Consider the following 284705-nt stretch of genomic DNA (forward strand, 5'->3'; position numbering starts at 1 on the left):
AGATCCTGAGCAGGGCTTGAGTGGTGGGAATCACCCGGAGGACAGGGGGCAATCTCTGGGCTTCAAGTCACCTTCTTTCACTCCATCCCTTCTTCCCATTCCCAGGGCAGGACAGAGGTCCCTGTGCTGCCCTCTTTGTGGGGAGAGACAAGTTATGTAGAAGAGGCGGGCTGGGTTTGGGGTGAAGTAGGGTGAAAGAGCAGGAAAACCAAGTGGCAGGAAGGATGCAGCCTGCCTCCAACTCTCCACTTCCTCTTTTAAGGTGCCAAGAATAAACCAGGATTTAAAATCAAACTTAAAAAAAATCACAAAATCCCTAAAGCTGCTTCCCAAGAAAGCAGTGGCAGTGATTTGTGCAGCAGATGAGATTTGGCCAAGCCGTGCTGGACAGGGGGCAGGGCTGCAAGGCAGGAGGTGGGCCAGGAGATGCCCACGACCCAGCCTGCCCCTACCTTGGTTGTTGATGTTGTTATTCGTAATAATAATGAGCAGCCTGTTGAGGGCTTGGGATGAATGCGTGTGGAATAAATGGCAGGCAGACTGAGCGTTTCCTATCCCGGCCTGGCCCTCTGGGAGGTTTGGGGTGGCCTGCCTTACCAGAGGTCGTGGCTGAGTCTACACAAAGCTGGTGTCCTCAGAGAGGCTGAGCTGAGCCCACCACAGCTTGTGCACTCCCACCTCGGCCTTCCTGCCTACCCTGCCGCCCGGCTGAGTAGATGGTCATTTGCTCCCCAGCCAGCGGGCAGCTACTGATGTTTTTTTGGGCAGATTGCAGGTAAGGAGCTTTCCCTCCAGGACCTGGGGACAGTCTAGAAAATTGTATTCAGGTTGGAGAGAGGAAGGAGGGGAGGAGGGGCAGGAGGTGAGAGATTCTTCCTGCCTCTGCCATCTGCATCCCCACAGCCAAGGAGGGAATCAGATGAAGCCATCAGGGAGGGCCCAGACCCCCCAGGGGTGGGGCAGCAGGCAGTCATTCCGTCTCTTCCGGGATGTCTTTATGCTGAACTCTGGTCTTGGTGGATGCATGTCTGGAATTTTACAAATGGCACTGACTGCGCTCCCAGGATCAGCCTTTCCTTGTTCCATCTGTGCACCCATCATCCACCTACCCATCTACTATCTACCCACCCACCCATCATCCATCTGTCCATTCATCAACCCCCTGAGTCATCCATCCAACAGGTAGTTACGGAGCTCTCTCCTCGGCTAGGCAGTGGGTAAGGTCCTAAGGATAGGGCAGTAAGGAGGTAAAAGACATCCCTCTCCTTCCTAAGAACAGTCACTCACTTATTCATCTATTCAAATGATGATATTGAGTTCCTATGCTGTGCCAGGTTCTGTGGTTAGTGGAGATACTTGCGTGCATGCCTGCTAAGGTGCTTCAGCCCTGCCTAGCTCTTTGTGACCCTGTGGACAGCAGCCCGCCAGGCTCCTCTGTCCATGGGATTCTCCAGGCAAGAAGACTGGAGTGGGTTGCCATGCCCTCCTCCAGGGGATCTTCTCCACCCAGGGATCAAACCCATATCTCTTATGCCTCCTGAATTGGCAGGCAGATTCTTTACCGTGAACGAGCGCCACCTCGGAAACCCAGTGGAGATACAGTGATGAACAAAAACGACACAGTCCTGATGCTTGAGGGCATCAATGAGGATACCAAGCAAGGGCTTCGGGGGTGGATACTCCTGGGTACTCCTGAGAATACAGGTGATGGACCTGCAAGAGTACTGCTGGCGAACATTGATAAGGCCATGAAGTCATCACTGGCGATCCCTGCTGGCATCCGTGGGGTGTTGGTGCTAGCACTGATGACATGCTCTGGAGGATATTGGTAACGGACGCTGATGGTGCTCCTTTGGCATCCAGGGTGGGCACTGGTGCTGAGCAGTGGTCATGCTCTCAAAGTCATCAGTGACGGGCTCTGGGAGGAGCTGATCTTTCCTTCTCCAGCAGATCTCACTCACCCTCTGTGTTCAGTCTCCTCTTCCCCAATCAATTAAAGCTCCTGCAGGCAGACAGACCTCAGAATGACCCTGCGGCTCCCAGTGTGATGTGATGGTGGCCCTCTCCTGGCCTTTACTGAGCTTCAGAACCCGCCTTCCAACTGGTGGCCTATTGATCCCCTTGCTGGGAATTCTCTCTGTGGTTAGAATGTCATTTTCCACCCCAAACACCTCTTTCTTGCAATTACTGAGAATTACTTATGAGGAGAGAAAGAGAGAGAGGAGTGAACGTGTGTGTATTGATTACCACCCCTGAGAAGCTCACAGATCATTTAGAGTAGATTAACCTAACTTTCTTTTGCCTTTTGGGAAGTTGGACTGCAAGTTATTTAAGGAGATTAATCAGCTCATCAGAGAACCAGACAGTCTTCCTACTTCTTCTATCTCTTTTTAGGCTAGTTGGGACCATGTCATTTTTAACCCTCCTTCAAAATAGCTTTTGCCCACCACTCTCCCTGTACGTTCACCATGACTGCCCAGGTCACTTCAGCAGGGGCTCCTGCTGGCTCCTCTTTAGGGGAGAAGTAGGCACATCTCTGGCTGCCGATTGTTTACTCTGGCCTTGTTGCCTGGATCCCAGTCTGGGCACAACCTCAGAAAGGGCTGGACCACCCCAGGCCAGTCTGCCCCATCCACGCCCTGGCTCAATGCAGCTGTCTCATAGGAAAGACCCAAATATTACAGCCACCAAAAGGCAGTGACTTCCAGAGACTTTTCCACGACCAGGGCTTCCTCATCGGTTCTGCAGATGTCAGTCTGGCGCATCCACTCCTCCTCGTCTCCAGGTGCAGCTCCGACCTCCTCCGCTCTGCCAGGAAGCCATCCCAGACTGCGCCATCCTTCTGGGGACACTCATTCTGCTTAGAGAGAGGGGATGCAAGAGGAGAGGAAGGAAACAGAGAGAGAGAGAGAGAGGAAGGGAAGGAGAAACGAAAGAAGAAACAAGGAGAGGCAGTGAGAGGGCCTGGGGAGGATCCGCCGGCTTCCTGACTCAACAGCACATCTTGCAAGTTCACCACGTGCAGGTGGGGAGAGTAAAGAGAGATTGGGGCTCGAGTCTCTGCAGCAGCCTTCCCTGGAAGGCTGTGTGACCTTGGGCAAATCCCTTCACTCCCTGAGCTTCGGGTCCTCATCATTCAAATGGGAAGATGACAGTTCGTACCTCGCAAGGTTGTTACGGTTGCAAATGAGCATGTATGTAATGTGCTTAGAACATGGCCTGGGGCTTTAGTAGGTGCTCCACTGATGGCAGGTAGGTATCGCCAGGTCACTCTTGATGGCAGGACTCCTGGCAGAGCCTCTGTGAAGACGTGCTGGGTGATTCGGAACCTCGTCTCTGCCATGGGGACCCCTGTTCCTCCTCTCTGTCCCCCTGTCCACAGGCGGATGCAGAAGCAGCAGCCAGTGGCCCGGGTCTCTGGGAGGAGGGGGCTGGGAGTCAGCCCCTGGCGTCTGGGCTAGGAAGTAGCCCCTTTCAGAGCATGACAGGCCCTCGCTGCCCCCTTCTCTGCCATTTCTCTCCTCTTCCAGGAAAAAAGTTTGAAGTTGAATGGGTCCCGAGGTGGAATATTTTCCAAATGTCAGTGCAATCTGTGGTACATTACAGCTAAATGCGATCATCGCAGTGCTGGGCTCTGAATGTCAGCGCACCGGCCGCGATGGAGTGACAAACAGCAGGCTGACAGGTGGGGTCTCAGCGCCCCCCCCTGCCCCCGCCTGGGAAGTCAACCTGGCAGGAGAGGGAAGCAGGCCATCTCTGGGTTCAGCAGACGTGGACCATGGGCCTCGGAAGGACACCCCGTGGGCTCGTGAGGGCCCATGTGTTGTATGTGCGTGTGCACGAGTGGGTACACCTGTTCCTGCGTTTCTGTGCTACATACCTCTCTCTTTTTTTGGCTGCACGGTGTAGCGTGTGGGATCTTAGTTCCCCAGCTGGGGATCGAGCCGTGCCTCCTGCCATGGAAGCGCAGAGTCTTAACCACTGGACCAGCAGGGAGGTGCCTGTGCTGCGCTCCTTCCTATTGTTGCTGTGTGTCACTGTGCACGGCCAGACCCCAGGAAGGTGTTCACCGAGCCCCATGGAGGTCTATGCACAGTGCTGTCTACGAGTCCTCCATCTCAAGGTATCCCCGCCTGCCAGTGTGTGCACACGCACTAGTTTAGAGCTCCTGGAACGATGCACACACGTTCACACTGCCCACCAGGAGACTGTGCGTCTGTCGATACAGACATCGTCCTTCTCCCGGTGCTTTAATGCCCCCTGCGTCATCTATCTTCCTACGGCTCTTTCTATCTCCCTCACCCGTGTGTGGTGTGTGCCTGCAATTGTGTGTTTCTGTGTATCCACGACTGTGTGTGTGGTGTATACAGTCTCAAGACTTCACCAGGTGTGCGTGCGCACACACGCACATGTCTAGGTCAGTAAATCTCGTCTCAGCCACAAAGGAGGATGGGGAAACGGGAGTCAGGAGCGGCTCTCTGCCTCGCTGCCCCCATGGCGGGGCATTCTGACGGCCGTGTGCTCTGTGGAGCCTGTGATTGGCTGAGCAGGAGGGGGCTTCAATCGTTTCCAATTACCGCGGAGTGGATGGTGAGCCGGGAGGCCAGAGGGATGGCGTGTGCAGGCCAGGATTAAAGCGTCCTGTGTATGCAGACAGGCCCTGTGTGTGTGCGCGTGCTGTCCTTGTGCTTTGTGATCTTTATGCGTGGCCACAAGGCCCCTTGAGAATGCACAGGCAGGCCCGCGTCGTGTGGGACTGGAGGCCATCGAAGTGTCCCTGGGCGTCCATCAGTGTTGCTCTCGCCGTCCCTGTGGGGGTCTGCTAGCACACACCTGGGGGGTGTGTATGAGCTGCGGTCTCTGCGCGTCTGAGCATGTGTGTATTCTTGTGTGACTCTGTGTGTGCAGGTTCTCCCCGACTGCCTTTGTATGTGCCTTTGGGTATACGGGAGGGTCTCTGGGGTTTTCTCTGGGTAGAGTTTGTGAGCGTGTTTTTCTTTTAGTCGCTAAGTCGTGTCTGACTCTGTGTGACCCCCTGGACCATAGCTTGTCAAGCTCCTCTGTCTACGGCTGTCTGTGAGCCAAAGAGAACGGCCTGGCTCTCACAGAATACTGGGGAGGGTTGCCCGTCTCCTCCTCCAGGGGATCTTCCAGACCCAGGGGTTGAACTCGTGTCTCCTGCATTGGCGGGTGGATTCTTTACCACTGAGACACCTGGGAAGCCCGAGTGTGTACATTTGTGTGTGTGTGTCTGAGTATGTTTATGGTTAAATGTGACGTTCCGAGCGAACTGATCGGTAAGAAGGAAGAGGGAGAGAGAAAACCGTGCCCCATCCTCACCCCATCCCCACCCCATCCCAGCTGATGGTCAGGATCCCAAGGTCTTCTCCCTCAGACTGTACAAGCATCCACCCAAAGGCAGAGGTCCCACACACCCCTCAGTGAGCCTGGTGTCTCTGGTGACAGCTGGTGCTGAGACTGGCCTGGGGGATGAATCATGTCTTCCTGGAATCCACGTGTTGAAGTCCTAACCCGCAGAACTTCAGCCCGTCACCTTATTTGGAGAGTCATTGTGGGTGTGATTCGCTAAGAGGGGGTTATCTTGGAGTCAGGGGGACCCCTACTCCAACATGACTGCTGTCCTTAGAGAAAAGGAGGAGTTTGGACAGGGACAGATATGCACTGGGGGGAGAAGACATCGGTCTACAAGCCAAGGAGAGCGGCCTGGCTGTCACAGACCCTTCTCTCCCAGAGCCGCACATATATAAGCCTCACCTAGGCCCACATACCACACACTAGGAACCAACTCCATGGACACCTGGAGGTCTGACATCCGGCCTCTGGCACTGTGAGATAATAAATTTCTGTTGCTTAAACTGCTCAGCTACTAGCGCTTTGTTACGGCAGCCCTAGCAAACTGATCTGGGGATGTGAAGGCTTAAAAGTGCTTCTCCGAGCTCCTCTGCTTCCTGCAGACCCATCTCGCAGCCTCCCATGCTGTGATTAGCAGGCTGCCCATATCTTCGCTCCGCCCTAGGCTCCCCTAGCGCTAAGCAGAGTGCCCTCAAGGTCTCAGGCCAACAGCCCCTCCCCTGGGCTAGACAACCCCATCTCTGCCCCTTTCCCCACCCCTCCCCTGTCCCAGATCTCAGCTTCCTCCAGACTCTCCAGATGAGCCTGGGCTTTGTCACCTTTCTGAGCCCAAGTATATCTTTCTCTCCCCATTTCTTGTTCCTCCCATCTGGCTCTGTGCTCTGCATACAGCAGGTGCCCACTGAAGGACTCAGCAAGGGGCCCCAGGCTTTCAGCCTCTTTCTGGGCTTGGACTGGGAAAGAGACCTCATCTGTGCCGCTCCCTCCCCCAGACCAAGTGCCCGCGTCTGGGTCCTGCTCTTGAAAGTGAAGTTGCTCAGTCATGTCCGACTCTTTGCAATCCCATGGACTGTAGCCTATCAGGCTCCTCTGTCCTTGGAATTTTCCAGGCAAGAGTACTGGAGTGGGTTGCCATTTCCTTCTCCAGGGGATCTTCCCGATCCAGGGATCGAACACAGTTCTCCTGCATTGCAGGCAGATGCTTTACCTTCTGAGCCACCAGGGAAGCTCCTGCTCTTACTGGGGCTGAACTAGGTGCAGGTCTGGGTCACCAGACCCTCCAAACAACCCCACGAAACAGGGACTATTTTTGCCCCATTTTCCAGAGGGAAAACCAACCCCAGGGAGGAGAAATAAGTGGTCTAAGACGACGCCTTAATTCTTGAACATCAGATCAGGAAAGAACTTTGGTACCAGCTAGATCATCCCTCTCCCCTGCTCCCATTTTACAGCTGGAGAAACTGAGGTTCAAGTGGCTCCTCTCTCTCCACCTTCCTCTAATGCTTCCTCACTGTTCACCCTTGACCCTCTGAGCACTCCCCTCTCTCTCACTCCTGCGACTTGAGCGATCCTGCAGACAAGGGTGACAGCAGAGCTCTTGCCAGCCCCTCCTCTTTCCCGAGCTCCAGTCCAGAATTTCCGTGTCTTGCACACATGGCCCACAGGGCTTTCAAACTCAACATGCCCAGAGCCAAACTGACTTTCTGTGATCCTTGATCCGGGGTGTCTCTTGGGTTCCCTGGCTCATTACCAGCTTCTCTGTCCTTGCCGCTCAAGCCTGAAGCCTTTGACCTGCTCTCCCCGCCGTGCCTACATCCAGTCAACTGCTGCCTCCCACTGGGTCTTCCTCTTAAATATTTCTCAAATCCACTGTTGCTGACCCAGTTTAAGCTTCAGCTTCTCTCTCTCTGAGATTCCTGTATTAACTTTTATTAAAGAAATGCATTTATTTATTTGGCTGTGTTGAGTCTTAGTTGCGGCATGCAGGATCTTTGGACTCTAGCCGGGGTGCACGGACCCCGTAGTTGCAGTGTGTGGGCTTAATTGCTCCTTGGCATATGGCACATGGGCTCTTGGTTCCCTGACCAGGGATTGAACCCATGTCCTCTGCATTACAAGGTGGATTCTTAACCACTGGACCACCAGAGAAGTCCCTGTATTAACTTCTTGTATTGGCTTAGAATTAAGCTTGGCTGCTTGGAACAGAAAACCAAAATAATACTAACTTCAGCAAGTTGGAAGTTTATTTCTCTCTCATGTAATCAAAGTGTGGATTGGGCAGTTCAGAGCTGGAATAGTAGCTCCATGAAGCTAAAAGGAACCAAGTTTCTGTCCAGTCCACTGTCTGGCATCCATAGGGTCAGCATTTGTCTTCATGGTCCAAGGTGACTGCTTAAGTGCCAGCCATCTCAGCTGTATTCATCCAGAAGAAAGGAAAAAGGAGCAGGGAAAAGAGGCTAAAGGTATGGGTCAGTAGTCTCTTAAGGAAGTGTTCCCAGAAGCTTGCACTTAACAATTCTGCTTAGACTGTTGACCAGGACTCAGTCCGTATAATTCATAGTTGTAATGGAGATTGGGAAATGTGGTCCCTGTATTAGGGGCCAAGGACCTAGCCAAAAATTGGGGTTTTCTGACTAAAGAAGAAGGTGAGAATGGGAGTTCCTTGCTTCTTCACTGGTTTCCCTCTCTCTTTTCTCACCCTCTAATCTACCATGGACACAGCAAGGTAGGGTAATCCTTCTAAAATACAAATCCAGACATAGAGTTGCCAGATTTGACAAAGGAAAATATAGGATTCCCAGTTAAAGATGTGAATTTCAGATAAATAATGATACCTATTTTAATATAAGTGTGGCCCGTATAATATTTAGGAGATACTAATGCTAAAACAACAATTTATTCTTTATCTGAAATTCAAATACAACTGGACACCCTGCAGTTTATCTGTCAACTCTTTCCATACACCTTTCATGACTCTTCATTGTTTTTGAGAAAAGGCTCAAGCTCTTTGGAGGGATTTACTGGTACCTTTATAATCTGTCCTCCAACTGACGTGTCCAAGCTCAGTGTTTCCTGGACAAGCCAGGCACTGCCACTGTGTCTCCCAGGCTTCAAGCCTTTGTTTGAGTTGTTTTGTCAGCCTGGAATGCCCTTGTCTATCTGAGAAGCCCCATGCATCTGGGAGGGACCATGGCCTCTGTCCATCTCTATATTCCTGGGACCTGGCTGGGATGTGAGATTATTTGATGAATGAAATGACAAGTTCAAGGCTACCCAGCAAGTGAAGGGCAAGATTACAGCAGCTGCCTGGACTCATGACTCCCTCCCCAGTGCTCTCTGCACCCAACTAGCTCATGTGGACCCAGCACTGGGTTCTCTGTCTCCTGGGTCTTCATTCTTTAGGAGCCCACATTGGAGTGCAATGCCCCCAGCACACAGGGGGTTAAGCCAGCCTTGGAGACGGGAGCTGGAGCCCACGGAGTCCTTTCTGACAATAAAGCTAATGAATCCCTCCTTGCCGTTTTCTCTTGCACAATAACATTTAATCATCATTTGCACAGCAGATGAGAAGTTTGAGGCAGATGCAATTCTGCGTGAGTGGCGATTTCTGTGTGTGGGCACCGTTCCTGCTGTCCCCGGCACACCTGACAATCTGGGGCTGGGCTGGGCTGCTTCCCAGAGGGGCTGTGTGTGCACCCACGTGCCAGAGCTCTGACCTCGCACCCATGTGGGAGGTGTGCTTTGCAGGCACGTGTCTATCTGCGTGCATGCTTGGGTGTGGAGTCAGACCCATGTGGCGTGGCTGTGGGTCAGCCTGAGGGCGCACGTGGACAGAGGTGGTTAGGTGCCTGAGGACACGTGATGTGGAAGTGGAGGTGCACACGTGTGGGCAGGCAGGCATATGGGGGTATATATCATTGCGTGTGTATGTGTCCTTGGTGTTGATCAGAGCGCTTACTAGAGGATGCCTCTAAGCGTTTAGATGCTCGTAAGTGATCATGTATATTATGTACACGCAGGCCTATGTGCTCATATGTGCATACACATCTCTGGGCATCATGGAGTTGAATTTAGCTCCATACGTACACCCATGTGCCAGGGCTGACAGTTCCTGAGGCTATACATGCTTTCCTATGCATGCACACGCATTATATGAATGCGTGCATGGACCTATGAATTCATATGCCCAGGTGCATCTGAGGGGACACACATTCGTGTACCACATACCTGCCTGGGAGTGTCTGGGGACACACAGATGTTCATGAACATGTATGCATGCACGCCTGAATGCGGAAATGTGTTGGTTCCTGAAAGGGTATCAGTGAACACACACATACATGCAAGCAAGAGAACACAGCTACGGAAGGTACACATGTCTTGTGTGCAAATGTGAGCACACACATGAGAGTGTGCCCCTAGTACATGCATGGTGTGTGGGCACATGGCCACATTTGCAGACCTGCAGGAGTTATGCTCTGTGTGCATGGCCGGGAACATCCATGTGTCTGCACCGTGCACCCAGCCAGGAACATGTCTGAAGGTACACACGTGCCTGCGCTGTACGCTGGCATGGGTATGTGGGCATGCTCGTAGCCCCCCTGTGCACGCACTGAAGCGTGAACCCTCTCTTGCTTCCAAGTGAGGGCTGACAGGGTTACATTTTCCAAAGGCTCAGCGGCCAGTGACAGAACTGGTCTGAGCGCACTAGCTGGCAGGAGGTAAGTGGAGCTGCTGATTCGTGACCCAGGGGTGGGCGGTCATGACGGCCGGCTGACGGATGCAGCTCTCAGCCGCCCCCTGTGACAGCAGCCGGCTCTCTGAGCTGCCTGAAGTAGGAGGTGGGAGGTTAGTTCCTGACCTGTGCTCTCGGTGTTGGCTTCTCACTTCTCTGGTGCGTGCCCACATCCACGTGCAGAAGCACACGCGTTGGGACATCCAGAGATACAGACCCGGGCTTGGACCGTGGCCGCGGCCCCACCTCCACCTTGCTGCCCAGCTCTGCCATCTGTCTGAAATGCCTCCCCTTCCCACCAACTGCTTCCCTCTCCTCCCCACTCCCCCAGAAACTCCACTCAGAATCCGAGCTGTCCTTGTTCTGTGCAGAATCAATGGTGGGGTGTGTGTGAAATGGTCCAGGCCCTCGTAAGCTCTGCATCCCTGATCTAGCACCCCGCACCCCCACAAATGTGAGCACTGGGTTCCTCATCCGTAAAATGGAGCTAATGAGGTACCTGCTTAAAATAAACATGGCCACTTAAATAAAGCACTAAACACAGTAAGCATTGAGTCCACCCTCCGTGGCTTTTACCTGTACTAGTAATTAAGTACAGAGCTTAGAACAGTGTCTGGCATGCGGCAAGAGCCATGTAGGGCACTGTCACCATCTTTTACCATCATTGTCATTGTCATTAATATCCCTGGTTCTAAAATTCTTAGCCAATTATACATCAATTCTTGCTCATGACCCTGAATGCTCTTTTATCCCATGCTGCTGATGGTGACAGAGATGATGACAATAAAAGGGATTTTTTTTTTCTTTTCGTTTTCCCCTGTGCCTTGAAAGGGGGGCAGACATGGGAGAGGGAAGGCTCTTTGTTTTCGGAGCTCCTTGATAGAATTGGGTGTGCCCGGTTAGAGCCTGGAGCTGGGGTGGCTGTGCTGTCTGCGTAATATAGGGAGGGGAAATGGAGCTTGTGGGGGAAGTTGGTGAGAATCAGTGAGGCCGACGGGCAAACACTGTGTCGGCCACAAGACCCTTGTGTGTGACCCCAGAAGATCAGAGAAGGGTACAAAGCTCACAAAATACACGACATGATGGGCACCTTGTGGAACCCAGAGGAGGGTCTGGGCTCACATATTTCACTCCTGGGTTGGCTCAGAGCTCAGTGGAGTAGGCTGATGAGGGTGCAGGAGCTGGAAGCAGAGGGGATTGAGGGGGCATTCCCTAGCCCTCCAGCCCCACTCCTCAGATTAGCAGAAATCACAGGGAGGCTTGAGGACTCTCACAGGCTGTAGAATGTGGCAGTGAGCCGAGGAAAAGCTCTCCCATGTCAAGGCGGTGACATCAGATACATCCAGACCACGTGTCCAAGGCTTCCTGTGGGTCAGGCACCCACTGTATGTGCTGCAGACAGTGTAAGTTCCAGGGGTCAGAGTGCCCTGTTAAATCTTGGCATCTCCACTTCTTAGCTGTTTGATCTTGGGCAAGTTATTTAGCCTCTCTGTGCCCCATTCTCTGACCAATAAAATGAGGGCTACTTCGCTAGGCTGATGAAGGACTGGAAGAGGCCATTCACATGAAGGGCTTTGAGTAGTGCCTGGCGGGTGGGAAATGCTCAGTGCCAGGGGTTATTTCTGTATTTTATTCTCACTGCATCCCTATGGAGTAGGTGTTCCAGTGTGTGCACTTTATGGAGAAGAAAATAGGGGCACAGAGAGGGTAATACACTTGTCCGAAGTCACACAGCTGGAAAACAGAAGAGCCAGAGGCTCAGAAGGTGAATCTGGATGAATAGCATTTTTTATTTCTGGCAAGCTCTTTAACTCTGTGTGACCTCAAGAAATCATTCTCCACATATGCGGTTTGAACAAAATATTCAAGGGTCTTTGTGACTCTGTCCCTCTGGACGTGCAACCTGTCTATAATCTTCTCGGCAGGGACAGAGTCTGCCAATGCAAGGAGCACATGTGGAAGGAAAAGAGTCTTGAAATCAGAGGTCTTGAGCTGTTTCAGCTCTGTCCCCGCCAGCTGGGTGAACTTGAGCCGGTCACTTTACTTCTCTGAATCTGGATCTCAGTTACCCTCTCTACAATGGTGATGGCAATACCAACTTGAGAACTGTTGGGATTCTGTATGTGAGAACTGGGCACACAATTGGGTGAGAGGATCACATCTCGGTGGTACGCAAGTTACCAGGGCTCCTACATGGATGAGAGTCCCAATGCCCCACATCCCTCAGTGGGCTTCAGGAGACATGGTCAAGTTGACGAAGGCATAGTTTCTTAGCTTGGCCTTCAAGGTCTTTTCCCAGCTGGTCTCTAACCAGCCTTCCCTGCTCACATCTCACTGTTCCCCCACCTGGTGGTCCAGCCCTGGGGACCACACACCACTCCTGAAGCTGCCTCATGCTTCCTGCCACTCCCCCACCCCCAGTCTTTGAGGATGCTCTTCTCCTCTCTGCCTGGAATGCTCTTGCTTGCTCGGCTATCTCATATATCTCAGATTCATTCTTCAAGATCCAGTTGGAGTCACCTCCCCTGGGAACTATTCAATCTTTCTTCAGTGTTTCCAGCAACTTTTTTCTGTTAATTCTGCTACATCGCTTATCCAATGCATTGTTACTGGCTGCTTCTGGCCCCCTGCACCCCGACCCCCACCCCAAGTTGGAAGTTACTGGAAGGAAGGAACCACTTATGCTCTGTGTATTAATGGCATGGGTTACTACTCTCTGAGCCTCAGTTTTCTCATCTGTGAACTAGGCTGACAGGATCTAACTTAGATGAAATAATATAGGTAGGGCACTCAGGACAGAATGACTATCTCTGGATCTGTCACAGTGGACCTTGGCAAATGTGGAGGGAATGAATGAATGTTCCCTGGGAGGGTAAAAGAAAAAGGCAAGTGAGCATTTATCGAGCGCTTTCAGTGTGGCAGGAAGGCACGGAGATCAGAACTTAACATTCATCGTTTCCTTTAAGACTCTTAACAATCCTTTAAGGAAGGGACTGTCATTAGCCTCATTTTACAGATGAGGAAACTGAGGCTTCAGCAGTTGAGGACCTTGATGAAGGATGCCCACCTAGTAGGAGATGGAATTCATAGCCAATCAATGCGGAACGAATGAATCACTTGGGGACAAGGGTGTGAGGCCGCATTGCCTGTATCTTATAATCAAATGGTTTTAGAACTGGAGGCTCTTAGAGATGACTTAGCCCTGGTGTCCTTACCTTGGGGTCCATGGCCGGGGAAACTGCAGGGTCCCAGACCAAATAAATAAGGTCCTCAGGGACCTCCCTGACAGTTTAGTGGGTTAAGACTCCACGCTGCTGATTGAAAGGAAGTGGGTTTGATCCCGTGTCAGGGAACTAAGATCCCACATGCTGTGCAGTGCGGTCAAAAGGTAAAACTAAAATAAAATAGGGGCCTCATCACATGCAGTGGCTTTCAACTCCTCCATCTCCCAGCAGCCCTCCCACTGGTCTAAGTCCTGGAGCTACCTGCTGTGCCCTCTCTTGGCACCCCTGGCCAGTGTCCTATCCCAGTGTCGCCTGAAGTGCCAGTCTCTGGGAATGTCCCCATATCCCCCCATCCTCCATTCAGAGCAGGAGCACCTTTTCTCTTTCCTTAGAAATATAGAGAAAGTGGGGAGAGAGCTCAGCCTGGGAGACAGACATGCCTGGCTTCTAAGAACGACAAAAAGAATAATAGTATCAAAGGCTAACATTTATTGAACACCTACTATGTGCTAGGCACTGTCCTAACCACTTGACACATACGAAACCTTTTTATCCTCAGGGCTCTCGAGGTAGGTTCTGCTAATTTGCCTCGTTTGACAAAGGAGGAAACTGACGCCCAGAGAAGGGAGGTAACCTGCCCAAGGCCAGGTAGCCAGCAAGGGCCGTGACTCCAGGGCACACTGGCCAGGTGTCCTTGGACAGGTCCCAGCCACTGCTCTGGGGGGTCTTTCCCCATCTGTTACCTTCAGGGCTCCACCTCGCAGTTTCCATGACGACTAAGACGTTCTCTGCACAGTCCCAGTACACAGTAGGCGCTTAGTAAATGAACAGCCCTTCTTTCCTCTTAACTCTGATGAGGGGATACCTGGGGAAGGGAGGGCACTTAGGCAGCATTCTCCCTCCGGGTTCTCCCCCAAGCCAGGAGGGAGCCACGCCCCACCCAACCCCTCTCTCTATGTAACCCCCAGAGCCAAGCGGTGCCCGTTCTCGGGGCAGTTTTCGTGATGTTGATCCTATTTCCCGCACCTCTGGGCGAAAGCTGCCCACCCCCTCGGGGAGGGATGCCATCGGAGGGTCCACTCGCGTGGCCCCGCTCCTGGCCGCCCTAGGAGGGTGGGAGGTTTGGGAAAGGGGGTGAAGCAGGGGACGGACGTGCTTTGTCCTGGGGGTGCAGTCGGGCCCGGGCGGCAGGGAGGGCGGGCTAGGAGGCCGGGGCCTCGTCGTCCGGGCGGTGGCCGGCGTAGAGGGCGGCCAGGGGCCGGAAGCGGGGCCCCCAGCCGCTGAGATAGGCGAAGTCCTGCTCGGAGCCCGACGAGCCGCCGCTGTGCAGCGAGCTGAGCGAGGCGGCCGGCGAGTCCGCGCCCTCGAAGGCGTAGGTCTGGAAGGCGTCGTAGGGCGGCACCGACGGGTCCCCGTCCGCCAGCGCCACTTTGCGGCTGATGAAGTCTCTGAACACCGAGAAGTCCGGCTCCGGGCTCGGCGGCCCCTGCGGCAGCGAGTGGCGCTCCGAGGGCAGGCGCGCCTGCGGGGGGCTCCCCGCGCTCCCTGCGGAACCCTCGCCCCCGCCGCCGCCGCCGCCGCCTCCGCCGCCGTCACCGCCGCCGCCGCCCTTGAGCTCGCCGAAGTCGTAGAGGCTCCGCAGCGCCGACATGTCGTAGGCCTCGGTGTCCTGCTCACCGCCGCCCTCGTCGTTGTACTTGATGACGTTGTCCCGCATGTCCTCGTCCTCGTCCGAGCTCAGGTGGCTCTTGTGGTGGCGCCTGAGGGTGAGGATCAGCAGCACCAGCACTGCCGGGGAGAGAGAAGGGGGTGCCGGTGAGAGCCCAGCCCCACCCAGGGCGATCCTCGGAACCACCCTTCTCCTGATGCCCAGCAGAGCTGGTTCAGCCTAAAAGCTCATGCAGGTTTCCTAAATTTCTGTGCAAAAATACCTTTCTCACAGTTTGGACAGAGCTGGCTATCTGGAAAGGTAGTGAGCTGCCCATCTTGGGAGGTGTGCAAATCAAGGCTACACCACCACTGGGGGTGGGGACAGAGAGCTGGTGTTAAGAGATTTCATGTGTGTTATAGGGCTGCACCCAACCTCTGAGGTCTTCATCCTCAACTCTATGAAGATACATCCCCATGAGGTCTCTGGGGGCTGGTGGGTGGAAAGAGGGTAGCTAACGTTTGGGGGAATGAAATGTCCTTGGCCCTGACCTCTCTCTCACCCTTGTCCTTCTCTGTCCACTCCAGAGGCCCTGATCACGCTGTTAGCCTTTTGGGTCTCAGATCCAGGTATGTCCTGCAGGAGCCCTCGTCTGAGAGCTCCAGGCTGGGTTCAGCACCATTACCTCCAAGCTTCCCTGGTGAGGGTTCCTCTCTATTGCCCTGCCTGGGTCCCTGGATCAGCAGCATTGGCACCTCCTGGGAACTTGTTAGAAATGCACTTTCTTAGGTTGTGCCCTAGATCTACTGGGTCTGTTTCAATAAGGCTTCGAAGTCATGCCCAGGCAGCTCAGGTCTGAAAGCCATGGCTCCTTCATAGCACAGACTCTGCCATATGTTGGTCTCGTCTCACCTCAAATCCACACTCTGAACTGCCCTGGAGGACCTGGGGCATGTTCCTCCGGCGGGGTGCCTGGCACGCGGTAAGCATGAGGACTATGCTTGTTGAATGAATGACTGAATGAAGAACTAGATGGAGACCTGGGTGTTGCAAGGTGGAGAGAATGAATGAATCGTCCCTTCTTGGCTTTCTTCAACTGCCAGAAAGGACTCTGCGTGCCCTTCCTCCTCTCGCCTCACTGATAACTTGTCTTCAACTTTCTAAGCAAGCTTCTCTTCTCCTCTACTCTCTGACTTCTTTTATCTAGAAAACATTTTTTTTGGGGGGGGGGCTATGCCGTATGTGGGATCCTAGTTCCCTGACCAGTGATTGAACTTGCACCCCCTGCCTTGGAAGCAGAGTCCCAACCACTGGACCACCAGGGGCAGGAAGTCCCCTCTCTGACTTCTTAACATCAGATGTCCCAGGACTCAGTCCTTGGTCCTTTATCCACATCCTCCTTCTTGGCGCTTTCCTTGCCTTGTGGCTTTAAATTCCAATTAGAGGCTGGCAACTCCCATACTTCAGCCTCCAGCCTGGACTTCTCCCTTGAAACCTAGATTGTCCATCCAGACTCCACCCCAACAAGTCCCAGGGGGTGACCAGAAGAATCACAGACTTAACCTGTTGAAATTTGAAATAATAATATTTCCTCCTTCCTACCCTCTGTCTCTCCCCCTCAGCAATGGCAACCCCAGCTTCCCAGTGACTCGAGGCTTTTTGCCTCTTTCATTTACTGATGAATCCCAGTGCCTAGAATAATTGAGCACATGGGGGTGGGGCTCATGGATGGATAAATTGGGAACTGATGAGCAAACAGAGAATTAGATGGATGGCTGGGTAAATGAATGGACAGAGATGCACTGGGTATCATGTCAGGCACTGGATTTTTCTTGCTGCTCCAAACAGCTCGGGCTAGGCCAGGGTCCAGAACCAGCTGCGAGGGCCATGGGGCAGGCTGCAGGCTCACGACCTAACAAGGTGGCCCATGACAGGGAAGGAGGGGGGAACCCGGGGACAGGTCAGGAGGGAGGAAAGGCGTCAGGAGAGAAGTGGGAAAGATGGATGGACGGCTTCCGGAGCTGGAGGCTGGAGCTGCGGAGGGCGATGCCCGTGAGAGCAGATGGTGGGGAGTGCAGGCGGCGGGCGACAGATGTGCCAGGCCTGATCAGCGATTCCGCCCGTCACCTTTACAGCACTGATGTGCACTTTCTTCGTTTGTGGGCAATTAGGCAGAAATTTGTTTGCACTGCCTCGGAAAATGAAACCGCTGTAAAGTGCACCCTCTGGAAAAAGGTTTCTGAGCCATGGGCTAAGGAGGGGAGAGAGAGGGGTGGTGGGGAGCCTCCTAGCTAGGAGGGGCCTGCCCAGGGCCTCTGCAGGTCCCGGGGGTGGGTGGCGAGGCATAGGAGGCAGCTGAATCTCCCAGGGAACCAAGCAAACCTGGGATCTGCCATCTGGCCCTTCCTTGAGCGCCTCCAGCTTTGGCTGTTCTGTGAAGTCCAGAGGTCAGGGCTGAGGTGAAGCCCTTCTTTGACAGCGAGAGGCAGCACTGTGGCCACTGGGTCCAGTTGAGCTCCTGAAACTGGACCTCTTCCTTGGGGACACTTTGGGAGTTCAAGTGGCTGCTGGTGCAACTGATACCAGAGTAGATTTTGCCCCCTCCCTGAATACCTTAAGATTTTACCCCAGCTGCCCCAAGATTTTGCCCCCAGTTAAAATTCCTAGCAGTGAAAAAAAAGTGAAATTATTAGTTGCTCAGTCGTGTCTGACTCTTTGCGATCCTGTGGACAGCAGCCCGCCAGGTTCCTCTGTCCATGGGATTCTCCAGGCAAGAATACTGGAGTGAGTAGCCATTTCCTTCTCCAGGGGAGTTTCCCGAGCTAGGGATCCAACCTGGTCTCCTTCATTGCAGGCGGATTCTTTACCTTCTGAGCCATCAGGCAAACCCAAATTTCCCAGCAGGTGGGGTACTTAAAGGAACAGAAAACATAGGCTGAAAAGACCTGATTTCAAGGAAGACCGAGTTAGAAGACTAGTTGGGTCCCCTTCTGCAAGCCACTTAACCTCTCCAAGCCTCAGTTTTTTCATCTGAAAAATGGGATTGATACTCTGGCTGCATGGTTGTAAGGTTCACAAGAGCCCTTTTTACTAAAAGTCCTACACAGAGAATAAAATAGGACGATAGACATGAGAGAACTTTAAAACACAGGCTTGGCTTTTAAAAATTAGGGGAGACTTCAGGCCATGTAGAGCCAGCTGAACTTAGTCTCCACTGGGTGCTGACCCCTTCTGAAGCTGGCAAAGCGGCTGCTGGGTACTTAGATTTCTTATAAGAGCTGCAGCTTAGAGCTTGGAGCTCAGGCAGTTGGTTCTAGATGGAAGAGTAGAAAGACACGCCCCCATCTCCTGCGAGAGCGCCAAAATCGCAGCTAGCTATTGAACAACCATCGACTGGAGGATGCTGAAACCCACGGAAAAAATCCAAAGACAAAGGAGAAGCTGCAGTGAGATGGCAGGAGGGGCCCAATCATGATAAAATCAAATCCCAAACCTGCCAGATGGACACCCTGCAAACTAGAGAACCAAAGAAGTTCTCCGCCTGTTGTGAAGGCTCTGAGTACCACGTCAGGCTTCCCAGCCTGGGGATCTTGGAAAGAACTTGGAGCTCCATCAAGCCAGCCCTTCCTTGTGCGCACAGGACAGTCAGACCCCCACGGGGGCCGCTGGGGAAGGAAATCCAGGGCCCGAGGACGGGTCCCAATCAGGCGGACTCACCGACCAGGATGAGGACACAGACCAGGAGGGCGATGAGGGCGCCGGGGCTGAGGGAGGCGGCCATGACGAAGGCCGTGGTGTTGCAGGACTGGATGGCGCCCGAGCTGTCGCAGCCGCAGATGCGGATGGTCAGCGTCCCCGTGCTGCTCAGCGTGGGCGGCCCGCTGTCCACCACCAGGATGGGCAGGAAGAACACGTCCTGCTCCTGCCGGTTGAAGCCCACGCGCTGCGTGTGCACCGCGGCTGTGTCGTCTGCTCCGGAGAAAGGGGGGGGCGAGTGACTTGGGGTCAGCCGTGCCTGTCCCAGCCCCTCCTGAGTCCACTTTGGGATCTGCCTCACTCTGCCCCCAGCTACTGCCTCCCAGCGGACCTGATCTCCCCCAATTCTGCCCCCCAGCTGCCTGAAGGTCCTGTCCCCAGCCCTCGAGCCTTCACTTCTGTCCTTAGCTGTTCTAAGTTTCTCTTCCCAGCTGTCTCAAAGTTTTGCTTTCAGCTATTTCAAGATTCTGTCCCCAGCTGGGCCAAGGTCCTGTCCCCAGTTATTCCAAGATTCTGTCCCCAGCTGGGCCAAGGTCCTGTCCCTGGCTATGTCAACTTTTTTTTTTGCCATGTGTCTCAACAGCCTTTTGTTGTTGTTGTTGTTCCAGATTCTACCCCAGCTGTCAAATGCATCCTGACCCTGGGGTCCTGTGGTCTTGGGGTTGCGGCTTTCTGAGCTCTGACAACTTCTGGGTCATCAGAGAAGACTGGGAACTCCGACTGGCACCTGCCTTTGGCTGAGGGAGCTTGCTGTCAGGGGTCTCTTTAAGAGCTGAGCCTGGAGAGCTTGGGACATAGCCTTGGGGCCTGAAAAGGATGCCCCAGGGCACCGAGGTCTCCTCACCCGTCTCTTTCCTTCGGATGCAGGCGGCCAGAGGAGACGGTGAACACATGAGTCATACTCATCACACTGCTGCAGGCTGGCGCCTGGAGTGCCCGCCAGGACTCGGGGGCGGGTGGAGAATGTGTAGATGTGCCCGCTTCCCCTGGCCTCCTGACTCCTCCACCCCTCCCCTGTGCGGGCCAGGCTATCACGGACTGCCCCCAACCCCAGACCCCCATCATTTTGGTGGAGGTACTCAGAGCCCACCTGGCTGCTGGCTGTTGCCCCCACCCTTGACAGCCAGCCCCACAATGGGGGCCTCACTTCCTGCGAGGGGCTCAGGCTTCCTTCCTGAGTCCTTCTCTCTGTTCACAGGCTTCAGGTAGGTCTCTCTGACCTCAGATTTTGGCAGCCCGGGCCCCTTACGCAGCTTTTTGTCCCCAGTTAACTCAGCCCCTTCCCTGGCCCCCATTTGGTGTTCCTGTCCTGGCCTTTCCCATCATGGACATAAAGCAGGAACCAAGAGCCCTCGGAAGGGCCGACTTGTGGTCTTGGGCACATCTGTGAAGTACCCTGGAGGTCCGACTGAAACAAGACTGGCCATGGGTTGAAGCTCATGTGATGGACACACAGGACGCTGTGTGATCCTTTCTACTTTTACACATATTGGAAAGTTTCATTAAAATGTTGATAACTAAGGCTGAGTCGGTCATGTACTAGTTAGGGAAACTCATTTAGCTTCTCGGGACCTCGGTTTCCTCATCTGAAATGGAGGAAAACAGCATCTCGCAGGTGTGAGGACGAAATGGTGTAGTTCACCCATGCCCCGCAGAATAGCTCCCGCAAAGCAGAAACTCTCCATGAAGGCTGGTTGTAAATTTTTTCTTGCCCCAACCCCCACACGCCGTACCCCACGCCCGCTCTCTGTTGAGGTTGCCCTGACTTAATTCACCAAGTTCCCGCTAGCTGGAACGCCCTCTCCACCTTCTTGCCTGGGCAAATTCCTCATCCGTCATGCTCCAGCTAAATGTCACCTCCTTTCTGTGGCCTCCTTTCTCTGCTTCTCTGGGAAGGAAGGATTTATGGTTTCCCCCACCCTGCTCTGACTATGCAGGTGCCACGCACACTTCTGTTATAGCACTTGTCATGCTGCGTTAAGGTAGCGTGTGCCTGTCTCTTCCCTGGCAGTGAGCCAGCCTGAAAGAATGATGCCTGAATGAGCCACATCTTTTAGGGGTAGCCAGTGGTTCTGGGTCAGCTCCTCAAGCTCTGGCTTGAACTCCAGCCTCCTGTCAAAGGGCAGTCAAGCCAGCTGTGACAACATCTGCCTTCCCCTGAGGATGAAAGGCTGAAGAGCAAGATGAGGGGTGAAAGGATGGGACTCCTTTGCACTGACTGAGTATTCTTTAACGCATCAAGGACTGGGTGGAAATGCTTAATCCTCACAAACATCAAGAGTTGTAACATTATTCCCATTTTAAATACGTGCAAGTTAAGGTTCAGAGAGAAGGGATTTGTCTGAATTTAGTCTGTTAATTGGTGGCATAGCTATCTTTTCCATCCACCCATCTTATCATCAATCCATCCATCCAACTCTCTGTCTTCCATTCATCTGTCCACCCATCCTCCATCCATCCATCCAGCTATCCTTCAACCATCCATACATCTATCCTTCCATCCATGCATCCAATAAATCTTTATTGAGTACCTACTGTGTGCTTGGCACCATGCTAGTCATAGGAGGGAAACAATGAAGATTTAAATCAACCATAGTCTTGGATCTGGTCTTAACGTGATAATGTGAGAGACAAATGTTAATCAAATAAACCCACAGTTGAGTCTACAACTGCAAACCATGAGGAGTGCTAAGAAGGAAAAGTATAGGAACAGCATTTAACAGAAGATCTGACCCAGTCTGGGAGGTCAGGGAGAACTCTTTGGGTGAAGACGTTATATTATTGCTGAACCCTGAGGGAATAGCCCATACAAAAGTCCTGTGGTTGGAAGAGGCATAGGAACTCGAGGAGCTGAGAGCAATCTTTTGTGGCTGGAGGGATTGGGTGATGATTAGAGCAAGTCAAGAAGATGCTGGAGAGGGAGGCAGAAGCTCATTATAGAAAATCTTAGAGGCCATGGTAAGGAATTGCATTATTTTCTTAAAGGCAATAGGAAGCCACTGATTGGTGGGCAAAGAAGCAACCTAGTGACATATCATCCCTCCATTCAACAGCAAATAAGAATTAAATACCCTCTTTAGGTCAGGATAAGCCTTTCCTGGTGGCTCAGTGGTAAAGAATCTGCCTGCCAATGCAGGAGATGCTGGTTTGACCCTTGGGATGGGGAGATCCCCTGGAGAAGGAAATGGCAACCCATTCCAGTATTCTTGCCTAGGAAACCCCATGGACAGAGGAGCCTGGTGGACTCCAGTCCGTGGGGTCGCAAGAGCTGGACACAACTTAGCAACTAAACAACAACAAGAGGCCAGGATTAGTCTAGCCCCTGAGGAAAGGGCAGTGAGCGAGACAGACATAGGCCCTGCCTTCTCAGAGCCCACCTTCTAAGCAAGGGTGCCTCTAATCTAGAATACAACTGCGGGTGCAGAAGACCAGTTAGGAAGCTGTTGTACGTTTTAGATGTGAAATAATAGTGGTTGTGGAGGCCCTGAGAAGTAGACAGATTTGAAAAATGACTGGCTGGCTCTGGCTCAGCCTCAAATCCCCAAGTAAGAACAGAGGAGGAGAAAGGGGATATTTGTTTCTCAGGGCTGCTGTCTTTGACCACGGGAGCCATATGTTTCTGGAGCTCTGGTCCCTGCTACCGTTTCATTCCATAGGAGGAAATCCCTGAGCCTCGTGCCCATCCCTCTTCACTCCTCTCCTGGCAGCAGCTGGCTTCATCTGGGGAAGCCGTTGGCCACCCCAGACCCCGACCCCACCCTTCTAGGCGGGATCTGCGCCCAGCACTGCATCCATCCATCTGGCCTGACATACATCAGTGTCAATCCCTGGCTGCAAAAGCAATATTTATAAATCACGTTTCCAAACTGGCTACAAATTTGTACAAAGAAACAGATGGGTTGGGGTAGCCGTTTGTCAACTGGGATATTTATACGGTGAGGAGGAGGGGGCTTGGCACACTGTGGGGAGGAGCTGGGGGGCCGGAGGGAGGAGCCCTTGCCTGCCTATGCTGACCTCAGCATGCTGCTCGGAACAGGGGGTCACACGGGATGGGACCCCTGGCAGCCAACCCAGCCTCCGACCCCCGGATCACAGAGGGGTAGTTGGGGCATAACCTCAAGCCCCTTGGGTTGGAAAGATCTGTGAACCTGGCGAGGTCAAGGGGTCAAGCCAGGGCTCCTTGTGTCTCCTATGCCCAGCTCAGGATTCCACAGCAATGATGAGCAGGCAGGGCAGTACTGGTGGTGAAAGTGTTAAAATATCGAACTACTTCTGAAAGGTTTAAATAGCCGTGACTCTGAGTCCCCCGATTCCTGCCCTGTTGCCTCGGCCTCTCCCTCAAGCACACCCCCAACTTTTCTTTTTTTAAAATACTATTTATTTATCTTGGCGGTGCCTGCTCAGGCTTCTCACTGCAGCGGCTTGTCTTATCGCGGAGCACAAGCACCAGGGCTTCAGCAGTCGCTGCTCACGGGCGCAGCAGCTGCGGTTCCTGGGCTCCAGAATGCAGGCTCGATAGCTGTGGTGCCTGGACCCACTTGCTCCACGGCATGTGGGATCCTTCTGGACCACAGATCAAACCCCCGTCTCCTACCTTGGCGGGCAGATTCTTTACTGCTGAGCCACCAGCACACCCCCACTTTAATACAATCAAGTCGTTGATGGGTTAAAGCCTGGCTCCGCAGAGGCCCCAGGGTCCTACTCCAGGTTTATGATCAGTGTCCTGACTGGTTATCTGAGCTGCACTGGTTGTTAAATCCATTTAGGACTCCTGGAAATACACATGGGTCTGGCTTCAGAGGTCACTTGAGGCACTGAGGGAAGGGATGTCAAAGTCTTGGGTTGGGTCGGGAGGAGTGAACCCAGACCGGTTCCAGGTTCAGAAGGAACTCACATCATCTGACCTCAGTGCCTCTCTGACTACATGTCCTCCAGTCCTGTCACTCACTCACCCCAACTATGAAGGTCTTGAACATTGCAAGCCTGTTCCTGCCTCAGGGCCTTTGCACTTGCTGTCTCTGGGACTTGGATCATTCTTTGTGCAGTTATCTGCCTGGCTCACCCCTGACTTCCTTTAGATCGCTCCTCACTACCGACTCCTTCCCAGAGGCCTTCCTAAGCCACCTTATTAAAGTAGCTTCTACGCTTGTGCTGTGCTATGCTCAGTGGCTTCAGTCGTGTCTGACTCTTGATGACCCCATGGACTATAGCCCGCCAGGCTCCTCTGTCCATGGGGATTCTCCAGACAAGAATACTGGAGTGGGTTGCCATTCCCTCCTCCAGGGGGTCTTCCAGACCCAGAGATCGAACCTGGGTCTCCTGCACTGGCGGGCAGGTTCTTTACCACTAGCGCCACCTGGGAAGCCCAGCTTCTACTCTTACCTTGCTTTATTTCCTCCTGTTTTGTCTAACATGGGTATGTGAATACCTACTATGTGCCAGGCACCGAGGGTCCAGCACTGAATAGAAGTCCAAACTCTTGTGACGATTGCATTATTTCTCCTTGCTGGCTACTTACCACCCTCATCATATTATTTGTTTGTTTAATTTCTATTTTCCCTCCTTATAATGTAAACTCCATGAAGGCAGGGATTTTGTCTCATGTGCTGCTGCGTTTTTAGGACCTAGAACAGTGCCTGGCATATAGACATATTTTCAATAAATATTCAAGAAATAGTTGCTGAATGAAGGAGATGCCATGTTCTAGGTACTGACAATACACTTCGGTAGGCCACATTTCACTGGGGCCACCTAGCTGCCTGGCAGGCATTTTCAGTCCCATTTTACAGATGGTGAAACTGAGGCAGACCTCAGGGTTGCACAGGAAGTCATGAACTGAGATTGAACTGAGACTCAGGTTCCCTACTCCCAGGGTGTTGATCCCACTCCCCCAGTCTACCCCTTAAAGATTCAGACTTCAACTTCTTGATGAAGGTGAACCTGCAGGGGTGGGTTTCACAAATGGGATCAGCTCAGGCTGGGTGGGGCAGTTTGCTCGCAAGGTAGGGAGAAGGAAGCACATTGGAACTGAGATACGTGTGGGTTTGAATCCCAGCCTCACATTGACTCCCTATATGACCCTGAGTGAGTCCCTTGTCCTCTTAAAGTCTCAGTTTCATCACCTGCAAAATGAGGGGACAGGTAAGAAAAGCTGCCTCCCAAGTGGCCATGAGGATGCAAAGAGAAATGTGAGGGGGCTAAAGCACTTTTTTGCTGGCTGTGCTGTCTTCGTTGCAGCACGATGGCTTTCTCTAGCTGCAGTGCAAAGGCTTTTCTAGTTGTGGCCCACAGGCTCAGTAGTTGTAGCACGTGGGCTTAGTTGCCCCTCAGCATGTGGGGTTTTGGATATCCGACAGGGGCAGATCCTGCGCCCCCTTAATCGGAAAGTGGATTGTCAACCACTGGCCAAACAGGGAAGTCCCAAGGGATAAAGCACTTTTAAAACAAAAGGGTGGGAGTTGTGTGTGGGTGTGTGTCAGTTGCTCAGTTGTGTCTGACTCTTTGTGACCCCACGGACTGTAGCTCGCCAGGCTTCTCTGTCCGTTGGATTCTCCAGGCAGGAATACTGGAGTGGGGTGCCATTCTTTTCTCCAGGAGATCTTCCTGACCCAAGATCGAACCCAGGTCTCCTGTATTACAGGCAGATTCTTTACCGTTTGAGCCACCTGGGATCCCTGGCTTATTCCAACCTTCACTTAGATCAGGGGCTCCTTTCACCCTGGAGCCGCTCCCTCTCTCCAGGTATTCCCTCTCTGTGTCTTTCTATCTACCCCTGTTACCCTGGAGCTGGCCCCTCCACTCCACCAACCCAACTCTTGCTTGTTCTTCAGTCTGGCCAGCAGGCTTGGTAAGGGCTCCAGGGTGGCGCAGATGTTGTGTGTGATCTCGGACCCATCACTGGCCCTCTAGGGGCCTCCGTAACATGGGAAGGGGACGGGGAGGCTAGGCTCCTCCCTCCACGAGTCCTAGGATTTGGTGGTCCTTCAGAGGTCACTCACCTTGGATGTCGAGCAAGGAGAAATGGGGGTTGCTGGGAGCTTCCGGCACCAGGCGGAAATAGAAGCGATGCCCACTCTGGGGCTCATCTCTGTCCACCACGCTGATGGTCTGGATGAGCTGAAGGGTGAGGAGGGGGCAGGGGACTGAGGTGAGGCCAAGCCCACGCCGGGCCTGAACAGAGGTTGCCCCAGCAACCGACTTGGTAGCCACCCCCAGCCCACAGCCCCTCAGTGGTACCTGGCCTGGCTTGGCATCCTCACACACGGCTGCCTCGTAGGGTGTGGCCAGCTCTGGAGGATTGTCGTTCACATCCAGGATGCGGATCCTTAGGGATGCCCGGGATAGCTGGGCATGATTGTCTGTAACAAGAGCACAGCAGCAGGGTGGGAGGCTTCAAGTATGAGATCTAGCAGCCCCCATCTCCTGCTAGAACATTAGGCAGTGGGGTGTCATCGAGAGATCTGTGTGTTGATCAAGCTGGACATCGGGCTACATGGGTCAGCATCAGCAGATCCGTGTCGTCATCATCATCGCCACCGTTCGATTGTCACTGTAACCATCACCATTACGTTGCTATAATCAGCAGTCCCGCCCCGTCACCAACGCCATCACCCTCTCCACCATCACTACTACTGCCGTCACCATCACCAGCAGCACTGCCACCTCCACCAGCATAACTATCAGTGCCACCATGCCATCCTCCCCGCTCTCACCACCACCCATGCCACCCCAGCTCCTCTGTCACCATCTCCATCAGCATGAGAATGATCACCAGCGTCGAATCCACAAGTACCGCCTCCCTCATCTCCACCATCACAAACACTCATCACTCACCGCCCTTTCCAACCCCAGCACCCCCCGACACCACAGTCGCCAATATCACCACCACCGTCCTCTCCAGGCATTCACTTATCCACCATCTCTGTTACACCATGACCCCGCCTTCATCACCCACATCACTACCACAGCACCCCCACCCCCACTCCCATCTCCAACCACACTACAGTCAACACTGCCACTCCACCCCTCCACCTCCGCCTGCACAGAATGCTCCTGAAGCATCCACACCCATCACGTCAGGTCTCCTTGCAGAAATCCGGTAGTTTGGTACAATTTCTATCCCCATATTGCAGAAGAGAAATGAAAACATTGGAGAGTTTAAAGAATCGGGCCGCTGGCAACTCACATCCCAAACCTTTGCTCTATTAAGACTCGATCCTGAGAGGGCAAGACAAGTCCACTGGAGGTGAGTCTTCACCTCCCAAACCATGCAGTCCCCACCCCTCCATCTGTGATGTCTTTGAGGTCAAGGCTTCCGTTGTGTTAGTTCCTGGGTCCCCAGCATTGCGGCCTGTGGCACAGACTAGGTTCTAACAGATCTGCGGAGTGAATGAGTGAAACTTGGAAACACTCAGAAAGAGGCTTGCATTTCAGGCATGGCTCTGTCCCTGACACGGTGTTTGATTTGGGTAAGACTTTTCCCTCTCTGACATCAGTTTCCACACCTGGAAAACAGAGCACAGTGATTAAGAGCAAGGACTCAGGAACCAAGTGGTTCCAATCTCAGTGGTGCCACTTAGTAGCTGTGTGATCCACGCCAGGTCACTTGACCTCTCTGTGCCTTGATTTTCTTACCTACAACAAAATGGATCTGTTAGGAATGGGTTGGCCAGGCGGACGGATTGAGTCAATATCTGCAAAGCACTTAATACTGTATATATAACACACAGCAAGTATTACATAAGGACTTGTTAAATAAACAGGCATCCTTGAAGGATCCTCTCAGCAGTGACATTCAGTGACTCAGGGCTCTGGGATACCCCATCCCCTCCTGTCCTTTCTGAGAAGCACCCTGAACATTGGCCCTTTACACCCTCAGACCTCTGAGTGCTCATGGGTGCCGTGTCCTTGGCTATCTTAGCCATGAGTTCATTACTGACATGTTCCAGCCAACACTGCAATCAAGGACAGGCAGCCAGGAACCCCATGAGTTTTACTGGGGGAAGAGGGGGTGGTCGACTGCTCCTTTCTGTGAACTCAAGGGCCCCAGCGGATGCCGACTGCAGCTGCTCCTGTGTCGATAAACACAGAAATGGACATTGGGAGGCAGGTGTGGCCACCAGGTCAGGGAAAGGAAGGGCTGGGGGTGGGGGGCGTCCTTAATTAACTCAAACCCCGACTCCTCTCTGGAGCTCCCCTTAGCCAAGGCGCCTTATCTTCTCAGCTCACCCAGATCTGCCGCTTCGGTGATTAGGGGGGCTTTTCCGGGGGCGAGAGATAGGAGTCGTGACTGGGAATGCCGGGTGAGCTGTTATTTTTAAGAGCGCTTTGCCGGAGAACAGCCAGCCGGTGGGTGCTTTGGGGGGAGAGGAGGAGAGGAGGAGGGGAGGGTGAGGTCCATCACCAGGAACAGGCACCTCTCTCCCCACGGAGGCAGAGAGAAGGTAGGGAGTGAGAGGGCACCGGTTGGGGGGGAGGTGGTTCAGGGCTGGAGGCAGAGGTAGGGTCCTGTGGGGCCATGCAGAAGGGGTCCTCAGAGTCGGATAAGATCCTCAGTGGGCAGACTGGAGGCTTGGGTCCACTGCTGGTGAGACACCCATTATTGTATCATTCCTCTGGGTTCTCCTGGGCCTCTCCTATCTCTTCTGTAATTCTATCTCAATTATCTCGATTTACTGAGATGTCCAGTACTCTTGCCTGGAAAATCCCATGGAAGGAGGAGCGTGGTAGGCTACAGTCCATGGGGTCGCAAAGTCAGACACGACTGAGCGACTTCACTTTTAATCGACATATAACACTGTATAAGTTTAAGGTGTAAAATGCAGCCAAGAGGTGTGTTTCTGTGTCGCCAAAGCTGCCACCTACACAGGTTATCTCAGAGACCCCCTGAACTGGAGGCTAGCCTGGGACCCCAGAGCTCGTGGGCCAACCCTAAGGCAGCATCCTCATGCTCTTGGCATCATGACAGTCTCCGGCCTGGCTCATTAGAATCACTTAGAGGGACTTTCTTGGTGGTGCAGTGGTTAAGAGTCCACCTTGAAATGTGGGGGACGTGGGTTCAATCCCTGGTCAGGGAACTAAGATCCAACATGCTGTGGAGAAACTAAGCCTACCGGCCTTAGAGAGGCCGTGCATCCTGCCCTAGAGAGGCTGTGCACCATACTGTAGAGTCCACGAGCCCCAGTGAAAGACCGCATGATGCAACGGACTTCCCGTGAGCGCAGCTTAGACCTGATGCAGCCAAATAAATACAAATTTAAAAAAAAAAATCCTGCTTTAAAATGAACGGATGCCCCAAGACTTGGTCATTAATGGTTTTTTTTTTTTAATAGCTCCAGGTGAGTCTATATAATATGTATCCATAGCAAGCTTTGCAAACTCCAGGGGTGACTGGCAGGTGCTGGGGGAGGTCCAACTGGACATCTTGCCTCTGATTGGCTTCCTCCAAACCCTATGGGTCACAACATCATTTGTAATAATTGATAATAATGCATAATTTTACCACCTTAAATGTTTCTGGTATAAAACAAGACATCCATCAATTAATAATTTCCTCTTCATGCAGAAAGTTCCCATTTATAACAAAATTTCTTATCTTTCATTGGATCTTCAAAACAACTCATAAAGGAGGTCTTAATTAAACCCGTTAAAAAATTTATTTTTTGGCCGTGCTGTGCAGCTTGCAGGATCTTAGTTCCCTGACCGGGGATCGAACTCAGGTCCGGGCAGTAAAAGTGCCGAGTCCTAACCAGTGAACCGCCAGAGAATGCCCTAAACCTATTTTGTAGATGGAGAAACTGAGGCCCAGAAAGGGGTAAGACTTTGTCCAAAGCCCCAGGAAAGTCAGTGGCAGAACTGGCGTTGGGTCCTAGGTCTCCGGATACTCAGTCCAGTGCTTAGTCCAGGTGCAATGCCCGTGGGCCCTTCTGCTGCCTGAATATTTGTCCATCCAGATTCAGCTATTGCTCGGACCGAGGCCCAGGCTGACCTCACCCTACACCCAGTGGTAGGCGCCCTCTCCCAGGGCTGGATGCCCCAGGGGTCCCACTCACCCTCCCCTGGCATCTCAGTTCAGCTGACTGACATGCAAATTAGTTTAATTATTTCTTCTTCTAAAATAAATTATATTTTGCAGTAGCTGCAATATGTTGTGTCAGGCAAAATTACATTCAATATTTTTAAACTAATTGATGCAGCCTTGAGGAAGGCTGATTGACAGCCCAGAGCTGAGCAGGCCTGCAGTCTTAACCGATTCCTAAATTAAAATTAAACGTGCTTCGGCCGGGTGCTTCCTCTCTGAGCTGGCTCACCATTAATCCAGGGAGGTGGCAGGTGGAGCCCTGGGGGGCCGAGGGGCTGAGAAGTGTGGGCCGCTCTGTGGGTGCCTTGGGAAGAGAGCAGGCTTGGGCGGGAGAGCCAGTGTGCGGTGTTGGCAGTCCCCTTAGATTCTCTGGGTGTCAGAGTCCCTTTTGTATAACAGATGGGGGACCGGACTGGGCAATTTGAAACTGAGACTTCTGTTTTTTGCTGACTACTACAGTTTGAGCGCCTCCTTTGTACCAAGGGCACAATACTGAACAAGACCAACACTGCCTCTTGGTCTATGGCAGGGACAGACAGCATTCCAGACTGTGATAAGAGTTGAGAGGAAAAAAATCCAGGACTGTGAGAGGAGGAGGCAGGAGCTCCTACCCTGGTGGGGCACAGGGATGTTTACCCTGAAGTAGGGGATGGTGGCGCCAGTGGTAAAGAACCTGCCTGCCAATGCAAGAGATGTAAGAGACACGGGTTCAATCCCTGGGTTGGGAAGATCCCCTGGAGGAGGGCATGGCAACCGACTACAGTATTCTTGCCTGCAGAATCCCATGGACAGAGGAGCCTGGTGAGCTGAAGTCCACAGTGCTGCAGTCAGATACGACTGAAGTTACTTAGCACTTAGCAGGGGACCTTTAAGCTGAGATCCAACTAGGAAGTGATCGGGTGAAGGGGGTGGGAAGAAAGAGTTCTCCAGACAGTAGGAACAGCCTGTGCAAAGGTCCTGGGGTGGGAGGGGAGTCTGTAGATAGCAAAACTCTGGATTCCTTCTAAAGAAGACCCCATCCCCTGGCCGTTCCTAATATAGTGTTTGGGCCAAACTGAACTTAGAGGCTGGAGGCCAGCAGGAAATACAGAGGGTGTAGGGCCTGGCCTGGTGACCCTGTTAGGGAACTCCTAGGAATGTGTGCCTCCCAGAAGGCCACCAGCAAACACATATAGAGAACCTGCCATGGGCCAGGGTTTGTTCTGCCTCATTTCATCCTGTGGGAGGTACGGATTTGAATTACTGCCATTTTTTGATGAGGAAACTGGCTCAGAGAGGTAAAGAACTTGCCCAAAGATTCACAGGGGACAATCAATGGAACCTGAGCCTGGTTCAAAACAGGGACTTTCTACCCTTCAAATGATATGGCCTTTCTGACCACCTTTAGCTGCCCGAGGCCAGCTTGCCTTGAGGCCCCAAATGTCTGCCTCCTCCAGGAAGCTTTCCTTGACTGTCCTCAGTCCTGGGCAATCAGACTATACGTCCAAGACCTACATACCCATAAGGCCTGTGTGATCTTCCTCCCTGGACTTGTCCCTCGCCCCACTCTCCTTTTTCCTCTGATCCAAGTTTCCTCTTTACCCTCCTTCAGGTATTTGCCCAGATGTCTTCTCAGCAAGACTTCCCCTGATGACTTTATTTCACTTTGCTCCTTGCAATTCCACCAGATACCCCATTTACTGCTCTCTCTCTGTCATGTTTATCCAACATCCCTGTATTTTTGTTGTTGTTGTTGTTCAGTTGCTAAGTTTTGTTTGACTCTTTGCGACCCCATGGACTGCAGCCTGCCAGGCTTCACTGTCCTTCACTGTCTTCAAGTTTGCTCAAACTCATATCCATTGAGTCAGTGATGTTATCTAACTGTCTCATCCTCTGTCTGTATTTTTACTTACTTAAACTCACCCATCATCTATCTCCCCCACTAGAAAGCAAGCAGATTTTTGGTCTCTTGTGTTTGCTGCTGTCTCCCCAGCCCCTCTCTGCATGGCACACAGTAGGTGCTTAATAAAGGTTGGTCAAATGAATGGGTTTCACTGTCTGGCATCTCTAATCATGCTGGGCTGCTGCGGAGTGGCAGGGAGAGACCGAGGCCTCTGGAGGGACAAATCCTGCGGGGGCCGTGCCCGTCCCTGAATCACATCACCGAGGGAGCAGTCTAGCTGTCCGACCTGTTCTCGCCTCTCTCCCTGCACCAAGGTTTTCCCATCCGTAAAACAAATGGAGCTGGACTCCGAGGTTCTCCTTGGTTGTCACAGAGAAAGAGAGAAGCCAGGGAGAGAGACAGAAGTGAGGACGCAAGAGTGGGCATGGGAAGGAGAGTGAGAAGTGGGGAGAGGGAGGAGGGAGGGGGCTACAGAGGTAGGGGGCTGCTGGAAGGTACCTCCTTCTCCCTCACCAGCAGTGGTGCAAGGGTAGCCCAGACCCTCTGCTCCACAGTTCCCTCAGCCCCCCACCCCCCGCCCCCACCACCTCCCGAAGGAATTAAATTGCATCCAAACACCAGGCTCTGATTAGCGCTGGCCAGCTGGGCAGGAAGATTTATCATCCCAATTACGAGCTGGCCAAGACAAGCAGGCAGGACGGCGATGGGGGGGACTGGGTGAGCAGGCGGGGCTGCTTCAGGGAAGGGGTGTCAGAGCTGTCAGGGGGGATGCCTTGCACTACCTGCCCGGTCCCCACTCACCTCCAGTGGGAGCACGAGGTTAGGGCGCCTTCTCTGCTTGTTGGTTATCTGTTTGGCTTCCACATGGAGATTGGAAGTTTGACCTTGTTGAGCTGGGGATGTTTCATCCACCAAAGGGTAGGGGAGAACTTCTGGATAAAATAGGGGCCCTGGAATCAGGGGTGGGTGGCAGGAAGTTTTCCTTCCTAGGGCTGAGCTGGTCCTAATACTCTGGGCTTTCCTACAAAGACCACATGGACCTCACGAAAATCTTTGTTCCTGGTGGGATTAATTAAGTACCTAGGCAGCTCAGGATCCTGGGAGCTACCTGGTCCAAGTGGAACCCAGGCTTGATTTACACACTTCTGGTGATGGGGAGCTCACTACCTTCTGAAGCGACCCCTTCCATGCAGGGCTGTGCCAAGCCTCTTCCCCAGCCTCCCCAGCACTTCCTCCCTCCTTCCCTCGCCCTGCCCTCCACTCTCAGCACATGTCTCAGCCGAGTCTTCCTGACAGCCTCCCATCTGTTCCCCGCTCCAGGGTGCCCCCCTCCCGTCCCCCTTCCCCCACGAACCCAAGTGGCCACAGGGGACTGCACATCTGACCATCTCCCTCTTCTGCTTGAAGACCTGCTCTGGCTCCCTGTCGTCTCCAGGAGATGTCCGGCTGCTCACAGGACATCTGAGGCCTTTTGTAGAGGCCCCCAGTGAGCTTCTGCATGCTCAGCTCGTCTCACCTGCTCCAGCCACCCTCTGGCCCAGCCTCTAGCCACATTCTATTTCTTAGAATGGACAGTGGTCTTCCTGCTGGCCAAACCTCCAGGCCTTGGCACACGTCTTTCTGCTGGGAGCTCCCAACCCGACTCTCCTTAACCTTTGAGACCCAACTCAGACGTCCCCTTCTCTGGGAAAGCTTTCTTGCCTTCTTCTCCTGCTGCACCTCCTGAGAGCCCACCGCCTCATCCCCTCTACCCTGTGCTGTCCAGAGTGGGGCCAGACCTCCGAGGTCAGAGGCCAAGACTCTACCCCCAGACTCCAGTGCCCAGGCCCGGTGGATGAGAAGAGGACCCCAGCAGACACTTTATATAAAGCATTCAGCACAACATCTGGCATATTGTGAGCTTCAAATAAATAGAAGCCACTATGATGAATAGTTATGAACTTCTCAGGTGGCCCAGTGAGTAAAGAATCTGCCTGCAATGCAGGAGACACAGGAGAGCCAGGCTCGATCCCTGGGTCGGGAAGAAACCCTGGAGGAGAGTGTGGCACCACCTCCAGTATTCTTGCCTGCAGAATCCCATGAACAGAGCGTGGCAGGCTACGGTCCATAGGGTCGCGAAGAGTCGGACACGACTGAGCGACTGAGCGCGCGTGATTAATAGTCAACAGTAACCGTTACTACCCTCATAGCTGTCCAATAGGGTGCCATTTCATAGGTGAGAAAACCAAGGCAAGAAGAGGGGAAATGACTGTCCATACTCTCGGCTAGGGGTCGGACCACTAGAAGCAGTGTTTCTTTATCACGCTGCCCTGCCTTCCTAACTGGGTGGGCAAGACCATTCACCATCCATTCAGGAAATATTGAGTTGGCCAAAAGGGTTGTTTGGGATTTTCCATATGATGTTACGGAAAATCCTGAATGACCTTTTTGGCCACCCTAATACTTGTACACACCTACTAAGCGCCAGGCCCAGTGTGAATGCTACAGATATGGAAGAGACCCTGCCTTCATGGAAGGTCCTTTCCCCAGGAGACGAGAGATCAACAAGGTTGGCACACAAATGCATGTCTAAATCATAAAGCTTGCTCTGTGATAGAAAGGAAAAATCAGGGGCTGGTGAAATCGGGACTTGGCCTGGGGTGACCCGGATGGGGAAGCTCTAGCTAATCTAGTTAACTCTTTGCTGTCCAGCCAGAGACAACCCCTCCAGACCAGTCTGGGGCCTGGAAGAGGGGGCCGGCTGCAGCTCCCTGGCATACCGCCCCCCTCTACCCCAGCGCCGGCTTCGCCAGCCCGCCCGCCACCCCTCTGTCTCTCTGAAGACTGTCCCTTTACAACTGCCCTTTTTTCCACTGAAGGATTCAGACACAAATTGTACTTTAAATTCAATATCGGTCATTAATATTTCATGATTACAAAACGTTAAAGATAATGTCAGTGGAAGGAGCGTCTGCATGGGCAGAATGGATGACTCAGAAGTTCGGGGGAGAGGGGAGCCCGCATACTAAGTGGCTGGGGAGTCTTTGAGGTAATCCGGTCTGACAGGCTGCGGCTGTGCCTCAGTGCCGTTCTCGTTCTGTTCTCCGAGGTGCTCACAAGGCTCCGCTGCTGTGTGTAAATATTTCCCCTCTGGTTCTTGTCACCTCGTGTTTGTTGACCCCGCCACTGGCCCCCCGCCGTGGTCCCCTGTTTCTGAGAAGCCAAATAGATGCTTTGGCAGAAAAGCACCGCAGTGTGTGTGTGTGGGGGGGCGGGTGGTGATGGGGAGACCCCAGGGCATTGTCCCTGAGGCTCTGGCCTGGCTGTGGGAGCCCTGCCCACCCTCATCCCCCAGGGACTGGCTTTGTGACTTTGGGGCCATTGCGGTTCCTTCCTGAGCCTCTACTTCCCAGTCTGCAAAGTGGGGATAACAATTGGTCCTCGTCTCACAGAGAGGGCAAGAGGCTGGAGTGGGTGGATGGCTGGCGCCGCTCCTGGCTTCATGCCTGGCACTAAAGACATATGACTCGGGGGCAGCTGGGTGAACGCCGGGCCATGCCGTCAGACTGGCTGGGGCCCGGAATTTGGACAAATGACTTCACCTCCCTGAGTCTTAGTTTCCTCATCCATACGTTGGGGGTAATGGCAGAATCGACATCTGATAGGTGGGGAGCTTCCGTGAACACAGCACTGTAGAGCACCTGGCACAGAGTGAGTGCTTCAGGCAAGTGCACCGAGTCCAGATCAATAGCTATCATTAACTGAGCACTAAGTACTAGGCTAAGTTCTTTCTATCCTATTTAATCCCCCCACCAGCACCGTGAAGTGGGAACCACTCATTTTATCATCGATCAATATCCCCGGTGAGACTTGGGCAGGAGTTGTGAATTGCAGCTCCGAGGGGAGGGGTTGCTAGCCCAGTCCTTTCCTTCCCCATGCTCAGTTACTGGGATGGTGTGGGGGCAATAGGGGTGGGGCCCAGAGAACAGAGTGCCAGGAAAAGGGAGGCTGTGGAGCAAAGCTGTGGAAGAAACCAGGAAGACCTGGCCCCAAATCCTGGCTCTGCCACTGCACATCCTTGGGCAAAGCTCTGTATAGTCTGAGGCTCGATTTTCCCATCAATAAAATGGGTGCTGATCATGATTCAATAGAAGTATGTGCTAAAAAGGATCAAACTCAGTATCTATTAGGTAAACACTGCAAAAAAATCTCTGCTAGGGAGAGGCCCCTGACACACTCTCTCTGTGAAATGGTAGCATTAGAGATTCTCTATGCTTCTCTAGCTGCTTTCTGGAAGAGATTCACAGGGCAGAAGCACAACGCTTAACCCAAGAAGGGACCGGCCAGCGGTGGGCCGTCAGGTGGTGTGACAGCTGGTGGGGAGATGCTCTGTGGGCAGGGAGAGGGGGTGTCTCTGCCCAGCAGCCCGGCCAGGCCCCCTGGCTGCTCAGGAAGCAGGTTCAGGGAGGTGGGGATGGGGAGCTGTCTGCCCACCAGTGCAGCAGCCACTTCTTCTCCAGCCACCTTTGTTATCTCCCTTTCATGCGGTGGAGAAGTGGATTCAAAGGCTCGGGAGCAGCAGGCACTGAGGTTTGAGCCAGCTTTGTATTTCCTTTTAAACCGAAGTTGAAAGAAACGAAGGGAACTTCAGCCTAGGGACTTCCTCGGCTGGAATGGGCTGGTGGGGATAGGGAAGTGGGAGGCACCGGCCAGGGAAGGTGGAGGAGGAGAGCCGCCAGGAGGGCTCGAAGGCACAGGAGGGCCTTGGGGCCCAGCTCGGCAGGGGGGAGTCTGAATGGCGCCCACTTCCACCAAGGCTGAGCCTCTGAGTATTCCTGCTGTCACCATCGGTTACTGGAGGCTCTGCTGGCTGCTGAGACCTGGAGAGCTGACAGGGAGGGGAGCTTGCGGAGCTGGTCTAGCATGGGCTCTGGCAGTGTTGCTCTGGTTGAGGAGGAGGCCTGCTGAACTGCCCTTTCCCCACTCCTGGCGTGCCATGAACCCCCATGCTCTTAGCCCCTCACCTCCGTGGCCTGACTTGTCTAGACTCCATGTCCCAGGGCTTCTTTCTTTCTCAGCTCACACGCCTCCCCAGCTGCACCAAACTGCCTGTGACATGCGAGCACGCATGTACACACACACACTCTTCGACACAGCCCAATCACCTTGGAGTCATTCTTGACCCTTCCATCTCTTTCCTCCATCTCACCCCATCAGCAGGTCCAGGGGGCTCTATTTTCAGCCTGCCTCCAAAAGCTACCACTTCTGACCATTTCCATGGCTATCACCCTGGGCCAGGCCACTATCTCATCTTCAGGGCCCTGTTGCATGTAAATTCTAATTGAGCCCCTGCTCCTTCCCCCTCCCCACCCCCCCACCCCTACCCTGCAGCCCCCAAACAACCTATTTTCAATGCAGCAGCCGTAGGTATCATGTCAGACAACCTCCCTCCTCTGCTCAACCCCCTCAGTGACTCCCGTCTCATTCGGAGTCAAGTCCAAAGACCCACTGCAGGGTAGACACTCTGCCGCTCGCCAACCACACTGGCCTCCTTGCTATTTCTCCAACTATGACCTCAGGGCCTTTGCACTGGCTGTTCCCTCTACTTGGAACTCTCTTCCCTCCAATGGCAGCATGACTCCCTCACTTTATCAAGCTCTCTTTTGACAAGTCTCCTTCGCAGAGAAGCCTACCCTAAGAGAAACAATTCCCTCCCAATCCCTTTCCTCTGCTTTCTTTTTTTCCAGTTTCTTGTTAGCACTTAGCTGACACGCGAACACCCTTTCTTGAAGTTTCCTGAGGGTCTGGCTCTAGCCCATGGAGACAGTTTTTTTTAAACCTTGTTAGGGGCTCTATCTCCAACCTCTATAAAAAGGACTGGTGTATAGTAGGTGCTCAATACAAGCTTTAGGAAGAAAGCCAAACTCAAGACTGGGCCCGGCCTTCTGGGCTCGGGATCCTTCCCACATCTGTGTTCCTGTGGGTCAGCCTTTGCCGACCACGCCCCCACCTCAGCTCTGCCCAGTTTCTTTTTGCCCTCCTCCCAGCCTTTGGCCCCGCCTCCCTGGGCTTTGCCCCGCCCATAGCCCCACCCTTTGGCCATCGCCCCTCCCTTCCGTATTCGCCCCGCCCCCTGGCTCACCCGCCTCCATAGCCAGCACTGTGATGTTGTGCCAGCCGGCTGTCTCTCGGTCCAGTCCCTTGCCGGTGACGATGGCACCCGTGTCCGCATCGATATCAAAGATCTGGTCCAAATCTGAGTCGCGGTCGATGGCATACCTAAGAGGGGCAGGTCAGGGCTGATTGAAGGTGTCCTGGCGCTGATGGAGCAGTGCCCATGTCCCTCCACCCTCCCCCTAAAGAAGAACCACCTGCCCGGGAGACACAGGAAGCAGAGAGACCTTTTCCGACAGAGGAGGCGTGAAAATGGATCTGAGTTTGCATCTCAGCTGCACTGGGTTCCTGACGTGTGACCATGGGCAAGGCTCAACCTTTCCGAGCCTCAGCTTCCTCAGCTGGGTAAAGGGGCTAATAATTTACATCTCACGGTCGTTGTGAGGTCAGGAAGAAGGCAAAGTGCCCAGCACAGAGTTAGCATTCACAGGGTATTTGATTCTTATCTTTCCATAAGAGGTGACTCTGGAACCGGTCTTGAGAAAGGGACAGAATGGCATTCCAGGCATGGGGAACAGAAGCTGCAAAGTGAGAATCATTCAGGGGATGGCAAATTGTGCAGAAAAGGCCAGAACTGGAAAGTGCGGAGGAAGAGGCTTGAGAACAAGCAGAGTGCAGAATTCAGGGCGTTAGGGGTCCTGGGGAGCCTAGAGGGATTTTGTGCTGGAGGGAGGGAGTTGGCTGTGCCGCTCAGAGGCTCGCTCTTCCGAGGCCCCAGACCTGGGACGCGGGCTGAGCCAAGAAGGGGTCTGAGGTCTGGCTGCCGGCCCCTCCCCGCCAGCGCAGCGCGCCAGTGCTAATCTGCGGCTTTTCACTTGCCGCGTGAAAAAGCCCTTTGTTCCGCCTCCTTCCCGGGCCTTTGTGCGGCGGCTCCAGGCCTGAAAGGCCCGTGTCCAACACATGTCTCGGGCGGCGGCGGCCCAGAGAGGCCCCGCCAGCTCTGTCCGCCGCTTCCCCAGGCTGATAACGCGGGCGGGGGCGCCGCCAGGCTGCGCGGCCTACAAAGGCCCCCGAATGCCAAGCAAGGGCTCTTTGTGCAGCGGGAACAATGGAGCCTGGTGGGGCGGGGCACCCCTCCCCCTTCCTCCAGCTGGAGGAAACAAGCCCTTTCCGCATCTTCTGGAGCCAGAGCCGGGACACTAAGGCCCACGGAGAGGACAACACCAGAACACCCCCTTCCCTACCCGCACTGAAACTCGAAGCCCTGAGATGACCCTTCAGTGGGCCTTGGCTGCATTACCAAACCGCTCCAGGCCTCAGTTTCCGCATCTGTTGAATGGGGATAATGATACCCAGTGCATGTAGGAGGGGCTTCCCAAGTAGCTGGTGGTAAAGAACATGCCTACTAATGCAGGAGATGCAAGAGACACGGGTTTGATCCCCGGGTTGGGAAGATCCCCTGGAAGAGGAAATGGCAACACACTCCAGTATTCTTGTCTGGAAAAATCCCATGGACAGAGGAGCCTGGAGGGCTACAGTCCATCGGGTCACCCCTCACACTACTAAGCACAGTGGTACCCAGTGGGACTGTGGAGTCTGGGAGCAGTTGCAGCTGGCTTTGAATCCTCTGCTTCTTATTCCACCTGGGTGACCTTGGGCTAGGCACTGGACCTCACTGGCCTCTGTTTACTTGTCTACAAAAGAGGGTGATTCATACATCACTGGTGTGGGTTAGAGGAAGTAATCCATGGAACTGGGCAAAAGTGGCAGCCCTTACTGTTTTCATATTCACTGCTGCAGTGGAGGTGCCAGTTTGTGGCAGACTGCAAAGGGCTGGGCTTGAGGGTGTAGTGGGCATTAGAGCTAGTCTTCTGGGGCCCTAGGTTTTTTTTCTTTTTCAGCCATGCCACACAGCATGTGGGATCTTAGTTCCTTGACCAGGGATTAAACCCACATTCCCTGCATTGGAAGCAAACAGTCTTAACCACTGCACCACCAGGGAGGTCCCCCGAATCCCTAGTTTAATGCCGCCTCCTCTCTCTAAGTTGCTAAGCCCACATCCTCTTTGGCCCTGATCAGCCTGGGTCCTCCCGACCTGGGTGAAAGTGTGTGGGTCAGATCCAAGATGACAATTCCTCCCATCAGGCCAGCACTTAACAGTCTGTAGCTTGCTTTTCCTCCAGCCATCCCTCCCTTCATTCTTTTATGCCTAAACATTAGCTGAATGCCTTCTCCACACTGCTCTGTGCTAAAGTGAAAGGCGCTCCATCGTGTCCGACTCTTTGTGACCCCGTGGACTATACAGTTCATGGAATTCTCCAGGCCAGAATACTGGAGTGGGTAGCCTTTTCCCTTCTCCAGGGGATCTTCCTAATCCAGGGATCAAACCCAGGTCTCCTGCATTGTGGGCGGATTCTTTACCAGCTGAGCCACCAGGGAAGCCTAAGAATACTGGAGTGGATAGCCTATCCATTCTCCAGTGGATCTTCCCGACACAGGAGTCGAACTGGGGTCTCCTGCATTGCAGGCTGATTCTTTACCATCTGAGCCACAGGGGAAGACCACTCTGTGCTAAGCTCTGGGGGTAAAATGGCAAATGAGACAGATGAGGCCCCGCCCTGCCTGTCATCTTATGAGGCTGATGTGTGGTCAACCCATTTTGCAGATGAAGATGAGAGAGGCAGCTTCCCAAGCTTAGGGCTGCCAAGTATGGTTGTGCAGGCTGTGTCCTGCACAAAGTTACTAGGCTGAAGAGGGGAAGAGGGGATGAAGAGCAGCTGGTGTTCTTGCCTAGCCACAGGTGCTAGCTCAGGAAGAATCTTCTCAAAGGAGGACCTTTTCCTTATTTATGAAATGTGCCCCATGGGCTAGTGTAACCCTGCCTAAGGTTGCACAGGGACTGTCAGAGAACTGGAATTTGTGCCCCAACTTGGGACTCTACGCCCAGAGTTCTTTCTAGCGCATTGAACCATCTGAAGCGGCAGTGCATGGAGTCTCGGGTCACCGTGGATCCAAGCCTGAACTGCTGGATGTTTGGGTCCAAAGATGGTAGAACCAGACTCTTGAGTAGTGTTGGCTCAGCTGGAAGGAACCATGGAGACCTCCTCTTGATTTTACAGGTAGAAGTGAGTCCGAGAGACAACCAGGGGCCCCTGATCGCCTGGTCGGGGCTGGGCATAAGGCAGGGCTGATGAGAGGATGCCCACCGCCTTCTGTCTCCTCCTCTCTCTGCTCAGACCTCTTTCCTCTCTTCTCTCCTCCCAGTTACTCTTTTGTTTCCTCCTGGAGAGGAAGAGGGGGATGGATTCTAAGTGGAGGCAGCTGTTCTCAAGGCCATGGGAAGGGAGAGGGGCGTGGGGAGCCACCATCAACCAGCTAAAGACTTGGGGCTGCAGGTCCATGTGGCTGCTCGGCCCAGGTGGCTTTGTTCCAGCTCAGGGAGCCAGCGAGCGAGAGAGAGGGATGGGTGGAGGGCACGTGGCAAGGAGCGTGGCCTGGCAGGTGTGGGGGCAGCAGGGGAGGCTTGAGGCCCTCACTTGGCGGCGCTCGAGTTGTGTGTCTGGTCTGTGCTGCAGGTGGTCAGTGCGCGTGCGTGATGCTGTGTTACGGCTGGAAGGTACAAGAGTTAGGCGCTCAGACCAGGAGCAGGATCCACAATGACCCCAGGCAAGCCACTTCATCTTTGAGCCTTAATTTTAAGGAAAATGGAAAAGTGATTTAACTCCTATCTTGCAAGTGGTTGGGAGGATTATGCGCCTGGCTGGGGGACAGGTGCCTAGTTGGGTTCCAGGAAAATGAATCTGTGAGTGAACACTATTGTTATTCTAATGACGATTCAGAAATGTCTGCTAAGGGGGACACAGGACCAACCCCCCCCAACCCAGTGTGTGCTCTGCGGGCCTAGGGGTGGGAGGTACCATGCATGGATGTGGGAGCGTTGCCAGGGTCTGAGAAGGACAGGAGGCATCTGTGGTCTAGAAGGCTCTGCTCAAATCTCAGTTCTCATTTGGTCAGCCAGGACCTGGAGGGCAGGAAGGGGAGCAGGAGCAGGTGTGAGTGGAAGAGAGCAGTGAGAGAGTGTAGGTTTGTGTCCGCTAGAGACAGAGTGTAGCGTGTGTGTGTGCACAAGTACAAAGAAAGCCTGGGAATTGTGGTCAGGAGTGGGATCCAGTGGCCATCTGCCGAGGTTTGAAACCTAGCTATGTGACCTTGAGTCAGTCACTTAAGCTCTCTGATCTTTGGTTCCCTCTTAAAAATGGTGCTAATAATAACACCTACCTCAGAGTGGTTGTGAGGATTAGACAAGTACTACCAATAAAACACTAATAAAACACTTTTAACAGCACTGGGCCCCTGCCACATGACGTATGGATTAGCTCTCATTTTTATTTGCTCAGCAAGACTCTGTGCCAGGCCGGAGCACATGCAGGAGCCGCTCCCAGCCTTGCAGATAACTGTCATCACTGCCGCTGCCATTTTACACATGGGGAAACTGAGGCTCAGAGAAGCCAGGTGCCTTGCCCTGGAGCAGAAGGGCTGATGGGTGGCAAGGCCAGATTCGCAAGCCATGTGTGTCTGTGCAGAGTCCCACGTCTGACTAAGAGCAGCCGCCTCAGGGCCAGCCGGGTGCACCTGCGGGCGCCCCCGCACCCTGGGGACAGCACAGAACACTGCTGTTGTCAAGGTCAGGGTGAGAGAAGTGGCCAGGGTACGTCTTCCTGGCTTGAGGGCACATGTGGGTTTTTGTCACTTAAATATGTGCATATATAGCTCACGCAGGCATGATAAATACGACAGTGTGCAGACTCATGCGTGTCCAGGCTTCCCGGTGCTCCTGTATCCGGGCTCGTGCACACACACGTGCACACACAGCAGGCTGGATGATGCAGTCCCCGCCTGAGCTCCTAGCAGGGGAGACTCTTCACAAGCAAAAGGGGCTGCTCCCCTGAGCTGGGGACTCCTCTCCGCTCACTCCATCCTGCCTTTTGACTCTTTCCCCTCCCCCACCCCTTTTAAAGCACACCCTCAAAGCCCACACACGATGCCTAGAAATCTGTATGGGGTTAGTACTGGTTGCAGAATGAAGGGGAGTCCAGACCACCAAGAAAAATGGTAAGGTCCATTTCCTGAGGACCTACTATGTGCCAAACACTTAATCCTTCCTCCAAGCCTGGGACCACTGATCACAGAACCTGGTCCCTAGTAGACATTTAGTACTTTTTTTCTGAATAAATGAATGAGGCAGGAACTACCATGACACCCATTTTAGAGATGGGAAAACTGAGGGTTGGAGTAGGTGCAGTGATTTTCCCATAATTCTGCAACTGAGCTAGGATTCATTCCAGGTTTTCTCTGACTCTAAAAGGAGTACATCAAGGCTGTATATTGTCACCCTGCTTATTTAACTTATACGCAGAGTACATCATGAGAAATGCTTGGCTGGAAGAAGCACAAGCTGGAATCAAGATTGCCAGGAGAAATGTCAATAACCTCAGATATGCAGATGACACCACCCTTATGGCAGAAAGTGAAGAGGAACTAAAAAGCCTCTTGATGAAAGTGAAAGTGGAGAGTGAAAAAGTTGGCTTAAAGCTCAACATTCAGAAAACGAAGATCATGGCATCTGGTCCCATCACTTCATGGGAAATAGATGGGGAAACTGTGGAAACAGTGTCAGACTTTATTTTTTGGGGCTCCCAAATCACTGCAGATGGTGATTGCAGCCATGAAATTAAAAGATGCTTACTCCTTGGAAGGAAAGTTATGACCAACCTAGATAGCATATTCAAAAGCAGAGACATTACTTTGCTAACAAAGGTCCATCTAGTCAAGGCTATGGTTTTTCCAGTGGTCACGTATGGATGTGAGAGTTAGACTGTGAAGAAAGCTGAGCACCGAAGAATTGATGCTTTTGAAGTGTGGTGTTGGAGAAGACTCTTGAGAGTTCCCTGGACTGCAAGGAGGTCCAACCAGTCCATCCTAAAGGAGATCAGCCCTGGGTGTTCTTTGGAAGGACTGATGCTGAAGCTGAAACTCCAATACTTTGGCCATCTCATGCGAAGAGCTGACTCATTGGAAAAGACTCTGATGCTGGGAGGGATTGGGGGCAGGAGGAGAAGGGGATGACAGAGGATGAGATGGCTGGATGGCATCACCGACTCGATGGACATGAGTTTGAGTGAACTCCGGGAGATGGTGATGGACAGGGAGGCCTGGCGTGCTGCGATTCATGGGGTCGCAGAGTCGGACACGACTGAGTGACTGAACTGAACTGAAAACCCATGTGCTTTCTGTTGCACCCCACTGTGGAATGCTGGGAGGAAATGAAGTGTTCACTGTTTCTCTGGTTCAGCTGGGGCTTTCCTGGTTTTGACACTGAAGGGAGACCCAAGAGGGGGCTGGGGCTGGTAGGGCTGGAGATGGGTTGATAAACAGCCAATCTGTCTGCAAGGCTGCCTGATCCAGAGATGGGCCCATTTGAGCCCTCTCCTCTTTCTCTTCAAAGCCTTCCAAGACTTCACACTGCCTAAGGATAAAGTCCCACACCTTCACCTGACATTCAAGGTCCTCTCAGCTTGTCCCCAAGTGCCCCCACCCCGACCTCCTCTCTGGCCCCAACCGCCCTCCTGTGAGCTCATTCAGCTGACCTCACTGCTCCTGAACTTGACCTCCTAGCTCCCTGATTCTGTTCCTGCCGCCAGGTCCTCAGAGCCACTCCACCCTGGTTGCTGCCCCCCTATTCCAGCCCCATCCTCTTTATCTTTGCTCCATCCCTCCTTGGTGCCCAGAGAATGCACCCCTCCTTGGAGCTCCTGAGTCCTTAAGTCCCTGCTCAGCCCACTGAGACTCAGCTCTGTCACTTGACTCACTCACATGGGGCCCCAGCCTTCCCCTTGCCCCCGTCTGACTCTGTGTTTCACGCAGAGGGGAGGGCACCATATAAAGTTGGAAGCTGTTCAAACTACAAAGAGAATCAGAAAGAAGAAGTGTTAGTTGCTCAGTTGTGCCCAACTCTTTGCAACCCCATGGACTGCAGCCCACCAGGCTCCTCTGTCCTTGGGATTCTCCCAGCAAGGATACTGGAGTGGAGTGCCATTTCCTTCTCCAGGGGATCTTCCTGATCCAGGGATTGAATCCAGGCAGATTCTTTACCACTGAGCTATGAGGGAAGCCCTAAGAGAATCAGAAGCAGGGGTGAAATGGCAGAAGGCTGGACTCAAGAATCAGACAATCATGGGTTAAATCCCATTCCTTCCCCCTTCAGGCTGAGTGACATTGGGAGGGTCACTTCTCCTCTCTGACCCTCAGTCTCTTCATCTGTAAAATGAGTAAACTACAACCTGAGGGCCAAACGCCACAGAGTGAGGCATCTTCCACGCTCTGCAGTACAGCGACTCGGAAAAGTCACTTTCTAATCTGCATCTCGGGATTTCCCAGGTACCGCCATCCTAGGCAGAGTCGCCTAGGATATCACTTCATTTCCAGGAACACACTAAGCCTGTTCCTGCCTCAGGACCTTTGCACTCGCTATTCCTTCTACCCCTGATAGCTCAGTTGGTAAAGAATCCACACCTGCAATGCAGGAGACCCTGGTTCAATTCCTGGGTCGGGAAGATCTGCTGGAGGAGGGATAGGCTACTCACGCCAGTATTCTTGGGCTTCCCTTGTGGCTCAGCTGGTAAAGAATCCGCCTGCAATGCAGGAGACCTAGGTTTGATCCCTGGGTTGGGATGACCCCCTGGAGAAGGGAAAGGCTATACGCAGTATAGCCTCCAGGCCAGAATACTGGCCTGGAGAATTCCATGGCCGTGGACTATACAGTCCATGGGGTCGCAAAGAGTTGGACATGACTGAGCGACTTTCACTTTCATTCCTTCTACCCAGAATTCCTTGCCACATCTTTGTCTAGTTGATTCTCTCTTGATCATTCTGATGTCAACTCACTTGTCAACTCCTTGACCACTTAATCCAGGGTAGCCCCCTGTGGCCCCAATTGGTCTTATCCTATCACCTTGTTTATTTTCTTCATAGGTCTTATCAGCAATGACCCCTTTTAACCATCTGTTGACTTGTGGCGACAAACATTCGACTACTTATTGGCTGTTTCCCTGCCTCCCCTGCCCCCCAGGAGTAGGCAAACTCCTTGAGCGGAGGGACTGGGTCTTATCACCTCTGTTTCCCCATTGTCTGGGGCAGTGCCGGATGTGACATGACTCACACCTCTAGGTGCTGACTGAGTCCAGGACCCTTGGAACCCAGGGAGCTGGAACATAAGCCAGGCTCTGGGCTGCCCAGGTGGTCTGTGAGGACCCCTTCTCTAGCCATCTGTCCCCTTACAGACCGGGCGCTCCTCCCCAGCTCTGCCCTTGGCTGAGTCATCTCAGGCCTCGTTCCAGGCCAGCACGGAGGAGGAGGAGTTGGGTAAATGTTTGTGGTGTGAAATTGGACCTCTCTCAAGCTCTTCACCGCCTCCACATCTGAGGAGCCCCAGGGAAGGGGCGGCATAGAGAGATGAAAGGAGGTGAGAAGCAGGTTTCAAAGTTGGCCCTTTCAGTGCAGATGAAAGCAGGGGGGAAGGGAAGTCAACAGAGGGTGGAGGGGGAGGACTGGGGGAGAGTGGGGAGAGCAATACTGGAGAGGAGGAGAGAAGGCAGCGGGGTGCGCTGGACCTGGGAGGCAAAGACCAGGCTCCTACTGCCGCCTGGTAACTCTTGTGAGCCCAGGGAAACTCCTCCCCTCCCTGGATCTCAGTTTCCTGCCAAACAAGGGTGATAATGCCCTCCTGGGAAAGGTCTGGGGCTGAGCCAGAGGCTGACAGGGATGTTTAAAGACTGTATCTATTGTCAGCGGGGATGGAAAGATGGTGGAGGAGTTCATAGGCAGTGGAGAGTGGTTTTGGCCATGGGAAGGGTGGAGGCAGCCTAGGAGGCATTCAGGACCTCTGAACTGAGTCTGAGCCCTTCAGCCTATCTTTGAACCTTGTCAGACTTCTCTTGTTGGTTCATTGCTCAGCCTCCCGTAGACATCACAGTCTACTCATCTCCAGACACACCTACCACTTCTTCCCTTCCTATGCCTGTGCCTGGAATAGCCTTCTCCTCATAGCTACACTCGGAGAAAGCAATGGCACCCCACTCCAGTACTTTGCCTGGAGAATCCCAGGGACGGGGGAGCCTGGTGGCTGCCGTCTATGGGGTCACACAGACTCGGACACGACTGAAGCCACTTAGCAGCAGCAGCAGCAGCATAGCTACACTGACCAGACTCAGGTACACGGCTCAATATAATTCCTGCCTCCTCCAGGAAGTCTTTCTAGACCCCTGAGGGTAGCCTCCAGTCTGGGAGCCCATAGGTAGTTAAGCATCTTTGTGTCTTCACCTTGGGGTTGCCATGTAAGGTTGCACAGGCTATGCACTGGACAAATTGGAGGGAGCCATTCACATAAATGATGGTGAGAATGCTACCCATATGGAGTTGAATAATGCAGAGATCCTTTAAGCACAGAGCTAGGCACACAGCTGGCTCAGGCATCATTCACTATGTTACAGGGGTTTCAGGGAATAAACAGGAAGCTCCAGACACTTAAATTCAGTTAACAGTGGGCATTCACCCCACCCTGACCTCCGCCTCTGGATCACTTTCTTTCTCTCTGACATCCTTTCAGCTTGGGCCATGGTCAGGGACTCCCCAACCCCTGCAGATTGCAAACCCTTCCAGGGACACCAACAGCGCCAGAGCACCCTGTGGCCTCCGCCCACTTGCCGCTGGCCCCCTTCCCCCCGCGCCCCACCCCCATGCCTCTGTCTCTGCCACTGGCTTTCTCTCCAGCTCTCCTCTTTCAGTTCCTACAGTGTCAGGTCGGTTCCTCCGTCCTTGAGTTACTCCTGCCCTCTTTCCACTGGTTTTCCTTCTCTGGCCACTTCCTCTCACTGTTGGTCTCACTGCATCTCCAGGAACCTCTCTCTTCTCTGTCCTTCTCTGCTTTTACATTTCATCCATTCACCATGTGTCAGGGAATGTCCACTGAGCGCTAGGCAGCATGAGGACCTGAGGATACAGCGGTGAACTTAGACACGCATCCCTATTCTCCTAAAGCTTATCTTTTAGGGAGAGGGACAAAGTCATCAGGAAAATGGGTAACAGGTTAGATGGTGATGAAGGACGAAAGAAAATGGATATGAAGTGTGGGGACACGTTGGGGCGGGGTTGACATTTTAGAAAGGGTGGTCAGGGAAGGTTGCACTGGGAAGGTGACTTTTGAGGAAAGTCCTGGAGGAAGTGAGAGGACCAACCCTGGAGATGTTAAGCGGGAGAACATTCCAGGCAGAGGGATCGGGCAGTGCAAAGGCCCTGGGGTAGAGGCGGGCTGGGTGTATCCCTGGAGCTGTGAGGAGGTCAACGTGGCCAAGCAGAGTGAACCAGGGAGGAGGTGAGCCAGGGTATGAGAAGTTACAGTGAGGCCACATCCTATAGGGTCTGGGCTTTTATCCTGAGTCCCAGAGGTGCCTTTGGAGGGCTTTCAGCAGAGGAGGGCCAGTGGAGGGTGGTTTGGGTCACGAGAAGGGTGGGGCAGGAGTCAGTCTGGCTCCTGCGCCCATTCTAGATTGAAGAGGGGTGATGACAGAAGCAGAGAGAGCCAGTAATCAGGCAAGAGAAACAGGTGGCCTGGACCAGGGCAGCAGCTGCGGAGGAGGTGAGAAGTGGTCAGATTCTGGAGATGTTTTTAAAGCAGAGATGACAGGCTTTGCTGATGGATTGGAGGGAGGTGTGAGAGAAAAACAGAAGTCGAGGATGTTTGCAACATTTTTGACCTGAAAAGCTGGAAGGATGAAATTATCTTTTTTTTTTTTTTCCCCTTCTGGTGGAGGACCGAGGCTGAGCCCAGGTCACTGCTGCGTCTGTCACACCTGGTTCTCTCTCGTTATCCTGAGCTCCCTGTCTCTCTGCCACTGTTCTCGAATCCGATTCCTTTGTCTCTTTGGCTCCCGGTGGCCCGAGTCCATCGCTCTCTCCCCTCCTCCCTCACCATCACCGCCCCCAACCCCTCCCTGTCCCGTCCCCACCCCCTCTGCCCGCCGTCTGTCCGCAGGCGTTGGCGGGGTAGCAGGCAGCAGGCGTCGGCCCCGGGCGGGGGTCTCACCGGACGGGCCGGTTGGCGGCGTCGGGGTCCCGCGCCGTCACCACGCCGACCAGGGAGCCCACCTGCGCGTCCTCCTGTACCTCCAGGAGGCCGGAGGGCGGCCGGAACTCGGGGGGCTCGTCCACGTCGATAACGGCCACGCGCACGATCGCCTGGTCGCGGAACGTGCCCAGGTCAGCGAAGCGAGGGTCCACGAACTTGTTGAGGGCCTCCAGGACCACGGTGTGCACTGGCTGGGACTCGAAGTCCAGGCGCTGGAAGAGTGGGCGGAAGGGAGCAGAGGGCCGGTGAGTGGGCTGGTCTGCTCCACACCTCCAGGCGGACAGAGTCCAAGTCTGGGGGTAGGGGGAGCTGGCCTGGCTCCGAGGGGGCGGGGCTGACCCCAAGAGGGTGGGGCTGGCTTAAGGTCACAGTTGACTGAGGCATCACTGACTCAATGGCATCACTGACACACTGTCCGGTTACACGGAGAGAAAGTCAGGCCCTGCTGGGGACAGTCTTGCTCAGGGACACAGGGTCACATACTGACTCCCAGACTTCTGCTACCCGGCGCACGGGACTGGCCTTAATTTATTAACTTACAAAGCTCTGTGTGCCAGTGTTCTAAATGTAGCGACTCATCTAATTTTACAGCGTCCCAAAGAGGCTTGTATTATTATCATCCTATTTGACACGTCAGGACATCGAGGCCTAGCAGGCTCTGTAACTTGCCCTAGGTCACTTAGCAGTTAGTCCCTGGCAGAAGCGGGATTCACATCCCCGGCAATGCGGCTGTCAAGTGCCAGCCCTTAACCCCACTGGCAGGAAAGGTGCTGGATGTGTGGCTGCCCGGCTGTGTGTCTGCAGGCAATCTGTTCGGCCTCTCTGGGCCTCGGGTGGGAGGGTGAGATGAGACCTTCCTGGTGTATTATTGGTGGCAGCTGCTAATGTGAGTTGAGCCTGATAAGCCGGGCGGCCTTAGAGCTTCCCTCAGAGACCTCGCTAAAGCCACGCTGAGCCCTGGTCCTCATCAGGGAATGCTGGTGGGGGACCCTCTGACGGACAAGCTGCATGGCTGCATGGACTCTGGCCTCCTAAGGATAACGCCTTGAGAGCAAAGAGAAAGGGCAGTGGTGGAACCATGGCGCCACTGTCACATGCTGGGGGAGCCATCTGGGCAGCAAGGGCCACCTTCCTGGAGAACTGCCTCTGTCTAGGGTCCCTCCTTTCCTCTCAGAACCTCCCCTCCACACTCCCCCTTCCCCAACAGAAAGAAAAAGAAGGGCTACCTCCTCCCTCCATCCTGTTGACTGGGAAATCAGGATGCAGGGAGGCAGGCGCGGACCTGGCCTGGGAGTGAGCGATGGGTTCTGGAGCCAGGTCATCAATCAGGCGGGGGCTCTGCTCCCTGAGCCAGCACTGACTCCACAGAGACACCTCAGGCGCCACTGCTGGAGCAGGCGGGGTTGGGGTGGGGTTATGGGGCAAGAGGCAGGGAGGATGGGGAAGTTACTACAGGGGCATCACCGGGGATGAGAGCAAATGCTGTGCTGGGGTCCCTGGGCTGGCCTTGGGGCCTGATTCTGCTGCTCTGTGATGCTGGGCCTCCCCAGGCCTCCAGGTCCCCCATCTGTGAAATGGGCTCATCTTACCGTGAAGACAAGTGGAGGTCAGAAGACCGAAAGCTATGTAGTGTCTAAAAGGGTGGATTCTGGAGACAGACTCCCTGGGGCCCTGTCCCTACAACTTCTCTGTAAGATGCTTGTCCTTGGATGCAAATGACTGAACTCAGGGCCTCAGATTCTCACCTATGTAATGGACAATAATAATACTGAGAGGGTTGTTGTAGAGAGTAAATGAGTTAATACATGGAAAGCATTGGAAAGGAGGCTGGCACGCTATTAACACTTCATTGTAAGTATTAGCCTCATATTCTGATCCTAGTTGAAGAAACAGAGTTTTCTCTATCCTCAAACCCTCGTGGCCAGGGAGAGAGTTTGATTATTGAGTGAATGAAGGGCTGTCGGGGCAGATGTTTCTGTGGGTCCCAGGAGGCAGAGCCTGGGCTGACAGGAACTAGACAGACTGTGGCTGAATGGGAGGAGGAGGAGCAGGACACTGGTAGGGAGTGAGCGTCCCATCCCTGGGAGTATACAAAGGCTTACGACTGTTTGTAGGCCAGGGCAGGGGACTCAGGCCTCCCATGGAACAGCAGTGTTGGAGTGGGCAGCATCAAAGACCTGTGCACCCCTGAGCTGCCAAGTTGGTGACCAAGCCCTTGAAGATGATGTTTGGTTTTTTCTCTGACCTCTGTCTCCTTTCCCTAGGGGGTGCTGAGTTTGCTGTTTGAGCTTCTGGTTCCTGGGCTGGTCAGTGGGTAAGGAGGCTGTTAGACTCAGGAAGGAAAGAGCTTTGGGGTCACCAGACCTGGGTTCGAATCCTACTCTCTCTCTTACGGTATAATCTTGGGCAAGCCCTTTTACCTTTCTAAATCTCTGTTTTCTTACTTGTAAAAACGGTCATAATATGTTTTCCTTCCAAGGGTAACATCAAGATGAAAGGAAACAGTGAGTGTGAAGGGCCTGGTGTGAACTTGAAGTAGCACAGCGTAGTGTGTAAGAGCACAGATTCAAGTCTGGATTGACTCCTGGCTCTTGACCGCTAGCTGTGCAACCTTGGACAAGTCACTTAACCTCTCTGTGCCTCATGTTCTCATTTGTAAAATGGGAAGGAAAGCATTAGCATTTTCCCAGGTTGGTCCAGCCTCCCTGGAGAGACGTCACCCCTGGAGTGAATTGGGATGGGGTATTTGGCTGCTCAGTGACCCCCTACCCAACCCTGCTGCCCTGGGGCCTGCCTCCCCCATCACTTCCAGGGCGGCCGCACCTTCTGCACTACGATGATGGCCTCCTGCGTGTCACTGTCTGTGATGACCTTGAACACGTGCCCGCCGCTGCCGCTCTCCTCCCTGAGGTGGTAAGTCATGTCTGTGTTTTCGCCCACGTCTGAGTCCTCGGCCTTCACGCGTCCCACGGCCGTGCCGATGGGGGCCGACTCCTGAATGCTGAACTGGTACATCTCTGTAGGGGATACAGCTGTGAGCGGGGATGGTAAGGCAGCCCCTCCCTCAGCTTCCACCAGCTCTAAGGGAGAGGAGAGGGGGCGGTCTCAGATGGGCTCCTTGGAGCTCCCTGCTTGGCCAGGACTGGTGCTGGGAGAGGCGCTTCCTCTGCAGAAATGCGGGATGCAGTGCAAAGAGGAGGGTTCTAATTCTGACCTTGGCTTTATCCCCTGATTGATTTGAGAAAGTGTCGGCAGTTCTTTGGGACTCAAGTGTCCTCATCTGCCCCAAAGGGGACAGAGAAGCACCGTGATCAAGGCTACGGCCCTGGAGTCAGTCCTGGCTGTGTAATTCTGAGCTCTGGTTTTCCTCATCTGTAGAATGGGAATAATAATAGTGCCTTCCTGATAGCACTGTCATTTCCCAGTCAATTGAGATGATAATGCATGTCGGTTGCTTAGCACAGAGGCTAGTATCTGTTGCTGCTGCTGCTGCTGCTAAGTCGCTTCAGTCGTGTCTGACCGTGTGCGACCCCAGTGTTACCCACCCAATAAATGGGACACACTGCATTCAAACAGTAGGGCTGCACACTGATTTTTTTTGTTGCTGCGGATGTTAATGATATTGGTTCCTTCATTTCCACATATTTATTGAGCATCTGTGATGTCCCAGATGCAGCTCTATGCACTGGGCTTCCAGCAACAAGCAAAACAGACCCAAATCCCAGGCCTCACAGTGCTTTCCTCTTAACGGAAGGAGAAAGACACTAAACAATCATATCAGTAAAATAGGATGTCAGATGGTACTTGGGAGAAAAATAAAACTGGGAAGGGAAATGGGGGGTGATGATGAAGGTGTATGTGGAGTTTTAAATAGGGTAATTGGGACTTTCCTGGCAGTCCAGTGGTTAAGACTCTGTGCTTCCAATGCAAGGGGCGAAGGTTCAATCCCTGGTCGGGAAACTAAGATCCCACATGCCACAGGATGCAGCCAAAAAAAAAAACACTGTAAATGGCGTAATCGAGGAAAAGACAACATTTCTGCAAAAGTCTGAGGGAGGTGAGGCAGTGAGTCAAGCAGATATTTGGGAAAGACAGAGGGAACAGCAGGTGCAAAGGCCCTGAGGTGGGTGCAATGCCTGGCTTGTTTGAAGAATGGCAAGATGGCCACTGTTACCAGAGTGGGGAAGCAGAGGGGAAGCCAGAAGGAATGAGGGTCAAGTGGAACTCAAATGGCTCCCTGCTCTCCCTCCAGAGTGGAGTTGAAGGTGAGGGTGATTTGCTAAGTGATGGGCCCGCCCAGGGGAAGCAGGGGCTGTGGCACTGGGGATGTGTCTCTTGGAGCCCGCACTGGTCTGGATACTCTTGTGTGGTGTGGCTGTCTCTGATTGACTCTCACGGAAGAGTCTTGGGGGGACTCTTAACACAAGGTGACCATGCCACCCCCTACTCTTTGCCATAGCTCCCCCAGCGCTGGTGGAAGCTGGGGGAGGGGCTGCCTTACCATCCACACTGCACTTGGAATGAAGTTGTACAAGCCCCTTGGCCCCTGCTGACTTCTGCACCCTCATGCCTCCAAATCCCCACCTCAACATGAGCCTTGGCCTGGCTGAAGTTCTTGCAGTTCCTTCAGGATGACTTGCTCTGTCTGTGCCACCTCTAGACATTCCCTCGCTTTACTCTCCTCCCTGCCTTCACTTCCCCTGCTTCCCCTCCTTTTTAGTCTCAGTGACTATTACCTCCTGTAATGGGGAAGGTTCCCAGACCTCCAGGCTCTGGTCCTATGTGTCCAGGGCCCCCAAGCTTGTAAGGATTACTGCATTTCCCTATTATTTTCTGTTTATTCTCTCTCCTTCTGTCTTCTCCCTCCCTCTGGGCTGTGAGCTCCTGCAAGGCAGGGACCACATCTCTTATTCATCAGGCATTCATGGTGCCTGGCAGAACACCAGGCTGTCACATAAATGAAATGTTTGAGTGACTAGTGAGTGAATGAATGAAAAGCAGCATGAGTTACTAGTACACACTCACTGCTGCTGCTGCTGCTAAGTTGCTTCAGTCATGTCCGACTCTGTGCGACCCCATAGATGGAAGCCCACCAGGCTCCCCCATCCCTGGGATTCTCCAGGCAAGAACACTGGAGTGGGTTGCCATTTCCTTCTCCAATGCATGAAAGTGGAAAGTGAAAGGAAAGTTGCTCAGTCATGTCCGACTCTGTGCAACCCTATGGACTACAGCCTACCAGGCTCCTCCGTCCATGGGATTTTCCAGGCAAGAGTACTGGAGTGGGGTGCCATTGCCTTCTCCATACACTCACTAGATTAACACAAATGAAAGAAATCTGACAGTACCAAGAATCAGTGAGGGTATGGTATGATGGACACATGCATTTCTTCATGGGGGAAAACAATGTGGCTTTATTTAGTAAAGTTGAAGATGAGTTTATTCTGCTCCTCTGTAGACGAATGAAATTGCATGGAAAACAGCAGTAGGACGCATACAACCATGTTCAAAGTGGTGTCCTCTATAATAGCCTCAGACTGGAAACAACGTAAATGTCCATTGGCAGGAGAATAGATAAATCATGGAATACTATACAGCACTGAAAATGAATACATTATAGCTAGAAGCAATAACATGTGATTTCACAAACATAATTTGGGGAGATAAAAAAGCAAGATGAATCATTTGTATTGTGAGTTTCCATTTAGATAAGGTTAAAAAACTTATAAAATTAAACTGTAATGTTAGATGTTGCCTATATGGGTGAATCAATCGTAAAGGACTGGATAAGGAAAAGGTGGTATATATGCAATCTTATATATAATGGAATACTACTCAGCCATAAAAAAGTGAAATTTTACCACTTGCAGCAAGATGGACTTGGAGGGCATTATGCTAAGTCAAATAAGTCAAACAAAGACAAATACTGTATGATATCACATATATATATATAATCTAAAGAATATTTTAAAAAGAAACAGATTCACAGATATAGAGAACAAATTAATGGTTGCCAGCGGGAAGAGGGAAGTGGGCAGGGGCAATGTAGGAGGAGATTGAGAGGTACAAATTATTAGGTTTAAAAAAACTACAAGAATATATTGTACAACATGGGGAATATAGCAACTAATTTATAATTAGTTATAACTATAAATGGAGTAAACCTTTAAAAATTATGAATCACTGTATTGTACACCTATAATTTACATAATATTATACATCAAAGAAAGTGAAAGTGTTAGTTGCTCAGTCACGTCCAACTCTTGGGGATCCCATGCACAGTAGCCAGCCAGGCTCCTCTGTCCATGGAATTTTCCAGGCAAGGATACTGGAGGGGGTTGCCATTCCCTTCTCCAGGGGATCTTCCCCACCCAGGGACTGAATCCAGGTCTCCTGCATTGCAGGCAGATTCTTTACCATCTGAGCCACCATGGAAGCCCCTATTATCCACCAACTATACTTTGATAAAAAAGAAAAAGAAAAGCAAAGAGATGATGGTCATGAAAGTGGGTGGTGGTTAACTCTGGAGGAAAAGGTAAGGGGAGAAGTTATCATCAAGAAAGGACTTGTGGCAGCTTCTGGGTCCTGGTCGGTGGTTACAAGAATGTTTGTTTTGTAATTATGTGCTGAACTAGACATTTATATTTTATGCATTTCTGTCTGTGTGCTGTATTTCCCAATAAAGAAAGAAAGAAAGAATAGATGAACAACATGGCTGTATATTAAAAATGGATGACCGACAGGGTCCTGCTGTACAGAGCAGGGAACTCAGCTCAGTGTCCTGCGGCAGCCTGGCTGGGAGGGGAGCTGGGGGGAGAATGGACACATGGATATGTATGGCTGAGTCCCTTTGCTGTCTGCCTGAAACTGTCACAACATCGTTACTTGGCTACACTCCAGTATAAAATGAAAAGGTTAAAAAAAAAAAAAGAAAGAATACATGAATGAATAAATAAGAGTCTTCCAGGGGCCCTGGCCTCTCTTCTGCCCCACCGCTTCCAGCTCAGGGCTGGCACACAGCCTGGCACACAGAAAACTGGGTGGCCCCCGCCCCTTCACAGGGGTTTTGAAGCTTCCTCATCAAGTGAGTGGGGCTGGGCTGGGGGAGTGGCTGAGGGCGGCTACTGGACCGGGTTCCCCGGGGAACAGCAAAGATGGGGAGCTGGCTGCGGGCCCTGCCCACCCCGCTCGGCGTCTGGACTGAGGCGCTTAGGCTGCGATGTGCTCTCAGCTAAGGGATTGGATTCCCTTATCTCTCGGGGGTCAGTCCCCTGTGGCAGGGCCTAATGTGAGCAGCAGGCCTCAAGTAATGACTCGCCCGATAGGGATCAGCCCGGCTCCCCACGGCAGTTAGTCTCTGCCAGCTTCAGCGGCTTCCTGGGCACAGCCTTCTCGTCTGAACCTGGGATGGAGGGGCTGGCTGGGCTGACGGGAGGGCGCAGGGACTGAGCCAGAGAAGACACCCCCACTCTGCTGTGCCTGGGGAGGCAGAGTGGAAAGCACTCTCCCCCAGTTCAGAAGCACAGAGTCCTCCAGGCTCAGAGGAGAAGGAAAAGACCTGTCTCTCCAGACCCTGGCATTTCTATGCACAAATGATAGGTGCCCCTGGGCATGGCTGCAGCCTCTGTCTGTATGTCTAAAAGACCCTGTGTCTGTCCCTCCATCCCCAGCGTGCCTCTGAAGCTCAGATCAGTAGCAGATCACACATAATAAGCATGACAGGAGTGTGTGCAAGGACCAGCCGGAGTGGGTGGACAGACAGGGGCTCCCTCTTGGCCTGAAGCAAGGCGCGGGGAGGGGTGGTATGTGTGCTACGTGGATGTATGGAAAGTCAGACAACGTTGGGGCTGTCTCTTGCAAAAAGTAAGATTGGAGGGGGGAGGGGGTTGGGGTGACTTGGATGAATAGACAGACTGGGGAGTCCCTCTGTGGTGAGAAGGCTGCAGGGCAGCTCGGGGTCAGAGAGTGGCCGGGAGGGATGACCAGACAGACACACAGACCCACTGCTCCCTCTGGGAAGGCCTCACTCACTCTGCGGGAAGCGGGGCGGGTTGTCGTTGACATCAGTGACCACGATGGTGACGGTCGTGGAGCCGGAGAGGCCGCCCAGCTGGCCCGCCATGTCTGTGGCCTGGATCACCACCTCGTAGCGCTCCTGGCTCTCGCGGTCAAGGTCGGGCACGGCCGTCCGGATCACACCTGTGGGTGGGGGGTTGAGGCCAGGGATGCCCCTTGCCAGCTGCCAACTGATACAGAGACCCCTCCCCAGGCAGAGGCCAGGCTCATTCAAGTTCAGGAGGGGAGTTGCGGATACAGAAGACACTGATCCGACCACTGTGTAGGTGTGGGGCTCAGCACACACACACAGACACAGACACACACACACGCATGCTTATACAGACAGGCTCACAGATAACTCACACTCAGCACTCCACACACACATACCCTCACACACACACTGCTCTCTCACATCAGATTCACGCATGCATGTGTCTTCAGTTGCTCAGCTCGTGTCTGACTCTTTGCGGCCCCGTGGACTGTAGCTCGTCAGGCTCCTCTGTCCATGGGATTCTCCAGGCAAGAACACTGGAGTGGGTTGCCATTTCCTTCTCCAGGGGATCTTCCTAGACCAGGGATCAAACCCACATCTTCTGCATTGTAGGCGGATTCTTTACCGCTGAGCCACTGGGGAAGCCCAGTCACATGCACATATACTTTAAAACACACACTTTCCCATCCACTTGTACACATAAACACACACGTTATATACAGACATGTTAACATACATCCACACACTCACACACATACACGCATATTCACACACTCACATGCAACCCCAAAGCAACAGAATATGGACTGTTTAGTTTACTAAAAAGAGGCGTAGGGCCCAGAATCAGGCACTGTGTGACTCTGCCTTGAGCCTCCGATCCCACTTTCAGGGTCTCAGTTTCCCCATATGAGGGGGAATCCCGACATTTTCTGGGTGAGCCTGGCCTGTCTGATTCATCTCTGGGTCGGTGTCACTCAGCCCGGAGCCAGCCCCAGTGTGGCAGCTTGGTGAATGTTTAACTGAGTGAACTGGCCTGACAGCCACCCTCAAACACACTCACGATGGAGTCACACTCGCTCGCACATAAACACTGATATGTCTCACACACTTAGACCTACTGTTAATACATAAATACACAGGTAACACCTATGAGGTCACATGCACAGGCATAGCACATAGCTACTAGCACACACTTGTTCTCACACACACACATACACCCTCCACGATTAAGTCATCCCCCAGCCCTGGGGACCCCAGCCCTTTCCTCCAGGGCCCGGCCCCAGATTCTCTGTCCAGGCACCAGCTAATTGCTGATCAGACAATCCTTCAAACTGTTAATGGAAGCAGGCAGAGGGGCAGCAGGAGGGGGTGGCTGCAAGATGAATTCTGAGCAGGGGAAGGCTGGACTTCTGGTCTCCCTGCACACACGCTTATACGGTGGGAGATCAGGCGGGAGGGGGGAGTTGATGAACCAGTCAGAGCCCCCCCACCCCTGACCCACTTCAACCTGTGAGCGCCAGGTGGTGGCAGGTGGTGCCCAGGGCCTGAGCACCAGGTGGAGTCACGCACCAGCAGCCCCATGATGCGCCCCATAAAACCCAATCTCTCCCTCCTGATGTCCCCAGACAGCCCCTAGCCTCCAATAAAGGCAATGGAACGGGAGGAGAGGCTATAGTGTGCGTGTGTGTGTGTGTGTGTGTGTGACTTGGGGAGCCAGAGGTGGTGCCTCTAGGGGGTGTGCCTGCTTTTGTGGGATCCCATGGAGATACGGAAAGTGCGGTCTGTCTAATCAGGGTCATGGAGACCTTCTATCAGCGGCCTTCAAGACTCCTCAATAAGCTCCCTCCTGACTCCTCCTTGGCCTGGACTGATCTTTCCAAGGGCACGGGAGACTTGGAAGCAGACGAACTTGGGATAAATCCCAGTTCTGCTATTTGTTGACCAGGTGATCTTGAGCAAAACCCCTCACCTCTCTGGACCTCAGTTTCGTCATTTATAAAATGGGACCATCACATACCTCCCCAAAGAGCAGGATTTCCCCAACTGGCACTGTGGACATCTCGGGCAGGATAATTCCATCCACGAGATGCTGGTAGCAGCGCCCTCCCCCTCCCAGCTACAGTTCCAGGCATTGGCAAATGGTCCCTGGGGGGCAAAATTGGTGCAGAGTTTCATCTCATGAGAACTGCATGTGACAGTAACAGTGATAGCTGACATGGATGTGCATTTTCCTGTGCTTGCCATGGTTCTCAGCACCTTAAGGGAACTGCCTTATTTAAATTTCTCATCAGCCCTATGAGGATGGGGCTGTGATTATACCCAGTTTACAGATGAGGACATGGAGACACAGGCAGGTTAAGTACTGGCCCAAGGTCGCACTCGGAGAAAGTGCCCAGTCAGGATTCCAGCAGGCTCTCTGGGGCCGGAGCCCATGCTGTGGACTGCTCTGCCGGACCTCAGTAAGGAAGGAGGGCCCCTGCCCAGCCAGCCTGGTATCCCCCACCCCACCCACCCTCAGGTACAAGGGGAGAGTGCAGGCCTCTGACAGAGTGATGCTGTGCTTCTGTCTCAGCTCCTGAGAGAGCCCTTGCTCATCTCCGTCCTAATCAGGCAAGCCATGCTTCCAGTCATGCACTGGGCTCCTTGCCCCATCTCCCTGGTGCTGGACCTCAATACGGGGACTGTTAGAGGAATCCCTTCTGGGAATTAGGGCAGGACCCAAGTCCAGGATGGCAGGGGCCGTACTGGGAAGGTGCCCTTGTGTGTCCTCTACCCTGAAGGGCTGGAGGAAGGAAAGAGCAGGAAGGGAAGAGAGAAGAGAGGGAGGAGGATGAAGGTGGCAGAGAGGGAAGGAGAGAGAGACAGACAGAGAGGAGTCTGAGAGGTCAGAGCGGAAAGAGACAGAGAGCGCCACGTACTCGAGGCACAGAAGAAGGGAACAGAGGGGAGGAGAGGGAAAGGAAGACCCACGGAGAGACAGAGGCCTGGAGAGAAACCAAAAGAAAGAAGAAAGCAAGGCCAAGATCAGCAAGGGCAGCGTGAACAGACCTCCCCAGGGACGCCAGAGAGGCAGACGGACAGGGAGGGGTGGAGAAAGAAGGTGGGAGGGCCGAAAGGAGAGGGCTGACAGATGGACTGACAGGGGAGTGATCACGGGCCAGAGACATGGTGGGGGGCTCCCTGCGTGAGCCAGGCAGAGGGGCGGGCTGAGGGGTGGGCCAGTCGAGCACTTAAGATGGGCTAAAGAAAAAGTGAAAGTGAAGTCGCTCAGTCGTGTCCGACTCTTTGCGACCCCACGGACTGTAGCCCACCAGGCTCCTCCATCCATGGGATTTTCCGGGCAAGACTACTGGAGTGTCATTATTAGAAAAATGCAAATCAAAACCACAATGAGGTAACATCTCATGCCAGTCAGAATGGCTGCTATCAAAAAGTCTACAAACAATAAATGCTGGAGAGGGTGCGGAGAAAAAGGAACCCTCTTACACTGTTGGTGGGAATGCAAACTAGTACAGCCACTATGGAGAACAGTGTGGAGATTCCTTAGAAAACTGGAACTAGAACTGCCATATGACCCAGCAATCCCACTGCTGGGCATACACACCAAGGAAACCAGAATTGAAAGAGACACGTGTACCCCAATGTTCATCACAGCACAATAGCCAGGACATGGAAGCAACCTAGATGTCCATTGGCAGATGAATGGATAAGAAAGCAGTGGTACATATACATAATGGAATACTAGTCAGCTATTAAAAAGAATGCATTTGAATCAGTTCTAATGAGGTGGATGAAACTGGAGCCTATTATACAGAGTGAAGTAAGTCAGAAAGAAAAACACCAATACAGTGTATTAACGCATATATATGGAATTTAGAAAGATGGTAACGATGACCCTATATGTGAGACAGCAAAAGAGACACAGATGTAAAGAACAGACTTTTGGACTCTGTGGGAGAAGGCGAGGATGGGATGATTTGAGAAAATAGCATTGAAAGACGTATATTACCATATGTGAAACAGATTGCCAGTCCAGGTTTGATGCATGAGACCGGGTGCTCAGGGCTGGTGCACTGGGATGACCCTGAGGGATGGGATGGGAAGGGAGGTGGGAGGGGGGTTCAGGATGGGGAACACAGTACACCCATGGCTGATTCATGTGAATGTATGGCCAAAACCACCACAGTATTGTAAAGTAATTAGCCTCCAATTAAAAAAAAAAAAGAACACGGGTGGGTTGCCATTTCCTTCTCCAGGAGATCTTCCCTACCCAGGGATTGAACCTAGGTCTCCCACATTGTAGGCAGACGCGTTACCATCTGAGCCACCAAGGAAATCTATGGGCTAAGCTTTGTCATTTATGTCTGGGATCTCACTGATGTGGAGTCTGGTGATGGGGCCACTGTGCATGGATAAGCTTGTGGACCTAAAGCTCAGTGACCTCAGCTCTGAGTGGGGCTGGGAGCAGGGGTCTGACTGAGATCTATGCTGTGGGTGAGGTGCCATGCTTATGTGACTGGCCTCCTTGCTGTCCCTGTCACTTCTGACTCCAGAGGAACTGGGGACATGTAAGTCTTCATCCCTAGAAATGGGTCATGAAGCTGTGCTGAGTGTGTGAGCAGGTACCCTCTCTGGATAACTAGGAGGGGGGTACCCTGAAGCCATGCTATCCTCTGGACCCTGTCCCCCCTGGCCACACCCAATAACAGGTTGCTATGGTGATAGCTCCCGAGGAACCACGCCTGCTGTGATCCACGCCTTGGGTCAGCCTCTCCCATGCTGACTCCAGCCTCGGCCATGGGACTTGCTTTGGCCAACAGGACATCAGCAAGTGTGACAGAAGCAGAGATACTTGATAAACCCTTGTGTGCCAGGGCTTGTCTCCTTGGAACCCTGAGACCACTGCACCATGAAGAAACCCAAGATGAAAGGCCACAGCTGTCCTAGCTGACCTGCCAGCTGACTGTTGCTATGTGAGTGACCCCAGCAAAATAACTGCCCAGCCAACCCACAGAATCATGACAAATAATAAATTGTTGCTGTTTTAAGCCACTGTGTTTGGGGACAGTTTGTCACATAGCGGTAGATAGCTAACAGATAAATCGAGATTCCCCAGCCCGTTCCTCTTCTGGGCTCACTCCTGTAGCTGCGTTTCACTGGAGGGCCATCTGGCTGGAAGGTCCAAGATGGCCTCATGTATTGATACATGCTGGGCAGTTGATCCTGGCTGTTCACCAGGCCTTCTTTCACCCTCCTGTGGGCTGGGCTGGCTTCCTTAAACCGTGATCTCAGGACCGTGTTCCAGGAGAGAAGCATGAAAGCTGCAAGGTCTCTTAAGATCTAACCTAGGAATCTGCAGAACATCATTTCTGCTACATTCCACTGGCCAGGGCAAGTCGTAAGGCGGCCCAGATTCAAGGGGCAGGGAAGTAGACCCCTCCTCCCCCCTCGATGGGAAGAGCTGAAGTTACTTTACTAGGAGGCCAATTCAGGGATGGGAGGACTTGATGCCATATTTTGCAATCTGCTCTATTTCACACCCCTTTCTACCCCCAGTTTGGGGAGAAGCATCCTGGAGGCTGGTGTCCACCTGAGAGTCTGAGGCAAAATTCTCAAATCAGCTCTTAAACTATCTGCCTCTGGGTTTCCTTGGTGGCTTAGTGGTAAAGAATCTGCCCGCCAATGCAGGAGACACAGGTTTGATCCCTGGTGTGGGAAGATCCCACAGGCCAAGGAGCAACTAAGTCTGTGAGTTGCAACTACTGAAGCCTGTACACCCTACAGTCCATGCTCCACAACAAGAGAAACCACCACAATGAGAAGCCTGCACACCACAGTGAGTGAAGCCACCACTCTCCACAACTAGAGCAGAGCCCGCACAGCAACGAAGACCCAGCACAGCCAAAAATAAACAAATAAATAAAATTACTGAAGAAAAATCTGGCTCTGAAAATTCATTCACTGACTCATTTATCAGGGCCTTACTGAGGGGCTATCATGTCCCAGGGCCACACAGAGTCAGATAAGAAGTAGCACAAAAATGAGGGACTTTAGAGTCAGATTGATACAGGTTCAAGCCCTCTTTCCACCATTTATATGTTATCTGACCTTGGGCAAGTTCTTAACTCTCTCTGAGCCTCAGTTTCTGATTCTGTACAATGGGACTACTCAGTGGAAAGGGCTCTTACGTGGGTTAAATGAGACAAAGCTTCAGCAGCAGGCCCCACATTTTGGAGATGCCTTGAGGATTCCCCCTCCCCAAGCCCTAGGTTGTGGACCCCATAAATCAGTTCTACAAGGGCTGAGACCCACAGTGGCCTTGTTCATCATCTTATCTATATATTCCAGCACATAGCACGTGTTCGATAAACATTCTGATTTACAGACCTACAACCATAGACCCTCTGCCTGCCTCAGGCAGCCTGGGTGTAGTGGTCTGTCTGTATCTGGCTTCTCTGTTGGAACAAAAGCCTATGACGGCAGAAACCAGATCCAGTGCATCATCCTGACCCCGGGGATCTGGGATCTGGCACTTAGAAGCATGAGTGTCATTCCCTCTTCAGGAAGCCAGTGTTTCTGGCTCAGCTAAGAACGTTCAGCAGAGATCTTGAAGTCTCTGAGAGCCAGAGGCTTTCTATTCTTGCTGGGATGGTGGCTGGGCGGGGGCTGGTAATGAGAACCTGGCCCCTGCTCCCCACAGCCTCGTCCTCACCCGACGCCCCCAGTTCCAGCTGTTATCCTCCCCGCCCCCGCGGTCCCCTCCAAATGCTGCAGAAGGGGCCCTGGAGCCCAAGTGACGCCTCATTAGCCCCGCAAATGCCATCCCTGTTTTCCCAGTGGGGGGTCTGCTGGCAGGCCTGGCCTTTAAAACACACACGCTAATTCCTCCTCTGGCACGGGCCTCGTGGCGCCCCGCCTCCTCCCTTCCCTTACACCTTCCTCTCAGGCCCCGTTCCGGCTCTGCTCCCTGCTATCTGCACAGCGAGAACAGACTGTACCTCGCCGCGGCTGCTAAATATAGACCCGCATCAGCGGAATATTCCTGGCTGGGGAAATGAAGCTGGGGCTGGAAATGGCACCAGGGCGGCTCCTACCGTGGGGCCGAAGGCTCGGGGAGGAAACATCGAGTCCCTCCTCGGCAATACCTCCACAAAGACCCTTTCAGACTGTGGAAGTTGAAGGATCCTGAAAACAAGGACCCCGTTTGTGTTTCTCCACTTGCCTTGCCCCCTGCCCACTTTCGAGCTTCTTGAGAACTGTTCCTGCCCTCCCAGGCTCCACGGCCTCCTACTTGCCACCTTCCTCCCAACTCTCTACAGCGAGGGGGATGCTCTTTCTTAGAACCTGACCATCCTCCTCATTCTCTTGGAGTCTGATGCTTCATCTGCCCACCCCTGTCACCTCCCAGACTCGGTCCTGGCCCTGCCCTTATTTCTCTGTCCTGCCTTTTCATCCGCACCTTAAAGCTGATTAACTCTCAGGCTGAAGGCATGAAGGTTGCATCCCCATCATCCCCAGGGATTGCACTGAGCCCATCACACCCTCACTGTTCCCTGGCCTGCATCTTCTGTCCTAGAAACGGGGTGGCCGACCCCTTCACTTTCATTCAAGGCTCAGCCCCAGTGTCACCTCCCCAGAAAGGTCTGTCCTGATTTCCTCATCTAAGTCTACTCTCTTATCCTGCTTAGGTGTCTTCCTAGCACTCATTGCTACTCAACATTATGTTGAATGTTTGTGTGCTTGTTTTCTGTATTTCCTACTTAAAAGCTCCGTGAGGGTAGAGTCTTGAGTTTGCCTATTGCTGCCTTCCTAGGGGCTGGAGACAGCAGGACATCCACAGGCATTCCATAAAGAGCTGGTGAATGAATGAATGAATTCTCCTATTGGACCCTCCCAGCAGTCACGTGAGAGGAGTATTATTATCTCTCTTGTGCACACAAGGAAGCCAAAGCTCAAGAGTCCCAAGCGCTCTTGGAGCTTTACGCCCATATTTCAGATGGCCCATTCTAGGCGATTCTTCCCTCCTCTCATCTTAAAGCCAACAGAGTTAAAATTGAATTAAATAGCTCTGTACCAGATCCTGAAGCATACTCAGTAATTCCTCTGCCCCTCGACAGTTTTCTTAAGCCACACTCATCCTTCTGTTTTTGTAGATGGTGCCCCTTTCCATCCCAGGTGCCGATGTTAGGAAAGCCCAGATCCCTTCCTTAATCTAGTCCTGTGCATTCACCCAGGTCTCCAAGGTTCACCCTTTGCAGGATCTCACTGTCACCCCTCATTCTCCCTCCTCAGCATCTCCACGAATCTTTGCTAGCAATCCCAAATCATCTCTGGCCCCCAACAGATGCAGCGAGTTAAGGAGTCTGGGTGGGCGCTGAGAAAGGGCGCAGGCTTTGACTTTTGTCCTTCGGGGCTCTCTGCTGGCACCCCAGGCTCCTGGGTGTCCCTGAATTCAGTGCTTGCTTCTGAGCCATGCTATACAAGGGCAGCCCGAGGGATCTTGTTAAAATGAAAACCTGAGCATGTCACTTTCCTGCTTTAAAGTCATCAATGAACCCACAGGGTTGGCAAGGGGGAGGGGAAACAGGCTCTCTCCAAGGCGGCTCTTCGCAAGTGTAATCTGGTACATTTCGGCATTATCTATCCTGATTCCAAAAGCACATGCTCTTTGACCCAGCTTTTCCACTTCCCGAAAATTATCCTGCAGATACACTCACACAAGCACAAAATGATATATGTATGAGGTTATTCACTGTAGCATTGTTGGTTGTAGGAAAAGATTGGAAACAGCGTAAGTGTCCATCACGAGGGGACTGGTGAAATAAATTTCAGTGTATCCACAACAGCTGTTAAATAAAAGAATGAGGAAGCTCTTTATGTGCTGATATGGGATAATCTGCAAGATGTATTGTTAAGTGAAAAAGGCAAGCAGTGTGTATAGTGTGTGTTGATAGCTACCATTTGCGTGAAAAAACAAACAAATACATGTACCTACTTTCTTGTACATGCATAGAATAGCTGGAAAGATACACAAGAAAATTACATTGGTTGCTTTGGGGATACAGACCAGGTATCTGGGGGACTAGAAGGGGTGAAAAATTTCCATTAAATACAAATTTGGACATTTGGGGGGCTGCGCTGGGTCTTCGTTGCTGTGTGTGGGCTTGCTCTAGTTGCGGTAAGTGGGGGCTACTCTCTAGCGGGATGTGGGCTTCTCACTGCTGTGGCTTCTCTTGTTTTTGAGCTCAGGCTCTAGGCACACAGGCTCAGCAGCTGTGAGTTGTGGTACATGGGCTTAGTCGCTCCGTGTCATGCAGGATCTTCCCAGACCAGGGATCAAACCTGTGTCTCCTAAACTGGCAGGCAGATTCTTTACCTCTGAGCCACCAGGGAAGCTCCCAAATTTGGACTTTTTGAATCTTGAAATGTATTATCTATTTAAAAAAATATATATTTTTCAAGTGAATGAGTTCAAGGTCTCATAGGATATATACACCACGTGGCTCCCTTTGGGGTTGCAACTTCTGAGGGTGAGAGAGCTCTTCCTTCCTCTCTTTTTAAAAACATTCCTTTCACGTTTGAATGTTTTCTAAAATGTATTAGTTTTGCAAAGAAAAAAAGTAATGCAGATATTATGTGTAAGAGCATGTGATTATAGACTGGAACCCTCCCCCTAAACAAAATGAACTCACATACACACAATATCCCAATCTCAAATCTATCAAACACCCTCCCGCTTCACTGCCCTTAGAATAAAATCCAAGTTCTTTGCTTGCCTTGCACGCGATGCAGCCAGGCCCCAGCCAGCCTCTCCATGTCACCTCTCCACAAGCCTCTTCCCCAGGCCTGAGTTGTTTACAATTCCCCGTACGCCTCAGGCTGTTCTCTTCCTCCCAGTTTTGCCTGCCTCATGCCCTCTGCCTGGAATGCCCTTCTCTGCATCTTGGTCTGGCCAGCACTTTATCCTTTGGAGATTGCTACCACTGCCTCCAAGAAACTGGCATCCTAATTGCCCAAGCAGACGCCTGTCCCCCACCCCCACTGGACTAGGAGCCCCATGGTGACTTTCGATAAGCATTCGGCGGTGTCTGATGTCTCAACCCCTGCCTTCTCTAGTCCCAGGGACACTGAGGGCACTGCTATTGGCATCGGCAGCCACAGCCAGCTGCTGTAGCTCAAGTGAACCAGTTCACCTCTCTGAGCCTCCTCCTTCTATCGTCTGTGCCACTCCGGCAAGCCGCTCCCCCACCCGGGGATGTACTCAGGTTCTAGCCTCAGAGTGAGTGAAGCAGTGGACAGCGGGGAGGGGTACTGCAGCACTGCTTGCTGGTGGTGGGGAAAGCAGTAAGCCAAGACCTTCCCTAGAGGTCTTGGCTTCTGTCTTCCCATCAGATCCTTAACAACTGTCACTTGAACAGAGGTTTCACAACTGCCAAAAATGTGCCTTGCACAGGCCCACTGACGTCCCCCGCTACCCGTCGGCCCCCAGCTACACTTATGACTATGGCTGACTCGTATGGACTGCGGACGCGTCTGCCCAGTTTAGTTCCTAGGCCAAGGTGGGGGGGCCACTGAGTTCAGATCTCTGCCGTCTTTTCAGGAGCCCCATAGTGGTTGCCTCCCGCCTTTTGGTTTCTATGCCAGGCTCGTAGGTGCCCCCACTCCATTTATCCCTCTACTGCTCTGTCCTCTCTTCTTGCCTGGCTGCCCTCCCTCTCCGCTACCCTGGGGTCTCCTGGATCCAGCGAGATGCTTCAGTATCCTGTCCTAACCTCAGCACTGTTGGTTGGAAGGCTGAGAGCAGAAGGCCGTCCTCCTATCTGGCCCCGCCCACCCCGCCCTGCCCCTCCTCTGGCCCCGCCCACCCGCCCTGCCCCTCCTATAGCCCCGCCCCTTGGACTGGCCCCGCCCCTCACCGGTCTTGGGGTCCACTGTGAAGTGATGCTCGCCATCCAGCACGCTGTACACCAGTCGAGCGCTGCTGCCATACGTGGGGTCATCCGCATCCGAGGCCATCACCTGCATCACCGATGTGCCTGGGCCCGGGGGAACAAGCGAGACGGAAGTCAGCTGGCGCCGCTGTGCTCGTTCTCTCCACCTCTCCCCACCCACGAGAAGCTGGGAAAGGAGACTGAGGCTGGAAGTCACTGAAGCCAATCCCTTCACAGTCCCCTTGTCCACATTAAGCCCCAACCCGCTTCCAGATCTGGGGGCCTTCCCAGTAGCACGAGCAGGGCCATGGAGCCAGATCTGGATTCAAATCTCCTTTCCCAGCCGCAGGACTCTGGCGAGAGAAGAGAGCCTCTCGGAATCTCAGTTTCCTCACCAGCAAAATGGGGACAATCCTGGTTCTTATTCATGATGGAACGCATTTTAAACTCCCAGTGCACAATGAACAGGCTCAGAGCCTTCTCTCAGTGGTGGTGGAAATGGTTAATTTCACCAGTTAAGGTCATCACAGTCAGAGTTAGAGCTGAGACTGGAAACAATGCATTTTACTCCCAAAGCAGGGGTCTTTGTACCCATCCCAGCCCGTCCTGATTTCTCAAGGAAATTCTGCCTTCTTCCTCCCACCCTCTATACTCCCATCCCCACCATGGAGGGGGCATGTACGGAGGTCAATGCAGAAGGACAACCAAGTTTACTGAGACTCAGCGGCCAGTGCCTCTTGGCCCCCAGGCAAAAGAACAGTAGCACCCAGCTCTTATTTGGGAAGTAGTTGGCTGTGGTCCTTGGTGCCCTCCTTGTTCCTCCCCGCCGGTGTCCAGACAGTCCCCAGTCCCAATACACACACTTTTTCTCATGCTCTGCACGTAGGCTGCTGGGGAGAGTATAAATTGGATAAAAGTCCATCAAACAGCGGCAATTAAGTTATTGATTTTCGACGCTGCCTCATTAAACTGGGAGCTTCTCTCGGCCTGTCCCAGAGATGGCTCTAATTTGACATCATGTTCAATTTGACGAAAGCAGAGCTTGGGACGTGAGGCTGGACAGGGTGAGGATGATGGAAGGGGTGGGGGAGGGGTTGAATGGAGGGACGGGCTAAGCTGAGTGGTCCATCAGAACCTTCCCAGAGAGGCAGGGATAAGACCCAAAAGGGAGTCATGAAGGCTTGGGATGGAACCCAAGGGGGATGAGACTCAGGCATCACTTCGAGAAGATGCCCCCTTCTGGGTGCCCTGCTAAGGTTCCAGGTAGAGCCCTCCTGGTGGGCTGGGTTCTCTGGGCCAGCGGGGTGGCATGCTGGGGGGTGCGGCCAGTTCACTGCCTGGCTAATGAGTGAGGCTCTGGAAGTGCTACTGCAGCAATTCTGCTGAGCCCAGACTGCCGCCCGCCTCTCCCGCCTCCAGCCTGGGGCCCTCGATCATTCCAGACAGACACATGTATTTATTTTTCACTCTTTTGCATTTCTCATTTCCCTCTCCGTGTCCCCCCCTCCCAGCTTCCTAAACTGGCCCTGCAATGCGCCTCTCTCTTTTGGCGGCTCCAGCTCCGCATCAACCATGTCAGAGTTGCTTGGAGAAGCTGCGAGGAAGAGGTTTGGGCAAGCCCCCTCCCTCTTGATGCTAGGTAACCAAGGGGTCTTCTATTCAGGGCCAGGGCATGATCCCAGGCCCCTCCTCTTAAACAGAGAGAAGAGAGAGTAATAGATGCTACTGAGCACTCACGGCATGCCTAGCTTCACCAGCCACTTAAATCCATTATCTCTAATTCTCATAGCATCTCTGAAAGGCAGAGTGGACCTCTCTAAATTACAGGTGGGGAAAGAGGTCAAACAGGGGAAAAGACCTGAATGGGGACACAGAGTGACGAAGTGGTGGGACTTGAACCCAGGACTCTCTAAGGTCAAAGTCCTCTGGAAGCCAGAGTCAGCACAGACACACACGGTGACTCTGGATGGTGGCCTGGTGTACTGAATCACAGTCAGTGGCTCTGCCACTTCTTAGCAGTTTGACCTTGGGACTGTCATGAATCCCATTTTTGCCTAAATTTCCTCCTTTGTGAAATGAGGGTGAGAGTACCACCAGACTCCTGGGATCGATTTCAGAATTCAAATAGATTTCCGTATTCAGCAGCAAGGACAGCGCCTACCCCCACGCTAAGAACTCAATAAACACAGGTTGTTGCTGTCTTCTCAGGAGGCACTGCATGCTTGTATACAATGGCACAATCAAGCCTCCCTCACAGACATGCTGAAATGAGAGACGATACATACAGCGTCAGGCTCATGGTGGGTGCTCAATAAATAGTGGCTGCTGTAACTGTTATGAGAGAGGATCTCCCTGTCACTCTCCTCTGCATGTTGCCCCCACCCCCTGGGCAAGACACAATGCTGGGTTGAGTGACTCCCCAGGGACATGGCTGAGCTCTCTCTCTCTCTCCCTGGCTGTATCCCAGGGACTCCCGCAGGGATGATGGAATCATTTCCCCAATCTGGGGTTCTTTACTGCAGCCATTACAGTTAATGCGGATGCATGGGGATGGTGAAGGGTCAGTGATTCACCCCTCGTTCCCCAGGCCCCACACTCCCTCCCACCTCCTTCACAAGTCAGAAGCTCCCCAGAGTCAGCAGACAAATGGGTGCCAGACTTGTGGATGCTGTAGGACAACTTTGTGCCATCCCCCTAAGTTTAGCCGATTGCATTTTACAGCGCGCCATCACGGCTCTTCTCTCCTTCAGTCCTCAGGCCAACTTGATGAGGCAGATGCAGTGACATGCTGGCAAATGTTTAACCATTGGCTCTGGGGGGCAGAGGGGTGGGCATAAATGCCCTGCTTTGTAGCGTTTGCTGATTTCTACGGTGTAAATACTCTCACCATGGCCAATTTCAAACTACCAATGTGATATCAAGTGGCTTATGAAACTCCTGAAAATCAATATTTGGCTCTCATGAGCTGATACAAGCCAACTTCAGTATACTCCTGCACCATTTCCATTTTACAGATGAGGAAACGGTTATGCACAGCGAAGGGTGACAATGTAAATTAATAATGAATAATAATGAAACCCATTATTACATAAATGTCTTCAATGATAATGATAGATTAGGTTTATTAAATAACTACCTTGTACTACATGTTATAATAAGCCCTTTATGCACAGTCTCTCATGGAATTCACATAATAGAGTCTTGAAGTAAGCTCTATTAAGATTTCTACTTTGCAGGTAAGGAAATGGAGGCTGAGTGCAGTTTAACAAAGAACCCCTTTCGTCTCAACTTCATCATCTGTGAAATGGGGGTACTCAGGACCATTGTGAGAACTCAAACAGATTTCCTTGTTCAACAGCTGAGACAGTGCCTGGCTAAATTCATCTGGCAGGGAAATAGGAGAGGCAAGTTTCAAACCCAGGTCAATCTGATGTCAAAACACACATGTATCTTGCCTTATAAGGTAGTAGGGTGGGGATCAATAGGAGTAGAAGTAGATAGGCAAGTGAGAGAAGAGTCAAAGAAAGGCGAGAAAGAAAGAGCAGGAGGAGAGCAAGGAACTGGATTCAGGATTCTCTCTCCCTGGCATTTAGTTCAAGCCCAGACTTTCAGAAGCAGGGCTGGGATTGCCTAGATTGAGCCATTCGCTGTCCGTGGTGCTGCCCCCAGCCCTTCTGCTAAATGAGGTTAAGGGCCTAATTCCAGACTGACGTAAGCATCTGAATGCAGAGTTCCAAAGAATAGCAGGAAGAGATAAGAAAGCCTTCTTCAGCGATCAATGCAAAGAAATAGAGGAAAACAACAGAATGGGAAAGACCAGAGATCTCTTTAAGAAAATTAGAGATACCAAGGGAACATTTCATGCAAAGATGGGCTCGATAAAGGACAGAAATGGTAGGGACCTAACAGAAGCAGAAGATATTAAGAAGAGGTGGCAAGAATACATGGAAGAACTGTACAAAAAAGATCTTCATGACCCAGATAATCATGATGATGTGATCACTAATCTAGAGCCAGACATCTTGGAATGTGAGGTCAAGTGGGCCTTAGAAAGCATCACTATGAACAAAGCTAGTGGAGGTGATGGAATTCCAGTTGAGCTATTTCAAATCCTGAAAGATGATGCTGTGAAAGTGCTACACTCAATATGCCAGCAATTTTGGAAAACTCAGCAGTGGCCACAGGACTGGAAAAGGTTAGTCTTCATTCCAATTCCAAAGAAAGGCAATGCAAAAGAATGCTCAAACTACAGCACAATTGCACTCATCTCACCTGCTAGTAAAGTAATGCTCAAAATTCTCCAAGCCAGGCTTTAGCAATATGTGAACCGTGAACTCCCTGATGTTCAAGCTGGTTTTAGAAAAGGCAGAAGAACCAGAGATCAAATTGCCAACATCCGCTGGATCATGGAAAAAGCAAGAGAGTTCCAGAAAAACATCTATTTCTGCTTTATTGACTATGCCAAAGCCTTTGACTGTGTGGATCACAAGAAACTGTGGAAAATTCTGACAGAGATGGGAATACCAGACCACCGAACCTGCCTCTTGAGAAACCTATATGCAGGTCAGGAAGCAACAGTTAGAACTGGACATGGAACAACACACTGGTTCCAAATAGGAAAAGGAGTATGTCAAGGCTGTATATTGTCACCCTGCTTATTTAACTTCTATGCAGAGTACATCATGAGAAACGCTGGACTGGAAGAAACACAAGCTGGAATCAAGATTGCCGGGAGAAATATCAATAACCTCAGATATGCAGATGACACCACCCTTACCGTAGAAAGTGAAGAGGAGCTAAAAAGCCTCTTGATAAAAGTGAAAGAGGAGAGCGAAAAAGTTGCCTTAAAGCTCAACATTCAGAAAACGAAGATCATGGCATCCAGTCCCATCACTTCATGGGAAATAGATGAGGAAACAGTGGAAACAGTGGCAGACTTTATTTTTGGGGGCTCCAAAATCACTGCAGATGGTGACTGCAGCCATGAAATTAAAAGATGCTTACTCCTTGGAAGAAAAGTTATGACCAACCTAGATAGTATATTCAAAAGCAGAGACATTACTTTGCCAACTAAGGTCTGTCTAGTCAAGGCTATGGTTTTTCCAGTAGTCATGTATGGATGTGAGAGTTGGACTGTGAAGAAGGCTGAGGGCCAAAGAATTGATGCTTTTGAACTGTGGTGTTGGAGAAGACTCTTGAGAGTCCCTTGGACTGCAAGGAGGTCCAACCAGTCCATTCTGAAGGAGCTCAACCCTGGGATTTCTTTGGAAGGAATGATGCTAAAGCTGAAGCTCCAGTATTTTGGCCACCTCATGTGAAGAGTTGACTCATTGGAAAAGACTCTGATGCTGGGAGGGATTCAGGGCAGGAGGAGAAGGGGACGACAGAGGATGAGATGACTGGATGGCATCCCGGACTCGATGGACGTGAGTCTGAGTGAACTCCGGGAGTTGGTGATGGACAGGGAGGCCTGGTGTGCTGCGATTCATGGGGTTGCAAAGAGTCGGACACAACTGAGCGACTGAACTGAACTGAACTGAACTGTAGGAAGGATAGCCCAAAGGATTCCTGCGTAAACAGGATCTCAGAACTCCAGGGCTCTGTGTAGAATGTTGGATATGGAAAGGCTGCTCCTTGGGGGGGCACAGAAACCCATGGTTCTCAACCTGGCTGTACATTAGAATCTCTTAGGAGTTTTAAAATAAAATTGATGTTGAGCCCCAACCTAGATTAATTTAATAGCACTCCTTTGGGGGTGGAGCACAGGCAAGGGTATTTTAAAAGCTCCAACAGTGATTCTAAAGTGCATTCCAGACTGAGAACTGATGCCCTACATGCAACCCCAGATTGAACTGATGGGGAAACAGAGTCACAGAGAGACTCAGTGCGTTTCCCCAGGTGAAGTCACTAGTAAGTGGTAGGAAAGGACTCCAAGCCACATCTCCGTAGCCAGCATGTCACCCTCCTGAACTCGCTGTGCCTGCACTGAGACTGACACGCAAAAGGAAGCAGCAAGTATGACACCAGCCACCAAATCAGCATGAGAAGTTGGACACTCCTACAAAGAGATGCCCCTCGCAGCTTCACGGAGACATGGGACTTCGGCATCAGAAAGTCCTGGGTTCAAATCCCACCACTTCCTCACTCTGTGCCCTCAATCACGTCTTTCCCTTGCTTGACCTTTTTCCTCACTGATAAGTTAGAAGGTCACACTCTGCCTCTCAGAGATGTTATGGGGATTAGAGATGATGGATTTAAGAGGCTGGTAAAGCCAAGCATTTAGTAAGTGCTCAATAAGAGTCTATTCCTTTCTCTTCTCTCTACATGGTCAGAAGATCTCTGGGGCTGTGTCTTTGCCCCTGAGTGGGAGACTCCTGGGCACCAGTATCAGGAGGGAAGAGGCTTGCACACTCTTCGTTTCTAGTTTATCTGGGTGGCTCTGACATGGTTTATCATGGGTCCAGAACTAGAATTTATGCTCTGGCTCCCAAGTCAGAACACTTTCTCTTCTCCCTTTAACCATTGCTGTTTATGAAATCCAACTGAGGCCCATACATGGGCCCCAGAACCCCAAGCTGCTCAGGGAAAAAGTGGTGCCATGTGCAGTGGAGGTCAGGGGTTGAAGACAAGTTCTCATTCCAGCCCTGTCCTTGGCTCTCTGTGTGGCTATGGGACAACTACCCAACCTGACTGGGCCTGAGTTCCCCTTCTGTAAAATGGAGATAACACTTTATGCTTCCTGTATCCTGGGTGAGGGAGACCCCTTGATGAGATGAAAGAGATGAAACGCTTTGGAAAAGAACAGAGTCCTCAACTGAGGTGACCAAGTGTCATTATTATGAAGATATTTGTAATTATTATCATCCTGTTTCTTCCCTACCTCCCTCTGCTGCCCTGCTGGGCCCGGGGAAACCCTTGGCTCACATTTAGCTTCTCAAACATTTATGAAAAATGAGTCCCACCCCCCGCTGCTGCTAGAACTGCATGGAATGCTTTCTATTAAAAATTAAAAACCACTTGTCGAGTCCCTGGGAACATTCAGATTACACAGGAAACAAGCCCCTTCTCACACTCCCCCTCTTACCACCGCCCCCTGCCCCTATCAACTCCCTCTTTGCTCATCACTTACAATGCCGGCTCACTGCACTGGCCTCAACTCCACTTCCGGCTGCCCAATCAGGGCAGCCTAATATAGATGAATGATACACAGGAGATGTAGGAAAGTGGCTGCATGGAAAGGGGGGTCAGAAGAAAGGGTGGGGGGAGGAAGCAGGTCAAGAGACAAGGGACAGAGAAGGCGGCATACAGAGATGGGGTAAGAAAGTGGGTCAGAGGCCGAGAAACAAGAGACAGAGATGCAGACAGATAGACAGAGAGAAAATGACAAAAACAGAGGTACCGAGATACATAGGGAGAAATTAGAATAGAGAAAGAGAGATGATGGTCAAAGAGGCAGATATACATATATATACATATACATATATATATATCGAGAGAGAGAGAGACAGAGACGGGGACAGAAAGAGGTTGCCATGGACTCACCCAGGCAGGCAACACTTGTGTGTATGTGTGTGTGTGTGTGTGTGTGTGTGTGTGTGTGTATCTTATCTATCCCCCTGAGAAAGGGGATTCTTCTTTTGTTCCAAATTGAGTCCCATTGACTCTTCCATCCTCTCCCCATTTAAATAGGTCCCTTTTTGGAGTAGTCTGGTCACCTCGTTTATTCGGGGCAGCAACATTCTAAGTTTCTGCTGTAGCATCCCTCGGCCAGTTGCAGAAAGCAAACATTTTTGGTGTATTCAGTTCTATTCAGTTGCCCAAGATATCCAGAGCACCTACTGTGTGCTAGGCCCTTGAGGGTAGGGTGCCACATTTGCCACCTTTGTGCTCACTGACGCGTGGGCACTGGGCCTGGCAGAGAGGGGCTGCTTGTGTTTGCTGAGGGGTTTGTTGATGGAAAAGACAGAGAACGAAGTGAAGCCAGGGCCTGTGCTCCTCTCTGCCACCTCTCTCCACAAGAAACGTCCTGCCCCTTTTCTCCCCATCCTGGGTGGTGAGAGCCAGTGCCGTTGCTAGGCAAGGAGATATTGCACATATAGATCTTCCTGGACTTTAATTAAAAACATCTTTAGAATGTGTCTCTGCAGAGGCCAGCAATTGATTCCTGGCTTGGGCCTGAGGGCTGTTGAGCCACACTCTCTCCAGCAGCAGGTGGGACAGTCAGAGGGTCCCAGCCTGCCCTGCCCTCCCCAAACAGGACCTCTGGGGAGCATACTGCCCCCTGCCTTCCTCCCCTCTTCTCTGCCACCGTCCTCTCAAGCACGGGCCCTGGCAATCAGATAGTATGTTCTCCCGATTTTATTTCTCCCTCCCCTCTCGGGCCTCAGTTTCCTCAGCTGTAAAATGAGGGTATCTACACTTAACCCAAGAGAGTTCCTGGGAGGATGAAATGAGATTAGGGGTGTGAAAGTGCTTTGTAAGCTCTAAAGTCCTGTGCACACTAAAGAGATGGCTGTGACTGTTTCTCATGCCTACTGAGACAAGTAGCTTAGGTTCTGGATCCAGGATTTGGATCTGTTTCTGGCTCCAGCTCTTACTATGGAACCTCAGGTAAGTTACTTTATCTCTCTCCGCATTCATCTCCTCATTGGTAAAATGAGGACAGTAATACCTGCCCTGCTTATTCCCCAGGACTGTGAGAATAAAGGGAAATAGCTTTGTGAAAACAGTGTTGGCTGATAGCTGTTATTTAGTGGATGTCCCGAGAAGTGCAGACTCTACTACAAAAGAGTCTTTTTCCATCTATTAAAGATGCTGCTCACAGAGGGATTGCAATACAAGGGAAAGCGGCTGTGGCAGGGCCCCTATCGGTTTCCACAGTCTGTTGAGCCCCAATCTCATGGTCCAGCAATGCCAATCCTATGGCATATGTGCCTCCATAGTTGCCTTCCTTTGCTCCCAGCAGACATCACTAATCGATTGTGGCATTCTTTTCTGCTAAGCCTGAATGAGACCTCAGACACCTTCTCAACACAGCCCTACGACCAGTTGATCAGAGTTGGCACCAGAGATGAAACTGATCTGCTAACACTTTGAATGGCAGTATCTTGCTTATCTTTGCATCCTTACATACCTAGCGAAGGACCACATACATAGTAGGAACTATTATGTATTTACTGAATTAAAGCAACTGCTTATTTTTCTATCCCATTCGGGATATATATATATATATATATACACACACACACACATATATATATATAAAGTAAGTACTAATAAATGTTTGCTTAGTTGGGTGACTCATCTTTGCAACCCCTACAGACCCAAGTACACTGAAGGCCTTGTATATAATGGGTACTAATAAACATTTGTGGATTTAATTCAATTACTTATCTTTACATCCCCAGCAGTGCCCAGAATAAAGTAGTGGGTAATAGATGTGTGCTGGATTGAACTTCTCATTTCTGTATCTTCAGTAGTGCCAAGGATTTTGTCTTACACATAGTTGGCATTAATAAGTAGGTGAGGTTGAACTGGGCATGGAAGCCCTGTGAAATTCCCTTGCTGTCCACTGGTCAGGTTCTGCCAGCCTACATAAGGGATCTGGGACCCCCAACATCAGGAGATTATCTAGTCTAACTCTTCCATACCAAAACTCACTCCTTTGTTGATTTCACCCAGCCTCAAGCTTTAAATTCTCACTTTGCAGATGACTTCCAAAGTGGTAACGCTAGCCCTCATTTTGCTTTTGACCTCCTGACTTAGAGATCTAACTATCCCCTTGACAACTCCACTTGGATTTCTAGTAGACATCTCAATCTAAACATGTCCAATAAGGAACTCTTAATTTTGTGCTGCAAATTTGCTCTTCCTGGAGCATTTCCCAGCTCAGCAATAGCATTTCCATCCATCCACTTGCTCAGGTCAGAAACTTCAGCCTCATCCTTGTCTTCTCTCTCTCTCACTCCCCTCATCCAATCTCTCACAAACCTGTTGGTCTGCATTCAACATACATCCAGAATCCAAATCACCATTACCTCCTGTCCCAATTATAGGTGTCTCCTCACCGATCCCCCTACTTTCACCTTTAACCCCTATAGCTTAGTTTCAGCCAACAAATTATCTTTTAAAAATCTGTGCTGGATCATAGAACTCCTCTCCCCACCCCCCGCCCCATCTTACTCAAAGCACAACCACAAAGCTTTCAGCAGCTACAAAAGTCCTATGTGCTCCAGCTTCTGGTATCTCTTCTGACCTCCTTGGACCCTCTCCCCTTCCTTTACTCCTCTTTTCAGCCACACCAACTTCCTTGCTATTCCTCAAACATGATAAGACACATTATGCCTCAGGACCTTTGCCTTCACTGTTTCGTCTTCCTGGAACATTCTTTCTCTAGCTTAGTTTTTGCGGATCTTTTGTTGCAGTGCAAGAATTCTTTAGTTGTGGTACAGACTTAGTTGGTTCTTCAAGCGTCCCCGGAACCAGCAGCATCAGCATCAGCTTTGACAGCATCTCTGTTAAAAATGCCAACATTTCTAACAGCCCAGATGTGATGGGCTTCCCCAGTGGCTCAGATGGTAAAGACTCTGCCTGCCATGCAGGAGACCCAGGTTCCAACCCTGAGTTGGGAAGGTCCCCTGGAGAAGGGAATGGCAACCCACTCCAGGATTCTTGCCTAGAGAATCCCATGGACAGAGAAGCCTGGCGAGCTATAGTCCATGGGCGTTGCAGAGAGTGGGACACGACTGAGCAACTAACACTGAATCAGAAACCCTGGGGGTAGAGGGGAGCCTTCCGTGCTTTAACAAGTCCTCCAAGTAACTTGGATGTACAATAAACTTTGAAAACCACTGTTTCACATGAACCTCACCAAGATGGTGGAGTAGAAGGACACGTGCTCATCTTCTTCTGTGAGAATTCCAAAATTACAAGTTGCTGCTGAACCACCATCGACAGGAGAATGTTGGATCCCACCAAAAAAAAAAAAAGATACCCCACGTCCAACAGCAAAGGAGAAGCCCCAGCAAGACGGTAGGAGGGGCAAAATCACATTTAGAATCAAACCCCATATCCGCCAGAGACACTCGGAGGGCTCAAACAAACCTTGTGCATACCAGGGCCCAGAGACCCCACAGAGACTGAGCCAGAACTGTGTTTGAGTGTCTCCTGCAGAGGTACGGGTCAGAAGTGGCCTGCCACAGGGGTAGGGGCTCTGGGTGCAGCAGACTTGGGTATGGCATAAGCCCTCTTGGAGGAGGTCATCATTAACCCACCATAGAGCTGCCAGAACTTACACTGGACTGGGAAACATACTCTTAGAGGGCACAAACAAAACCTTGTGTGCACCAGGACCTAGGAGAAAGGAGCAGTGACCCCACAAGAGACTGACCCAGACTTGCCTGTGTGTGTGAGTCTCTAGCGGAGGCGTGGGTCAGTGGTGGCCTGCTGCAGGGTCAGGGGCACTGAGTGCAGCAGTGCATCATGGGACCTTCTGAAGGAGGTCACCATTATCTTCATTACCTCCACCGTGGTTTGGCCTCAGGCCAAACAACAGGGAGGGAACACAGCCCTGCCCATCAACAGAAAGTTGGATTAAAGCTTTAGTGAGCCTGGTCCCACCCATCAGAACAAGACCCAGCTTCCCCCTCAGTCAGTCTCTCCCATCAGGAAGCTTCCACATAAGCTTATCCTTATCCATCAGAGGGCAGACAGAATGAAAACCACAATCACAGAAAACTAACCAATCTGGTCACAAGGACCTCAGTCTTGTCTAACTCAGTGAAACTATGAGCCATGCCATAGCCACCCAAGACAGACGGGTCAAGGAGGTGAGTTTTGACAAAACGTGGTCCACTGGAGAAGGAATGGCAAACCACAGTAGTCTTGCCTTGAGAACCCCATGAACAGTATAAAAAGGCAAAAAGATAGGACACTGAAAGATGAACTCTCAGGTCAGTAGGTGCCCAATATGCTACTGGAGATCAGTGGAGAAATAACTCCAGAAAGAATGAAGAAATGGAGCCAAAGCAAAAACAGTACCCAGCTGTGGATGGGACTGGTAATGGAAATAAAGTCTGATGCTGTAAAGAGCAATATTGCATAGGAACCTGAAATGTTAGGTCCATGATTCAAGGCACATTGGAAGTGGTCAAACAGGAGATGGCAACATCGACATTTTAGGAATCAGCGAACTAAAATGGACTGGAATGGGTGAATTTAACTCAGATGACCATTATATCTACTACTATGGGCAAGAATCCCTTAGAAGAAATGGAGTAGCCATCATAGTCAACAAAAGAGTCTGAAATGCAGTACTTGGATGCAATCTCAAAAATGACAGAATTATCTCTGTTCGTTTTCAAGGCAAACCATTCAATATCACGATAATCCAAGTCTATGCCCCGACCAGTAATGCTGAAGAAGCTGAACGGTTCTATGAAGACCTACAACACCCCAAAAAGATGTTCTTTTCATTACAGGGGACTGGAATGCAAAAGTAGGAAGTCAAGAAGCAACAGTTAGAATTGGACATGGAACAACAGACTAGTTCCAAATCGGGAAAGAAGTACGTCAAGGCTGTATATTGTCACCCTGCTTATTTAACTCCTATGCAGAGTACATCAAGAGGAATGCTGGGCTGGATGAAGCACAAGCTGGAATCAAGATTGCTGGGAGAAATATCAATAACCTCAAATATGCAGATGACACCACCCCTATGGCAGAAAGTGAGGAACTAAAGAGCTTCTTGATGGAAGTGAAAGAAGAGAGTGGAAAAAGTTGGCTTAAAACTCAACATTCAGAAAACTAAGATCACAGCATATGGTCCCATCACTTCATGCCAAATAGATGGGGAAACAATGGAAACAGTGAGAGACTTTATTCTGGGGGGCTCCAAAATCACTGCAGATGGTGATTGCAGCCATGAAACTAAAAGACACTTGCTCCTTGGAAGAAAATCTAGGACCAACCTAGATAGCATATTAAAAAGCAGAGACATTACTTTGCCAACAAAGGTCTGTCTAGTCACAGGTATGGTTTTTTCAGTAGTCAGGTATGGATGTGAGAGTTGGACTATAAAGAAAGCTGAGCACCAAAGAACTGATGCTTTTGAACTGTGGAGTTGGAGAAGACTCTTGAGCGTCCCTTGGACTGTAAGGAGATCCAACCAGTCCATCCTAAAGGAAATCAGTCCTGAATATTCATTGGAAAGACTGATGCTGAAGCTGAAACTCCAATACTCTGGCCACCTGATGCGAAGAACTGATTCATTGAAAAAGACCCTGATGCTGGGAAAGATTGAAGGCAGGAGGAGAAGGGGAAGGACAGAGGATGAGATGGTTGGATGGCATCACCGACTCAATGGACATGGGTTTGAGCAAGCTCTGGGAGTTGGTGATGGACAGGGAGGCCTGGTGTGCTGCAGTCCATGGGGTCGCCAAGAGTCGGACACGACTGAGCAACTGAACTGAGAACTGAGTTTCACATAGCTCCTTGGTCCATTCCCTTGTTTCCTTCAAACCTTGTTCAAATGTTCTCTTATAAAAAAGGAAGGCCGGTATGTCCCTACTTCCCTGGTGGTTAAGAATCCGCCTTGCAATGCAGAGGACGTGATTGAATCCCTGGTAGGGGAACTAAGATTCCACATGCATTGGAGCAACTAAGCCACAACTAAAGAATCCTTGTGCCGCAACACAATGTCCGTGTGATACAGCAAAGATGCAGCCAAATAAATGAATAAATACAAAAATAGAAAGGTCTCTCCTGACCCCTCTGTCTAAAATAGCACTCCCCCGATATAAGTCCCAATTCCCTTGGTCCTCACATTTACACCACAGGGTGTATTTATATTTTGACTTTTTTCTTTCTTTCCTATCTCTCTCCCTGCCCTAAATGTAGGCTTCCTAAGAATCTCCGATGCCTGAAACAGTCTCTGGCACAGAGTAGGCACTCAATAAACGTCTGGGCATGAATGAGCCCGCTCTGTGTTCAGAGGGGAACCTGGGGCCCAGAGAGGAGCAGGGACTTTCCCGAGGTCACGCGCATGGCGCCAGGCTTCCTGACCTTCAGATGCGGGACCGCTTTGCAGCGTTAGGCTCAGCGTGGCTGGCGTGCCCCTCCTCAGAAGCGTGGCTCATTGGAGGCCCCTGGCACACTTCCTTTCCCTTTTAAGCTGTGAGTGGTTTAATTTGTGAGCGCTGCTGCCTTTCATGTCCCAAGCTGTGTCCCCGCTCCCTCTGATCTCCGAGGCCGCCCAGACCCCGGTGCTGCTTGTCGGCCCCGCCCCCCTCAGCCCAGATCAGGAGGCTCAGTAATTGTGACTGATTTTCAAAGCTGCCTGAAGTCTCCGTAAGCACCCAAGTGTCGGATTTGCTTTTCCTTCAAAAAGTTGCTCAAATGAAATAAACTAATTTAATTTCTGCTTCCTCCTCTCCCCTCCTGGGTTCCCCCAGCTTGTCCAAGTTAAATCCCCACTTTTTCCTGAGAGGAATGTCAGAGTCAGTGGACCGGGAGACGGGGGTGGGGCGGGGGTTCCTTGTGGCTGGGCTCATCAAGCTGGGGGCTGGCTCAGCCTCCCACTCTCTGGGTGACCTTGAATGAGTCCTTGCCCTTTTCTCGGTCACTTTCCCCATGAGTGACACAAGAACCTTGCCACTCCAAAAGCCCGGGAGCCCAGCACAACAACTTGCTTGGTCGTTGACTTACTATGTGACCCTGGGTCACATCATCTCCTCTCTCTGAGCCTTGGTGTTTCCATCTGTTCAATGGGGATGCTGACATCAGTCCTGCCACCTCTCAGAGTCAAAGTGAGAGTGGAGTGGTGATGGGCAAACCAGCATGGGGGATATGGGGCTATAGCTCCCTCATTCCCTTTCACTCTCCACCCCGAGGCAGAGGGAGGCTTCCAAAATGCAAGTCTGCCCACTTACTCCCTTGCTTAAGCTTTTCCCAGGCTACCTGGTTCCCTCAAGTCCTTTGCATGAGTCGTTTCCTCCTCTAGCCTCATCTCTCACTATCTTTCTGGCTTTTCCATGTGGAAACGTGCAGTTCAGTTTTGGGTGAAGAGAGACAGGGCTACATCTCCTTTGGCCAGAGTTTGAGTCCAGGAGTAAGGGCTGCCGGACTTGGGAAATCAGAGGCTTCATAAGCTACCTCTGACTTGCAATGTAACCTGGGACCCATCACGGCTCTTCTGAGCCTCAGTTTCCCCACTTCCAAAACTGATTTCTAAGTACTCCCTGGGTTTCTGCCATGGACAACCTCCAAATTCATCTCTCTAGCTTAGACCTTGCAGCTGAAACTGGATACTGAACTGCCTTTTTCAAGATCTCTCCTTGGCTTTCTAATAAATACTTTCAACTTAGTTCATCTAACCAAACTCATGATTTCCTTCCATCCCCACAAATCTGTTCCTCCCACAGTTTCTCCCATCTCAGTAAATGGAGATTCCATCTATTTAATTGCCTAGGTCAAAATCTCAGTAGTCATCCTTGAATTTTCTTTCTCTCACACCCCACATCCAATCCATTAGCAAATGCTTTCAGCTCTACTTTCAAAATATATCTAGAAGCCGACCTCTTTTCAGTACCACCTTACTGGTACCACCTTGTTCCAAGCTACCATCATTTCCTGCCTAGGTAATTGCAATATCCTTGTCAACAAGCTCTCTGTTTCTGCCTTTCCCCCACCTCTCCATCTAATCTTCATGGAACAGCCACAGGATCCTGTTCAAATTAAGTCGTATCATGTCACACTTCTGAACAAGTCCCTCCACTAACTTCCCAGTTTGCTGAGCATAAAAGGCAAAACCTTGACTATGATCACATGGCTGCTCGATCTGGTCTCCTCTCTGCTTCCCCCAGAGGGAATTCAGCCTTGGGACCTTTGCTTATACTGCTCCCACTGCCTGGAATGCTGTTCCCTGGGTGCAGGCTCTCACTTCTTTTGACTCTTTGCTTCAGTGTCTTCTTCCCAGCCCCAGGATTGGTTTGTTAACTTGCTTCCTGCCTGTCTTCCTTGACCAGAGTCGCCCTTCCATAGAAGCAGAGAGGCTGGTCTGCCTTCTCCTTGCTGTGTCCCCAGGGCCTATGCATACTTGTTAAATGAATGAATGAATTCACTCAGCAGACACATGACCTGTCAAATGCATGCACGGGTCTTAAAGGCCGTGCATATCTGCACACGTGTGAGAATACAGTATGCACAGCAGACAACACCAGCACACCAGTGTGTGTGTGTGTGTGTGTGTGTGTATGAACATGAACCCACACCCACATTCACAGCCCCCCATTCCCTGTTCTCCCACCATCCTTTGCACTCACCATTTTCTCTGGTGGGGAAGGTGGTAGTGGCCGACTTGCTCCTCAGCCCATGACTCCAGTTTCTAACCAAACTAAATGATTGTCTAACCTGGGCTAAGTGATTGTCCAGGACTGTGCCTGGGCACCTGGGCTCACAGCTGTATCCTGACTCCCCTCCCGCCAGCATGCTCCCTTTCTCAACCCGGCTGCTCCCCTTCCCCTCTTACTGACTCACCCCACCCCCCCAGAGCCTACCGCCCACCTGTGGGTGAGAGCTCGGCCACGCTGCCAATGTAGGGGCCATGCAGGAAGCGGGGCTCGCTGTCGTTGATGTCCTGCACCTTGATGATGAACTCCGACTCAGGCTCCAGCAGGCGGTTGGTGGCACGGTCCCGAGCTTGAGCCCGCAGCGTGTAGAAGGTCTTCTGTTCCCGGTCCAGGCGTTCCATGGCGTGGATGTCGCCTGTCAGCTCATCAATCAGGAAGATGGTCCCAGCGCCCTCGCCCGAGATGGTGTACTTGATGGCCCCATCACCCTCGTCTGAGTCCGAGTGGATCTGGGGAGGCAGGGAGGAAGGCAGAATGGAGGCCAGGGTGGGAGCTCCTGTTGGTGCCCCACTCCCCCAGCAAGTCCCACTGAGGGCCTGTTCCTAAGCACATCTCTTCTTACGCATTCTTCAGTGAAGACACTGAGGCTGGGGAAACCAAATGTGATCCCAGTCCCAAGCCTCACTGTCTGGCATGTTTCACTAGCCCTCCATGGCTCTTCCGGCTCCAGCCCTGCCCTTATAATCCACCTTCCCCTCTGTGGCCAGAGATATCAGCCTCAGAGGCAGATCTGAACAGGTCCTCCCCCTTCATGCAACCTTCTATGGCTCCCTATCACCCTTACAAAGAAGTCACAGCCACCTCCACACCTCTCTGCTTCTTCTTTGCGTGTCCTGCCTTATTTCTCTGTCTACTGAAAGTCTCCTCATCCTGCAAGGCTTGCCACATCTTGCAAGTTTAAATGCCACCTCTTCTCAAAAGCTTTTTTTTGGACCCACCCCCACCCCCACCTCCACTCCACCTCCAACTCTGCTATTCCGCTCCAAGATCTTCGCGAGCCGTCAAGCCATCGTTATCACGTTCACTGTAGCCATGCTTCTCAAATCTTAATATGCATGCAAATCACCCAAGATCTTGGTAAAAAGCAGATTCTGACCCAAGGAGTTTGGAGTGGGGCCTCAGAATTTGCATTTTTAGCAAATTTCCAAGCTGCTGTCCATGACCCTCGCTGGAGTGACAGGGCTAGGGTCCCTAGGCTCAGAGCCCCCAGAAGTATCTTCTTACTTCTCTGGAGAGCAGCCTCAGGGCGTGGCATACGCTGGGGACAGGGACTGGAAGGACAGAGAGGAAAGAGGGGTGCAAACTGGAGGAGCACCCACCATGTGCTAGGCAGTGTGCTGAGCAATTTACATACTTATTTGGTGCAGAGGGCTTTAAAAAGAAAATTGCTATTAGAGTAGGTTTTGCTATCTTCACTTTGCAGATTTTTTTTTTTTTTTTCATTTTCCTACTGAGGACTAGAGAAATGGGATGAATTGCTCAAGGTCAGACCACTAGAGGAACTGGTCTGGTCCACAGCCTGAGCTTTCTCACTCCATCCTCACGCCTCCTGGGAGAAGCCCATGGTGGAGGGAAGAAGCAGTACAGCTTGGTCAAGCCTTGGTGCCAGCATCACCTCCCTGTGAGTTCTTGCACAAGTCACTACCTCTTTGGGCTTCAGGTCCCTCCTCTATAACATGCGGAGCATAATAGCACCTCCTCCTAGAGGTGCTGGAGGGTGGCACGCCTGCGTGCTAAGTGGCTTCAGTCATGTTCGACTCTTTGTGACCCCATGGACTATAGCCTGCCAGGCTCCTCTGACCACGGGATTATCCCAGGCAAGAATATTGGAGTGGGTTGCCATTTCCTCCTCCAGGGGATCCTCCCAATCCAGAGATCGAGCACGTGTCTCTTACATCTCCTGCATCGGCAGAGGGGTTCTTTACCACTAGCACCACTGGGGAGCCCACATGGAGGGCTAATTGAGTCTGAAGCCCACCTAAGGCCCTTAGCACTTGCCTGGCACCAGATGACATTTACAATATGTAACAGCCAACCTGGCGGTGGCACTGTCTATGGAGCGGTACCACAGCAGAGCCCCTGCTGGTCCAGGTGGGAACACTTTGGATGCTGGATCGCAGAGAGGTCCGAGGAGCGGAGGGAGCCGAGGGGAAGGAGAGGAAACAGACTATTTACCGCAGGTAGGGAGCCTTTTCACTATTTTAGCAACTGGTACAACTATACTGGTAGGTACTAGCTGAAAATCAGTCCTGCCTGAGACATAGTAAGTGTCCCATAAATGGTAGCTATCATTATTATTATATTATTACTAAATGTTAGCTATATATAACTGGGATTTAATCCAGGCATGCTAAGCTCCAGAACCCAGGCTGTTTTCACTGCACCGAGATCTCCTGGGCAAGGAACCAGCAGAAAGACTATTCTCCCACATAGAAACACCCAAGTCCTTATCCTACAACGTCCAAATCTCTCAGGCAGCTCTGAGCAGAAGAAAACGCATCCGAGGAAGCCAGTGACCTTGGGCGGCTCTCTGCTGCTCTCTAAGCTTCTGTCAAGATGGAGCATGAACAAGAGAAGCCCTAAAGGCCCCTTTCAGGCCAGGACGCCATGTACCCCAGCCCACTCAGCAGGATAACAGGTGCCAATGAAGTCATCACCAAGAGGGATAAAAGCCCGTCCCCTGCCACGCAGGAGGAGCCCGGGTATAAATTCTGCTGGTGGAACTTTGTGTCTGAAAGGTGGATTATAGAAGTGCCATTTGGAAGATTGAATGGCCCATAAACATTTTCATATTTCATTAGCCGATTAATGGGCATCTCTCTCTTTTTGGCGAGTCTGCTGATTCTCAGCAGAAATTGCGGGGAGTAAATGGAGGCGTCGGGTGGAACCTTTCCGGGTCCCCATCCTGTTATAGATTGCCCCAATTAATGCCCGTCCTGGGCTCCACTGAGAAGCCTTCTTCCTGTCCAGTTACTGTTAATAGATTTCTCATAAGTGGCTGGATTGTAAAAACCTCATAACTCAGTTTAATACCCCCAATAAAATTATCTCAAGACATTGGCCCTGAATCATCGGCAGTGCTGGAGATGAGGAGACCTGTCTCTCCTGTTTGCTGTTTACACTGTTCCTCCACCTCTGCCCGGAGGAGGTGGGGACCAGAGAGGTGAATGGGTTCCCTTTTCGGATGACTTCACCCACTTCCCAGTCAGACCCGTTGCAGGTTTATTTAATCAGCACACAGTCCTCCCCGGAAGTCTGGTGGAATAGATGCCATTTGGGGGAATTCGTAACAGCGGTAATCTTATTAGTCTTCATCACTATCCTAATAAGAATGAAATGTCATTCTTAGTTCCATTTATCAGATGAGGAAACTGAGGAACACAGGGGAGGTCATTTGCCTGGTCACCCAGCTAAGTGCAGGAAGCCAGTCTCCTGAATCCATCACTCATAAACGTTGTGATCACATCATCTGTTATTTTTATCCCTCTGGGTCCATTTTTCCACCTGAGAAATCAGATCAAGTCCTACCTGGCACAGATGCGGTGAAGATGAAACGGGAGCATGACCTACACACTCTGTAGGGTTTCCCTAGAGGCTCAGTGGTAAAGAACCCAACTACAAATGCAGGAGAAACAGGTTCAACCCCTGGGTCGGGAAGATCCCCTGGGGAAGGAAATGGCAACCCACTCCAGTATCCTTGCCTGGGAAATATCCATGGACAGAGGAGCATAGTGGGCTACAATCCATGGGGTGGCAAAAAAGTTGGACACAACTCAGCGACTAAACAACACACTCTGTAAGTGATTGTCTCCTTCCCGTTCTGTCTCCTAGGTCTCCATCACGTCCCTGAAGCCTTTAACATTTTATCTCAGCCTCTGGCCAGGGATCACCTACCAGTGAGGAGTAAAAGGAGGGAGTGAAACCCAGTGATGATGTCATTGATATTCTTCCGTGAAGTGTGACACAGAGCTCATGCTGGGGCCCAGGGGCTGCTCTCTGGGGACAGCAGAGTCGGACAGAGCCGGTCAGCCTGCGGAGGAGCTAAGAGCTCAGACCTGCAGAATTGGGCTGGGTCAGGGCTGCTTCCCACCCCCCACCCCCCACCCCCCTGGTTCTGGAATGGAGAGGAAGTGGACAGAAAATCTTGGCGGGCTAAAGTCCACAGGGTCACAGAGTCAGACACGACTGAAGTGACTTAGCACGCACACACATGCCGATCATTCTATCCCAGGATGATATTTCTTAAGAATCTCAGCTATGACGCTGGAGGATGGGACTTTTATTTACTGAGTGCCTACTACATGCCAGATTGCAAGCCTCTGCAGAAGTCTAATTTAACTCTGTGGCAGGACTTCCCTGGTAGTCTAAGTGGTTAAGAATCCGCCTGCCAGTACAGGGGACATGGGTTTGTTCCCTGGCCCAGGAAGATCCCACATGCCATGGGGCAACTACCCTGGCCCATGTGCCACAACTGCTGAGCCCACACTCTATAGCCAGTGAGTTGAAACTGCTGAGCCCACGTACCCTGGAGCCCGTGCACCACAACAAGAGAGGCCACTGCAGTGAGAAGCCCACACACCCCATCTAGAGAGTAGCTGCCAGTTGCCACAACTAGAGAAAGCCTGGTGCTAGCAATGACAACCGAGCACAGCCCAAAATAAATAAATATTAAAAAAAACATCGTGGCCTATGTAAATGTCTCTCCATTTTCCAGGAGAACAGACTGAGATGGTCCCAGGTCTGCCTGACTCCAAAGCACAGGTTGGTCCCTCTGCAGCCTTTGGAATCTTGTCCACTTACAGGGCTTCCCTGTAGCTCAGTCGGTAAAGAATCCAACTGCAATGCAGGAGACCCGGGTTTAATTCCTATGCCAGGAAGATCCGCTGGAGAAGGGATAGGCTACCTACTCCAGTATTCTTGGGCTTTCCTGGTGGTTCAGCTGGTAAAGAATTGCCTGCAATGCAGGAGACCTGGATTCGATCCCTGGGTTGGAAAGATACCCCTGGAGAAGGGAAAGGCCGAGCAGGTCCCAATTGACCTTCTCAGTCGGACACAACTGAGCAACTTTCACTTCACTTCACTTAGTCCGCTTACAACATCTCTGGTTAAGGAAGAGGGAGAAAGGAAGAGGGGGTGGGCTGGAGGGCAGTCATGGGTCTGTATGGCTTTGACAGAGGCCTGTACCAGCCTGTACCCACAGGCCACCGTCATTGGTAGCCTTTTCAGTCTGAGCCTCTATCTCATCATTTGGAAAAGGACTTCAAAATCAGAAGAGGTGATGGGCTCTGGATACAGGAAGAGCCAGGTGCCAACGTCTGCTTTGTCACCTACTTGTTGCCTGGCCCCGAATGAGAGGCTGCCTTCCTCCAAGCCTTGGTTTTCTCAGCAGTAAATGAGGCTGACAGTGCTTTCTCAGAGTCTAAAGAGGCACTAGATAACATGTGGGAGCTCCTGGCACATACTAAGTGCTCACTGAAGACAAGTTTCCTTTCCTCTTCTGGCACCTGGTCTCAAGAGAGACTGAGGGTCACCAAGTGCATCCATTCCCCCATCTCCTGACAAAATAACCAGGGGCTCAAATCCTGACCCACTGGAGACAGGGGGGCCACTATGCAACATCTTCTTGTCTTTTATTTATTTTTAAAGTATTTGTTTATTTTATTATTGTAAGTATTGTTATTATATTATACTAATTATATTATTATAAGTATTATTTTATTATTCTTATTTTATTTATTTTTATTTTCTGACCCTGCCACGTGGTATGTGGGATCTTAGTTCCCTGACCAGGGATCGAACCTGCATCGCCTGCATTGGAAGTGTGCTGTCTTAACCACTGGACCACCAGGGAAGTCCCTCTTCTTGCCTTTTAGACTCAGCTTGTTTCCTCCTGCAGGCAGCCCTCCCAGAGGCCCTCCCATTTGCCCTCCGCCATGCACACTCCCCTCTGCTCCACACTCACCTATAACACCTCTATATTGCAGTCTGTCTCCCCAGTTCTCATGGGGCTCAGGGGCAGGGACTAACTTTGATTCATCTTTGTCTCAATTCCCCATGCCAGGTGCACAATAGGTGTCCTGACAATGTATGCAGAGAAAATACAGGGGGAGTGGGAGAACTGAGTGTGTGTGTGTGTGTGTGTGTGTGTGTGTGTGTGTGTGTGTGTGTGAGAGAGAGAGAGAGAGAGAGAGAGAGAGAGAGAGAGAGAGACAGCAAGTGTGTATGTGAGATGGTGAGCTCAGATCAAGCACATGGCTGTTCATGTCCATTTCCCTTGTACCTAGGTTAGGCCACAGCACCCAACACTGAATACATGAGTAATGAAATATACAACTGTCATTGTGTGTGTGTGCTTAGTCGCTTCAGTTGTGCCCAACTCTTTGCAATCCCCTGGACTGTAGCCCACCAGGCTCCTCTGTCCATGGGATTCTCCAGGCAAGAATACTGGAGTGGGGTGCCATGCCTTCCTCCAGGGGGTCTCTCCAACCCAGGGATTGAACCCGTGCCTCTTATGTCTCCTGCAATGGCAGGCAGGTTCTTTACCACTAGTGCTTACCTGGGAAGCCCTGCAACTGTCATTAGAATTTTGCAACTGTCTTCCAGGATTTCTGAAGGATCCAGTCACTCTGTTCAATCCCAGGTACCCGTGAGCTAGACTAGGAAGGACAATCACCAGGCACACTTTTAGACCCTCTATTGTTACTGTTACCTCCTTGATATTTCATAATGATCTTATGGCTCAGAGTTCATCCTTTCCCTATTGTACAGATTGGCAAACTGAGGCTCACAGAGAGCACACATCCTACCTAAAGCCACACAGCTAACAAGAGGCAGCCCAAGGCCTGTCTGCCTCCACATCCTGGGTTCTTTTCTCTGCAGCTATTGAAGACAGCCCCACAGGGGATTCCCCCTCCCTAAGCCTCAGCCTGGATCATAAACAACTTGAAAAACACCAGAGTGATGGCTTCTCATCCTTGGGGGGGGGGGGGGCTGAAAAATGGGATTTACGAGGCCATTAATTACTTCCTCCTAATTAAATCAAAATTAAATGCGAGCAGAGGTACGTTTTCCTTATTAAAGACAATTAAACGGACAGTGCAGCTACGCAAATAAAACGAGCCCAGGATTTAAAAGGAAAGCAAATCAAATAAAAAGCCTCCCCCAGAATGAGGGATCTGTTCATGCCTGTGCTACTCGTAAACCAGGAGTTCATCAATTTTCTTTAAATATTAGCAACTTAATTAAATCTGCTCTCCTCCCCACTTTAATCCTGCCGTATATCTAAAATAGATCTCACCGCCCACAGGAGTTGGTCATAAGTGCTGACCCCATAATTCTCTTTAAAAAAAAAAAAAAAGAATTAAAAATCCTACAAAACCCACATCCAGCTGACAGAAGCCTCGGGGGAAATTACAGTTCGGAAAAGGGATTAGTCAAAGTACCCAGATTGTATGGAAATGTTGGGAGGCCACTCTGAGGGTGGGAGTTGTGGGAAGGTGTAGGGAAGAGGTGGGCCCCCAAGCTGTTGGGGTGGGTGGGGGGGCAGGACAGCAGAGGGATTTGTTGGTGTGGGGCCCTGGTGACAACCACGGGGCCCAGTGGCTCCTGAAGGTGCCAACAGGAGCCTGGCGGTGAGTGATGGAGGAGGCGGCTGTAAAATAGGTTACCGTTGGGCGCCTGGGGTTCACTCCGCGGATGGTGCTGTTGCTAAGCTACCTTTGGAATTCGACAAGGACGGATGCTCCCAGCGGCTCCCTGGGGCGGGGGACCGGGAAGCAGTGAATTAACTGAAACTGTGGAGAAGTCCTTTCTCCCTGATGAGTGAGAGAGTGTGGTATGAATGTGTGCGTATGTGTGTGTGCATACACAACCCCTTGTACAAATGTGGGACTTGGCTGGAACGGGAACAGGTGGTTTTCAAGAGGATGAGCTCATCTTCCCAGAGTGAGGGGTGGGCTGGCGACCACCTCCCCCTACTTTGTGGTGAGAAACTAGCACATCAGGTTGCAACGAAGGCTTTCGGGATGTAGGGCGTGGGTTCATAATACCGGTGTATACTCAAGGCAGTGGGAATATCAGGCAAGATCCATCATAATAAAAGCTAATACTTACTGGGCTCATAGAATGTGCTCTCCAGGTTCTTGGCATATGCTAACTCATTGAATCCTCACTGCAACTCTTTGAGAAGGTGCCAGGTACAGCCTCACTCAACAGATGAAGAAACTTAGGCACAGAGAGGTTAAATAAGGTGCCAAGGTCAGAAAAGGAGTCAGCAGCAGAGCTGAGATTTGAGCCCTGGCAGTCTGGCTCTGGTTGAACAGCAAAGTGAATCAGTCATACATATACATATACATATACATATACATATACATATACATATACATATACATGTATGATAATATAAATACATATACATGTATATGTATAATAATGTAAATACATATTCCAATAAACTGTGGAAAATTCTGAAAGAGATGGGAATACCAGACCACCTGACCTGCCTCTTGAGAAATCTGTATGCAGGCCAGGAAGCAACAGTTAGAACTGGACATGGAACAACAGACTGGTTCCAAATAGGAAAAGGAGTACATCAAGGCTATATATTGTCACCCTGCTTATTTAACATCTATGCAGAGGACATCATGGGAAACGCTGGACTGGGAGAAACACAGCTGGAATCCAGATTGCCGGGAGAAATATCAATAACCTCAGATATGCAGATGACACCACCCTTATGGCAGAAAGTGAAGAGGAGCTAAAAAGCCTCTTGATGAAAGTGAAAGAGGAGAGTGAAAAAGTTGGCTTAAAGCTTAACATTCAGAAAATGAAGATCATGGCATCCAGTCCCATCACTTCATGGGAAATAGATGAGGAAACAGTGGAAACAGTGTCAGACTTTATTTTTTTGGGCTCCAAAATCACTGCAGATGGTGATTGCAGCCATGAAATTAAGACACTCCTTGGAAGGAAAGTTATGACCAACCTAGATAGCATATTCAAAAGCAGAGACATTACTTTGCCAACAAAGGTCTGTCTAGTCAAGGCTATAGTTTTTCCAGTAGTCATGTATGGATGTGAGAGTTGGACTGTGACGAAAGCTGAGTGCCAAAGAATTGCTGCTTTTGAACTGTGGTGTTGGAGAAGACTCTTGAGAGTCCCTTGGTCTGCAAGGAGATCCAACCAGTCCACTCAAAAGGAGATCAGTCCTGGGTGTTCTTTGGAAGGAATGATGCTAAAGCTGAAACTCCAGTACTTTGGCCACTTCATGCAAAGAGTTGACTCATTGGAAAAGACTCTGATGCTGGGAGGGATTGGGGGCAGGAGGAGAAGGGGACGACAGAGGATGAGATGGCTGGATGGCATCACCGACTCGATGGACATGAGTTTGAGTGAACTCCAGGAGTTGGTGATGGACAGGGAGGCCTGGCGGGCTGCAATTCATGGGGTCGCAAAGAGTCGGACACGACTGAGCGATTGAACTGAACTGATACATATACATATACATATACATATACATATACATATACATATACATATACATATACATCCCTGAATCACACACTATACCACCTTTCACAAAAAAAGAGTGCTTTGGGCACATGTTTGCAAAGAGATGGAAACCTCTCTTCTCCCTGCACAGAGTGCTTTTCTGGAGGTGGCCTTGAGAGTAAGGGAGGAGGGGCTCTGAGTGAAGATGATGGAGGGGGAAGATAACGTAGTCATGACAGCAGTGGGGATGCTGGGAGAGGCTGCTGTGAGAAGAAGGATCCCTGGGGCTGGGCACAGTGCGGGGCTCATCAGTTCAGTTCAGTTCAGTCCAGTCATAGAAGATGCTTAATGCAGGACGGTACTGTGCAGCACAGGGCACTCTGTTCGGTACTCTGTGATGACTTATATGGGAAACGAATGTAAAAAAGAGTAGGTAGATGTATAACTGATTCACTTTGCTGAACACCTGAAAGTATCACAATGTTGTAAATCAACTATACGCCAATAAAAATTTTTAAAAATTGCACTGGAGGAATTCCCTGGCGGCCCAGTGATTAAGACTCCATGCTTCCAAGGCAGGGGGTGTGGGTTTGACTCCCGGTCAGGGAACTAAGATTCCATATGCCCCGTGGCCAAAAAGTTAAAATAAATAAATGAATAGGGTCAGGATATTACAAAAAAATACTATTAAAAAATGCACTGGGGCAAGACCTGGTGTCAGTAGAGCCTCACCGCTTGGGGTTGGTTCTAGTACTGTGCTGGACTCACCCCATCTCTGCTGATCAAAAGTCCCTGGAAAGCTGAATGGCCTTGGCATGATGCTCATGATGTTCTTCTGGCCTCAGTTTCCCCTTCTTACCAGGAAGGGAGGTACTAGGGACCCCTATCACCTGGAGATGGTGGTTCAAGGAGACAGGGGTGGTGTTTGACTCATGACAATAATTGGTAGGTGGATGCAGATGGAAGGTGGTGAATGAATGAGCAGCTGGTTTCTTTCATCTGTTGGGGATGTGGATGGCTGAGGAGACCTTCTCAGAGCCCCAGCTGGCAGGCAGACAACACGGTTGAGGTGCCTGAGACCACCGCAGCTGACAATCAGGTAGACGTGTCAGTCACTCCCTGAGTTTCTGGGCTTTTTCTGAACCCAAATCTCTCTCCCAAGCTTGGAGAGGTTTGGAGAAGCAGCACATGGGTTTCAATCCTAGCTAAGCCACTTGCTCACTCTATGCCTGTCCACTCTGCACCTCGAGTCCGTTGCCTACAAAATGGAATGATTTCTACCTTGCAGTTTAAGAGTTAAATGCTTCATATGGGAATAATGAGAAAATAACAATAAACAAACAACCAGGGACTTCCCTGGTGGTCCAATGGTTAAGAATCTGCCTTGGATCAAGCATATGGCTGTTCATTTCCATTTCCCCTGTACCTAGGTTAGGCCACAGCACCAAACACTGAATTATGAGTAATGAGATATACAACTGTCATTGCGTGTGTGTGCTAAGTCGCTTCAGCTGTGCCCGACTCTTTGCAACCCTATGGACTGTAGCTCACCAGGCTCCTCTGTCCATGGGATTCTCCAGGCAAGAGTACTGGAGTGGGTTGCCACGTCCTTCTCCAGGGAATCTTCTGGCCCAGGGATCGAACTCGCATCTCTTTTGTCTCCTGCATTGGCAGGCAGGTTCTTTACCACTAGCCCTTACCTGAGAAGCCCACTTCACTCATGCACTATAAACATCTCAACTGCTGACAAGACTCTAAATAAGCCAGGTTCTGTCAGGCCGTCAAGTCTTTTTTATAGGCTATGCCCTCTTCCCATCAGCCCAAACTTCTACTCATATATTAAAACGCAGCTCAGGCATTTAGAAAACACTTCCACAAAGCCAGCCAACAGATACCATTTAATGAATGCCTACTCAGTGCCAGGTGCTGACCTGTGAAGCTTTTTATGCACCAGGGTGTCTCTGCCTCTCCACCATCGCACCCATGAGGGGCTTAGGGATTAAAGGGACAAATGAAAGTCCTCAGTTCCATATACTCTTACGGCATAGACCTTCAGTCACATTAACCAACACTTACTCAGTTTGAGAAAGTAGCTTTCATTCATTCATTCATTCATTCAATGAACAATTGGTGAGCAATGTCTGTGCTAGGCGCTAGGGATTTTATGGTGAGCAAAACAAACACAATCTAATAGGAAAGACATGCATTAATTGCATAATCAAACAAAAACACATACATAATGAAGTGTTATGAAAGAAAGATACGGGGACCTCAAGGGGCACATAACAGGGAGGTACAGCCACATGCAGGGGGATCCGTCCCAGGTGGGTGTGATCAGGGATGGCTTCTCTGAGGAAGTGGCATTTCAGTGGAGACCTGAGTGTAAGATAAAGTCAGCAGCAGAAGGAGCAGGATGGGGACATCCCTGGTGGTCCAGTGGTTGGGAGACTGCCTGCCATTGCAGGGGACGTGAGTTTGATCCCTGGTCCAGGAGGATCCCGCATGCTGCGGGGCAACTGGGCCCCTTGCGCCACAGCTATTGAGCCTGTGCTCTAGAGCCCAGGAGCTGCAACTACTGAGCCCATGTGCCCCAACCACTGAAGGCCATGCACGCTAGACTGCGCTTCTCGAACAGAGAAACCACTGCAACTTGAGAATAGCCCCCACTCTGCAACTAGAGAAAACCCATGCACAGCAAGGAAGACCCAATGCAGTCAAAAATATGAATACAAAGGAGCAGGATGGAGCAGTTAGGGGAGGCAAATAATCTAGGTAGGTAAGGGGGTGTGGGGCTGGCAGAAGCCTCTGGGGGCAGCAGAGAGACCAGGGAAAGGCATCAGAAGGGTGTCCTGGCCCAAAACTCAGAGGGAGTGCGGCAGATGAGGTTGGAGGAGCCGGATCTTTGCAAGCAGTGGAGCGCAGGATTTGAACTTGACCCTGGGTGCATGGGAAGCAATGGACGGATTTTGAGCATAGCAGGGAGACTGTGTGTGACACGATCAGATTTACAAACTCCTTTCTACATTCTGGCAACCCGTTCCAGTATTCTTGCCTGGAGAATCCCATGGAATCCCTGGCTGGCTACAGTCCATGGGATCTCAAAGAGTCGGACATGACTGAAGAGACTTAGCATAGCATAGCATTCTGCATTCTAGCTGGGTCCAGCTATAAGAGGGACTGGCTTTCTGCCCTACTAGCCCTCTGGCTCCTCCGTGGGGTCGCTAAGAGTCGGCAGGACTGAGCGACTTCACTTTCACTTTTCACTTTCATGCACTGGAGAAGGAAATGGCAACCCACTCCAGTGTTCTTGCCTGGAGAATCCCAGGGACAGAGGAGCAGCCTAGTGGGCTGCCGTCTATGGGATCGCACAGAGTCGGACACGACTGAAGCGACTTAGCAGCAGCAGCAGTCCTCTCTGCTCTAAGATGCGAAAGCAAGAGGGTCCAGAGAAGGATGCAGGGCAGGGATGCCAGCAGAGTGAGGATTCTGTGGTCCACCCGCCCCATCAGCGCAGCTGGGAGGAGGCAGAAGGGATTTGGGAGGGGTTGGGAGGGAACTGGGATCCCTTGCGTCTGCCAGCAGGTGTCTCTGGGGTCCTAGGAGTAGGATGGCGGGTACTGGGTCCCACTTTACCTTGCCCACGTACAGGGGCTCGGTGCCCGTGTACTCCTCCACCACGAAGAACTGGTTCCACACCCAGCCGCGCTTCACGCGGCCAGCGCCGGGCGCGCTGTCCTGCACCGACGGCGCAGGCGTGCCCGCCGCGCACAGGGCTCCCAGCAGCGGCGGCGGGGGCGGCGGCAGCAGCAGCAGCAGCAGCAGCAGCAGCAACGCAGGCGACAGCGCGGCTCCTGCCCGGAGCCCCCGGCCTTCGGGCCGCGGCCTCATGCTTGGCCTGCGAGGGGCCCGTGCCCAGGAGCATGGACGGGAGGCACCAGGGTGTCGCCGCTCGGTGGCCAGGACGGAGCGGGGCCGTAGTCACATGGTGGGCTCAGCGCGGCCGCCGGGGCGCCGCCCCCGACGGGGCACCCGGACAGGCCCGCGGCCCTGATCGCCGCCCAGCCGCGGGGGCACCCGGCTGGAGGGGGAGGGGGCGCGACCGCACCCGGGGCATGGACGGCCCCCGAGGTCCCCGCCCGGGCCCCCCTGGCGCCGGCGTGGCTGGGTCACCAGGCAGCGCCTCGGCGGCTCCGGAGTCTGGGATGCGCCATGGTTCCTGCTCGAAGGGGTGCTGGCCGGGGCCGGCTGGTCCTTCGGGGACTAGGGGCCGTCCCGCCCAGGAGCCTGTGAGATATACAAGAAGACGTCAGAGGAGGCGCTCTTCGGGGACGGGGCGGGTTGGGTCTATCTTTTTGTCCTTGTAGGTACCAGTTAAACACCTGCTGTGTGTGTGGCACTGTGCAGGGTGGGACAAACAAGACAGAGTGGTCCCTGCCTTCTTGGGCCTACGGTCTAGCAGTCCTGCCCCTCCCCCGCTCCCTCCCCTAACCCGGGTGCTTCCATTGAACACTCACCACTCACCTCTCCTCCCCCAGCATCCCTTTTCCTCAGACGCCCTGGTCCTGCCCTTTCTTAGTGGTCCTGGGCCATCCCACGTGCCCACAGGGACAGGGACCCCTTGAGCTGCTTTTCCTGCCCTTCCCCCACCTCATGACAATCTCCGTAGCCCAGCCCCCCCTACCCCCCATAACCTCCGGTCCAGAGAGGAAGCCAGCCCTTCTAGAAAAACTCTAGAGCTCCCAGGACCCAGCCTCCTGGGTGCATCGAATCCAGCACCAGCCGGCCACCCCACCAACCCTCCGGCCCTCCCACGGCAGCACAGAGAGGTCATTCCATCCAAAGCAAGAGCCGGGGGAAGGCCTTCTGACCTCAGGTGAGTCCCTCCCCACCCCACTTTCAGGAGTGGGGCACCTGAGTCCTAGAGGGCCTTGCTTGGAGGCACCCTGTGTGGTTTTGGCAGGGTCACACATACCGCACCCCCCCTCCCCCACCCCCTGCCCAGTGCTTGCCTTTGGTGTCTCCACCCCACCCCCCAGCCCTAGAAAACCTTTTCCCGGAGGCTAATAGACACTCCCCCCACTACCCCGACCAGCGCTGCCTCCCCAGATCAATCCATCTCTCCTTCCCGCCACCGCCCCCCCCCCGCCCCCACCCCAATCAGATCCTGCTTTCAGCCAGAAAGGATCTGAGGGACTAACTCCTACTCAAGCCATAATGATGAATAATGGCTTCGTGTGGGTGTTTACAGGGGACAGCAAAGCTGCTTCCAGGGAGGAGTTTCAGCCGCTAAGAAGCAGAGGTGAATCCCCAAGTTCCCTCCCCCACCTCTGCCCTCAGCCTAGTTCAATTCAACCACTCCATTCTACTGAGCTTCCATTCTAGTCCAGGTTTGGGCTGGATGCTAAGACAAAGATGAAATAAGCTCGCAGATTAGTGGGGTGGGAGACAAGACCCCCAGTAATGACATAAATACTGGGTGGAGTATAATCAGGGCTATAAAAAGGGGTGCTACCTGACACCTGTCTGGAAGGTGCAGGTGTGTGGAAGGATATCAGGGCTGCTGCTTGGAGGAGGGGGCATCTGATTGGGTGAGAAGAAAGGAATGGGCATTCTGGTAGCTGAGTGTGCAGCCAGGCTGGGGGTGATCTGGTTAGTTTGGAGAGGTGGGTTGGAAACGTGAGGTGTGTGGAGCTAAGCAGAGAATCTGGGAAAGTGCCTGGCCCCAGCCAGGTCCACCCGTGGGCAAAGGAAGTGGCTGGAATTTGGGGGTGGGGGCAGAAGACATGGGCCTCATGTGACCCAGGGCCCCAGTGGGCAATTCTCATATGTTTTTAGGGGTCCCCAATCTCTGGGATCTAATGTCTGATGATCTGAGGAGGAGCTGATGTAATAATCATAGAAATAAAGTGCACAATAAATGTAATGTGCTTGAATCATCCTGAAACCATCTCCCCCACTCCCGGTTCATGGAAAAATTGTCTTCCCTGAAATTGGTCCCTGGTGCCAAAAAGGTGGGGGCCCGCTGCAGTTTAACTCGCTAAGTCACATGAGTCACAGCAGCTGTTAAAGTGGGCATCTTATACCCATTTCACAGATGCTCAACTCCCCAGTGCCCTTTCCCACTCTCAGCTCCAGAATTTCTTTATGGAAAGGGTTCTGGGGGAGGGAGTCATCTGCTGGAGGTAGGGGGAGTGGTGAGGGGGTCAAAACTGCACTGAGGGCAATGAGGAGGGAAAACCCCCACAGTCCATAAGGAGGAATGGAAGGGAGATATCCCGAGCCAGCCCTCTTTCCCTTTAGGACCCACCCGTAACTGATGGACATCAGGAGGACCTGGGACCGTGATGAGAGCATCCCCAGCACCTCGTCCCACCCCCTCCTCACCTGCTCTGGGGGGTCTAAGCTTGAAGATGCTGGCAGACCCTCCCCCACCCGGGTGGTCCCTGAGCTGTGAGGCTGCCTCTGGGCATCTAGCGTCGATTCCCACGTTATGGCCAGGGCTGGTCCTAATGAGACTGGAGTTATGGGTGAGGAGGAGGCGCCGCTCTGAGGCCTTCATTTCCTGGAGCTTATGACTTCCCTGCGCGGCAGGAACTGGTCCCCTGACTCCATCAGGCAGTTTCAGGGCTCATCACAGCCCTGCAGGGATGCAGAGGGGAGGGGCTTGTGGGAGGGAGGGTTTGGGGAGTCGGGGACCATCTCGGGGAGGGCTGCGGGGGGTGCAGGAAGTGGGAACAGGGGCAATCCCTCAATGTTTGCGAGCACCCCACTGTGGCTCTTTCTCCCTCCCCCATCCCCCTCTCTTCTTTATGTCTTTCTTTATAACACCTTTTACAAGACAGGGACACACTAAGATTCAATCATTCATTCATTCATTAAACATTAGTGTCCGCTACAAGTGGGGAGACAGAAATGCATTTCATTTATTCATTCAACACACTTTAAAGATCATTTCTTTGTGTAAGACAGCAAGATGCAATCAGCTCCTCAGCTATGTGACAGGAGAGAAGTGCATTTCTTCTGGTTATTCATAGACTCTTTCTACAAATATTTACCCGTGCCTCCCTGATTCCAGTTCCTGCGCTAGGCACTGGGGACAGAGTAATAAAATAAAGTCCCAGCTCTCATGAAGCTGACCTTCTGGTAACAAAGGAATAAATTCTACAATGCAATTCCAGGGAGTGGTAAGTATTAAGAAGGAATATGAAGCAGAAAAGAGGAAGGAAGAGTGTGATGAAAGAGTTGGGGTGTGTGTTATTATAGACAAGGTATCAGGGAGGACCTCTCAGAGGAGGTGACATTTGGCTGATCTGGAGGAATGAGACAGAGCTGGGGACAGCAGAGGGAACAGTCTGTACAAAGGTCCAGAGGCTTGGAGAAGCTGAGGAACAGGGAAGAGGCCACTGTGGTTGGCACAGAGCAGTCAGATGAAGATGAAGGAGAGAGGGGTACTGGCCAGACTGAGCAGGACCAGAAGAAGAAAGACAGTGTCCATTTTATTCTGAGTGTGCAGAGAAAGGCTTGGAGGGACTTTATACAGTAAAAAACCATGGTAGAACGAAATGGCACAGGGCCATAAGGGACTCTCATGATGCAAGCCCTTCAGTGTTGCAGGGCCAGGCATAGTGAATCGCGGAGTAGGGACAGCATCGCAGAGAAGGTGGCACTTGAAGTTGAAGCACAGGAGGGATGGGGGCAGGTGGCGTTTGGGGTGTTGGGGAGGAGAGGGTGCGCTCTATGGGAAGGCTGCAGAGGTCTACGGTCAGCTCCCACTTTAGAAAGGGGTGGAGTCCAAGCTGCTGCTGCTGCTGCTGCTAAGTCGCATCAGTCGTGTCCGACTCTGTGCGACCCCAGAGACGGCAGCCCAACAGGCTCCTCTGTCCCTGGGATTCTCCAGGCAAGAATACTGCAGTGGGTTGCCATTTCCTTCTCCAATGCATGAAAGTGAAAAGTGGAAGTGAAGTCCCTCAGTTGAGTCCGACTCTCTTAGCGACCCCATGGACTATAGCCTACCAGGCTCCTCCGACCATGGGATTCTCCAGGCAAGAGTACTGGAGTGGGGTGCCATCGCCTTCTCCCAAGAGTGTCATCCAAATTTGCACAGGATGCCTGATGTGGAGTGGGGCCTCGATGGAGTGGGGCCAGGACTCAGATTCCTCTTGGAGGAGGGCACCTTTAGGAGGATAGGGAAGCCCCTCCGAGTGGATCAGCCCCAGGCCAGGAGGCACGCTTGGGAGGACAAGGGTGGCTGCCTGTCAGCCCCACCTGCCCCTGGGCCAGTGCCCTTGTACAGCGCTGATCCTGCACCGTTGTTTGAGGGGCGAGGTCCTCACAACCCCATCTCTCCCTCTCTCCCTGGGCCTTCATACCTCAGCCCACCGGGTCTGCTTTCGGGCATGTTAGCCAGATGCCCTGGATGTGAGCCAACTCTACCCTGCTCAGCACAGCCCTGCCGGGGCTGCTGCAGACACTCCAGCCTGTTCCCTCTCTTCCTTCCTTTCTCTCCAGTTCCAGCTGCTTGTTCTGAATGGGTGTCAAGTACAGGGCCTCATCCTGGAATTCCTGGTCCTTCAGGGGAGGCAGCTGTAGTGCCGTGGGGTCACGTTGGCTCCACAGGGCCTCCCAGTGAGATCTGGGGCATGTTGGTGGCCTTCTCTGGGCCACACGTCTCATTCTACTGCGCAGTTATTGGGTCCCCAGTGGGACTGAGTCCCCCGTGGGACTGAGTCCCCCGTGGGATGAAAAGTCGAGCCCCAACCTGGCTCAGTTAGTGTTGGCTTCACCCAGTCTGCTTGTCAGCCTCACCTCGTATAATCCACGTGCTCTTGGTTTCTCGAGGAAATGTGTGTAGTTCCTGTATGCCTGTGGGCACAGGTCTGCAACTGTGTATGCTAGCATATGAGTGTGTGTGTATCTGGTGCACACTGGTTCATTCTACAGATGTTTGTGAGTTTCTACTCTATGCTGTTCTCGGCACAATGAAAAGAAAGAGTCCTTGCCTTTGTACCTCTAGTGGGGGTCAGAGAATAAACAAACAAACATGTCAGACGACAGTTTAAGCGCTGTGGAGAAAAACAAATCTGGGGCACAGAAGTGTTAGGGGTGGGGATTTTCTCTTTCTCTCTCAATCAAGTATTATAAGTAATAGTTTATACATGGTGGTCAGGGAAGGCCCCGTGGTGAAGATGACATCTGAACGGAGATCTGAAGTGAGCGAAGGAGAGAGCTGTGCACATGGGTAGAAGAAGAGCATTTCAGGCTAAGGGGCAGCAGTGCAAAGGTCCTGAGGTCAGGGCGTGTGTGGCGTTCAGGAGGAACAGCAAGGAGCCCAATGTTGCTGAACTGGAGTGAGTGTAGAGGGGCAGCAGATGAAGCCAGTGAGATGAGCTTGGCATCAGAGCCTGTAGGGTCTCCTTTGGGTATTTCTGTGAGTGAGATGGGACCCCGTAGGAGGGTTTGAGCAGAGGAATGATGCGATCTGACTTGTGTTTTAAAAGATCACTCTGGTGGTGGATTCAAAACAGAGGGAAGCTGGGATAGGGGAGGGGGGTGGCAAGGGAGTTATTTCAATAATCCAGCCAAGGAGTAAACGTGGCTTGGACCAAGCGGGAGCAGAGGAGGTGCTGAGAAGTAAGGCTCCTCCTGTGTGTATCTCCTCCACAAGATATGTTGGTGGGTCGGAAATGGTGTGAGGGAAAAAGAGGAACGGAGTGTGACCACACCTGCAGCCTAGGCAACAGAAATGATGGTGCACTCTTCCACAGGCTGCAGACCAGCATGAGCACAGCAAACCTGGGGAGGCGATCAGGGACTCATTCGGACGTATTACGATCAAGTCCCAGATGTGTTACGTTCCCTGCCTACTGGATACCCAGCGGAGACATCAAGCAGGCGACTAGCACTTACAGTCAGGAGTTCAGAGGCAAGGTCCTGCCTGCAGGTATAATTGTGGGAATTTGGATGGTATTCAGAGCTGAGGCTGTGTGAGCTTGTGAAGGAGTGAGGGTGGATGGTGAAGAGGTCCAACATCTCAGCGCGGAGAGATTGGGGAGATGAGGAAACAGTAAAGGAGCCTGAGAAAGACGGGGGGAGAGGGGAAGGGAGGCGAGGAGAGAGGAGGTGTCTTGGAAACCCGTAGAAGAAAGGAGGGAGGAGGCATTAGCTGGTGACCCTCTGTCCACATGTGCCTGCGACAGTTCCACTTTACATCCTCTGTCCTGGCATAACTAGGAATAGTGTCTTACCCCCTTTTACTCTCAGCTTGGATGACAAATTGTATGGTCATCCTACTGATAGGTCAGGTCAGATGCAGACTTTGAATTGACCATTGGATTTAGCAACACAGAGGTCATTAGTGTAGGCCTTGACAAAAGCTATTTTGGGCGGGTGGTGGGTGTGCTGGTGCAACCGGAGTGGGTTCAGGAGAGGCTGGGAAGAGAATATGTGGAGACATGTGTGAGTGGGTGGCAGCCCCTCTAGGGATTTTTTGCCTGCTCCCCCAGCTCCCACCCCCTACCTCAGCAGTCTGGCTGGGTTTTATGATGTGTAAACAGAGTGATGGGAAATATAAAAAATGGGCTTGCTGCTAAAGACTAATTCATTCCCCTAACCTTCTTTCTTGTTTCAATTTTGTTTTAATATCCACCCTCCCACAGCTGGGCCATGTGCGCAGCTCCTGCCCTTGGAACAGTGATTAGTCTGAGCCAGTAAGAGCCATTCTCCCGTCTCCACCAGTGACTGGTCTAGAAAGTATCACACACACAATTCTGGTCAATGAAATATAACTCCTGGAGAGCTTCTGGATATATATTGTTTTTAGTCTTTAAAAAGAGATGTCTTGAGGAGAAACCTTTTGTTTTCTGCACATATGAGGTGATGGCCAGAGCACTGGCAGCCATTCTGGGACAATGAGGCCAAAGGGCCCTACTGAAAATGATGGAAAAGTCTGTATCCTTGATGATATTGTCGAACCACCAAATATATCCATTCTGGGCTTTTGTGATCCACTTCTGGCCCCTACTTCCTCCAGACTCCCCTTTTCTTTTTTCCTCTGAACCCCTTCAGACCTTTATGGCTAGGTCTGGGGTCAGCTGTGATGACAAGCTTCTAGAAGGCAGAGATCATGTCTATTCCTTCTGCCACCCTTCCCTGCTCCTTCCTACACACACCTGCCAGAGCCAAACAAGGAGTTGGGGCCTGGGAGGGGCTCAGGAGAGTTTTGCCTCAGATAGATTTTGGGAGCCGCTCAGGCAACGTGTCTTTCCCTTTGACTGAGCAGCTGCCAGCCTCAGTGATTTGCTGTGGCCCCATCTGTCCTGTGGGCATCACTGCAACCATCTACGGTGTATACTTTTAGAATCTGGGCTGAGTGGCCAGCATGTCCTTTCTTGATTTTTTAGTGCCCTAGTACCACTGCTGCCAAGGCTGCAGCACTGTGAGCTCAGTGGCTCCAGACCCTTCTTTGTCATCTGGCTGTCTCCTTGGGGACAGAGGAAGGGATTCTTATCCAACCCACCCCACATTTGTTTCTCAGCCTCTCACTCTGCCAAGACTAAGGAGAGGGGCAGGGCTCTGTGACCCCACAAGCAGGACAAAGCAGGAGGAACTTCATCATGTAGCCTGGAGCTCCTCACCTGTGCCTCCTCCCCCAAACTTCTGATAATCCTCCTAGCCCCGATCTCTGGGACAGAATTTAACATTCAGGGGACCTGAAACCATGAGGTCCAAAGTCAGAACAGAATTTGAGTCCCAGGTCCATTGCTTTACTGTACGTATTCAGTATTATTCTAAGCTCAGTCGTGTCCGACTCTTTGAGACCCCATGGACTGTAGTCTACCAGGCTTCTCTGTCCATGGGATTTTCCAGGCAAGAATACTGGAGTGGGTTGCCATTTCCTTCTCCAAGGGATCTTCCTGACCCAGGGATTGAACCCAGGTCTCCTGCATTGCAGGCCGACACTTTACCTTCTGAGCTACCAGGGAAGCCCATTACTGTATGTATGATCTTGGTAATTTTCTCCTTTTCTCTAGCATCTTAGTTTTCTCATCTGAAAAATGGATGTAACAGTGCTTACCTCCTAGAATCAGTGTAAGGAATAAATGAGATGATGCAAGGGAAGAGATCCACAGTGTTTGGCAATAAATGCAAGCTAATGTAATGATAATGACTGTTGTTATTATTATTTCTAGTCACTTGAAAAACACCAGTGGAGGGACTTCCCTGGCAGTCTAGTGGTTAAGACTCTTTGCTTCCGATGCAGGGGGCATGGGTTTGATCCCTGGTCAGGAAACTAAGATCCACATGCCAATGGGTGCGGCAAAAAAAAAAAAAAAAACAACCTATAAAATTACTAATTAGCCTCCAATTAAAAGAAATAATTAACTAAAAAATTAAAAATAAAATATAATTTTTAATGGACTCCTACTGTGTACAAAAGTATCCTGACCAGGTAAACGGGGCGCATAGATATGTGTCCCCTCAGTCATTCATTTATTCATTCACGCATTTATTTAACAACTGCTAGAAGCCCATGAATGCACCTCTTTCTAAGAAAAGTGAAGTCTTATAGCAGGCTGTGGTGCTTACTCTGGTTCCAGGGCTGTTGCCCTGGAGGGGATGTGTAACGCAGGAAGAGGCAGTTCATTCATTTTCTCATCCATTCATTCCCTCTCTCTGCCCCACGCTGGCTTGACGTGTATATGTCCTCTCTCCATGCCCACCTGGCTCCCAGGTCTGCCAGTGGGAACTGTGCCTGGCAGCCTGGCTCCTGTCTGCCCTGTCCGAGTCCTAAGGGCACTGTGCCCGCTGGATCCTGTGCCCAGAGCTCTCTGTGCTTGGCTGCTGCCTTCCCCTGGGGGAGAAATGATCCCTACCAGCTCAGTACTCTCCCTCCAGGCCAGAATGGACCCCAGAGTAATGTAGGAACTGTTGAGGTGTGGAGCATTATGGGGCAGAGTCACCTTGTGTCTGCCCACCTCTCACTGCCCCTTCCCAACCCCCTGCTCCATGGAAGGCACGGCAGAGTCACAAGCGAGAGAGCAGACCAGCTACTGCCTCAGCCTGCCCTGGCGCGCGTGAGCATGGGTGTGCCTGGGCACATGTGTGCCTTTGCATCAGTAATGGTGTGTGTAGGGGCAGCACGCATGCGCACAGTATCCCAGCAGCTAGAACAACTTCTGGCACGTGACAGGTGCTCAGTAAGTGTGGAGGGTTGACTGGATAGGGGCCTGCTCTGTGTGAGTTGAGCCCATGGGCTGTCTCCGGGGCCCTGGGGGTGATGCAGGTGTCCTGTGAACAGTGCTGTATTCCTAGGTGGGGTGGGGACTATCTCTCTGAGTGTTTGCATGGGGGCTCAGGATATGCCAAAGCTTCTGGGCTTGGTAGCTGGACCGTTATCGAGGGAGGAAAATGTGGGAGATCGGGGGAGAAAGGGGACAAGGGGGGTCATATGTAACCCATATAAAGGATCATCCCATCTGCAAAGCTGGTCCAAGGGCCCCCAGTCTTGCCCCCAGTCTATGCTGGGCATGCTGCCAGAGGCACCTTTATGCAGCCCAGCTCAGTCTGGAAGGTTCTGTTCAAATCTCTCCCCAGCTCCCTTTTGCCTTCAAGATAAAATCCAGACTCGGGCCTGGCATTCATTAGTTACCATTCAGAGTAGCAGAGTTCTTCATGTTCAGTGACTCTACCTAGATATAGTCCTTTGAGGTGGGGACTGTTATTTCTCCTCATTTATCAAGTGAGGAAACTGAGGTACAGAGAGTTCATAAAACTTGCCCCAGACTCATCCAGAGGAGGTGGAGCTGGGATTCGACCCCTGGGCTATGGGCTCCAAAGCTTGTTCCTTGAGCCACTGTGCACACGGCCACTCAAGGCCCTGGGAGGTCTGGGCCGGCCCAGTCCATGTCACTGTCACGGCCTTGTTTCCAAAGATACTCTTTACATTCGTTGATTTGGCTGCATCGGGTCTTAGTTGCAGTAGGCGGGCTCTCTAGTTCTGCCCATGGGTTCAGTAGCTGCAGCACGTGGGATCTCAGGTCTCGTGACCAGAGATCGAAGCCAAATCCCCTGTATTGCAAGGCGGATTCTTAACCGCTGGACCACCAGGGAAGTTGCTGTCATGGCGTCTCTCCACGCACTCATCTCTCTGGGCGGATGGGATCAACCACTGTTTATTACTTTCATGCCTCTAGTTCTTTGCTCCTACTCTTGTTCCCTCTGCCAGGAATGTCCTTCTCCCACATTGCCCCACATCCATCCCTGACCCCCCTCGTGGGGCCCACCCCGATTGCCCTCTCCTCCAGGCAGTCTCTGCCTCCCCTCCACCACCTCCCCAGTGAGCTCACTCATCTGAGCCATGGCTCAGAAGGGCTCTCTCTTTTGTCTTCGTCTCAGCATCCGGCCAGCTGACTTTGGGCACCTCCCTTACCGCTCTCTGCCCTTCAGCTCATACCTGTGTACATGCTCAGACTGGCCGGTGCTGAATGTGTGAGTGAACTGGATGAAAGAAGGCATGAATGGTTGGAGGCATGGATTGATGGATGAATGGACAGAAGGGCACACATTGCAGTTGCCTGGTTACCGCCACACCACCTCCCTGCAGACCACCTTTCTATGGCATCATTTCCTTCTGTTTGTTCCATTCGTTGACTCATTAAATATTTATTGAGCACTTACTCTATGCCAGGCACTGTGTTAGAGGCTGAGGATGTAGCTGTGGGCAAATCAAAGTCTCTGCCCCCTGGTGTTTGTGTGTGGGTGTGTAAGAAGACATTCGTTAATCCGATCTTCTCACAAGTAAATATACAATTACCAATGGGGGCATATTCACAGAGGGAAGGTAACGGGGACTACCACATTTAATAGGAACCTCATTAGGGCTGGGTGGGCCAGGGAGGGGCAGTTCCCAGAGAAAGGGCTTTTGAGCTAAAAGGTAAAGGATGACAGAGGCATATTGGGGCCCAAGTAATAGAAGGTGCAAAGCCACATTCAGGGGCCTGAAAATTCACATAGCACGTGAGGGGGAGGGGTGGCTCACCAAGGGTCTTAAAAAGTTTAGATTTTAACTCCAGAGCAAATGGGAGGGCACTGAAGGCTTTTTAGCAAGAAGATATGACCAAACTTGTGTTTTGAAGAAGATCATGGGCTTGAGACTTAAAGGACAAACTGTACAGGTTCAGGACCAGAAAAGGGGACCCAAGAGGACTCGATGGTGGTATAGATCAGGGAGGCCGTTATGTGACGGAGGGAAAGCAACAGATTTGAATTATTTAAGAAATAAAGTGGACCAGGCTTGGTGATGGCTCAGACGTAAGGAATGATGGGGGAGCAATATGGGGCATGACCCCTGGTTTTTAAGTGATGTTTATTGATCACTTACTGTTCCAGCACTTTTTGGGCATTACCTTGCTTACGCCTCACAATAACCCCATAAGGTAAGTTACCATCACCCCACTTCACAATCCCATTTCACTCTGATCAGAATTGGGGAGGGAGGAGGGGGTTGCAGGACACAGTGGGGTTTGTCCCAGGCTTTGTTCCTTTGGGGAAATGGCCTTGGCAGATGAGAAGAATAGAGAAGGAAGAAAGGGAGGTAGGGTGCATGTACTGAGCTGATTCTGAGTCACCAAGAATAATGATAGATAACATTTTTAGCACTTTTACTGTGTGCCAGGCACGGTGCCATTCAATTAGCTAATAATAAGAGGCATCACTTAGTTCCAGGGCATTTTATATCAATGATCTAACTGAAATCTTACAGCAGCTCTCTTTAAAATTTCTATTACAGAAGAAGGGAAAGTGGAGAGGAGAGGCTGAGCGACTTGCCCAAGGTCACACAGCTAGCTAGTAGTAGATGTGGAATTCAAATGGGCTGTGCAGAAAGTGGGGAAGGAGAATGAGCAAAGGGGGATTTAGTGGCTGCTGGGAAGGAAGGAGAGGCCTGCATTTGTCTACGGATGAGCTGTGTCCCTCCCCCAAACGCCTCCTGACATTATTTACCCCAGGCCTGACTGTCTACCTACAGCCTGACCTCCCGTGAAAGTTACGAACACACGTGCAGACACATTGACACCTACCCACACGTGCACACATGCATGCCTTGGCTGCCTCTGCTCACCTGCCCTGAAGTGACCACCTGGCCCCTCCATGCCAGGTGCCCGGGGCCTGCACCTGGCTCCCCGCCCTGCCCCCATCCTGCCTGCCTGCTGGTGCCGCAGGCAGAGCCCGCTGTACATCATGTTGACAGTAGAAATTACATCCGAGCTGCTGTTTTACACCTCGCCCTGTCAGAACTCACCGCAGCCCAGTGATCAGGACAAATTGAATACCATCCTGGCCGTGTCAATATTTATTCCATTTTATAAATGCGGCCGGATGGGGGGCAGGGCCCTGCCGCGGGGCCAGCCGAGCAGAGTCCCGGGAGGTCCTTCTCCCTCTCACTCCTGAGTGCCCCCACGCCTCCTCCTCCTCTTTCTCGACTTCGGTAACCAATTAAAACTGTGAAATCAACATTCATACTGAAAGGTATAAGAAACATAAATGAGGAATTTAACAAATAATTAGCAATTGAACCCTGTGGATCACCCTTTGATCAAAACACTGAATGTGGTCCCCTCACCAGAAGCCCCCTACTGTGTCCCTAACCCACTGCTTCCCTTTTCCCAGACTTTTGTGATAACCAGACCCTCGCCTTTCATATAGTTCACCAACTCATGATGCATTCCAATAGCCTTAGGTTTGTTTCTGAACTTGAGATGGATGGAATCATCCTGTGTGTGCTCTTGTGTCCTGTTAGCATTGTTTTTCAGATTCATTTTTGTTCTCGCGACTTTCCTTTTCACTGCTGTCTAGTACTCCACTGTATGAATATCCATTCTAGTCACTCCCCCTTTTCCTCTGCTTTCCTCCTTTCTCCTGCCCTTTCTTCTAGTCTGTTTCTTCCTACCCTTCTATCTTCTCCCCATTTTGCCTCCTTGGTTGTCTGTCTCTCGCTGTTCTGCCTGCTATATCTGTTCATACCATGCATACCTGATCCCAGGTCGTCCATCCTACCAGGGGCCTGGATACTTCCTCTGGGTCTCTGCCTCCCCCAACTCAGTTCTTGGAATATGTGGCTTAGGCAAGAGGGAAATTCCCACAGACCTGATTCTATTAAAGCTTATCTGTTGTAAAGGATACTGAGGGGCAGAGACTGAGACCCACAGCAGCATCCTTTGCCCTCTGTACATCAGCTTTTACTCTAGCAAGCTTGGGGGAGACGTTCTCAGCCATCACCTTCACTCAGACAGTAAAACACTGCCATCTGGGCTGGGGTGAGAATTGAGGTGACCCTGAGTGGTCCGGCAAGATGTACTAGTAAGATGCATAGGTGGGTTGAGAGGGGACTGGAACCAGGGGAGTCAAGGGTGAAGCCCCACCCTCAGTCCTGCTCACTCAAGGCCTCTTGGGGCACTCATCCTGTGCCTAGCATCGGGTCCCAACCCAGGCCAAAGCAGAGGAGACCAGCAGGCTCTGGGGGGCGGTGTCCTCTTAGAGTGGAGGCCCCTCCAAGGAGTCATTAAAGAGCCTGCCTGGATACCCCGGGAGTGTGTGTGACACATCGCATTTTCCTCCCTTCTCAGTCTTGGAGCTGCATTGATGATGCACATATTCAGGGTAGTTAATTTTTACTGCAACCCGAGCAGATGACATTAAGGGATATGTCCCTCTGCGGCACAGGCAGGAGGAAGCTCTCCAGGATGGAAGGCAAGTGGACTGGGTTGGAGGTTGGCTATGATCCCGCCGTGCTGGGTGACCTTGGGCAAGACCCCACCCTCTCTGGGCTTCAGTACAATGGAAGGTCAAACTGTGGTTCCCAGGGCTTGTCCGAGGACCTGCCGGAAGCAGGGTCACGTTGGCAGCATAATAAGAGGGACTCTTTCAAAATCCATATCCGCAGGTCCCCAGGGCATCTGATTCACTAACAGTGACAATAATACTAATAGGCAACATTTATAAGGTGCTTTCTACATGGCAGGACATGGGTATCTGATGAGCTAAAAGTAAGAAGCTGTGCTTGTTGACCACTGTGCTGAGCACTTTACATGAGTTACCCTGTTTAATTTGTGCCAGTCTGTTTTAATTTTTATTATTATTTTACAGATGATGATATCGGGGCACAGAAAGCTGAAGTAACTTGCCCAAACTCATAGCCAGGAAGTGGGGATCTAGGGCTTGATGTAAGAACTTCTGGCCCCAGAGTCTGCCCTAGGTCTGGGATAGCCCACTCTCAGATTCTGAAGCTGATCTTGGAGCCCCTGGACCAGGTGGTCAGGATGTTGTGTAACTAAGCATCATGTACCTACTATGAGTGACATGTTTTCACAGTGATTCATCAAAATGTGTGTGAAGGACTCATCCAACACACAGGCAGTGCCAATAAGTACAATAAGTAACAATAAGTTCTCTTATTGTTACTTAAGCAAGCCTCACCCTATCCTCCTGAGATGGGAACTGGTCTCTCTAGTTACTGATGAAAAATAGAAGCGCTTAAGAAGGGGTGGTTTTGCTCAAGACCGTGTGGCTAGGATCCAGCTACAAAGCTGTGAGCTTTCACCCTAGCACACTGCCTCCATGCCCCCACTGCTCCCTGTACCTTGTAACTCTCTGGGCCTCAGTCTTCCCATCTGTAAAATGGAGGAGTTGGACTAGTGGGCTGGGAGTCTGGCGTCCCAGCTTTTGCCCCTAACACCAAGTGATCTTGAGTAAGTTTCCTGCTTCTTTGGGCCCCAGTCTCCCCATTGGGAAAAGGAGGCTCTGTGATGCTCTTCCAACACTACACACAAAAGCTGTTTTACAACAAGCCTGCTGGTGAGGGAAAGCCTTAGGTCTGGTTCCCTGGAAACAGGCTCCAGGGTAGAGATGTGCCTGTGGGAAGTTTACTGGGGAGAGCTGAAGGGAACACGGGGCAGGGGTAAGAGAGGCAAGGCTGAGCAGAGGGAGAACTTGAACTGTGAGGCTGTCTCAACAGAGGCCACAGCTGCTACCATGGGGCGCTACGGAGTTGGGATGTTCCAAGTTGAGCCAAGGGGTCCCACCTTTGAATCCATGCACCTATCAGATGGTGGACATGAGTTGTTCTCCCCCTCCAGTGGGCATGACCTTGAGCTGGACAGCTCCCTTTGGCTGAGGGCAATGCCGGAGAAGGCGCTCAGCTGAGTGCAGTTGGCAGCCCCTGTCACAGCTGTCCTGGGCGGTACGTTCCGCTACATAAAATTGGCTGAAAAATCGGGGCCTGACCTCGGCTCTGGAGACGACAGCGGACAAGACGTGGCCTGAGCCTGGGGCTTAGCCGGCGCGGCCAGCCATGCTCGGAGCCCTGTGCCCCCCGGTCTCCTGTCCCCCGCTGTGATCACAGCGGGATCAGCACCCCAGATCTCGCTTAAAGCCTCGGCTGCCACCGCCTGCCTCGCGGCTCATCTCCCGCGGCTCCCTGAGGTCCCAGCGATTATGCCACTGAAAATTCCGCTTTCATCTTGTCAACCTCGCAGTAAATTACAGGCCCGGGGAGGCGTGGGCCTCCTCCTTAAACAAGATTCAATTCCACTTAGCTGCCCCCCTTCCCACCCCACACACGGGTTCCCTCCCTCCTACCACCCTGGGCTCAGGATTTATGGCCTCTCCTTGCAGGCAGCTGGTAACCATGGCAAGCTCCTTAGGGAGGCTTCCGGCTGGAGCCTTGTCAGCCCCAGACTCTAGTGCGGCCGCTTCCTCCTAGGATGGGAGAGAGGAGAGTCCAAGACAGCAGAATGGGGCTTCTGGAGGCCAAGGCGGAGCGATAACAGGAATCCCAGCAATAAAGGGGCATGTCCATGCTATCCCATCTATCCTCACACTAACTGTGATATGAGATGCAACCATCACCCCCATTTGATAGATGGGCAAACTGGGGCCAGAGAGCGTGGGGTCAACTGCCAAGGTCACTTACTGAGGAAGCAGGTGATTCCAGGGCTGCAACAATTACTCAAGCACTACGGTCACTGCCTCTTCCTGCAACGGCCACTCCTGGTGGGCTGCAGTGTCTGAGAGGGTTTCATGCCCTCTAAGACCTTAGCCCACCCAGAGGGTTTTCTTGGTGGTCCAGTGGCTAAGACTCCTCGATCCCAATGCAGGGGGCCTGGGTTCAATCCCTGGTCAGGGAACTAGATCCCACGTGCCACAACTAAAAGACTGTGCATGCTGCAATAAAGACCAAAGATCCTGGGCGCTGCAACTAAGGTCTAGTGCAATAAATAAATAAGTAAATAAATAAATAAAATAAGTAAGTAAAGCCAAATAAATAAGTAAAAGAAGAAAACAAGACCTTAGCCCACCATCTGATGTCTGAATCCTCTCTTAGACCTCAACCTCTGCTCGCATTCCCCCGGGGATGGGGAGATCGCTGCCTCTCTGAAGGACCCATTATCTCTTTAATGATTAGACACGGTCTCCAAATTATTGATCAAGCCCTGTCACCTCTTGGAAGCATTGCTTTGGCATTTGAGTTTCTCTGTGATCCCGCCGCTCACTCCCTTCTCGATATTCACCTTTTGTGGCTCACCAACATGGTAGGCTTCCTGGGGGAGGGGAGGGGTTTCTCACTGGGTCTTTCTATTCCCCCACCCCCTTATAATTACTATCCCCCTTTAATTTCCATCCTCGAATATCGGAGCTAGAAATCTACTACTTTCCTAATTTTCCCAATGGAGACAGACTCCGAGAGAATGAATTTCTCCAGTGCACAGTGGGAGCTGATAATGGGCCCAAATCTTCTTTCAATGAAAATAATAGTAATAAAATAGCCGACATCTATTGAGTGCCTGATACCATCATCCTAAGCATCTCATGTGTAATGCACTTTCTCAAACATCCATACAAGGCAGGCCCTATTTCTATTGTCATTTTGTGGAGGGGACGAGGCACAGAGAGGTCAGGTGACGTCCCCAAGGTCGCACAGGTGGTCTGACATCAGAGCCGTGCTTCTCACCACGTGCTCCCCCTGCCCCACTCCACCTGGCTTGTTTGTGAACAGTTAGCAGACAGAAGATGCCAAGAGGAGCCAGCATACCAAGGAGAAGTACAGGTGGCTGCTTTGTCAGGGAAAGTGACCTGTCACTTGCGCTATCAGGCCTGGGGCCTGAGATCAACACTCCCCCCACCCCCAGCCTGCCCATTCGGGGCTGTCACTTCCCACCTCCTCAGCAGTTTCGCATCCACATCCCCAGGGACCTCCAGCCATGCTGCTTCTTCCTACCAGACTGACAACCCCAAGCCCCTGGAAGCAAGGCCATGATATGACGCATCTCTGAGCCTAACCCGCAGACCACACATAGTAGGTGCTCAATAAAGGCTCGCTTTTCTCTAAGGAGGGCTTCCCTGGTGGCTCAGACTGTAAAGAATCTGCCTACAATGCAGGCGACCTGAGGTTCAATCCCTGGGTCAGGTAGATCCCCTGGAGAAGCGAATGGCTACCCATGCCAGTATGCTTGCCTGGATAATCCCCTGGACCGAGGAGCCTGGAGGGCTGCAGTCTATGGGGGTCATAAAGAGTCAGACTTTTCTCTAAGCAAGTCATATGGGACTTTTTGTTGCAGGTGACATTTAAATTGCTCCTTTAAGGATAAGGAGGGGTTCACCATTTAGAAGAAAGGAGAAGGGGAGTGCCTGGCAGAATGTCCTGGAGGAAGGAACATTCAGGGTATGGGGCAGGGGTGGGGCTTGTGAGGTGAAAAAGAGGAAATAAAAGTAAGCTGTGGCCAGGCTGAGCATCTTGGCAAGGGATCGGGTCTTTTAAATTTTGTTTTTATTTATTTTTGGCTGCACTGGGTCCTCATCGCTGTGCGTGGGCTTTCTCTAGTTGCGGCAAGCAGGGGCTTCTCTGTAATTGCACTGCCTGGCCTTCTCTTGCTGCGGAGCACAGGCTCTAGGGTGCGCCAGTTTCAGTGGTTGTGGCACACGGGCTTAGTTGCCTCTCAGCACGTGGAATCTTCCTGGACCAGGGATAAAACCCATGTCGCTGACACTGGCAGGTGGGTTCTTAGCCACTGGACCACCAGGGAAGTCCGGGGGGTTGGGTCTTAACTGAGAGATGGAAACACTCCTTATGACCTCATTGTGCCTGGAACATATGGGAGAAGGGAACCGGGAAAGAATATTTCTCAGAAGTGCTACATCCCTGGGTTTGGGACGGCTGGGGCTGCAAGCTGCAAACCAGTTTGGCCAAATCACCCTCCTGACTGTGAGCAGGGCCTCCTCTGGGGTGACAGATAGGCAGCACCGATGCCAGGCCTTGAAGGAGGTTTCACTTTCTTCTCTCTCCTGACAAGTGATGGAGCTGGCAGATAGGGCATCGTCTTCCCTAATCTCCTGTCTCCGGCTGGAACAAGAAAGCAAGCCGAGCTCGGCACCTTGTTCAAAACTTAATCCTCTCTTTCGTGAGCTCAAAGCTGTAGATTCGAGCCATGGATTCCCCAGCCCTTTCTCCAGGGGACACTGCAACCACTGAGGAAAACAGAGCTCCCACACAGGGCTGTACTGTAGAGGCTGCATGGGGGAGAGGCGAGACCTAAGCCTGAGTTCGTCTTGGTGGAGAAAGCAGGAGCTGATGTCGGGGGTGTGGATTTGGGGATTGGACCTGGCCTCCCAGCTTTGTGACCTCGGGCAGGTTTCATCACTTCTCTGAGCGTTCTCCTTTGTAGAATAGGGAAAATAAATCCTCCCAGGTTTCACTGTGAGGCTCACATAGATGAATATCCAAGTAATCCTCTAGAAAGAGTTAAGTGCTATAACCAGGTGAGGTTTGATGATTATTATCCATACGCGAGAGTGGATCAGAGCTTCGAGAGTGAAAGATAATAATAGTGGCTGCTATCTGTAGAGTTTTAACTACCTGCCATTACTACCCTAGGCTGAGCCCATTATAAGCACCCATTCATGGAATCCCCACCCCACTGGCCCCAGAGGTAGGCACTATTATTATCCCCATTTTATAGATGAGGGAACACATCTCCTCTCTCCTCTTTCTTGCTCTTTGCAACAGAGAAAATGTCTCTCTTGTCTGAGGACAGGCCCCTAATCTGGGCTCTAAAGCCCACTCACATCTTCCCGGCATCTGAGAAATCTTACTCTGCAAATTCTCCCGTCTCCTGCCTTATCTTCTCTGGTCTCTGATGGACCCCTGGCATTTCCATGTGCTCATGAAGATTTCTTTCTCAGTCATGTCCAACTCTTTGTGATCCCATGGACCATAGCCTGCCAGGCTCCTCTGTCCATGAAATTCTCCAGACAAGGATACTAGAGTGGGTGGCCATGCCCTTCTCCAGGGGATCTTCCCAACCCAGGGATTGAACCTGGGTTTCCTGCCTTGCAGGCAGATTCTTTACCATCTGAGTCACCAGGGACACCCCTCCTGATGCTTCTCAGCCCCTTCCCTTAGCAACAGAACTTCTCTGCAGGTGGGGTGTCCTCACGATTCCTTTACTCACCTCCCGTTTTCCTCTTAAGCCACGGCCATCTGGCTTTTGTCCCTGGCACTGCATTGAGACAGCTCACAGAGGTCACCACTGACCTCCATCTTGCTAAATCCAATGCATGTTCTCCACTCCTCATTTTACTTGACCTCACAGCAGCTTTTGAAACATGAAACTAAACAACTGGGCTCCTTCCCACCTCTCTAACAAAACTTTCTGTATCTCCTTTGCAGGCTTATCATCCTTTATGCCACTTTCAAACTCCTCAGACTCTTCCTGGGCTATCTCAGCCATGCCAATGGCTTCAGTTACCATCGAGGCTGTGATGACTCCCAAGCTTAGTTTTACCCTCCCTTCTGAAGAAGTCCAGAGATAAAGATACAATTACTTCTCAGTACTTCCACTTAGATGCCTCTGAGAGATCTCAAATCTAATGTGAAAAGCCAAACCTATGTTCTTCTTCCTCCACACCTGCCTGCCCTCTGGGTGCTCCATGTCGGTGAATGGCATCCATGTCTGTCAAGTGGTCCAAGCCGGAAGGCTGGAAGTCATACCTGACAACTCTCATCTCTGCACCCAATCTATTACTAAGTCTGGTTCACTTTACTCCTTAAATAACTTTCTAGGTTGACACTTTGCAAAATCTTTATCACCACTCTAATTCAAACCAGGGATTCTAGATAATTCTTAGATTCTTGGCCTAAAACTGGATGGTGTGACACCGTGATGGAGTAAATGAAGGAGGGGTTGGTAGGAAGCAAGAGTTCCTATTTAGGTGTGTTATTTTTGAGACATTCACAAGATATGCGAGAGGAGATATGTAGCAGACAGTTGGATGGAACAGTCTGGACTCTGAGGAGAAGGGATATAAATCTGAGGTTTATCAGCATGTAGGTGATATTTAATGCTGAGGAAATGAATGTAATCACCTGGGGTGAGATAGAGAGCAGACCCAGAAATGGTCCCTGCGGCCCACCAACATAAGAGATAAAACAGAGGAGGAAAAGAAAGGAGAAAGACTGAGAAGCTCCCAGTAAGGCTGGAGGCCATTCAACAGGTTGGTGTCATGGAAACCAAGAACAGTAACTAGAGGTCAACACGTTGAAAGCTGCTGAGAGGCAAAGTAAATTGAGGAGAAGTGACTCCAGTAGGCATTGCAGAGGTTGCTAGTGGACTTGATAAGAGCGTTGGTGTCTGTCTTCCTTGCTGGACTATAAGCCCTGTGAGCCAGGGGCATGGTATTTGTTTGCTCACTCTGTGCCTTTAGTGCTTACTTAGCTTACTAGCATTGCTTTCTGGCATGTCTGGTTATCTTTGACTATGTGTTGGCCATTGTACTTGGAAAAAATTTTTTTTTGGAAGAATTTTTCAAGAGGAATTTTATGCCTCAGATGAAAGCATTTGCTTCTAAAAAAGGATTTGCATTTGGCTGCAGTGCTACCATTCTGGGATTGCTTTAAACAAAATTCAGGGTTTGAGGTTCCCTGGAATACCCTGGTAGTGTGGATGAGGCTGCCAATTCATGATTCAAGGCTGGGTTACCTTTCAGTTCAGTTCAGTTCAGTCCCTCCTTCATGTCCGACTACTTGAGACCCCTTGGACGGCAGCACGCCCAGCCTCCTTGTCCATCACCAACTCCTGGAGTTTACTCAAACTCACATTACCTTTGGTTCACCCTTAATGCAAGGGTGAAGCCCCCTGGAGCCCCAGCTTATTTTGGCGAGTGTCTTCTACTTGATTGCCCACTTTGTACAGGCCGCGGACTTTGGTTTCAATTCCCTTTATACTGGGAGATCCTCAAAAACCAAATTCAAAATTTTCAAGATCGGCAAACGCCCTCAGGACAAAAGAGTTTCTGTGCTTTCGAACTTTTCAGGGTTTCTGTCTTCCCTTCAGTTTTGACCTAGTAATTCCTGATAATTCCTTACAAAGAGCTTGCTTGTCAGCTCTTTGATGATGCTTTAATAAGATGCTTTTTCTATTTTATCCAGTATTCTTAGCTCTTTTCAGCTGAAGGGTTGTTCCAAAAAACTAGCCTCCTGTTTCTAAACACAGAAATTGCTCACCGCTAGGACTTGGCAACAGGCATGGGAACATCATGACGACGTGATGAATATTTGTTGATCGAATGGAGGAAGTGAATCCAGGTCTCCAATACCCCCATTCTTTCTAATGTGTTGGACATCACACTCCTGGCCAAGATATTAATATCAACAGAGCGCTGTGGTCAGAGCAGAGGGCTGTGCCGAGAGACAGGGCTGTGAGCTCAGAGAAGGAAAGATCCAAGTGGGATGGGGAGGGACAGTTAGCAGGGGGTAGGGGACAGAGTGATAGGCACAGAAGCACATTTTAGCATGTGAGGCATTGGGCTGGGAAAGGAGGACTCACAGGAAGTGACATTTTAGGTAGAAGCCTGGAATGAAGTCTGGAAGGCATAAGGGATCCAGGAGCTAAGAGTGGGCGGTGGGCAGAGAAGCAAGGACCAGCCAGGGAAAAGTTTTGGAGGCCAAGGGAGACTTCTGGCTCCACAGTGAATGTGGAACCTGAGACCCAGCAGAGTCAGCTCCCTGCAGCCAGCAGGAGGAGGGAGGAGAAACAGCTTTTGTTGAAATGCACACAAAGTAATTGCTAAGAAGAGTATTTCCCCTAGTTTAAAAGGCTTTCTCCTCTGCATTTTCCTTGGTCTCAGTTTCAAAGGAATTTTAATTGCAAAGAAAATGTTGTCATCTCCCCGGGCGGGGAGAGGGCTCTGTGGCTCGGAACAGTCATGTCCTGGTGCTGATTCTTCTCCTTACTGGGGATTTTCACGGTTTGGCTGCTTGGAAGCTGTCTGGGGACTGGGTGGTGTGGAGGGAGGGATGGGTATGAGACAGTCCTTCCGGTACCTTTCTAGGCCTGGGAAGGCTGGGTTTGCAGCTGGGGAGGTCTCCTGGCCTGGGTCCTGCATGAGGGTCTTTGGTACCAATCTGGTGATAGTCCTAATTTCTCTCTCCATAGATCCAGTGGGTTTATTTACTTACTTATATTCATCAAACAACTGGTCTTTCAGCTCCCACCCTTGATCCACTGTAGACTATTCTCCACATAGCAGCACACATGGAAAACACTTTGAAAATGAAAAGTGAAAGCGTTCATCATTTAGTCATGTCCAACGGGTCCCATGGACTATAACCCGTCGGATTCTTCTGTCCATGGAATTCTCCAGGCAAGAATACTGGAGTGGGTGGCCATGCCCTTCTCCAGGGGAAACTTCCCAACCCAGGGATTGAACCCGGGTCTCCCGCATTGCAGGCAAATTCTTTACCGTCTGAACCGCAAGAAAACATTTTGGGAGTTTCTCAAAAAGTTAAACATAAATTTGTTATATGATTCAGCAAGTCCACTCCTAGGCATCAACCCGAGAGAAGTGAAAACATATAGCCTCACAAAGGAATACTATTAAGCAATAAAAAGGAACACTCTGCTGATATATGCTATCGTATGGAACACATCTCAAAAAATATTATGCTCAATGAAAGAAGCCAGATGGAAAAACACACACACACACACATACTGTATGGTTTTGTTTATGTGAAATGTCCAGAAAAGGCAAATCTCTGGAGACAGAAAACAGATTAGTGGTCGCCTGGGGCTGGCGGTGAGAACGGGGATTGACTACAGATGGGCACGAAGGATCTTCCTGGGATAAAAAAAATTTTCTAAAACTGGATAGTGATGTGAGTTGCACAAGTCTGTAATTTACTAAAAATCATCGAATTGTATGCTGACAATGAATGAATTTTATAGTATGTAAATTACACCTCAATAAAGCTGTCAGAAAAAAAAAAAAAAAGCTCTCATTTCTCTCAGCATAAAAGCCAGAGTTTCTACCAGGCCCTATGTGGTCTGTGATCACAGCCTGCTTGACTTCATTCTCCCTCCCATCCTGTCCCTCTTTCCCTCTGCTCCAGCCCCGCTGGCCTTCTGGGTTTTCCTTGAACACAGCAGACGTGCTCCCATCTGACCACCTTTGCGCTAGCTGTTCCCTCTGCCTGGAGTATTTTTCCCCTAAATATCTGCAGGGCTCCCTCCCTTAACATTTTAATCTTTGCTCAAATGTCACTTTTTGAGTGCAAAGCAACCCAACCACTCCATCTGAAATTACAGCCCCTGTCCGAGGCTTTGCCAACCCACTTTCCCTCCTCTTGATTTTTCAAAGCGTTTATCACCTTTTCATATACAATTTACTTATTTATTATGTTTATTGCTTGTTTTTCTCTTGACCCCATCATATGTGCTTCCCTGAGATCAAAATTCATGTTGGTTTGATTCCCTGATGTACCCTTTGGGCAGAGAACAATACCTGACACAAAAGAGTTCAACAAATATTTGTTAAGTGGAAGAATTAATAAGTGATTCACTAAACATTTTCTGAACGCCCTCTCTGTGTCAGGAGCTGAGCAGACAGCAGTGAAAGGGTGAACAGATCTCACACCCCCAGATGGCGTGCATTTCAGAAATGTAGAAACACCAGAGGCAAGAACAAATTTTAAACCAGGAATGGAGTTCCATCACCAAGAAATCATGAGTGTGATAAACTTGACATAAGGCTGGTATGGGTGCAGGATGGCTGGGGGGGATCTTCCTGGGGAGTGACCCGTTGAATAAGTGGGAATTGGCCAGGTGGGCTGGAGGGAAGAGGGTTTCAGGCCCAGGGAACAGCATGTGAGAAGGTCCAGAGCTCAGAGAGGGAAGGTGTTCTGTTTGGAGACACATGTTTGTTCCAGTCAAACATGAACCTTAAGGGGAGTGGCGTGAGAGATGGGGCTGGTGAGGTGTACGAGAGCCAGACTGTACAAGACCTGGGGCGTATCGAAAGATGTAATGGTCAGTTCAGTGGGGCACCAACCAATTAGAAAAGACACTGTCCATACACAGATGGGATCCCCTGCTGAATCTCTGCTGTGTGCTAAGCCATGGGAGAGACCATGGAGTCAACACATGTTGGTGATCACGGGAGGCCCTAACCAGGTTTACGGAAGGATCACTTAAGAGCAAAATGGATTGGAGGGGCACGCGTTGATTGGAGGGAGGTTGGGCAGGGGCCTTTAAGGCAGTCTGCCTGGAAGAATGGACCATTGCAGGCAATGGATTGGATGTACGTGGTCAGGAAAGGGAGGGGTCATGGATAATATCCATAATCACAGCCAGCATTTCTAGGGCAGGCACTGTGTGCCAGGGAAGGCTCTGAGCACCTGGCAGGTCCTAGCTCTTAATCCACACGGCACACCAGGGACTGGAAACACAGGGAGGTTCCATGACGGAAGTGGGGCATCCAGGCTTCAGACGGCAGGCTAGAGATGATGTCAGGCTTTCAGGGGGTGACCTCAGGTAGCTGATTTGGGTGAGTGATGAGGAGATGGGGCTGGGAGTGGGCAGGAAGATGCTAAACACACAAAAAGTCTGAGGTGCCTCCCAAGTGGTGATGCCAACCACACAACTGAGTGTGTGGGTCTGGAACCCAGAGAAGAAATGAGAGCTGGCAGCAGGTAACTTGGCATCATGCCCCACCACGCCACCCCAAGATACCACCCTGGGTCAAGAATGAGCAATGAGAAAAGGCCCAGGTCAGCCCCAAGATTTAAAGGGGAAACACAGAACAGGTTGTAAGGATGATCCCTTCAAGGTACATAAAAATAACGTGAAGACATAGGCGCTAGAGTATGAACAAAACATTTTTCTGGAAGAATTATGAGTCAGGGCAATCAGGGTTTGCTTCTGGAGAGTGGTTGGGGCGGGGGCAGGGGGTGGTCTCTCCGGACACAGCATGTTCTTGGATGTGTGGTTCATGCACCACATCTATTTAAACACACACACACACACACACACACACACACACACACACACATCAGCAGGGGAAAATAACTGGTGAGATTTCAAATCATTTTTGTTCATTTTTTCCTCTGTACTTTTTTGGCATTTTTTAGAAAAATGACTTTAAACAAATGGAGGGGCGGGTTGGGGAGGAGATGGCAAAGGTGATGGAAAAGGAATGCTCAGAGAGATGGGAAGAGTCCAGGAGGGAAGGGGGGTCTTGGAGGTCAGTAAAGGGAGATTTGGGAGGATGCTGTGGCCACAGGTGTCCAGTGTCCATAAAGGACCACGGGGATGACTGTGACACAGGAATCGGAGGCCAGGAATGGAAGCATTGCAGAAGGGGAGGCCACGGGGACCCTGAGAGAGTTGTAAACAGGAGGATGGGCGACGCCAGATTGGAGTGGGTGGAGGAGCGAGTGGGAGGGAGTGAAACAGAGGCAACTTGATCAGTGGGGCCGGGAAGGAAAGGGGGAAGAGGGCAGCAGCTGCAGAGGAACCTGGCTGGGAGGGAAGGCCTTTTAAAGGAGCAAGAGTTAAGCGAGTTCATGCTGATGCAGAGGAGCTGGTAGAGCCAGAGGGGCTGAGGAGAGAGAAAGAAGGGCTGAGCGCAGCGACAGAGGGGCTGAGAGAGACAGAGGGGCTGAGGGGAGAGACAGAGCGGGTGAAGGGAGAGACAGAGGAGCTGAGGGGAGAGACAGGGGGCTGAGGAGAGAGACAGAGGGGCTGAGGGGAGAGACAGAGCGGGTGAAGGGAGAGACAGAGCAGATGAAGGGAGAGACAGAGGAGCTGAGGGGAGAGACAGGGGGCTGAGGGCTGAGGAGAGAGACAGAGGGGCTGAGGGGAGAGACAGGGGGCTGAGGGCTGAGGAGAGAGACAGAAGGGCTGAGGAGGAGAGTCAGAGGGGCTGAGGGCAGAGACAGAGGGGCTGAGGAGAGAGACAGAGGGGCTGAGGGCAGCAACAGAGGGGATGAGGGGAGAGACAGAAGGGCTGAGGGGTGAGGACAGAGGGGGTGAGGGGAGAGTCAGAGGGGCTGAGGGAAGAGACAGAGGGGCTGAGGAGAGAGACAGAGGGGCTGAGGGGTGAGGAGAGAGACAGAAGGGCTGCGGAGAGAATCAGAGGGGCTAAGGGCAGAGACAGAGGGGCTGAGGGCAGAGACAGAGAGGCTGAGGGCAGAGACACAGGGGCTGATGGCAGAGACACAGGGGCTGAGGGGAGAGACAGAGGGGCTGAGGGCAGAGACAGAGGGGCTGAGGGCAGAGACACAGGGGCTGGGGGCAGAGACAGAGGAGCTGAGGGCAGAGACACAGGGGCTGAGGACAGAGACGGGGCTGAGGGCAGAGACACAGGGGCTGATGGCAGAGACACAGGGGCTGAGGGGAGAGACAGAGTGGCTGAGGGCAGAGACACAGGGGCTGAGGGCAGAGACACAGGGGCTGGGGGCAGAGACAGAGGGGCTGAGGGCAGAGACAGAGGGGCTGAGGGCAGAGACAAGAAGGGCTAAGGGCAGACACAGGGAATGAGGGGAGAGACAGTGGGGCTGAGGGGAGAGACACAAGGTCTGAGGAGAGAGAGATAGGGGCTGAGGGGAGAGACAGGGGCTGAGGGCAGAGACACTGGGGCTGAGGGGAGAGACAGAGGGGCTGAGGGTAGAGACAGGGGGGCTGATGGCAGAGACAAGAAGGGCTAAGGGCAGACACAGGGAATGAGGGGAGAGACAGTGGGGCTGAGGGGAGAGACACAAGGTCTGAGGAGAGAGAGATAGGGGCTGAGGGGAGAGACAGGGGCTGAGGGCAGAGACACTGGGGCTGAGGGGAGAGACAGAGGGGCTGAGGGTAGAGACAGGGGGGCTGATGGCAGAGACAAGAAGGGCTGAGGGCAGAGACACAGGGGCTGAGGGGAGAGACAGAGGGGCTGAGGAGAGAGCTAGAGGGGCTGAGGGGAGAGGACAGAGGGGCAGAGGGGAGAGAAACAGGGGCTAAGGGGAGAGACACAGGGGCTGAGGGCAGAAGCAGGAGCGTGAAGCCAGGAGCACAGACAGAGTGGAAGGCTCGTCTGACCTAACTGGAGAGTAGAGGGTGGATGGGGAACAGGAGCTGCTCCTTCCCCACTCTCCCCTGTGACCCTGGGTGACTCTGCTGACTTTGCACCTCTCCTTGACCCCTAATCCAGGCCCAGGCTTCCACGGCACTTCTCTAGACTGCTTGGTCCACTGGACTGGGAGAGTGCAGCCTCCTCACCCTGCTCCTCCTCTGGATGGCCATGTGGCCATCAGTGAGTCCTCCTCACCCAGGCCTCAGTTTCTCCTCCCATGTCCAGCTCCAGGAGTCTACCATTTCACAGTGCAATGTCTCTGCCAGTCCATGTCTCAGCTGCCTCAGCCCCTGCCTAAGGAAAACTCATGGTGAGGAGAATCCTAAAGGGAATCAACCCTGAATACTCATCAGAAAGACTGATGCTGAAGCTGATTCCAATATTTTGGCCACCTGATGTGAACAGCTGACTCACTGGAAAGGACTCTGATGCTGGGAAAGACTGAAGGCAGAAGGCGAAGAGGTGATGGAGGATGAGATGGTTAGGTAGCATCACCACTCAATGGACATGAACTTGGGCAATCTCTAGGAGATGGTGAGGGACAGAGAGGCCTAGCGTGCTGCAGTCCATGTGGTCTTAAAGAGTTGGACACAAATTGGCTATTGAACAATGACAACAAATTGTGGAGGTGGGGAGCTCGTCCTCTCAGCTAACAAGCTGAGCCTCCTGTCCCAGAAATGACCTGGGTACCTTTCTTATCACCAGAGGACACCTGTCACTTGGAATTTTGTGGATTCTGGGCTCTGGGTGCAGACGTGCCCAGTTGGTTTTTCCAGATGTTCTTGCTCTGAACCCCCATGAACAGAGGGGGAACACCACGGCTGGTGCAAGCTGTGTGCTGGGCCGAGGAAAATCAGGGCCAGCTCAGTGACTAGGAGGAAATTCTGCATGTCTCTGGGCCTCAATCTTCTCATCTGAAAACTGGACACGATCTTTGCTCACACATGGCTTTCAGTGAGGGTTAAATGATATAATGCACATGACGCTTCTAGAACACAGCGAACGCTCAGTACAGAACAACTTTCATCGTTATTTACAAGCCCTGCCTGGATCTATGACCACATCTGTGCTGGAGAAACCTCAGCACGTGCTCCAGGAGATGCGCACATAACATTTACAGAAGCACTGCTAGTAATGAGGGAAAAGAGAAAACATTCTACATGTCTATTGGTAAAAGAGGGAACACATAAAATGGGGTATATTCATACCATGGAACACAGCCACTTAAATGGAATGAACCAGATCTATCAACACAGATAGCTTTCAAACACATCGTTGGAGAGAAAAAAGCCAGTTGCCGGGCAATCATATATCTGGTAGGAATCCATTAACATGAAAATAATACAAAACAATGCTCCTTCTTTTCTGGAGGTCCATGTCATGTATGCTCAAGTATAAAAATGGTGTGAAATGATACAAATCAGACTCATCACAGGAGTGATTTCTAAGAAAGTGGGGAAGAGACCAGATTGGAGGTGGCGATAAATGGGACTTTATTTATCTGGTGTTGCCCTGTGGCTTGTGGGATCTTAGTTCCCCAACCAGGGATGGAACCCATACCCCTTGCAATGGAAGCTTGGAGTCCTAACCACTTGACCACCAGGGAATTCCCCCAAGGGGACCTAAGTTTCATCAACAATGTCCTGATTTCTAAGAGAATGGATTCATGCATTTCTTATAAAATTAATTTTTTTTAAAGACATTAACAGAGGGACTTCCCTTGTAGTCCAGTGGCTAATATTCCATGCTCCCAATGCATCAGGGGGCCCAGCATTGATCCCTGGTCAGGGAACTAGATCCCACATGCTGCAACTAAGACCTGACACAGTCAAAAAAAAAAAAAAAAAGAAGGAAAGAAAAGAAATTAAATTTGAAAAATTCTTGCCCTTCCCATTTCACGAAATTGTTTGGAGGACCGAATTATATGTGAATGTATAATTCATTTTCTAGTTGACAGAGCATTTTTTACCCACGTGACCTTATTCCATCCTCTCAACAAGACTTTGAAGGATGAATTGTAATTTCTGTTCTAGTGAGAAGGAAATCGGGGAGCGGAGAGATGATGTGACTGTTTCCCAGGTCACACGCCGGGCGTGTAGGGACAGAATAGGGATTCCAGCCTGGGGCTGTCTGGCTGCCTAGCTTGGGCCCCTCTTTCTATGGCTTTAGGCTCTGCAGTGAAAATGCCTTTTAAACTGTTTCCAGGTCACTGTTGTCACGGGATAATCTTGGTGGGGGCACCATCCCGACCCTGAACTCCCTCTCAGGGGGATCTGCAGCCTCTACCCAGAAGGCCCACAGCCCCGCCGAGCTATCTGGCCCCAATGGCCGTGGACACCTGGCTTCGGAGTCTCCCGCTCTCTCTCTCTCTCTCTCTCCTTCTTTTTATAAAAGATGTATTTGTTTTTGGTTGTGCTGGGTCTTTGTTGCTGTGTGTGGGTTTTCTCTAGTTGTGGAGAGTGGGGGCTCGTCTTCATTCTGCTGCGTGGCTTTGTTGTTGTGGTTGCTTCTTTTGTTGGGGAGCACTGGCTCTAGGCACCCTGGTTTCAGTAGTTGTGGCTTGTGGGCTTAGTTGCTCCACAGCATGAGGACTCTTCCCTACCAGGGATCAACCCCATGTGCGCTGCATTGGCAGGGGGATTCTTAACCACTGGAGCACCAGGGAAGCCCCACTGTCTCTCTTGAGACCGTCACCCACTAGCTCCTGGGAGGCAGTGGCAAAAAAAGTGATGGGGAAACATACACACACACACGGATTAGACTCAGAGAGACCTGGATTTGAACCCCAGCTCCGACACATACCAGCCTGCAACCTTAAACAAGCCACTTCCGTGCTCTACACAATGATACCTAGTTTGCAGGTTACAGTGGGCAAAAGGTACACCGGAGATGCTCCATGAATATTGGTTCCTGTTCTTTCCCTCTTCTCACAGTTTCCCTAACTCTTAGCAGAAGCCTGACTTACCCCTGAACCCTGTGCCAGGCATAGTACATGACATAAAGTAGGTCCCCAGGGAAGCTGTGCCTTGGTTTCTCGTTAGATTACATTATTATTTTTAAAATTGTTTTATGTATTTATTCTTTTGATTGCACCACACAGCATGTGGGATTTTAGTTCCCCAACCAGGGATGGAACCCACGCCCCCTGCAGTGCATGTGTGGAGTCTCAATCAATGGATCACCAGAAAAATCCCCAGGATTAAATTATTGATGACAAAGGAAAAAGTCTCCACCATCTAACTGGGGTGGCAGACCCCAGTCACAAGCAAGGGCCATCCTGAACTTTACTTTGAGGGCAGTGGGAGCCACTGAAAGTTTAATCAAGAGAGTGATGGGGTTGGCTAAGTCTCAGAAAGAACGCACAGTGTGGAGTGTGTCTTTGGAAGGGACAAGCACAGAGGCAAGGAGCTTATGACAAGGCTCTGGTGAACAGTTCAGGTGACAGGTAGGGCCCAAGGTCCCTTTTAATCCTGATACCTGGTGAACTGGCACAAGCCAGGGGAGAGTGGGATGGCTGGCTGAATTTGGAAAGATGCTAGAATTTTATAGGAGCTTGAGATAAAAACACATGATGTAAAGGAGAACATGTTTCATAAACTTAAAAAAAAAAAGCGCATATCCCCACCCTGATGCTCTTAATGTCACAATCAGGCTATTTGAGGCACACAGCCTCCCAGCCCCTTTGTATTCAGAGAGCATTGACAAGGTCTCAAGTAAATTCCCAGCTCCCCTGAATCACTTGGCAGAAACAAGTTTTTATGTCAACTCACAAACCAACCAGTGTAAGCCCTCCGACAAACACAACACATTATTGGGAAAGCAGGTAGCCCACAAAAAGCAATGGCCTGCTTTTCTCTTCCTTGTTTGTCAGACACATCTGTCGACCTCCACCCGGCATTGAGGGTAATATCACAAACACCCGAGACTTCAGACTCAAGGGAGAAGCAGGAAGGGCAGGTGGGAACATGGGCAGCATTGAGAGAGAGAGAGATTACAGTTTATAATAAAAATAGGAGCTGCCAGCTTTTGAATCCTTACTATGTGCTGGGCGTATGCACTAATTCTTGTATCAATCTCTGACGTGGGTGCTATTTTAATATATGCCTTTTACAGATGGGGGAGCGCAGACCTAAGGAACTGAAGTATTTCACCCACATTCAGCAGCTGGTACGTGACAGGGCAGGGGTTTCGAGCTGGTTGAAGGCAAGGTCCATGGTGACAGCAAATTATCATCACCAGACTTGATGAATACCAGTACTTTCCATTTTGCCCCCAAAGACAATGATATGATGATTTTAATGATGTGGCTTCATTTATTCGAAAAGTAATTATTAGAGGACCTCCTCTAAGCTTGGCAACGAAGAAGGAGGGTAGGGCTTCCCTGGTGGTCCAATGGCTAAGACTCCATGTTCCCAGTGCAGAGGGCCAGGATTTGATCCCTGGTTGGGGAATTAGATTCCATGTGCCACATGTTAAGAGTTGGCATGCCTCAACTAAAGACCCTGCATGCTGCAACTAAGCTGGCATAGCCAAATAAATGAATTTATTTTTTTAAAAAAGAAAGATGATAGGGAAGAGCATGGGCAGAGGTCGGCAGACAGAGATGTGTGTGTATATGTGGGACACATCCAGACACCCTGGACTTGGCGAGTTACATCCAGAGTAGGTTAGCCTGGGTGGGTGAGGAGCGGATCAGGGCAGAGAGGGGGGTCCATAAACAACGGGTGTAGACGGAAGTGGGGGTAGGAGTGCATGCGGAGAGCAGAGAGGGAATCCCGCTTCCTTATTTATTGCCTCTGAGCTCTCAAATGCATGACTACTAGGCAGAAGTGACAAAATAAAAAGGGGAAGGAAAAAACGCCAGCTACAGCCAGAATAAAATCAGGGCAAATAGAATAAAACCTGACAGCCAAGTATAAATAAATATTCGTAAAAGAGTTAAAGGACAGATTAAAATAAAAACACCAAATGCAATTCTTACCCCTTGACAAATGCAGTGCGAATTGGGTTCTTTTAATCAAATGTTTGGCAGGTGTATGAATTATTTATAATTCAATATCAGGTGGTTAAATGGAAAATGGAAGATGTTCCCGTCATCTTCTCAGCTTATCCGCCTCCCCCAATGAGTTTCCCTGGGAGAGGCGGTGGGTGAGGGCCCCTCCCCCACACTAGGTACCAGGCTGGACGCTGGAGCCCATAATCCCTGGCGCGCTGCACTGGGCGGCCCGGTTTGTCAGTCCGTCTCCTGCTGCTCAGAGCCTTGTTCCAGAAGGCGGCCCCTCAAAGCTGGGCACAGGAGTGGGGCAACCAACCACGGGCAGGGGAGCTGGGTCCAGACCCCTGGGTTTGTCCCCAGCTTCCGCAGACCCCAGGGATGCCCTTGTGTAGTCTTTCCCTCTCCCTGAGTCCTCTGCCCTCAAATGAGCTTCTCCCCTGCCATCCTCTTCTCGGCTACATCATGTTTCATTTCACAGGGCAAGTTCCAACATGTGGGTCTCACCACACCTTTCAATGGTGGAAAGCATGATAACCATTCCCATTTCACAGAGGAGAAAACCGAGGCTTAGAGAGATGCCAGAGGTGCCTCTGGTCATCCCACTGGCACGAACTCCAGATAGGGCTGGAGCCTAGGTCTTCAGATTCCGTGTTCGCTGGGAGTGTGATTCGAAAGTCTGACGTCCAGATAGAGTGGACAGGGCATGACTCCAGAATCAGACACCAGTCCCACCTCTGGCTCTGAATTCACTGTGTGACCTAGGGTAGGTTCCCTGATCCTACCTCTGATCCTCCATTTTCTTCTCTGTATACTGAGCTAATGGTGATAGCTATCCTGGGGTGGTATGGCGAGGATTAAGAGTGGGCAGAGTTGCCTGTGTGAGCCTGGTCTCCAGGAAAGCTTGACAGAGATGTTTCTGTAGCTACAGGAAATTACTCTCATTGTACTTTTTTTTTTTTTGCTACTTGTGGGATCTTAGTTCCCCAACTAGGGATCAAACCCAAGCCCTTGACAGTGAAAGCTCGGAGTCCTAACCACTGGAGCATCAGGGAATTCCCTACCTTTATTTTACCAATGAGAAGACAGATGCCCAAAGACACAAAGTGACTTCTCAAAGCCATTCAATGAGTCAGTGGCTGGGAATTATGGTCCCTGGGGAGGTGCTAGTCGAGAACTTGTGTGGCAGGATCCAGCCTCCACCTCCCCCAGGAACCCATCCACGCCTGATTCTGAATACAGCATCACCCGTATCCCCCATTCCTACCAATGGGGCATTCATTTGTCCCTCTCTCTTACACACACACACACGCACACACACACACACACACACACACACACACACACGCCCTGTGAGTGAAAGCGGGAGCGGAGAATCCCATTGCAGCCAAATGTTGACGGCCTTCCCTGAGCAGCAGATGAATGAGTCCTTGCTGCTAACAAACGGCTGTCGGAAAGGTGGGAGAATGAAGGTAATTAGTCCCCTTAATGCCGATTTCAGACTAATCTTTCACACTTAAGGAAATTGTTCCAATGATTTTCTTATTTTCAGGGGAGCTCGTTAAGTAAGAATTAGAAAAATAGATATGGTAAGAGATAAGAAAATGGATTTCGTAATGACAAGCTGCCTAAACACACCGAGAGAGGGGCTGGCGGGGCCAGGATGGAGTGACAGCTCCAGGTCCTCTGGGGATGGGTGACAGAGGGGCTCCAGGGCCTTTGGGCAGGATGAGGACCCCTGGGGGCAAGGGTCCAGGGCCCACAGTCTTAGCTCGCTGGTGGTAGTTGATGTATCTGGACCCTGAACATCTCTCCAGACCTTGTGCTCCTGAGCCCTGGAGGGGGTGGGCTCGGGAGGGCTCGTTAGACTTCTTCCTCAACATCTGGAAAGAGAAGTCTTTGCTGGGATGGAGGTCCACGGCAGGGCATGCAAACCTCAGCACCTTTTGCATCTTCTGGGGAAGTCAAGGGACATTTATTGATTGCCTGCTGTATGCAAGTTGTGGTGCTGGGCGCTCTCCCTCTATTTCATCCCACAGCCCCACAGGGGTAGATATGTTGCTAGTCTGTGGAGACGGAGGAGAGGCACAGAGGCAGGCCTGACGGTGTTCAGCCAGTCCTGCTGGCTCTTTTTTCCTTTCTAGGTGTCATCTGTTCTGACTGGTCAGGGCCTGTGCAGTTCCGGTTGTTAACTATTTTGAATGTCGGTCACCCTTGATCATGTGATGTGGCCAAGGCCACCCAGCTGTAAGTTCCACTGTGGCTGCAATTGAAACCCTTGGGGCCCAACTTCAAAGCATCCACCTTTCCTTCCCCTCCAGGCCTCCTCTGGGTAATGAGTCCCAGTGGGAGAGAGGCTTGGAGGGAAGGACTTGGAGCCAGGAGGAGCTGTGTCCCCTGGGAAAAGGGGTGGCTTCCCCAGGTAGGACAGTGAGAGGCAGGGTCTGTGGGAGAAGGAAGGATGTCCTCATGTCTAACTTTCCAGAATGGGTACAGGCCATTTTATACAAGCTCATTCCTGCTTCATCTTTGCTGAAGCGGTACCTGCCCCCTGATGTGCCTATGACTCTCTTTTGTCTCTCCAAACCCTCCAGAGCCTCCCTGGAGACCAGTTCACGTCATTCCTAGCCTTCATCCCCAACAGCCCGAGATCTCTCCTTCACCTCTGAACCTGAGAGGGACCCAGCAGCCCCCGGGGTTCGCTGCGACACATTCTGGGAAATTCACCTTACACAAAAGGAAGTGACTTTCTGCATGTGGACCAGGTTAGCATCATCAGCAGAAACTGCCAGGCAATCGGCTCTGCTAAGGACAAGAACTGTCCTCTAACAGGACAAGTGGGAAAAGGTGACTCTGTGAAAATATCAACATGATATTTCTCCTTGGGTCATGGTGGGGTCATGAGTTCAAGTGTCATCTTCTCCCCAACCCCCGAGACCTCCACAACATAACAGAGCTTGTATGATGTTTCAAGGACGCTCTTAGAATAGTGGTTCTCAACCAGGGGCAATTTTGACCCCCAGGAACATTTGCAATACCTGGAGACACATCTGCAGGTCCCAGCTGGAGGGGTGCTACTGGCATCTAGTGGGTGGAGGCCAGGGACACTGTGAAACATCCTGTAGTGCCCAGGACAGCCCCCGACAACAGAGAATTCCCCAACCCAAAGTGTCAGTAGGCTGAAAAACCACTCGTAGAGGCATCTGATCCAATGTCCCCATTATCTAACTTATCCAGGAGGTGGGGATAGCACCCAGCTCTTATGACTACCCCTGGGATTCAACGTGGAAAGGGCAATAGGCCTCCAAGTCAAAGATTCATGGTTCTGACAGCTTTTGTTTTCAATTCAACAATCATACATTGTACTTCTGTGACAGGCATTGTGCAAAGAGCTGGGTACTCAGTAGTGGACATCCAATCTCTGCCCATCTGGAACTCACATCATAGTGGACTTTGAGCTGGGTCACCTTAGACTTGTCTTTCTCCCTTCAGCCTCAGTTTTCCCACCTCTAAAATGGGCATAATACCCCCTCCCTGTGTTGTTGTGAGGCCTTCAGAAATTTAAATGTCAGATTGCAACCATAGAAATGGATTGGCTGCTTCTCCTTCCTGGAGAGAACTGGACAGGCGGTGCAGACAGTTTTCCAAAAAGAAGGGGGAGAAGATGAAGACGTTATTGAGTGTCATGTGCGTCTGCTGAATGCTCCTAACAACACTGCTATTCGGCTGCAGTTCTTTTACTCAGGGGCTTCCCTGGTGGCTCAGCTGGTAAAGCATCTGCCTGCAATGTGGGACACCTGGGTTCGATTCCTGAGTTGGGAATGATCCTCTGGAGAAGGGAAAAGCTACCCATTCTAGTATTCTGGCCTCGAGAATTCCAGGAACTGTATAGTCCATGCGGTTGCAAAGAGTTGGAAGTGACTGAGCGACTTTCACTTTCTTTTATTCAAGTGCAGATAAGAAAACTGAGGCTGGAGGGAATGGGGTGGCAAACAGACAAGCTTAAACTGGTTAAGTGTAGGGGCTGTGATTTGAACCCAGCTCTCCTGGCTCTTTCATCTCTTCCTTTTTGCCATCTCCAGGGCCTTTTAAGATGGTGCTGGTCAGGGAGTTGAGGTTTGAGGCTGACCAGGCCTGGCCTTCAAGTCTTATCCCCCCAGCATCCCCCAGGGTCTCGGTCTCACCCCATTAGCGCTGCTTTAAAAAGTACGGACCGACCGGGGCGCGTTATTGCCCACATAAATCAGGCGGTTCCAAGTACGGAACACCTTTAAACAAACAGCTGATGGGAGTGAAGTTCCAGGATCATTATTAATAGCTTTTCATTTCGGTGGCCGCTGTGCTGTGACATGCCTTCCCAGCAGAAGCCCCGCGCAGCCAGCCCCCGATCGGCTGATCCCCCGAGTCCGCCAGTCAGAATGAATGACTGTACCTTTGTGTTAATTGTGGAGCCTGAGCTGCACGTGGAATGCTAATAGGGCCAAGTGGGAGGGGGCAGGTGCCAGTCTCGCCTGGCTGCTGGGCAGGAAAGGACCCTACCTCTGGCTGTCCTCCTCAACAGCCAGCAGCAGGATCTGGCTAACATATTCATCTGAGCTCCACCCTCCTCTGCTCGAGGAAGCCCCATGGTTCCCATGGACCAGGGCCAAGTCTGGACTCCTGTGGCTGCCACACAGGGCCTTTCACATCTCGTCCTGTCCATCACTCCAGCCTCCTTGGTTGCATTCCCACACCATGAAGCTTGTACTGCTCAAACTCCTATTCATTTATTCATTCATTCCTTCAACATTTACTGAGCCCTCTGAAGGGTGCAGGGGACGAAGCTGTGAACAAGACAGACATGATCCCTCATCTCATGGATTTACCATCAAGCAGAAAAGACAGACATCGGCAGGCTCTGGAGCCAGGCTGCCTGGGTCCGTATCCCAGTTTGGCACTTCACTATCTGTTTGATCTTTAAAAAAAATGTTTTTTATTGGAGTATAGTTGATTTACAATGTTGTGTTAGTTTCTGCTATGCAGCAAAATGAATCAGTTAAATGTACACCTATACCCACTCTTTTTTAAAGATATGTGTATGATCTTACAGCACAAATAACCTCTTCTGGGCCTCAGTTTCTTCCTCTGTAGAATAGGAACAAGAACAGTAGCTACCTCAGAGGGCTGTTTGAGCAATTAGATGACTAAAAACATGTGAAAACATGTAATACGGCATCATTTACTATTGAGCACGAAGTTCTCAATAATTGTTAGCTATTATTATCATTATCAACTCAGGATAGCATTACAACAAATGACAAGGGGACTTTGCTAGTGGTCCAGCAGTTGAGACTCTGAGCTTCCCCTTCAGGGGGTCGGAGTTCGATCCCTGATTGAGGCCAAAAATAAAAAACCCCACAAAAACAAATGACGATGATGATGAAATAAAGTTATGGGGGAGCAAGCAGGGCATCAAACGGGGGGACTGGTCCAGTCAGGGGCTGGGGAATTGTTCCCTGAGGATGTCTGATTTTCTCAGACAGGAGGGCTGAGTGGGTGTTAACTGAAGCAGTGGAGGAGGGGAGGGAGAGAGCAGAGAAGTGGAGGGAACAGCATGGGTAAAGGCCCTGAAGCTGGATAGAGTTGAGAAACCTGAAAGGCAGCAGGAAGCTGGCGTCAGGAGTGATGGGGAAGCAGGGCTGAAAGGAGCCTGGAGAAGCTGGCAGGGGGCCACACCATGCAGGGCCATGTGGGTCTTGTTAAACTGTAAATTCTGTCCTGAGAGTAAGGAAGGGGAAGTTGTTGAAAGCTTCTGAAACAGAGGATTGCCATGAACCTTATCCTGTTTTTAAACTCACTCAGGCTGCTGCATGTGTAAAGCCGGTGGGACACCCACCCTCCTTCTGCAGGGCCCCTCACGGGGTGGCTGAGAAAGAAACGGTGAGCGGAGATGGGGGGAACAAGGGAGAAGTAACTGCTGTCCTGGTGAATGACAATGGTGAGCTGGTCCCAGGTCAGGGCAGGGAAGTGGGGAGGAGAGGGCTGTGTCTAGAGATCTACAGGAGGCTGATCCCTCTGGACACAGCAGGAGCGAGGGACCTGTTGGGAGGGCTCCAAGGTGGCCCCGGTGGTGACTCCCCGAGGGGAAGTGAGCTGCGGGTTTGGAGGGTCAGGAACCAAGGGCTCAGAGTGCATGCCCTGGTGGTCGTAGGACTCTGAGCCTTCGCACTTGCTGTTCCTTCTCCCTGGAATGCTTTTCCCCAATGTTTCTGATGGGGGTCTTTACTAATTGCTCAAAGCCAGGCTCCAATGTCACCTCTGATATATGAAGCCTTCCTTCGCTGCCATCAATTTCGTGTCTCCTTTTGTCCAGTATCAACTCCCTTATCTGTTAGCAACTTCTCTGTGTTAATTCATGACGTCATTAAAAGGTGTGACAGCAACTGCAAAAGAGAGGGACCGGGAGCAGAGACAGCATCACTCGACTCTCCCAGCATCCTGCACCTCGCCACCTTGTGCATTTCACTGTTCCTTCTGCTGTTTCCACCTGTTCCCCATCCCCTGCTCCCCATATGCTGACGGGGCCCAGGGCTTAGTCCTTGGGCCGCTCATCTTTTCTGTCTACACCTCCTCACTACGTCACCACATGCAGTCCCACAATTTGAAGCCCCATGGATTTGCTGATGATGCCCACGTGTGTGTCCAACTTAGATTTCTCCCATGACCCCAACTCTTAATTCCACTTACTTGTTCAACATCTCCACTTGGAAGTCTAAAATGCATTTCAAACTCATCATGTTCAATGCGGAACTCCTGACTTCTATCTACCCATCGCCCCCCTCCACACACAAATAATAATAAAAGAAAATAAATGTAAAGCTGCTCCTCTTCCAGCATTTCCATTTCAGTAACTGACAACTCCATGATCCCAGCTGCTTCTGCCAAAAGCCTTCGAGTCCTTCTTGACATCACTCTATCTCACACCCTACAGCCAATCCATCAGCAAATCCCGCCAGCTCTACCTTAAAATAGATCCAGAATCTGACTATTCTCACCACCTTCACTGTTTACAGCCTGGTCCAAGTCACCAGCAGCTCTCACCTGGGTTATTGCAACAGCCTCCTCGCTGGTCTCCCTGTTTCTGCCAGTAACCCCCTACAGACTGCTCTTGGTTTTGGTGTTAAAACATAAATCAGATCATAACACTCCTCTCCAAATTCCTTTCTGCCTTTCTCTGGGTAAAATGGTTCGTAAGACCCAACAGGATACTTCTGAACGCCTCCTCCCATCACTGCCCCTCCCCCACATGCTAGCCACACAGTTCTTTGAATAGAATGGGCACATCCCCACCTCAGGGCCTTTGCATTTGCTGGTCCTCTTGCCGGAACACCTTTGCCCCTGTTACCTGCAGTGTTTACTCTCTCCCTTCCTTCAGATGCCTGTTTAAATGTAAGACTCCCTGACAACCCGAGAGGGAACAGCGCCTCCATTCTCAGGAGCCCACATCCTCTCACCCCGTTTGCTCCCTGCCCCAGCCCCCACAGAACTCAGCACTGTCTGATACAGCACTGATTTATCATCTGCCTCCTTGCCCTTTAATGGAAGCTCGCTAGGAGCTTTGTCTTTTGTGCTCAAGGCTGTATCGCCAGCACTTAGAAAGGCACTTGCCATGTAATAGGTGCTCGGTGGCCATTTCTCCAATGACTCTGGAATCACTGTTTTGAACTAGCTGTCTGCTTTTTTGTCTATTTCTTTCTCTCCCCCAGTAGACAGTAAGCAGCAATGGATTCAATTCTCCACTGTTTTTCTAGTGTCCAGCACAAAGCCTGGAGAGTGGATACTCATTAAATGTTTGAATAAACAGATGAATAAATAATAGAATTTCCAGATGGGTTGCCAGGAGTAGTGCGAGGGAGGGGTTATGAGACAGTTGCCTCCTGGAGACTCTAACTCTGGCAGCCCTTCCTGCCTCTCCTTGGAGACCTGAGGCTACCTTGGAGGGGGGAGGCTAGAGCTTGACCTAAAAATCTCCAGAGGCCGAAAGGGACAGAGATTAGTATTAGGAGCTGGTGCTCAAAGGATCTGGAAGTGTAGATTTCCTGTTGGAGCTAACCTGTGGATTGACTGACTGATTTCTCTTTCTTTTGAAATCAAAGTATAGCTGATTTACAATGTTGTGTTTGTTTCTGGTGTACAGCAAAGTGATTCAGTTGTATATGTGTGTGTGTGTGCGCATACACGTGTGCACTTGAGTGCTAAGTCACTTCAGTCATGTCTGACTCTTTGGGACTCTATGTACTATAGCCCACCAGGCTCCTCTGTCCATGGGATTCTTCAGGCAAGAACACTAGAGTGGGTTGCCATGCCTTCCTCTAGTGGGTCTTCCCATCTCAGGGATGGAACCAGCATCTCCCATGTCTGCTGAACTGGCAGGTGGGCTCTTTACCACTTGCCCCACCTAGGAAGCATATATATATATATATATATATATACACCTGTGGATGGATATAGAGGGGCTTCCCTCATGACTCAGATGGTAAATGATCTGCCTGCAATGAAGGAGACCTGGGTTCAATCTCTGGGTCAGGAAAATCCCTGGAGAAGGAAATAGCAACCCACTCCAGTATTCTTGCCTGGGAAATCCATGGACAGAGGAACCTGGTGGAGGCTAAGAAATCTGAAGTTTTGGAACAGATCAAGGGTTTAAAAATAGGATTTGAATTAAGGTGTGGGGTTTGGGAAACAGGTTGAAGTTTTAGATTCAAGGTTAAGATTCAGGGTTTGGGCAAATTCTGGTAAATTTTCTTTTCATTTTTATTCTATTACAAATTTTTTCTAATTTTCCTTGTTATAGCTTTTTAGATATACCCATCATTTAAAAGTGGACATTTAATTACCAAATACATGAGATTTTTTTTTAAGTAAAAAAAAAAAGATTTGGGGTTAGGGCCAAGAGTCTGGGAGTTGAGGCTGATGCTTGTGGCCAATTGGTTTTGACTCTGGGTCAAAGGATCAGAATTTGGGTTGGAAAATGAGACAAAGTTGAGGGTGGCATCAGGGGCCCAATTTGAGGATGTTCATTAGGTCTTAGAAGCGTCCCTGACAGGATACCATCAGTATAAGACAGAAACTCACATTTTATAACAAAGTTCTAACAGTGATTCTCCCACCAGGGGACATCCGGCAATGTCTGGGCTCAATTTTGGTGCAACTGGAGGATGGTCTCTACTTAGGCAGAGACTGCTAAACATCCTGCAATGCACTGAGAGGCCCTCCTTTACCAAGAACAATGCAGCCCCGAATGTCAGTCGTGCTGAGGCTGAGAAACACTGTGCTCGAGAATTTACACATTCTCTGAAGGCTTAGCCAAGGGCTAGTTCAGATGGGCCAGGACACAGGATATGAGTGTTCAGGCCTGAGGGCTGCTGTGATGGGGCCTGAGTTATAAAGTGAGATGCAGGTACCTCATATCTCTCTCCTCATGGATTCAGCTTCTCACAGCTATCTCTGGCTCTGGCAGACTCAACAGGAGAGGAGGAGGGTAAGAGTGGAGATTCATGAAGCAGAATTCATAAACAAGCAGGGTGAGAGCGATTGAGAGAGACAGCAGCAGCTAAGGTAGGCTTGCGGGGCCCCCAGGCTGGGTCCATGGTGGAGGGGCTTGGGTTGCGGGGAGGGACAGACAGAAAGCTATAGGGAGATGGCATCTGGACAGGCCAGTGTCTGAGGCACCTTCTGCAACTTGTATGAGTGCCTTGCTCCAGAGAGAATTCATATAATAATAATAAAAACAGCAATCACCACCGTAACATTAGTAGGTAATATTTGCATAGCACTTACTCTGTGCCATGCTAAGGGCTTTACCTCTGTTAGTTCATTTTTAGCCTTCCCCCTAAGCCTATATGGTAACTACTATTGTCATCCCAATTTTACAGGTGAGAAATTGAGGCAGAGTGGTTAAGACGCCGAAGATCCCACAGCTCTGCATGGCAGAGCTGACTCTGGAGTTGGAGGTAAAAGGCTCAGAGTTTGCATCTGTAGCAGAGGGTTTTGGGGTGCCCCCCTCTGGAGGTGGGCCCCCCCAACTTCCCGTGTTGCCGTCTTCCTCTGCCATCTGCATACATGATCTCATCACACCCTCTCAACAGTTTCCGGAGACAGGTGCTATTATTACTGCCTCTGTTTCACTGATGAAGCGATGGAGGCTCAGAGAGGTTAAGTACTTCTCAACACAGCCAGGTCTGCCCGACATCAAGGCCACTTCGGATTCTCTGCGTTGCAGCTTGGGGTGCATCTCTGAACGGCACTGGGGGCCCACCCTGGGGGCCTCACTTGGTCTTCACAAACAAGGCTCAGACTACAGGACCTCTCCTTCTTGGCTCTGTTGACAGTTTTGGTCTGGATCATTCTCTGTGGCAGGGGCTGTCCTCCATGTGTAGAGTGCTCAGCAGCATCCCTGGCCTCTACCCGCTAGATGCCAAGGGCAACGCCTGTCAAGCAGGCTATTTCCAGACACTGCCACTCATCCTCTGGTGGGAGGGGGGGGGTCCAAATCGTGCCCCATTCCCCCTCGCCATTGAGAACAACTGCCCCAGAGAGAAGACAAGGAGGAGCTTCCTGTGATATAAACGATCATGGAAACTGAGACCTGGAGAGAGGTAACATCTTGCTCAAGGTCACCCAGAGAGTCAGGGCAGGACTACAAGTAGGACCAAGCTCACTCTAGCCAAGAGGAGCCTCTTGTTTCTGAGCTTTTCTGCTGAAGTTGTGCTCCTCCTGGGCAAGTATTCAGTGCACTGAACAATGTGACAGGAGCTGGCCCTGGCTGCCCGTCCCACTCCACACACTGGTCCTACTGGGGCAGCCAGAACTTGCCCCTGAGTGTGCATTCCACTCCCAGCTTTGGTTTCATGAAAACGGTTCAGGCTTTGATATCAAACAGCCCAGATTTCAAATCCCAGCTCTGCTGCCTCCTTACTATATGACCCCAAGCGCAGTACCGAACATCCCTGACCCTCTATTTTACCATCTGAAAAATGGGCAGATTGGACTAGAGTCTTTCAAAGACCCAACTAGCTCTGAAATCCTGGTTCTCTGAAAAACTAAGGTACTGTGTTTTAGCCCCAGCTCTGGGTGGCACTTTGGGTAAGTCACTGACTTTTTCAGAACTCAGTTTCTTGAAAGGCAACCAATACTTAAACCACACAGAACTTCTTGTTCTCTAAACTGTGAATACTCCCCTTTCTTTGTTTATGCTGCCCCTCTGAAATGCTATTTATTCCATTATCCACCTGAAGAACTCCAATTCATCCTTCAAGACTGAGCCCAAGTCGTTTCCCGCACGAAGGGTGTGTGTATGTGTGTGTATTCCCCAAAAGACTGAAAGAGTCCTTGAAGGTGGAGAAAACTGGGTATCCCTAGGTCTCATATGCTTGTGGCCTGCATAGTGCCTGGCACAGAGTAGGTGCTCAATAAATGTTGAATAAGTAAGAATGAATGAATGGAGCGAGTAGATGGTTGCCAAGACCCTTAGCGGTTCCAGTACTCCAGAATCCAGGGAAGGAAGCCAGTCTCTTGCTGTTACCCAGTCTCACATTCAGAGAACTGTCCCCACCCCCAGCCCCAGCAAGTGCCTGCCGCCCCAGCGCCCCCCACACAGCCTGCCACCCCAGCCCCCGACACAGTCTGCAGCCCCAGCAAGTACCTTGGACAGCGGCAGATACAATTTCCTTTTCCTTAAGGCTTTTATCCTTAGTGGAGCTGTCACTATAGGGAGCTGTCTGTGCAGACCTGCATTCCCTACATGTGCACAGAGACATTTACTAATAGAAGAGGCCTTGCTTCTTCCATTTTTCAATCCATCCCGGACCGAGGATTGAACAAGGACCTGCATTCCTCACATTTATGCTTCTGAATACACAGCCTCTGACCAGAGGTGGATGGTGGCGGTGGGGGCGGCGGGGACTCAGTACTTCAGGAATGTCTCCACATTATCTCCTCCAGGAATCTGTCCTCCTCTTTCTCTAAAGCCACAAGTCCCCTAATTACTCTTCAACCCCCTTTTCTAAGAAGTCCTCTGAGTGAGGAAGCTAGATCTTAGTTCCTGGCTTGGGCAGGGGGCAGTGAAGAGAGAGAGAGAAGTGGTCTGTTCTCTTTGAGATCCACCTATTCAACAAGTATTTTTCTGAAAAGTTATTTTAAAAAACACTTGCATTAAACTTAACTTCCTGGATCCTCAGTTATTCACTTGAAAAATGGGGGTAGATGTGGATAAAGATTCAGACAAGCTCAAGTCCTTAAAGTTCACATAAGCTTGACTCCCTCCATGTAATACATCAAGTTCAACTTCCACCAATGAACCAAACTGCATGTCTTAGTTCAGCTGTTTCCTTCCTCTGGGACCCTGATTAAGCCTCTGGTTTCCTCCTCTGCACCTCTGGTTGCAAAAGATGGGGGTGGGGTGTGAATTCTGGTTTCTGAGTTCTAATTCAACTCTAGGGGCCTGGGTTTCCTGGGTTTTATAATAAATCTACCTCTTCCCCTTTCCTCCAACCCAAGAAAGGGGCTGGACTCTTGGAGAGGTGGGCAGGGACCAGAGCTTCCTAGGGTGGGCAGGAGGGTATCAGGCAAGGAGGATCTGTCCCAGTCCCGGTGTGAGAGACGAGTTAACAGCTCAATTGTTATTTCAATTACACGGATTATTTGAAAACAATGTTATGAGTTTCATCACTGACAACCAAGGAAATGGCTGCTATGGCAACCAGGGAAAAGAATAGCCCTGACTAGCCAATCAGAAGTTCCAGTCATGCCCCCAGTTTGTACAAACTCCCTCTCCTTCCTGGGAGCCCCTCCCATCCTCTGCTTAGGGAGGAGCCTTGGGAGGAGAAGAAAAACAGAGGGGCAGGTGGAGGGACCACTCTGTAAAAAGGAAGAGGACAAATGAGGAAACAGAGACCCCAGGGGAAGAGGGACTCCGGGAATGGGCTGTTTCTCCCAATTTCCTCAAGGGCCAGGACCGTGCCTGGGTCACAGTACTTTCCTGCTGCTACAGGGAGCAGCGGGTTCCAGGACGCACCCTTCACTCCCTGCTCAGCCAGACTGTGGGAGGGAATTCCCTGAGATGCCCTGACAGATGTCTTGGTTGTAGGAACACAGCAATCACCTGTCACGGGCAGGGAGAAAACAGTCAGGCCAGGAGACGCCGCTGGACCAGAGAAAAGGGCAGGTGAGGCCCTCAGGGCTCAGAGGTGCCTCTGAGAAGCCTGGATGCCTTTCCCTGCTGCCGTCTGCAGAGGCAGCCTCTGTGTGCCGTGTGCCTGGGCCCATCCTCCTCTGAACGAAGCACTCCAGTGGTCTCCAGAAAAAGCCCTTTCACTTAGAGAACATCCCATGCTCTCCTTACAGGAGGAGGCCAGTCTGATGGATAACTGGCTGGACTCTAGCTCTACAAAAGTCCAATTCTGAAAGCCCATTCCCTACCCTGTTTGAGCACCTGTGGTGTCCACGCCCGCATCCCTGAATGTTTCATCAGTTTCATTTGACAAACCCTTTCTAGAGCTCAGTAGGTACCAGGCAGTGTTCTGTTAATCAATATTAGTTCATTTAATCCTTACTTCACCCTATGAAGCAGGTACTGTGCTTATTTTATATTACAAATAATAATAATAAGAAAATTATTTTACAGATGAGGAAACTGGCTCAGAAAGTCAAAGAGACTTGCCCAAAGCCACTCAGCCAGTACGTAGCAGATGAGGATGGGTGCCTAGATCCATTGCCTGTCTGCCATTAGTAGAAGACATCGGTCCTGTTCTTGTGTGGGTGTGTTCCGTCGCTTCAGTGGTGTCTGACTCTTTGGGAGCCTACAGACTGTAGCCCACCAGACTCCTCTGTGCATGGGATTCTCCAAGCAAGAATAATGGAGTGGGTAGCCATTGCCTTCTCCAGGGGATCTTCCCGTCCCAGGGATCAAACTCGCATCGCCTGCATTGCAGGGGGATTCTGTGCTGCTGAGCCACCGGGGAAGCCCTCCTGTCCTTGAGGGGACTATCAGAGTCGAGATGGGTAACAATGGCTCACAAAGGGCCAGAAGAGGGCGCTCAGGCTGAGTAGGGGGAAGAGATCAGCCCAGGTGCACAAAGGCCTGAAGGTGAGAACGGACCTGGGAGCAACAGCTTAGCTGGGCCAGGTGGGCATTAGCACTCAGCCGGTGACCAGGTCAGATGATGCACTGGGGCCTCAAGTGTCAAGCAGATGGTTTGGAGCCTACGGCTGAGGCTACAGGGAGCCAGTGCTGGCTTTGGGCTTTTTTCCCTCCATTCTGAGGCAACCTCCCTCTCCCCCAGCAGAGCAATTTCCCAAAGCATTTTCTCTAATTTGTGGTCGTTTTCCTAACCCAGAAGCAGTCAAGAGTCTCCAGCTTCTCCCAGCCCAGGTATGGAATCGAGCTGAGCTGCCAAAGCTGTTGGTCTCCGCCCTGAGTCCAGCCCACTTGAAGGACCCTCCCATTCCCAAAGCCCCCCAGGGTACTGCACGGGCTGCGGGGAGGATCTTGTGGGTTGGCTGGGTTGATACACAGCTCCAGGGATGGCTATAGAGCTGGAGTCAGTGCCTGCTTGCGGACAGAACCTGGAGTGTGAGGTCTGGTCCCCGAGATGGGGGTGGCAGGAAGGGCTCCATGAGGGAATGGCAGAGTAGGGGGGCACTCAGAGAGGAGAGGAGGGTTCAGAACAGGGGCAGAGGTACAGTTAGAGAACAAGGGATGCATGCAGAAAGCAGCCCGGAGCCAAGTGGAGTGGCACGTACTCTGCGAGGGGCCTGGGTGTCCAGGAGAGGCTGGGGCTTAGCGAGAGGCTCTGGGGCTCCAGGGGGCAGTGGAGGCTCTGCAGGGGGTGCTGGGCGAGAGCTCTGCTGGGGAGTCTGGGGGCTCTCTGCCATGAGAGGAGAGGGCTCCCACAAAGAGATGGGGGCTCAGAGAAGAGGTATGGGCTCTGAGAGCGGGGGATTTGTGAGGAGATTGGGGGTCTTGAGGGAACAAAGGCTCGAAGAGGGAACAGGGGCTCAGGGACGGGATCAAAGACTAAATGGGGGGCAGAGGCTTTGGGAAGCAGACAGGGCTGTGTAAGAGCTGGGGGCTCAGAGAGAGATGTTTGCTTGTGAAGGGAAGGAGGCTGAGTGAGGGGCTGTTTTCAGAACTAAGGGGCCCTACTGTGCTCTGGCTCATCCCAGCCACAGGCTTGTCTGCCTCCCCGCAAGTTCCCTTCGCCTTGGTCCTCCTCTCTTCCACTCCCCTACCGTTCTTCAAGGCAAGTCCTGAGTCCTTTTCCACCCACGGCTCCATCAGTGCCCCAGTCTACACTCATGTCCTCTAAGTCACCCCTATAGATTTCGTTTACCCCTTTAGCCCAAACACATGATCAGAAGGTACTTCAGATACCTGTAATGATCACTAAGGTAGTCCTCCCTGCAAGCTAACCACAATCCCTCCAGCTGCAAGTACAGCCAATGTCCTCTATTCTATCCTGGGAATAGAACACACCTTCTTTCGGGGCACCCCCTATAACTTTAGCGACAGATGGAGGCCTCTCAAATTTCTTTTTTTCAGGTACAAGAATTCTGGTCCCTTTCATTGGCTCTTCTAATCACTATCTTCATTATCAAGCTAGCAAAATATTTTACCAGAGCCTGGCACATTGTAGGCTCACAAGAAATGTAGCGCAGATGAATGAATAAGTTGGAGGATTATAGATGGATGAGTGTGGACAAATGGACAGCAGAAGATGGAAAGAATGGCAGTGGAGGTACCTGTGTGGTGGATGATGGGTGAATGGATGGAGGGGTGGAGGAAGGAAAAGAAAGGGGTGGGCTTGGTGGTTGAATCTTCAGATGGAGGCAGGTGGGCAGGAGGAAGATGGATGGACGGCTTAGATGGGAGGCTGGATGGATGAATAATCTTAGCTGGCATCTCCACTTTCCCCATATCTCCCAAGTATAGTCCCCTAATGTGGTTGACAGCACCCCAGTTCTCCCAGACACCCAGGCCTGAGACCTCATCATTTTTCATTCTTCCATCTCCCTCATCTTCCATAACCAACAGCCCTGTTGATCTTGTTTCCCCGGTACCTTGGCCCCCTGGTCCCTGTTCCCCTCAGCATCATTCAAGCCCCAAACCCCCTTGTCACTAGGACAATTCCAGCTGCCCCTGCCCACCGTTTTCCTTCTCTTTCATTCAAGTCGATCCTAAAACAACGCCATCAGCCTGATCATCCTTAAAGCTCTAGTCAACAGCTCCCTATGGCCTGCGTTCCCCGCCTGAAGGCCCACCCTTCTGCATTCGGCTAAACTCGTGCCCCCTTTCTCAGCCTCTCTCACGCCTCCCTTTATTGGCTCAGTGCTCTGGTCACAGCAGGCGAGAGCTTTCACCCAAACGTTCCCCAAGCTTCCCCGCTTCCTTCATGCTGTCCCACCACCGCCTCCCTGCCCCCTCCTGTGACACTGACTTTCTGGATCTCGACACACAGCTCCAAGGCTGCCTCCCGAATCCCTTCAATAGCGTATAGTCTACGAGCCATGTCAAGACGCAGCCATTGAGGACTGGCCTGGTGGCCCAGTGGTGAAGCATCTGTCTGCCAATGCAGGGGACACGGGTTAGACCCCCTCTCTGGGAGGATCCCACATGCCACCGGACAACTGAGCGCCACAACTACTGAAGCCATGGAGCTCTGCAACCAGGAGAAGAGAAGCGAAGCCACCGCAGTGAGAAACCCGTGCATCGCAATCAGAGAGTAGCCCTTGTTTGCTGCAACCAGAGAAAGCCCAAGGGCAGCAACGGAGACCTAGTGCAACCAAAAATAAATAATCAGCTTTTGAAAGACACCTTTAGTCAGCACCTACTGTGTACGTGCCCAACTGCCTAAGAGGGCCCTGGTGGTGAGAAGCCAAGATGAGAGACAGGATGAGAAAGACAGTCTTTGCCATCAAGGAGATACAGCGTGCTTGTGGGGGCGCCTGTGAGTGTGCACCCACCCGTACAGAAGGCAAAGGAAAAATAAAGGTGAGACAGTGGCATATAAGCAGTTAACATCACAGAGCACTTCCTAAGGGCCAGGCACTCCTTAAGGGCTTCTTTAGTTTTTATTTCCCCCTCTCTTGTCGCGGAGCACAGGCTCCCGAGTGCCTGAGCTCAGTAGCTGCAGTGTGCAGGCTTACTTGCCGCCCTCTCTCCAATGTGCAATCTTAGTTCCCTGACCAGGGATCGAACCTGCGCACTCTGCATTGCAAGGCAGACTCTTAACCACTGGACCACCAGGGACATCCCAGGGCTCTACTTCTATTCACTCATGTAATCCTTTCAACAAATCTCTGAGGTAGGTACAGGTGGGAAACTGAGGCACAGGTGAGATGACTCAGAGGTCATCGAGCTAGTGACAGAGCCATGGCAGGAACTTTCCATCTGGCTCCTGGGTCTGTGCTTTTAGAAGTACGCAAGAGGGTGGCAGAAAGAGAATCACGGGAGGGGGATAGGACAGATTCACGGCCAGGCTCACTCTGACCTCCCAGTTACCCTCCCCTTCTGGGTCATAACCTCCCCCTCTGCCAACCTGGTCCTCTTCCTTTCAAGCCCAGGTAAGAGGCTCGTTTCAAAGAATGGAAACAAAAAAGGACTAAATTAGAGACAGAGGAACCAGTCTGTTGTCAAGACCCTGTAGGACCCTCAGCACGTTCCCTCCTCCCCTGGGTCTCAGTTCCCCATCTGTAGAGGAGGGCTGGGCCCGTCCACACCTAAAGATCCTTTCAACTCTGATGTGCTAAATCCTGAACAGCTGCTTGGAAGCTAGAAGAATTCCTAGGAGCCTCTTGGCCTCGGACCCTGGCTGCATCTCCCAGGAACTCCCTGTTGTCCCTGAATACAGGATTTCAGCTCCTGGCTCCTGTGGGCTCTGCTGTGAGGCCGCAGTCCTATGTCTGTGGTCCCCTGAATCTGTCCAGCCCATCACTGCCCATCATCTTGTCTGCCCACTGACCTGGATCCATCTGCCTCAGCTGCTCATCCATCAGCCTGCCCGGGCCCCTCCACCTGTGTCCCCCTGCCTGCCCGGTACCTGTCACTCTGCCCATCACGCACACACACAGAGTCCACCTCCCCACCCCTGGCACCTTTCTCTGCAAGCACCACAGTGACAACAGAGATGGGGGGGCTATTTCGCTCCTAGAGAAGCCCAGTGTTAACATCGGAACCTGCTTTCTGGGGACGAAAACAGTTCTTGGCCATCCGGCATCCTCTTCCTTCCCCTGGGGACCCCCAGCCCCTCCTTTCTGGGCCCCAGGGCTTCTGCTTGAGGAATCTGGTCAGGGCCACGTGCCTCCTGCCAAAAATGTCCGAGTGGTCCCCAAGGAAATCATCGGACAAGAGCATGAAGGCGTGTGTACAAGGATGTTCATGGCAGAATTGTTTGTAATCGCAAAGGATTGGAAACAACCCAAATGGCCAATAGTGGGGGCTGGTTAAATGAATGATGGTCCAGCCACACAGTGGAGAATCATGCAGCTCTTAAAAAATGATGATGTAGATGTATATTTATCGAAATGGCAAGACATTCACAATATATTATAGAGAGGAAAAAAGCAGGTTACAAAGGCCTATGGATAAAGCAAGATGCCATTTTTATTTTTTAAAAATCCACATAAGTCAGAAAGATATGCACCGAAATGTTAGCCAAATGGTGGTGGGATTATGGCTAATTAAAAATGCCTTCATGTACAAAAAGACATTTATATACACACATATAAATTTACACACACACACGCACAGGTTGTTATTGTTTAGTCACTCAGTCGTGTCCAACTCTTTTGTGACCCCAAGGACTGTCGTCCACCAGGCTCCTCTGTCCGTGGGATTTCCCAGGCAAGAATACTGGAGTGGGTTGCCATTTCCTTCTCCAAGGGATCTTCCTGTCCCAGGGATTGAACCTGGGTCTCCTGCATTGGCAAGCGGATGATTCTTTACCACTGAGCCAACTGGGAAGCCCCCACACATAGGTAGTGACTCCGTAGGGAAGACTTCCAACAAGCCCAGCGCTGGGCTAAGCCCTTTGTCTTTATCACTTCATTTACTCTTCTACAATCCCACAAGGTGGGTTCATTAAAACCACCTTATAGACGGGGAAACAGAGGCTGGCTCAGTAAGTGGCAAAGCCAGGATTTAAATCTGGCTTTCTTTGACTCCAGAGCCCGTGCTCTGAATCAGGAGGCTGTCATGTTTCTCATATTGTTTATCTGTAACTTGCCTGGTTAAAAAAAAAAAATAACATATATTTACTTGGGTGATAAAGAAATGACAGAAGCTAACAAGACAATGGAGAAATGAGGCTGGCAAAATACCCACAGTGATATGCCCTCGGTCTCTGGGGTTTCTGGCAGCTTTTCAGTGGGTCTGTCCCATCGGTTCATCCTTCCGTCCATCCTGAATCGGTGGGCTGGTCCAGCCTTCTGGAGATGGGCCAGGCAACCCTGGGTAAGGCTGGGTTGTAGGTATTGTAGGCTTCACTGCTGAATGAACTAAACCCCCACACCTCCTGCTCCTCAAACCCAAATGTGATTCAGCGGGGGTAGTTAGTTCTATGTCACTTGCTATGCTGGATGCTGGGAGGAAAAAATGAAAAAAACTCAGAGCCTGCCTTCAGGATCTTCTCATCCAGGGCAGGGTTTCTCAGTCTCTGCGCTATCAGCATTTGACGCTGCACAGTTCATGGTGCGGAGCCTGTCCTGTGCATCATAGGATGTTTAGCAGCATCCCTGGCTCCTACCCACTGGATGCCAGGAACAGTCCCTCACCTACTTGTGGCAACCAGAGAAGTCTTCTGTTGTTGTTTAGCCATTAAGTCATGTCCAACTCTTTTGCCACTCCATGGACAGTAGCCTGCCAGGCTCCTCTGAGCATGGGATTTTCTAGGCAAGAATAGTGGAGTGGGTTGCCATTTCCTTCTCCAGAGGATCTTACTGACCCAGGGATTGAACTGGCAACTCCTACACTGGCAGGTGGATTCTTAACTACTGAGCCACCAAGGAAGCCCCAGAAAAGCCTCTCAGTTCAGTTCAGTTTAGTCGCTCAGTCGTGTCCGACTCTTTGCGACCCCATGAATTGCCGCACGCCAGGCCTCCCTGTCTATCACCAGCTCTCGGAGTTCACTCAGACTCACGTCCATCGAGTCAGTGATGCCATCCAGCCATCTCATCCTCTGTCATCCCCTTCTCCTCCTGCCCCCGATCCCTCCCAGCATCAGAGTCTTTTCCAATGAGTCAACTCTTCGCATGAGGTGGCCAAAGTACTGGAGTTTCAGCTTTAGCATCATTCCTTCCAAAGAAATCCCAGGGCTGATCTCCTTCAGAATGGACTGGTTGGATCTCCTTGTCTCTAGACGTTGCCAAATGTCCCCCGAGGTGGGGGGGGCAAAATCACCCCTGATTAAGAACTGTGGATTCAGTTGATGATACATGCAGATAGGAAAAACAAAACAAAACCTAATAGCTAGGGGGCTCAGTATAGATGAAAGTCATTCCTATGTATCTAGATGGATCAGAGAAACCTTCCTGGGATGTCCCCGTCCTTGAAATTTGAGGGTCCCTCAAGGTTCTTTTCATTCTACACTTATCCTGGGTGATCTCATCCATCCTTGCAGCTTCAAAGATCTATTTCTGGCCTAGAACTCTCAGGGTGGCCCAGTCCTTTCTGTACAGCTATCCATCAGGCATCTCTACAGCCTGTCCCAATAGCACCTCATGTAGGCTCTGTCCACTGCTGGTTTCCTCCTCGTGAAAGCTTTGCTCCTTGCGTGACCCACGCAGCCTCCCAAGTTAGAAATAGGGACTCCTCCTGTCTGCCACGTCTCCACATCTGCCACCAATCTCCCAGCCCTGCCGTCCTCCTCTTCCAACCTCACCATCTTCTGCTGCTCCCCAGACCCGGCCACTGGCAGCACTCAACATCATCTTCCCCCTGAGTCCATCCTCCACCCAGCAGCAAAGTGAGGCTTCTTAAGGCAGTGTCGTCATGTCACCCCCCCTGCTAAGAACCCCTGAGTCAATCCCGACGGCTCTCACGCTGCAGTCCAAGCTGCTCTTCGTGGCTCTCAAGGCCCACAGGACCAGGCTTCTGCCTTGCTGGCCTTGTTTCCTGGACCCCAAGCTCTCTGCATTCCATTTCAGCCACCTAAACTTGCAGTTCCTCCAAAATTCTCTCTCCCCTCTGGACCTGGGTACCCCTCACTCCCTGGCCTGGAGCCTGTTCCCATCTTTCCTCTGCCCCACCTCTTTTATTTCCTAGATAGCTGCTAATCAACCTGCAGGTCCCTGCTTAACCACTTCTTCCTCCCGAGCCTCTGCTGAGGCTTCGCTCTTAGCATGGCTTATGAGAATTGTTTAATTGTCTGTCTCCTTCCCGGGACCATCAGATTCCGGTTGGCTGGGATCCTGTCTGCTTGTTCCCTGTTGTATCTCTAGCATTTAGCGCAGTGCTTAGCACATAGTAAACATCTGACAAGGATGTGTAAATATATATTTTAAACTGGATAACAAATGGATGGATAGTCAGATGACTGGGTGGGTGCACGGGATGGGTACTATTAGAGTTGGGTCTTTAATGTGCTGAAAGATCTTCAGGGGAAGGGCGTTCAGGTAGAAGGGCAGGTGTGGCTGAACGCGGGAGTGTCGGATTGGAGAACAGTGGGAGATAAAGGAGGATGCAGACGGATTACAAGGACCTTGAATGTCACGGTGCGGAGTCTGGACTTAATTCAGTAGGCGATGGGGAGCCATGGAAGGGTTTTAATCAAGCGAGTGACACGATCCCACCTGCGTTAGAGAAAGATCGTTGTGGCTGCAGCAGGGATTGCAGCGTGGAGGGGATCAGAGGCTGGGAGGCCAGGAAGGGGGCTGCCACCACGATTTAGGCAAAGCTGGTGAGGTCTGAGCCAGAGCAAAGGACAGTGGGACAGATGGGAGGGAGAAAAGAGGTAGAAACTAGGATGAAATGAACCTGTGGGAATCCCAAACGTGTTCTGATGCCCCAGGCACATACAGCGACTGGCCTGTCCCTTGAAGGAGGTCAGAAACAGATCCCAGGGGTCCTGACTTATCAGGGGTGCAGGCAGTCAAAACCATGTGCAAAACTAAACAGAGGAATTGCTGCCTTCAGCCCCGTGGAAACCAAGGGACAGACAGAGGGATAATAGCAGTAACAACACTCCGCTAAGCACCTTACATACTCACGCACCTGTAATCTTCACAACTCAATAAAGCAGGTGGAACCTTTTCCCTCCCATTTCTCAAGGGAGGCAACTGAGACTCAGAGAGGCAAAGTAATTTTCCCTAAGTCACACAGCTAGCAAGTCACAAATTCAGACTGGTCTGACTCCAAGGCCCACGTTCTTAATTAGCTGTTTATATTACACAAAAGAGGTTTCTAGCTGCAAGTGGATGGCTGAAGGCTCCGGGTCTGATGAGAAACCAAGAAGCTTCTCACTTAATCTCAATGTGACCAGACAGTGGTCTGCTGATGGGGTATGGAAGGAGATTTGGGGGAGGAAGGGAATCCCTCCAGGTCCCTGAACACCATGTGTTCAGACCCAGACTCACGTATTCAGGAGGGTGTCCACAAGGTTAAAAGAACTGGGCTAAAGAGTAAGCAGCATGTATAGCCCTAACCCCTAGGAGGGCTACTTTTGTGGGAATTAAAGAAACATCTTCCTCTGGGGGCCTGTAGCACTACAGGCTCATGGCCAGAGGGTATATGAAAACTATTTTGTAAATTAGAGAACGGTGTCCCTTCCTCCAGAGGAAGGACATGGTCTACCATTAGGGCACCTGATTTGCTGAGTGGAGCTTAAGATGGATTTCTGGCCCTAGTCTCCTTTCGTATTGAGTCTCCTTGAACAGTCAACAACCTACCCAACTGTATATGACAGTCATGCCTCCATCCACCTTGTCCTGCTAGCCACTCTGCATAATTCTCAATGAGAAAAACATTCCCTCTGGCAGATACCTAGAGCTCAGACCATCTTTCAAACAAATTTCTTATTAGTACTTGACTCCTCCGTGGGAGAAAAGACAAAATTCAATTATGCCCATTGCCCTGATGAAAAAGTTAAGGTCAGAGCCTGACCTTGGTGGTTTTATAAAAAGAGTCTAGACTTTCTCTAGAGAGGCCTATATTGAATCACAAGCTTCTAGGAAGCAAAGGCCTCTAGTCAAGAGCACCATCTTAAGGGCGCTTGGAGGAGTCCAGGGGCGGTGGAGGGTACACCCAACCCTCGAGGGGGCCATGAAACTTTACTCCCTAAGCCTAGCCTGAGGCCTGGGTCTCCTCGAGACTTAGCGGGGTGGATTCTCTGTCCCCAGTCCCTAGTACCCTGTTTGGGTCTCCCCAGGGCAGGATGGGGGAGCTCCCAGGCCTGAGGCCCCAGCCCCAAGCCATCTCCTTAGGGTCTCTTCTTTTCCTGGAATCACACTGACTCCTTTCTCAGCTCCCACCCCCTCCCAGGCTGAGCCACACCGGCTGCTGCCCGAGTTATATAAACAGGAATCATTCTCTCTCTCTCTCGGAATACCTGAGGCTGCATTTCCGAATGGAGCTTCCTGATGGAAGAAAAAAGGGGAGGAAAAAAAAGAACAGAGAGAGGCAAGGAAATTTAATTGGCTGACTCCTATCACCCATGTGGTAAATAAACTGGCTGTTCTAAACTTTGCTAACTCAGAGGAGACAGGCCCTTCTGGGGTCCCTGCCCAGCACCCCTCCCCCAGAGGGCTGAGAAGTGCAGAGTTTTGCCAAGGCCTCAGAGGCCTGGCAGACAGCTGGGGGATTGGAAATCCCGCCTCTAGGCACAATTATTCCAGACCAACCAAAATGCCGGAGAACACAGCACACACACTTTTCATAGAGGGGCTGGGACTTGCTGGGGATCACATCAAACCTGTAGGGGCTGAACTGCAGTATCCTCAGGGTCTATTACATAGGCTTCTCTGCAAAAGACATTTCAACAGCTTTCCCTGGTACTGGCCAAGGTGCTGGGGTGGGGTGGGTCTAATTTAAACACCTCTTGCATTTAAGCAGGCGTCTTCTTGTTCTGCTTGCAACATGAAGGCAAGAAACGGCTTCGTTTCCCCCTAGACCTGCCCGACATGTAAGGAGAATTGATGAGGCCTGGAAGTCAGGACACCTGGGATCCCGTTCTGTCTCTGGCTATCGCTTATCGTGTGACCTGGGATTCTAAAAGGGGAAGGGAGGGACCAGGTGATCTCTAATATCAGGAATAGGGGAGGGGGTTCTTCAGCTCCGGGAGCCAGCTGAGAGGGCAGATGGCTGCCCCTAGGCTGAGAGAGATTCAGCGGCTTTTGCAAAGCGCCTGCCCCACAGGCCCTGGCAGGGGTGGTCCCAGGAGGGAATGTAGACACCCCTAGGAAGCAGGGTTAAAATGTCAACAATGGCCTTCCTTTCCAGGAAGAAAGGAAGAGGAGCGTCCCAGACAATGGAAGATGAAGAGGAATAGGGGTGGGTGAAGTAGCTGGGCCAGGGAAAAACTGAGGCAGGCAGGATGGGTGATGGGTGGAGGAGAAATGGTCATAGATGGTTCAAGACCAAAGGATGAGTGTAGAGACAAAAAGCCCCCAAAGGACTGTAGAATAGGGGCAATTAAGGGGGACAGAGTGGGCACTGATGGACAGGTGTAGGGGTACTAAAGAGGGAGGGAGGGCCATTGTGGTTAGGGAGGCGCCTGTGGGTTCCAAGGCAATCCTGGCGCTGATGTCGAGCAGTGGCGCTGACTAGCGGGAGAGGAAGAGGATAAGACCCAGAACCTCGCAGGAGGGGCTCCCTAAGAGGGCTGGCAGCAGGTAAAACCCTCAAATGTGCCGCTGCCCGTGCTGGGGGTGGGGGGGGTGCACCTTGGCCAGACCCAGGGACCCGGAGAAAGCTGGAACCAGAGCTAGAGAGCAGAGCAACCTCAGGCCAGGCGGCGAAGAGGTGGCGGAGAAGACAGGAGGGTTCCCCGGAGCGCGAACGTGGGAAGCCTCCAGCGGCTTCGAACGGCGGCTTCTCTGCCCGCCACCAGGGGGTGCCCCCTGCAGTTTGGGGAGACCCCGAGGGGCTCCAGATTAGCTCTCCCGCTGCAGCCCCGCCTGGTGGTCTCCTGCCCCGCCCGGGCTGGGGCAGGGGCCTGACAGGGCTCGGCAAGGAGAGGCGAGGTCAAGTCCGGAGGCCCTAGTAAGACGGGTGCCCGAGGGTGCCCTCCGTGGGCCGCCCAGCACCCAGCGCGCCCGTACAACCCACAACACCCCCACCAGCGCCCAGGCCCCCTAGGGTTAGCCCCAGGCGGCGCTCCCTTTGGACGTGAGGCCGTCGGCCCTGTCCTTCTTCCGTTGAAGGGACGTTATTGCCGGAGCCGGATGCTAGGGAAGAGGGCAGCGCTGCCCGGTCCGCCACCCGGCCCGACGGCCCCAGGGTAGCGGGGTCGCGCTGGTGGGCCCCGCGGGCCAGCTCTCCCCCTCCCCCCGAGGTGGCCGCAGCCGCGCGTGTCGCCGCGGCTTAAGTCAGCCTCCGGGTGCCCCCGGACGCGGCACGACCTCGCGCGCACACACACACACACCCGCGCACACGCTCACGCCGTGCGGTATTTCCCGGCTCGGACCCCGCCTCTGGGAGGGGCCCGGGAGTCGAAACCCCATAGCAGGGGGTGGCGGTGGGGGGGTGTGAGCGCCGGGAACGCCTGGGTCCCGGCCCCCGGGCTGAGGCTGTGCGCCCCCTCCCCAGCCCCCGTTCGGCGCGCGGGCTCGGCCCCGGGCGCTGCCACCCGGCAACCCGCGGGGGTCCCGGCGGCTCCGCGGCGCGCGGCAGGCGGGGTTGGAGGGGGCTGGGTGGGCTGGCGGGTGGGGGCCGCGGGCTCCGGGCAGAGAGGCGGCGGCTCGGCTCCGCGCCGGGGAAAGTTTGGACGTGGGAAACTCCCTCCCCGCCCGCCCCGCCGAGAGGAGGGGGCACGCGGGGGCCGGGCGCGGGCACCCGGGCTCCCCCTGCGGCGGGAGGCTCGCGCGCCCCCCACCCGCCCCGCGCTGCCTGCCGGGCCACTCCCGCCGGCCAGGGGGGGCTCCCTCCCGGCCGGGCAAGCCTCCCTTCGGCGGCGATCCGGCTGCCCCTCACGCGACACCCCGCGCTCTTACCTCGGGGAGCGGCCCGGGGCTCCCCCAGTCCTGTCGCCTCGGGACGCTGCGTGGGGCGGGAGCCCCGGCGCGGGCGGGCGGGCGAGTCCGGAGCCCGGCGGCCGCCCCGGAGGAGCCGGAGGGAGAGCGGGCGCGAGAGGGGGAGCCGCGGCGGCGTGTGCGCGCGTGTGTGTGAGCGAGAGAGCGAGGGAGAGCGAGGGAGTGAGCGAGCGGGAGCGAGGGAGTGTGCGTGTCTGACTAGGGGGGAAGTGTGCAAGGGACGGATCCCTTCCTTCCTCCCGCAGCCTCTGGTGGAGACTCGGAGAATGCAGCGCCCGCCGGGCAGGAGCGCCGCGCCGCGCCGAGCCGCAGGCGGCCGCCGGGCCGGGACCCCGAAGCCGGGGAGCCCCGGCCCCCGCCCCCGGATCGCGCCCCTCCCCCGCCGCCGGGGGCCGGCCTCTCCGTCCCACCCTCGGCCGCGTCCCAGGAACCCCCGGGGGGCGGTGCCCCTCCTGCTTCCAACCGCAGATGCACGCGAAGGGAGCGCCCCCAGGAGGGGCGCCGTCTCCCTCCTCGCTTGGCAGCTTTCCCCGGAGACCCCGAGTCTGAGATCTGACCCTTCACCACTTGACTTTACCGCGTCCAGGGTTCCACGTTTTCTTCGCACTACGAAGGGAGCCGGGTTTCAGAGGAGGGGGGCGCAGGAGAGGGTGGGGGTTAGGTTTCTCCAGCGGCCGCCCCTGGCTGGCTGCCCAGAAAGCACCTCCGCGCCACCCGCCCTGGCACTGACCCTCTAGCTTCAGAAATAATCGCGGCCTGTTGAGGTGGGTAGAGGCCAGGGCCCAGTCTCTAGGGAGATGCCAGGTCAGTATCCCGGGAGCTTCTCCCCAGGTTGGGGTGGGGTGATGCTGGACAGTAAGTAGGCAAGCATCCCTGTCCTCAACTTAGCGCCACTTTGGCCCCCAGAGCCTCCCAATAAAATACCCGCCTCCATGTCCGGGTGCATTTTTCCAAGCTCTTTAAAATCCAGCTAGTCCAAATCCTGAGGTCTTTCTACCCAGCCTGGTTTCTTTCTCCTCGCTGCATGGCTCTCTCTAGTTCCATCTTCTAGGATGAGGCCTAACGGAGGAGACCCCTGGCCCCTCAGTTCTCAGTATGAGCTTGTTGATGGTGGGCTAGGACCTCTGAGTTCCATAGGTCCTTTTTTCTCTTGGGTTGGGTATCCCCTTGGAAGCCTCCCCGCAGAGGGCTGCTGAATAGGGAGTGAAGGATGGCAGGAGACAAGACCCCCATTTCTACCTCTATCCTGTCATGCTGTCACTGACCAGATGCATAATGATGTATGAAGTTCAAGGCCAAGAGGAGCAGGGCACCTCAGGGACCCAGGCTCTACCTCAGCATCTGCCCCTCCCACCCCGCCGCTTCCTCCTTTGCCTCCTTCCCTAATTTCCATCTGTCCCCGTGTCCTGGTCCTTCTCTCCTTCCAGATGGTTGGAATCATCTCTCCCTGTGGCTGTCCCTCTGGCCCCTCCCACTAAACTCCATCACTGTTTTATTTATTTTGAGATTTATTCTCCATCTCACCAGCCTGTTCCTTCCCCTAAGTCCTTCTCTCAGTTTATTCCCCTTCATTGATCTCTCCCAGCCCTGCCTCTCGGCCCCTCCTCTCTCCCCTCTCTCTCCTCCCCTCTCCTCTCTATTCTTAGCCTCCACTCTTTCATGCTTTCAGAGACCAGAGGCCAACCCTTCCAGAGGCATCAGCACGCGTTCTGTTCTCTCCCTTCCCTCCTACTCACTTTGGCTATTTGCTCTCACTGCCCCTCTCTCTCTCTCAGTCCCTCCAGGCCTTGCAGTGTTCTGTGCATCTCATGAGTCACATCTGTTTAATTGTCCACAGGTAGTTCTGGCACTGGGACACTGTTGCTCGCACCTGCATCCACCCAGTAAGTGCTCCATAAATGTTCATTGAAGGGACTTCCTCTCGCATCTTTCTTTTGCTCTCTCATCCCTGTGACTCTTGTTAAAGCTGCATCTCCTCTTCCGAGGACTCCTCAGACTCCCTTTCATTATTTCTAATTCTTCCAACACACCTCCTTTGAACATCCACTCTGGGCCAGGCACTGCACTAGGCTGAGAACACATGCTGAGATCACCCTCAGCCATGATGGAACACTGGCTGTATGCCATGATTTTCCTCTGAAGTCCTCCCAACAATCAGATGCTAACTGGTATGAGCCCCCATTTTACATATGGGGAAACCAAGGCACAGAGGGTTGAAATGTCAAGATCACACAGCTGGCAAGTCATGAGATCAGGTTGGTGCTTGACACTTGGTTCTGATGTTGCCCTCTGGTCCTGGAGAAGGTAAGCCGTGTGATAGGGGCAACAAGAGGCTGTGACAGAGGACGCACAGAGAGGACCTGGGCTGAGAGCCGGCTGTGTGATATTGGACAAGCCACTTCCCTCAGTGTCCTTGTGCAGATGAAATGACATGATAGTGACAAGAGTTAGCTTTTAGCAAGCACATGCCATGTGTCAGGTCCCGGTGCTAATTGCTTTACATAGATCGTTACATTTGATTCTCATAAGTGTATCTAACCAACACATACACTTAGAGATGTAGAAACTGAGGCACTGAGAAACTGCCCCAGGTCACACTAGTAGTTTGTGGCAGAGCTGGGATTCAAACCATACCAGAGCCTGCATACTGAACTGGTGTGCGATACCTCTCCAGGCAAGCAAGGTGCCTCATGCATCGCAGGCACTCAGAGGTCCAAACCTGTGCGGGATTACATTAGAGCCTGGTGAGTGTACAAATGAGGGAGATACTGCTCTGCCAGGCACAGGATGCAATAAGGAGGGGTGGGAGAGGGTGGAGCACAGGGCCAGAATGAATCCAGAGAGAGGTTTGTAAAAGTCCTCTTTTCACTTCCATCAGATGCTTCCAACACTGTCCTGAGAAATGGCATGTTTTCCTTTGGAGCCGTCCCCTGGCCCCATGGTATTTCCCTCCCTCTAGCCCAGGGTTTCTCCACCATGGCACTATTGACATTTGGGGTCAGATCATTCTTAGTTGTGCAGGGCTGTCCTGTATCTTGTAGGATATTTAGCAGCATCCCTGGCCTCTACTCACTGGGTGCCAGCACATTCCCCAATCCCCACCCTCCATATGACAACCCAAAATGTGTCCAGGCATTGCCAAAGGTCTCCTGAGAAACAGAATCGCCTCCCCTCCTCGACTGAGAACCACTGCTCCCACCTGAGCACCTTAATGGCAGGGTTTAATGGCTCAAGAGTTTGCACGGGCGTCAAGCAGGCAGGCTGCCCTCAGCTCCAGGCTCTGCCTTCCTCCCTGGCCCTCCTTTTCCATACTTCTTTACTCAGCGGCCAGAACCCAAGGAGCCTCACGTCTCTCTGTCCTCACCTGCAGGCCTTCTTGCCCTCTCTGTCTCCTTGCTCACTTCTCTATGTCTGTCTGTTGCCTTCTCACCCACTGTCCGACTGTCCCCCTGCTCAGGCCCCCTCTGTCTTCTGTCCGTTGGTGTTTCTGGTGTCCCTGGTCTCCCTGACTCTTTCTCTCTTAGTGTCTGGCCCCTTATTCGTCTCTCTCTAGCCGTCCTATTCTCTCTGGCTATTTCCCCCCTCTCTCTCTCCCCCTAGCTGTGTCCCCGTGTCTGTCTTTCTCTGTCCACTTTCTCCTCTGTCTGTCCACCCTCGCTCATTCATTCTCTCTGCCACCTCTCTGTCTCTTTCTCTCCGTGTCCCTCGGTCTCCCTCTGCCTTCCCTCCCCCGGTCTTATTGTGGCTCTCTGTCCCCATCTTCCTCCTCCGCTGTCTGTCTTCCCTCCTCTCCCGCGCTCAATGCCTCCCTTTCCCCTTTCTACCTTCCTCTCCCCTTCCTTCCTTCTTTCCTTCTCATCCTCTCCTCCCTCCCTCCCTCCCTCCCTCCCTTCCCCCCTCCCTCCCTTCCCCCTCTCCTCCTCTGTCCTCCCTTTATTTTCCTCGTCCTCCCCTCTCCTCCCCCTCCTCCCGTTTTGTCTGTAGGAGCTGGAAGTTAAAAGCTTTTCCGAACTTGCTCTCCAGTCGCTGTTCCCGGCGCCTTTCATCTCCGCAGCACATTTGTAAAACTGCACAGACTGAAGGGCCGTGACATGAACAACCAAAGAAATGTCAGCGCGGGGACTGGGGCCTCCAGCGCGCCGGGGGGCGTCGCGGGGGCAGTCAGGGAGCGCCCCAGCTCCTCCCAGGAAGGGACCTGGGATCCGGACGAGGATGGGAGGCCCCCTACGAGGAGCTCGCAGAGCTCTGAGCCTCTACAGACCCCAGGCTTCCTCCACTCTGGCGGCCCGGAGCGCAGGGGCGGGGCGGGGCGAGGCCACCGGGGAGGGACCAGGCGCGCTGCGGGGAGCCCCAGGCACCCAACGCCCTCTGCGCACTTAAACACCACCCCACCGTGTTCATGCTGGGGCCAGACTGTCTAGGTTCAAACCCCATCACCCCACTTACCTGCAGTGTCATCCCCGGCAAGTGACTTCATCTCTCCACGTCTCAGTTGCCTCATAGGTAAAACAGGCACGATGCTAACAGTGCCTACACCAAAGGACTGGGTGAATGAGCGAATCCATGTCAACACTTAGAATAAATGTTTGCTGTAATTAATAAAGAGAACAACAACCTGGAAAGGGGGGTGGGGTGGTTATCAGCCCTATGCTCCAGATGGGGAAGGTGTAGAGGGGCGGAAGCGATGAGCCTGAGACTCAGAGCAAGTCAAGGACAGAAAAGGAGTTAAAGCCAGGCCCCTTCCTCCTCTCTCCCCCTTTCTTCTCAAGGCAGGGAGTGCAGGGACGGAAGACAAGCTCCAGGAGTTAAAAGACTGAGTCTGTTTTGTGGATTGCTGAATCCCGTGGATACTGCCTAGTAGATGCTCAATAAATATTGGTTGAATGAATGAGTGAAAGACGAGAGGAAGGAAAATGGCTGAAAAGCTAGAACATGGAAAGCCTGCTCTGTTTGGGGATGTGGGTGGGTTGCGCTGATGTGTAAGAAGGAGCTCAGTGCCTAGGGAACTTCTGAGCAAGAGGAACTCGTGCGGGTCTCCGATGGCCACCGGGATCCAGGCTGCGGCAGCACCATGGACAGCAGACACACCCCCATGCCCCTGAGAAGCTCTCTCCCTTCATCTCTGCTTGCATCCCAATCCCCGACTCAGCCCTTGGACCCTCAGGCTGAGACTAGACCCCAGCCTGCTGCCTCTGTCCGCCCCCAGACACACACTTTGTCCCTTTTCTTCTCTTTGGATCCACATCCAAGCAGCCCCTTCTTCCCCTCCCTTCCCTTCAGCCTGACACAGTGTCTGCAGCCCTGAGGTCCCACACTGCAGGTGGCTGCCTGGAGATGGGAAGAGGGCTCCCATGGGCTTTCCTGAAAGGCCCTAAAGACACAGCGAGAGCAGAACAGCACCAGTGGAGCACCTGGACCACCCCTCCCGGACCCCTTCCCTGGGGCGGGAGAGTGAGACAGCCCTGCCACACACCGCCCCCTCCCCAACACTTCAAACACTCCACTCTCCCTGAATTATTCACCTGCCTCTCCCCAGGCTGCTGCAGGGCGCCCAGCCCAGGTGCTGAGGAAAAAAGCAGGAGGGCCCATTAAATTTAAACACCGCTGAGGATTGTCAGATGTGAGGTTCTATTCCTGGCCTGGAGAAGAGCAGCCAGCGGGAGGTGGGGAGAAGAATCAGCAGGGGGCTGGGGGGAGAGACCCACCATGGGGTGACTTGCTGAGCTCCAGTAGTCATTGGAGAAACTGGGTTTTCCCTCCCTGGAGGCCCTTAATCACAAGGAAGTGGCCCTTGCTGTACCACCTCACTCACCTGGCTCTGATAAGGCAGGAGGACCCATCTGAAAATAGCTTCTCTGCAGTGGCCTGAAAGCCCACCATTACTGCTCCAGCATCAGCACCTCTCCAGCTCTATCTCTTGCTGCTTCCTTCTCATCCCTTACATCCTGGGAATGCCAAATACTTTTGGTATATATATATATATATATATTGCACTCTGAGCTTTTATAAAGTCACTCTTGCCTCCTTTGGATATCTCTGTCTTCTTTTGTCTCTCTGGAAAACTCCTATTGAGCCTTCAAAACCCAGCTTCAGTGCCACCACACCAGATGTCATGAAGCTCACCCATCTCTGCCCTCCACTGGACCTGGAATACACATCCACATCCCCTGGTGCCCCACATGGGTATCCTTGACTGTCAGGCTGAGGAGGCCAACATGAATCACGGTCCACTAAGAAAGAGCAGAAAAAGAGAAAACAGAGAAACAGCAGAGAGGGAGCTAGTCACCCCAGGAAGTCTGAGATCTCCCAGTCCTGGCTCTGGCCCCAGTTCTCTGTGTGTTTTGGGACACATCCCTGGCTCTCTCTCTTTTCCTTTGGCTGCGCTGGGTCTCTGGCGCTGTGTGGGCTTCCTCTAGCTGCAGTGAGCGGAGGCTGTGGTGTGCTGGTTTTCATAGCAGTGGCTTCTCCGGTTGCAGTGTGCAGGCTCAGTAGCTGTGTTGCTCTGGCCTACTTACCCTGCAGTATGTGGGATCTTCCCAGACCAGGGATAGAACCCATGTCCCCTGCACTGGCAGACGGATTCTTTACCACTGGACCACCAGGGAAGTCTGAGGGCAGGGATCTTATCTGTCTGGGTCACTGCTTCTAAATCAGTGCCTATTTCTACAGCAGATACACAGTCATTTCACTAAGTAAACAGCTGGGGCCTTGGGTAAGTCATGCTGCCTCCTTGAGTTTCCGTTTCCCCACACCCAGTCTGGAAGAATTATCGTGAGGCATATATGCTAAGGGGGCCCTAGCTGCCTTAGAGGGGAGCTCAGGCCTGAGATCCTAGTCTTTGTTCCAGCAACAAGCCCACGGTGTCACCTTGGGCAAGTTAACCCCCCTCCCCATGCCTTGGTCTTGCCAGGGCACCTGGGTGAGGTGACGAGCCAGACGGAGAAATCATTTCAGTCTTTGGGCCCCCTCTGCTGCTCCTGCCCCTCCCTTTGCCACCTCATTCATTCATTCAACAAATATTTATTGAATATCTACGATGTCCAAAGGCATGGAAGATACATCAGTGAGCATGGGGTTGCCCTTCAAGGACTCCCATTCCAGCTGGGGAAGACAATACATGGACCAATCTGACCACATAGACCACAGCCTTGTCTAACTCAGTGAAACTATGAGCCATGCTGTGTAGGGCCACCCAAGACGGACGGGTCATGGTGGAGAGTTCTGACAAATCATGGTCCACTGGAGAAGGGAATGGCAAACCACTTCGGTATTCTTGCCTTGAGAACCCCATGAACAATAAATGGGGTAAGTAGTAAAATACATGGTATGTTAGATAGTGCCAAGGAGCGATTTAAAGCAGGGCAGGGCACCAAGAGTATCAAAGAGGGGTGGCGTTTCTGTTTTGGGAAGGAGGGTCTGGGAAATAACCCTCTGCTAGATGAGATATATGAAGAAAGACAAGACACAAAGGAGGTGGCTTTTGAGGGAAAGAGCCTTCTGGGCAAGTGCAAAAGCCAGGAGCAGAGGCTGGCTGGGTGTGTTTGAGGAAGAGCCAGGAGGCATGTGTGTCTGACGCCCATCGAGCTAGGGCCAGTGATGGAAGGACAGAGGGTAATGATGGGTGATTCCCTCACTCCCTCCATGGGGAGATGGCCTGTAAGTTTGTGGCACAGGAGGCTGGGACTCCCCTCCTTCCATCCCTCTCCCTCCCTGCCTGCCTGCCTAGGTCTCTCCTGGGCTGGTGGGGAGCCCAGCCTTGCTGCAGGTGCCCACGCTTCTGGATTGGTCATTTATCTCTCCGTGCCACGGGTTTCCTGGAGCCGGGCACTTCCTCCCCTCTCAGCTCTGCTCCCCTGAGTGGCAGAGACAGGTGTGAGGAATTAGCTGTGGGAACTAATGCCGTGACAGGAACCGGCACAAAAGAAGAGGACAGAGTGTAATGTTTATTATGTTTGAAGCAAAGCAAACACGCGGCCTATTTATGTATCTATAGAGAATTAATTGGCGAGCGGCAGCAAGAAGCAGATTATAAATTAGAATCATTTTCGCCAACTGAAACCCATTCATCTTGCTTCAGAATGGGCCTGTCACCTTCTCCTGACTAATTCCTTTTAAATGCGCTGCCTTTCCTCACCGGGTCCCCCACAGCTCTCACCTTGAGACCCGCCCAAACCCTGGGAGGTTGCAGGGGACTGGGGGGCTCAGCCTCTGTGCTTCTCGCAGGCCCGCGTTCCCTCCTCACTCCAGCCTCCTGGACCCCCGCCTGCAATCCCCCCATCCTGGGTCTGAGTCCCTAGTGCCCTGGCTTTACGTTGTTGTCCCTTCTCCCCCGTGTCCCAGTGCCTGCCTCAGCCTGCATCCTGCTCTGCCTAGTCCCCGAGCATCTGGCAGAAGGGGAGCCCTAGCGGCAGCCCAGGCCAAGCAGGTGGAAAGGGACCCCGAGTTTGCCATGCTGGGGGCCCCAAGGCCCTGGCCACTGCTGCCTGCTTTTGATTCTGGGCTTGGAGCAGGCAGCCTCCCAGGGAATAAAAGGGAAACCACACTGCCACGTCCCTGTCGGGCCAGGCTCCGGCTTCTCTCACCTGGAGCCCATGGAGATGAAAGTCTAGGGTAGGTGCCAGGCCTGAGGGGCATGCCATGACCACCAGGTGCCGTGACCACCACTAGTTAACCCTTTCCTCTCTCCTGCTTAAGCTGCCATCCTTCGAACTGGAGGTTGCAGCCTGGAGGCCTCCATCAAGGCCTTTTGGGGAAAGAGAAAACAGCCAGAATGCGGAAGCTAGGCACTTCATGATAAAAGGGATGAGCCCTGGACTCGGCCAGATGGATGTCTGAATTCAGGAGCACCTCCTGCCTACAGGTGGCAAGGCCCCACACTTCTCCAAGCCTAGTTCCTTGACTATAAAGTGGAGATGATGATAAAATACCCATAACCTGATCTGATATTCAGCGGGGCTTGTTCAAGTATTGCAATGCTTCCAGACTGGTCAGTAAACAGCCAATGGACCCAATGCTCTTCCCTGCTACCACCCAGTCCCACCTAGGACGCCTCTCCTGCCCACGATCCAGAAGGTCAGCTCCTTTGTGTAGCTCAAGGACTTGCTCCGGCATCAGTGGTGGATGTCCTGATGGACCCACGCATGCTGCACTGGGTTGCCCTGCCTGCATCCCACAGACACCATGAGAATGAACTAAAATGATGGAGGCCAGCACCTGACCCCCGGAAGGTGCCCAATAGATCCTGGTTGACACTATTATTAATCTGGACCAGGGCTCTAGGCTTGGAATCCTGGCGTCCCAGGTCTCCACTCTTCCTTCTTCCTCTTTACCTTAAAAAAAGCCTTCCAGAGACTTCCCTGGTGGTCCAATGGCTAAGAATCCACCTTCCAGTGCAGGGGATGTGGGTTCCATCCCTGGTCAGGGAACTAAGAGCCCACGTGCCAAGAGGAAACTAAACCCACGTATGGCAACTACTGAGCCTGTGCCCGAAAAAATGATCCCGTGTGCCACAACTAAGGTCTGATGCAGCCAAATAAATAAATGTTTTTTTAAAAGCCTGCCAGTATCTTCCATTCTCCACCAGGAATCCCCCACACTTGCCCCCACTGCTAGCTTCAGAGAATCTCTGTGTTCACTCCCTGTTGTTGTTGTTCAGTTGCTAAGTTGTGTCCAACTCTTTGCAGCCCATGGACTGCTGCACACCAGGCTTCTCTGTCCTTCACTATCTCCCAGAGATTGCTCAAACTCATGTCCATTAACTTGGTGATGTCATCCAGCCATCTCATCCTCTGTCGCCCCCTTCTCCACCTGCCCTCAATCTTTCTTAGCATCAGGGTCTTTTCCAATGAGTCGGCTCTTCGCATCAGGTGGCCAAAGTATTGGAGTTTCAGCATCAGTCCTTCCAATGAATATCCAGGGTTGATTTCCTTTGGGATTGACTGGTTTGATCTCTCTGTTGTCCAAGGAACTCTCAAGAGTCTTCTCCAACACCACAATTCGAAAGCATCATTTCTTCAGTGATCAGCCTTCTTTATGGTCCAACTCTCATATCCATACATGACTAATGGGAAAACCATAGCTTTGAGTAGATGGACCTTTATTGGCAAAGTGATGTCTCTGCTCCTTAATACACTGACTCCCTTCAGACACCCTGAGTACACACCTCCTGGGACTAAAGAGCCTTTGCCTTTGGGAATGTTGAGTTTCAGAGGCAGAATTGGGGCCTCTTGAGGGAATGACCCCAGCTTGACCGAATTCTATGCCCCCTCATCCCCCAGACCACCTGAAGCCTGGTTATCTACCAAGGGCCCATCACTGAGACCAGGACAGACCTGGGCCCAGTTTCCCACAGGACTCAGAACCACAGGTGATCGTTCAGGCCTTCAGAAGGGCCCTTGATCTTCTTGTCGAGGGCCTACAGAAAAGTTGGAGATGTGAAAGGAAAAAAAAGAGAAAAAAGATTAGCTCCAAAACACAAAATGAAAACTGCAAAATCGAAATTAATGAGTGTTTAATTAAATGTCTACAAAACCTAGCATTGTGCCAACTCGTCGACAGCAATTCAACTCACCTCTCCCATACTCACGTGTAAGAGATGCATGAGGTGGGGGTGGGTGCATTTCACTGCATTTGGTGTGGAGTGGGGACCCCTCAGAGGTGGACTGTAACGGGCCCTATCTCCATCTGCAAACTCCCTTCGGTCCCCACTCTGTTCCTTATCACTGTGTGACCCTGGGCAAGTCACTCCCACTTTCTGGGCCTCAGTTTCTTCATCTGTCAAATGGGGAGAACCACTCCCTGGCCCTCAGGGTGGCTGTGGGAATGAAGTAAACATGTTCAGGGAGGCCATAATGAAGTTGCTCAGTTGTGTCCGACTCTTTGCGACTCGTGGACTGTAGCCCACCAAGCTCCTCCGTCCATGGCCAGCTCTAAAGCGCTGGCCTTCTGTTCCAGTAAGGGGAGGGGCCTTCCAGAGACTGGCTGGGAAGGACTTGAGCTTCAAGCCCTGGGGCCCTGCTCAGGCTCTTTCTCCGACACGGGATTATGGACAAGGATGATATTCAAAATATATAACAGCTGTCAATGGACATTGGGAACTAGAACAGGACCCTAGAGGCCTTTTCTGGATGAGGTGTAACCCATTACTTGCTAGATCCTGGGGGAAGTCAGGGGCTCTGAGAAGAGCTGGAGGTCAAGGTAGGCTGAGCCCTTGAGAGACTTACAAGACAGGGAGGCCGCTGTTTAGCCACTAGGGTGGAAGGGTGTCAACTTTTTTTTTGTTGTTGTTCAGTGTTTGCTTCCTGAACCTTTCAGGTTTTTCAGAAAGCCTTTATTTCATAAAGGGGAAGAGAATTAACACAGTTCTTATAAGAAACATGTACTTATTTATATTCTTGATCCCATAAAAATTAGTCTACAGTCAACAAGAATTAGCTGTTTAAGTTTGTAGTTTGGGATATGCTCCTGCAAAGAAGGCAGACTTCCTCAGCTAGAATCACTTGGGTTGTATTCGATGAAACCACTGACACCATTATCAAGAGACTTCCACTTGTGGGTCTGCAATTGCTGATTACTCAGAGCTGGTGTCTGGCAACTTCTGAGGCAATCCTGTGTACATACTGATGACGAGAGATACACTCCTAACACAGTGAGGCTGAGGAGCATCAAGGGTCAGTCCCGGTCAAGACTTTGCAGCAGTTCTTTTCAGGTAAGTGGATGAAGGCTCATTCTTCGAAATGCTTAACCGGAGGTCTTCTGGAATCTGCGACTGAGCTGTGTGAGCTTCCTGCTGAGCTGGTTTTGCTGTCCTGCTTTCCAGCATGCTAGGCTTCTTGTTACTTCCACTGGGCTGTGTTTTCTTCACGTTCAGCTTTCAGAGCGTGAGCTTTCTCTCGGGTGTCAACTTTTAACACCTGGAATAGCCATGTCTGTGCATCCTGGCTCTCCATGGCCTGCTGTTCTCCAAGGTGGGCTGGGACACCCTTGTGAGTCACATGAGATTTAGAGATCCTTGTTTATATGGTGACCTATGACCCAGGGATTCCGCTCCAGGTATACATCCCAGGGAAGTTCTCAGCATGTCCATGAGGGACAAATTTGGAGGGTGTTCATCTCAAATGCATCTGTGGTGAAGGAGGGAGGTGAGGTGACCTGGATGACCTCCCTGGGGCAGGGGTCAGGCACATGCTGCGAAACAGAGCCTGGAGATCTAGGCAGCTCTTCGTGTAACAGACTGTACACAGTGATAGATATGGATGGGTCTTTACAACATGAAATGAAAGGATTAAGAAGCCAGTGGGGATCTGAAGATAATACCATTTATGTGAATTCAAAGTGCATTCAATTGGTGCTCACATGAATCTACGTGTGTTGAAATGTATAAAGCCGAACACCAAAAAAGAGTCAATGTTCCAGCATGATAAATAAAATAAAATAGGACAAGAGACCCCTTTCAGAGGTTTCGATCTAAAAGGGGAGACATGCTTAAAAAATTGCATTCATGCAAAATTGTTCTCATTTGCAAAAACATACAAACAGATGGATCTCTTGTCCCCTCGCCCCTCCAGGAACTCCCAAGCTAATGCAGCAGACAGAGGGGGGAAAAGCCAATTCACTCTAATATCATCAGGCCTATGCAAGCATACAAGGCACTCTAGGACCACAGATGAGGGAACAGTTTATTCTGCCTGAGGGAACCCCAGAAAGCAGCCCCTGCAAAAAAGAAGACGTGTGCTTTGTCTACAAGGCTGTGTAAGAGGAGTTCAAGGCATAATACCATCTTCCCATTGGACAGCACGCAATGCTCTAACTCAAGAGAATCAAGCTCGAGCGGTGGGAGTTGAGGTGCCGGAGGAGGAGATGCTAGTTGGCCAGGGGGTCTTTCAGGCTTGGGCACATTTCTGCCTTATCAGCTGCTGGTGGCTGGGCCCCCCTACAGTCCAAGCTGGGCTGAAATCAGCCAGCTGTGCCCCCTCCCCGAGAGGCCTGGCAGGGCTCTTCTGTACTAGGGGGAGAATGGTGGTCTCCTCCTGTCTGCCTAGAATCTGTGGGTCCCACCGCCCTGACCCTCCCTGTCTTTTATCCTCCCTCTGACTTGCAATCCATTGCTCACTCTGCCCTCTTTTACCTCCAAATCACTTACTGAATTTGCTTCCTCCTCCCCAGTCCCCAGCCAGCCCTTTCCTGGCCCATCACCAGTCTCCCATGTGTCTCTCCCTACCATCTCCCTTCATCCTATAGCCAGAAGGGGCTTCCTGACGTCAACTCTTTGCTGCTCTCCCTGCATGTCTCCCTATCACCCTTGGCATAGCGTCTGGAGCCTCCAGTCCCCTGCTTGGTTTCCTACAGTTCCCCACCTCACTCCTTATCCTCAAACATCACTAGACCACTTGAATCCTGCCCTTTCTTATTTCTGTGCTTTGCTCACGATGCCCTCACCTTTTGGAATTCCTTTCCACCTCCAGTTCCCCTAGTGAACTCCCATGCACCCCTCGAGGCTCTCTCAGACCTCACCTCCTCCTGGAAGCCTTCACTGATTACCCAAGACTGCATGGGATGCTTCCTCCATGCTCCTGCAACCCCAAATGGACCCTATTCTAGTGTGGCTCATGCTGAATCAAAACTCTTTTATATCCCCGTTAGAGGCTTTGTGGTGAAAACAGGTTGACTTTGGACCCAAACCCCCTGAATCCACTACTGGTTCTGCTTTATCATGACTGTGGATAAATTACTTGATCTTTCTGTGTCTCTGTAAGATGGAGATAAAAGGAGTATCTATCAAAAAAACAACAAAAAATCAAACCCCAGCCCAAAAAACTACCTACCTCAGGGGGTTGTTGGGAGGAATCAATGATTTTGCATATGTTCTTAGCACAGTGACTGGCACATGGTAAAACTCCATAATGTTGGCTGTTATTATCCTTCTCCCCATTCCAAGCTATGAGTTCCTGGAAATCAGGTGTCCAGCACATCCCCAGGGTCTGCTTGTTGAGTGGTCATCTCCTGGAGACCCAGCTGCTGGTGTTAAAATTTGCCTCAGGTCTCAGAACTGATTCCTTTTTTTTTTTTAAATAAGGGTATAGTTGCTTTACAATGTTGTGTTGATTCTTTTTCTAAATTTTAAAATTTATTTTGGAGTATAGTTGATTAACAATGTTGTGTTAGTTTCAGGTCTGACAGCAAAGTGATTCAGTTGTATGTATAAATGGATCTATTCTTTTTCAAACTCTTTTCTCATTTAGGTTATTACAGTATATTGAGCAGAGTTGCCCGTGCTATTCAGGAGATCTTTCTTGGGTATCTATTTTAAACATAGCAGTGTGTATATGTCAATCCCAAACGCGCACTCTAATTCTCCTCCTCTCATCCCCCAGGTAATTCAATTGATTCTTCAACGCTTTTGACTCGGGGCCCTGAAGTGCCCGTGGCTATGGTAAAGGGACCATTGCTCGCCAGATCTCTTTCTCGGCCTCCTGGCTGGGTCCCAGCCCCGCCTCAAGCTATCACCCCTGAAGGATGAAGCCGATGGAGCAGAGGATGGGGTCCTCTAGAGCAGGAGCTGTCTCTGGCCAGACCACCCTCAGTCGAGTGGGCTGACCCTCCTTGGAGCCCTACCCCTTGCCTGGGTCCCCAGCATAGCTCCAACGTTCCCCAAGCCTGCCCCAACTTAGGCTCCCTGGGTGGTCCTCTGGCTGGGTCACAAAGAACTTTCTCTTGGTGGTGTTAGTAATTAGCAGTGAGAGATGATTAGTGTCATTAACAGCCTCAAAACATTTGTTTTCCGGGCTCCTTGCTGGCTTGCAGGGAAGCCCTGGACAGAGATGGGGTGGGAGCCTTGGCGAGATCAGGTCTGTGAGGGAGCTGGCGGGAGAGGCAGGGCGGAAAGACATTGGCAAGAAGAAACGAAATTTAAAGTGGATGAATTATTTACTGCAGGAAACAATCCCGAACTCACTTACTCTCACTCGGAACATCCCAAACTGTAATCCGTGGCATTTTTCACTTCTCCCTAGTGTGCTGAGTGATTTTCTTTACGACTAGATATCAGAGGCCAGGGTAATCTTGTGGGAGATTGGCTTAGTATTGATCATGTGTGTCTTCCTGGGCTCCAGGTTCTCATCCAGGCTTGATGCTCGCGCGCCCGGCTTGGGTCACACCCCGAGGCTGGACAGGGCTGAGGCCAGCCCCAGGTGGGAGCTGACGAGGTGGTCATCTCTGCAGCGAGCACCCGGGGCCACCCGGATGGACCCCTCTTGTCCACAAATGAGCTGAACACCCCTGCCTGAGTCACCACCGCCATCAGTTCTGGTCTTGCCCCAGGATGGTCCTAAATGAGCACCTGATATTTTGCCATATGTTCTAGATCCTTCATGTCATTACCTCCTCTCAAGAACCTTCAGGTAGACGTTATTAATCCCATTTTTCAGATAATAATAGCCGCAACCATTTATTGACCTCCCCCTATGTCCTAGGTACTGGGCTAATACCTTTCATTTATTCTCCAAACGTTTCCCTGTGACAGCTCCATCTACTGAAAAGCTCAGAGAGGTTACATGGCTCGCCTAGAGTCACACAGGAAGTGGCAGACTCTGGCCCCAAGCCCTGATCTGCTCACTGCCAGCCCTGGGCACACACTGACTCAGTTTGAGAGTGATGGAAGAGGAGTCATTAAGATAAAGGATATTAAGCACATGATGAAATGGAACAGGTGTTCGGTAGGACTTCGGTGCCCCTTTGGGACTTCCTGAAGCGGGCAATGCTTAACCTGAAGGGCTGCGCGGCTCCCAGCGAGAGACAGTGTAGAGAGCATCACTCACTCAGGGTCAGGGGTTGTCTTCAGAGCAGAGACATTGGGAATCTGGCTGGCTGGGTGGACACTGCTGGCCTGGCACCCAACACGCCTCTTCTTCTGCGAGGATGCTTATGGTCCAGGGGGAGGGATCTCTATGGAGTCAAGGAGGAGGAGAGAGAATCTGGGAGAGGAGGGCAGCAAGCCACAGGACTCAGGCTCTGCAGCTGTCTCTGGCCTCTGCGTCCCTTTCAGGAAGAAAGAGGAGGAATCCAGGGACCAGGGTTCTAGTCCTAACTGGGGGGCTGGGAGACTTTACCTGAGTCCCTGCTCTTCTCTGGGCCTCTGACTTTCCATCTGCAAAATGACATCTCTGATCTAAGTCACATAAAAAGACTCCCTGAGTTCCAGGTGATTAGGTCAGCATGTGCCCTTCTGCCTGGGGTGGTCGGGGCAGGGGTGGGGGGGACAGGGAAGATGGTTGGTGCCAAATCCCCCCCTGCCACTCCTCCTTCCAAATGTTGGCTCATCAGTGTTAGAGTGGCCTCTGATATCATTGGTGCCAACCCACTCATTTTACAGATAGGAAAACTGATGTCCAGAGGTGGGAGCCAAGATCACACAGTCAGGGGCAGGGCTGGGCATCCTGATTCCCCAGTCAAGCTCTTCCTGGGTCTGCCCCATCCAGGCTGCAGAGGCAACTTGACTCTAAGTCCACTTTGCTTGGGACTGAGGGACCACAGGCACAGGGCTAGGGGTGGGAGAGGAGCAGGGAGTGGGTCCCACCACAGGGGTCACAGCTCTGGCATTTGGCCAGCTTCTCCTATGATTATAACTATAAATAAGACAGCTGGGAGGACTCCTAGCACGTTAACAGGTTTAACAAGCAGTAATGTGTGACCCACACTACAAATGGATCTTTTAATAATGAATAAGCATTTATTTAACAAGCTGTAACAGTTTTACCACTCTCGGATCCTCAGAAGTCCAAAGTTCTGGCATCGACTCCATAGACTGGTTTCCCCTGCTCATATCTTTTGTCCCTTTTTTTCTGATTGTCTTTCCCTTATTGGTTAGTAAATGTTCTTTGTATATTAAGGCTATTAACCCTTAACCTGCTGTGTGCAAACAGTTTCTCCTAAGTCTATACATTTTTATTCCTTAGATTGTACAGAAATTTAAACATTTTATGTAGTAAAACATGTTTTCTATTAATGTTGAGGCTTCTGAGTTTTGAGAATTGCTTATGATGGATCCTCTGTTGGGGAATTGCACGGTAAGACCAAGACACAGGCCAGGGTGAAGGTGGGGAGTGCGCGGTGGAGTGGAGGTTGATGCTCAGCCAAATTCAAAGACAAGAGCCCTGGCCCTGGATTACAACCTTGAGTGAATCCCTGTCTCCCTTGGTCTTCAGATGTCCAGCTCATAAAATGAAAGTGCTGAAATAGACAAACTCTCCACTGCCTCTCACCACAAATGCCCCAAGATTCTATAAGAAGAAGACCTTGTAGGGAAGATGCTGCTGAGCATTCTGGAAGGGGTCCCAGCGGTACTGTCTTCTATCTATGCATCTATCTCACCCACCAGATCGCCAGCCCCTTTGAGAGCAGGAAATGTTTTTATTTGTATCTTTTTATTACGATGTCTTCAGCACCTTGCAGGAGGCTGCCTGCCCCACCCCTGGGAGAATTTCTCCCAACTGAGTTGTTGATTATACCCGGAAGTAGACCCTGGCTTCGTTTCATGACTCTATCTAGTGAGTAAGAGAGTGAGCTGCTTGAGTTTGGATACCGACTCTCGTTTGCTCTGTGACCTTAGGCAAGTGACTTCACCTCTCTGAGCATCTGTTTCCTCATCTGTAAAATTGAGACAGAGCTTTCCAGAGACGTCATTCAGTTAGCATCAAAGATTGATCCAGGAGTAAGAAACACACAGTCCCTGCACACAGTAGGCATTCAATAAATGTCAGACCTCTCCCATATCTCCATTGCTAACTACAGTGCTTCACATCTTGAGCTGCTAAGAAAGGTTAGATGAGCGTCTTAGTTTGGGTTCCTGTGGAAAGAGACCCGAAGAAAAGGATTCAAGGTCAAGTAGTTGATTGGGGTAGGTCATCCCGGAAAGCAGGAGCAGGAGGGTGGGAAGTGACAGGGGAGAAGGGAAAGAGCCAATGAGGAGGTGATGACCAAGCCCTTTACCACTGTGGGCGACTGGAGCTTAACTCCATTAGGGAATTCTGGGAGCCAGCACGTGGACACCCCCACAAAGAGCGAGAGAGCTCCAAACTCCAGCTCCAAAGAGTCAGTAATTCAGAGCTACGCTGTGGACGTTATCCCCTAGCTTTTCCAGTCTGCCATCTGGGCAGCAAAGTAGCTCTGAAGGCCTGAAAAAAGGGGATTTCCCTGGTGGTCCAGTGGCTAAGACTCCTCCCTCTCAATGCAGGGGGCCTGTGTTTGATCCCTGTTCGGGAACTAGGTCCCACATTCTACAACCAAGAGTTCGCAGGCCACAGACAAATATCTCGCATGCCCCAACTAAGACTTGGTGCAGCCAAATAAATAAATATTAAAATATGAACAAAGCACATATTTAAAAAAAAAAAAACAGGTTCAGGTGTTGGCAATTGAAAGTCAGGCAGGTGAGCACGGAATTGCTGACAGCCAGGCGATAGTAGTGGGGTCCCAGTACTTCTTCTGGAAGGGCAGGTGACAATGTCTCAGGTGGGCTGGCCCCACAGGGGTTTGAGGAAAGGATGGGGTGGCTGAAGGCGGTTTAGCAGAACCTGGTTCTTCATCTCTCTCCACTCTGGGCGCTGCCTGAAATTGATAGCTGGTACCAAAGGGCAGAAGTGTCACCTCTCAATAAGATGAAATCTATGTCTCAGGTGGGTGGAGGCGACAGGAAGATTTATCAAGGCCCTGGCAAAATTAACATTTGGATGGGGACTCGGCAAGAGCAGCTTCCAGAAGGGGGTCTCTTTGCATTTATTTAGGCAGGTTTCTGCCAGCGGCTGGACAAAAGAGAGCTGCCAGGGTCAGCCTTCCAGCTGGCCTCCTCCTGGAGGGAGGCCTGGATGGACAGAAGCGGACACACAGGGCAAAAAAGAGACTGGAAAGAGAACCGTCCCCCTGGCTGGAGCAGGGAGGCCACCAGGAGCCCCGGGGCTGTGTCCCGGCCCTGCCACCTGGGTCTCAGTTTCCCCATCTGAAACATGAGGGCCTTGCACATGACACTTTCAGAACTGACAATCTTGAGACCGTGGAGCAGGCATGTGCTACCCCAGTAGTCTTGGGAGGCTGGTGTGCGTTCATCCACAGAAAGGATGGCTGCCTTTGCTCAGGCATCCACTGTGTGCCGGCCACTGCTTTTCTAAATAGTTCTGCAATACACTTGCCTATTAAGGTAGGCTCTATTATTATCTCCATTTTGCCATTGAACTCAGAGAAGTATAGTATCACAGAGTGAGTCTGGGGCCAAGTAGAGATGTCAGCCCAGGTCCCCTGGTTCCTAGCCCAGGGCTCCTTCCACTGCAGTCACTGGTTCCAGTGAGTGGTTCCAGTGACTGGTTCCAGGGCCTCCTTCACTGGAATTTCTGTGTCCTGACTTTCCCCTGCCTGGGAGAGCCTGCTATTAAGAGTTCAGGGTCTAGGACTTCCTGGTGGTTCAGTGGCTAGGACTTCACGCTCCCAATGCAGAGGGGCCGAGTTCGATCCCTAGTCAGGGAACTAGATGCCATAAGCCACAACTATAAGTCTGCATGCTTCTGCTAAAGATCCCACATGCCGTGACTAAAGATCCTGCATGCTGCAAAGAAGAGTGAAGATCTCGCATGCTGCACCTAAATGCTGGCACAGCCAAATAAATATAATTTTTAAAAAGCTCAGGTTCTAGATTCAGACAAACTTGGGTTTGAATCTCGGCTCAACCAAGTCCTTACTGGGAGGCCTCGCACAAAGTGCTTCACAAGAGCCTCCTTTTTTTTTGTCTGAAATGAGCAGGCGATAGCATGGCTTATCCGTTGTTGTTCAGTCACTCAGTTGTGTCCGACTGTTTGCACGCCCATGGACTGCAGCACAACAGGCATCCCTGTCCTTCACTATTTCCCGATCTTGCTCAAACTCAGGTCCATTGAGTCGGTGATGCCATCCAATCATCTGGTCCTCTGTCATCCCCTTCTCCTCCTGTCTTCAATCTTTCCCAGCATCAGGGTCTTCGAATAAGGTGGCCAGAGTATTGGAGCTTCAGCTTCAGCATCAGTCCTTCTAATGAATATTCAGGATTGATTTCCTTTAGGATGGACTGGTTTTATCTCCTTGCAGTCCAAGGGACTCTCAAGAGTCCTCTTATGGCTTATGGGGCTGGCTTATAGAGGAGATGAAGTGACTTATGCAAAGGACCTCATCCCAGGGTCTCTAGGAATAGGCATCCAGTGCAGGTCAGGATCTTAAGTACCTCTGGGCTTAGGAGGCGAGGCCCGCCCTACAGCTTAGCCCTTGTACGAGACGAGGGACCTCAGCAGGATATTAGCTTTGAGGTCTGAGCCCACGCATGGAGGAAGGGCAGGTATTGGGCACATGGACCCCTGCCCCACCTCAGACACTAGCATCAAATACACCCTCTGAAAACCCAGCCTTCTGCCTTGGAAATGCCAGCCCGCAACCCCGGGAGGGAATAAAATGAAGCTTTCATGGGAGTGACATAATTCTTAAGTTTAAAGTAGGTATGGACTAGGCTTCCATTTCCCCATCTGCAAAATGGGCATAGGTAGTGTCACCCCGACTCGGGCTTTAATGATGTGTAACTGGCTTCCTGGTGGCTCCAGGAAGTGGTAAAGGACCTGCCTGCCAATGCAGGAGATGTAAGAGACGCAGATTTGATCCCTGGGTGGGGAAGAACCCCTGGATCTCTCTTGCCTGGAGAATCCCATGGACAGAGGAATCTGGTGGGCTACAGTCCATGGGGTTGCAAAGAGTTGGACAGGACTGAGTTGGACAAAGAGTTAGCACGGACACATGAGCTTTTAAACTTGGGACTCCAGACATGTGACAAACGTAAAAAATTCATTGTGGGTGCCATCCAGACTCTGAACAGATTATTGAATGACTCCGTGCCTCAGTTTACTCATCTGTACGACGGAATATACTTAGCACGTTGGGGTGTTGTTGAGATTAGAGGTCCGCTGTCATAGAGCACTTTGAACAGCTGCTGGTACTTAGGAAACGCTGTGTAAGAGATGCTTGTTGCTGTCGTCATCTTCATCATCACCTAAGATGAGGGGTGCAAGGGTCCAGAGAGGGACAGAGGCTTGCTCAAGGCCACACAGCAATCAGGATATACCAGGGGTCTGGACTCTGAGGTTACAGCCATGTGTACTGAGCCCAGGCCCAGCCCAGGTCCCCAGCATCCCTCCCCTAGCTAGGGCTGCCCCACCCCCACCCACCCCCTCCCTTGCCCAGGAGTGAGAGGAGGCCCAAATCCAATTAGCCTGGGAGCCTCCTGCTGAGCGTCGCCCCTTTAATATAGCTGGAAAGGCTGCAGAGATAAATGGGAAATTAGAATTCTGCTGGGGTCCGTGAGACCCACGGCCTGCCCTGAGCTGGGGCTGCAGCATGTCTCCTAGGGACCAAGGGGCTGCCTGAGCCTTCACGGAGGGGCTGCCCCTGAGAGGTGCTGCTGAGGGCCCGGTTTGGCATCTCAGCTGGCCTGCCAGCATCTCCCGCCTCTGCCTTCCCATGGACCACCCTCCTTCCCCACTGCCATTACCCCACTCCCTTCCCATCCCCCAGGCCTAGAAATCACCACTCCCCTCCTGATTACCCTTCCCCTTCTCCTATTCAGCCCCCTCCCTTCTCAGGACCTAAGGGCAGTGTCTGAGGGGGAGCTGCGGAGGGCATCAGGGCATCAGGCCACGGTCTGCCCCTCAGTTCCTGAGGTGCCCTTCCCCTTCTCCCACTTCCTCCGCCCTAACCAAGCCCATCCTTCCCTCCTTTCTGTGATGTGGACCCCTGGAGGGAGGAGCTGGGGCCTGGGCCTCCATTGACTCTGGGGCTGAGGCTTCTGCTGGGCTGGGGACTCAGCCACTTGTGGGGCTGGGGTCAGGCCTGCAGGGAGTGGGAATGGCTCTAGCTGCCTTCAAGAATGGGTGGTCTGCAGCAGGGGCTCCCCTGAGGGTCCCACAAATGGGAGACCCGCAGCCTCCCTCTCTAGAGGAGTGTGGGTTGTCACAAGAAGTCCCTGGTCATCACCGCTGTCTCCCCACGGGCTTCTACAGCTCCCAGCCCCGTGCAGGCCTCAGTTTCCCCTTCTGTCCAGTGAGAAGGGTTGACATCCCGTGGAGACCTAGGATCGGCCACTGGAGGCCCAGATCCCGGGCAGCAGGCAGCCCCCCACCATCAACCCAGCTCCGCCCCTGCCTCCCCCACTCCCTCCCCCTAGGGACACATTTGCTGCTGGGAAAGTTAATCCATTACAGTTTAAAGGCTCCGTTCCTCGCTGGCAGTAAATTACCTACTTTGCATTTTGCAGCAACAACTTAACGGTATTAATTTATTGTGCTCTGTCTTTAACAAACATCATTATCATATTGCCAGCCAGGATTATGTAAATGGGAGGGACAAGGGAGAAAGAGGCCGATTCTCGTCCCCAAAGTCACCTTGATTTATTAACTCTGGGGCCGGCAATTGGCCAGACCCGGGAGGCCCAGGTGAGCAGGGAGGCTAGGACCACCAGGAAAGTCTGGGAAGAGACTCTTGGGGCCACTGGGGGGACTGGCTGGGGTTAGAGGGATTTGCTTGCCATGTGACTCTGGACAAGTCTACTCCCTCCCTGGGCCTTGGTTTCCCCATCTGTAAGATGGGGCTGGGATTAAGAGGGGGCGGGAGTTGACACTACATGAACTTGAGGTCCAACAACACATTCTGAATGACCCTAAAGATGGTGTGTGTGTTTATGTGTGTGTGTGTTTGGCGGGGGAGGATGGGCTGGATGGGGAAAGGTCAGGGACCACGTGATCCTGGACTGGGGTCCTCCCCCTGCTGGGTTTCCTGGCTCCTCACCAGACCAGTGATGGATAGATACCTGGTGGAAGGGGAGATGGGTGAGCTGAGGAAAGAGGGATGTGAAGGAGACGCAGCTGGGAAGGGGGCACCAGGACACACCAGCTCAGCCGCGGCGCAGCAGCATCGAGCTTTCGGCTTGCCCTCGGGCCTGCGGGCCGGGCTGGTCTGTACCATGGGGGCTCTGAAGGGTTATGTACCGGGTCTCAGCTCTCCTGCCCAGACACCTGGAGTCCCTCCTGAGTTTCCTGGGCTCTGAGCTCCCATGGGATGCTCCAGGTCAGCCTGTCTTGGGAGCTGGCGGCAGCTGGGGTCTCGCTCTGCTTGCCTCACCTCCCACCCAGGGTGAGCGCCGCGTGATTACACAGCTGGCTCTCCCCGGCCGCCCGCCACCCATTCCCCACCACCTGCAGCCGAGCTCTGCCAGGAACACACTCGGGCTGCTTCCAAGCACCCATGGGCTCCAGCCCAGGGTTCTGCCCCAGCCACCATGGCCCTGCCCTGGACCCTATGGAGGCGCCAAGGTTGGGGCTGAGAGGGGCCAGCAGGAAGAAGGCCTCAGCCCGCCTGCTGGGTGCAGGGGCAGGTGGAGAAACAGCAGGGAGGGGGCGCCCTCCCGTGAGCTGGGGTCACAAGTCACCCCATCTTCTCTGTCTCTTCCTTGTTTCCACCTCTGTGACCCCCAGGGGTGTGGAGTCCCTGCCCGTCCCACTCCCGTGTCTCTGTCGCTTGGTCTCTCTCAACAGGGCTTTCAGAGATGGGGGCTGGAGTGGGGAGGGAACCGGGAGCTGAGGGAGGGGGAGGCAGGAGAGGGAGGAGGCAATTCAATTTCCAGAGTTGGTCCTGTCAATTCAGGTTGTGGTGTGATAAGAAAGTCATTTCTGTGATGGGTTTCTAATCCACGCCCTCCTGCCTCTGCATCCCAGCATCCCAAGGCTCCCTCCCTCCTCTGCCAGAGCCAGAGGCTGAAAGGGACCCCTATTGCCCGACAGAGAGGGGCCGTACTTGCTGTAAACAAACCAGGCTGAGGAGCATCTGCATGGCTGGGTTGAACGCCTGGGGTGCCCTTGTGGGCAAAAGAAGCAAACCCAGAAGGCTCCGTGATTCCCAGCTACCTGGGATGAGCAACCCCTCAGCTCCCTGTGATTCACAAGGGTGTACACAGTTGTGACATAATTGCCTCTCAACATCAGCCCTTTAGTTAAGGAGGGATCATGCCCATTCTGCAAATGGGGAGACTGAGGCTGGGAGAGATTTGATGATCTCAACAGTGAGATGGGTAGAGAGAAGTGCAAGTTGAAGTGTGCAGGGTAGGAGTTGAGCTGCTAAGGGGGTGGGGGACATGGGGGAAAGAGAGGGAGCAGGGTGGGCAGGGAGTGGGAGCCTGCCCCTCCAGGCAAGGAGAAGAGCCCTCCCTCACCCTAAGCCCCCTTCCAACTCACCTGGACCTGGGCTGGCTAGATAGATGGGCGAGTGAGGGATGTGCCAGGGACATGCCTTCTGCAGCCAGCAGGTGCCAACCTCAGACCTTAAAAGGAGCAGCCCAATGGCGCCCAGCCAGCCCCAGGGCAGCTCAGGGCCACGAGAGTGGCCTCAGGATGGAGTCACTGCTGGCTGGGCCAGTAGCCCGCAGGCTGGAGAACAGGGAGAGATCGGGACAGGGAGGAAAAGGGGAGGGCTCCCGGGAGTGTGGTGGGGAAGCCCCTGCAGCTGGCAGCAGGAGCCCTGGGCGGGGCGGGCCCGCCACACCCCTAACCCCTTCCTGAGACACCTACCCGAGTCCTGACACCAAAAACATCTCTCACCTCTCCCAGGGCCCTGCTTGGGGAGCCAGTCTCTCCCTGGTTTCCTTTACAGACCCCTGCAAACTTCCTGGGGACCAGGGACAGGGACTTCAGCTGGATTAGGGCTGGGCGGTTGAGCTGGGTCTTTCTCTTCCTTTCCCGACCAGAAGAGAGTCAGGGAGGTGTGGGGCTGGGCCAGACCTTTCTTGTTGCTTGATTCCTAGTGGCCCCGGGGGAGTGGAGGTAGACGGAGTGCCGCTGGGTGGTCCTCAGTCTGCTCGCTCCCCACTCCTGGCCCCCTTGATCTGCCCCACTCACGGGTTTAAAGGGAGGAGAAGGGGCAGGGTGTACCTCCTGTTTGCTCCCCCCAGGAGGTTTGCTGGAGAACTGGAGAGGGATACGGAGCAAGGAAGGATCTTTAATCCTGTTTGTCTTCCTCTGCCTGCCCTCCTCCCCTGGCTGACTCCAGAAGGGCTGGGGAGAGGGAGGAGGAGGCGGGGCGATGAAGTTAGGCAGCATCCCTCATCCTCTCTGACCTGGCCCTTGCTGGCCCCGAGTTTGATCGGGTCGGGGATGGGGTGTAGAAACCAGGCTGGGCCCAGCAGGCCGGGGGCGGCTCCCCAGGACAGCTGGGGCTGCGCAGGGCCGGGGGTGGTGGCGGTGAGTGGGACTTGCTTTTGCAGGCAAGCTAATCTCATTTGGCTGCTGCAGCCTGCAGACCGGGGCCTGCATGCTAAGTGGCCAGAGGCAGCAGAGGGACTCAGGACAGGCCGGGGAGAGGGGACCGGCCACCAGGCACACCCAGGAGGATCCGGAGGGCAGTGCTGTCTCGGATGAGGCGCCATGCTGGGCAGTGGCCGAGGGGCAGTGAGCAGCACCATGCGTCCTCCGCTGTCAGAGGCTCCTCACTACTGGGGGGACCTGAGTGAAGATGGGGGGGCATCCGGGTCATCCGGCTCCTCTCTCAGTTCCGTCCTCCCCCCACCTAGCCCTCCTCCTGGCGGTCCCAGGCGTGGAGTTCGTCGGATCTGTGAGTGCACACCACCCGGGTAGCAGACATCTGGAGAGCGAGCTGGTCCTGCTTGCCAGGAAACTGATTGGAGGGAGGACCTGCGGGCAGACGTGAGGGAAAATAAAGGGAGGGGGGTGCTGGGGAAGCCGGCAAGCGAGGAGGAGTGGGGAGAGGAAGACTGGGGTGGGCGAGAAGCCTTGAACTCAGCACCCTGCTCAGTCACCCCGCGGCTCTGCTCCTCCAGCGGCTTGTTTGGAGGGAGGGCCAGTGAGTCCAGAAAGAACTCTGGCAGCTAAAATATGACGAGAACTCTGGTGAAACGCTCTGTACTGGTCTTTAGCTCAGATGGGGAGGGATGGAAATGCCAGGGCTGTGGGGGCCTGGGTTGGTCCTAGGCTGGGAGGCAGGGTCTCCTGACTGCAACCCACACTCCGGAGCCTGGTCACCACCCCTTAGGCTCCCAGTACCTTCAGGCCCGAGAGAATCCAGGAGGCACCCAGGTAGCCCCAGTCTTTGGGCAGAGATCTGTGGTGTACTGACCGCATCTCGGCAAGAGACAGAGAGCTGTGGATGAACACCCTGATGCTCACCATCTGAGAGTCTGGGGGCCCTTCCAGGAGTGCTCTGAGACTCAGTGTCTCCCTGTGGGCCCGAGGGGCTGCTGATGAAGCAAGACATGCATGTCCAGCGTCTGGCCCCCGTGTCCAGGGTAAAGCAAGCCTTGTTATCACTTTCTGGCATCACAACCAGCATCTGGGAGGCGCCCCTCACAGTACTCAGAGCACCACAATGCCCCACCATGGGAGTTGGATGGGCCATAAGAAAATGACTCTGGGGCTCCCTGGTGGCTCAGTGGTAAAGAATCCTCCTGCCAGTGCAGGAGACACAGGTTTGATTCCTGGTCTGGGAAGATCCCACATGCCACGAAGCAGCTAACCCTGTGAGCCACAGCTATTGAGCCTGTACTCTAGTGCCCGGGAGCTCCACAACCAGAGAAGCTACTGCAATGAGAAGCTTGTGCACTGCACCTAGAGAGCAGCCCTCGCAGCAACGAAGATCCAGAACAGCCCAAAATAATAAAAAATATATATTTTTTTAAAGAAAGAAAACGGCTTTGGCCTCCCTTGCTCTGTGGCTGTGGGCAAATATTTTTACCCCCATGAACCCCAGATTCTCTGTTTGTAAAGAGGGAAAAGATTACTTACCTCACAGAAACGTTGTGCTTAGTCGCTTAGTCGTGTCTGACTCTTTGCGACCCCAAGGACTGCAGCCCTCCAGGCTCTTCTGTCTATATGATTCTCCGAGCAAGAATACTGGAGTGGGTTGCTATGCTCTCTAGGGGATCTTCCCAACCCAGGGATCGAACCCAGGTCTCTTGAATTGCAGGTGGATTCTTTACCATCTGAGCCACCAGGGAAGCCTGAAATGTTGCAAAGAGCTAATAAGACTATAAAGATAAACATGAATAAGGCACAAATATAAACAGAGACAGTGTCTGGTATGCCACAGGTGCTCGAGATGTCTGTTCTTTCCTGTAGAAGTTCCGTGTCCAACACTAACCCTCACAGGGTACATGGAGGTCCAGATGGGGGTAAAGGCTCACTCAGAACCCAGGGCTGGAACAAAGGTCTCTGACATCTGTGGGAAGAACACAAGAGACAGAATCTCTGGACTTCAGATCTGCAGCTGTAAGAAGAGAGCGTTGGATTGATCTCTGGTTTCCAGCTTGTCTCTGGGCTCTTAGGGGCCACAGTTGGGGTCGATGTCAAGTTCATAGGTCTCCAGGCTCATCGTTCCTAATTCACCCAGACCACTTCCCTTTCACTCCCTGCGGGATAACAGAAGACTGTTTGAAAGAGTTGTAAGGGCTGCTAAGCCCCAAATGTGTAAAAGCCTCTGACTTGTTCATCTTCAAAGGTCCTGGCAGCTCGGGCCCTCTGGGACGGACATCCCTGGAGACACCCCTGCCTGGCAAACCCTCCCTATTCCTGCCTGGCTCCAGGTTGGCTCACCTGCGGGGCAGGAGATGAGTGATCCCACCCCAACCCCAGCCGGCTGGAGCCTGGGGCCTTGGACGCTGGCTCCGCTGGCAGTTTAAAGTCCCCCTGGTTGTCTAATTTAATCACAGCTGTGTGCACGGCGACTCTATAAATAATTTTTAGTGCGACATAACCATTATTTCACTAATTGCTTCACACGCACCCCTGGCCTGTGAGATAAATTAAAGTTTGCTGAGTCAGCACCTCTGGCCAATGCCGCTTTGGGGCTTGGGTAGCTCAGCCCAATAATGGCTGTTCCCGTATCAGCTTTAGCTCACACCCTAAGGTGCAGCTCTCATGAAGGGGACAAGGGTGGAAGGAGAGACGAGGAAGGAGGAGAAAAAGGCTAGTAAGGGTTGCCATGTACAGTTGTACAGGTTGCAACCTGTACAAGGATACTTGGCCAAGGAAGCTAGTGGGGGCTAAAATTCAGCCCATGAGATGCTTTATCCATCTGTGTGCCATCACATGGAATTCTGTGGATTCAAGAGAAAGAGGAACTTTCTGTAATCTATGTAAAAGCACTTGCTTAGACTAGTAGACTCCAATTATACCCACCCAGCAAGTTGTCAGAGCCGCCCCTGTCAGAGGGGAAGCAAAGTAACACATGACCTAAGGACACCTCTCACCTTATCAGCGGAGTAGAGACCTGGGTTCAAGGTCCAATGCTGAGTGACCTTGGGCAAGTCACATTCCCTCTTCTGGGTTATAATGTTTCCACAGTTTACCAAGCACTAATCACATCTAAGGCTGGGCTTCAGACCAAGTCACTGGCTCCAGAACCTCCGTGCTCTTTCCCACTGCCTGCATATGCCCCAATTAGTGGGTATGTCCTGGTTAAGCACGTCTGGTTACCATCAAGTTAAATAATTCTTTTCTGCAGGACTTTTCAGGGACCTGGAGTACGATACAGAGCAGGGTGACTCAGAGAGGCTGAGAGATGTGCAGCTTTTCCTGAAGGCCTCTGGCCATGGAACCCTTTATTTGAGGACTCCTGTTGATGCTGAGATCCTGGTGCAAATCTCTGGGCTTGTTAACAAGTGAATTTCAACCCCGAGGGCAGAGAAGACTTCCATTCCTGCTCACTGCCCGAGGCAGGCACACAAAGCCGTGACTCTGGACTCAGAGGGCTCCCCCATCTGTCATCCCTGAACAGACCCGGGTCTTCCCTGGGATTGGTGCAGCCTCAGAAAAGATCTCTGTGTCCTCTGCCACGAGGGTCCAAGTTCCTCTAGGGTGGAAGTCCTGTCTGCTCCTTTATCTTTTGGGCTTAGCTCAGGGACTCTCCGTTGAGCGGATGAATACCTAAGCAGCTGAGCCGAAAAGAGACGCAGGCTGAGATACCTGGCTTCGTGTCCAGCCCGAAGTCTCGCTGGCTGTGAGACCTTTGAGCAGATTGTTTCCCTGAGTCCATCGCCACGTGAGCTCCTGTGCCCCCCGTTTGTCAAATGAGGATCAAACTCTCAGTCCCACTCCTCGTGAAGGGCGGAAGTGAGGCTCCAGGAGGTGAAAGAGTGCTTTAGAAAGTGTGGACCTCTGGACACAAGCGGGGGATTATTCCTCGTTTCTCCTCCTCCTTGCCCAGCACGGGGCTGAGGCTGTGGTCACATATTCAGGGGCTCTGCTGTGACATTATTTGTATCCAGCACTCCTCACCACACTAGGAAGGTTCCAGCCTTGTTTTCTGATGAGAACACTGATGTTCAGTGGATTTGAACCCAGATCTGCCTAACTCCAGAACTTGCTTTTTCTCTCCACCAAGGGCTTGTTTCCTCTGGTGCCCGGCTCCCATCATTCAACCCCCCAGTTGTGGGCTGGATGATAAAGTGGATCGTTCAGGAAGGTGAGCAGTGAGGGATGAGGGTCCACCGTCCGGTCATTTGCTACATGTTAACAGTGACAGTGGTTTGTTGAGTGTCAGTCATGCACCTGGCATGGAGCTGGCTGCTCTAGATCCATCCCTTTCCCCGCTGACTCCTCAACCATCCCTCCCCATCTTCAAGATGCGGAGACAGAGGTGTAGAACGTTTATGTGACCTGTTCAGCCGTGTGCAATTAAGGAGCAAGAGACTGAAGGAGGGCTGATTCCAGAAGTTTGTCCTTTCCTGGGATTCTCAAGTTGCTACCAAACCCCTGGTTCCGAATAGCCAGCTGCTGTCTGGGAGACGTGACCCTCCAACAACTTGACTCCAGGGTCTGACACACCAGGGCGCCCCCCTGAAGAAGCTGCCTTAGGGTCTCTTCCTACCCATCCAACCTCGCGCCTGCCTCCCCAGCTCCGTGGGCCCAGTCCGGTTGCCTGGTATGGATTTCCTTTTTCTCGTCGGTGCCGGGTCTTGCCCGTGGGATCTAATTCCCTGACGAGGGATTGAAACTGGGCCCCTTGAATTAGGAGTGTGGAGTCTTAGCCAATGAACCACCAGGGGCGCCTGATGCATCTTTATTGCCCAGGAAACATGAAGGAACTGATCACTTTTTCAAAGTTCCTGTTTAACATCCGGGTGGGTGGGGCCAGAGGAGGAGGCAGGGAGGTAGGGCGTGAAGTAGCTGCTGACATTCACCGCTGGTGCCAAGTGGCTGATGCCCGCGCCTCTCTCCCATGCCTTCCTCGGGAAGGCAGCCTGGGCCATCTCTCATCTCCCCAGTCTGCATCCTTCCTTCCAGTGTGAGTCTATCACCGCCGGTCACAGCCATGCCCCTGAGAGCGGTGTTCAAGGTCCCTCAGCTCTGCCTCCAGCATCCCTGTCTCTCTAGCCTCATCCCTTGCTTGTTTTACTTATTTAAAAATACATAGGCATTGATCCCTTATGTGCCTGGCAGTGCTCTAAGTCCTGGAGATAACAGCAGTAGAACAGATGAAACCCCTGCCCTCCTGGACGGACCTGACAGTCAGAAAGTTATTAATAAATAAATATGTAGTGTCAGACAGAGAGAGGGGCTTTCAAGAAAACCAAAATCAAAACAAACCAGACTCCTCCGAGGGAGCTACAGACAGAATTCAGGGGGTCAGGGAAATCAAAAGGGGGAAATTTACATTTTTATTTCACTCGTTTCATGAAATATAGCATTTCTCCTCGATTATAAATGTGAGCAACACATCGTGTGGTACTGGCAATGCTGTGACTTTGTCACCAGCAGAAATCAGATATTTCCTATCACATTACAGCGGTTGCAGACATTGTAAAGTATCATTGACACTCATCAGCACTTCAAAATTGTGGGAGTTAATAGAGGTGTCGCTAGATCTTGTTATCCAGTGTGTTAATAGAGAAGCACCTATAGGGCTGTATCACACGTTTGTTTTGTAAATATTTTGAAAACTCTATTTCAGAATGCTAAGTCGCTTCAGTTGTGTTTGACTCTGTGACCCTATGGACTGTAGCCCGCCAGGCCCCTCTGTCCATGGGATTCTCCAGGCAAGAACACTGAGAGTGGGCTGCCGTGCCCTCCTCCAGGGCGTCTCTCCAACCGAGGGGTGAACCGGCATCTCTTCTGTCTCCTGCATTTGCTGGCTGGTTCTTTACCACTCAGTTCAGTTCAGTTCAGTTCAGTCGCTCAGTCGTGTCTGACTCTTTGCGACCTCATGAACCACAGCACGCCAGGCCTCCCTGTCCATCACCAACTCCCGGAGTTCACTCAGACTCACATCCATCGAGTCAGTGATGCCATCTAGCCATCTCATCCTCTGTCGTCCCCTTCTCCTCCTGCCCCCAATCCCTCCCAGCATCAGAGTCTTTTCCAGTGAGTCAACTCTTCACATGAGGTGGCCAAAGTACTGGAGTTTCAGCTTTAGTATCAGTCCTTCCAAAGAAATCCCAGGGCTGATCTCCTTCAGAATGGACTGGTTGGATCTCCTTGCAGTCCAAAGGACTCTCAAGAGTCTTTTCCAACACCACAGATCAAAAGCATCAATTCTTCGGTGCTCAGCCTTCTTCACAGTCCAACTCTCACATCCATACATGACCACAGGAAAAACCATAGCCTTGACTAGATGGACTTTAGTCGGCAAAGTAATGTCTCTGCTTTTGAATATGCTATCTAGGTTGGTCATAACTTTCCTTCCAAGGAGTAAGCGTCTTTTAATTTCATGGCTGCAGTCACCATCTGCAGTGATTTTGGAGCCCCCAAAAATAAAGTCTGACACTGTTTCCACTGTTTCCTCATCTATTTCCCATGAAGTGATGGGACCAGATGCCATGATTTTCGTTTTCTGAAAGTTGAGCTTTAAGCCAACTTTTTCACTCTCCACTTTCACTTTCATCAAGAGGCTTTTTAGTTCCTCTTCACTTTCTGCCATAGTGCCTCCCTATTTCAGCATAATTGGCTTCTTTTGTAATTCTGTGTGTCTTCTATGTATTTAAAAAGGCTATTCTGGGAAGGAGTCCATAGGCTTCCCCAGAGGCCCAGGGGTCTGTGGCCCCAGATGGGTGAAGTCCTGGAGTGGAGGGTGATGGAGAGGAAAGTGCCCCCTCCCTGTTCGTTTTTCCCAACTCTGGTATCACTGAGGGCTGAACCCCTGTCAAACTCGACAAAGAAAAAGAAAACCTTTATGGACTCAAGCCGTTGTCGTTAGAGCTCTGTTATTAGCAGTCAAATAAGAGGCCACAACCCAACTACTTATTAAATGTCTCCATCTGAAGAACACAGGCCAATGGGTCTGATGCTGGGTCTCCATGTTTCTCTCAAGGAGCTCCTAGTCAGGGAACTCAGACACCCGGGGGAAAAGGGAACTCACAGTACAAGAGCTACCTCACCCATCCAACTATCCATCCATCCATCCACCCAATTATCCATCAGTCTATCCCTCTATCCATCCAATCATCCATCAGTCCATCCATCTATCCACCCACCCATCCATCCACCGGTCATCCATCCATGCATGCAATACCCAACCCTCCATCCATCCATCCCTCTCTTTGTATGTCCAGCTATCTGACAAACTTTTATCAAGCAGCTCTGTATTCTGGGCCTTGTGCTAGACACAGGAGCTAGAGATGTGACTGATATATTTTGTGTGATGCCCATTTGCCTCTATATGAGTAGGACCTCTCTGGAAGGAAACATCAGAAGAAAACCATGGCTGTCCTCATAGAGGGAGACATGGCATCTGGAGACACGGGTACTCATTCCTTTTGAACTTTGAATTTTGCATCGTATGTACCTATTCACTATCTAAACAGTTTTAATTAAAAATATATGTTTGTCTCATCTAAATTGTCAGAATGTGCCTTGCTCCTGAAAGGATTTGAGGCAGCTTACAAGAATACACAGAGATGAACAGATGCGCCTCCGCTGTCAGGGAGTTGACAGTTTCATGGGGAAGAGAAACGCGTAAACAATTTCAAAACAGTGTCACTCAAAGGGTAGAGGGGCATGGGACTACACTCAGCCCCGGCTCCTGAGCAATGACCTGGCACAAGAGTCACCTTGGTCTTGCCCAGGCTGGGCCTGAGAACCGAGATGCCCACCTCTGGGTTATATGGCCGGGATTCCTCCTACCCCTACTCCACCAAGTTCAGGCACTTCTCTGAGCTGACTTCTAAGTCACGGAGCCAAACTCATGTTCATATCCCAGGTCGGGTGGCTGAAAAAGCAGCCTGTGGAGCGGTGGGGCAGGGGTCCTCCCTGCTGGCCTGTAACTTGTGTGTTTATTCCACACGAGGCCCCCTGGGCCGGGGGGTGAACACAGAACAGGAGGGAATTATCTCCCAGGCCCTGGTGTTCGGCATGGCCAGGACCCCTCCCACAGCCCCCGACTGGGAAGACGGGGCTGGGGGCTGACGGAGGACAGGAGCCAGGATTGCATGGCTGGCCGGACCAGGGGAGAGAGAGGAAGAAAGAGAGGCAGAGAGGACCAACCTGGCTGCTTGGAGGATTCGGGTCTTTTCAGAACAACCCTTTGAAATCGAGCAAGAATAACTTTAAACAATAAGATGCTTCTCTCTCCCCCTCGGCTGTTGCCCAGGCAACGCCAGAGTGCTCAACAACTGTTTAGTTTTTTAAGAAACCAAATCTCCCTCCCTTTGGTCAGCTACCGCCAGGAAGATGAAGAGGCGGTGAAGGCGGCCCTCGTGGCCCATTGTGCGAGGACCCGGGTCAGCTGCCTGCAGCAGTGACATTTAAATCTAACGCCACGTATTATAGATGAACCCGGAGCCCCACTCCTCAAGCTCCTGCCCAGACTCCTTTCCCCTGTGTGTGGCGCTGGCAGTTTGGAGGCGGGGTCATAGAAGAGAGGCTGACTTTCTCCTGTAAGGCAATTCGTGGCCTGAGTGGGTTTCAGGAGGCCACCCCAACCCTCTGCATCACTTGTCCCAGGAGAATCCTCATCAGGCCAGGGGACAGCGCATCCATGGGGTTTTAACCTCGAGTGTTTAACCTGGGCATGCATGCTCGGGCCTCAGTCGTGCCCAACTCTTTGTGACCTCCTGGACTGTAGCCTGCCAGGTTCCTCTGTCTGTGGAATTTTTCAGGCAAGCCTACTGGAGTGGGTTGCCATTTCCTTCCCCAGGGGATCTTCCTGATCCAGGGATCAAGCCCGCATCTCCTGTGTCTCCTGCAATGGCAGGCGGATTCTTTACCACTTAGCTACCTGGGAAGCCTGTTTAACCTCGGAGGCTCTCCAAAAATCTCCACCTTTGAGCAGAGAACACCAGCAGCTCGCCTCTTTCACAATTTCCTGCTTGAAGGCAGTTGGATGCCATCATCTCCATGGGGGTCTCCAACGACCCAGGGAGGGAGGTGTTTTCCTGTCAGTCCAGGTGCAGGGAGCTCTCGGAGAAGGCTAAGGGGTGTCGGGCACTTTCAAGCATAAATCCTTACGACTGTACAAGGAGGTAGGTGCTACCAGGAGCCCATTTTGCCCAAAGTGGAAGCTGGGGCTGTGGGGATGGACGTGACAGCTAGTGGGTGTGGTGGGATTTGAATCCAAGCAGGCCCAGCGACAGCGTCTTCACTCCTGTGTCTCAGCCCGGACCACCTTGGCAGGGCTCTGCATCACAGGCAGGGCCACATCTTTCCTGGCTGCTGGGACTTGGTCAGTGTGCCTTTCTGGAGGAGATTGACGCTTGGCTTTGCCTCCACAGAAGGGAAGTGATGGATGTTGGCCACATGAAGTTCTGTGTCCAGCATCCTCAAACTAGTCAAAACAAAGATTTAAAGCCTCACTTTGCTCATCTGTAAAATGGCCACACAGTTGTAGAAATAATAATAGTAGCTGCCCCTTAGAACTTACTATGTATTCAGCAGGATTCGAAGTATATCTATCACTTCACTTAATCATCACGGTAACTCCAGACCCAGGTAGTATTATGATCTTCATTTTCACATGAAGGAATGGAGACCCAGGGAGGCACAGTCACTGACCCAAAGGCATATAAACCTGGGGCGGGGGCAGGACACTCCTGGCACATAGTAAGTTCAAAGCAGAGGCTGGCTTTCATTTCCCAGGAAGATAAACAGAAGGGCTTCTGTCTCTGGGGTAACAAAACATGGGAGAAAGTTAAATTTAGAAAAGCTAAACCAGGTTAGCACAAGCCCCTTCTCCAGCTCAGCTGCAAAATCAGGATGGGAAATTGGCTTCAGCCACAACAAAAACCTAGCCGGGGAAGCCTGACACCGCTGAGAAAGACCGCATATGGGAGGGAGCGCCGGGACCCGCTCCTCCCGGCCTGGGACAGCGGGCCCTGCCCCAGACTGGAGTCCCTGGGGGCCCGCGCCGAGTCCCGAGTCCCGGACAGTGACAAGGACACAGGCCGAGGACAACCGCCAGGGCATCACATCCCCCCGCCGACAGGTCTCGCCACACCCAGCTCAGGCCCTTCCACCTAGGAAACTGGAGTACGTTCATCCGCAGCTTCCCATCTCCACCCGGAGAAGGACCCCCCCCTCGCCCGCCCCCGTCGTTTAGCGCCGCTAAATGGCCAGCCAGGGGGTGCAGCGACAGAGGGGGTAATGAACTCCCATTGGCTTCTTTCACGAGATCGCTGCCTTAATTTACGAGGCCTGAGTGAGCCTCATTTCCCCAGTGCGCATTGAGTAATTAACTATTAATAAAAGCATTACTGAGTTAACCACGGGGGTATGTTTAATTCATGGGGCAGCCCTGGAACAGGACGGAGGCTTTGGCTCAGTGGGGGATTCCTCCCAGAGCAAAACATGGCCAGCGGGATGCGATTGCCCCCAGGTCCTTGGTTCCCCTGTGGCCGGCAATTCTTCCCGACGCTAACCAGAAGGGCGGAATCCCAGGAGGCGGGTGAGACTCCCGGCATCCTAGTAGAGGGCTGCGGAGCAGAGAAGTGGAAAAGAGGGCCCTGGGAGGTGTCAGACCTGCTGTGAGGGCTCCTGGCTACGCTTGGGGGCGAGGGAGGTGAGTGACCTTGGGCGAGTCACCTGGCTCCTGGAGCCTGTTTCTCCTCTGCAAAATGGGGCGACCGACTGGTACCACTGACCTCCCAGGGACGGACTGCAAAGGCGAAAGAGAGGAAAGGACGTGGTAAATGACCAGATGCCCTTCGCTTGGGTGCGGTTATCTTCAGGACTTCCCCCAGCCTCCCACCTGGAGGTAAAGTGTTGGTGGCGTGGAGAAGAGATACCTACCTGTTCAAGTACAACCTGAGTAATTCCTATCAAGACACCTCCTTGGAACCTGGAAGCTTTCCAAAGGAGAAGACTCCCCTCCCCCACCTTACCTGTGTGCACTTGTGACCTGCCATGGTGAGCTAATTCTGTGGTGGCGAAACGCACCGTCCCCACGTTCGCTCACACCTGTGCCTGCGTCTGCTCTTGCCCCGCCTGGTATGCCTGTCTCCTTTCGTCTGCTTGGCAACTCCTATCCAGTCTTCAAGCCTCACTTCAAAAGGGACAGCTGCTACTGGGACTCTTTGCTCTCCTCCTGCCCCAGGCAGAATTGGTCGCTCCTTTCTCTCTGCCTTCCACACTGTCTTGTTATGGCATCTATCCATCCGCCCGTTTATCCATCCACCCATCCTTCATCCATCCGCTCGTATTCACTGAGCACTAATACTGTGCATCTCTGATCGTGTTCTGAAGTTTTGAATAAGTCTCAGTTTACGTGGGCTAGTGGTTCTTCATCTCCCCTCCCCTAGGAAACTGCTCATACGTGCAGACGTTGCTTTCTTCTTCAGGGATCTCTGGTCATGTGCAGAGCAGACAAGCGGAAGGCGGGCACTGGGTGTGAGCCCCACCACGAGGCCCCCCAGGTGCACTTGAGGGCGAGGGAGGTGAGTGACCTTGGGCCAGACTGTGGATGCTGTGTGTGGTGGATGCTGTGATAGCCTGCAGGTCACCCTTTGGGAATGACTTACTCCATGAGGCCCTGGGAGCGTGGCTGGAGGGATGGTCAGCCCTCTTTGGAGGGCTGTCTTGATTGGAAGAAGACTGCCTCACCCTAGGCTGTGCCTCCTTCCAGGGTAGACTCAATTCCAACGACAGACGAGTGTGGAAGCGTGAAGGCCTGAACCTCTCTCACACTGGCTTGTGACAGCTCTGCAGGGTCATCCCAACTCCAAAGCTCCCCATGGGGTTGACTGAGGCCTTTGTCGCACCTGCCATGAAGCTTGACTCCTCCCTCTGCTGAAACGTGCCTCCCTTGCCTCCCTTCCGCGGGTGTTTTTCCAAGCCCCCTCTCTAAATAACATCATGGACTTTAATCTTTACCTCTGGGTATACTTCCCAGGGAACCCATTAGATTTAAAAGCCCTGCAGAAGTTTCTTGAGGACAGCACAGCATCAATCACGCCTTGTGTATCTCCAGCAGCTCTCGCTGGGCAGGGCATGGGGGGACTTGCTCCAGAAACGGTTATTGAATGCATTTGAATGCCTTTCCTCCTGCTTCTCTGTTCTGTCCCTCTGTTGGCCCAGCAGGAGAGTTCTCATCAGATATCCAGGAGAAAAAGATGAACCCTTCGGCAGGATGCCAGCCGGACCAGAGCTTGTGGGCCTGTTTCTGGGGAAATGTACTAGTTGCCAACGAAACTGTGCATAACCATGGGAACAGAAGTTAAGCTAATTGGTTACTATGAAACAAGGTCAGAGGGGCCCGGCTGATGTCAAGTTAGGATGGAGGCTCAAGGGGATGGCTGGGAGGCCGGCAGGGACGGGCGGTGGTGAGGGGACAGCCTTTTCTTGTTCGGCAGATCATTTAGAAGTTAGACTAGTCCTCGGAAGCCGGGGAAAACCTCACTTCACTTTCCACTGTTGGAAACTCCTTCATGAAACAAACATCTGTCAAGCGTCTCCACTGTCCCAGGCATGGCAGCAGGGACGGTGACCTCAGGAGGCCAGAACCTCAGTGTTTGCTCTGCCTCTCACTTGCTTTGGCATCCAGGCAAGTTGTCGCATCCCCATGGCTGACATTTGCTGAATAGTTATTACTGTGTGTCCCGTTATGTGTTAACTGCTTTACATACACTAGTTCATCTTCACAACAGCTTCGCTAAAAGATATATATTATCATTCCATCTTTAAAGAAAAGGACATGGGCTCAGAGGGGATCAGCGGCATGCCCGAGACACACAGCTGATCCCAGGGCCAAGCGGGTATGTGAACCCAGGTCTGGTGGAATCCCGAGGCTGTGTTCTTAGGCACTATCCTGCTCAATGTCTACGAGCTCAGTTTCCACAGCAATGAAAATAGGTACAATCAATTTTGACTGTATTGGGGTTGTTAGCGATTAAATGACTGACGTGAGAGGCTTAGAAGGTGCCTGGTGAACGTCCAGTGTTCTCCTCCCCATTTCCTTCGTCCCCTGCGCCTCAATGCTTCCCTGGGTGGGAGGAATGATGGCCCCATCTGCCGTCTCTCCAAGGACACACGTCTCTGTCCCAGGTCCAGCAGTGTCTGGCACACGGCCAGCGCTCACCGAATGCTGTCGGCCCCAATGGATGATCTGGGAGTCCCCACCCTCAGCTCTCTGGATTGCAAATCGGGGATCCCACTCAGTCCGTTAGTCTGTGATGCAGCAAGCTGTGGCAAGTTCCACGAAGACAATTCTCTTGGTGCCGTGGAACTCTACTGTCAAGACACTGGAACTTCTAGGTTTTTCTCAGCAGAATGGAGTGTTAACAGGTAAGATGTGATCCCCTGAGCCCTCCTGGCAGAGAGGGTACCAGAAGGAAGATGAGGGTATTCCCGGTCCAGCCTGATGTCTCAGCTTTCCCCCACAGGCAAACTCCAGTTTGTTCTCATACTCACCACACCCCCAACTGCAGACATGCTCATATATTGGGGGCATTAACCTTCTTCCCACTGTAGGCCCCTGGAGAGGTGGTGGGCATGTAAGCACTTAAAACTCGAACCTGTGGGTCAGCCCTCCTCCCTGGCCCCCTCCTCAGCAGAAGCGCTGGGGCTGGAGGCCTCGTGGGGACAGACGCCACAGCCTTGGAGACAAGTCACATCCTCAGCTTCCTTCAACCTGTGTGCGCAACGGAGTTGCCATGGCGACACTGCAGCCCTGAGATGCAATGGCTGCAGACAGCATGGGTGCTCCCAGGGCTCAAAGCTGAGGGTGACGCTGTCTGACCTGGGAGGCCAGGCGACTGAGTGGGTCTGGTAGGGGGAGGAGGAGAGGGAAGGCCCCTCCTCTAGGCTTGGCTGGTAATTGGCGCTAAGTGAGGGACCGCCACGGAACCCAACGTTCTGGTAGTGGGGCCCCTGCTCTGCACCCTGTAATTACTGCACCAGACAGCACTTGTTCCCTGTGCGGGGAGAGGGAGACAGAGTGGGGAGCAGACAGGAAGCTCTCATCCACCTGAGCCAGCGGGGCTCTGGCAGCCTCTTCCCACCGCCCAAGCATCCCAAGCAGGTTCTCTGGCAGAGGTGGAGGCCCTGGCCCCTGCTGTCTGCTGGCTCTCCCCACATCAGCGGTGTGGAGCACAAGCTTCCTTTAATCCTACCCTCTGAGCCTACAGAATCCGAGGGCAGGGGTGGAGGTGCAGGAACCAGATAAGACACCGCCTCGGGGGAGTCCTGGGTGTCACACCTCCATTTGCGGGAGAAGTCTGCGCTGTGAAGCTGAGCCAGCGGCAGAAGACCTCGATTCTAATTCCTCCTGGGCCCAGAAGTTCTGGGGGCCTCAGGCTACTCACTGCCCCCTCCTGGGCCTCAGTTTTCCTAGTCTTAAGACTGAGCATGGGACTCAAAGTCATTCTTAAGGCTTCTTCTACAGCAGGGATTGACAAACTCCAGCATGCAGGTGGAATCCTGGTTTTGCAGGAAGCGTTCCCTGGAACACGGCCCTTCCCTTTCGCTTCTGTATCTCTGTCTGTGGCTGCTTCCCTGCCACAAAGGCAGACTTGAGGAGCTGCAACAGGGACAACATGGCCCCCGAATGGAAAATATTTACTATCTGGTCTTTCACGGAGAAAGTCTGCGACCTGTTTCTAAAATATTAATGTTCTCCTGGGCTTGATGGGCTGGGCTGTTCTGGCTCTGATCTGATTAGACCAACTCCTAACAAGTCCCTCTACCTGGAGGCACCAGGGCGGGTCCTGCTCCCAGGACTCTGTCTGGGTCTGGCCGGTGCCCGGAGACAGGCGGTTTCCGGAGCCAAAGCCTAGTGCGGTGGCGCCACCTGCTGTGAGTGCTGGGCACACTGGGGCCCAGAAGGACCACCCGCCTGCCCGCTCCCAGGCAGGGCAGTGGCGTAGAGAGGGGCATCTCCTCTCCTCTCTCTCCATTTTATAAAGAAGACTGCAGACTAGTGGGCAGGTGGGCGGAAGGCTCAGGTCCCAGAGGCCCATAACCCCTCCATACATGTCCCGTAGACACACGTGTAGACACACAGAGCTGGCTGTGAATTTTAGCATGCCTGCTCACTTAGGGTCTTGGCTCCATGGTTGTCAAAGGACTTTCAGAATATGTGCGAAAATAGCATTCGATCTGCTATGAACATGACTCAGTCCTTAGAACACCTCTGAGATAACCATATCCCCATTCCACAGATGAAAAGACTGAGGTTCAGAGAGGTTAGGTAATTTGCTTAAGGTCACACAGTGAATGACGAGAGTCAATATTCAAATCAGGCTGTGAAAACACTACAGTCCCCAGAATATGAAACTCAGTACCTGTTCTTCGCTGCCTGCAGGTGTGGCGAGGCCCCAAGAGAGGGCTCTGGGGCTCCGACAGGAGACGAGAGACACGGGCGAGTCCGCTGAAGGAGGCGGAAGCGGGGAGGCTGGGCCCCCCCGCCCCCACACCTCCAGGCAACACAAGGTGGCCAGTGGACCGGAAACCCTTTATTTCCAAGCTATAAATAGGTCTGCTTGCAGAGAAAGGACAGTCTCCAGGTGACAGGGCCCCAGCGTCCCCACCTCCCGTCCCTAACTGCACTGCAGTCCAAGCCCAGCCCCCTGGAAACCTGTCTTCTCTCTAAAATCACCATCCCGGCTCTCAGAGCCTGGCGAGCGGCTGCAACAGCCCACTCCCTGCTCCTGCTGCGACACCAGCGCTGCTGGGCCCCCGCTCCGGCCAGGCCCAAGGCTGGCCTGGTGCCCACCTGGCACACCAGCTCTCTGCCCCGGCCCCAGCACCGGCTGCATGCCCTCCGAGGCCTGGCCCAGGAGATGCTGGGCCCACTGCTGCCCGGCGGCCAGGAGGAACCACCCGGGTCCCCAAGCCGCTGACTGGTCCCCCGGCTGCTCACTGCTGCCCCTGGGCCACGAAGTATTCCTCCTCCTCGTTGTCCTCGTCCTCCAGCTGGCTACTCCGGAGCAGCAGCTCCAGGTCGGGGTTGGAGCCTAGCCCCTTCAGGGGCTTAGGGGCACTGTCACCTGGGGACAGAGACAGCAGCATCACACACCCAGCAAGGGTCTGCCTGCCCTGGCCTGACAGGAGAGCGTGCCGAGGGACCCAGGCCCCCACCCGCTCCCTGGAAATGACCCCCGCAACTTCTCGGAGGAGTGGCGGTGGCCAAATCACCAGGCGAACTCCCTGAATTAGAGGAACGGGCAGGGCAGGGGCAGCTGAACTGACCAGACCAGATTGCAAATGGCTTGGGGGGTCGAGAGCCACCTGCCTCCTCCTGGCAGGGATGGGCGGAGGGGAGATCCAGGAGGAGAGGGTCACCAGGAGACAGGCTTCCGAAAGGGGCTCTGGGTACCTCTGGCATGCAGGGCTTTGAGGGCGATGTGCAGAGATATTCCCGAGAGGCAGAGGGCAAAGCCCAGCCAGTTCAGGAGGCTGATCTGGTCACCCAGCAGATGCGCTGCCAACAGCAAAGTGCAGACTTCCTGCAGGAAGAGAGGCAGGGAGGGGGCGTGCTCATGGCCAGGGCGGGGGGCGCTCCTTGGCAAGGAAGGTGGGGCCTGGGGGCGCAGTCACACTGCAGGGGAGAGGCAGACCTGCCCAAACTCCCTGCAATGCAAAGGGGGAAGCCTCCCTGAGTTCGGGGACCAGCCTGAGGCCTCCCCGGCTCTGTGTTACTATGGACAGAGGGGAGGTGGTTTTTACAGAATTCTGTCTGGACTGGAAGAGGCAGACCGAATCCAGGCTGGGGACACACAGTAGCAAGTCCAGGCAGGAAGGACAGCTGCCCTTCCAGAAGCACCTGTGCATGGAGCACCTCTGGTGCCGTGGGGCGGGGTAGTCACACTGGGCTCTACAGGACCCATTGGTCACAAGGTTCTTCGTAAGCACTGGGTGCAAAGGGGACTGATCAGATGACATTCTGAGAAACACAGCTCATGCGTCATCACTGGGTGGGCCGAGACCCTCAGGGAGCCCTGTGCTGCTGGTTTCAGGGAACACTGTTCCAGGATCAGGATCTGCCTGTCCACTGCCCTGAGCAGGAAGCAGTGAGTGATGATGGGGGGAGGAAGGGGAGAGGAGACGCAAGGAGACGGCTGGGGCTCCTAGACAGCGGTAAAGGCAGGATCAGCAGCCGCAGGGCCCTCGTGATAGAACCATCCCTCACTGTGCTCCTGGCAGACACTGTCAATCAATCACTGCCAAGCACAGGACCCTATGCTGATGAGTCTGACTGGGGGCTTTTCAATCCTGACTCCAGGCCGCTGCCTCATGACCAGAGTTGGCTTTCTTGGTAAGATGTAAACATGTCCCAGGCCTAGTGGAGTCAGCCTGGCTACCTGCTAGCTGTATATCCCTGGGTAAGGGAAGCTCTTCATGTCTGTTTCCCCATCTGTGAGGCAGGGCTGTCCCCACTCTCCCCCTCCGCCCACTCCGGGCCATGGTGATGATGGACGGACTGCCAGGTGAGACAGGCACTTCCATCTCTTCCTGCAGGACTCTGGGAAGCAGGAGCTGGGGCAGGAGCTGGGACACCTGCTGGAGACAGGCTCCCCTCTAAGACAGGACTGGGGTCGCCTTCAAGACTGTACCTTAAAAATGCCGGCAATGGAGAGAGTGAGGCTGGAGGTCCTGGAGACCAGGAGGAATTCAGAGAAGCCCAAACCAAAGGCGAGAATCCCGCCAAGGAAGAGGCTCCCAAGCACCCGCAAGAGCAGCCCTGTGTCCTGGAAACGGAAGATTTTCTCAGATGTGGACAAATGGAGACCTGGAAGCAACGGGGGGAGAGAGCGGGGGGCCACGTCCTGGGTGTGCCTGTCTGGGCGGCCTCACCCCACCCAGCCGTCGGGTGTGATTTGCCACGGCTACACCCCACCCTCCCTGCACCCGCCACCTGTCTGAGGCCCCAATCCTGGGACAGGAGGCGTCAGAGAATCTCAGGCAGATGGCCAGGGACTTGGGGAAACCAGGAAGCAGGGCCGGCTGCCAGGGAGCCCGGGGGCAATACAAGCCAAGGATCCTAACGGGGACTGATGGAGGCTTCTGAGCCTCTGGACTAGAGCGGGGGCCTGGCACACAGCGGGCATTGGGCGGAAGCACCTTGCTCCTTCACACCCTGTGTACCACCTGTCTTTGGGGAGGAGGCGGCGGCGAGGGCTGTGACTTCCTGTGGCCTTGGCAGCTGTGAGACCCCATGGCCCAAAGAAGATGGGGCACCTGCTACATGAGAACTGTCAGTGCCCTGGGCCACTGGAGGAGGCCCTTCACTCCAGGTGGGTCCAGGGACAAAACTCCATCCATACAAACCTCCTCCATCTAACTACAGAGCTGTGGGGTGTAGCCGAGACATGTGCCCTTTTCTGGACCACCGTTTCCCCACTGACAAAACAAAAGGGACTAGACTGGACAGTACAGTTTGATGAACAGTTCTCAAAAAGTAAACATACACACGTTCAAAGAGACGACAAAACCATGGCTCCTGTTCCAGAGATACCCACTCATGCCTCCACACACCAAGTTGTGCCCAGACTTTCAGAGGACCCTTGGGTCTCCAGCACTGCCCATCTGAGAGAACAGGAAAGGCTCCCGGGGGTAGAAGCCAGTGGGAAGGTGAGCCCTAGAAGCGGCAAATGGACACTCGTGGGAGCGGGAGGCTGGCCGAGGAGGCTTTTGGAGGGAAGCACTGAGGAGCAGAATGTCGGAGTCCCCTGGGCACACAGCCTTTTGACGCAGGACATCTTGTCTGGTGCTGGGCTCGGCAGCACTGCAAAGGCGTCGGCAAATTGAAGGGAATTCGGGGAAGAGCAACATAAGTAATGAAGGCGCTTGGGGGATTAATTTACCAGAAAAGATTAAAGAAGCTAAATCCATGCAGCTTTGCTAAGTGATGACTACCAGGGGCTCTCGGGTGAGAGTTTGCAGAGATGGGGAAATGGTGTAAACATCTGGGAAGGGAGGGAGAGTGTGGCGCTTGGTGAGGGGCATAAGGAGGGGATGGAGAGAGATTTTAAAACAGGGGAAAAAAAAAAATGAGGCTGCAGAGCACAAGTTTCCTGGACAACGGAGCTGCAGAATAATCTCCGAGAGGTTTGAGACGCTTCACTGCTTGAAACTTAAATGGATGTGGGACAGAATTCTCTGTGATGACCCTGAGGACAGAAGGGACTCTGGGAGGAAGGATTGACAGAGGACGAAGACCAATTCCAAAACATCAGGGAGAGGAACATGGTGGCCTCCCCCGGCCCAGGCTAGACACATCCTTCTGACTCTTCCCTGGGAGGTGAGGCGGGGAAGGGGGAAGGAACCCGCCCCTTCCTCACTCCCCAGCTCCCTGACCAGGAAACAGCCAAGGCCAATCCCACACACCTCTCCACGCCTGAACCTCCTATTCCCACTTCCTGGGGTGCCCGCCCTCATCGGGGGGTCAAAATCCCATTCATTCTCCAAAAATGCACTGTCTGGGAAGCCTCAACTTGCCTTTCTGGCCCACCAACCTGGACATTCATGACTCTACTCCAACTAAGAGAAAGGGTATCGTGGTTAAGAGAGGGGCCGGCTGGTATATGAGCTACGGGGACCTTGAGCAAGGCTAACTTGACTTCTCTCTGCCGTAGTTTCTTTTATCTGCAAGATGAGGCAGTCCTAGTACTGGCACATGGGGTTTGGGGGGAGTATTAAATGAGTTAATATGTTTAGAACAATCAGAACAGCCCTGGTATACTTTTAGCGCTGTGTGCATTTACCATCATTACCGCCTGGTGTGTTTTACATGTGACTTCTCAGTAGCATTTATCCTGCGAGATTCTAGCCCCTTGGTTTAAGTATCTGTCCAGCCTCCAAACCAGGCACTCCCAGGGTCGGGACCACCATCACTAATCTCTGGAACCTCCGCAGCTACCACAGTGCTGGGCTCCGAGCAGAGATCAGAGCTCTGTGCCGAGGTCCCCCCAAGGTGGATGACCCCACGTACCTTCAAACACGGCAAAGAGAGGGAAGAGCCCCAGGAACATGAGTGGCTGCAGGTGGAACATGGTGTCTATGGGGTTCTGGAGTCCTGCACAAATGACTTGTGTGAGCCGTTGTGCCCGGCCTGGCCCGCCTGCACCCTGCCCGCCTCCACCCTGCCTGGTGCCCTGAGCCCACCAAGTTCCGCCTTCTGCAGGAGCATCTGGGTGAGGGTCCAGCGAATGCCGCCGATGAACGAGGCACCCAGCACCAAGGCGAAGCCCTCGATGTTGAACTGCGTCGACTTGTAAGTGAACATGAAGAGGCCCCCGGCGATGAGGAGGACCACCAAGACTAGTGCCGCACGCTGAAAGGACAGGGTCAGGGAGCAGCTGCAATCAGCTCGGGGGTCTCGAGTTCATCACGCCTGGGAGACTGGGGGTCAGTGACCATCTTGGCTGCCCTTGGGGCAAGGCCTCCTACCTGCCCCACCCTGGGGTCCTGGCTGGTCCCTTCCCTTCGATGTTACCAGGGCTGACACCCGGTTGGCATGGGCCCCAGACCCTGAAACATGGCAGGAGTGCTATCCTACAGCGGCCCTAGGTCCCCACGTGGCCCCACCGCCCCCCAGGACCCAGCACATGCAGGGCCCCAGCTGCACAGCAGGGCCCCCCCGGACCACTGCCCCAGCCCCACGTCCTTGAACCTCGTCTCCCGCAGCCACTGCGCCTGCCACACCAGTCCCTAAATCTTCTCCAGCAGCACCCCGGGTCTGTCCCCAGGGACAGAGCGCCACTGAGCTGGGCTTGCCTCCTTGGTCACAGGCAGGGAAGCCACGGAGCAGCTCCCGCTTTCTATTCTTAGCATCAGTGGGGGCGGGCAGGACGCAAGGAAAGCTGGGGCCTCACCAGCTCCTCCAGCTTGAAGATCAGAGAGAAGATGAGGATGAAGAGGACGGCTGAGGACTTGGTCATCGTGTACCTGCAAGGGAGACGTCCCCGTGACATGCTGCTGGAGCCAGCGACACAGACTTACTGCCAGGAAAGGAGCCCAGGGGAGACCCCTGACCTCCCTGAGGGCCGCAGGCCCCGCGCCATACAAAAGACCAAAGGAGGGAAGCGAGTCGTCTGGGTTGACACGTGACCTTTAATCGGAAGGAATCTCTGACTCGGAGGCCTCTGATTATCACCAGAAAATAAAAAAACTGAGCTTCCCGAGTCCTGTGATTTACGGGCTCTTTAGTGGAGATCAGGATTAAGGAGGGAAGACAGAAATGGTGAAAGAAGGGGCAGCCACACACGGCTCGCTGAAGCGCAGAACCTGAGATAAGCAATAGCTGCTCCCTCTGCCCTCCGTGCCCCCTTCCCCGCTGCCTGGCAGGGACCTGGCAGGGAGGTGCAGCCCCCTGCCCCAGCCTGCTGGACAGATGGCCAGAGGGCCCAGTACTCACAGCGAGACGGTGATGTAGAGGAAGCTCCAGTTGGACAAGCCCACATCCAGCGCCGTAGCCAGAGCTGCGGAGACATGGGGCACGCGTGGGACACCCCGCCCGGGGAAGGAGCCCTCCTGGAGCTTTCTTTTCCACCCAGCAGCTGAAGGGTTAACTCCTGGCCCCACGCCCCTGAAGCAGAAGGGGCTGCAACATTAGGGCAACAGTCCACTGTCTAACCGCTTCCCATTTGTTGGATATTAACGAATGCCACGCCCACCCAATGAGGGAGGGGTGTCCACCTGATCCTGAGGACCCCCCACTGGAAACTCTGCAGACTGGCTCCTGCCTCCCTCGGGATGAAACACGCTGTCGTCCATCCCCCGCCACCACCACCAGGACTTGGTCCTCCAGTATCTGAGCCAGCTGCCTTCTCAGTTCCGCTTCCTCTCCCGACAGCTGAGTGTTCAGCTTCCGGAGACACTTTCAGTTCCCTGGCAGATCTGCCCACGTACCAAGCCTCTCCCGGAGACACTGGGGCCTCCCCTCCGAGGGGACCCGCGCCCCACCCCAGGTTTCAGCCCACAGCCCCCGCTCCTGGAAGCCCTCCCGCGCGGCTGCCAGCTGGTCCCTCCCCTGGGCTCTGTGGGCTCCTGCGCCCAGTCGCAGGGCCGGCCGTGATGTGCCCTCTGACCACCGTCTCCAGGCCGTGATGCATGTGTTCAAGGGTGTGCCACGTTCAAGGGTGTGGGAAGGTCAAGCCACTGCACCTCCCCCATCCCCACCCGCCCCCTATGAGGCAGCACTGGGGGTGGGGAGGACGCCGTGAGGAGTGACCCCGGAAGGGCTCAGCTTCATGCCTTCCTTCCCCTCTGAGCTGCCCCCTCCCTCCGGCCCACAGGCAGGCACGTACCGGTGGGAGCCACTCTTCTGAGGTAGTCGGGCCAGCTCAGCACCACACGGGCCCTGTGGCTGGAGCACTGAACCAGGGCCCTGGACAGGGCGGAGAACAGGAAGATCACAGCCAAGTGCAGCATCGTCATGAAGAGGGGGAAGTGGAAGCTCTGGGGGGCCCAAGCACAGAGTGGAGTGCCTCCGTGACCGCCCGCCCCTGGCCCCCGGCGCCCCCCACCCCTGCTGGCCTGGCTGCGGGTTCAGGGGCCTCTGCAGTGTTTGAGGGGCCCTCTGACCCACCACATTTGCCCTGGCTCACTCCCCAGTCTCCCCCTTTCCTGATGCCCCTCCATCCCGGTATTTCAGGGGACTCCCGGGCAAGGCCCTGTCCCAGCACTGGTGTGGACTGGCTCCCAGCCTGGCTGGCTGAAGCCCGTGCCTCCCCGCTGCTAAACATCAGGGGGCGCCGCGGCCCCCATGTACCTTGGTCAGCCACTTGTTGTAGAAGGTGATGCCGATGGAGAAGCAGTAGTAGAGGAGCACGAGCCCCAGGGTCAGCACCGCCCTCCACACGAAGGCCACGTCGGGGGCGCACCTCCCCATCCGCAGACGCTGGCCGGCGGGGGCAGCAACCACCTCTCGGGAAGACGCCCCGCGGGAAGGGCCGGTCGGGCTGGGCCTGCGACTTTTAGCAAGCACGCCTCCCGGCTGCCGCTTCCATGATCTGGAATCGTCTACGGAGCCCCAGGTGCCGTCCTCACCTTCGGGGCTGGTGGCCCGAGCCAACCCTCTCCATGATCAACCGTGGACGCGGCTCGCTGGACCCCAGGGCTGAGACTAGAAAGAGGAAAAGGGCCGCGCCGGTTGGCTGGGGCAGGGGGAGGGTGACTCAACGCGGCCACCCCGGCCCTGGCCTGCAGGGAGCAGGGGTGACCCAGCCACGGGACTCCCCGCAACCTGTTACCTCCACTCTCCTGTCGCCTCGAGCTCTTCTCTGTGAATTCACACCAAAGTGACCTTTTAAAAATGCAAATGTGATCATGCCAGAGCAGCTGCGGCCCTTCAGCAGCTGTCAGGGCTCTTAAAGCAAGACCAAGACCCTCCCCTGGCTAAGGAGGCCTGCCCCGTGGCTGGGCTCTGGGTGCCCTGTCTCACCCAGGGCCTGCTTTTCCCTAGGCACATCCAGCTCTTCCCTGCTGCCGCAGGGAGCCGAATGCTCTGCACGCCCTGCATTCCCTCCTCTGCAGGTTCTACTGATCATCAGCTCGGATGGCTCTTCCTGGGGGAGCACTGCCTCCACAGGCCCCCCGAGACATGGCTGCTCCCCTACTCCTCCGACATCACATGTGTGCCAGGCCTGAGAGCCGGCTGTGTGCCCCGTCGTCAGGCGGTGAGCCCCAGGCACACAGGAGGTGTGGTGTTCACGACAGCTTATAGCCACCTGGCACCCTATGTTCGCTATATGGTTCGATGAGAGAGGGCACGTGATTTTCAGGGGACAATCTGGTCTTCGAGGCACTGAAAATGAACCAGAAAACTAATGCCTCCTGTGCCTTAGCCTCTAACAACTACTGTCAAAGAGGCAGTGCCTGCCTTCAAGTCTCAGCGAAAGAAAACCAATAAAACCAAGCCCCGCCTCCTTATCAATCCAGCCAAGCCTAATGAGCGTCCAAAGCATGCAGGCTGGGGTCGGGGAAGACCAGGCGGACCCGGGTCGAGTGTGACCCACCTGCAGCCCCATCTGTGTGTCTCTCCTTCCCCATGCTCCTCCCTGCTGAAATGCCACCTCCTTCTGGAAGCCTTCCGAACATATCTTACCTCCCCCACCCCGAGTCCTTTCTAAAAGGAAAGCACTCGGTTCTGTACTCTGAAGCCTGGCTTACCATGTCCCCTCCCCATTGTGGGAGCTGGTGCAAGGCCTGGCCGGAAGGACATCAGAGGCTGTGGTTCTCTTTGGGAAATTCTGGAAACCTGTGCTCCCCACATCAGACTCCTTCACGTGGCCAGAGTGGAGCACGCGGGCACCAAGCCCACCTCTGACAGAACTCCAGGCCCATGCTCCTTCCTCTATACCAAGGCTTCCCAACTGTGGCATTAGTGCTATTTGGGGCTAGATAATTCTTTGCTGGGAGAAGCCCTGTCTGTGCACGGGAGGATGTTAAGCTGCATCCCTGGTCGTTGTGCACTAGGGGCCTGAAGCATCCCTTCCCCGCAAGTTGGGACGACCAAAAATGTCTCCAGATGTTGCCAACTGTTAACCTGGGGGTGGGGGGTGGGAACCGCTCCCCCTTGAGACTGACTGCTAGGTCCCACAGGCAACTGCGGGGCCTGTTGGCACTAGGGGAGCTATCTCTTGGCACTCCCTCTCCCTGGTTAGCCCTGGGCTCCCACACCAGGATGGTCAGCACCCTGCTGGGAATTGATTTCTTATATCTCCTGGCTTCTGGAGTGGTTCCAGCTCCAACAGGCTCCAACACTGCCACGTACGTGCTCCCTCCACTGTTCAAATCCTGCCCTTCTTTCAAGGAGCCAGCCCAGGCCCGCCACCTTCGGGAAGTCCCCATGAGGACCCCAGCCCACAGGGAGCACCTTTTCGAAAGTTAACGAGGCCCCTCACTGGTGTCCCTGCTTCCAATTCCTCCTACAGCCTGGAGGCAGCCATCCAGCTGCAGAGGTGGCCTGAGCACAGAAAGCAGACCAGGCCCTCACAGGGTTAATCCCAACTCCTCAGCAGACCCGAGGGGAAGGCCTCCCAGCCTCCGGCCTCTGCCAGCTTCTGCAACCTCATCTTCTCCTTCCCACCCCCAACCCGCCACGCTGGCCCCTGGCCATTTGTTCAACACATCAGGCCTGCGTCCTTCTTTGTATTCGCGGTCGCAGATCTTTGCTTGGTTGAACATCTTGGGGCCTGGGGCGGGGTAGGGGTGTGGGGAGGGGGGCGTCTAATCCTGGTGGCACCTCCCACTACCTGACGTTTCCTTGTTTGTCCACGTGTTTACCATCCACCCCCCGACTCCCACCCCACGGCGGGATGCGGCCTCTCCAAGTGCAGGGCCGGGTCCGCGCGATGCCCGCCTGGGTCCCGCCGCGGGGAGAGAGCGCGGAGGCCCGGGCCCCTCCATGACCGCGATACCGAGGCCCGGGAGAAGCATGACCCGGGCGGGCCCCGCGGCCGCGGCGCGCGGCGCCGAGCCTGGACCCCGCTCGCAGCCCCGCCCTGGTCCCCCTCCAACCCCGGGAGCGCGCGGAAGGCTCGCCGCGCGCCCACTCACCTCGCCCCGCCGGCGCTGCAGGCCCGGATCCTCCTGCCGGAAGTTCGAGGCCCACTGCCGCCACTGGGGGGCGCTTCTGCCGGAAGCCACTGGGGGTGGGCCCGGGGCCAGGGGCGGGGCGTGTCGGGGCGGGGCGGGGCGGGGGGCTGGTCCTCCCGTGCGGTCTGCGAAACTGCGTGCTGCGCGCCCTGGCTCCCCAGGAACCCGGCCTGAGCATCCCCCTTGGTTGTGTCTCCTGTTGTCAACCGAGGTCCTGGTCAACCAAGGTGCCTGCTGCAAGAGCCCCGCGCACCGCTGGCAGCCAGGAAAAGGTCACCTACTCATATATTTAAGTATTTACCTTATTCCAACCCAGTGCTGGGCAACCATGGAAACGCTTGGATCTCTTCTGGGCTTTTTCCTATGGGAGCTCAAGCCAGCTAGGGAGTGATATCGGAGGCATCAGGTTTCAGGACTTAGAAGATCCGTTCAGTTCAGTTTAGTTCAGTCGCTCAGTCGTGTCCGACTCTTTGCGACCCCATGAAATTGCAGCACGCCAGGCCTCCCTGTCCATCACCAACTCCCGGAGTTCACTCAGACTCACATCCATCGAGTCAGTGATGCCATCCAGCCATCTCATCCTCTGTCGTCCCCTTCTCCTCCTGCCCCCAATCCCTCCCAGCATCAGAGTCTTTTCCAATGAGTCAACTCTTCACATCAGGTGGCCAAAGTACTGGAGTTTCAGCTTTAGCATCATTCCTTCCAAAGAACACCCAGGACTGATCTCCTTTTGAATGGACTGGTTGGATCTCCTTGCAGTCCAAAGGACTCTCAAGAGTCTTCTCCAACACCACAGTTCAAAAGCATCAATTCTTCGGCGCTTAGCTTTCTTCACAGTCCAATTCTCACATCCATACATGACTACTGGGAAAACTATAGCCTTGAACAGACGGACCTTTGTTGGCAAAGTAATGTCTCTGCTTTTGAATATGCTATCTAGGTTGGTCATAACTTTCCTTCCAAGGAGTAAGCGTCTTTTAATTTCATGGCTGCAGTCACCATCTGCAGTGATTTTGGAGCCCCCCAAAATAAAGTCTGACATTGTTTCCACTGTTTCCCCATCTATTTCCCATGAAGTGATGGGACCAGATGCCATGATCTTCGTTTTCTGAATGTTGAGCTTTAAGCCAACTTTTCCACTCTCCACTTTCACTTTCATCAAGAGGCTTTTTAGTTCCTCTTCACTTTCTGCCATAAGGGTGGTGTCATCTGCATATCTAAGGTTATTGACATTTCTCCCAGCAATCTGATTTCAGCTTGTGCTTCTTCCAGGTCAGCGTTTCTCATGATGTATTCTGCATATAAGTTAAATAAGCAGGGTGACAATATACAGCCTTGACGTACTCCTTTTCCTATTTGAAACCAGTCTGTTGTTCCATGTCCAGTTCTAACTGTTGCTTGCTGACCTGCATACAGGTTTCTCAAGAGGCAGGTCTGGTGGTCTGCTATTCCCACCTTGGGAGGGAATAAATAGTAAACATTGGTGAAACATTTTGAGTGCCTGAAAATTTTATGAGCATGGTCTCAACTTCAGGAAGTTGAATAAGCAAGAACATCCCAGGCAGGAGAAATAAGAAGGCGAGGAGAAAGCTGGAGTCTGGCTTGGAACCCACTTGTTTACAAGAAGTTGACAAAAACTATGCGTTAGAAAAGTAGGCAAAAGGCAGATTGCAGTAGGCCCCAAAACGCCAACTGAGGAGCTGAGATCTTACCCGCTCTTCAGGATTCAGGAAAAGCGTTAAGACCACGCTGAGAGAGAGGACCATTTGGAGGCCAGAACCAGGTAGGCTACACAGTGGGGTTCAGTTAGGAACTTTTTGCTCTCCCTCTCCAGCCACTCCTGGATGGCTCACAGGCTGGCTGCAAACAAGAGTCCTTACAAGTGATCCAGCTGGGCTCCTTGACCTCTCTGAACAGAAGGCTCAAGACCAGAGTGTAAGCAGTTCTTTATGCAAACCACTGCTGCCCTGCCCCCGCCAGCTGGCATCACCAGGCATTCGTTCATTTAGCACTTATACCAACACCTACAATGGCACCGAGGCTCTTGGCTTTATTCAGTCAAGGCTGCATACACTTTCTGTGCCTTTTGAAAGCACTTGTCCTCACCCACTTCTTCCACAGAAGCAAGATGAAGTATCTGTTTCATCATGGCCCTCATTCAAGCCTCCAGGCTACCAAGGCTGAGGTTTGGAGGACAGTGTGGAACACCAGCTGGCAGGCTGGGCACTGAGCACCGGCAACGCTCAGGGTGAAGAACATGTCTTCCTTGTAAGGCACAAGTGCTCGAGCTGTTTCTTGGCTGTGTCCCTCCCTGGCAGGGAGAAGAGGGAGGTCATGTCCTCAGGGGGTACACAGGATGCCTTTCCTGCTGTACCTGGCAGGCCTGAGCAGAAAGCACTTTTTCCTGGTGAGAGTCTGTGAGCATCCTTAGCCAGCAGGCAGGTGTGTGTGTGTGTGTCTGTGTGTGTGTGTGCAGTCCTGCATGTGGTGGGGCAGAGTGGCTGAAGAGGAGGCAGCGGCTCTGGGAAGGTGGCTGAGGGCTCCAGCTGGAGCTCTCCAGCGTCTCCCAGACACAATGAAATGAAGGCTTGTCAAGGTGAAAGCTCCCCGGGGCAGGGAGCAAGTACAGAGAAACAGCTGTTAATGGGAACCAGTGTGTACATGAAAGAGTATTTATTGAAAACATGGTCACTGACAGGAAGCGCCTGGCCGCTCTCAGGTTACAATCTTGGCTTGCAACTGCAAGTGCTGACTTTTGGTTTGTGTTGTCTGTTTTTTTGGCCTCCCATTTTATTTTCTCTCCAACATTCCACCCTAGGATAGGTAGATCTTATATAAATATATATACATGTCTGTAGAAGTATGGCCTATAGTAAAGAAAATATACAGTACACTCTTCATTGGGCAGTCCCCACCATGCTAGGCTACCAATACCGGATGCCACGGTGCCCGTGCGTGTGGTTTACGAGTGCTGCAGCACCAGGGAAGCCTCATGGGCACAGCAGGGGCCTCCGCGGGCCCCGGCCAGCTCCCTGAAATCGTGGCCAATGGCAGAGACCACAGCGCTGGGGGAGAGGGGGCAGGGAAGGCAAACCTCCCGAGGTCCGGAAGGCCAAAGAAGCACAAACTGGAAGGGCGGCTGTTCAGGTTAGGTGGGAGTTTTCTCCCCAAGCAAGGACATGATATAAATGTGGAGGGGAGAGGAGTGGACTCTAGTGACCGCACCACAGTCTAGGCCCAGGCCTCCTCTCAGCAGAGGGTGGGACTCGGCCTGTGTGTCTCTGACTTGCCAGGATGAGAGACTGCGAGCTTGCAGGGAGACATGACCCTCTGCCCAGGCAAATGGGTGGGCAAGAGGACCTAGTGGCTCTGGAGACCAGAGGGGTCAGAGCAGCAGCAGCAGCAGCACATCGGCCCCGGGCAAGGCCGGGTGAGCCCTCACGAAGACGGCAAAAGCAAGGGCAAGGCATCTACTGAGCAAAGGCCGAGGCTTCCACTTGGATCTGAGACACAGGCCCGGGTCACTTGAGGCTCTCAACACACCCAGCACGTCTGTCCTCTACAGGCAGCCTTTCCTGGGCCAGCTGTTGCCCCTTGGGGGATCCAGGCGACCGGTGAGCAGGCTCAGGGAGAAAAAGTGAGTGGCTGTGGTTGACTCCGGCTCCAGGAGCAGTTTCTTGGCCTGGAAGGCAAGGGTGTCTGCTGTTCATCCCTCATGGCCCGTCCCCAGGCTCCATGGTAATGGCGAGGGCAGAGCACCCTGCCTTCACGACTTGGAGTGGATGGGGACCGAGAGGAAGCTCGGGGTGGTCCGAGGTAAGTCTGAGGTGTGACTGGCACTGACTGGCCCCCACGGTCACTATGGATTCTGTACAAGCAAAGACAAGGCACCAGACTGTGAGCGCTCCTCCTGGGCCCCAAGTCCCTTGTGGGGTACAGTCCGCTCCAGCTCCAGGCTCAGCCGTAGTGGTAGACGAAGTCGTAGCTGCTGGGCTCCTTGGGTACCGGTGGCGGGGCCTCGGGGATCTGGATGTTCTCCAGGTCCAGCAGCCGCAGCTTCATCTCCATGCTCAGCAGGGTGTCTAGGTCACTCTTGGTCAGCTCGCTGGACATGTCCTTCCCCAGGAGGGCGCTGAGGCCATCGATCCAGATGCAGTACTGTGGGAAGCAAGTTGCAAATGTCACCCGGGAGCCCCTGGTCAGCAGGAGGGCCTGCTGAGGTCCCTTTGCTGAGAGGGCTCACAGAGTCTCTTTGGGCCCCCTGCAGGACAGGCAGCACTGATCCGAGATAACCGCAAAGGTAAGCTGGGAGGTGATCAGTCATCTGCCCAAAGACCTTTTGATTTTTATAATTTACAGGTGGGAGACAGGTGAGCATGAAAAAGGTGGAACAAGAGGAGTTAGGGAGGAATGGATTGAGAATTCTCTGTTGTTCCCTCTTATTCTGAAACCCTCATGTTCAGCTTTTTTAGTACTTATTTTTTAACATTTATTGACTTTTTTTTTAATTGACTTTTCTTGAAACAAAGTTGATTTGAAGTGTGATTCAAAAAAAATACTATTAAGGAAAATAGCAAAACGGGATCTAAGAACAGGGACATCAACTACCTGAGACTGCCCCCAAATCTGTAATGGTGGGGAGGAAAAACATATTCAGTGAAAAAGGCAGGAAAGGAATCCCGGTAAAAATCAACTTTGTTTCAAGAAAAGTCAATTTAAAAAAAAGTCAATAAATGTTAAAAAAATTAGTACTAGAAAAGCTGAACATGAGGGTTTCAGGATAAGAGGGAACAACAGAGAATTCTCAATCCATTCCTCCCTGACTCCTCTTGTTCCACCTTTTTCATGCTCACCTGTCTCCCACCTGTAAATTCATTTCTTCCCAATAAACTCCACTGGCAGCTCACGCCCCCTGCCTTAGGGTCTCCTCTTCAGGAGCCCCACCTCCAGTTCCCTCCAATGGCTCCCAGAGCGCACCAGACATGTATGCTCTTAATCAGTTTCTCTTTAATAGCTAGCATCTTCTGCTGCTACAGATGAAACCGCAGGCCCCGTGTCAGGAGTGCCAGATCCACCTGGCTTCAAAGCCCAGGTCAGATCCACTACAACATGTGCCCCAGAAACCCAAGGACGGAAGATCCTTCAGGTTCTCTTGGATGGGTGGCTGGCCAGGCAGAAACTGCAAAGAGCAGACTTTTTCTAGTTCCAGGCACATAAGTTACCCCTAGTGGACCTTGTCCTTCTAAAACAACCTACTGCTGCTGGAAGGACCCCTGGCATGGCAGATCTTTGGCATGCCTTTAGAAAGACGTGCCTGTTCTGCCCACTCCTCCCCTCCAGCTGCAGAGTCACAGAGAAGGCTCGGCTGTACAAGGCAGGGCCACACCGCTCACCTCGTACTTATTAGGTGCAATGAAGTTTAAGGTCTCATCGGGGTCGTACAGGATGGAGAAAGCCAACTCCAGCACCTCCTAAAGGAGAAAGGGTTCCAGTTATCTGGAGCAATGGAATGGCCTGAGCTCTACACACCGAAGTCTTGGCCAGAGTCCCAGCGACTTGGCACCATCACCAAATGTGCCGATTCAGATGTGATGATATCAAGGTCTTAGGGCTCATGCACAACTGGGGCTGGAGATGAGGCCAGCGGTCATCAACGTTCACTTGCCCACTCCCCACTCAAGTCATGCCTGGGATATGATGATACTTTTAAGGTTATAGAGAACTTATCTCTCAATACTCTGAACCTTTGAATGTCAGAGTCCACAACTGTGTATTATCTCAAATATATATATATATATATATAATTAAACTGAAAGTCTTAACAGTTTAAAAAAACCCACCACAACAAAAAGAAATTGTGGCCACAGATGGGATAACTTGAGCATCAACAACACAACTGTAATGAAAGAAATATAACAGGCTAAAATCCATGAGTTTATAATACTAAAAAACAAAACGCATGCACAAAATAGGTCACTGTTGGACGATACCAGAGACCTAACTCCTTGTTTTAAAAGTAAGCGTTCATCCTCCCTTCTTATATAAACCATACCACTGGGAAACCACAGTCAATGACGGCAAGTTTCTCTTTAGAGAAGTAGTTCAGTTAATACATGAAAAGGGATGACTACACTGGAATATCACCAGTTTGCAAACCTTAATTTACTAATGAAACAAGGCACTGAGCGTCCAGAGTCTGCTAACATCAGAGAGAGACAAGCAGACATTATGTGCCTCTTGATAGAATATAATACCATTTAGGAAGCAGCCTGGCCACAATAGAAAAGGTCAGGCCTGGGCTGGATCGGGCCTCAAGGTCTCGCTACCAATTACAGATCTGGGACAGAGAAGCGGACTCAACTACACCATGGGGAGACAATCAGCAGATTTTAGACTCTGGAAAACTACCAAACAAGCAACCTGGTTTCCTCAACTAATGAACTGCAAAGAGAGGGGGAGGAAAAGATGGAGGGGGAACTTATGAATTAAGAAATTAAAAGAGAGGATTCTCCGGCAGGCAGTCCAGTGGTCAGGACCCTTGTGTTTTCACTGCTGAGGGCCTGGGTTCAATCCCTGGTCAGGGAACTAAGATCCCACAAATAAATAATGAACAAATAAAATTCTTTAAATTAAAAACATTTTTTAAAGAATTAAAAAAGAAAACCCTTAAAAGACGAATCACAATGTGCGTCTCTGTCTCTTGCACACTCGGTCGTGGCTTATTCTTTGCGACCCCATGGATGGTAGCCCACCAGGCTCCTCTGTCCATGGGATTTTCCAGGCAAGAATATTGGACTTTGTTGCCATTTGCTCCTCCAGAGGATCTTCCAGATCCAGGGATCAAACCCGCATCTTCTGCATCTCCTGCACTGCAGGAAGATTGTTTACTGCTGAGCCACCAGGGAAGCCCCATCACAATGTGGAGACCCTATTTGGATCCTGATTTGGCAGACAAACTGGGTTTGAGTGTGTGTGTATGTGCGTGCAAATGCTTATAAACATTTATGCATTTTTATGTAGAGAAACTGGGATGTTTTTAAGACAGTTAGTGGAAAAATCAAGTATCAGTGGAACATTTGATTCTAGATAACAACTTTTTACTTCCTTTTAGATGTGAAAACGGTATTGTGATTATGTTAAACAGAGTCCTTATAATTCAGAGATACAATCTAAATGTTTACAGGTAAGATGAAATAACACTCGAGATTTTCTTCAAAGCAGTAAGCGAAGAGGGGCAAGCAAATGTGGACACTGCCATGGTGGGTGAGGCTGGGCAAGGCCTAGAGGGTTCTATCTACTTTGGTGTCTGTTCAGATTGTTCTTAATGAAACATTCAGGGTCAGTTTAAAGAGAGAGAATGGGAGGCCATGCACCCAGAAAGCAGCCACCACCGACTACCCAGGATCACTGGGACAGCAGCTCAAACTCAGGGCCGCCTCTCCACTCACCTTGTTCTGTTTTAGAGCACTTTTCTCTTTCATGTGGGGACAATCCTTCCCAGTGACAATGGCCTTAATGTCTGCAACAGGAACTGAAAAATGAAGAGAATTAGTTTCTGGAAGGTTTATGCTGTAGGTTGGGCCTTGCAGCCAACCTAGTGCTGAAAGGGACGCCCTAGCCCCCCGCCCCACAGGACTGTAGGAGCTCAGGGAGGGCGGCCTACATCATCCCCTCCTCTGTGGCCACTTGGCTGGGACCCTGGCCTGCTGGACTGTGTCAAACCTAACTGGGGTCAGTGCAGGACCTCTGCATGGTCTCCTTAAGGCATGGGGCCTCAGACACCTCGCTTCTACTTCACGATAGTAAGATGACAATGCTGGCCATAGCAACCAGCAGCTAATAATGACTCTTCCTCCCTGCCAGCCACTGTTCTAAGTGCTTTACAGATAGGACTCATTCAGTCCTCTGAAGGGGGCAATGTGGCTATTAGTCCCATTTTATAGAAGAATCTTTAAGGCAGAGAACAGAAGTAACTTGAAATTAATTAGAATTAACAGCAAAGCCAGGATCTGAGTCCAGGCAGTCAGGCTTCAGAGCTTCTGCTCTTAACCACTGCCTTTCAACGCAGTATTGCATCACCCTTTCCAATCTGCAAAACCCATTCCTATCTGTGATCTTACTGAATCTCCAAACAGCTCCTTGACGTCGGCCAGGTAGACATGACCACCGATCACCAGGGAAACAGGTTCAGATGAAATAACTGGCCTCAGGCCAGGTAACTGGTTTGGAGCAGCCAGGACCAGAACTCAGGTCTGCTGACAGGGAGTCCAGCTACACGAAAGCCCAACAGGGACCTGAACTTACTCTTCTCCTGCAGGGATTCAAACGTCACCTCCCCTTGAGGGTTGTCATCCAAGTCCCCGTAGTGCAGGACTTTGTGGTTCAGGGCCAAGCGGCAGTACCAGAAACGCTCTGAAACACAGGGGAAGCCAGGCAGGTGAACGAGGACAGTTCTAGGAAAGGCCCGGGCACACATGGGGCCAAGAGAAGACTCGCTCCCTGCCCGCTCCCCCAGGGACGCTGCAGCTCAGCAGCTCCGGGGCGGGAGGGACAAACAGCCCGGAGACCACAGCCCAGGGACCACGCCCTCAGGTCACCTTGCCTCCGGCGGTTCCCAATCTTCCGGAAGCTGCTCCCCTCACAGAGCCGGTTCAGCCGCTGCTGTTTGATCAGCTCCAGGATCTCGGGCTGGATCTTCTCCCTCAGCTCCCTGGGGTGGATGAGCATGGGAGTAAGGGGAGGTCACTGGGACAGGGGGTGCTTCGGAAGGGAGGTGGCGCTGGCCCTCCCGTCCGGGCACTTACACGATTGGCGGGGACTGGAAGTCATCCTGACTCATCCTCTCTGACTGGCGCAGCCGCAGGATCTCGGAATAGCTCAGGCTCCGCAGTTTGCTCTTGAACTGGTCCAGAGAGTTGGGTTTGGAGGGCAAAGCTCGAGTGATCTGCTCTCGGACCACCTGCATGACCTGAGAGAGGAGGCAGCGCGGCCTCAGCGCGGCCCCGGGAAACGGGCACCAGGCTCTGCCCTCTGGGTCCTGGGCAGAGCAGGCACCACGGGCATCGCTGGGTAAGGAAGAGCACTGGCTCTCGAGGCACACTGCCTTAGACGGTTACGGAGGACCGCGACGCTGACAAACGCTTCATTTCTCCTACCTCTCAACAGGTCAATGGTAGGGGAGAAAGAGAGGAGGTGGCTGGGCCAGACAGGAGTTCAGGGCTTGACTCTGAACCTGAGTCTGTTCCTCGAGCAACTCACTCAACACCCTCAGGCCCCACTTACTCGTCTTTAAAGCGAGAAAAAGGAAGACACATCTTCGATGGAGGCTGCCACGAGGAATGGGAGACCCCCAGTCTCTGGATGTACCACGCCCGGCCCACTGGTATGTGTGCAAAATACCTGTTAGTTCCCTCAGAATGACAGCTAAAGTAAAAAGCAGGACACCATCTGTACCTATCAGCTCCCCACCAATGAAGGAAAAATACACAGAAAAAAAAATACTAGAGGGAAACATAAACAGGGTCGTGGTCGCTGGGTAGGGGAATTACAGACATTCCCCTTCTTTATATTTTATCAAGTTTTTACAATGAGATGAGCAGCTTCAAAAGACCCAACTCCTAGATTATCAGCTTTTGAGGACCTAGCAGTGCTGTCAGAGAGGTAGGTGCTCAGAAAGCGTCGAGGAGTAGCTACTACTGCCAAGTACCCCAGCATGAATCCTTGCGGGTCCACTCAGGCCTCTAACAGCTGTAGCTCATGCAAGTGCCTCGGTGCCTGCACGGTTTGAGTGCTCAGTAGCCCACGCCATCACTGCCACGCTTTCCTCCCGTCCCCAAGGAAGGCGGGAGGGGCTGGTACTGGTCCACCAGGCAAAACGGGGGTCCAGCAGGGAGACACCTGCTCAGGGTTCTGGGGCGGCTGATGCTCTCAACACCTCTGTCCTATGCCTCAGCGCTGCCAACCACAGCATCTTCCAGCTCAGGGGTCGCCAGGCTCGGGCCAGCTGCCCCCAGGCTGCCCTGGCGTGGCCTTGCCCGGGCCTCGGAGCTCTGTGGCCCTGACCTTGTTGAAGTCCTCGGCTGTTGCCCTCATCTCCTTCCAGGTCTTGTTCAGCAGCTGGATGCAGATGCCAAAGAGCTCCTCAAACGCGCGGTCGTGGGTGAAGAACATCGGGTGGTAGTCGTTGCGTCCCTCGTTCGCTGTGCAAGGAGAAGCAGGCAAAGGATGACACTGGGAGCCCATGTCTGGAAACCTGGGTTCCTTTGCAGTCCGGAGAAACAGAAGTAGACTGAGGACTGGGAAGGTAAGTGGGTGGTGGCAGAGCTGCCGAACATGCTCAAATCACCAGCTCAAACAAGCCACGGCCACGACTCCCGTAAACAAGGGTAGACGGATTACAGCCCACTCAGTGATAAAAAAAAAAAAAAAAAAAAAAGAGCCCAAGAAGGCTGTCCAGTCTCATGGACGCCTAACGCTGCCCCCTCGGGTCTCACCGGGCTCCTGAGCACAGGGAATGGGCACGCAGGGGAGCCGCGCACTTACGCAGTTCCCCGACCTGCAGGATCTCACACAGCATCTTGGTGAGCTCGATTGCGCTGCGGCCAAAGGGGCACTCATGCTTGTCTTCTCGGCTACTGTTCTCCAGGACGATCTGCGGGGGAGGAGAGGGATGAGGGAGGGAGAGGGGAGGCAGGCGACGGGGCGTCTGCGGGGGGCAGCTGGCCCCAGCCTTTACCCGGATGTAGGTGTCCTGGTGGACTTTCGCCAAGTACAGCATGTTGTCCAAGGCTAGCATCCCGGGCGGAGTCTGGGTGAAGTCCATCGCGGGGTTGATGTGGTTCTGGGGAAAGAGACACCAGACTTGAGACCCGACGGTCTCCCTGTGTGGGGGCTCGCTTGAGGGGGCGTCTGATGGCCCCTCCACCTCGTGCTGCCGGCACACCACACCTGCCCCTGCCGAAGCTCTGGTCACGTGCCACCTCTATGAGGGCTTGGGCTCCTGCCCACTGGACTGTGGCTGACTTGTTTGGCATCCCCAGGGCCTAGAATACTGCTGGTTGCTGAGTAGATGCCCAGTAAGTATTTAATTAACTCCATTCTCAAGCTGTCTCCTATTACAACACACACTCCAGCTTTTCATGGAACCAGCTGCTTTGATGAGCGGTCCCCTCGCCACTCATCTGGCCCACTTCCTGGGCCCTCCTACAGATGGGTTTGTTTCAAGGGGCCAAATATTGCACATGAACTTGTGAACCTGCCACGGCCAAAGTGGACCAAGTGTCGAGGGCCCTCCAGCTTCTCAGTGTCTCTGGTTCCGGGGCTCCCATGACGATACGAGATGTTACAAGGCGGGGCTGTCAGGGTTCTGTCTGAGGGGGCCCTCTCACTCCGTCAGGGGAGAAGGTCTACAGTGTTAGTGTCTGGGAAACTTACAGTGAACCCCAGCATTTTGTAGTCCTTGGTGTACATGGCTTTGCGCTTCTCAGTCCCACTCCCGGGGGCGTTGCTGGGGTCAGATTCTGCATCAAATGCAATCCTCCTCAGTTCAAATATAATGTCTCTTTGAGCCTGGGAGGTGAAACAGACTGTCAGCAGATGAGTCAGCTGATCAAAGGAAGCAAGGAAAAGAAAAGAGTGGGTCAAGCTTTTCCGGGCAGAACCCTGGCCCTGATCAATCCCTGAGGAGGCATTACACAGGACACAGATGGGCTTGGCCCAGAACCACCAGCAGGAAGGGATCGCGGTGAGGCACAGAGCTGACAAAACCATTTCTGCAGACACAACGAAGCACGGCTCCTGGCACCCAGCAGGTGCTCCAGAGACAGGGCACAACGTGGGCACACGCCGCCAGCCGGGAGAGCCCGGTCCCACCGAGAGCCTACCTGGTCGTTGGGGTCCATCTTGGTCATCATTCTCTCTTCCAGAAGGTTAAAGGTCAGGACTTGCAAGACATACAGCTGATGGGCCATCTCGGTTTTGATGGGGCGGTTCCCTCGGATCACATGCTGGAAAGAGCAAGGGAAGAGGGTTGAAGTGGCTTCTGCTGGAGGGTCGCATCCATGCTGGTGCACAAGACAGACCACTGGGCAGGGGACGGTTTCCTCCCCACACAGCGCCCGCACGCTCCACAAGGGGAGGGAGCATGAACGGGCCTGACTCAGGCAGGGCTGATGCACTGCAAGCCCCGAGGGCACCATCTTTTTTCCTGCCCGGTCCTGGGCAGGGAAGTGGGACGAAGGGTAAGGTTATGATGTGGGAGGTGGGTGGCTGGGCCTCATTCCAATTGATCCCAACAACAGAGAGCGTATGTCAAGAGTCACTAGCAGAACTGGACAGTACGCTTTTGTCTTAGGAAAGTGTTCAGGATGGCCTCATTGAGGAGACAGGTTTCAAAAAGAGCATTTTCTTTCAGTCGTCTCGAGACACGTACACCAAGGCGGGGGGGCATCTAATGCTCCCTGAAGGGCTCCCACTCAGCCCTTCTCTCTCCCCTTCCCCCTGCTCACTCTACAGCCCCCTCTCTGTGTTCCCACCCCAGTCCCTCTTCTCTGATGACTATCCCCGCTGCCCCGAGCTCACCGCCTCCTCCGCCGCCCATGCTGCATCTCTGCCCTGCCCTACATCGCCCCGCTGTCCTCTGAGCTGACCACGCTGGTCCACCCGTCTCCCGCCCGCCGTGGCCTCCTGCCCTTTCCTGCCTGCTCCCTGCACGCCTCGCTCCCTCTGTCTCACCCACCATCCTGAGGCCCCGTCGCTCTTGGTCTCTTCTCATCAAATGAAACTCTTGCCCTGTCCCCACACGTACCGCCACCTGTGCCTTTCGCGTTCTCTTCCTCCGTCTAGCTTGTCTCAAGAGCTGTGCTGTCCCGTATGCGAGGCCCTAGCCGTATGCGGCCACGTGCCTTTCAGGCAGTTAAAATTAGTTCAAGTTAGGAGGCCTCATTTTAAGCTGAGGCACTAGCCTCACTTTCAGCTCAGGAGGCACCTGCGGCTGGTGACTACCGTCCAGCAAGAGAGCTGGTGTGGAACATGTCCATTCGCAGAAAGTTCTGCTGTATCTAGAGCTCTTTTACTCCAGATCAGTCCTTCTCCAGAGCTTGCACACTCTCTTCAGATCTGTGCAGCCCAATCTGGTAGCCACTGGCCACCCGTGTCTGCGGCACACTGGAAATGTGGCTGGTCTAAACCGAGATGTGCTATGAATTTAAACTGCACCCTGGATATCAGAGTCTTGGCATGAAAAAAAAAAGTAAAATATCTCCTTAATCATTTTTCTATTGATTACATGGTGGTATCATAGGCTTTCAGACATACTGGGTTAAATGTAGTATGCTATCAAAATTAATTTTCCCTATGTACTATGCTATCCAAAAAAATTAATTTTCCTCCCTTTTTTGTTTGATGCTGCTACTGGAACACTGACGATGAAACCAGTGGCTCATGTCGTTTTCCCACTGGCTGGCACTGTCTTAGGCGTCGTCTCCCCACCTGCAACTCCAGAGCTCTTGCTTTCCCTGGACTGCAAGGCCCAACACAGGATCCACAAGTCACAGGTGGGTACTGAAATTTAAACTGAAACTGCCAGCAACGACAAGCTCAGTTCCCCAGGCGCACCGGGCACATGCCAAGTGCCCACAGCCACCCATGGCGTGAGCCACCACTCTGTGCTGCCCCTGCTTGGCCCGCGGCGTGCACGCTCACGCTCATCTCCCACCCCAGCCCTCTTTAGCCGCCTCCGCCTTGGGTCTGGGTGTCCGTCTGTCTCTGGAGCTTCCCTGTCATGGTCCGCCCCGCCCCGCCTCTCCTCTGCCTTGGCTGCTCCGGCCCTCTCCGCGTCACCCAGAGTCTCTTTCTTCCTCTGAGCCCCGCTGCCGCTCTGGTTTCTCCCTACCTGTCTGTCCCTGTGCCTCCCTCCTCGCCTCCCTCCATAATTCATGAAGCCACTCTGAAGAGAGCCTGGTTTTCATTCAATATAATCCCCCTTCCTCAAACTGAGAGGCGTGGGAGCAGGGGGAGAGTGGTTACTCCAGCCCCCAGCGGCTTGAGGAGATACAGCTCCAGTGATCGAGTCCCATTCGACTGCCAAGCACCTCGAGGCCTCCGCTCTCTGACTTGACTCCGCTAAATCCAGACTGAAGTGAGCGTGCATTAACCTTTTCCGAGCGGACCATTTGGGTCCCAAGTCCTGACGCTGAACTGTCTTCTACAGTGGACGGAAGCCTTGCTTGTTTGCCAGGTTTGTCCAGGAACGAGCTGAACTTCTAAACCCATTCAGGTAAAGGACGAGCCCCGGAATTCATTCAAGGGAAGGGCACCCACTCCCACACAGGCAGAGGATGGTGCCCGACACAGCTGCCTGGGCATGTGGACGGGCCCCGGTGCCGCAGGCGGGGGCAGCAGCGTCTGCTCCTGTCCGTCCTGCCGCGCTGGCAGGGGGCTCTGAGCGGGGAGACAGCCCCAAGGCGGGGGCTGGTTCTGCGGGGTGATGTCCAGCTCTACCCATTCAGAGCAACCGATCCACTTCTCAGGCACCCACGGGGACGTCTCGAATCGTGTCCCCCATGCGTCTTGTTCGCAGTGAAGGAACTGCCTCTGTGAGCAGAGTACTCAGTGAGCGCCAGGCCCCCTGCTAAGCCCTGTGTATGTATAGCAGCTCATTCGGTCCTCACATCCAGGTGAGCAAATCGAAGCCCACAGACGGCAAGTAGATTGCTCAAGATCAAAGACCAGTTAATAGTGGGGGTGGGGGGTACTGACTCCAAAGTTCATGTTCAGAATTCTGAAGGCTTTCACACTTGACTCTGATTTCTCATTTTGTTTCTTTCACTGCAGTCTCCCAGTTTCACCATGTTTTTGACAACCGATACAATGGCTGTCTTTTAACTGAGCTCCTTGGCACTCTTCCTCTGCCCTCACCTCCCACCTCAGCTCTCTCCCCACCACCGCCCCTCAGGAAACACAGACCCTGCAGTGTGATCTTTCTAGAAGGGCAGCCTGGTTATTTCATGACCCTGATTAAAGCTCCTCAATTGCTTTTCGAAAAAAAAAAAAAACACCAAGGTCCTCTTTACTACCTCTCCAGCTGGTCACAGGCTTCCCTGGTGGCTCAGACGGTAAATAATCCACCTGCAATGCGCAAGACCTAAGTTCGGTCCCTGGGTTGGGAAGATCCCCTGGAGGAGGGCATGGCAACCTACTCCAGTATTCTTGCCTGGAGAATCCCACGGACAGAGGAGCCTGGAAAGCTACAGCCTATGGCGTTGCAAAGAGTCGGACACGACTGAGTGACTAAGCGTAACACACCAGCCGATTACACATCCTTGCTCCACCCTTTACAGGACTCTCACTCCTCCTAGGTGTCCCCCTTCCCCACGCACGTATTCCTTTTCTGACTAGTCTGTCCGCTTGCCCTCAGCCTCAACTACAGCCTCCTACAACCCCCTTCACGGCGGCACTGCCGGGTCCTCCCCTGGAGCCCACAGGCTGGGCACCCCTCCCAGGGCCCCACACAGCTCGAGGTTACAGCTGGTGTCAGTCGAATGAATTGCTCTTTTTGTGTCTATTTTAACACAGTCCTTCTGGATATACTTTTTTTGGAATTGTGGGGCAACAAATAGTATTAGCTGGCCAAAGACCTCTCTGGAGGCTCTGCAGTTCCTGGTGGGCCAGGCTCCTCGCGACAAACCTGCTTAAAAGGATCACAAAACACAGCTTTCCAACTGAGGAAGGGTTAAGTACCTACCAGTAAGCTTTCTGAGTGCCCACCTTGCTCCATAGCAATTTCACTAATAATAGTACAACTATAAGAATCGTAGGGGCTGCCCTGGTGGCTCAGTGGTAAGGAATCCACCTGCCAATGCAGGAGACACAGGTTTGCTCCCGGATCTGGGAGGATCCCACGTGCTGTGGAACAGCTACTGGGCCTATGCCCTAGAGCCTGGGAACCACAACTGCTGAGGTCACCTGCTGCAGCTACTGAAGCCCGTACACCCTGGAGCCTGTGCGCCAAGACTAGAGAAGCCCCTGCAAGGACGCATCTGCACACCCCAACTAGAGAGAAGCCCCCGCTCGCCACAGCCCCCGCCGCAAAGACCCAGCACAGCCGAAACAAAACAAAACAAAACAAAACAAAACAAAAACAATAATTCAGCTGCAGTTAACTGTAACAAAACAATAACAGTAACAAAATACAGCTTGTATAGGAACTTACATTGAGGATTATGGACCGAAGGTGCTTCTGCGCAAATGCGTTGGCCATGTCCTGTTGAGAAGATGCAAATGTGAGCCGGGTGGCAGGCACAGAGCTGCGACAATGATCCAAAGGAAGGCATGTCACAGCTCTCAGGCTTTTCCCCTTGATTTTTCTCTTCTTTTCAAATGAAAGGTGGGCACATGGGGTAAAAATTCAGACCTTCAACTATGTATTTTACACTCTGAAAGATCCCCGCACATTTTCTTTCCAGAGCACGAATGAAGGCAAACAGGGCTGCCTTTCTCAATGGCGCAATCAACTGAGTCATCTTCAGAGAGGGACAAAGACTGCTTTAGGACAAGACGTTACAAGGACGCTAGGCAACAGACAATGAGCACAGGCCACAGAGCAGCGTGAAGGTTCCCAGGCCACATGCACTGTCCCCAGCTGGAACCACTGCCAAGGCTGCAAGGGGCTCGATGAAACGCTGACTCCAAACCAGGGATAGGGCTTGGCCCCAGCACCCCCCAGCCCCCAGCCCCACACCAGCAGGAGCTCGGGCGGGATGCTCTCAGACAGTAAGTGGTCCATGACTCACTTCTGACCGGTTTTAGAGAACAAGCTGTTGTGTGGTTTGGGGTAATTTTTCACGACAGGGTCGCCTTTTTTGTTATATTGGATTCAGATTTTGACAGTAACTGTTTAGCACACTCAGGAAATAGTGTCCTAAGTAAAGTGAATCTTCCAGGGAATGAAGCCTTAAGGGTCCTCTCAGAACCATTATTTTGACCATTCTTGTGCTAATCTTCTCAAAATATACACTTCTTTATTTCTGAAGAGACTATAATGATTATAATTTAATCACTGCCAAGGATTTGGTTCCATCAGTAAAACCCACATCAGTTATTATTCTGTGTTGTGACACTATTAAGGGGCTTCTGAAATGTGAAGCTATTTTCCCCTAAACAAAATGCGTCTAGATTCCTATGCTTTTAATTTTTTGGACAGCTTTTCATAATTCTTCCATTTCCTCCTTCCACTGTCAGCCATCACTTCTTATAATGTTAATTCATATGACTTCACTTTCTAAACTGCCTCCATTTAGTTCCACACATAATCATCTTTCTCAGAGCTGGAAGGCCTCTCTCTCTTGCTTCTAGATTTCTGGCCACATTCCGAACGGCTGACGCTGCCAGGAACATTAAGTTTTACTTTGTGTCCCCCGAGCACACACTGGCTGGCAGAGGAAGAAGGTGGACTGAAAACTTCTTCAGTAGCTATGGGAGGCTGGTTATGGAGCTTAAACCTTGCTGTCGACAACTCACAGAGTGGGTAATTGCTAGTGATCTGCTACCGGAGTATAAAGGCCTTCGACCAAAGATTTCTCTGCGGTGCTGGCAGGGGAGGGCGGGAGAAAGCACTCACTGTCTTTCATATCCTTGTAGAGCTGACCTCTCTGAGCTCCCTCTAACCAAGAAACGAGCATTCAGACTCCCTCTGTGAACCGTCTAAAGCTTCTCCAATTCCTATGGTCCAGTAAGCATCCAGAAGGGCACACGTTTCCCTTTACTACTGCTACTGCAAGCAGGAAGACAATGTATCTGGCATCATCTAGATCAAAGTCACAGGCTATTTCTGAATCTGATCTTCTCCAGCGGAACCACAGACCCACATGAAGGCAGGTTACAAAGGACAGACGGGGCCATGGTCCCTGGGGCAGGCAGCCCCTTAACCCTTGAGGTGACTGATCCGCGGTGCTTCTCTCCGTGTCCTGACAAATGAGATTTATAGCACACAACCTTTTCCTGTGTCTTGGAGCTCCCTGAACCGCCTGATCAGATCAGGAGATTTTTGCCTGGCTTTGACCTCCCCACCTGGAAGAGAGCGGGGCCCTTTCCACATGGCAGTGCTACTTACAGTGACAGGCAGGTCTAGCGGATTAAGGTGCTTGTCCTGCCGGCAGAAAGCAAAAAGCACAGAGAGAAGCAGATGGAAGAATGAGCTTTCGGCTTACATTCACAAAGGACTAGGGAGGAAGAGATGAACAGAGCAAGCCATCCAAGAAAGACAAGGACAGACAGAACCACAGATGCTCCAGGTCCTCCCACCAGAACCTTCCAAGAACTCGGTACATGATCCCACAGGAATTACAACTTACTGAGCCCAGGGGGTTGACCAAAAATTACAAAGCCTTTCTTATGTACCTCTCTTGGGCTTTGACCAGAGAAATCTAGAACGGTAGTGTTGGAAGCGCCCTTACAGATCCTTTAACCTGGCCCTTGCATTTTACAGAAAGAGAAGTGGAGACCCAGAGGGGTCAGAGCACTTGCCCAGCAGTGGTGAGAAAAACACTCGGCCTTGGGGCTCTGGCCTCTGAGGTCAGCGTTTGCCCCACTGGCCTGCTCATCCCTAGTTTCCTCCCTGGGAAAACAGGGGTCTGCCTTTTTCTCATGACATCCTTATGAATGAATGGGGCAGATGCTGCTCCCACGTTATAGGTGAGGAAATTGGGGCTCAGAGAAGCAGAGCAATTTGCATCATGTCACATAGCTAACTAATAGGGAAAAGTTTAGAATCTGGATGAGAGGATCTTTAGACATGAAACTTCGAGCTAAGTCTCTCCACTGTTGCTTCCTTCAGCAAGGATAGGACCCGGCAGAGCTGCCAGCAGAGTCTCCTCTCCCTGCTTCTTGATCCTCTAACCCAGGGGTAGCCATACTAAGGCCAAATGAGATGTCAAGGTCTTATGGAAAGACAGTCACCACACCCACCTGGTGTCTACTGTCTGAGGCTGCCTTGGCTATAGTGGGAAGGCTGAAGAGTTGCCACGTAGACCATAAGGCCCACCAAAGAAAAAAATATTTATTCGGCCTTGAGAGGAAAAAGTCTGCAGGCCCCTGCCCTGACCTAGGACCTGGCCGGACTCCCGCCTTGGTCTTCCATATTAGCAAAGCCACTCTGATGGGGTCTGGCTACAGAGGGACAGGACGAAGGACTCTCCCAAGAGTCCCTGACTGGCTGGGTGAGAAGTCTTCTCTCGGAAAAGCCCAGATGAAAAGCTTGAAAAGGCTGCCACAGACCTGTCGCTTGTCCTCAGGGGCCTTCAGAAAAAGTGCGTTAATCAGTGCAATGGCGTAGGTCTGAATCTCCTGGTTGGAGCTGTGTTAACAGAGAAAGAAGGCAGAGGGAGATTAGCAGACTGAACTGCAAGAGATGGTTTACAACAATCACTCGCAGACTGTCATACAATAATTGGAGGCCAAGGATCAAAAGCCTTAGAACAGGGCAGAGCCCCTGACCCAGTAATTCAAGTAGGAGGAATTTATCCAAAGACAGCCATCAGAGAGCTGTGTGCGAGTTACTGGCAAAGTGTTTTATCAAAGTACTATTAAAAAGAAGAATAGGAAATAATGTGAACGTCCACAGGAGCAACTCTGCTCATGTATATTAAAATCCTAAGCAGTCATTGTTTTAGCACAAAGGTTCTTCATTTGGGGTTAGGGATGGGCTTAGGGTATCTATACACCCTAGAAACAGTATAGCCATTATTCCATTTATCTGGTTGACTATGTGACAGTTTTTCCAGGGAGGTGAGAGTCCATAACCATTACTGGATTTTCAAAGGCATCTGTGATGCAAAAAGATTAAGCACTACCCTTTTAGAAGGTTCTTTGACATGGGAAATGTTCAAGAGCTATCACTCTGTTATAAAAAAAAAAGTCAAGGCACACAAAGTATGTGTAGTAAGATTCCAACTTTTTTAAAGTATGCATAGAGAAGAGAAGACCAGTGAGACAGTCAATTTAATGTTAGGGACTTCCCTGACAGTCCAGTTGTTATGACTCTGCACTTCCAACGCAGGGGGTGTGGGTCTGATCCCTGGTCAGGGAACTAAGATCTCACATGCCTCGAGGGTGGGGTGGTAAAAAAAAAAAAAAAGTTAACAGTGATTATGTCTGGAGGTGGGATAATGGGCAAATGATTCCCTTATTGTGCTTCTCTGGTTTTTCGAAGTCTTCAACTGTGGACATATTTTATTTTAAACAAATGGCAGCTACCACTTTTCTCTGGAATCTCATACTCCCAGCAACTGATGAAAACTCTCCACCTGCTGTGTCACAGCTGCATTCTGGGGCTCTTTCCAGAGGGGCTGCTGGGCTCCCAGGCTGGGCGGGGGCGTCTTGGAAGTCTGATTGAGGGCACAAGGCGTCCCTCAGCCCAGCAGCAGCGGACATGACTTCCGGGGACAGCAGTGGGTTGAAAATATTCACAGACTGACCCCTAAGAAACGCCTAGCTCCTCTCTCCTCCCTAAGGAGGTGACTGGGTCATTCCAATTCAGAAACAAAGAAACAGAGGTAACTCTGAGGTCAGGAAAATCAGAACTCTCCATCTGGGGTTGATCATGTCCCCTCACTTCAATCAACCTTTTTGGCTTTTGGGGCATGAAAACAGAGGCTGAAGAATCCCCTAGAGAAGTGACAAGGAGAAAGAAATCAGAGTTGCAAATTTTCTTGTGCCTTTTTTTTTTTTTTTCCACTTGGGCTCGTGGGAAGGTTTGGGCTGAGAGCATAGCTGAGTGAAGGAAGAAAAGGCTGCTAAAAACAACCAAGTCTGGGAATTCTGGCTTCCCCGGGAACCAGAAGGGTATTCAGTCAACAACCCACATGCTGGAAGGGGGCAGTAGGTAGGAAGGTGTCAGCAGTATTAGCATCCTTGCTTTTGGAAAGTCCAGGCCCCTTAAATTACGTGGAATGGCTGAAAGGGAAGAATAAAGAACCAGGAAGGGAGAACAGGCTCCAAAGGGTTCATCTGTCTTTAGATTTTGTTTACTATCTGTTAAATGTCTTAGGATGGGATAAATTTCTTAAAAAACAAACAAAAACAAAAACAATGACCAACAACAAAAAAACCTCTCCTGAATGAATACCTATCCTGTGCGGGTCCGACACTAGACCTTTTCTCTCCTTTGATCCTCCCAAGTCTGAGAGGTGGGAGGGATTAACCCCAGCGTAGAGGTGTGAAAACTAAAGCCAGGAGAGAAGAGGTAGCTTGCCGAGCACAGAGACCTCGTCTGCAGTAGAGCCTGAATTGGAACTCATGCTCTGTAAGACACTCCTTGCTACCCTCAACCGCACGCTGCTAGTTCAGCAAGAGTTCATTCAACAAATACTAACAGAGCTTCTACTTAAAACAAGGGATACAAAACTGGTCCCTGTTCCCAACTCAACGTTTAAAACGGGAGAAAGATAATAAAAAATACAGTATTTCATGTAAATATGATTGTCATAGGTACAAACAGGGACTACTGGGCTCATAGAGGAGAAAGCATCTAATTCTGTCTGGCACCATGGTGATACAGAGAGGGACTGGGACAGTTTCACGCTATCCTAAGAGATGAAGAGAGTTACAGAGGGTGTCAGGCGGGAGCGTGACATGAGCAGCTCTGATTTATGGGAGGAGCTCCGGCAGTGAGTAGTAGGGCAGAGGTGATGAGTGGCAAGCGGACCAGCATCTGGGAATACAGGTGTGGCAGAAGGAGGGCAGAGGGCTAGGAGGACGGGCCGTGCAGGGCAGCACGGCGGGGTCGCACTTACACCTGGAGGTGCGAGATGAGCTGCCCCACAGTGATCTCCTCCGCGATCTTCTGGTACAGGCTCTGACTGTTCAAGACCATGCTCTCCAGGATGGCCAGGGACCTCTGCAGGATGGACACGTCCACCATGGGCTGGCTCACATACCCCGCGATCTAGAGCCAGGGAGGGCGAGGCGGTCAGGAAGCCCGCGAGGGCTGAAGGCTTAGGTTTCAGATGCCCGCCCCCCACTCAGGACTCTCCCCCCTTAGGTGTGCGTCCACTTCTGGACAGTTGCCCCCAGGTGACAGTGGTGTCTGCTGTGTGGGCCAGGGTGCCAGGGAGTCCCCGGGCACGGATAATGCATAACTCGATTTCAAATGACAGTATCCACTCAACTGCGTTTCCTTAAACCTAAGGACTTAATCCCTTGTGTTTAGAAACAAGGGTTTGGGCGTGGAAGGGGTGAGCGTGAGGAGCAGAGGGTCTTCCTGATCCTGGGACCTGGTGTGCTCGCCAGGTGCTGTTCCCCTGACGTACACTTTGTCCCTGTACACACACAGAGACTCAGGGACACGGAAAGGACCTCCAAGTCTCGTAATTTAATCTGGCTGCTCAGTCCCCATGAGAATATCCTTGACACATGGTCACTGCACTTGTGCCTAAGTGTCTCCAGCATCAGGAAGTTCTCAATGTCCCAAGCCAATGACAGGTACGATCTAGATCAGCTGAGATATCATTTATTGGTTTTCAGCTCAGTTTTTGGAGGTGACACTGCCTCTTCTTCTAGAAGAAGGACAAAACTAGAAGTCTCTCCTCTCCACACTGAGTTCATCTGACAAATAGGCTCGCCTGCAGATTCGTAAACAGAAGGCACACTAGTAAATGTAAGAGAATATAAAGCAAATGAAATGAACATTTTTCTTTTAAATCCCAAGAGGGCTCAGGAAGCAGTGAAGAGACTTAGGGACGGGGCTGGCGGGCGGGCCGGCACTACCGCCGGGCTCACTGATGATCCAATCCCACTCTGGCCACACTGGGTTCTGGGAGCCCAGTCCTGCCTTCTCAGCGCAGGCCCTGTGAGTGTAACAAAGTCTCAGTACATCTTCCAGGAGCCACAGGAAGGCCAGAGCCTGAGGATGAAAAACCTGGCCTTGGGGCCAGAAGGCCAACCCGCCCTGGAGCAGCTGTGTTGCCTGCATCTCCCCTCGAGCCTAGCGGACACCTAACTGAGGGAGGAAGGTTGGAAGCCTCACCTGCTTAATAAAGGTGATTGAAACCATGTCCCAGGAGACAATGCCATGGTCCATGAGCTCTAAGAAGGCAGTCAGGGTGAATGCCAGCATCTCACTGTAACTGAGACATGTGCAAAACACACACAAAACGATATGAAGATTCAGAACCGGAGAACACAGGAGTGAAGGGAGCTACAGCAGGCTCGGGTTTCAGCGTAAGCACCATGCAAGGAATCCGCAGGCACCACTGGGGCCCGGCACCTGGCCAACACCTATGCCACGCGGGGAGTGGATTCCTCCTCAGATCTCTAGTATCACCGAGGGGAAGGCAGCTGGGTGACCAGACGTCCTCATCTCAGAGAAACAGTCCCTCGGCCATCTCCTGTCCATCAAACCACAACACCTGGTGGGGTGCCCAAGGGAGCTTGCATCCCAGCCCACCTTTAGGCCAGGAGGCAGCAGGACACAGGAGAAAGAGCGTGAACTTTGGCCCATGGTTTCAGGTCCTGTCCGACCACTTCCTAGCTGGGCAAATTTTAGACTTCTAAAATTTTCAGACTTCTATTTCTCTCTCGGTAAACTGGAGTTCTTCTCACAGTGTTGACCTCACGGGGTTGCGGTGAGGACAGGATAAGGCATGAGGAACCTGAGCAGAGTGCTGGCGGAGAGGAAGGACTGGGATGGTTTCTGCCCCCTCTCTGCTCTGTATGCACTGTATCCGTCACACACCCGTCCCTGCGCCCGCGGGCTCAGTCCCTGCATTGTGTCCGACTCTCTGCTGCGCCTCGGACTGCGGTGCGCCAGTGCTCCATGGTTTACAGACCCCAGGCTTCCGTTTACAAAACATGTTCTGACCCATCTCACCCACAATCCTCCTCAGGACAGGACAGCCAGGTGGGTACCACCTCCATTTTAAAGAGGAGGGAACCACGGCCAATCTAACCCTGCACTCCTGGGAGACTGGGAATGCCCAGGTCAGTGCTGATGGCAGCCGCAGGCTTCAGGATTTCCATGCAGCCGGAGAACCCAAGGCTTAAAACAAACACCCGAGATGAGCTGCTCAGTTTGGCTAAGAAACTTCAACAGCTGACCCATCAGCTGAAAGAAGATTTCTGACTCCCTCCCTGCTGGCTTAGGTTCCATGGGCTTAGAAGACCAACTAAACACGTTTATCCACTGCTGATATCAACATGGCAGTTTCCCGCCACGTTCCCCTTGGCACTGGAGTATCACAAAGACATTTCCGGTGCATCACGAAGTCCTGGATGCCCCCTCTAACCCCACCGTGAAAACAGGGGACGGGGAGACAGTGAAGGGGCGAGGAGAGCTATGACAGAGGAGGGCCACACGTCTGTGTATAAAGAGCTTGTGTATGGCGGGGGGCGGCGACTGGAGAGGGAGGGAGGTGGGATGCGGTTAAGAATAGACAGACAGAGATCTATTCTAGTTGATAACACAGACAGCCCGCTCATTAACCTCCATCACGTCACGTCTACTTTCCAGAAATGATTGCACCTGCGAGCTGACCTCTCTTCCCAACATCCTCAGCCCAGAGTTTTACTTCTCACTTAGCACAGAGCTGCTTTGTCCCGTCTCTGAATTTGTGAGAGCCCAACCAGACTAGGAGATTTAGGGCCACAACAGGTTATACCCTTCTGCGTGGACCTCAGTGCTTGGCATGCTGCTTTGTATGCAGACGGAGCTCAATAAGCGCATCTGACTCAATGGAAAAGAGACTGGGATGCCCCGCGGAGTGTCATAGATCTCAGAGCCCCTGTCGAAACCTCAGAAACACTCACTGGGATAAGAGCTTGGTTCCGCTTTCCACGAGCCGCGTCAGCACAACGATGCCATCCATGTTGATGAACTCGGTGGCGAAGGTCACGTCGGCAGAGAGCTTAGCCAGCTCCTTCATGGCATCCAGCCGGGTCTCCATGCTGGAGGACTGGGTCCTCTCCATCAGCTGGCGTGCAGCCCGGGACTATGGGACCAAGGACAAGATACAGGACATCAGCTCCCCGTGGGGGGTCGCTGCTCTGTGAATAGCTCACAGAGGCCCCTGTGGACTCTCAAGCCCGAGGCAGAAACAGCTTTTCACACTGCTTAATATTTGCTAAATAAATGTTTATTGGATCCATCAGGGAATCACCAGTAGGTCAAGACAGATCTGTAGCCAAGTGTATCCTTTCTGTATCACTGGTCTGTGTATTAAAAAGAGTCCCACAGATGGAATATAAGAGATTTGAGGGATGATAATCCACTACCTATGGCAAGTCACAGAGACAGACTAACGCTGTTGTTCAGCTGCTAAGTCATGTCCAGCTCTGCGACCCCATGAACTGCAGCGCGCCAGGCTTCCTTGTCCTTCACCATCTCTTGGAATTTACTCAGATTCATGTCCATTGAGCCAGTGGTGCTATCGAACCATCTCATCCTCTGCCATCCCCTTCTCCTTTTGCCTTCAATCTTTCCCAGCATCAGGGTTTTTTCCAATGAATCAACAGACAATAGTTCAATCAATATTGGAGAGTTTTTCTTTTTTTCAAATTGACTTTCAGTTGATTTAGAACGTTGTGTTAGTTTCTAGTGTATACCAAAGTGTTACACGTTTTCTATACATACATTCTTTTTCGTGTTCTTTCCCATTATGGTTTATTACAGGATATTGAAGCTAGTTTCCGCGCTATGCGGTAGGACCCTGTGGTTTGCACCTGCTAATCCCAGATTCCTGATTTACCCCTCCTCAATCCCCTTCCCCATTTGGTACCCGTAAGAGTTCTCTATTAACTGAAGCCATCAGACAGTGGAAGAGCTTGTGTCTTGAAGTACTGGGCTCTTGGACACTGGAAGCAATCAAGGAAACTCTGGATGACATCTGTCAAAAGTGCTATTGGAGGGATTCCTGCATTGGGTGGAGAATTCAATCTGATGACCTCTAAGCTCTCTTTTTCAATCTGAAACTGGTAAGCCCAATACATATATATATATATTTACTTTCTCTCAAAAGTCCAAATCGTTGTTCCTCAAAGTGCTAGCCCTGGAGAAACTTTAAGAATGCCAAGCAGCAGCTAATTTCGAGACAGCTTTTAGAAAAGGACCGCCAGCGACAGCGCCTCCCCTGAGCAGGTGGCCCCTTCCCTCTTGTAGCGCCTGCCTCCTCCTGCAAACGCGGCTGCAACCCTCCTCCCGTGTTCACAGGTCCTGCCTGTTGCTGAACTTCTTAATTTTACAGCTGGTGCCTCACATCTTACTGGTTCATCACTCTATTTTCTGTGTGTTAATTTCATGGTCTTGGTTTGAATGGAAGAGTCTGGAGAGCAAAAACACTCCTGGGGTCTTAATTTTTCTTACAGTGCTAAAGCAAGTGACTGGAGCCCCCGTTCTCCATTGGCGAGGAGTCAGGCTGCCCGCGTCTCACCTTCCAACTGCGCACGGCTCTTGAGGACACAGAAATCCCCCGTTACCACCAAGGTGGAGGACATGAGCGCCAGAGAAAGGGCCACAGGACAGAACGATTCGAAGAGCACTGGCCTGCATCACACTCAGAACCTTCCAAACCCAAATGTTCACTTTCCTCCTGAGACGGCGCTTCTGGGCGGCCACCTCCCGCAGCTCCTGCTTCAGGGAAAGTCACCTGCTCTGCACAGGGGCCCGGAAAACGCTTGGGCACTTCTGTGAAGGACACAGCTCCCAGGCTGTCACATTAAACTGGCGGAGCGTCTGGGGCAGAGATGGGGTCCTTAGAATGAGAGGAGCTGAGGGAGGGAAGTGGGAGGCAGAGATGCTGCGAACACTGGCCCCGCGGCTCCTGGACCTGGGCCTGAGAGGCGGCTCTGACCTGTCCTGAGTGTCGACAACTGGCGAGTTGTTGAACCTGAGTCTCAGTTTCCTGGTCTGGAAAATGGGGCTATTGAGAGTACTCATCTCATGATACCATATGTGAAAGGATTCAGCTAAACCCAGGCATTCAGCAAAAAGCAGCTGCGGGTACTGTGCAGACGGAGCAGTCTCTCACGTTACCAAGGGAACAGGGGCTGGCAATGACCTCCGTAACAGAACACACGAAAAGCTGCAACAGGAGCTGCAGACGCACCGAGGCCACCCCCATGTCACCGGTCCTGCTCTGGCTGAGCAGTCAGGGCGAACCCCTTGTTGGGTGGTGGGCTTCTCCTGTCCTGTGGGCACCAAGGTCCCGCCTGTCCGGTCGCTCACCCCCTTTCCTGCACTGGCAACCTCTGTCTCTTCCATCTGAAGACATTCTCAAGGACACAGAAAAACCACCAGAGAAGGTTACAACCCTGACAGGATGGAGGAGGCGGGGAGCTAGGCGGAGGAGGCGGGGAGCTAGGCGGAGGAGGCAGGGAGCTAGGCAGAGGAGACGAGAGTGGGAAGGAGACCTTTCGCTGGCTCTCCGTCAAACCTTTTTGATTTTAATACACGAACGTTTCACCTCTTTTTAAGAAAGTGTATCTTTTCAACTCCATATCCTGGAGCTGGTACCTTCTCTATCTACTTCCTTTTAAACCCTTTTAAACTCCTGATAATGCGGTGAGGGGAAGGTCCTTGCCTCCGAAAGTCGACGCACTGCCACCTGGCTGCCAAAGGCCAGGGCCAGTCTCCCAGATCCACAGACAGCTCCCCTGTCCACAGCTTCCCTTCTCTCTGCTCACTGCAGACACCGCCGCCCTCCATCCTGACGCTGCCCCTGCCCTCGGCTCCTAAGCCACTTCAAGCTCCTGTTTCCTTCCCACATTCTGGATGCCTCCTCAGCTACCCAGAAGGGCTGCCCTGGCAGAAATCAGGGGGCCAGCGTGGACTGTCTCGCTCCTTCCAGCTTCTTCGCCAAGCTCACCTCCACTTTTCCCGCCTACCCTTTCATCTCCACGGCCACTGCCTTCACGGGCTGTTAACACTGCTCATCGTCTTCTTGAAGATGTCTTCTGCCATCTTCCATACTGTCACTAAAGTCATCTTTCTGAAATATAAATCTAAATAAAATATTGCTTCCCACTTGAAGTCTTTCAGTGTCCCTTCTGGACACATCCCCTTCTGGATAAAGTCCAACCTACAAGAAGGCCAGAGGAACCTTCTGCTGATGGCTACAGGCCCTCAGCCCCCCAGCACTCCCACATCACCCAACAAAGCACATCTCCGGGCTCAGAGTACCTTTCCTTCTCGTCTTTCTTCAGCTGACTCCTGCTAACCCTTCAACATCGGAACCACGTGTCCCTCCTCTGGAAGGGCTTTCTGGGACTCCTCGGGCTGAGTCAGGTGGGCCCTTTTCTGAGTTCCCACAGCTCCCTGAGCAACTTTCTCTCCAGACCCCGGAAGGAGGCCTTATACTGTAGTTGTTTACTCCCCACTAGGCTGTGAGAGCAAAGACGGGCATTTTTCACCTCCAAGTCTTACTTTCTAGAACAGAGTCCGGCCCATGGTAGGGACTCACATACACTTGACAGATAAAAGAATTCCTAAGGAAAGCAGAGTACCTACCGGGGAGACGGCCAGCTGTAAGATTGTCCCGTTCTTAATGTCGCTGCGAGTCTGGGCGCCAAAGAGAAACAAAGAGCAGCTAAGATAAAATATTAAAATTGGGCAAGTAAGCGGAATCAACAAGAACTTTCTGTCATTTTTAAAGGAGTTGTAACTGACACTCTTCAGTCAGTCCCTCTCCTCCTGCTTGCTTCTTGGCCACGAATTTCTAAGACGCTTTTCGAGTGCCTCTCAGGAAGCAGAAGCCACATTTTCCAGCCACTAGAGAGTAAGGGCTGACCTGCCCTGACCTGCCCAGGGAGCGGCTCTCACCCCAGTAAGAGGAAGCTCCCTGAGGGCCACCGGCACCACTGCCTCGGGCGGTTCACTTGAGAGCGAGTCTCCGTACTAACCTGTTCGGTGATGTAGAGCTGGGGGCCATCTGCGTAACGGAGGGTGTAATACTCCGGGTTTGGCAATGACCACCTAGGTAAGAGAAAACAGTACGGCCTCTTTGGCCATATATGCCTGGGGGCCTGTCTAGAAGCTGAAAATAAAGAACTTTCAGTAGAGCTGCTGAAGGGATTGGGTGGTCGGTGTGATGTACGGGAGGGAAAAATCAAAGCTTTGGGTTGAGATATTCAACAGTAACCCCCTCTGCCTTCTGCAGAGACTGGCACCGCAAAGGTGGGACGTGTAATTCGGCATGGGTCTCAGACCCCACCAGGACCTCAGGTGGGGCACTCCTACAGACTGACAGCAGGTCTTGGGGACATCCCCACCAGCGATCCTTCCGTCGTGGGAGCCCGGGACTGGGGACCCGCCTAACTGCAGGTCCTCGGGCAGGATTTCTTTCAAGGCCTGGCAGTGCCCCTCTGTCTTTAGCCTGTCACTGTCTGCAACGGGGGGCAATTTCAACTCACCCATCACAAACTTCCTTGATGATGGACGCCAGGGGCCGTTTCTGAAAGAGAGGGGGGTGGTGGGGATGGGGGCAGAGATCCTTCACCAGCTGCCACATCCTGCTAATGCCAGGGTCCTGGTGAGAGGGTCTGCCAGGCAGGCTGAGCCTGGCGCCTGAGCACGGACTTCATCTCTGAGAGCTGTTCTCAAAGTGGAAGCCTCTCGCAGGCTGTGGTGACCAACCTTCCAGAGGGGGGACAGGCCTTGGCTGACTCCTACTCCTGATGCCAGTGGTCCCCACCCCGCAAAACGATCCCTGCCCCGCACTCCCTGACCCCTCATTTCCAGAGCTTACCTGGTCAATTTCAAGGAGCTGCGCATTAGCACCTGGCCACTCGATGGCCACTTTAACGATGTCTGATGGTGGTGGCATCGTTCCCAACGGGGCCTGCCTCTCCAAGACAGACACACAGACACAGCTGCCTGGGGAGAAAGAATCGGAAAGAATGACTTTGCCTTCGTTTTTCACTTTCGTTACATATTTTGAAAAATCGGAAGGTAGTGTCCAAAGAAACACATAGGACTACTTGCTTTGAGCTTTTTGAGATCACACCACAACCTTTCCTTGGGCCTTTTGTCTCTTTAGATTAAATCGGCTAGTAGAAAAGGGACTAACCTATCTATCCACTGCAGATAAGCCAGCAGCAAGATCTACAATGTGACACTTCAGCTGGAGGGCCAGGAGGGCCCTGTGGTAAATGAGCATATTGACTGCAAAGCCATGTCCTAGGACCTTGAGAGGGAGAAACATATGCCCGAAGACCAATAAGAACAGATACAGGCTGTTCCTGGCTGGGTGGTTAAAGGAGCTCCGCCAGCCCTGCGGTCAGCCCTGATCCCAGAGTCAGCAGGGCCCGGCCACAGCTCCCTTGCTTCCTCCCTACTTATTGCTGCCACTCCTTCCCCCTCAAGCCTCCCCTGTGTGGGATGACACAGGGTTCAGAAAATGGGGAAGAGAAGCGGGACAGGAAATGCTATTTTCATCCCAATTCCCCAGGGCAAGGGCCGCCAAAAGAGAAGTGGAGGGAGGTGAGGACACCCTCACAAAGGCCCCACTATCGGCGGACAGGCTTCAGAAGTACCTCTGACCCCACTCCCCTACAACATAAAGGAAAATAAATCATTTTGAACAAGTCTGGAAGATGGGCCCATGTGACCAGTCTCCTAGGCAACTGAGAGCTTAGTGGCGTTCCAGGCAGCAGCTAAAGCGTTCTCTCTCCAAGGTCTGATGAGGGAAGTCGCCCCACTGATGGATGATTTCAATGTGTGTTTACACTCCGTGCCCGCAGTTTCAGGAGAGGCCTTGCTCTTCATCAAAAAGACCTTTTTCCTGTATCCTCCATGTTTAACCACGCACCCGCAATTTCTGCTTCTGAACGGAGACTGCCTGCCTCTCCTGGAACATGCAACACAGCTGTTGCTAAGCTGGTATTCATGGATGCCATCACTTTTTCACCCCAAGCACAGATGTCAGTTCTCACAGTACTTGTAACTACAAACCTCTTTGGTGATGGGGTACAAGTCCCTTGGACTTCCCAGGTGACGCTAGTGGTAAAGAACCCACCTACCAATGCATGAGACTTAAAGAGACCTGAGTTCGATCCCTGGTTTGGGAAGATGCCCTGGAGGAGGGCATGGCAACCCAATCCAGCATTCCTGCCTGGCGAATCCTATGGGCAAAGGAGCCTAGCAGGCTACAGTCCATGGAGTCACAAAGAGTCAGACACGACTGAAGCGACTTGGCATGTACAAGTCCCTTACCCTACCACCTCACAGGTCTCAGACAGAGGGAAGCTTTCCTGACCATTTCCTGACCAGGGTGGGCTGCTTCAGAAGTTGACTGTCAAAAATACCAGCACTTGGACTTCCCTGGCGGCCCAGGGGTTAAGAATTTGCCTGCCGATGCACGGAACACGTTTGATCCCTGGCCTGGGCAGATCCCACGTGCCACAGGCAACGAAGCCCGAGAGCTGCAAGTACTGAAGCCCACGCACCCGAGAACCCCAGAACCCGTGCTCCACCACAAGAGAAGCCCAGGCTCCACGACAGGAGCAGCCTCCGCTCACCACGACTAGAGAAGGCTGACGAACAAAGACCCAGCACGGACGGACGGACGGACACACACACACAAACACACACACACACACACACAAGGTATATTTATATCATCAGCACTGTCAGGACACCGCAGCGCAGAAGAGATGGTTTTTGACGTGCTATCACTTACTTCGTTGAGTTCTGCCAGCAGCCTTATGAATTAGGTAGAATAGGATTATTTGAAGACATCTCCATTTGAAGGTGACAAAACTGAAGCTCAGTGGATTAAGCTCCCCGAGTTCACCCAGCATAAAAGCAGTGAAGGGGACAGATTGGAGCTGACTTTGGCCAGTGCGCCCCCTGCGCCCCCACCCGCACTGTGCTGGCCTGGATTTCCGCTCGCTGCAACTGAATCAAGCCTAAAGGTGAAGTGGGCTGGCCTCATGGCTCTGAGAGCTTTCACAGCTTCTGCAGCTCCAGGCAGAACTTCTCACGTGTGATTTCTATGTGCCTAGACACACAACAAATCTCTGAAAAGAAATGGGCCCAGGTCCTGGTGGAGATGCTCTGCTCAGGTGACAGAGCAAAGCAGGCATGGTACCATGAATCTCTGGATCCCCAGGATATCCTTTTCTAAGAGTATCCTTGTCCTATCATTTTAATTTAGATACAAATTACATATAATAAAATGCGGAGCTTATGTATATATGTGTGTATACATATGTAAATACATACACACACACACAAAACAGGAACACACACACACACCTTTCTGTAACCACCCACCTAAAACAAGACACTAAACATTTCACACCCCCCAAATTTCCCTCCTCCCTCGTTCTGGTCAGCCCCTCACCCACCAGCCCTCCAAGAGGCAACTTCTTTCTGGCTTCTAATCTATCACCATGGATTTATCCTGCAGCCTTTTGTATTAATATAATACTTCATATATGTGGACATGCACAACATGGCCTCTAAGACCATTTGTTATTTAATTTCATTTCTTCTTCTTCGTTTTTTAACTTTTTGGCCAGAGTGAGGCATATGGGATCTTAGTTCCCGGACCAGGAATCGAACTCACGTCACCTTCAGCAGAAGCATGGAGTCTTAACCGCTGGACCTCCAGGGAAGCCCCTGGTTTCTTCTTCTTTTTAAAATCAGTAGGCCATGTAGGTGCAAGAAGAAGAGTGCTGGGCTGGGATGCTGGTCCCTGCTGAAGAAAGCACCTGGGTTCAGAGCCAGAGGACTTGGGGCCTAGTCACAGCTCCGCCACTGAGTGTCTGGGTGATGAGCACGGGTCCCTTTCAGCCAAGTCTCAGTTTTCTTCTCCCCTGTGAGGAGAGACTGTGGAACTAAAGCACGTGTAATGTGCCTTTTAAGTCTAAGATTCTAAACTAGAGTTAAAATTCCAAATGAAGACTGCCCATTTCAAAGTTCTATGCATAAGAATCTTCACCTTTACTTCAGTGGTACTGCTAAGAAACAAATCATATATTTTGGAACTCCTAAACAAAGTTAACATTCATTACTGTATTTTACACTTCACTTTGACCCCATATGGTATGTCCTAGGCTGATTATCTCTTTATTAAAGTCAGCCGTGAGTGATTCTTGTCTGTTCCAAAAATTCACATCCATGTGAAATCAGGGGGATTTGCAATCACTGGGAGTGTTCCAGAGACACTGAAAACCCCTCTTCTCTGCGATTCTGCCCTTTCCCCAAATGCCCAGGCAGCCCACGTGTGTTGGCACTCTCTCGACCCACACCACGGCCTATGGGACCAAGGTGAACACCCACTCTCCACAGGCTAATCCAATCTGCTCTCTTGAGCTTAAAAGACACAGGCTATGGGAGGTGGATGTTGAGGGGCTCTGAAGCAGAAGGCCAGTCAGCTGCAGAGTGGGGACCACGGCAGGCCAAAGATACGGGAGGCGCAAAAACCACGAACCTTACAGGGGAAGGAGATGAGCAGACGGCAGCCTAACGCACACAGCGCACGGAGCAGGCCCCGAAGGAACACTGGCCGGAACACTGAAGAGCAAAGCCCGCTTAGACAAGTCTAGTTTGTTTACAACAGTTCAGTCACGCGGTGGCTTCGTGGCAGTCATCCTGTGTGTAACAGTAATGTGCAGACGGCCTCTTTACACTTCATCACACACGTTGTGGTGTTACTACTGCTGATGCTCACCTGAACCCTGAACACCATCCCCATTAGACAGATGAGGCAACCGAAGTTCACAAGGGATGAGAATGGGTCTCCCACATGCCTCCTTCCCATCTCTTCACACACAAAAAAACAAAGAAGCCACATTAGACTGGATCTCAAGATTGGCTCTTAGGGGGACCTTCCCTGGTGGTCCAGTGGTTAGGAGTTCACCTTCCAATGTAGGGGATGTGGGTTCGATCCTCGGTTGAGAAACTAAGATCCTACACACCTTGGGGCAACTAAGTTCTTGAGCCACAGTGGAGATGAAGAGCAGCCAAAAAAATAAAAAGACTGGGCCTTGGGACTTCACAGTTGGTTCTCTTCTGTGGCAGCCCTGTGTGATGTTATTCCATTTTACGGACAAGAAATAGAGGCAGAGATAAATTAAGTTCCATGCTCAGCGTCACGCAGCGGGTAAGCAGCACCACCAGAATCTGACCCCAGCCAATCTGGCTGTTTGAAAGCCACATGAAAGCAGGGGGCACTGTACCCACAGCAGGTCCCCCGGGGAGGATGTGGGCGTGCTGGACCTGAAGCTGAAGCACGCCAAGGCTGCACCAACAAGAGCTCACCACGGTGGCAGAAAACGGAGTCCCCTGTCTAAAGAAGGTGACTTCCACTCTCCTGCACAGGGCTCAGTCCTTCATGGTCCAGCCGGACCTTCCTGGACTAGTTATTTCCACAAGGCAGGGCACGTTCCTCCTCCTTCTCTGTGTCTTTGCACATTTCCTTCCTTCCTTGGGCTGTCAGGACAGCTCGTATGCAAGCTTCAGAGCCCTGCTCAAATGTCATTTCCTCTGCACCAGTCTTGGTGAAGTGAAATAGGACAGGACCCTGTGTTCTCATGGCCTTCTGTCCACAGCTCTGCGAAGGCTCCCAGGCTACCCCATTACAGCTTTAGATTCAGACAGCTCTCTTCCCCACTCTCTCCTCCTGGGGGCAGGTCCAACCCTGCAGCTTCTTCCCTTAGCACAGCATTGTGAGCATCTGTATCTGCTCAAATCCAACAGCTCTGACTTCTCCAAATCCTACAAGCCAGGGCCAGCGGCACATGGAAGGGGGCAGGCACCGGGCGCTCCAGCTGTGTGTTCCATGACCCAGCACCTTCCAACTCCACAGCATTTCCAGTGTTTTCACATCTAACATCAGATGCGTTTCACTGGAGAATCAGATTTAGCACATCTGACTCCAGTTAAAAGGAGGGAAAACATCCTTCTGCCTTTCTCCCCTGGAAACATTAGGAGACAAACTACAAGAGTAATATTCTCCAGGTAATAGCCCCATGGACAGAGGAGCCTGGAGGGGTACAGTCCGAGGGGTCACAGAGTCAGACACGACTTAGTGACTCAACAACAATAACAAACAGCCTGAGAATAAAGGATCTCCTTGTGGGGAACCCTTTCAGGGCTCCTTTGCTTACTCTTTTCATTTTCACTTTAGGAAGGAAGCGAAAATTAGGTCGAAGCAATTCAATAACATTGCAAAATTCTCAGGGTTATAAATAGCCTCTTGCTCTACCTGCTCGGCAGTCCATAGAGTTCAACAGTAAACGGCCAGGATGAGGGAGCTTTGGGTCCACAGCCAGGACTAGAGGGCAAAGAAGTCATCAACCCCTTTCAATTAAATGACTCTCCACCCCACCCCACCCCGCCCCCTTTCGAGTACTACAGACACAAAGATGACTCGGGAAATTGCTGCTGCTGCTGCTGCTAATGCCACCAACAAGAGAGAGATGCACAGCGATGTGGGGAAGATAATTCTACTCTAAGGCTTCAGAATGAAAGCCCAGGTTTTCAAAGGCGAAGCCAGGGAAAACAAGGGGAAAACAAGAGGAAAACAGGACCTTCCGTGTCTCCAGTGAGCCTTTTTTAAGTGGCTGCTGGAAGGTGTGCTTATAAAATCAGCACAGTTACAAAAGGCCCCACTGAGCTCCATCAATCAACCACGCCTGCGTGGGGGGTGGGGTGGGAGGACCACTCCTGGGAGCCGGACGCTGAGAGCGAAGCAGAAAGGAAGTGAAAGCCGATCCCTGGCCATTAGTGAGGAATTCAGACTGAAGAAGCCAGAAGGTTCCAGCTCTCCACCCTCCCCCCTCATTCCTAAGGATCAGGGCTGACTGTGCATTTTGTTTCATTCTTTTGCTTTTGATTCGGTGGGGGAGGCTCAGGGGAGGTTGGTTTCTGTTTCCTGCGATAGAACCCACCGCACCAGAAAGGGGACCAGAGGTCACACCCTCTTTCTAATCGAGGGTGACAATCTCCACAGAGGCTTCTCCCTCGGACAGCTTCTCAAGTGAGAAGTGACTCAACTTCCCTCGGGTCAGACCCCTGCGTGAAGGCGAGAATCAGGGGTACGGGGAGGGAAGCTGGGTTTGCAGACTCGGATTCTGCCAATCACTGCCAGAAACACCTAGAAGGACCATCACATCAATGGCAGCTGAGGTTTCTCCTGTTTTTTTGTCGGACGCAAAACTCACCCAAATGCTTAGTTAAAAGCCACTGACTTAGAGCCACAAGCGCGGTGAGGAAGGGTGTGGGAAGATGGGAACTGTCTGGGTTTCTTCTCACATAACACCCGCTCTAAGAACCACCCAGGTCTCTGGCTTAGAAAACTTCTGCAGCGCCCCGTGCTTACAGAATCGCACTTGGACTCCTCAGCAGGGCACCCGGCTCCTTCCAGTCCCACCACGGACCCTCCTCGAGGATACTCCAAATGTCCTAGCGGACCACCCTGTTCCCTCGACCGCCAGAAGCTTCCAAGTCATACTTCAGTCTCAGCCGTTACTGCCTCCATCTGGTCTGGCTGTGCCGCCAGCCTTGTTGAGCTTCAAGGCCCAACAGTCCCTCTTCTGTGTGGCCTTCCTGGTGCTCTGACCTCAGGCAAAGTGAACTGTGCGCATCTTTTACACTCGGTCACGATCCAGCTGATTCACAACTGCGTGTGCAGCCTTTTCTCTTGCTCTTCAGACTGTGACCTGCCTTCCAGCACCACCGACGTTGCTGGGGAGCCCCGGATAACGCAGAATCACTTACTCCAGCCCTGACCCGCTGAACCAGAAGCTGCCTTCAAACAAGATTCCCAGCTGGCTGGCATGCACACAACAGTCTGAGAAGCCAGACTCGAGACTGGTGGTTCTCCGCTCTGGTTGTGCCTTGTCCAGGCCCACCCCGGGTGACTGCAACACCTACCACCCCACCCCTAGCAGGTGAGTGTGATGGGCAGCCAGGGCTGGGAGCCACAGCTCCAGGCTGCCAGCTGAGGGCAGGGACTCATCAAGTCCGTATCTACTCCTCCACCCACCTTTCGCCAAGGCTGGCGGCACAGGGCCTGGCACACAGCTGTGCCCATGGAATTCCATGCCAAAAATACCCTTGAAGATGCCCCTGGACCTGACTGCCTTTAAAAGAGAAACAAAAACTCTAATGACAGAGGACTAGCTGTTGCCTAGAACTCTGCAAATCCCTATAGTCATCGAGGTGGTTGTAGAAGGAGTCAGTGCTTCCAGATCACTTGCCTCAGTTTCCGGAAATGAAACAGACACTGAAATGGAAAAGGGTGAATCGGAAGTCCTGCCGGCCTTCAGGGGGCTGTGGTGCTGCAGCGGGGAGGCAGAGCCTGTGTAGGGAGCAGGTATGCTGGGCTGAGAAGCCCTGGGGGATGACTGAAATCCCGGGCTGGGGGCCCAGCTCCTTCAATCCTGACCCCAACAACAGAGCATTGCGCTCGCTGGAAAGCTGGGCCAAGCCTCTTGTTTTATGAATACAGGAAGTGAGGTCCAGAGAAGCTGGCAAGGCCCCACCACCAGTCAAAGACAAGAGAAGGCCTCGCCCCTCACTTCTGGGTCAGTCCTCCCCGAGCACAGGAAGCCTGGCCGACAGCTCTGCCACAAGCCCGAGCCTCGCTGGGCCTTAGGTCCTGATCGACACGAGGAGGCTGGACTAGATGTAAGTGAGGTCCCTTCTAAGCTTGACCTTCTAGCACGGCACAGTAACTTAACTGAGGTTAGGAGCTCGCATTCTGGGGTGGAACAGACCTAGACTTGCCCAGCTCTAAGAATTTCTTTATCTGTAAAATGGGGATTTCAATCAACCGACCCTACCCTATAAAGTTGTTGTGAACGATAATACACGTAAATCATTTAAGCATAGTACCTGACCCACAATAAGCGGAATTCCAACGGTGTGAACTTGACGAAGTTGCAAACACATGGTAACTGTGTCCCTGGCATGACAAAGCCCTGTCTACTGGGCTTTAACATACTGATGACAGAAGGAGAGAACATATGTTAAGGCAATCAGAGAGGGAAAATATAATAATAATGATAACAAATATAACAATCAGATAATAAATATTATAACTATTGTATAATATAGTATAATAATTATATAATACTTAATATTCCTTTCCTAGCAGAACCTTGGAGAGCTTCAGCGTTCCAGAGCAGTGGCCAATACAATGCCTAGCACAAAGCAGGTGCTCAACAAACTTTTCTGCTGGCTCAGTTAAAAATAGTGTGCCTAATGGGATCACAAATTCTGGCAGCATCTACATGGGAACTGTAGGAAACTGCAAAGGACCGCCTGCCACAGCCTAGAGGATTTCAAACCCAGCATTTGAAACACATCATGCAACTGCTACAGCCTCTGCACACCACTGCTTCCGGTCCTCCACTACACTGCACACTATCAGCCGCTCATCTAGTCACTCCGTGATCTGGCCTTGTCCTTCCATATGCCCAGTTGGCATCCTGAAGGTGAGGGCTGTGACCACGCTCCCCAGTCTCCCCAGATCCTGGTCTCACAGTGATGGGGACCTCACTCAGCCAGCTGCTATTGAACCAAACAGCCGGCCTGTTAACTGGCACCTTGTAAGAGATGCTGCGGGCTGGGTACATGTTTCCGCCCGAGGGCCAGGCTGAGTTGGTGCAGGCGCTGAGCTGCGGTGACTGGACCCAGAAGCACTGGTTTTGCAGGTTTTTCCCTCAACTGCATCAAACGAGCTTGTTCCTGAGCCACCTACCTAGGTGGTACTGATGCACCCAGCCACACGACTCTGCATGGACAGGCAGAATAAGTACAGACCCACAGGTGCCATTTTTGGAGGAAGAAGTTTAGCCCCCACTTCCTGCACCCCCAAAATCCCCTGGCACCTCCTAGAAGCAGCATAGGGTACAGAAGGACCAAACTCCAGATGAAGAGACTGGGGTCCTGGGCCCCATCTTGCTTCCTCCGCTCACAAACTTTAGGATGATTGCTGGCAGGCAACATGACTTCTAGGAGCTTCATTATGTTTATTAGTGAAATGCACGTAACAATAATTACCTCAGACGGTTTAAGGCGATTAAATGCCGCAGGTATATAAAGCTTCTAGCACTGCACACACCTACGAGTGGCTATTGAGCAGCTGACATGTGGTTATCACAAGCTGAGATGGGCCCTAGGTATAAAACACACATCAGATTTCAAAGGTTTCTTGTTGTTGTTTAGTGTCTAAGTTATGTCCAATTCTTTTGCAACTCCATGGACTGTAGCCCACCAGGCTCCTCTGTCCATGGGATTTGCCAGGAAGAATACTGGAGCAGTTGCCATTTCCTTCTCCAGGGGATCCTCCTGACCCAAGGATTGAACCCATGTCTCCTGCATTAGCTGGTGGATTCTTTACCAGTGAGCCACTGGGAAGCCCTTCCCAGGCTTCAGTTCAGTTCAGTCCCTCAGTCGTGTCTGCCTCTTTGCGACCCCATGAACTGCAGCACGCCAGGCCTCCCTGTCCAGCACCAACTCCCGGAGTTCACTCAGACTCACGTCCATTGAGTCGGTGATGCCATCCAGCCATCTCATCCTGTCGTCCCCTTCTCCTCCTGCCCCCAATCCCTCCCAGCATCAGATAACACACAAAAATGTTAATACCTCACTAGTAATGTTTTTCTATTGATTATATGTCAAAAGAATATTATTTGAAAATCTACTAGGTTCAGTAAAATGACAAGAAGTAATTTCACTTTTTCCCCTTTGTCTTTTTTTTTGGCTGCTCCGGGACTTAGATGCAGCAGGCAGGATCTAATTCCCTAACCAGGGATCCAACCCAGGCGCCCCCTACACTGGGAGTGCAGAACCTCAGCCACTGAATCATCACAGAAGTCATTTGCTTTTTTAGTGTGGCTATTAAAACTTTTTAAACCACAAATATTGCATTATATTTCCACTGGACAGCAAGGCTTGAGCACAGAGCCTGGCACAGTTTGTGGAGGACATCAGAGACACCACTCACACCCTGTACCTCTGGCCAAAGCCAAGTCCTCCATTCATATGTTTAACACATATTCACAGTGCCTGGCCCTGGGCAAGATGCAGGAAATACAAGGGTTAGGGTTAGGGTTAGCAAGGACGGACTCTTTCTTTTCCCATGTGGACCTTACTACCTGGGGGGGTGGGGGTGGGGATAGACAGTCATCAATACGTTCATAAATATATGTCAAACTGCTGCTGTTCAAGTGGCGTGAAGGAGAAGTACAGAGGGTGATGAAAGTGGGGAATTCACTTGCTGGGGGAGTTGGGGGCCAGGGATGCCTCTAGAAGAACTGACACTGGAGTGGAGATTTGAAAGATAAAGGGGACTTGACTAGAAGAAGGCAGGAAGGGAAGGTACTTCCTGGGGAGTAGGAAAGAAGGCTAAGGTTGCAGACCCTGATCTGGCCCAGGGCTCGGTATGTAGAAGGAACAAGAAAAGGCCAGTGTGACCAGAGTATTGAGCAAGAAGGGTTAGCAGCCAGAGACTAGGGAGGAGAGGTGGGTGGCATCCCATCTCCAGAGCTTGGGTGAGGATCTGAAGGTGGTCCTGTAAAGAGGTGGAAGCCGGCCAGTTACAAAGTAAGCCAGCGAACGTATCTGGACAGAATTTTGAAAAGATCCCTCGGGCCACAGTGCGAGGCCCACTGGAGAGCGGCCCCAGCGCCTGTGTGGGCAGATGGGTTAGAACACTGCATCAGTCCAGGTAAGAGGCGAAAGAGGTCTGCAGTGAGGGGGAAGCGGCAGAGATGCAAGTAATAAACGGTCTGGGGGAATACAGGGCCGGCCCGGTAGCCGGGGCGGAGTGATGAGCAGGGTCTGTTTGTGCAGGAGAGGGCGGCGGTGTAACGGGAGACTCCCCAGGCTTCCGACGGGTGCCACCCAACCCCACACACTCCCGGGCTCCGATCGATTCCTCAGCCAGCCGCTCCCCCTCCGGCCACCCTCTCCCTACCACCGGCAGCTCGTTTCGCCCCCGGGTTCCATCCTCCCGCCCTTCTTCCAGACCCCGCGTCCCCTACTCGGCCTAGCCGCCGCTCCTCAAGGCCTGGTCCGCCCTCTTCCCCACCAGCCAGCCCTTCTGGCTTGGGGACCCAGTGCCCTCCGGTCCCACCCGGGGCCTGCTGACCCCTTCGGGGCTCCTCGAGCCAGCACGGGGCGGCCCAGGCCCGCCCTCTCCAGCCCCCAGGCCCCTGGGCAGAAGCAGGCCTCAGCCCTCCGCCCGTTCCCCGGCCCCGCCCCTCTGCCCTCCGCCCCTCGGGCCAGGTCCCACTTCGCTGCCCGGCGCGCCCTGGCCCCAGGAGCGCCCCACACTCACCAGGGCGCCGACCAAGGCCCAGCTCCAGCGCCGAGGTCCCCCAGCCGCCGGTCCGCTAGCCTCCCGCCTCCTCGGCCCTCCCGGGACTCCGCCCCGCGCACGCCGACCCGGGCTCCTATTGCTCCGTTTCGCCGTCACACTGAGTTCTCTTTCTTTAATTGGGCGGATTGACTGTCACTCAAAACAGGGAGGGCCCAACTGCCGGGGCGGGGAAGAGAGAGCCGCCGGTCCCCGCCCGGCTACCGGAGGCCTCTTAAAGGCGCAGGCTGCTTCTCCCGCCTCGGGCTATGGATTTTGGAGACATGGGATTCCCTCCCCGCGCCCCGCCTCAAATGCAAGAAGCAGCCTTTCCTCCCCACATTCCCCTGCTCCCCGAAACTTTTCTTTTGGCACAGCCTGGGTCCCAGGTGATCAATCAGAGGTTTTGAGGGCTCAGATGTCCTCTAATGGCACTCGGCCGGGTGCCCAGCAGGCATGGAACGCACTCAGCAGTGGGATAACTGTGGTTTGGAGAACTGAGTGGGAGGTGACAGTCGTGTCAGAGGCTGTGAGCAGCCGCGGCTGCTCACCACCGAGCTGGAGCTAATTATACCCGCACCCAGGGCTGACCGTGGGCGCGGAGCAGAGGCAGAGGGGGTACAGCTCAGCCGTACTGCTGGTAGGGACCCGTGGGAGGTGGTAATTTGTCACTGCACCTGCAGATCGGAGCCGGGCCCTGCGCCAGGGCCTCACTCGTGCTGCCTCCCTTTTACACGCACAGCAACTCCGATCGATGTAGGTATGAAATGGGTCCCTTGACCGTGCAGCTAGTGATGGGCAGAGCAAGACTCCGGCCTGTGCTTGACTGATTCTAAAGTCAATGCTTTAACCATTATGTCTCACAGATCCTTACAACCCCCTGAGGGATGGGTATTTTGTTGTCCCTTTTACAGATGCTCAACGAAGAGAGGAAATAATGAAACTGATACTCAGCAGAGACGAAATAAGGACTCCCATTTATAGGGCACTTTACACTCTGCAAAGCATCTGAAAAGTAGTTTTACATATATTGTTTCATTTGATATTCAAAACATCTTGGAATTGAAGATGACCTTTATTAGTCCCCTTTTACTAGTGAATACAATGATGCTCATGGAGGTTGTGGCTTAGTAACAGCTAATGTAGCACAGCCCTTGCAGAAGTCATCAGCAAACTTTCCATAAATATCCAGATAGTAAATACTTTTGGCTATACAGCCTCTGTCAAAACTATTCAACTCTGCTGTTGGACTGTGCAAGCAGCCACAGACGATATGCAAACCAGTGAGGGTGGCTGTGTTCCAATGCAACTTTATTTACAAAAAATAGGTGTTGACCTGTGGCTGTACTTTGCCCACCCCTTGCCCACCAAAGCTTTTAGTAGACCATTGCTTTGAGAGATCTTCACAGAAGACTGTTATTACTCAGGCTGTTCTTTTTAATTATTAATGAGTTACTGTTGACGTTATTATCCTCATCATTTTACAAAGGAGAAACTGAAGGTTTGGCAAGGTTAAGGATTATATTTGAGGTCAACTCAGGAACTAGAACTCAGGTCCAGCTTTCCTCATTCCCAGTTTCATCTTCCATCTACAGAAATTGTTGGAGGAACGCATGAGAGTTCCACCTTGGTCACAGTTCAGTTCAGTATTTCAGTTGTGTCCGACTCTTTGCGACCCCATGGACTGCAGCACACCAGGATTTCCTGTCCATCCCCACCTCCTGAAGCTTGCTCAAACTCATGTCCATTGAGTCGGTGATGCCATCCAACCATCTCATCCTCTGTCATCCCCTTCTCCTGCCTTCAATCTTTCCCAGCATGAGGATCTTTACCAATAAGTTGGTTCTTCACATCAGGTGGCCAAAGTATTGGAGCTTCAGCATCAATCCTTCCAATGAATATTCAGGACTGATTTCCTTTAGGACTGACTGGTTGAATTTCCTTGGTCTAGCAGACCTTTTTTCCTGCCCCATTACAAGATGACAGACCAAGTTCATTTTCCCTCCCCAGCTTTGGGTGGTAATAACTCCTGCAGCTCCGTTCTTCAGGAACATTCTCCCACTTCTTCCTGCCTTATTCATTTACTGTAGCCCATAAACACCTCTCCCTCCCTGAGCCCCCACACCAAGCAGCTTTTTATTTTTATCATTTTTTTAAAAAACTTTTAATTTTATATTGAAACATAGGTAATTAACAATGTTAGTGTCAGGTGTACACCGAAGTGATCAGTTATACATATGAGTATTGATATCTATTCTTTTTCAAATTCTTTTCCCATTTAGATTGTTACCTAACACTGAGCAGAGTTCCCTGTACTATACCTTAGGTTCTTGTTAGTTATGGATTTTTAATATATCACTGTGGACATGTCCATCCCAAACTCCCTCACTATCCCCTCACTCTTCTGCCCTGGTAACCATAAGTTTGTTCTCTAAGTCTGTGAGTCTGTTTCCCTAGTAGCCTTTGTTACTGAGAATAGACTCTGCTGGGAAATAGACTCCATGTGGGCAATGGCTTTGGTGGAGTCTGCTAGCTGCCTGCCAAAATCCCTTCTCCCAGCCTTTCATAGTGAGAGAGCTGCCTAGCTAAGCTTCTCTTCCCAGCCTCACTTACAGTTAAGAACGACTGGGTAGGGACCTCCCTGGTGGCCCAGTGGTTAAGATTCCCTCCTTCCAATGCAGGGGGCCCAGGGTTAATCTCTGGTCAGGGAGCTAGATGCCACATGCCTCTCAACTATGACCTGGCGCAGCCAAATAAATTTTTAAAAATGAAACAAAAAAGACCGGGGAAGTTTTTGCCAGTGGAAGTGATGTATGAGACTTCAGGGAAGGCCTTTGGGCCTGGCTCCTCCCTGCTCTTTCTTCTCTCTCTAGCTTGGTCCAGTCTTGACCTTGTGATGATTATAACATGCTGGGGGATGAAAGGACCACCATATAGAAAGTTCTGGGGTCCCTGGATAGATCACATAGAGAGAAAGCTACGGGCAGACCTGGGATAATTCTAGGTCACCTTATGCTCTTATGCGAAAGAAAAGTAATCTTTGTTCTTTAAGCCATTGACTTTTTGGGGTGGGAGGGTACGTATCTGTTTGCTGGAACCAGCCCTGCACTTACACAACCCTGAGAGTGAAAGCTTCCTTAAATTTTGTGCCCCGGGTATCTCACTTGCCTCACCCTAGTCTTAGCCCTGTTCAGTACACATTTAGTCAAGGAATAAGTCATTCCCTTTAGCTTTACAATACTTGGTCTCCTCACCCTCCCACCCCCTCAAGCGTAGGTTCTTTAATTGCAAGTCTCAGGAACCAACTCTGGCTAACTTTAGCAGAAAAGGAGTTTCTTGGCAGGCTAGTGGCAATTCACAGAGGTGACAGGAAGCTGGAGGACTAGGCTTAGAAAAGGACAGAGCCTGGAGATGCTTTGGGTGTTTAGGTAGCCAAAATGAATTCATTCCACCCTCTTCTCCCCTTTTTTGATCAGATCTTTCTTTGGTCAGAGTCAAGGTCCCTGGAGCAAGAGTCTAGCTGTCTGGGCTCAGATAACATGCCTAGCTAAGAAACATCGCTTAGCTAAGGAAGGCAGGCACCCTGATTGACAGCTCCACCAAGGCTACTACACAAGGCAAGACTTCTTCAGATCCCTCCATCTCCACTCCCAGCTGAGACCCTGGCATTTCAGACCAGGTGCCCTGTTTTCAGACTGAAATCAACTAGAAGTACCTGAAGCTGAATGTCATCATTATACGAACCCAACACAATGTCTGGAAGCCAATATAGCATGATAGTTATGATCCCTGGGCCTTGTAATTATACAAGAGCCCTTTGCAACCTCACAGACCTGCAAGACCAAAGAAAGAGCCCAGAGACAGAGACAGCAATAGTTCATTGTCTCTTACACAAGGGCTTTCCTGGGGGCTCAGTGGTAAAGAATCCACCTGCCAAGCAGACTTGGGTTTGATCCCTGGGCCTGAAAGATCTCCTGGAGAAGGAAACAGCAACCCACTCCAGTATTCTTGCCTGGGACAAGTGGAGCCTGGCAGGCTACGGTCCCTAGGGTTGCAAAAGAGTCAGACACGACTTAGCAACTAAACAACAACTCTTACACAAAGGGTCCTGGAGTGACACCTTACTGTGTGTGGCAGATGGTGGGCATGGTAGCAGTCTTCACTACTTGGTTGGAGGAGGAGGTGACCGTTTATAGGGGGAATTGATGCTAGGTGCGAGCATTAGTTACTAGGGTCTAATTAAGCCCCATAATTAAGAGAATTGGATATTCATATGAGTGAAATGGCGCCAGGTTGAGCAGGGGATATACAGAGAGCAAGAGAGCCGCCGTCTTAAATGGCCTAACCACACAGGCCAAGCTGTGTGTGCTCGGGTACGTTACTAGATCTTTCTGAGGCTCAGTCTCCGCACCTGTACAATGGGGATAATAACACTATCGACCTTGGTAGATTGTCATGAGAATTCAATGAAATACAGTAAATGCCCAACACTTAGCAGGGTGCCAGGCACATAATATGGAGAAGGAAATGGCAACCCACTCCAGTATTCTTGCCTGGAGAATCCTGTGGACAGAGGGACCTGGCGGGCTACATACAGTCCATGGGGTCGCAAAGACTCAGACACAACTGAGCGACTAAACAGCAACAGCAGGAAGATAAGTGCTCATTAAGTTGTATGTAGTCTTCAAAATTATGGTCAGCCCTCAGTAAGTATTCACTGTATTCTTTTAGTTCCTCTAAAGTTACATCTGAAACTGGAGCATATGGAAATACTTCTCTAATCCTTTGACCACCCACATTTGTGTAGTCTGTCATCCCCTTCGGGGCCTCAATTTCCTCCTTACCCAGCTCACAGCCTTACCCCTGGTCTTCGCTATAATCATGCCCTTGTGTTTGCCCTCAACCTAAATCACCATATATCACACCTATGCCCAGCAATGGACTGGGGCCAGAGAAAAATACAGACCCTCACATCAGTCCTACAGAGGAGACGATTCCTTATGCTTAACTGATGACCTTATCTCTCTGACAAAAGAGGAAAAAGAAAGGAAAAGAAACAATAAGAAGAAAACAACCTCATCTTCTCACTGCAAATCCATCCATCTGCTTGCATCAGAGCCTGAATGCTTTGCATCCTTCTCGGATCCTCCGTAAGGGCGATCCTGGAGGAGCAGGTGTATTTCATCTCCTGTCACCTAATCAGAAATGTTACTTTGGTAGTTTTCTCCTCTCCCTTGCGGACCAGTGCTTTGGTTATTCCCATCAGCATCCACCTATGCCATACGGTGGTCCACCTCTAGAGTGCTGGGGGTGCTTAGACAAAATCTTCACCATCATCTTCAAGACCTCAGATGATCTGGCATTTGATTTCTTTCCACTCTCCTCCTAGCTCACTCTACTTGAGTCTCATAGGTCTAATCTCCCATTCCTTGATCAGTTTTTTCCTACCTCTCTGCCTTTGCACCTGCTGTTCCCTCTCCTGGAATGCTCTTCCCCCATCATCACATGGCTTACTTTTTTACTTTATTGAGGTCATAGTCTAATACCTCCTCAGGCAAGTCTTCCCTGACCACTCTATCATTTGTAATCCAGCTCCTCCAACCCCACTGTTTCCTTATCCTGCTCCAATCTCTTTTATAGCACTTAATGTCACATTGCTGTTTTGTTTTATGACTTTCAGTTTGGTTGTAGACTCCACGATAGCAGGGATATTGACAATCTTGTTCCTGGCCATCTCCCCAGGACCTAGACCATGTGTGTGCATGCAAAGTCGCTCAGTGGTGTCCGACTCTTTGTGACCCTATGGACTGTAGCTGGCCAGCCTCTTCTGTTCACGGGATTCTCCAATCAAGAATATTGGAGTGGGTTGCCGTGCCTTTCTCCAGGGAATCTTCCCGACCCAGAGATTGAACCCACATCTCTTATGTCTCCTACACTGGCAGACGAGTTCTTTATCACTAGCGCCACCTGAGAAGCCCAGCTATAGCATGTCTAGTACGTAATACACAGTCAATAGCTTACGTATTGCATCATCGAATAAGCAAAAAGAAATCACAGTTAACTGGTCTCTATGAACTTGACTTATGCTATGTTTGAATCTTCCTAAACACTCGGAAGTTAAGCATGTTCCTTCCTTCTCACAACAGTAATTGTTGAAATATGATTCCTGACACCATATCAGAAGGGTTTCTTTTTTTTTTTTAGAAGGGTTTCTGACATGGCGGCTCATAATCGAAACCAATGTGTATCTGCTAAAAGAAATAGAATTCGTATTTATTACGGGCCTACTATGGGCCAAGACATGTCGGGCGCTGTTATGCACATGATCTCATTTTAAATGGCCAACTTTCTATGAAGCACTGCTGGGGCTGCTAAGTCGCTTCAGTCGTGTCCGACTCTGTGCGACTGCCATTTCCTTCTCCAATGCATGAAAGTGAAAAATGAAAGTGAAGTCGCTCAGTCGTCTGACTCTCAGCGACCACATGGACTGCAGCCTACCAGGCTCCTCCGTCCATGGGACTTTCCAGGCAAGAGTACTGGAGTGGGTTGCCATTGCCTTCTCCAATGAAGCACTAGGGTGCCCATTTTACAGATAAGGAAGACTGAGGTTTAGAGATGCAAAGAAACTTGCCATGCAGCTTGTTTGGTACCCAAGTCAGTCTGACATCAAAGTACATGACCTTCTCTTTATACTCACCACTGAAAACAATACACCTGGGCATTTCATTCTTTGTCAAACACTTGTTAGGCTTGGATAGAAAAGAGATTTTGTGCCAAGGTCTTTACATGATTTATCTCACTTGATCCTCATGTCCCCATGAGGTGCAGACTCATTACCTTTATTAGACAAATGAAGAAACTGAGGCACAGAGAGATTCAGACATTTGTCCAGGGTTAATTGGTGGAGTGGTGTAGCCAGTCTTCAAATACAGGTCGAATTTCAAGGCCTGCATCTCTTGTGCAATATTGTACCGCCTCCTTTAAGACATCTCTCTGACTCAGAAAGAGGAGAAAAATGACTAAAACAGGCGAATAAAGCATCATTAAGAAAATTCATGGTGACTTGGTTTTTAAGTGGGAAGCAAAGGGCAGGAGGCAGACAGCCAGTCTAGCCTCAGCTCTTGCAGGTTGGGGGTTCACATAACTCACGATAACTTCATTTGCGAAGATCGCTCTTCCAGGAACTGGGGCTTATCTTGTATTTGTGTGAGTGGAGGCGGAGCCGGGGGTGGGAGGTGAAGACCCTGGTGAGCAGTCAGCTGTCAGCCCCGGCCAAGGACCGACTCCAGCCGCTTGTGTGAGACTAGCGCCCTCTGCTGGCCCAGGAAATCATCTACCAACATCTACAGCTCTGTGGGTGGGTGGGCGGGTGTGTGTGGGGGGGAGGGGCGGTCAGGAAGGCATCAGGGGAATGAGACATTCAATGAGATTTGCAAAATAGCACACCTAGTAGATAAAAATAATAGTTACCACTTACCAGTGTGACATTAGGGTAGGGACAGGCACTGTTTTAAGGATTTGGGGCTGTGCTTAGTCGTTCTGACTCTTTGCAACCCCATGGACTGTAGCCCGACAGGCTCCGCAGTCCACGGGGATTCTCCAAGCAAGGACACTGAAGCGGGTTGCCATGCCCTCCGCCAGGGGATCTTTCCAACCCAGGGATCGAACCCAGATCTCCCGCATTGCAGGCACTTCTTTACCGTCTGAGCCACCAGGGAAGCTACATTAATTTTATTTGCTCCTAGGGACTTTTACATACTGTATCTAATTGAACCTTCACCCCGACCTGCTGAAGTCAGAATTCTGATTATTATTGCTCCCATTTTTCACAAGCGGAAACTGAAGCACAGAGAGTTCAAGTCATCTGCTGTATGGCTATTATGTGGCGAATCTGGGGCTTGAACAAGCGGACTCAGCCTTGGCGTCCGTGCTCTGGAAACCACTACATGGCCATTCTTTGTGCCGCGAGCGCCCCCTGGCAAGTCCCCTGTAAACAGCCACACCGAGGGCGGACCCACAGTAATGGCTCAACAATTTCTTGGAAAATGGTGAGCCTGCTAGGATTTGCTGCTTTCTGGACCTGAGCGGGGCCACGGAAGATTGCAGGTTCTTCCTGAGGACTAGTCTTACAACCCACTGCATCCCTCTGAACCGGAGATAAGCCCCTGGCCAGCGCTAAGCTTGGCCCCATGGATCCACTTCAGGAATAGAGAAGCCGAGAATCCTAAATAATAATGTGAAATATTTAACAACCAGTGAGGCATGAAGGCTGACGGATCAGAACCGACAGCTCCTGGAGAAGATCCCTAGGAGCTCTGTCCCTCCCCCCTTCCCATATGGCCACCGCTGCTTTAACCCTTTAGTTACTGGACTGTGGGGAGGTGGAGGGGTCAGTGGTGGAGCGAGAGCTCAGAGAGGCTGGGGCTGTGGAGGAAACGCTGAGGGGTTTGAGGCATCTACTATTTATCAACTAATGTGGGGGAATTTTACTACTTTAATGGTTGCTATGGCTATGCGGGCTGAGTAATGCCGTCTTCACTGTGGGTCCTCAGGTTGGTTGCTTGATCTCTCCGAAATGTATTATCCTCATCTCTAAAATAGTGATAAGAGTGGAAATTGACTCATGGGGCTGGTGAGGGAGTTATATGAGGTGAAACCAAGTAAAGGTCCTGCTTGTAGCTCTGAGTAGGCGTTCAGTTGATGGGGGGTTGTCATGGCTAAAGGGATGTGTAGTGTGTGTGTGTGTCAGGTGTGTGAGGAGAGTGAAGTAGCCTTGCTGACCCAGGGCCCCTTTCACCATCCCTTGCCTTCATCACTTTAAGTGTAAGCCCAGCCCTGGAGATCAGAGCTTGGGTGTGAGGCATGGGTTCCTTTATTGGATGATTCTTTTGCTCCTGGAGACACCTCCGTGAGTGTTCCTGAACTGGCTTGGTTTGTCTGGAGCAGCTCCTTGGTTGTTGAGAAGCTGAAGTGGCCGTGATAGAAGTGAAGACCCACCCTCAGGACTTACCTGGCGGTCCAGTGGTTAAGGCTCTGTGCTTCCACCACAAGGGTCATGGGTTCAATCTCTGATCCCCGGTCAGGGAGCTACGGCATCCAGGGGCCTGTATGCCTCCTGGCATGGTCAAAAGACTTAAAAAACAAAGCAAAACCCACCCTTGCCAGAGAACCTGGCCGTAGAGGTGTGGCTGGGGGAGGAGCCCAGCTGGAGGGGATCCTGTTTATTGTAGAGTTTATCTGTTCCTTCTGCAAATATTTGTCAGGTGCTCAGTATATGCCATTCACGGGTTATACAGAGTGAGCAAGACTAATGTGCCCCCTGCCCTCAGAGCGTTCACTGTCCCGTGGTGGAGATAGCAAACAAACAAGCAACTAACTAAATTAATTAATTAAAAACATTATTATAAACAGGGATAAATGTTCTAGGAGAATGATTAGGCTCAGTTCAGTTCAGTCGCTCAGTCGTGTCTGACTCTTTGCGAACCCACGGACTGCAGTATGCCAGGCCTCCCTGTCCATCACCAACTCCCGGAGCTTGCTCAAACTCATGTCCATCGAGTTGGTGATGTCATCCAACCATCTCATCCTCTGTCCTTCCCCTTCTCCTCCTGCCTTCAATCTTTCCCAGCATCAGGGTCTTTTTCAATGAATCGGTTCTTCGCATCAGGTGGCCAAAGTATTGGAATTTCAGCTTCAGCATCAGTCCTTCCAGTGGCTATTCAGGATTGATTTCCTTTAGAATGGACTGGCTGGATCTCCTTGCAGTCCAAGGGGCTCTCAAGGGTCTTCTCCAACACCACAGTCCAAAAGCATCAATTCTTCAGCACTCAGCTTTCTTTATAGTCCAACTCTCACATCCATACATGACTACTGGAAAAACCATAGCTTTGACTAGATGGACCTCTGTTGGTAAAGTAGTGTCTCTGCTTTTTAATATGCTATCTAGGTTGGTCATACCTTTTCTTCCAAGGAGCAAGCACCCTTTAATTTCACGGCTGTAGTCACCATCTCCAGTGAGTCTGGAGCCCAAGAAAATAAATCTCACTGTTTCCATTGTTTCCTCATCTATTTGCCATGAAGTGATGGGACTGGATGCCATGATCTTAGTTTCTGAATGTTGAGCTTTAAGCCAATTTTTTCACTCTCCTCTCACTTTCATCAAGAGGCTCTTTAGTTCTTCTCTTTCTGCCATAAGGGTGATGTCATCTACATGTCTAAGGTTATTAATATTTCTCCCGGCAATCTTGATTCCAGCTTGTGCTTCATCCAGTCCAGCGTTTCTCATGATGTACTCTGCATACAAGTTAAATAAGCAGGGTGACAATATACAGCCTTGACGTACTCCTTTTCCTGTTTGGAACCAGTCTGTTGTTCCCTGTCCAGTTCGAACTGTTGCTTCCTGACCTGCACACAGGTTTCTCAGGAGGCAGGTAAGGTGGTCTGATATTCCCATCTCTTTCAGAATTTTCCACAGTTTATTGTGATCCACACAGTCAAAGGCTTTGGCATAGTCAATAAAGCAGAAGTAGATGTTTTTTTGGAACTCTCTTGCTTTTTTGATGATCCAGCAGATGTTGACAATTTGATCTCAGGTTCCTCTGCCTTTTCTAAAACCAGCTTGAACATCTGGGAGTTCACGGTTCACGTATTGCTGAAGCCTGCCTTGGAGAATTTTGAGCATTACTTTACTAGCGTGTGAGATGAGTGCAATTGTGCGGTAGCTTGAGCATTCTGTGGCATTGCCTTTCTTTGGGATTGGAATGAAAACTGACCTTTTCCAGCCCTGTGGCCACCGCTGAGTTTTCCAAATTTGCTGGCATATGGAGTGCAGCACGTTCACAGCATCATCTTTCAGGATTTGAGATAGCTCAACTGGAATTCCATCACCTCCACTAGCTTTGTTCATAGTCATGCTTCGTAAGGCCCACTTGACGTCTCATTCCAGGATGTCTGGCTCTAGGTGAGTGATCACACCATCGTGGAGATCTTTTTTATATAGTTTTTCTGTGTATTCTTGGCACTTCTTAATATCTTCTGCTTCTGTTAGGTCCATTCCATTTCTGTCCTTTATCGAGCCCATCTTTGCATGAAATGTTCCCTTGGTACCTCTAATTTTCTTGAAGAGATCTCTAGTCTTTCCCATTCTATTGTTTTCCTCTGTTTCTTTGCATTGATCCCTCATTTCCCCACATTTTAGCAATGGAAGGAGGAGGGTTGCAGTCTTGGAGGTCCTCTCTGAGGAAGTGATGATTATACTGAGACTTGATGGCTGAATAGCAGTTTTCCAAGTGAAGGGGAGAGGGTTCCTAGCAGAAGGGCCAGCAATGTGGGAAGACCAGGAGGCAGGTGAGATCCAACTTGAACTGGGTCATTAGACTGTAAAGGAAGGAGGAGAGATGGGCAGGGAGAAGCCAGTTAACACAGGTCTTGTCAGCTCTGAAGTAAATAGTTTCAGTTTTGTTCTATGTCCAGTGGAAATCCACAAGAGGGTTGGAAGCAGGGGAATGACAAGATCTTTGACAATTCTGCAAAAAGATCTCTTGGGTGCTGTGATCTGACTGTGTTGAGAATGGCTGGTAGGGTTCAAAGATGGAAGCAGGAAGACTAAATGCAATGTGAATATTAAAAGCCTGCAGACTTCTAGGAGAAGACTGATTTTTCTATAGCCCTAGGGATAAATAACCACCAGAACTGGTCTTCAACCTGTCTAACAGGTCAAGGGCAACTCACCTCACTGATCCTGCCTCTGAAACCAGCCAACCAGTGACAGTCTGTGCTTTGAAAACCAGCCAACCTGCAGCAGCTTCACTGAAATGAACATGCTTCTAAGGCTGGCATTGCCCTAATCCCACTTTTGGAAACAATGCAATCCCAAAACAAACTTTTCCCAAAACCTATGTAGGATTAACCATTTGCTTTGCTCCTGAGACTATGCTGAGCAACCGAGTGTTCCTACATGCAAGGAAGCAATAAGTTCAGCTGGTTACAATACAGATTGATGTTCTGACCCTTCATCAGAGCTCTTTACAGTCATCCTGGCTACAGATGACGATGGTGTGTCCTCTTGTGACTGCTGAGACTGTCCTGCTGGGCTTTTTGCTGCTGGCTCTCGCTGGTCCAGGCTTCAGTGGCTGACCAATCTTCTTTTGAGGTTCACTCTCTCCCTTTGGAGGTTTTAGGCCTTCATTTTGGCAGTCACCTCTTGGCCCCAGGGGATGCTACCCCCTCTCTGAGCAGGAGGTATGGGTTATGGTCTAATCAGGAGTTGGAAACCACACCAGTTATTTAAGAGAGATATATTGATATAAAGAATTGTTAATGAGATATCAAGTTGTTAAGTAGGCATCTAAAAAAGGATCAAAAGAACTCTTAAGTTCTCACGGAGGTAATGACTGCAGGAAACGTCTATTACCTCTAAGGCTCAAGGAACAAAGGAAAGACACTGACATTATTAAAACCAAGAGGTGGTTTCAGAAGCCTATGAGGACAGTCCCTGGCCAGCTTGTGCTGGTGTCTGAGCTCAGAGGAGGGACCTTGAGGGTGGGATGCTGACCTTTGAGGGGGAGCCGCTCCCCCGGGGGCTGGATGTCCCTTGTGGTTCAGTGGTTAAGATTCATGCTCCCAATGCAGGGGGCCTAGGTTCCATCTCTGGTCAGGGAACTAGATCCTGTGTGCCTCAAGTAAAGATCCTGCATGTTGCAACTAAGACCCAGCACAGCGAAAACAATAATAATAGACTTCCCTGGTGGCTTAGACAGTAAAGAATCCACCTGCAATGCAGGAGACCCGGGTTCCATTCCTGGGTCGGGAAGATCCCCTGTAGAAGGGAATGGCTACCCTCTCCAGTATCCCTGCCTGGAGAATCCCAGGGACAGAGGAGCCTGGTGGGCTACAGTCCATGGGATCGCTAAGAGTCGGACACAACTGAGTGACTAGCACTAACTAAAATTATGTTTTGTTTTGTTTTTAAAGTTTTCCCCATGTGTTAAAAGGAAAACAACCTTGCAAACTGGAATCAACTGGTGTTACAGGAAGAAGTGTAGGTGTGTGTATTGTACTTAGTCTGACTCTTTGGGACCCCATGGGCTGTAACCAGCAAGGCTCCTCTGTCCATGGAATTCTCCAGGCAAGAATACTGGAGTGGGTTGCCATTTCCTTCTGCAGAGAATCTTCCTAACCTAGGGATTGAACCCATGCCTTTTGAGTCTCCTGCAATGGTGGGCAGATTTTTTTTTTTTTTTACAACCAGCGTCACCTGGTAAGCCCCAAGTGATGAGAGGAAGAAACAGGCATGCCCAGGGTGAACATGGGATGCTGGGGTGATGCTCTAGGAATCACACAAAAGGACACGAGAAGAGTTCTTTTCCTCTTCCAGGCTTGCAGCTCCCGCCAGGACACTCTCCCCACTTAGCAGAGACTAGAAGGGGGCTGCTGGCAAAGCTGCAGAGCGTTTCCAGAACCCCAGCGCCAGCATCACAAAGCAGAGCATGGAAGGGTGGGTCTGGTGCTAAGAGGCAATAGCTTGATAGCTGAACAGGTAACATTCTGCATCTGTCTCTAGACTGTGTTTTGGCTTGTCTTAGCGTTTCCTTATCAGAGGGCAGCCTTGTTTCTAAGATTTTGGAAGTCACCTCGGATTTCTCTTATTGCCCCCTCTCCAGTGGTGGGCACAGGTACACAGATTAGTTGATTCCCAGCAAAGAAGGGTGATGCCTCCGGTGAACAAAGGAACAGAGGAAGTGGGCACTGGTGTGAGTCCAGCCCGAACGGTTCACATCCCTGGAAGTGGCCACTGTGCCTTTGCATTCGCGCTGAAGGATGGGTGATGGGTGGCATTCCAACAGCTTAGACACAGGCCCTGTAAGGCCTGTGTTATAGACGAAGAAACTGAGGTTCAAAGCACCCACTTCTTGAGTCAGAACGAACTCCATCTGTCTGACTGCTGACCCGAGATGCCTAAACTTCTGCCTGGCAACTAGAGCTTGTCATTTCTTCGGGTTTCTCATCCTATAAAATGGGGATAATGACATCTGCCTTTTGGGTGGTGATGAGGATTAACTGGCTTCATATATTAAATACAAACATAAAGCCATTTTGGGAGACAGATGCTGGACAGATTCCCACTTTCCACTCACCAGCCTGCCAATTTGTAGTTCAAGTTCGTGCCTCAGCAAAGGGATAAAGCAGTCCCTGTCGCAGATCTGGGGGTGGGAGGGGTGGTGGTGGTTTTTCTCACTTGGTTGAGAAAAACCAAGAATGTAAAATCCTTGAATGTCACTGTCTCAGCGAATACTAATAATAGGGTAATAATAATAATGATAATATGCTCCCATTTAACGAGCGCCTACTATACATGTGTCAGGTATTTCACATTATTATTCTGCTCTGTGTATTCATCCAATAGGTATTTAGCTCACTACATGCCAGGCATCATGTTATATTAACTCTAATCATCACAGTGAAACCGAGTGGTAGGTCTTATTATTCTTGTTTAATAAATGATAAAACTGAGTTGACAGAGCACACAGACCAGGCTGTATAATAAGTATCACGAATATCTAGCGTCAAAGAGCCTAGTACATTAAATTTTTTAAAAGCTCCCCAAAGCATTGTAAATGAAAATGTTTCATTTAAAAAAAATAACTCTTTTTAAAAAGTAAACATATCTCAATAGATAGGTTAAAGAGCAAAATGGGTAGAAGAATTAGTGAGCCAGATCAAGCCAAGGAATTCTCCCAGAATGCAGTGCAAAAGAAGACATCAATGAGAAGCATGAACAAAGTGTTAACAGACAGATGCACAAGTTCACTGTCTGCTTAATGTGAGCTACAGAATGAAAGCAGAAGAAAAAGGAAGGAGGGAATCCCCAAGGCAAGGCGATAATTCAAGGCATTTTCTTAGGATTTAAATACATGTGCTCTTACATCGAGAAAACCTCGTTACAGGTCCTGTACAGCTCACAGGAATTACTTCCTGCAATTTACAAGAAGACTGTCAAAAGATCTACATCTAAGCATATCGCAGTGGAATTTCAGGACCCTGAGCATGAAAAGAAAGTGGAGAAAATTAGGCTGGAATGAGAATACAGTGGACATCAATCAGGCTTCTCATTTGCAACTTTGTTAGCAAGAAAACACCAGAATGATATCTTCAAAGTTCCCTGGTGAAAGACTTGTGAATTTAGGATTCTTTATCCAACTAAGCTACCAAGCAAATGTGAGGGTGTCACAAAGACACATTAAGACACAAATGGACTAAAATTGTTTGTAACTCTGAGTCCATACAGAACAGCAGTTTTCACCAGGGTCCTGCTGGCATTTGGAGTGAAACAATTGATCATTCTGTGCACACACTTAGTGTCCTTCACGGCCATCCACTAAATGCCAGTGGCGTTTCTCCTTAGTCACCGTGATGATACAAAACACCCCTACATTGGAAGGGGGTGCGGTATAGCCACTGGTCGAGAACCCATTGGTGTAGACGGTAAACTTCAACAAAGAGAAAATGAATCCAGGAAGAAACCACGTGACATAAGAAGCACAGGTAAGCAAAGAAACCAAAAAAAAAAATGTATGTTTAAGTCTAAATAAATAAATTTATTTACAAGTTAATCAAAAGCTAAGATGATAACCCATGGGGTCTCAAAGAGTTGGACACGACTGAGCGACTTCACTAACCTAAGATGATAACATGGGGTGGAGATGCATAAAATTTGAGAAAGAGGTAGGGGATTCTCATTCTATTTAGCTGGAAGACATAGATATCGTGGAGCCTGATGGGCTGCCATCTATGGGGTCGCACAGAGTCGGACACGACTGAAGCGACTTAGCAGCAAGCTATGGGACTTCCCTGGTGGTCCGGTGGCTAGCACACTGTGCTTCCAACACAGGGGGCCTGAGTTCAATCCCTGGTCAGGGAACTAGATCTCACATGCCATATGCCACAACTCAGACCCAGCATGACCAAAAAATTAAAAAAGAATGCGTTTAACGATGTGTGTCAAAGATATAAAGATAATAGGAACAGAGTATATATTTTCCAAGTCATTAGCAGGAAAATTAATTGAGAGCAAATAAACTGTTATCAACTAACCAAAAAGCAGGGGTGAAAAAGAAGCATGAAAACAGCATATGCAATAGAGAATCCATGATAAACTGGTAGAGCATGTGCAAATATATCTGGAGCCATAATAAATGCATGAAATTATATAAACTATATTAATACATTAAATCCAATATTAAAAGACAAAGACTCTTAAACTGAGTTTGAAGCCAAACTGCATGATGTTTTACAAGAGACAGCAAAAACAGGGTAATATAGAAAAATTGAAAATACTGAGATGGGAAAAGTATTCCAGGAAAATGACAGCAAAGGGAGGACATCAACGTTCAGTTTAGTTCAGTCGCTCAGTCGTGTCCGACTCTTTGCGACCCCATGAATTGCAGCACCCCAGGCCTCCCTGTCCATCACCAACTCCCAGAGTTCACTCAGACTCACGTCCATCAGGTCAGTGATGCCATCCAGCCATCTCATCCTCTGTCGTCCCCTTCTCCTCCTGCCCCCAATCCCTCCCAGCATCGGGGTCTTTTCCAATGGAAATTCAAGTAAACCAACCCTGAGATATCACTTTACATCCATAAGAAAAGCTAAAATAAAAGACTGCTTCAAGTATTGGAGGACCTAGATGTGGAAGACCTATATCTCTCATACATTGCTTTGTAAATCATATAATCACTTTGAAAAATATTTTAAAAGTTAAACGCACACCTAATATATAAAAAAGGAGAGTGAAAAAGTTGGCTTAAAGCTGAACACTCAGAAAACAAAGATCATGGCATCTGGTCCCATCACTTCATGGCGAATAGATGGAGAAATAGTGGAAACAGTGACAGACTTTATTTTTCTGGGCTCCAAAATCACTGCAGATGGCGACTGCAGCCATGAAATAAAAAGACACTTACTCCTTGGAAGAAAAGTTATGACCAACCTGGACAGCATACTAAAAAGCAGAAAGGTTACTTTGCCAACAAAGGTCCCTCTAATCAAGGCTAGGGTTTTTCTGGTAGTCATGTATGGATGTGAGAGTTGGACTATAAAGAAAGCTGAGCACCAAAGAATTGATGCTTTTAAATGGGTTCCAAGGCAAAAATAATCAGTATGATTAAAAAGGCAAAAATAGATACTGGGACTACCTGCCGGTGGAGGGGACACGGGTTCAATCTCTGGCCTGGGAAGATCCCGCATGCCGCGGAGCACGCGTCGCAACTCCTGAGCCCGCGCTCGAGCCCAGGAGCCACACTGCCGAGGACTGCACGCCTGGCCAGTGCTCCGCAGCAAGGGAGGCCCACGCACTGCAACTCAGGGCAGCCGCTCTCGCCGCAACTAGAGAAAGCCCCCGCAGAAGCAGCAGAGACCCAGGGCAGCCAAAAATAAATAAGTGAAATTTAAAAATAGATATTGAGGAAATACTCGATCTACCAATAAGTTTAATCTTTGTGCCTATATGTACCTAGTAACATAGAGTTGAGGTGTGTAATACTAAACCTGATAGAATTAAAAAGAAAAAAACAAATCTACAGTTTTGTCAGAAACTTTAACTTACCCTATTAAAACAAGTAGTCAAGAAATCAAGAAAGGCGTTAGCAACTAACAAGCTTTACAGAATAAAGTTATAAAATAAATCTGTTATATGGAGATAATGTGTTTTCCCTTTTCAAACACATGTGATAACTCTGACAAACATTGTACCTATTTGAAATAATAGTTTTTTTCCTTTAACCCCTCTTCTCACTTTTATCCTATTTTTCTCCTATATTTTTCTATATTTTTTCCAATTTCTGCTATGTTTTCTCTCCTCCCTTCCCATTTTTCTCTCTCTCTGTACCACCTGCTTTTCTTCCTCCCAGGTAAACTTGCTAGCAGATGGATTATATCCTCCTGTATTTTTTTCATGTTCATAAAGTCAGATGCAAATGTATATATCTGTGTAGATTTCTCTCCCTATCTCTTACAAAAATAGACCCTCAGTTTATAGTACATTTCTCTGGATCTTGCAGAGATGAAAGATGGAAATACCTTCAAGTCAGCAGACAGAGACTTAAGACATTCTTTTTTAGTGGTTGTGTGACGTCATGATAGAAACGTACCATGATGTATTCAACTATTTGAGCATACGCTTTATTTTTAGGGTTTCATTGCAATCATGTTCATTGTTGATGTGAATAACCACAGCCACATATATTCTGGTGCTTTTATTTCTATGGGATGGATTCCTAGGCATGAGATTGCTGGGTCAAAGAATGTGTGGAACTGTTTTATCTTGATATACGTTGCCAGATTGCTCTTCAACAAGGTCATTGCTACTGGAAAGTGGTGAAGAGAGTCCCTTCCGAGCCTAGAGTAGGTGTTATCATGCTCTCAATTTGCTAGTCTGATGTGAGTAAAGTGATATCTCACTGTTATTTAATTTGCATTCCCTGATTCCTAGGGAAGATGAACATCTTTTTCGGTTTGTTCGCCATTTGGATTTGTCCTTCTATGCACAGTCTAGTGATAGCATCTGACCATATAATTCTGATACTAATTTGCAAATGCTCTGTGTATATATAGATATTAACCCTTCATCTGCCATCTGCACTGTAGATAGTCCCAAGATCTGATTGAGGGCTGAAAGGCAAAGTGTTATAGGTATTCTTCTAAGATTTCAATGGTTTGATTTTTTTTTAGACTTGTCTTTAATTCATTTGAATTTTTTGTTTGTTTAAATGATGTGAAATAGGATTCTGATTTTATTTCTTCAATCTCCATTCTCTACTATAGTCCTCAGTAACCACAGGTGGCAATTATTTTATTTGAAATGTGACTGGTCTGACTTGAAATGGGCTGTAAGTTTAAAATATATACCAGATTTCCAAGACTTGATATGAAGAAAAGAATGTACAATGTCTCATTAATAACTTTTATCTCGATTACATGTTGAAATAATAATATTTTGGATATATTGGATTACATAAAATATTAAAATTACTTCATATATTTTCTTTTTAATGTGGCTCAGAGAAAATTTTTAATTACATACGCAGCTTACATTATATTCCCATTGCACAGACTGTTCCTGATCATTGGTAGTGCCAGAACTATTTTTTAAACATTTTTATTCTCTTTCATTTATCTTTTATCTGCCTTTTGAGAGGCGTATCTGTTTTATTGCTTATAATAGACATCTGTCTGATTCATCACTTCCCATCTTCTTTTAAACAGTCTTATATTTGGAGAAATAATTCATCAAATCTCAAATTCCCAGCCTCCCTCACCATTAGGCTGTGTGTACCTGACTTTCGCAGGATGAATGGAAGTGAGCTACATGGGGAACCAGGTTCTAGGAGTTTCCATTTCCATGGGTCCAGGTGGCACAGGCAATGAGCTTTGAGGATAGCAGCCCCAAGAGTGGTTTTAAGGTCAAGGTCGTGGCTTTGGGCAGGTAGTAACAGCACAGCAGTTTCCTCATCGGGCAGGACTGGGTATGGTTTTGGGGCATTGCTTAACCTTGAGTCTGACTTTTCAGCCCTCACAATGACTCTCTTTAAAAAAAAACTTGCTTGCTCTTTAATCATCAGAATCAGCTTCTATTGCAACATAGAACTCACTATAGAATGGGATGGTCTTCAAGAAGAGGATTTGGGATATTTTTCTTACTGTTTAAAAAAACTTCCATCTTTTTTAATTTTTATTTTTTAAAGTTATGAAAGTGATAACACATTTACAGGAGACTTGGAAAATACAGAACAAAGTTACATATAGTTCCACTATAATTACAATTATTTTTAAAGTAGATAAAGTAAGATTTTTTAGTTGGAGTTTCAACATCAAGCTCTCAAAAATTAACAGAATGAATATATAGAGACATAGAAGGATATGGTAAACCTGAAAAGCACTATGAACCAATTCAGTGTGATTAAGATTTATACAATTTTCACACAACAGTAAGATACAAATTCTATCCAAGCTGCCATAGACTGTAAACTAGGAGATGCTGGAACTATCCAGGGACACAAAACAAGGTGAAAAATTTCATGGCCTACAGGTACTGAAATCATACAGAGTCTGTTATCACTGTGAAATAAAAAATACCTTCTACCCTAATGAGTTCTCTCTTCTTACTTTTTATCCCCAGCTTATTTTCTTGTTCTTTTTCTACTTCTCAAGGAGACTACTGTCTTACCCTGGCTTCCCCAGAAAATAGAGGCCTGTGTCAAAAGTTTACCTGCTAATACTCCACTGGGTTTGTGCAACAGACCACTTGCAGGAAACCCGGTTGGAGGAAAAAGTGAGGCAGGGAGGGAGCAGAGCCGACTAAGAGGCTGCATTTCTGAGAGGCCCACTGTGTTACAACGAGTGGAGCTAGCTGCTTGGGCTCGCGGTACATCCTCAGAGAGGCTGGATGAACTACTCTGGCTTGGAGCATCCTTTAGCAAGAGAAGGTGAGATGAATTTATCCACTGGGTCCTTCTTTGTCCCCCAACTCCTATGGCTCAATGTCTGCCTCAGAGGGCACTAACTCAGCACATCCAAGGCAGTGTCCGTGGCCTCTGGAGAAGCCAGAACCTCCTGGACCCATCTGTCTGCTGCAGAGTGGGCTGTCTCCCCCTTTCTGTCTGTGCTATCACGGGACTCCTCAATCTGTAGTGCAGACAATGGCAGGGGCCGTGACCTGGCCTAATGACCAGGGAATAGCTTGCCGTTCCCTGCAGAGCCTCTCCATCTAGGAATCAAGACAAATGATTTAGAGGTGAGGTGGGTGAGTCGTGGGCTTGAGGGCGGCACAGCACAGAGGTCTGTGGAGGTGCATAACCTCAGTCTAACATCCTGCCCCTTGCACCATTCAGATCCGCTTTCACCCTCTTGTAATATATGGAGCACACACAAGAACAAGGTGCCCTTATTTCTTCCCTCAGAGGGGAGATATAAGTCAGGTTTTCAAGGCAGTAGCTGTTCAGTGAAGCAGAGAAATGCCTGGGGACAGAGGGAGTAAGGGGGAAACAGGCGGGGAAAAAGAGTGGAGAGCAGGGTGTGGTATGGATCTGAAGCAATGCTTAAACTGAAGCATATACAAGCATTACACTCTTTCCATTTATAGATGAAGTTACTTAAGGTAAAAAATGTCCCTTGAGGGTAGCCTTTTCTACCTCCCTTAAGCTTTCCAATAAAGAAATCTCCATTTCTTTGTTTTCTGGATAATCTGTAATTTCATTTTTCACTTTCCTTTGATTCAGGTGTTCCCAAACAGACTTAATTTCCATGCAGTTAGCATGTTCTGGTGACTTTAAAAATGATTTGCTTTTCATTTATTGAATGATGAGCAGAGATGATAGCTCATGAAACATCAAATTTACTGAAATTTTCAAGATTTTCCTTCTAGCCCAGAGGATGATACATTTTAGTAAATGCTCATGTATTGATGTATTGAATATGTATAAAAAGTATGTTCTGTATTTGAAGAAACATCCATTTGAGTTTGTAGATTATATTTTTAATTCTTCCATATCTCTTTTCCCTATCACATCTACTGATTTTGAAAGAAATATATTGAAACCTCCTACTGAAATTATATTTTCATGAGATTCTCTTTGTATTTCTAATAAATTTTTCTTTCTATATTTACCTGCTACACTTTTAAGCCCATTGCATCCTCTTCACAAATTATGCAGTAGTAGTGCCCTTCTTTGCAGCCACAAAATTAAAACACACTTGCTCCTTGGAAGAAAAACTGTGACAACCCTAGACAGTGTATTAAGAAGTAGAGGCATCACTTTGCTGACAAAGATTTATATAGTCAAAGCTATGGTTTTTCCAGTAGTCATGTACGGATGTGAGAGGTGGACCAGAAAGAAGGCTGAGCACTGACGAATTGATGCTTTTGAAATATGATGCTGGAGAAGACTCTTGAGAGTCCCTTGGACTGCAAAGAGATCAGTCAAACCAGTCAGTCCTAAAGGAAATCAACCCTGAATATTCATTGGAAGGACTGATGCTAAAGCTGAAGCTCTAATACTTTGGAGATGCTTTCACTGAATCGGTATCACAGCCTACTTCTGCCTAAACCTTCCTTCCTTTTGGAGATGTTGATCCCAAGAGCACTCCTTAATAAGCCTTCTTCCTGGGCTTCCCTGGTGCCTCAGGGGTAAAGAATCTGCTTGCCAATACAGGAGACACGGGTTCAATCCCTGATCTGGGAAGATGCCACATGCTGCAGGGCAACTAAGCCTGTTCCTCACAACTATTGAGCTTGTGCTCTAGAACCCGGGAACCCCCAACTACTGAGCCCATGTGCTGCAGCTGCTGAAGGCCCTGCACCCTAGGGCCCGTACCTCACTGCAAGAGAAGCCACTACAATGAGAAGCCCTCGCACCACAGCTAGAGAAAAGCCACGCAGCAATGAAGGCCCAGCACAGCCAGGAGCAATACATAAAATTACTAAAAAAAAACCTTCTTCCTTCCTTTTCACAAATGTTGATCCCAGGAGCACTTCACACGCAAATCTCTGTTGCAGTCTTTTTTCCAGGAAAGTCAGCTCTGACAGTAGGAGATTGCCCTTATTCTTAAGGGACGCATACTTCAGAGTAAAGTGTCATAATATTGGTAGCTTATTTTCAAAGATTCAGACAAAATGCGTATGTATGTATAAAACAAAAGACACAGAGATAAAGCAAATATGGCACAATAACAGTTGGGGAATCTAAATGTTTCATATAGAGATGTTTATTGTAGCATTCTTCTGCCTTTTCTAGGGATTTGAGATTTTACAAAATACACAAGTGAAAATAAAATCCCTTTAAACTCTTTTTAATAGATGTCTCAGTGGGACCAAATTCACAGTTGAACATTCAATCCTCTATCTCTCCCTGGGACCTCTTCATTATTTTAAATCTTTCGTTTGCTTTTCTAATAAAATTATTTAAATCCGTAATTCTTCCTTTGAATTTTTCTTTGGTCACACTTCAAAGATTTTTATATTTTGTGCTCCCATTGTCGTTCATCAAAATAATTGATACTTTCTATTCTAATTTTCTATTTAATTCAATAGATAGCTAAAAGAGTGAACTTTGGATATTCATGTTTTGGGGGGTTTTGGTGGTGGTGAAGTTTTTATTTTTCGATTGGCTATTCTGGGTGGCGTTTTCTAGTTTTACAGCATTGTAGTCTGTGAGAGAGCTTGTAGTATTTCTGCCTTTTGACTACAATAAGTCCCCTACATACGAACCTTCAAGTTGCGAACTTTCAAAGATGTGAACGTGAGTTCCATCAGCGTCAGGCCTGAGTGAAACTGCAGCTTGCCCTCGTCTCCTACTGTTGACGATCCTTCAGCTCTGCCATCTCCCAACACCTCGCCCTTCTCCAGTCAGTAACCCTTCTTGCCCGTTTATTCAGGACCTGCCCCTGTGTGCCAGCTGAAGGCACTGTACTGTAAGACTAAACACGTTTATTTTTTGTGTTTGTTTTTTACATATCATTTGTGTGAAAAGTATTATAAACCTATTACAGTACAGTACTACATAGCCGATTGTATTAGGTGGGTACCTAGGCTAATTGTGTTGGACTTATGAATAAATTGGACTCAGAACCCACTCACAGAAGAGAACTCACTTGCGTGCGGGGGACTTACTGTACAGGGAAGCTTCCTCTGCGAGTTCTGGGGAGATGGCTGCTTGAATACATCCTTGCTATTCTCATCTTTCAGTTTAAAACCAGCTACTGAATGCTTTTTGAGGACAGCAGCTTCTGAGGTCTAGAGTAGAAGTAAGATCGAGTGCATCTCTGGGGTGTAGTCTGGGTCCAGTTGAGAGCAGGGCCCAGGGCCCGGGAGTGATGGTCAGAAGGAAAGAGGAAACAGCTGGGAACATCTGACTTATGCGAATCCAGGCTTCCTGCAGGAGCAGCTTCACCTGCCCCCGGGGGTGTTCTCAGCCTCACTGCTCCAGAGCTCAGAAGGCTGAGCTGGGGGCAAGTAAGTGTGTTGGGCCCTTTCTTTCCTGGGGAAATGCCAGCTGAGGAGACGAGAGAGCGGTGGGGGGGGGTCCTTCTGGGACCAGCACCCCACGAGCCGGAGCACTGCTGACCCAGGAGGCCTAAGACTGCTGAGCCATCCTGGGCTCGAAGGCCTGACTGGCTGCAGGGCTCCAGCAGGGAGTCCTGGACACGCACCTCGGGGAGCCAGCAGAGGGGAACACCCACATACCTGAGGGGTCCTTGAAACGAGAAGGGAGAGAACTGGCGTGTCACAGAGAACAGCTAGCACTAACTCGCTGGAGGAGAGAGGAGACAGAGATCGAGCATGAAAACAGCCCCTGAGGCAGGAGCTAGATGGGCCCCCGGCTGAACAGTTCTCTCCCCTGTGCCCAGAAACTCCATGAAAGCGGAAGGACGGAGGCGGCTGGGCCCTGCCCAGATAGGAGCTAAAAGACCACATATTCCTCCTTCTCGACATCAAGGAAACCTCTCTGACTACACAAGTGCGTATAGGCTCCTTGGAGGTCAGAAAGGGAGGGAGCATTCCCTCGTAGTAGGTGATGTCAACTACCCGTAGGCCTCTTCACTACAATCCATCTTGGCTGAGAGACGCCCACGTGAGCATGGGAGGATCCTGAAATACACCAAATGGACTCAGAATCAGGCAGGTCAAAATGACTGGTCAAGGGAATGTCCCATAAAACTGATTCAAACCACCATGAGGGCGTGACTCTCTGAGCCGGGCCCGTGTGTCTGTCCACATATGGTGTTTTTTCCTAATAAATACTTGTTTCACTACTTTTGGTCTCTGGGAATTCTTTTCCTGCAAATCCAAAGGACCAGGGCCTTGCCTGACCACTGGTCTAGTGTCTGGGATTCGGGGCTCTCTTTACCACGACCCGACCTCAGTCTCTGGCGAGGACCTGAAGCCCTGCTTCAAGCTGCTGCAGACTGAGGCCCCCGAGATCAGATCCACAACACTGTGTGATGTGTGTGTGTGTACGCACACACTCTTGCTTGGCATCAAAGGAAAATCTTGTATTCAGACTAAAACATCTCAGGAGATGAATTCAGGGAGAGCATGGTTGCTGTTGAAACCTGATGTGGGTTAACACACAGAGAAATAAAAAAAAGTTCAAAGAGATGGCGATAATGAGGTGAAATCAAAGAGGTTGGGGGACTGATGGGATCAACCCAATGAATACAGGTCTGTTTGAATTATTCAATATTGGGATTATGACTATTGGAAAAAAACAGAAATTCATAAAGTGGAGGTACTGGAAGGCAGGCAATAATGAAACACAACAATGGAGGAAATTTTCCCTGAAATTTTTCCAACAAAGACCTGATCGGAAGACATGAAGCATTCACCGAATTCCAAACAGAGCTTCCAAAAGAGAATACTCACCTGTAGGCACGTGCTAGGAAAATGAATTCCAAGAATACATATAAAGCTTACCAGCCTCCAGAGAGGGGAAGTAAGTAACTTACCAAGAAAATCAATGAGGCTGGAACTGGACTTCTCATCTGCAATATTGGAAGCAAATGATGATGTAATACTATCTAGAGACTCTTTTGGGGGAAAAAGGAATCCTAAAGGAAAGATTAATAATAATATGGGACTATAAATACTGAAGGATCTCAGTCTGGCTTTTGGGGAGGGGCAGGTGGAGATGAAAATAAAAGTCTTTGAATCTCTTTGAGAGTTATAGAGCACGGAGATGTAAAATATTACAAAGGGTTGTCTTTTAAAAAATTAATTTATTTTTTATTGAAGCATAATTGTTTTACAGAATTTTGTTGCTTTCTGTCATATCTCAATGTGAATCAGCCATCAGTTCAGTTCAAGTCAGTTCAGTTGCTCAGTCATGTCTGACTCTTTGCGATCCCATGAATTGCAGCACGCCAGGCCTCCCTATCCATCAACTCCCAGAATTCACCCAAACTCATGTCCATCGAGTCGGTGATGCCATCCAGCCATCACATCCTCTGTTGTCCCCTTCTCCTCCTGCCCCCAATACCTCCCAGTGTCAGGGTCTTTTCCAATGAGTCAACTCTTCACATGAGGTGGCCAAAGTATTGGAGTTTCAGCTTTAGCATCAGTCCTTCCAATGAACACCCAGGACTGATCTCCTTTAGAATGGACTGGTTGGATCTCCTTGCAGTCCAAGGGACTCTCAAGAGTCTTCTCCAACACCACAGTTTAAAAGCATCAATTCTTCGGGGCTCTGCTTTCTTCACAGTCCAACTTTCACATCCATACATGACTACTGGAAAAACCATAGTCTTGACTAGACGGACCTTTGTTGGCAAAGTAATGTCTCTGCTTTTGAATATGCTATCTAGGTTGGTCATAACTTTTCTCCAAGGAGTAAGCATCTTTCAATTTCATGGCTGCAATCACCATCGGCAGTGATTTTGGAGCCCCCCCAAAATAAAGTTTGACACTGTTTCCACTGTTTCCCCATCTATTTACCATGAAGTGATGGGACTGGATGCCATGATCTTCGTTTTCTGAATGTTGAGCTTTAAGCCAACTTTTTCACTCTCCTCTTTCACTCTCATCAAGAGGCTTTTTAGTTCCTCTTCACTTTCTGCCATAAGGGTGGTGTCATCTGCCTATCTGAGGTTATTGATATTTCTCCCGGCAATCTTGATTCCAGCTTGTGCTTCTTCGAGTCCAGCGTTTCTCATGATGTACTCTGCACAGAAGTTAAATAAGCAGGGTGACACTATACAGCCTTGATGTACTCCTTTTCCTATTTGGAAACAGTCTGTTGTTCCATGTCCAGTTCTAACTGTTGCTTCCTGACCTGCATATAGGTTTCTCAAGAGGCAGGTCTGGTGGTCTCGTATTCCCATCTCTTGAAGAATTTTCCACAGTTGATTGTGATCCACACAGTCAAAGGCTTTGGCATAGTCAATAAAGCAGAAATAGATGTTTTTCTGGAACTCCTGCCATAGGTATACATATATGCCCTCCAAAGGGTTGTCTTAATGTGAGGAAATAGATGGTGTTTTTCATATAATGGAAGATTATATAATTGTGATAATATATTTTGGGTTTTGATAATTTATATTTTATTTATTATTATTATTATTATTTGCCGCACTGCATGGCATGGGGGAATCTTAGTTCCCTGACTAGGGATTGAACCTATGTGCCCTACATTGGAAGCTTGGAGTCTTATCCACTGGATGACCAGGGAAGTCCCCATGATCATGTTTATTTTTTTTTTAATATGAAAAATAAAAGGTAACCATTAACTCTTATAGAACACCAAAACTAGATAATAAATGACCGTGTTATCAAGCCAGTGGGGAAAAAAAAAAAAAAACAAGAAAAAGGAAGAGAGAAATAACAAAGTAAAATAAGTGGTAAGCCTAAACTGAAGTGGAAGGAATAAAATGAAGCTTTCCATTTTTACGGTAATCTCAAAGGGGCTGAATTGTCCTATGAAAACCCCAAGTGTGCTAAATAGGATTAGCAAACAAAACCCAAGCATGGGCTATTGTTAGGAATACTGTATCAGCCAGAATTGTGTGTAACAGAAACCTGAATCACAGTGGCTGAAGCACAGGAGAAATTTGGTTTCCCTCGTGTAACAAGAGGCAGGTAGGCGGGTGGTGCAGGGAGTAGCTCCGCTGCCACTTCTGCATTTCCCTCCCCGTTGGCCCGTCTGCTGGAGAAGTGGCTGACCTGGTGGCGTGGCTGTTCGCCCTCGCTCCTGCGGGATCTGGGCCCATCCTAGTCAGGATGCCGCTCTCAGTACGAGGCCATGATGGATGCGCATGTCCATTTACCATCAGAGCTGGCCCCTCCTCCATGCACCAGGCTGAGGCTTCTTCCTTCTCTCTGCTGGTCATAAGGGACCCACCTCCCAGTGCATTCAGCCATAGGTTTAAGCCAAGGGGCAGCCAACAGGTGGATGAAATGGGGGTCTGGGCTGCTTACTCATGCAGCTGGCTTCTGCCATCTGGCCCTCCTCTGCTCACTCCTGGACACTTCCGAGGTGGGTGAGGCCATGTTGGCATGTTTGGAGCAGTCTCCCCAGAAAAGACTCCTTTCAAATCACTGAAGGTGGCCTTTCCCAGAGGAGTGGGAAAGGGGCCCCACTGCCTGGGGAAAGAGACTTTAACCAGCTCCTTTGTTATAAAGGGGAACAGACACTTTCCATACAATACAGTAATTTTACTCCTATGTATTTAAGAAGAGAAATGAAAACCTAAGTCCATACAAAGACTTGTACACAAATCCTCATAGCAGCTTTATTCACTGTTGCCTCAAACTGGACATAACACAAATATCCATTAATGAGTGAATAAATCAACAAACTGTGTTATATCCTTACAATGGGATACTACTCAGCTCTAAAAAATAACGGACCATTAATACACCCAACAACATGGATGAATCTCAAAATGATGATGCTAAGTGAAAGAACTGAGAAAAGAGAGTAGTTCACAGGGTTTGATTCCATTTATGTAATACTCTAAAAATGCAAACTAACCTACGGTGACAAAGTAGATCGGACGTTGTTTAGGGGTGGCGGGGTGGGAGACAGCGGTGGGGAGGGGGCACAGAGGCGCACAGAAAGCTTGTGGAGATAATTAGAATGGAATTGAAGTTTCATGGGGGCAGGGGAACGTCCTGAGCCATGGCAAGACCTTCAGTTAGGGACTGCTGAGGTTGGGCGGTGCTGTGGCATTCCCCAAATTATGGGAGAAAGAATTGTGCTACGTTATATGTGGAATCTAGAAAAATGGTACTGATGAACCAGTCTGCAGGGCAGGAATAGAGATGCAGACATAGAGAACAAACTTGTGGACACAGGGAGGGAAGGAGAGGAGAGAATTGAAAGAGCAGCATTGACATAAATATATATATGTATATATCATACATATGTATGTATGTATATATGTGTATATTGACATATACAAACATATATATATATATATATATATAATATCATGTGCAACCCAGGTGGTGCTAGTGGTCAAGAACCTGCCTGCTAATGCAGGAGATATAAGAGACGTGGGTTCGATCCCTGGGTCTGGAAGATCCCCAGGACATGGCAACTCACTCCAGTATTCTTGCCTGGAGAATGCCATGGCCAGAGGAACCTGGCGGGCTACAGTTCACAGGGTTGCAAAGAGTCAGACATGACCGAAGCTTCTCAGCATGCATGCATGTGTAAAACAGACAGCTAGCAGAAAGCTGCTGGATAGCACAGGGATCTCAGCTCTGTGCTCTGTGATGACCTAGAGGGTTGGGAGAGAGGTTCAAGAGGGAAGGGATATATGTATGTGCTTAGCTGTTCAGTCGTGTCTGACTCTTTGTGACCCCATGGACTGTAGCCTGCCAGGCTCCCATGTCCATGAGATTTGCCAGGCAAGAATACTGGCATGGGTTGCCATGCGTCCCTACAGGGGATCTTCCTAACCCAGGGATTGAACCCAGGTCTCCCACACTGCAGGTGGATTCTTTACTGTCTGATCCACCAGGGAAGCCTGAATATATGTATACATATGACTGATTCATGATGTTGTACAGTAGAAACTGACACAGCATTGTAAGGCAATTATATCCCAATTAAAAAAAGAAAGAACTGTGCTGTGTATTCCTAACTTCATGTGTGGTACAAAGATGACATCTCTTGATTCATCTCCCATTATTCCAGTGTTTCTCAACATTTTTTTTTTAAAGTTATAGCTCCTCCAAGGGGACTTTTAAGATATTTTTTTTCCCCTGTAATAATTGTCCTCCCCATAAAAATTTAATACCACAGATATACTGCATATCTCTTTATGTACTATGGTCCTCTGAGGGCCACAAACCACTGTAATATCTAAAGATTTTTTAAGGCTCTAAGAACCAATTTTCACCCCCTTGGGGGCAATATTTCCCCTGTTGAGAATGCATGTCTATTCTTTTACAAAAAAAATTAAAGCAGGCAGGAAAAAGGTAGTCTTATAATTTAAATGATCTGATTTGTTTCTTTGACAGAAATGCAGTGACACACATAACTGTGAAAAATGCCTCCCCAGCACCGTGCAATAATGTGGGCTAATGAAAATGGGTGGCTGAAAGGAGAGGAGGCTTTGCAAAGCAGACTGCTGTCAGCCAGGGCAGAGAAGTGCTGGAGTCATTCGTGTGCGAGTAACGCCCTCTGCTGGCCATTTTGGGAACATAACCCCCCCAAATTAAATGCCGCCTATTCCTTACCCCAGCATCCCTAACACGTCATTGATAAGCTCTAGGCTTGGGCCTGAGGCTCAGCAAAGTTTAATAATCGCATAGTAATAAGCGGGAAAACTGGCATCCGAAGTCAGTTCTGTCTGAATCCAAAGTCCATACTTTCCTCCTCAGGAGGTTGAGGTTCATTTATTCACCTACAGTTTGCCCAACTGGGGCTTCCCTGGTGGCTCAGAGGTTAAAGTTTCTGCCCCCAATGCGGTAGACCCGGATTTGATCCCTGGGTCGGAAAGATCCCCTGGAGAAGGAAACGGCAATCCACTCTAGTATTCTAGCCTGGAGAATCCCATGGACGGAGAAGCCTAGTAGGTAGCAGTCCACGGGGTCGCAGAGTCGGACACGACTGAGCGACTTCACCTTCACCTTCCTTGTCCAATTGCTCTAACATTGTTTGTTGAAAAGCCTATCCTTCCTCCATTGAATTGCTTCTGCACCTTTGTTTAAAAAAACCAGTTGTGTATATTTGTGTGAATCTATTTCTGGTTTCTCTGTTATATCCATTGATCTACATGTCTATCCATCCGCCAAAGCCACAGTCTTGATTACTGTCGCTATGTAATAAATCTAGTAAGTAGACTGATCTTTCCATTTATTCTTATTTTTCAAAATTGTTTTAGCTAGTCTAGTTTCTTTTTATTTCCACATACATAAACTTTAGAATAATCTGTCTTATATCTACAAAAAGATTCCTGCTGGGATTTTGATAGAAATTGCCTTAAACCTAAATATCAATACAGGGAGAACTGGCATCTTTACTGTGTTGAGTTTTCCAATCCACGAATCAGGTGTGTTTATCTACTTTTTAAGATATTCTTCGATCAGCATTTTGTAGTTTTCAAAATGCAGGTTTGGACATGTTTGGTTAAGCTTACATCTACCTATATTTGAACAATTAAAAGAGGATATCATATTTAAAATTTTGATACCCATATGTTCATTGCTGGCATAGAGAAATACAATTGGGTTTTTATATGTTTCTCTTGCATCCTTTGCCCTTGTTGAACTCATTTATTAGTTCTAGAAGGTTTTTCTGTTTTGTTGCTGTTGTTTTTTTGTAGCTTCTTTGGGATTTTCTACTTAGACAATCATTTATCTGTAAATAGAACAGTTTTATTCTCTCTTTTCTGATCAGTATGCTTTTATTTCCTTTTCTTGTCTTGTTGCAGTGGCTGGAACTTCCAGCACAATGTTGAGTAAAACTTGTGAGAGCAGATATCCTTGCCTTGTTCCCAGTCTTAGAGGGGAAGTATCCAGTCTTTAACCATTAAGTATATTGTTAGCTGTAGGTTTTTATAGATGCTCTTTATCAATTTTCCCCACTTGTATTTTTATGAGAGTTTTGTCATAAATTTCATGTACATTTTGTCAAATACTTTTTCTTCATTGGTGTAAACTGTGTGATATTTCTTAGTTTGGTAATATGGTGAATTATATATATTGATTTTGAATATTTAATCAGCCTTACATCCTTACAATAAACCCCATTGTATAAAATTATTTTCATATACTCATGTCTTTGCATATAATTAATAAATAATTCTATTTGCTAATACTTTGCTAAGGATTTGTGTGTCTAATTCATGAGGAATATTGGCTTGTATTTATCCTTTTTTGTACTGTATTTAACATTTTTTTCTTGGTTTTGGTATCAGTGAATGCTAGCTTCATAAACTGAACAGGGAAGTGTTTTTTATTCTTGAATTTTTGGAACAAAGTGTGTAGAACTGGGGTTATTTCTGCCTTAAACATTTGGTAGAATTCTCTAGTGAAACCATCTGGACCTAGAGATTTCCTTTTTGGGAGTTTTAAAATTACAAATTAAATTTCCTTAATTCTATTTCATATTCAGTGAGTTGTGGTAGTTTATATTTCTGGAGGAATTGGTCTGTTTAATCTAAGTTGTCAAGTTTATGCATATAAAGTTGTTCGTAGATTCCCCTATTATCATTTTGACGTCTTCAGGGTCTGTCATGATATCCCATTTCATTACTGATATTGGTAATTTATGCCTATCTCTCTTTTTGTCAGTCTTTCCAGAGGCTTCTGCAATATACCACATTGCCTAAAACCCAGACATGTATTTTAATAACCATCTTTGAATTCTTCAGAGCACTCAGCCTGATGAAATGCCCTTCAGTGACCTCAGGAAATCAATGGTGAATTAAAATTGACTCCTGCCTTGTACTCCTGGGATATCTTGGTGTTTCTGTGGAGTCTGAAGCCAAACTGCATTCCTGTAGCTTAAGGATAGCTCAGGGACCCTCCAGCCTGTTTTGTTGTTGTTGTTCAAGGTGGCGCTAGGTTTGAGATTCCAGAGGCCAGTGGGTGCCATCGGAGACAGACATTAGTTCCCAGGGTGGAGGTTCCATCTAAAGTGAATTTGTCTTTGGGGCTCAGATAGAGTCCACATGGATATATCATCTGTTGTATGTTAGGAATCTCCAGAAACAAAAATACAAGGGGACACACACACAAGAAGTAAGACTTCTTACTCAGACTTCCCTGGTGGTCCAGTGGTTAAGAATCTGTCAATGCAGGGGACACAGGTTTGATCCCTGGCCCGGGAAGATCCCACGTGCCATGGGGCAGCTAAGGCCGCGGGCTGCAACTGCTGAAGCCCTCATGCCCTGGAGACTAGGGTGCTGGTCGCACCACGACCGGAAGGTGCCCCTGCTGGCTGAAACTAGGGAAAGCCTGTGCAAGCAATAGAAGACCCATTCACAGCCAAAAATAAAGACACAAAGACATCTTTAAATTAAAAAAAAAAAAAGACTTCTTTACCAGTACTCTGGAAAGAGGTAGAAGGGCCTCAGTTAGGGAATTGGGCCAGAAACAACTCTTGGTCTTTCTGTTCAGAGTGTGAGAAATTTGCATGGTGTTACCCTTTGTGATGGAGAAGACAATGGCACCCCACCCCAATACTCTTGCCTGGAAAATCCCATGGACGGAGGAGCTTGGCAGGCTGCAGTCCATGGGGTCGCGAAGAGTCGGACACAACTGAGCGACTTCACTTTCACTTTTCACTTTTGCGCATTGGAGAAGGAAATGGCAACCCACTCCAGTGTTCTTGCCTGGAGAATCCCAGGGATGGGGGAGCCTGGTGGGCTGCCGTCTCTGGGGTCGCACAGAGTCGGACACGACTGAAGTGACTTAGCAGCAGCAGCAGCAGCAGCAGCAGCACCCCTTCTGAGAAAGTATTAGGACTGGGTGATGAAGGTTTAGGATAGCTTTCAGAGGAATCAGCTGAGCTCAGAGGAGACAGACTCCACAAGATAGGCCCTATTTCGGGGTGTCTGTGAGAGAACAGTCTAGGCAGGAGGCTAGACCCCACTAAGGAAATTTAATCTCCAATCCTCTAAAGACACTGTGCTTGCTTTATTCTCTACTTCTCTCCAGGTTGTCACTCTTGGCTTCTAAAGATGTGCTGATTGCCCCATAATCAAACAATCATAGTTTAGAATGATAATACTGGTTAATGATAATATAGTTCTTATGGACTGTGTGTATCCCTCCAAAATTTCTATGTTGAAATTCAAACTCCCCAATATTATGATGGTATTAGAAGGTGGGGCCCTTAGGAGATGTGTAGGTCATGAGTGGGGAGCCCTCTAATAAAAGAGACCCTAGGGAGCCCCTCACCCTCTCTGCCATGTGAGGAACAGGGAGGAAATGGCCAGCTCTGCACCAGGAAGCAAGTCCTCATCAGACACTGAATTTGCTGGTGCTACGATCTTGGTCTTCCAGCTTCCATCACTGTGAGAAAAAAATTTGTAGTTTATTAGCCCCCTGGGTCTATGGAATTGTTACAGCAGTCTGAACTGATGAAGACAATAGTATGACCTGAATCTGCCTCTTCCTTTTAAAGATGAATAACCTTAGGCAAGGTCAAGATTAGAAGTCAAGTTGCCCACTCTCTATGCACTGTGGTCATTCCAAATAGTCAAAACAAGTGTCTTAGAAAGTTTCTTCCTAGAAATGTCAACCAAGGGAGTGCCGTCAATCAAAAAGACACACATGCCTGACAGCCTCTTCCCCCAATGGTGGATTTTCTGACCACAAAGAGTTGAAAATATTAAGACAGAAGAGCAGCATAACCTGATCATATTTACCTGTTGATGGATTATTTCCCTATAAGGTCATTTTGATGCGAGGCTAAAGAATCAAATGGTTCAAAACACAGTTGGGTTAAATGATATAATCACAGGACTTGCCCTTAAGTGCTTACATTTTAGTGGAATCAAAATATATATACAGGCTTCCCTGGTGGCTCAGATGGTAAAGAATTTGCCTGCAATGCAGGAGATCTAGGTTCGATCCCTGGATTGGGAGGATCCCCTGGAGAAGGGAATGGCAATCCACTCTAGTATTTTTGCCTGGAGAATTCCAAGGTCAGAGGAGCCTGGTGGGCTACAGTCCATGGGGTCACAAAGAGTCGGACACAACTGAGTGACTAACACTTTCACACTTTCATATATCTATATACATACTTTGCCCAATCCTTTAACTTTCAGATTTCCTCTGTCACCTGGTTTTACTATTTTTTGGTAAACCACATATAGTTGGATTTAGTTTTTTAACTGAGCATTAATCTGCCTCTGCCTTTGATATATAAATTCAATGTGTTCACATTATCTGCGATTACTTTTATTTTTCATTTTTATTTAGTTTACTGTACTTTTTGTTTCTCTTTCACTTTCTTTACTTTTATACTTTGTCAATGTTCATTTCATTATTATTTTTTAATTAGGACATTTTTTTTACTAGGAAATAAAGGAAAAATACAATCAAGAAACTCAGTCATACCAGGCCCAAATGACTAGTGGTCCAAATACTTGAAAAAGTCATCATAGAGATTTTGGATACAGGAAAATAGATGAAAGAGAAAAACCTTGATTTTTACACCAAACACACTTTTGCTAACATTATAATGCAGTTATTTCTATCTGTTTCTTGAGAATTAAATAGTAAACACACACACACCCACACAGAGACAAAATATAAAGAAATAAGAAATACTCATGACCCATTCGATAACATGAAGCTTCCTCTCTGTCTCTCCCTGAATGTAAGCCCCTCCTTCCTGCACAGATGTAAGTGCTAAGCTAGATCTTTGTTCACCATCCACGGGTTTCCCTTTGTAGTTTTACTACTTATTATATATGTGTCCCTAAACAATGTACTGCTGAATTCTTTTTGAACTTTATATAAATGCGATAACATGGTATTTATATTTTCCTTTTTATTAAAATTACTGTTTTAAGATAACAATCTTGATACGTATAACTGAGATTTATTTTTATTGGTGTATAGTACTTCCAGTGCTTTGACAAACCTAGACAGTGTGCTGAAAAGCAGAGACATTACTCTGCCAATGAAGCTCCGTATAGTGACGCCTATGGTCTGCCCAGTGGTGACATACGGTTGTGAGAGCTGGACCAGAAAGAAGAAGTGCTGAAGAATTGATGCTGGAAAAGACTCCTGAGAGCCCCTTGGACAGCAAGGAGATCAAACCAGTCAATCTTAAGGGAAATCAACCCTAAATACTCATTGGAAGGGCTGATGCTGAAGTTGAAACTCCAGTATTTTGCTCATCTGATGCAAACAGCTGACTCATTGGAAAAGCCCTTGATACTGGG

General features: G+C 51.2%; 4 protein-coding genes across 8 annotated transcripts; 1 reads left to right on the forward strand and 3 right to left on the reverse strand.

Moving 5' to 3' along the window:
* On the reverse strand, positions 13794 to 156699 carry CDH22 (cadherin 22). The gene is made up of 12 exons (XM_018057957.1): positions 156452 to 156699; positions 97477 to 98127; positions 84509 to 84803; positions 67934 to 68053; positions 56999 to 57166; positions 51794 to 51987; positions 48929 to 49182; positions 37817 to 37953; positions 25970 to 26091; positions 25732 to 25849; positions 18695 to 18946; positions 13794 to 15117 (listed from the first exon to the last, which is right to left on the reverse strand). Exons 2-12 carry the CDS (start codon positions 97729 to 97731, stop codon positions 14531 to 14533), a joined length of 2502 nt encoding a protein of 833 aa, XP_017913446.1. The 5' UTR covers positions 97732 to 98127; positions 156452 to 156699; the 3' UTR covers positions 13794 to 14530.
* On the forward strand, positions 151984 to 157046 carry LOC108637360 (translation initiation factor IF-2-like). Its single transcript, XM_018056876.1, has 5 exons — positions 151984 to 152017; positions 155663 to 155739; positions 156048 to 156131; positions 156373 to 156652; positions 156736 to 157046. Exons 1-5 carry the CDS (start codon positions 151984 to 151986, stop codon positions 157044 to 157046), a joined length of 786 nt encoding a protein of 261 aa, XP_017912365.1.
* SLC35C2 (solute carrier family 35 member C2) lies at positions 197404 to 207536 on the reverse strand. 4 transcript variants are annotated; one of them, XM_018057958.1, is made up of 10 exons: positions 207472 to 207536; positions 204683 to 205036; positions 204219 to 204369; positions 203327 to 203390; positions 202785 to 202857; positions 202075 to 202243; positions 201902 to 201985; positions 199524 to 199699; positions 198287 to 198416; positions 197404 to 197957 (listed from the first exon to the last, which is right to left on the reverse strand). In XM_018057958.1, the coding sequence occupies exons 2-10, from the start codon at positions 204800 to 204802 to the stop codon at positions 197827 to 197829; spliced, it is 1098 nt and encodes a 365-aa protein (XP_017913447.1). In that variant the 5' UTR covers positions 204803 to 205036; positions 207472 to 207536; the 3' UTR covers positions 197404 to 197826. The 4 variants fall into 4 exon arrangements, with proteins under 4 accessions (XP_017913447.1, XP_017913449.1, XP_017913448.1 ...); XM_018057960.1 differs by lacking the exon at positions 207472 to 207536 and adding an exon at positions 206083 to 206102; XM_018057959.1 differs by lacking the exon at positions 207472 to 207536 and adding an exon at positions 205164 to 205921.
* Positions 210162 to 248868, reverse strand: ELMO2 (engulfment and cell motility 2). Of its 2 annotated transcripts, XM_018057962.1 has the most exons (21): positions 248790 to 248868; positions 237240 to 237367; positions 236905 to 236945; positions 236395 to 236467; positions 236003 to 236053; positions 232309 to 232490; positions 230531 to 230630; positions 229299 to 229450; positions 226783 to 226861; positions 223721 to 223771; positions 219393 to 219515; positions 218944 to 219078; positions 218246 to 218350; positions 218053 to 218161; positions 217573 to 217709; positions 216315 to 216478; positions 216108 to 216220; positions 215815 to 215922; positions 214959 to 215041; positions 212904 to 212981; positions 210162 to 211668 (listed from the first exon to the last, which is right to left on the reverse strand). In XM_018057962.1, exons 2-21 carry the CDS (start codon positions 237315 to 237317, stop codon positions 211468 to 211470), a joined length of 2163 nt encoding a protein of 720 aa, XP_017913451.1. In that variant the 5' UTR covers positions 237318 to 237367; positions 248790 to 248868; the 3' UTR covers positions 210162 to 211467. The 2 variants fall into 2 exon arrangements, with proteins under 2 accessions (XP_017913451.1, XP_005688683.1); XM_005688626.3 differs by lacking the exons at positions 226783 to 226861; positions 230531 to 230630; positions 232309 to 232490; ... (3 more) ...; positions 237240 to 237367; positions 248790 to 248868 and having other exon boundaries at positions 210167 to 211668; positions 229299 to 229369.

The sequence above is a fragment of the Capra hircus genome, chromosome 13, assembly GCF_001704415.2.
Source record: "Capra hircus breed San Clemente chromosome 13, ASM170441v1, whole genome shotgun sequence".
Classification (NCBI taxonomy): domain Eukaryota; kingdom Metazoa; phylum Chordata; class Mammalia; order Artiodactyla; family Bovidae; genus Capra; species Capra hircus.

Coding starts and splice junctions, on each gene's coding strand:
- SLC35C2 (XM_018057958.1), bottom strand. CDS start 204,802: ATGGGGAGGTGCGCCCCCGACGTGGCCTTCGTGTGGAGGGCGGTGCTG. Junction 203,391..204,218: donor CAGAAGAGTGGCTCCCACCG/GTACGTGCCTGC, acceptor ATGTCTCCGCAG/CTCTGGCTACGGCGCTGGAT. Junction 202,244..202,784: donor TCTTCAAGCTGGAGGAGCTG/GTGAGGCCCCAG, acceptor CTGTCCTTTCAG/CGTGCGGCACTAGTCTTGGT.
- CDH22 (XM_018057957.1), bottom strand. CDS start 97,731: ATGAGGCCGCGGCCCGAAGGCCGGGGGCTCCGGGCAGGAGCCGCGCTG. Junction 37,954..48,928: donor GCCGCCAACCGGCCCGTCCG/GTGAGACCCCCG, acceptor TGCCCCTCTTAG/GTATGCCATCGACCGCGACT. Junction 26,092..37,816: donor AGTGCTGGCTATGGAGGCGG/GTGAGCCAGGGG, acceptor CTCTTGTTACAG/ACAATCATGCCCAGCTATCC.
- ELMO2 (XM_018057962.1), bottom strand. CDS start 237,317: ATGCCACCACCATCAGACATCGTTAAAGTGGCCATCGAGTGGCCAGGT. Junction 219,516..223,720: donor TTCGGTCCATAATCCTCAAT/GTAAGTTCCTAT, acceptor TGCTCTTTCCAG/CATGTGATCCGAGGGAACCG. Junction 218,162..218,245: donor ACCAGGACACCTACATCCGG/GTAAAGGCTGGG, acceptor CCTCCCCCGCAG/ATCGTCCTGGAGAACAGTAG.
- LOC108637360 (XM_018056876.1), top strand. CDS start 151,984: ATGCAGACGGATTACAAGGACCTTGAATGTCACG. Junction 152,018..155,662: donor CAAGGACCTTGAATGTCACG/GTGCGGAGTCTG, acceptor CTTCCGTTGAAG/GGACGTTATTGCCGGAGCCG. Junction 156,132..156,372: donor GGCTCCGCGGCGCGCGGCAG/GCGGGGTTGGAG, acceptor CCCGCCGGCCAG/GGGGGGCTCCCTCCCGGCCG.